The sequence below is a fragment of the Sphaerodactylus townsendi genome, linkage group LG02 (genome assembly GCF_021028975.2).
Source record: "Sphaerodactylus townsendi isolate TG3544 linkage group LG02, MPM_Stown_v2.3, whole genome shotgun sequence".
Lineage (NCBI taxonomy): Eukaryota > Metazoa > Chordata > Lepidosauria > Squamata > Sphaerodactylidae > Sphaerodactylus > Sphaerodactylus townsendi.
In genome coordinates this window covers 91559115-91847472 of record NC_059426.1, presented here as the reverse complement: position 1 = coordinate 91847472, position 288358 = coordinate 91559115, and the positions used below count along the sequence as shown (strand labels likewise).

At 42.1% G+C, this 288358-nt stretch overlaps 1 protein-coding gene and 1 pseudogene across 1 annotated transcript; both read right to left on the bottom strand.

Annotated features, from left to right (window-relative positions):
• Positions 1-33519: 33519 nt before the first annotated feature.
• On the bottom strand, positions 33520-34442 carry LOC125426320 (annotated as a pseudogene).
• A 37713-nt stretch (positions 34443-72155) lies between these two features.
• Positions 72156-231937, bottom strand: TEAD1 (TEA domain transcription factor 1). The gene is made up of 13 exons (XM_048484579.1): positions 231188-231937; positions 218882-219137; positions 143612-143676; positions 134653-134715; positions 122842-122853; positions 119721-119855; positions 119483-119529; positions 117879-117940; positions 110619-110743; positions 89807-89980; positions 76809-76949; positions 74045-74197; positions 72156-73595 (listed from the first exon to the last, which is right to left on the bottom strand). Exons 1-13 carry the CDS (start codon positions 231935-231937, stop codon positions 73482-73484), a joined length of 2097 nt encoding a protein of 698 aa, XP_048340536.1. The 3' UTR covers positions 72156-73481.
• Between the last annotated feature and the right edge of the window lie 56421 nt (positions 231938-288358).

The following is a 288358-nucleotide window of genomic DNA, read 5'->3' as shown; positions in this document are numbered from 1 at the left end:
TCAAATACTTTTTGACTTCTAAAATGAAGATAACACTGTCTTTATTCTCATCCAGGGAGAAGTTTCCCTCTTTGGGGGCCATTTTTACCCATCAAAGCAAAAAAAAAGGGTGTGTGTGTTAAAAGTCTGTTGTTTTGTATATGATTCAAATGACCAGCAATAGAACCCCCGTTTCACACATTTCTCTTTTCTTGTGTTGAAAGACTCTGATTATGCCCCCCCCAAAAAAGAACCCCCTCAAATTCCACTTGGATGGTGGACCAAAATTGGTGCCTTTAATGGGGATGTCAGCTTCTGGGGGGGGCTGAACTTCTCCCCCCTTGAGAAAATGTCTGGCCTGGAGGGTGGACTCGACAGCCATATTCCTCACTGAGCATGGCCCCCGCCCTGATCCCAAAAGCCACAGCTTCTGAGAATCTGTCCCCAAATGTCCTGGGATTTGCCTGGCAACCCGTGACAACCATGGCTGAGGATGATCACGGCCTTCCTCCCTTCCACAATATACAAGCTTACCCTCCCTTGGCTTACTCTGAAGTAAACCTTCCAAGATCCACGTGCAAGGCTTTCCCCCTGCGCTCCTGCCTTCCTTGGCAATGCAGAAGCAAACAATTCCCACCCACCCCCACCTCCCCATCAAACAGCCCTGACGAGTGCAACCTTGCAGGGCTGCAGGTAATAACTCATTGAAAACCTGACATTGTCTTTCTCACCTGGACTCAGCCAGGCTGCCATCCGCCAGGAAAGCCCCTGGAACTCAGTGGGGCTGCTGGGGGGGGGGCTGCAACCCAAGGTGGCGCTGCTGGGGTCCCCCATGTGGTTCCGCCCCCCAAGAAGGACCCAGGGGAAGGAGAAATGAGGCCACCCAAAGCAGGGTCAACCCCCGGCCTCCCATTCAAGGGGGGTGGTCTGAGGTTAGGATTGCGCTGAAAATCTGCGCTCCTGCAACTCCCTCCCGTTTCCTGCCCTTCGCCGCTCACCTGTTCAAGAGGATCCACCAGTGGTGCTCCGTACCCCACCCCTCCCCGTCATCTCTGGCATCAGCCAACCAGGCAGCTGGGACTGGGAAGCCGGAAGTGGCTTGGAATAGCTGTCTCGGGCTGTGCCTCTCTAGGAACAGGGGCTCTTTCCCATTAACTCTTAGGGCGACTCTCCGAAGGAGGCTGAGAGGAGCCGCAGAGAGCCGCAGTACAAGGATGAAAGAGACGCATGCGGCTCTGGAGCCTCAGGTTGCAGACCCCTGATCTATAGGTCCTGTCCCAGAGTGCCTCTCTCTTGCAAACATGAACAAAAATCCTACTTGGGCTCTGTTTATGTAGTGCATATAACACTTACATCTTATATATATAAAAAGCTAACAATGTTTTTGTTGATGATAGTGTAACTCAGTAACTACTGGGCCAATTCCTCTGAAAATTCCCAGCCACTATAGTCATCCAGGCGAGAGTGCTTTTAGATGTTCACATACCTGAAATTTCACACCTGGCCCAGGTAAAACGCCTTTTTCCTGGCGCTCCCTGGTGAAAGACATGCAGCTGCCTGTGTGTAACTGTCACCCTTAGAATGTTCATGCTGCTTAGAATGTTCACTCAGATGGCCAGATATGAGCAGTGGAAACAGCACATAGGCAGTCACTCCAGTGGATGTGAAACACATACACACGAGGGAGAGGGGAGGGAGGGAGAGGGAGGGGTGGCATGCAAGGGAAGAGAGGGAGGGAGAGGAAAGGGACGGAAGGTGAGGCATGCAAGGGAAGAGAAGTGAGAGAGGGGAGAGAGTGAGGGGTGGCATGCAAGGGAGGGGAGGCAGGGGGCCCAGCATCTTGATATGACCCACCTACACTAGTGGAGGGGAAGGGAGGGAGGGGGAGGGGTGGCATGCAAGGGAAGAGAAGTGAGGGAGGGAAGAGAGGGAGGGGCGACATGCAAGGGAGGGGAGGGAGGGGCCAGGCACCCTAGATTCCCTGAATACTGCGGTTACAGTTAAGAAAACCAGGCACGCATTACTTAGGAGTAAGCTCGGTACAGCAGCCGTGACATACTTTGAATGGCTGCGTCGCACCCCTCAGAGGGTTTCCTCAGAAGCGACACCCATTGCCACCAACCAAACTTACTCCCAGGTAAAGGATCATAACCAGCCAGTCTAGATGTTTGGGAGGGGTGCCTTTCCATTCCCCCCCCCCCCTCAAGGAATGCGGACACACACATCAATGACATCACACAGTATCAGGATGCATGTTTGCATGAGCATGTACTGCTGGCCTCTGCAATTGATTTGCTGCTACTGTTCCTTTCCCATTTCACCACAATAAGCCACAGCAACGCATGGCCGGGCCCCGCTAGTTTTTAATAAGAATCCAAACATTCCAAAATGTTTAAATATAGAAGCAAAAGTGTATTTGGCTATAGTATTTTTAGTCCATTATTTTTCAAGAAAAATTCATCATAATATAAATAGGAGGAAGCAGTCTAGTGGAAGGGGCCTTCATGTCTTCCTGTGTCTCCAAAAAAACAGTTTGCTGAGGAGTCAGTGGTCATGGGGCACTTTGGCACCAACGATGTGGGGAAATGTAGTCGTGAGATCCTGGAAGCCAAATGTAGGGTGCTAGGTAGAAGACTGAAAGCCAAGGCCTGCAAGGTCGCTTTCTCCAAAATGCTACCTGTTCCACATGCTGGGACAGCTACACAGGTACAGTTGGGGAGTCTCAATGAGATGTGGTGAGAGAGGAGGGCTTTATATCTATTAGGAACTGGGGTTTGGAAATTGGCTTTTAAAAAAAGGAGCAGAGAGTAGGAGTAAATGGAGGGATGTGAGCATCAGGGCCCCTCAAGAATGTGTTCTGGGACTTGCATTTTTCAGCTTGTTCATAAATGACCTAGAGTTAGGGATGAGTAGTGAGGTTGCCAGGTTTGAAGATGACACCAAACTATTTAGGGTAGTTAAAAAAATGGATTGTGAACTCCAAAAGGATTTCTCCAAACTGGAGGAATGCGCATTACAATGACAAATGAGATTCCATGTGAACAAGCTGTGTTTAAAGATGCTTCTAATAATCAATATAACCAATACAATAGAATATATAACAGCAGCAATAAAACCAGTTCATAAAACATCATCCTTATCAGGAACTAAACAATTTTGTTTCCATGAAAGGCAAGGGGATGGGGCAGGGCCCTTTCCAGGGCTGTTTTGGCTTTTATGGGAGGATGAATCAGAATCAGGTCTGTCAGCTGCCATTGGGTGACTTGGTAACCCCCCCCCCCCCTTTGCATGAATTTTCCAATCCCAGCTGCTTACTATTTTTCAACAGCAACGACCACATGAAAGTTTATGTGGTATAGTGGTTAAGGTTTCAGACTCGGATCTGGGAGACCCAGGTTCAAATTATCACTCTGCCATGGAAGTTCACTGGGTGATCTTGGGCCAGTTACACATTCTCAGTGTAACACAGAATGATTTAAGGGACTTTTGGTCTCCATTGTGGAGAAAAATGGAATATAAATGGAGTGAATAAATAATAAATACAATTAGATCACAACTAAAAGGTAGTGTTTGGGTGGGTGGAAAGAAGAGAAGGAAAAAGGGAAAGCTGAGGATATGGGGATTGTCCGGAGGAGTAAAAGAAGAATAGTGTAGGAAGGAGAGCAAAATAAGTGCCACCTGCAAGTCTACCTGCAAGTATTTTGCTCTCCTTCCTACACTTCCACACAACAGTTTGGGACTTCAGAAGCACCTGTTTTTGCCATGGGGAATGTGGAATGTATTTGACTGACCCAGGACTCAAAGTGCTAGACCATAATAACTTATTCAGATTTATCCACCATAAGATAACTTGTTGCTGCCACCATCAGGCCAGCAGGGCCATAATCGCTTGGTGACCTGCAATCAGTCCTCTTTTTCAGTCCCTAAGGAGACTTTCCCCTCTAAATTAAAAGTCACTTCTCCTTCTTTGTATCTAATATGCAAGTGGGGAACTAAGCAGGTGGACTCCTGTTTGCATCTTAGTGTCCACTTGGTAACTTTAGGTCCTGTATATGGATGCAGACATCCCCACACACCACTACCAATTTCAAAAAAATAAAAAAGTTTAATTGCAGTCATTGATTAAAAAAAGAAAAATATACAGTTCATTGACAATTAACAACAGATAAACAAAAGGAAATAAAATTGAATGTAAGTACAATCCTGCCCCCTTCAATTTATCCCTATTTGAGATGATAAATAAAAGAGTAGGCTGAATAAATGTTGAAGTTCCCTGTTGAGGCTCTGTATTCTTTGCATATTTTTACCATTCTGATGGTCTGTCTCTTTTTAAACTAGGCACTGTGTGCTTCACAACCTCTATGACTGACTCAATCCTGTCCTTAGTGGAACTTTGCAGGTTGAAATTAGAAAATCATAATCATTTCAATTGCTGAAGTATACCCACCCTAAGCTTCCATTAATATATGAGTTATCCCCTTCGCTGACTAAAACCTGGATGGGGGAAAAAGTTCTGACTCTTTTTTAACATTTGACTTGAATAGGCTAATGAGGGTCTACAGCGTGCAAAATCAACAGTCACATTGCAAAGTAGTCAATTTTTCGATAAAAACCTGCTATGAATTATCATACTACCACAGGACACGTTAAAAGAAAGTTATTAGAAAGGAAAAATAAGAGACACTATATTGTGAAGTTATTCTGGGAACAAGGGGTTATCAAGCACCAGGTTGGACCTGGTACTTCATTATAAGATAAATGTTCTAGTAGGTTGGAGATCAAGCTGGATAGGGGCTAGTTCTGGGTACAGTGGGCATCAAGTCCAACAGAAGCAGTTCATTAAAAGATACAAACAGTAATCCAAGTCAGGTCAGGAGCAAAATTTTCCTCGAGGACATGTACTTCATAAGCCAGCAGACTGTTCTGGTATGTGGAGACCCTGAAGGGCAGGTGGCAGCCAAATCTGATTGCTGTAGCTAGATAAATGGCATAGATGAGGTGTCATAGAACAGGTCTGGGAATACATCTGGACAGGAAGGGTGTTACAGGCAGAAAGAGGGTGGACCAAGAACACTAAGGCAATGTGTATGATAGGTTTGTAAGACTGACATTGTTGAGCAGGAAGGTATTAAGAGATAAGCATCAAAAAGACAGGGCAGGTCAAGGCCATGAAGAGGCCTTACATTCTTCATTCGTTGCTCAGCTGTGGGCAGAAAGTTGGTGGAGAAAAATGAGAAGTCTGAAATGGCCAGTGTGGATAGCAAGGTAGATTATCAACATTCCACATATTATAATTTTCCTTTGTCTAATAGTAAAATGAGTGGCTTGTAGCAAACATGAAAGCAGTAAAAATAGGACTGCAGATATGACAAATACAGGACTTTGCACATTCAGTGTGTTAAAGACCTCACCACTAATGGTGGATGAGGATTGAGCATACCCAAAAAGCACAGACTATTATGAGAAAAATCAGTTAAAAAGAGCAGAGGGACATTGGTTTGGTTGGTTCTTGGAGGGACTCTCAGTTAGCTTGACCCCTCCAACTTTTTCCCTCTAGTAGCAAAACTGAAGTTCAAGAGTCTTCCATAAAGGCACCAAAAGTGACCAGACTGCAGAGGGTTAGGATTTTAATATATTCTGGGGGTGGGGGGGTGGGTTTGGTATTTTGGGGGGATTACCCAGGGATGCATAAAAACCATTTATTCTTTTAAAAAATGAGGAGACACCACAAACTAATATAATAAGGGCATGTTTACCCCCATTGCCCTCCAAATGATGAAAATAGCTGCAACTGAGGGATGGGAAGGACAAAAAACAGGATATGTCAGGACACAGTAAGAAAATAAGTAAGGACACAAATATTGCTGTTTAATCAATGCATGTATTTCATTTATTTGCCTGCAAAATGTAATTGCGGGGCAGCTGGCCTCAGAGGAATCCACATGTGAACATGTGAAGACAGCTATAAACTCCATATGTTACATACAGGAAGGAATCCTGTGCATTTATTGTGACAATTGTATGGGGAATCAGACAAGAGGGTCTCATTGTCAAGAGGGGCAGATTGATAGGGTTTATATCCAGCAGCCAGCGAATGAAATGTTATGAAATATGTCTTTAGAGATGCAGACCCCAAAGATGGGATTGGTTCCATAGCAATCTACACAACTGGAGGGAAAATGTTAAAACAGCCTGTTTGCAAAAAATGGGACGAGACCCATGGAGGAATAGAGAAAATCCTCTGTCACTTCTCCTGGCATTCTAAGCCCATTCTTCCCCGCAGAAAGAAGAATGCTTGTTGTAAATGCAATATCTAGATAGCCTTCAAGCTAACATTTCTCTTTTTGCTTTTATTTCCTAGAAGCTGGATGTGTCCTAGCTCATCTATGTTGCTTCAGCTGAATACAGTGCATGTTAGTTAAATAAAAACCTTTACTTAAAGAGTGTGTGAAAGACTGCATTGCATCCTTAATCATTCAATCTGCTTAATAATTCATTCTTAATCATTCAATTTGCCCTGTTTTTTTGCTCAAGTTATGCACCTCTCGCATTTTGGCAACCTCAAGTACTAAGAAAATTTGAGGAGATTAAATAGATACTGCGATGGTGACAGAAAGAGGGTTTTATGGGGGAAGGGCTGTGGTGGGATTCAGCTGGTTTGCACCAGTTTGGTAGAACCAGTAGCTAATCCCACCACTGCACTCCCATGCCCCCCATAGGGGCTGCAGCAGCCTGAGGCGCAGCAGCCAGTGGGCCCACAGCTCGCTGGCGGCAGCTGCCACCCCCGGCTCAAAATCCATCAGCGGTGGCCCTGCTGCCCTATCTTCGAAGGCAGTGGAGGTTGAAGAGGGGAGGCAGAAGCAGCCGGCAGTAGGCCACAGGCCGACTGGCTGCTGTGGCCTCCCAACCCCCGATTAAACCTCCATCCATTGGTGCAGTGGCCCTGGCCACCACCAATGGAGATTGAGGGGGGAGGTGGGGCAGCAGCTTGCCACTGGCTGCTTCCCACCCCCTCCTCAAGCTCCATTGGCGATGGCCCTGCTGCCTCTGAAGACGGGGTAGCTGGGCCACTGCTGATTGATCTTGAGCCGGGGGTGGCAGCCGGTTCCGGTTGAGGGAAGGGGCGGCAGCAGCTGGCGGGCCTGCAGCTTACCACCAGCTGCTGCTGCCACCCCCACTCGCTCAACTGGAACCATCACTGGATGCTATAGTTTGAAGGGGTTTGATAAATTCATACCTAAAACAATTGGGGTGGGAAAAGTATTAGGAATAAAGGAAAAGTGCTTCCTTTGGTCCTAATTAATCATACTCCACACTCAGCACTCTCAAAATTGCAAACACAGCAGAACGTCCAAGAGTTTATACTATCCTGACATGGGGAAGGCTGCCTTTGGAGAGATGAGGATGTGTGCCAATTTCCATGCTCACAAATTATCATAATCAACACAGAAAAGAGGAATAAATATACTGTCCTGTGTTGTTCTGCTCATGCTCAGAACTAGACGACTAGCTTCATGCTCATCTGACCCACCAGAGCAGCTGTGTGGCTAAATGAGATGTAATTAGATTATTGAGGGTTGGGGTGAAATGAGAAAGAAGCTAGCCAGTTCTTCACTCTGTTGTCCTATGGGGAGATTTTCTAAGTGTTCATCCCTCCTCCTCCTCCTGCAAGAACTGGTGAAAGAATTGTGGAGAACAAGCTAACAATTTCTTGTCCTTAAATATATCCTACTACTTTATCACCTCCCTTCACTGCGATGCTGGTCATAGCTACATTTCCAGGGACATTTTCATCTGTTCCCTCAGTTGTGAATTCCAAGAAAGAGTTCATACAATGGCATGGGGTCTAAATTACTTCAGGGACATTCTTGATTTGGTTTAATATTTTTACATGTTTGTTGTTTAGTCATGTTGACTTTTTAATCTGTCCTTTTGCTGGGTCATTGGGTTTTGCTTCATCATTCATATTTATTCACTCAGGAATCATAGGTGCTAAGGAGATTTAATTTTAAAACTTCCTGATTTTGTTCCCAATGTGTATTCTGTTTGCTGGAGCACTGAGGTTCTTTCCCTCCTCCCCCACCTCATCATATCGGTTTGCCAAATTGCTGTTATCAAATAATTCTCTGTCTTATCCTTATTCAAGTCAGTCTAGCCCGCTTCTAACCCCTTTCCCCTGTAGGTTTACAATTGGCAGTAGTTCTTGGGATGTTTTTGACTTCTTTGCTGTGTTGACTGAGCCATATGGCATCGGAACCTATGCTTTGTTCTGTCTGCACAAATCGTGCTTCCATTGGTGTGAGATTTCTGATGATTTTCCCTTCCACTGCTAACCCTGTGCTGTTTTTGAGGGTCTTCCTATCCCCAAGAGCAAGATTTTAAAGAACAGCAGACTGGCAGCAGGACAGTTTCAGTTCATGACTGCAACTGTGCTTGTGGTGCACCGGAGCAAATCCATGGTTGGTGTGTGTGGGCAGGGTGGGGGGGGGGAATTTACTAGCCCTGCCCTTAGACCAGTGGTTCTCAACCTTCCTAATGCTGCGACCCTTTAATACAGTTCCTCATGTTGTGGTGACCTCCAACCATAAAATTGGTGTATGTAAAATATAAAAAGACCGTTTTCTGATAGTCTTAGGCGACCCCTGTGAAAGGGTTGTTCGACTCCCAAAGGGGTCACGACCCACAGGATGAGAACCGCTGCCTTAGACCCAGTCTGCCTGGCCCTTCTTTCCCTGTTTTGGTGGCCCCATCGGGAACTGAAATGTATGATACATTTTAAAAAACGCTGGTAAGAGCATAGTTAAAGAGATGAGTACTACCCAGAATTTTGACAGTCAAAATGGAGATGAGCAAAAGATGGAAGAACTGTAGTAACACAGGGCAACTAACAGCATCGGAAGTGAAGCTCAGATCAGGGAAGCTCAGATCAGGGTATGTGCATGAGTTTACACACGTGCATTTTCACCTACTCCCCTTCCCTTTTATCTACAATCTCTTTGAAGGAAAGATCTACTTCCCAGAGTTTCCAGAAAACAAAACCCTCACTAGAATAAAGGAGCTTCACTCAGGGCATGTAGTAGTAGGCTTCCACTTTCCCAGTAACTCATCATGGATGACTCTACAGCATAGGTGTCAAACTTGTGGCCCTCCAGATGTTATGGACTACAGTTCCCATCACCCCTGCCAGCATTATGCTGGCAGGGGATGTTGGGAACTGTAGTCCATATCATCTGGAGGACCGCGAGTTTGACACCTGTGCTCTACAGTGAGATAAGGAGAGATAGTGACCTCAGCGGAGATTTTTTGAGGGTAGGAGCAATGCCAGTTCAAGGTTTTCATAGGCCCTGGGTGATGTTGGTAATTCTCTCTGCTAGGAGATACCTTTACAGTACAAGCACAGTGCATGGAGGCAAAGCAGAGCAGAGCTTCCCCTGGTATGTATGTGTGTGCTGGCAACAAAGAAAACTCGGAGTCAATTCGTAGTTTCTAACTAATAGGAGGAGTCTTTATTAGTGAACTACATTCTGGGTAGAAAAGTGAAGAGATTGGTTCTCTATTCTAATCTATCTAGCTGGATGGTGAGAGATGTTGTCTGCATCCCTCTGCACACATGGTGCAAGATGGAATGTGTGTAAGAATGGTGGAGAGAGGAGGAGAAGCAGGAAGTAAGGAAGTTCCCTGAGAGTAGCAATCTACACATCAAAGGGTAGTGTCAGAGTGGTAAAGGTGTCTAGAGTCTTGACCCCCTCTAGCTATCTGACTCACTGAAAAGTCCTCCCCTGTCCCTGAAGCAGCAAACAGCATAAAATCCTTCACTTCCAACAGGGGAGAGATTATAATTGGGCCCCTTTCTTACTTTTGAGTCTCTGTTGGGCTGATTCCACATGGGCCAAAAACAGTGATGTGAAAATGGTGTGAAAACAGTATAAATTCTTTTACACCATTTTAAACCAGTTTTACACCATTTTCACACCGTTTTCACACTGCTGTTTTTGGCCCATGCGGAATCAGCCTTGGGACGAAAGTCAGAGAACAAATGAAGTAAATAAAAGAACCCTGAGAGGTGGGTTAGCAAAAGCTGTAGTAACTCTGTCAAGATCACTTAGTGAGCCTAGATAAACTGATGAAATTTTTAAAACTTAGCCTTTAAAGTTCATGCCTCACACTATCATCAAGTGGTTCTCACTAATCAACTTTAAATTCCAATGTAACACATGCTGTGGGTAAAATAGTGCAAAGGCTGGTAATTACTAAACAGTGTTTGTTATATCATGGAAAATAATGCGATTGCATGATGTTTTGTTCACACTTAGAATGAAAAAAATTATATCTCATGGGCTCTGCTGGTTCATTAAAAGTAATTAAACAGAAGTAACTGAAAAATGCTTAAGACAAAAAGTCACAGCTACCCTAATCTAGATAGCCTCAGGCTAGCTTGATCTTATCAGATCTCAGAAGCTAAGCAGAGTCAACCACAGCAAGTATTTGGACGGGAGACTTCCAAGGAATACCAGGGTCACAACACAGAGGCAATGGCAAACCACCTGTGAACATCTCTTGCCGCAAAAATCCCACCAGAGGTCGCCATACATCAATTGTGACTTGATGGCAAAAAAGGGTTAAAACTAGACTTTGACATTTTATTTTTAAAATTAATTTCTTCAGGATTTCATCATAGATCTGTAATTTAACATTACCTCAAAATGTAATCTCCATTTTTGATAATCCTAGAACAGGGGTCGGGAGCCCGCGGCTCACGAGCCGCATGCGGCTCCTTCCCGCTTGTACTGTGGCTCCTGGCACGGCTGCCCCTTCCAGAGGCATGCTAGGTCCAAATGGTGCCCGGAGACAAAAAACCCTCCGGGCACCCCCCCGCGGAGCCGCGCTTACTTGCGAGTAAGCACAACGACTTGCTCGCGAGTAAGCACTGCAGCGCTTACTCGCGCAGCCTGGCCTCCTCTGCAGCCACCCCGACTTACCCAGGCTAGTTTCAAGCTGCCATTCCAGGCAGCCAGCCAGCCTCTATGACTTTCTTAAAGAGGCAAGTCCCCAAAAGATTGCTTAAAGGGGAAAGCAATCTTTAATCAATCTTTGGAGAATTGCCCTTTTAAGAAAGTCACATAGAGGCTGGCTGCCAGAAGCCGAGCCTCAGAGCCTGCCATGGGAGGGTGAGGGGAGGAGGGGAATGACGGCTGGCTGGCCAGTTGGCGGGGGTGGGGGTAAGGGTGGGGGTAAGGGTGGAGGTAAGGAGCCTGCTGGGGAGGAGGCACTCTCCCCCTGTTCTGGAAGGGGGGGAGGAGGTGCTCTGCCATCGGCGGCAGCTGGAGCTGCAGAGCTAGGGCTGGCTGGGTGTGGGGCGGGGTGGGGCAGCGCCACGGGGCGGGGGTGAGGCTCCCCAGTTGCTGCCACCGGGTCCAAATGGCTCTTTGGGTAGCAAAGGTTCCCGACCCCTGTCCTAGAATTACAATGTGTTCAAAAACCTTAATTGTTTTTGTGCACAAATTTTACTATCAAAGGTGTAGTGTTCGCAGACTCAAATGACATCCCCCAGAATAGAATGACGGCCCCTGGGAGTAGCACAAGAGTTCTGGGACTGGAATGACAGATCCAAGTGTGGAATGACAGACCACATGATTGAAATCAGTGTTCTGCACTTGTAGTCGCAAGCCTTAGTGTGGAATGAAATATCTCACACTGATTTCAATCACAGAAACCATCATTCTAGTTCCAGAACATTTTTGTTGCCCCCAGGCACCATCATTCTGCTCTGAGGGCTGTCATACCAGTCCCAGAACACTTCTACTACTCCCAGGGCTGTCATTTCACTTTGGAGACTATCATTCCGGGCCCTGTATGCATCAGCTACTCCCAGGGGATGTCACTGCAGTCCCAGAACAATCATGGCGCTCCCAGGGGCCATTGCTTCTTTCTGGTGGCTGTGATTCCAGTCCCGGAGAAGATTATCTGGACCCAGAAATCTTCATCCAAAATCAATTCCTCATTTTCTCTGCAACTTTTTTGTGTTGTATTTCAGTGTAGCTCATGCAAGTCAATTGGCATTCCTGGCTCCCATTATATCCAATGGGCCTTCAAGCATCTCCCATTGTTCCCAACAGGCAATCATGTTCTTTGTTTTAGTATATCCCACAGCAAATTCAGTAAATCCTTCCAAGACCACAGGAGCAAATACTGGATGCTCACAGCAGACTGCGAGAGGAAAGCTGGGGAGAAGAGAGGGGAAAGGAAGGTAAGGAGGGGTAGAGGGAAACCGGGAAGGAGCCCCTCTCCCACCTTCAGCTGATTCATCCAGACTCCTTTCTTCACTGGCATGAAGCTGCCATTGTGAGTGGGCCCTCCAGCAGCTCTCATTGTTCTGCAAGTGACCACCTAAGCTTCCCTGTGCTGCTGGGTGTGGGTAGGACCACCACATGACCCAGGAGACAGACCAGATAATGCTCTTCTCATTGTTTAGGCACCTTTAAACATGGTGGTGCAGAAAAAGCAGGTACCCTTGTGTGGCTTGCATCACTATATTTAAAGACACACCTAGGCAACAAGGAGGAAAGGAAAGTCTCTGGTTTTACCTGCTGGGTAGTCTGAGATGGTGCAACTTGAAGTGGAAACCTGATTAAACCACTATTGAGACTAGCATTCTGTATCCTGGAAGGACAGAGCTTTTCTTCTGTCCTAATGGAAATCATGCACCTTATAGCTGCTCAGTTCTGGACTGGAGAACAAGCAAGACAGACTAGTCCCTAGAAACTGTAGAAAGGAAATTAGGATACCTTGTAAGGATGAGTAAACTATACTAGGTTCATCAGATGCAAGCAATGTACATCCACAGCAGATATTATATTCAAAGATACAAGCAACAGAGGTCGATTCCCTACTCACCATTAAATGCGTGCTCCAAATATCCAGGTTTCCTGCAGAACTCCCCACTACACCAGCGCTGAACGCGCATTCACCCTGTTTCTGCCGCTTCCCCCCCTCAGCGTGCGTCTTTTCAGAACCTGGAAGGAAGTAGACCTTTTTTAAAAATGCGCTGAACAAGGAGTGGTGGGGAAGCTCGAGGGGGGGGGGGTGATTCCGCATTCGAACTATCTGCCCTTGCGAGTGACGTGGCGCCTCCCATCCAATCATGGTGCAGTGTAGCTGAGATCCACATGTATACGAGATGTATTCATGTAGCCGAGATCCACATGTATACGAGCCAACGTGGGGCCGGTTTCAAATAAATGTCAATACAAAGCAATGCTAAACATCATGTAGACATGGATATGAGGGGGCTGTGATTGAAATGGCATTTATTTATTTATTTATTTATTTATTTATTTATTTATTTATTTATTTATTTATTTATTTATTTATTTATTTATTTATTTATTTATTTATGTAGCCCCCGGGGGAGGAGAGGGGAGAGGAGGAGAGAGCCCCGTTCCAGTCTCCCCGCAGCTGCCTTGTCATTTTAAGGAGCCCGGCCAAGCGGAGGCTCTACTGGCTGGCAGCGCTCAGGAACAGCCATCCCCGGGAGGACCAAAATAAAATTCCCACCCCAGCACAACACAGCACCAATCAGGGAAGCCCCTGAGCAGCTCACGCATCAAATCCGCGAGAAGTGGGGAATGTTGCCTGGCTGTTGCGTCGCCTGGAGAAGGGGTCGTTTGCTGCAGTGGGGAGCATGAATCCTTGCTCAAAAGCTCCCGAATCATACAAAACAGGTTTGAATCTAATTTCAATTTTGAAGTGGGGAATCAACCAGAGAGGCAGGAGCGGAGAGATGCTAGAGGGAAAGACCAGTTTGAAACAATAACTGATAAATGAGAAATCAGTCCTTTCAGAGTGGGTGAGGACCTCTCCCAGCTGTTGATAGATGGGCAGGGTAAGATTAACATACAATCAGATTTCCTCATGAAAGGTGCATTGTGAAATATGATAAGCAAAACTAATGAACATCTGCAAAGGGTGGGTCAAACCAAGCTTTTAACACTTGTAATGAATGAGGAAACTTGATGAAGAGAGAGTGTTGATCTTCTCTTATGTTGGATTCTTCTTTTCAAGTTCTTTTGTAGAAAAACAGTAATCTTTAAAGGAACATCAACTTGTTGAATATTGCATTTTTAATGTCAAATTTGTATTCATGTATTCTTTTGTATGGGGTTGTGAAATGCTATAGGGCAGCTTGATTTCATCAGATCTTGGAAGCTAAGCAGGACTTTGCAGAAGAAGGTAATGGCAATCAATCACTTGCCTTGGAAACCATATAGGATTGCCAGAAGTCAGCTGTAACTTAACAGCACATCACACACTCACACACACAGTAATGCATATCGACTGCCCTTTTTGTCTAGTGTAGCACACACAAGTTAGCCTCATCTCATCAGACCTCAGAAGTTAAGCAGTGTCAGCCTTGGTTAGTATTTGGATGAGCAACCTTCAAGAAATATGTAAGTTGTAACGTGGAGGCAGGCAATAACAAACCATCTTGCAACATCTCTTGCCTTGGAAACCCACAGGATCACCAACTTGACAGCCCACAAAAAAAGAGCACACAAGGGAATTGTTTATGCATATGTTACATTGGAGAATGGGCAAGTGGAAGACCCCAACTTGGTATAACTGACTAGGTCCGGTAATACTATAGCCTCAGGGTTTTTCAGTCTTCTGAACACTGACCTGCAGTTTGTATTTCTGAAAAAGCCTTTGGCGAAGTTCAGAGTACAGGACTTCTCAGCATGTCCATTACAGTTGTTTATTTAATTGCTCTTTTGGAGAGGTGGAATATCATTCAGCCTATCAGAATTACCAATGTCCCTTCAAACACAACCATATTTCATCAGCATATTTGAAATAAACTTGGAATTCTCCTTTTATTTTTCCTTTTAAAAAGTGCCCCATAGTTGCATTTTAATTATTATTAGCATATTTTAATGAACAGGTACCCAGTTTTTTTTAAAAAAGATCCTTTTTTGCTGTTACATTGCAGCCAACTTATGGGCCATTTCCACACAAGTTACTGAAAATGTTTCCAAAACATCTGCAAAATGTTGTTAATCCTTCCTTATTTATCCACACTTACCCACTCAAAAATGCTTCCTGGCTGCCAATTTGTGATTCTCCTGTCTTATTTTATTGACTCCATGGATTTGTAGCTCCGATGCTTCAAAGCCTCCTGCTGTGATTCTTCGTGGGTTTTGTCTCTATAGCTTCAAAGATATCACTCCTCCCAAAAAACCAATAATAATAAAAACAACTATAATCCTTACGAACACTATGCCAATACATTACAACTTCCTAGGGCTCTGGGTGAGGCTCGAATTGTAACGAAAGGCCAACAACCAGCTAAAGAACTGGTAGCTGTGAAATCAACCATAAATAATAATTGTAAATGAAAGTCAAGAAGTGACTAAAGTGAAGAGCAGGCATTTACTGAAAGCCCAGATAACCAAACAGGAATACAGGGGAAAAAATGTGGTTAAAACAAGGATTGAAAGCTAGCACAAAGCATTGCACAACCAGTTTCTGGAGATCAAGGACAAGGTGGACAATGAAAAGACCGGGCTGTGGTTAACAACTGGAAGTCTGAAAAAGGAAACTGAATAATTGATTTTAGTTGCTCAAGAGCAGGCCATTAGGACATATGGTCAAGGCCAGAATCAAAAAAATTCTCAGATAATGCAAAGTGCAGACTGGGAAAAGAAGTCAACAAAACTGTAGATCATGTACTCAACTGCTGCAAAAAGATCACCCAGACAGAGTACAAACATTGGCACAACTCAGTGGCCAAGATGATCCACTGGAATTTATGCAAGAATTACAACATTAGGACAGCTAAAAACTGGTGGGAACATTGTCCAGAGAAAGTCATCGAAAATGAAGAGGTCAAGATCTTGTGAGACTTCCGAATCCAAATGGACAAAGAGTTGGCACATAATACACTAGACATCACAGTGATCGAGGACAAGGAAGTTACCATAATCAACATAGCAATACCTGGTGACAGCAGGGTTGTTGTTGTGGAAGAGGAAGAGGAAGAGTTTGGATTTATACCCCACCTTTCTCTCCTGTAAGGAGAGTCAAGGTGGCTTACAAGCTCCTTTCCCTTCCTCTCCCCACAACAGACACCTTGTGAAGCAGGTGCAGCTGAGAGAATTCCGAAGAACTGTGACGAGCCCAAGGTTACCCAGCAGGAAGGTAGGAGTGCAGAAACACATCTGGCTCACCAGATAAGCCTCTGCCACTCAGGTGGAAGAGTGGGGAGTCAAACCCAGTTCTCCAGATTGGAATTTACCTGCTCTTAACTACTACAGTATGCTGGCTGTCAAGGTCACTAAATACCATGATTTGACCATCGAGAAGGTCACTAAATACCACGATTTGAACATCAAGATTCAGCGACAATGTGACAAACCAGCTGAGGTAATCCCAGTGGAAATGGGCACTCAGGGTACCATTTTGAAAATACTAGGGTGGCCCTTGAGACATATTCAAATTGACAAAATCAGCATTTCAAGATTCAAGAGATAGCACTGTGGGATCCGCACAAATACTACGCCAATACATTACAACGTCCTAAGCCTCTGGGTGAGGCTAAAGTTGTAATGCAAGGCCAACAACAACCAGCTAAAGAACTGGCAGCTGTGAAATCATCATAATCAACAACAATAATAGAAATGACAAAAGTAAACATGCGAGACAATGGAGCAAGTTCAGAATATGGCACTGAGGAGAAAGTCTGGGGACTACAGAGAGGAGTAGGAAATGTTTTGAAGTCTTCTGCCCAGCAAGTGAAAATGTTTTGAAAATGTTTTCACACAAAGAATCACTAAAATAGAGCGTGCATAAAACATTTTAAGAAATAAAATGGAAATAAAATATTTTGGGCTACAAACTGCAGAACTATTCAGAGGAAACATTTTATTTCCTGCCTCAAAACATTTTATTTTGATTGTGCAAAAAGGGTATTGGTGACTCCACAGGATTTTCAAGCAGCAGACATTTAGAAGTGGTTTGCCATTGCCCACTTCTACATAACAATCCTGGATTTTCTTGGTGGTCTCCCATCAAAGACCGACCCTGATGAGATTGGGCTAGCCTGGGCTATTCAGGTCAGGGAATGAATCTTTTACCCTAAAGAAATAAAAAATGAATTACGTCAGAAGGTTTTAAGACACAATTTGATGCATTATTGTGCACAATTAGACATAAACACACAGTTCTCTTTTTTTTAAAAAAAACCCCTTTTTTTAAAGGCTAAAATATCTGGGAAAATGGCACCCAGAAGCAAACTGAGCTGACATAATTTTTGTTTTCTCCCCTGATGTCTCCATTGCGGGGAAGACGAATATTGTTTGTGGTGGATGAACCAAGGTGAGCTACAGATGAGTTTCAGCCCAGCAGCTTGTCCTGAAGCTACTCTTTGTTTCTTGCCCAAGCAGCAATACCATTTGTTTGGTGCCTCTCCCAGGGTTCCTGTTAATCTTATTTTACGAGACTTAGGGATGGGCGCCTTGCACTTGTTTTTGTAAAGTGAGAGACAAACATCATTGCGAGACTGAAGGCACAATAAAGCCATTAATCAGATCTGTTACAGGCTCTTGGAGAACCTGCCTGGGCTTTGAGCTATCTGAATAGTGAAGAGGCTACTTGAGCCTACATATCATTCTTTCACAGATGTTTTATTTGTTTTATCCCTATTTGTTCCTGAAAGCATAAAAGAGAATGACCAACTTGTGTCGCCTCAGGAAAGCTGCTGCTTCTAGTTAGAATGCACATCATGAAACTCAAACTCTTCAGTCAATAGCCATATGTGGAGCACAGCTGAGACTGTTCTCTAGCCAGGCTTTTTGCCATTCTTTGCTACTGGGAATCTCTTGTTTCCCAAAGAGCTTGAATTTACTGACTCTTGTTGCTGTCTGCTAGCTATCATGGCAACTCAGAGAAGTTGCATTTTTGAGAGAATCATTTGTCTGTGTAGATAGTACCTTTTTGGTTCCCTGTCATGTCAGATTGATTTTTTTTTAGTTGCGTTTGAAGTGTGGGGAAACTAATCTTTCCTGAAAAAAAATCTAGATGGCAAATCCAGACGTCTAGATAAGCTTCTGTAGAAGCTGAATTATGTTCAAAATAATGTATACTAGTGTGGATGTCCTGAGAAAAACACAGGGGTGGTGGTGGAACAAATTGGGAAAAAATAGGAATTTGATAATTGAGGTCCTAATTAAGAGTGATTGCTCTATATTTTTAATCTGTTAATTAACCTAGGCTCCACTATCATAGCAATAATTTCTTGCCTGAAGTGCAGTAGATGTCTTCATGCTTCATTACCATTTTCCTTTAATCGTTTAAAAATATTTTCAGTTTCAAATTCAGAAGGCTTTTGTGTAACTCAAAATCTTATTTGCATGGCCAATTTGCTGCCCAAATAAATATATTCCAATAGAACAAACAAAAGTTCTTCTCTCCATCTCTGGATTGAAAAGAATTTATTTACTTAAATAATCTAACATTATCTGCTAGAATATGATTATTATTTTTTTGGCCATCAAGCCACAGTTGATTCCATAGGGCATGGACGGCCAAAGCTGCTTAATGTATCAGTCACTTAGAATAAACTTCAATTGTTTGAGAGCCAGAAGACATGAACAAATATTACATATTTTGGTTGTTATATGCACATTTGTTACAAATCTTTATACAAATATTAAGAAATACACATTATTATTGGCTGATTTCACAGCTGCCAGTTCTTAAGGTGGTTGCTGGCCTTTCATTACAATTCGAGTCTCACCCAGAGGCCTAGGAAGTTGTAATGTATCGGCTTAATATTTGTGCGGATCCCAGCAGGGCTGCCTTCTGAATTTGATGTTAATTTTGCCGATTTGAAGATATTTCAAGAGCTGTTCTAATGTTTTCGGGATGGCGCCCAGGGTGCTGATTACCACTGGGATGACCTCAGCTGGTTTGTCCCATAGTCGCTAAAGCTCGATTTTTAAATCGTGGTATTTAGTGACCTGCTCACACTGGCGTAATGCCCATTGGGCAAGGTGGGCAGCTGCCCAGGGCATCACCTTGTGGGGGGCATCAAAATGCTGGGTTCGTTTTTGGGTATTTAGTGGTTTTCCATTTTTGGCGTGCAGGGGGCGCAGTTTTTAGGCTAGCAGCACCAAAATATCAGTGTATCATCAGGAGACTGTCCTTATGCTACCCCCAAGTTTAGTGAGGTTTGGTTCAGGGAGTCCAAAGTTATGGACTCCCAAAGGGGGTGCCCCTATCCCCCATTGTTTCCAATGGGAGCTAATAGGAGATGGGGGCTACAGTTTTGAGGGTCCATAACTTTGGCCCCCCTGAACCAAACTGCACCAAATTTGGGGGGTATCATTAGGGCAGTCTCCTGATGAGACCCTGAAAGTTTTGAGACTGTGCCTTTAGAAATGTGCTCCCCCACAGCCTGCAATCCCCATTGACAGCAATGCAGAAAACTCAATGCAGAACAAAGATTCTTGGGCAAATTTCTAGGATGTTCCTGCAGGGGGTGCATTTTTGGATGTATCAGCACCAAAATTTCAGGGCACCCCCCAAGTTTGGTGCAGTTTGGTTCAGGGGGGCCAAAGTTATAGATCCTCAAAACGGTAGCTCCATCTCCTATTAGCTCCCATTGGAAACAATGGGGGATGGGGCACCCCCTTTGGGAGTCCATAACTTTGGACTCCTTGTACCAAACCTCACCAAACTTGGGGAGTAGCATAAGGACAGTCTCCTGATGATATGCTGAAATATTGGTGCTGATATGTCTAAAAATGTACCCCCTGCAGGCACCAATGTCCTGGTGCAAAAAAAATTGGTCATGGTGGTGTGGCCGCCCATGTGGGGGGGGGGGCATCCAACTCAGGTTTTGCTCAGGGCTACAGTTTGCCCAGGGCTGCCTCATTACGCTGCTGCCTGCTCATGTTCTTTTTCAATGACCCTGCTGTCACCGGGTACTGCTATGTCAATGGTGGTCACTTTCTTTTCCTCTATCATTTTGATGTCAAGTGTATTATGTGCCAACAATTTGTCCGTTTGGATTCAAAAGTCCCACAGGATCTTCCCTTCTAATTTCTCCTCTTCCACTGTTTGCTTAACTTGCAGTAAGCCTCTGCCACCAGATCTCTGGGGAAGGTATAATCTATCAGTATCACTGTGTGGGTGTAAGTCATGGTGCATTGTTATAAGCTTCTGAGTTTTTCTATCCAATGCATCCAATTCAGCCTGTGTCCAGTTGATGATTCCCTCAGTGTACCTGATGGCAGGTATGACCCAAGTGTTGATGGCCTGGATGGTATTCCTGCCATTTAATTTAGATTTCAAAATTTTCCTGTATTCTCTGCTGACCAGTCTTCACTTGCCTGTGCTTGATGTTATCCAACTATAAAATGTCCAGGTATTTATAAGCTGCCTCTTGGTTGCACTTGATGAGTTGGCCATCAGGCATTTCTATGCCATCACTCTCAGTGATCTTGCCCCTCTTTATTGTCACAGTGTCACACTTTTCCAGGCCAAATTCCATTGAAATGTCTGTGCTGAATATTCAGACTGTGTTTACTAGTGACTGGATTTCTGTGCCTAATTTCCTGTATAGCTTCAAATCATCCATGTACAGCAAATGTGAGATTTTTCCCGAGTCTTTGCCCATTTGATATCCCTACTTTGTTTTCTTTAAAATTACTGTTAGTGGGATCATGGCGATGATAAACAGTAAGGGCAACAATGAAACACCTTGGAAAATTCCTCATTTAATGTTGACTGTTCCAAAGTTTTCATTGCCAACTTTCAGTTCAGTTTTCCACTGTCTCATCGCTTTTTCAGTGAATACTCGAACGTTTTCGCTGATACCAATTGTTTTTAAGTATTTCATGATCCAACAATGGGGCAATGAGTCAAATTCCTTCTTATAATCGATCCAGACCATATGCAAATTCGTTCTTTGATTCTTGCAGTTTTCCATTATCATTTTGTCTATCAGGAGTTGATGTTTTGTACCCCTGCTCCTTCTTTTGTTCCCTTTCTGCTCCACTGTAGTTTCCACTTTGGTTTTGATGGTTGATTTATTTTGGGTTTAGGTATTTCAATGCCCAGGTCTCTTGTGACCACTACAACCGTACTGTACATGAGCTGATTGGTTTGTTTGATGGAAGTTGTTTCAAGTGTCATCAGTGCCATGTGTACATCTCAAATTATGGTTGCCAGGTCTTTTTTGGGCATCATTTTCAATGTTGGCAACCGTTGTTTTGCCTCATTTGATAGTTCATGCTGGATGATCTTTTCCCTTAGTTCTTTTTGTCTTTCTGTCAGTCTATCAGATTTTTCCATGGGGACTTCCTCTCGTGGTTGTACTATTATTTTGTCTTCTGTACTGGCATTTTCATCTAGCAGTTCTATTATTATCTCTCCTGTTGTTTCTGGAGTATATACTGTTCTTTCTTCTGGTGTTACAGTTGCTTTTTTCCACAATTTTTCTGGTTTTCTTCCAGTTCTATCTCTGTAAACTCTTTATTCCATCTGATGAATCGCCTTTGATCTGCCAGTCTTTGCTCAGTGATATTCGAATCTGGATAGTGTTGTTTCCACAGTTCGTATATCCGCTTCAAGCATCCTCTTTTTTCCAGCTCTGAGTTGTAGTAACAAGCCATGACGGCACAATTTTCTTGCGCACTATACTTGTTTCTTTTGGATGGTTTGTCCACTTGTAGCCCACTTGTCGACACATGCCCAGCAACCCCAGCATGCGACATGGCCCTTGTTAACCCATGCGATGACCGATTCGATATGGAATAATTCATTTGTATCACCATATTGTATGGGACACCCTTAGTCTGACTTCTCAGTTGAGACCTGTCTGGCTTGGGAGCCCCTTCTAGTAGTATACCTCCAGCATAGCTCTCAACAACATCGAAGCACACAAGCCCCTTCCCCACGACAAGAGGGTGCCCATGAGGGGATGAGTAGCAGTAGTAGTAGTAGTAGTAGTAGTAGTAGTAGTAGTAGTAGTAGTAGTAGTAGTAGTAGTAGTAGTAGTAGTATGTAATTTTATTAATATTAAATAAGACTGCCAAAAATAAAAACAACAGGGGTAAAAACAAATATTACTAAAGATACTAACACTCTAAATATCCAACACTCTAAATATCTGGTCAAAGCATGAAAAAAAAGATATAAATCTAAATGTTGCATGGCAAGAAAAGGTAGGTTTCTTTTTTTCCAGATTTTGCAGAATTCTCCTTTCCCTAATTTTATATATTATGAGGATTCTGCAGCCGATTCCAAGTGTGGGGAGAAAGCCAAGGGAGGCCACTTTTCCAGGCCAAATGGCCCTGAGGAGGGAAATGGCAAGAGCAGAGAGAGAAATGTAACTGCCCTGTCATTCACTCTCAGGAATTCTGCTGGGAGGTTCCTTACGCCTCCCTCAAAGAATCCATTAACAAAATTACCCACTCTCGGCTGCTGATAGTTTACTAAGTGGGTCATCTCCACCACCCTCCCAAACTGGAGAGGAAATGACCAGTCAGGTCAAGCTCAGTCCCACTCAGTCCCTCAGTCCCTCAGCTGCCCTGCCACCTTCCCTTAGAAGCAGTTGCTAGAAAGGTGAGATCACTGTGAGCCCAGCTCACAGCCATCACCAGGACTGCTTAGTTGGAACTCCCGGCTTAGACAATGTCTCACCATTCTACTCTTTGCTCCTCTCTCTCCTTGTCTCCTCCCCTGCTCTAGAATCTGCTACGCTCCTCAAGAAACCCGGTCATATCCCTGTAAGCGACTCACACACAGGTGCATGTGCCACAGGCAGAAAAAGAAAACAGATACACAGACTTGGAAGTAAGTCAGGAGTGGGAGATACCCACCTCCCCAGCTGTGAGTTGCACATTATGTGGCAAAGAGCCACATGTGGCTCACAAGCCATGGTTTGGCCACCCCTGCCATAGAGTTTTCAAGGCCATTAAGATGTGGTTTGCCATTGCATTCCTCTGCTCCACAGCCCTGGTATTTCTTGAAGGTCTTCTATTTAAGTGCTAGTTAGGGCCAACCTGCTTAGCTTCTGAAATCTGACAGGATCAGGCTAGCCTGGGGTTAGCCAGGTCAGAGCAGAATATAAGTATTTCCTCTCTTTTTTCTTTTCCACATCCCCCTTCTCTTGAATATCTAGTCTGAGGAAAGCTTTTGTGGGCCAGAAGATTATATTCTGGATTCTGATAGATAGATAGATAGATAGATAGATAGATAGATAGATAGATAGATAGATAGATAGATAGATAGATAGATAGATAGATAGATAGATAGATAGATAGATAGATAGATAGATAGATAGATAGATAGATAGATAGATAGATAGATAGATAGATAAGGAGGAGGAGTATATATACACACTATATACACACACTTCTCTCTCCTCCTCCTCCTCCTCCTCCTCCTTCCCCACTGATTTCTGAAGAAGCTGGATAAAACCCAAAGATTTCATTACTGGGAGCAGTGAGTTTGATAGAAATCTGAAAGTTCTTTTCAGGCTTGTTAGCAACATGATACATCTACTTCATATGAATGGTATAATTGCTGTACTAACTGGGGCTCAATTGGCAGAGTGCTCAGCATGCAGCTTGAGCTCACATGTGCTTACAAGTATAGTCTGTCGCTGCCTTTTTATTGTTTGCATTACAGCTCTTAAACACAGAGTGAAAACAGAGTGCCTGATTTTAAGGTTGCCAGGAAGACTGCAGTCTTGAAACAGGTTAAGAACATAATCAGAGACCTGCTGGATCAGATCAGTGATTCATCTAGTCCAGCATCCTATCTCACACAGTGGCCAGTTAGTTACTCTGGGGAGCAACAACGGAGCATAGAGGGTGAGACATTCCTCCAATATCACCTACTGGCACTGGCATTTAAATGTTGACTGCCTTTGAATGTGGAGGTTCCCTTCAGTCAGTGTGGCTGTTAGCTAATGATGGACGTGGACCTATCCTCCATGAATCTAATCCCTATTAATGTTCTCTATGCCTGTGGCCATCAATAAATCCTCTGGCAGTAAATTACACATTCCAATCATTTGTTATGTAAAACAAAAGTATTTCCTTTTGCTTTTCCTGAATCCATTGCCCATCATTTTCATTGGATGCCCTTGAGTTTTAGTATTTGGAGGGAGGGAGAAAAAGTTCTCAATGTCAACTCTTTCCACTCAATGCATAACTGTATAAACCTCTGTCATGTCCCCCTTAGTTGACTGTTTTCTAAACTGAAAAGTTCCAAACTTTCAACTATTTCTTCCTTGGGAATGTGGTCCAACTCCCTAATCAACTTAGTTGTCTTCTTCTGTCATTTTTCCAGCTGAGATGTCATTTTTGAGATACAATGACCAGAAGTGCACATAGTATTCCAAATGGGGCTGCACCATAGAGCTGTATGGGGGCATTATAATATCTATAGTTAATTTACAATATATATAGATATTGTATTATAGATATCTATAATATCTATAGATAATTTACAAACAAATTAAATATACTATGTTGGAACAGCATGTGACTGCATTAAAAAGAAGTGTAGATTCTTTGACAACATTTTAAAATGTTATTTCAGCACCACTTCCATCAAAACCATTATTATCTTCACTGGGAAACACAGCACTTTGATGAAATAGCATTTACATTGCTCCGAAAGCCTATTAGCGAGACTGGCCTTTTTGAAAAGTTACACCTGTCATTTTCTTTCCTGTTCCTTCCATGGAAAAGAAAATGGTGGGACCAACTTTAAAAAAGGAACTTTTCACTAATAGGCATCCAGAGCAATGTGAACACTATTTTATCAAAGTGCTGTGTTCTGCAGTGAAGATTATAATAGTTTTGATGGAAGCGGTGCTGAAATAATATTTTAAAATGCTGCCAGAGAATCGGAAAGAAGGGAAGGCAAGCACTAAGACCCAGCAGAGCATTCCAACATAAAGAAGATCAAGGAATATGTGGCAAATTAATTCACACATCTCCTGATTTCATTATGTTGAAAAGGGTACAATATTGGCCCCGATACCAATTCATGTGGGACCCCACTGCTTACTTGCCTCCATTGTGAAAACTGTCCATTTATTCCTACTCTTTGGTCATTTTTACACAGTCAAAATATCCTGGAGCGAGCACAGAAAATATCCCTGTGAATCCGGGATCTCTGCACAACTCCCGAAGCTGCACAGGGTCTGCCCCTGTGTCCCCCCACAATATTTACCTCAGCTGATCTCCCTGCCTGACATTCATTCAATATACCACTCAAAAACAGCAGCCAATCAGAATGTGGGACACTGGGCAAACTCACGGGTGCTTGCAATTGCCACTCAAAAGCAACAGCCAGTCAGAACAATCACTCAGTCTATTTTCCTCAGTACAAGCTTATTTTAAACCATTAAAAACACAGATCAGTTTCTTCCATTCTCACAGCACATACACAAAAACACCAATTGGGGGCAGATGAAGTGTATCGTTCCCACTCAGTCGGCTGATCTCCCTGCGTGACTTCTAATCAAGTTGCCACTCAAAAGCAACAGCCAATCAGAATGTGGGACACAGGTCACGCTCAGAAATGCTTCCAAAGCAAATACAGAAGTCCCGGTCACGCAGAACAAACTGGAGCATTACAAACTCTGCTCCTGGGCAGAAGCAAGGAACCGTATGTATGCAGAAACTGGGACAAAATAACCCAGGTATATATGATCCCAGCTCAACTGCAGTGTAAGTGTGCTGTGCAAAAACAGCCTTTGTTTCCTGTCATTTAACCAATTTTAATCCATAAAAGAACCCATCCGTTTAACACATGACTGATGTTTACTCAGGAGTCTTTGGTGAGATACTTTGTCAAAAATCTTTTGAAAATCCAAGTATATAATGTCTTCTGGGTCACTGCTGTCTATATGCTTGACCATTTTCTTAAGGAACCCCAAAAGGTTGATAAGGCACGACTTCCAGAAGCCATGCTGATTTGCCCTCAGCAGGTTTTGCTCCTCGATGTGCCCAATAATTCTATCTTTGATTACAATTTCTACAAATTTAGCTAAGACAGATGTTAGGCTGATTCACCTGTAATTTCCTTGTTGCCCTCTGGACCCCTTTTTAAAAATCAATGTAACATTTACTACTCTCCAATCTTCTGGTACAGTGACTGAATTTAGTGATGTTACTACGATGACTGGAAGAGAAGGTGGCAAGGTATATTCTGATCTTATCAGGTCTTAGGAACGAAACAAGGCCAGTCCTTGGAAGGAAAACTACCAAGGAAGACTGGGCAGAGGAAGGCAATGGCAAACCACTTCTACTTCTAGCTTGCCATGAAAGTCCCTTGCTGGGCTTCATCTTGATACCATTTTACATGCACATACTATGTCTGTTCTCTAGCCCCTCAGATGTATGAAATGTATATAGTGAGCTAGGGGTGGGGCAACTGAATAAACTCCCTTAGAAGGTTATATATAATAAAGCTGACCAGAGAGATAACCAGAAGATATGAAATATAAAAGAATTAGGGAACACTTCTGCCTATGGATTATAGAGGAGGTGAGAGATACCCAGCATGACAGATGTACAATGCAACACCTCTTCCAATTCCTCCCTCCTTATCTGGCCTATAGAGTTTATACCCAGGGCTACTGTATCCCATAGATTTTTCCCATTCCATCATATTGATACTCACTATATCTAGATTGTCATTTAGCACCAAGCATTCTAACTCCCTCATATTGGCTCAGGCTGTTTCCGCACGAAGGCGGAAGCGGCCGGGTCGGCGTTTATGACGCCGACCCGGCTGCAACGCTAAGGACCGAATCAGCACTGGAGGCGGTCCTGGGGTGCTAACCAGACGCTGGCAGCTGGCTCCTGACGCACCGCCCGCGCCCGGCATGTCCCCGGGCCTCCTCTGGCGGCGTCTAGCGAGGTAGCCTGGGGACACGCCCCCCTGGCCCTGCGCGCCTGCAGGGCAGAAGTGTCCCCAGCCCTGCGGCGGCGACGGAGGCCCGGGAACAAAGGTAATGGCGCGCCCGGGTGGGGGAGGCGCCCGTGTGAAGCTTAGCTGCCCGTTTGCTTGGCAGCGGCTTCCGCGGCCCGGCGTTCCTAAAAGAGCGCTGGGAGAGCGCTCTGGGGAAGCGGCGGCTTCCAGGCCGAAGGCGAGGCGTGAGGCTGGCTGGCGGCTGTGTTGCAGCCTCATGCGCCCATCGCGGAGGAATGGCGGCCTGGAGACGGCGTTTTACCGTCTCCAGGCTGCCATTAATTGCCCGTGCGGAAACGGCCTCGGAGACTTCTACCATTGGCATATTGGCCCCTTTAATATATTTCCCTCTCCAGCAACACTTGCTTCCCTTGACCCTGAAGGTCTCATCCCCAGACCTCTCTTCTGCAGGTTCACAACCCTATCTTCAAGGGAATAAACCTAAGAGACAAGAGCTCTATCCACTGAGCTCACACCCACAGGCTCCTCACTGCAAACAGATTTAGTTTCAGGCTGACTCCATCTGAAGTTATGCAGCATCTTAAAAATGGGAAAGAATTTAAGTGCATGCCCATGGGGAAGTTGTTCAGATAGTGTATACTGGATGTCTGTCATTTAATGTACTCAGACTACATCTATAGGCCCTCAATTTGCAGACAGAATCAGATTACCAAGAAGCCTGTAATCATTATGGATGTTTGGGCATGCATCATTTACAGAAAATATGTGAATGTGGGCATTTGAACTGCCATAAGATTGTACAAGAAATGCTTGAGTTGAGCTTCCAGAAGATACATATCATGATACTATAAACTGGGTGAATTGAATTTACAGACTACATCAGGGGTAGGGAACCTGCGGCTCTCCAGATGTTCAGGAACTACCGTTCCCATCAGCCCCTACCAGCATGGCCATTGGCCATGCTGGTAGGGGCTGATAAGGTAGCCAGTTCCTGAACATCTGGAAAAACGCAATTCACCCTGGAACTATGATAAGATATTGTTAGCAGTTACAATTTATTACCTGGAGCAGGCATACATGATGAAACAACAGTTTTAAGTTTTGGAAGCAATCATCCAGTTACCTTAAAGGACCAAACAAGCATGGCACAGAGTAGGAATGACAGGCCAGAGGCTGGCATACCTGGAAGCTTTAGGACTGGGAGTGAGGACAGAAATGAGCACATGGGACACATAATGTCAAGTCCAGCCAAAAAATGTGGATGTGACATAGAGACATGGGGGCAATGCTGTTCCTGAAAATTCCATAGCATATTGTACCTGCCATAGGGTTTTCGGGGGCAGCCAGAATGTCAGTCAGTGTGCTTACATCACAACTACGTTTCCAGCCAAATGTGATGGTATGCATTCTGTCTCCAGACTTTTCTGTAACCAGTCTGGTAAGCATAGGTGGAAGGACTGACTCACCAGCAAGCATCCTCTAACCTAAGCAGGCACTAGGCAACTCTAGCACTACTACTTATGACTAAATCCCATTCTATCAGTTTCAAGAGGACTTCGTAACTGGAAATAAGTCTAAGCATGCTGGAATAAGCTGTGAAAACCTTGCATCTGTAAACTCGCCTTTGGTAATTCTGAATGAGCCATCTCTTTTCTGGTATAGGAATTCAAATGTGCATTAGATACCCACTATGTGCGGCAGCCTTTTCAGTCATTAATATGAATGGAGCTGATTGAAGCATATGGATGAGTTATTTCCACTGAAATTAATGGGGATCTTGTACATAAAAGAGATGGGCAGCCCCATCCAGAGCCCAAGGTGCTGCGGCAGTACCGCGCTGGTGCCTCAAGAGGTCTTTTGGTCAGTGCAATGAGGTGGGAAAAACAACAAACCTCCCCACCCTTTTGGGTGGTGTAAGTCCATGGTGCTGGCTGCAGTACCTGAAAGTCCAGGTGGGAGCCGACTATCATCAGCTCTTCCCCTGGGAACATCCCAGTCTGCTACCCCTGCACTGGCATCCAATTGGACATCAACACACAGTGGAACGCCAGGTGCCCTTCCAAGTTGGGTGCCACAGAGGTGTGCAGTACCCACCCACCTCACCTCCAAGATTGCCCACCCTGCTGGCACATTTGCCAAATTGCTCACCTTTGGATGGGGCTGTTAAGAGCATGTCACATTTGTTACTGTGAATAAACTATTCCATGTGATTGGTTATGATGACATATAAGTTACAATGTTTCCCCCCCCTAATTTGAGACACAAATGTTCTTGAAATGTTTCAAACATTGGCAATGCATTTTCCTTGCTGCAAAAATCAATGATAAATTAAATAAGAAAGGCAAAAATGAGAAAAAGAGTGTGACAGTCTGTCTTACAGTTAAGTGGGAAGGAGATCCCTGAAGCAAAGTGTTGGGAATCATTTATTTATACATCACAGTCAATTCAAAACAAAGACTTCATTGAAAATTCCATAATTACCTTTTAATGACTAAGGACTTGAACATAATAGTTTTTTGGGTCATTGCCATGGGTTCAGCTGGGGCTGCAGATGCTTGGAGCAATATGGCACAATCTTCAAGGCCTTGTTACTTGGAAGGATTCACATCTGATCATTAGTATATTCACAGGAATAATCATTCAGTTATTTAGCCCATGATATTTGTAAAATGGCTTCTGGGAAGGAGTTGAAAGGAAACTGTGTCAACAATATTTGATAGTAATCTTGTGTGCATCAGGCTGTACCTTAAGCCATTCAGCAAAGCTGCAATGGTGCTTTTAGGTTGTGTGGTGACGGGTGTGACATAAGTAGGCCTTACTTAAGTCCTTGGTGACTTAGCAGCTGTGCTTTGCCCATGTATTGGTTTGTTATATGTAGTCATTTTATGGCAGTAAACTTTGTTTCAACAGTTCAATGGCTTTACTGTTTTACAGTTTTACTGTTCCATTGAAAAAACAAAATAGAGGGAAGTGCTATCTCTTATCCACGACAGTGACATTGTGGGAAAATTTGAGCTTCATAATTTTTCTTCCTAAGTAAGACATCATGCTCTTTTGATTCTACATGATAAACTTCTGGTGTAGTGTGGTCTTTTGATGCTACTGCTTTCATTCCCCGCTCCCCACACACTGCTGATGTTTTCATTTTATTTAAAAATTTATATCTCCCTTCTTCAAAGCAGAAACCAGCTGCCATACGTTAAAACACATAAAGCATTCCGAACTCTCATATATGGCCTGATAGCCCCTAACTGGCATTTCAAAAATCAACAACTTGACCAAGAAACAAGCCCATGTAGGGAATGAAAATGGGTTCTCATTAATCCACATTTCCAGAAGTCACCATTAAAAGCCTTAAAGTAAACCCTTGTATAAAAGAGGCAGTGTTTGTGGTGATCTTTTTTTTTTGTGTGCAGAATTTTCAATTATTGATTGCACCTTTATGGATTACTACTCTAACCATAATCTTGAGTGCAATTTTAAAAAAATTGGTGTTAGTTACTCTAATGGGGCAGATATGTCCTTCTGTGCTCCATCTGCCTTCAAAAACTTCTTCACAAGGGATGGGTTATGTTGTGACTATCCTCAGCTAGGAGGCCCTGGTCATCATTAGCCAATCCTCTTGAGTCCTATTGTGGAATATATGCACATAGATGTATCAAAAGGTTCCTGCACCTGCCTGAGGGGACACATTGTACCCTTACCTTGGCCTGATTCTGAGACCTGGTTCCATGCCATGGTTCATAGGAAATGGCCACCAAGTTTGATTTGATCAACAGGAAACCTGGTATATCTAAAATGACTAAGATTCTCTGAAGATAATCAAGGAAGGAAGGCAGTGTCTAAGTGAAGAAGTAGAAAAATAAATATCTACATGTTGTAGAATTAGGCATTGATTCAAAGTCCGGTTAGCATTATTGTGTTTTTTCTTCCTTTTCGACCAGTGTTGGAAATTACTTTTGAAAACATAATTTTCAAAATGATAATTTTCAAAATGAACACATCATTTCCAAAGCCTCTGACATTCTGCAAGAAATGCTTGTAACTCACCCCTTCTGTTACTGTATTCAAGGATGTGTTTTCAAAGCACTGAGCATATTACTGGTACAAACAAATCCTCTTCACAAGTAAGGGGATGCAAGTGTGTAACAAAGATATATTTGCTTTGGCCTGGGTGGAATGAATATTTTCCAATGAGTCATAAATGGTATTAAAATAAAACGGCATGAAATTTAGCCCAGTATCCTGCTGCAGGCTTGAACCAAGTTCATTTGATGTTCAAGAGGATTTTTGCTCATGTGATCAATGTTCACGCCGATATCGTCTGCTAAATGAGCACTGAAGTGGCTTTCACTGGCAGGCCATGAAAAGGAGTCTGGACCAAACAAACCCATACTGCTGCTTCAACAGGCTCACTGACAAGCCTGATTTCCCACCATGGCTATAAAATGATTCACTCCAAATATAGATATTAAAGCAGACTGTAGCTTCAGAGCTCACTTGACTCCTCAAAGCACCCAGAAACTATCCCTATCAGGGTAAACATTTTTAAATACATTGTTTTGTTACAGAGAAAGATTGCAAGGACATCTTGATTCTATAGGCATACTTAAACCATCAAGATTCCAGAAGATTTGGACATTGGTGGACTTGGTGAGAAGAAGGAGGATGCATCCCTGCTTTTTGTCCAACGTTTTAATTGTTCTCTTTATATTTTGTATGTGTTCTAATTTTGGCATTAATTGTTTTAATGATGTATTTTGTTGGTCTCAGAGTTTTTAAAATATGATTTTACTTTGTATGTTTTGTGGCCTTTTTGAAGGCTGAAATGTGGGTTACAACTCTTTTCTCACCTGTCTCCTAAGGAATCTGACTGTCCATTGTTGGAATCAGAATACTGGGCCAGATGGCCCTTAGTCTCTTTCAGAAACTGTATTCCTATGCATGGCTCACGCAGCTCTCCATGAAACAGAAGAATCCTGTAGTTTATTACCTAATTGTGCAAGGCATGATTATATGAAGCTGTTTTCTAGTGTGTCAGACCATTGGTCTCTGAAGGTCATGAATACCTCCTCTGGCAACATGTCTTTGGAGTCTCACACAGAAGTTTTTCATGTCACCTGCTTTTTTGATCTTTTTAACTGGGAACTGAACCTGGCCCTTCTGCATGCAAAGTAATTGTTTCACACTGCTGAACCACAGCTGTCTCCCATGTAAGGTGGGAGTTATCCTTGCGGCAACACTGAGATGAAAGAAGCCATCTTTGAAAAATGTTCCAAAGCAGGCAGCAGGCAGTGAGGTAACAACAATAATTCACTGCTGAAGAGAGGACCAAGTGTGTGCTTAAATTGCAATGCTGCGGATTAAAAAAAAGATTCTGGTTGGTTGTTTTGATTAAAGGATACAGCTGTGAATTGTATATTGCTCTTGTTATCTGTATTGATGGAAATCTCTATACTGCATATGTCATGTGCCAAAATGTATTTTAAAACTTATGTAATACATAGTGTGTAAAAAACAATCTCTTCACTCAAACCAACTTGTACATAATCACTTTGGCCCCCCGTCATTTTATTTTCTATTATTGTTAATAGCTGTGACTTGCACATCCAAAATACATTTACCCAAAATGTAGTTATTAGAGTGGAAGAAAAATAGGTCATTCTGGGAGTCAACAGATGTATATATGCTGCCCTCTAGTGGATTGCAGAAGAAGTATGTATGTGCTAAGTGCTGTCAAATCGCTCCATGGCAACTACGCGAATCAATGTCCTCCAAAAAATATTGTTAACAGACTTGCTCAGGTCTTGTAAACTGAAGGCCATGGCTACAGTCTTTAAAACTGCAAGACTTCTGAGTCATGCAAGATGTGTTCTGTTCATTCTTCACTGTTCCCTCTCCACCACACTGCACCACCTAATTCGCCAGATGGGACAATCTTTTACCACACATTTTTAATTCCTAACTATTGAAACTGGATGTAAAGTCCTACAATCACATGACCCAGTTGTTTCTTACAAGTCACTTTGGATTATTTGTGTGAAAGATCTCTCCCCCCCCCCCCTTAATCTCTACATTTTCTTGCATGACACATCACAAGGGGTTGAATGCTGCAGTTTCCCAGTCAGGCACTGAGGAGACCCAAATCTATTTATTACAAGTCAGCAAAGTTGCTGAATCAGGTGCTTCCAGACCATAACCTGCAACCAGGTAATTTATTTAAATAGATTTCTCAATAGATTCTTCCTTATGTAAAAATGAAGATTCCCCCCCCCACACACACACACACATACCATCATTATTGGCCACTATATGCTGTCCCGGGTCCCCTCCCAGGGGGTTAGGAGGTTTCTTTTTTTTGGGGTTGCCATCTAATGTTGGGTTTTCTGTTTATGATGATATTGTATTTCGATTTTATTCGATTGTGGTTGTTTTAATCGTTTTATTCTCTGTACACCACCCAGAGCCCTTCGGTGGGCAGTATAACAAGTGGAATAAATAAATAAAGCATTCAGAAGTATAGCTGCATGAAGAAAAAATGTTAATTTGCTGCTGTTTTTGCATTGCTTTTTATTTTCTTCTTAATTAAAGAGAAACCAGCCTTTCTTCATTACAGGAAATGAAGAGCAGATATATAGAGGCTGTAATATTTTTTGTAACATCAAAAAGTAAACATGTTACACCATCATGGGTATGGATTTTAAGTCTCCCAATTTGAGCACAACCATAATGGAGAATGTCCTCATTATATTCAGCTGACCCTGTGTAAATCTGAATCTTTTGAGGAATTATTGAGGTTGCAAAAACAATGGTGAAGAAACTCTGTGATGTAATGTTCTTACCCCCCCCCTAAAAAAACCCATTTGCGGGGGGTGGGGTGGGGGTGGGCACTTTCTCTTGTACATAATCTGCAAATGTTTGTGAAGAATGCAGCAGTAGGAAAATCTCTGAAGTCTCCATTATCTTTTTGAAACATAGGGTCTTGCAACTGATCTTCCATACTATGAAATGAGGAAACTCTACCTATATACTGGAAGAGAGAAGGGCTGAAGATAATAAGATCTTTCTGAGTCTGGATTTATAGAAAAGTTCAAGAAGCCAGACCCTAGGCACCTAATCGTAGAACATCAAAAGGAACTGGGCCAGTTTAACAAGGTTGGAATTATGGTAGAGTTTTCCTATGTAGCCCAGACTTGAAAATGCTATTTCACCTCACTTTTGACATAGTTTTGTATAGTCAATACAAAATTGTTGGCACAGACAATATCATCTTCCAGCATCAAATAATACCAAGAGAAATTGGCACAAAAGTTAAGTAGATAAGCATAGTCCACATTTTGTTTGGATCGATATAGAGCTTTTTCCTGAGTATCCAAGAAAATTCCTTTCGTATAACTTAAAGGGGGGTAACTAGTTAAAAAGCTTTCTATAACAAGCAACTGTACATTTACAAATGGAACAATCTCCACATTTATAATCCCCAATAATGTTGGGTTGGACTTTAACATGTTTTGTGATTTCTGCTTTTACTAAGGTGTTACCTAATGGTTTACTATGCCTGAGTCCTAATAAGGGAGGGAGATGGCAACCAGGAAGATCTCTAACTATAGGCCAATATATTTGATTATGGTACTTTTCATTCTTTCACTGTGAACTGAGTACTGAAAGGATCCTGTTACCCTATTCAAATTACTAGTTCTAGTAGTTTTTGGTAGGAAGAGGAATTGTATTTCAACTCTATCTGCTCTTTCCCTAGCTTTTTTATGATGCTCCATGGGAACCCTCTGTTTAATAATTTCACTTCAATGTTTCTGGCAGCCTTTTTGAAGTCTCTATGAAAGGTGAAATTGTGTTTAGCCCTCAAAAATATACCATAGGGCAGATTATTTTTTATGTAGTGCGAATGAAAGGAGGGAGTGAGTGAGGGGTGGCATGCAAGGGAGGGGAGAGAGGGGGCCCGGCATCTGGACATGGCCCACCCACCCTAGCGGAGGGAGGGGAGGGAGTGCAAAGGAGGGGAGGAAGGGGAGTGAGTGAGGGGTGGCATGCAAGGGAGGGGGAGAGAGGGACCAACATCTGGACATGGCCCACCCACCCTAGCGGAGGGAGGGGAGGGAGTGCAAAGGAGGGGAGGAAGGGGAGTGAGTGAGGGGTGGCATGCAAGGGAGGGGAGAGAGGGGGCCCGGCATCTGGACACTAGCCCTGCCACCCCTAAGCGGAGGAGGGAGGGAGTGCAAAAGGAGGAGGAAGAGAGTGAGAGTGAGGGGTGGCATGCAAGGGAGGGAAAGGGAGGGGGCCCGGCATCTGGACATGGCCCACCCACCCTAGCGGAGGGAGGGGAGGGAGTGCAAAGGAGGGGAGGAAGGGGAGTGAGTGAGGGGTGGCATGCAAGGGAGGGGAGAGAGGGGGCCCGGCATCTGGACATGGCCTGCCCACCCTAACGGAGGGAGGGGAGGGAGTGCAAAGGAGGGGAGGAAGGGGAGTGAGTGAGGGGTGGCATGCAAGGGAGGGGAGAGAGTGGGCCCAGCATCTGGACATTGCCCACCCACCCTAGCAGAGGGAGGGGAGGGAGTGCAAAGGAGGGGAGGAAGGGGAGTGAGTGGGGGTGGCATGCAAGGGAGGGAAAGGGAGGGGGCCCGGCATCTGGACATGGCCTGCCCACCCTAGCGGAGGGAGGGGAGGGAGGGAGGGGTGGCATGCAAAGGAGGGGAGTGAGTGAGTGAGAGGTGGCATGCAAGGGAGGGGAGAGAGGGCCCCCGGCATCTGGACATGGCCCGCCCACCCTAGCGGAGGGAAGGGAGGGAGTGAGGGGTGGCATGCAAAGGAGGGGAGGGAGGGGAGTGAATGAGTGAGTGAGTGAGGGGTGGCATGCAAGGGAGGGAAGGGAGGGGGTCCGGCATCTGGACATGGCCCACCCACCCTACAGGGAGACCCAGGAGGGAGGGAGGGAGGGATGCTTCACATGCAAAGGGAAGGGGTGTTGTAGCAAGGTTCAGATTAGAATTATTGTTATTATGAATATAATAGAGCTGCCTCTCTATCTAGAGTTTCCGTTACAGCCACACCCTAGGCCAAGGAGCAAAGGGAACTCTTCTCCCCTCAAGCCAGAGGGAAGAAAGAGAGGCAAAGGTTCCCAATTACAGACAAAAGTCTTACTCAGAATAAAAGCAGAGTTTATTTCTAAGCCAGCACAGATCCCACCTAAAAATGAGAGCTGCCCCGAGACTGGTGGAAGGTCAGGGTTTTTAAAGGAGTCTCTTTAGGAAATTACATCAAAGCAAGAGTCACATACATTGCAAAAGATTTAGGATTGCAACAGAATTATCCCGTCAAACATTTGGTACAAGTTCCCAAAAGCAAGCATTTCTAAACCAAGTAGAATGTGAGAACAGTTATCTATTGCATCCTGGCTGCTCCGGCTATCCACCTTGTTTATGGTACTTCTTGTAACAACAGTAAGGTCATCAAGAGTTCCTGAGAGGCCAGGAAAGCATGGACGGGGTGTTTAGACATTCAAGTTGTTTATGGCTATCTCTGCATATTGGAAAGGGTTATCTTCCCCAATATCTAACAGTAAATTAGCCCTATAGACTGAGGGCTCCTTGTCTGGAAGTAATTAACTAGGAATGTAGTTAGCCTAACCTAAGAGCAGTGGGAGAGATCTATCCTAAGCAATACTACTATATTGCTATCTTTATATTGTATTTCTTTAAAAGCATAATTTCCAGTTCTTCGAAGCGTTGCTCACAAAATCCCCCCTTTTTTAATTGTCGCATACTGGAAGGAAACTGAGGGGGCACATACTAACTGAACCAGGTTCAGTGTTGCAACTTGCGTGAGCGAGGGTAGAGACTAATCTTGAGGACCCCACTGTGGAAGGCTACTACAGGGGAGATGCTTGAAGATTTGTTAAGTATTCACTACCACAGTAATGTGTTTTCTACAGCAATACCATATATTTGTAAAGAGTGAAGGTGGGGACAGGGGCGACAGGCAGGAGCTAAGTAGGGAGTGCAATCCAATAACTGTGAAAGCGGGAGTTCCAAGAAGAGAGGGTAGGGAGCATATACATACAGGGAGCAGCTAAGAAACTAGATCAAAACACAGAAGTTAAAAAGCATAAAAGAAAACTTTAAAAGTAATGCTTAACACAGTTCTGCCTCAGCTACCTAGACATTGGTGAGATTCCCTTTCCAGCGATGTCTTGGCAGCCGGGAGAGTTCCATTGGGCTGTTGATTGAACCCACAAAAATATAGCGTTTTCAGTGTCACAGGACACCGGGTCCCCTCGGAAAGGGAAGAACTGGACTTATGCCTCTACAAAGAAGACTAGAAGACTGTATCAGGAAAATACTCCTTAACTTGAGGTAAGTTTAGATGTGGTGATTAGTTTTCCGGCAAAGGTTAGGGCGCTGCGTCCAGTTTTAGTCCTCTTCAGCTTCAGGTGCAGGAGAGGGTATTTCACAGTGGGCTGGCTTTCTGCGAAAAAAACATCGCAAATCAGATCCCAATTCAGCCGACCAAGATGTCCTCAAATCCTGAGCCGCTGTTTCTCTAGCTTCCACAAGGGGTGGTGCGTCAGAAGCGTGTTTCAAGGCCCAGAGTGCTTGATGGACCCAAGGTGCTTTTTACCCCTCCGAGCTTTCACCCAGGCTTAGTGGCAAGGAGGGACTTGAAAAGAGGCCCTTTCACGCACCAGAATGAGAGGCTCCTTCTTGTAGCCTTTGATGTAGACCCAGTCTCCCGGCATTTAAAAGGATTGCAGCGGGGCCCGATGGAGTCAGTCCCTTCTGGTGAGGATTTAGATTCAGAGTCCTTGCTTGGTGCAGCTGTAGAGACTGGGCTAGGCAGCTAGGCAAAGAGAATATATTAGAGCAGTTAAAGCATCACCCACCCTGGCGATCAGCCAGGATGGAATTCGGGATAGAAGGGTAGGGTCTCCCGCCCTGGGATGGATTGGAGGAAAGCGTTTGCATCCCGTTGGCAGATAACTTACAGTTTTTTTGTAATCGCTTCTGCCTGTGCTCTGACTTTGGCTCCAATAAAATATAGATCAAAACCAATTTGCATCGGGCCCTGACACCCAAATGTAGGTGCCTGTGTGGAGGTTCTTCAAGAGATCCTGAAATACCAGCCCTTCCAACTGGGCACAAAGATTTTTCCTTGTTCTGTTTCCCACCAGCCGTCCTCCCTGGATGTGTACGGTCCACTCCCTTCAGCTGAATTGTTTTCCTTTTTGTGTGTGTATATATTGGGTCTAAAGTCCTGCACTGCTGGGATGAGAAGCTCCTGTGTATGGCAGCATGTTAGGTGTTCCCCGCACCTCGCATTGTGCCCAGGCTGCCCTTTCTAAATACTCCCTCATCCCCTTTCCTCCATTTCCTCCCCAAAAAAGTTTTGCCTAGGTCTTTGTAACCTTTCAGTAGGGGGGCTTTTGCGGCAGCTTCCTTAGTAGTGTAGTAATGCGACGCTGCTTTCCCCCTGCTGCTGCTTTTGCGGCGGTGTCTGCCCTTCATATTGCGGGCCAGGATGGAGTCCCCTGCTGCATGTTCCTTGCAGTGTACCAATTTGCAAGTTCAGCTAGAGTCCGTCTATGGCCTCCAGAAGGCCCAACACAAAGCGAGGCATGTTTGATTTTTTGATCCTTTAGAGGTTAAGTAGAACCCCCTTTGTTTCCAAGAGTTTCCCCAAAGCGCATGGCCGCAACCCAAAGGCATATCCTGGAGGTCTGTGTATATATTTGCCAGCTGGCCTGTTGCCAGGACCAGGCGCCCGCATGTACAGCCATGAGTTTCGCCCATAGCCTGTACAATGCAGAATATGTAGAGGGCAGTGTTCTAGCAGCTTCTATGACTGAGTTCTGGGTGGCGACTGCAAAACCAGGAAAACCGCTTCCCCTCCACCCATATAGCTGCTCCCATCTCAATCCAAAATTCTACCTCTGGGTTTTCTAGTGGCTGATCCTGTAAATCTGCACGGACTCGCATTATCAAGTCATGTCTATTGTTTCAATACAATCATGCAGAAGAGGACTCTCATCAGGCAGAAGCGCCAGCCGGGGCCTAGCCTGGTGGAGACTAAGCACTTACCCCAGGGCTGTCAACAGGATATGGCCTGAGTATTTTTGCCATCGCCGCTGAGGCTAACCAGTGGAATGCCCCTTTTTTAGTTTCCAATACGGCTAAAACTTCGTGAAGGGGAACATAGACAGTCAGAGTCCCCCAAGCGCCAAACTTCAAAGCATCCTCTACTAACAGACCAAGCAGCTTAGCTACGGCAGCCAAGTAGGCGCAGCGGGCCATCCCTTAGCTACCAAATCAAGTTGTTTTGTCATAAGTATGCTACAGGTCTCTGAGTGTCCAGCAAACTCACTGGGTCAGGACTCCCCCTGCTATTTCCCTTCTGTTCATGCAGGAACAGAAAAAAAATTCTTTCGTGGAGTCAGGGAGGCCAGCGCCGGAGGCACCTGATAAGAGCCTGCTTTACTGCCTGAAAGCGTTAATCTCCAGTGTTCCCATTCTATTTTTTGCGAGTTCCAGGCCCGGCAGCATCTCATACAGAGGTTTTGTTAAGGTAGCATAGTCACTGGGATCCAGTTTCTAAGTGTAACCTGCAATTCCAAGAACTTCCTTAAATCCTTCCTGGTCTGCGGGTTTGCTTTATTTTGGTTGTCGCATCTTTACTAGATGCTGTCCAGAGGCTCTCTCTCCCCTTTTTAATTGATAGCCAAGATAGAGCACCGTTTCCTGAGTGATTTTTTGGGCTTTGCCTGCGAGACCCGGAACCCCTCCCGTGCCAAAAATTAAGGAGAGAAATAGTGGCCTCGCGTGCGTATGGGGCATCAGCAGCAGAAAGAGAAGAAGATCATCAACATACTGGAGAAAGGTTAGAAGCCCCTCGGGGGGATCCCAAACCCGAAGCCACAATGTGTTCAAGAGCAGACCCCAAAAGAGTGGGGCTATTCTTGAAACCCTGAGACAAGCTGGTCCAGCAGTTTGTGTTTCTCACGGCCATCCGGGTGAGACCACTCAAAAGCAAAAAAATATCCCTACAAGCAGGATCCCAGAAGGCACAGAAAAAAATGCATCTTTCAAATCAGGGGCAGTAAAATATGCATGATCAGCGAGGGATTAAAAGTAGAGAGCAAAGTGCTTAAGGATTTTTGGGCTGACTGCATGGAGATCCACCGTAATTTGGTTGATGCTGCGAGGAGGTCATGGACCATCGCTTGAGAAAGTACCTTGCCGTCCCTTCTTTGGCACACCAATGATGGAGTGTTGTTAAAGGGAGAGGCGCCTCCTCCAAGATGCCATTTACTTGGGAGGCGATCAATCACCGGCTGTAAGCCCCGATCCAGCACATGTTGTGCAATGGGATACTGTCGGAGGCCAGGACTGGGAGAGAGGTGCGGCTTGTTGATCCAACACAACCTGGTCCCTCAGAGGGAAGAAGTTCCGGCACATACCGGTCAGCGAGTGCCTCCCTGCGCTCTGGCCTTGAGGAGAGTGCCAGTAGGACTGTCTGCCAGTCCCTCAGCTGCCCTAAGCATAATTCTAGCTAACTTCTCCAATTTCAGCGAGGTTTCGCCGCTGCTGCCGCATAGCGTCGCTTCCCTGGCACGCCCTGCCCACTCTTGAGGTAAGCAGCCAAATGGGGCGCTGGTGCCCAGATCCTGGAAGCACCGATCCTGAGCAAGGGGTAAAGCGGGTAAGGAGTGGGAATTAGCAGGGGCATCTGAGGCGAGGAATGGGAGGGTATAGCTCATCCGGGGGAGGAGGCAAGACCCGAACCGAGCAGCGGAAGGGAGGGCCAGTCCACAAGCTACCGGCGGCTGGTCCTATGGCTAAAACCACCAGGGATGAGCCATCAGGAATGAGTATAGTTGCCGGGGCACAAGCTGATTTCCATTAAAGTGGCTTTCAAAGCTGTCCCTTGCTTTCAGAAGGAAGCGTTCCGAGGAGTCACTTAAGGACCTGGTAGAGAGATTGAATGGTGGCGAGATCCAGGGTCCCCTCCGAAGGCCACGGGGCACCTCCGTCCAAATAAAAGAGAGGCCATTCATGCACACACGCAATCCAATCAGTTTCTCCCTCCGCCTCAAATCTTGCATTTGAGAAGTTTCCCAATTATACAAAATACAGGCAAGAGCTGGAGTCATCCAGACTGGGGGCCCCCTTTCTCTAATCCTTTTACGCGGCTTGCTAAGGCCAAAACCATGGCGTGGAATCAAGGAGGAGAAGGGGGGTTTTCCACACAGTTCTTATCCAGCCTGTTACAGAGTAATCCAGGTACCAATACTCCAAACCCGTCTGTAAAACAAACTATGCGGGACCTCAGGCGTCTGGGCTTTTAATCCTAAAAGGTAGGCCTAGGGGTGCCCACAACACAAAAACAAAGGCGTAAGATTTATTCCAGATCCAGACAGAAACAAAACAAACACAGGATCTCTACTCTGCAACCTGGAAGCTTCTGTAGATCCTGAGAGGGTGTTCTTTGCAAAGGAAAAAAAACTGGAAGCGCTTGTCCCGAAGAAAAAAAAAGGGAAGGGGAAAAAAATACAGGAAGCCGGGCGGCAGCCTTCTCTGAAACCTCAGCTGGCTGGGTTCCTCGGAATTCCCAAGTACAGCATGCAAAGGCAAAGGAACACTCCAGGCCTAGGACTCTGATGTGAGCCCTGAGCCAAAACAGAGCCAGAGGTGGCTGGCTCTCACTGGAGACCAGGGGAAAGGGGGCAGAGCCAGGAGGGGCTGTACTTTAAATCCCTGGAGTCCACAAGTGGCACCCAATTTGTTGGCTAAAAAGGTTCAGATTAGAATTATTGTTATTATGAAGATATAATGGAGCTGGCCTCTCTATCTAGAGTTTCCGTTACAGCCACCCTAGGCCAAGGGCAAGGGAACTCCTTTCCTCCCACCTCAAACCAGAGGGAAGAAGAAGAGAGGCAAAAGGTCTTCCCAATTACAGACAAAAGTCTTACTCAGAATTTAAAAGCAGAGTTTATTTCCTAAGCCAGCACAGATCCACCACCCTAAAATGAGGAAGCTGCCCGAACTGGTGGAAGGTCCAGGGGCTTTTAAAGGGTCTCTCTTTAGGGTACATCAAAGCAGGAGTCCACATACATTTGCACAGTAAGATTTAGGATTGCAATATACAACAATTATCCCACGTCAAAATACATTTGGTACAAGTTCCCCAAGCAAGCGCATTTCTAAAGTCCTAAAGTGAATGTAGAGAACAGTTATCTATTGCATCCCTACGGCTGCTCCGGCTATCACCTTTGTTTAGTGGGTACTTCTTTTAACAACAGTAAGGTCATCAAGTTCCTGAGAGGCCAGGAAAGCATGGACGGGGTGTTTAGACATTCAAGTTGTTTATGGCTATCTCTGCATATTGGAAAGGGTTATCTTCCCAATATCTAACAGTAAATTAGCCCTATAGACTGAGGGGCTCCTTGTCTGGGTAATTAACTAAGGAATGTAGTTAGCCTAACCTAAGAGCAGTGGGAGAGATCTATCTAAGCAATACTACTATATTGCTATCTTTATATTGTATTTCTTTAAAGCATAATTTCCAGTTCTTCAGCGTTGCTCACAAGGGGAGTGAGGGAGGGGAGTGAGTGAGGGGTGTCATGCAAAGGACCCACCACTCACTCACTGATATCTATTTCTATCAATTGCTTTTTGAAAAAGTGATGCTGCCACTGTGTTTTCTTTAGTGATTCTTACTGTTAGGTCCACAAAAGAAAGTTGCAATTGGTATTTATTGGATGTGAATTTTATGAAATCATGGAAAGTGCTGAGCAAATTAGTAAATCTGTCAGCTATGTTGAAATCCTTAAGAATAAAACATAAGTCACCAATAAATCTCTTATAAATAATGATCTCATTGAAAAAAGGATTATTTGGGTTATTGATATATGTCTCCTCAAAGTTGGCCATAAATAAATTAGCCAAACTTGGGGTAACATGAGACCCCATTGAAATTTGTTTCATTTGTTTACACAGTGTGCTATCAAAATAAAAATAACTGTGATCTAAAATTATGTCTAATAAATCTAACAAAAATGTGTTGGAGGTATAGTTATTGCTCTCTGATCTAAATACAGTTGGGCTACTCTCCTTGTTTCTTCATGAGGGATGCTTGTATACAAAGCATTTACATCCATGGTAACTAGAAAGGCTTCTTGTGGTAAATGCATCCCTTCCATTTTAGATATAAAATCTGAGCTATCCCTTAAATATGTATTTGTTTTAACAACAAAAGGTTGCAGAAATGAATCAAAATACATAGCCAAAGGTTCGAAAACAGAACCTATCCCTGACACTATCGGACATCCTGGTGATGGTCTGGTGTCTTTATGTATTTTAGGAAGACAGCAAAAGAGTGGAGTTTTAGGATAATCTTTATTAAGGAATTTGCTAACTCTGTTATCTATGTATCCTAACATTTCTCCCTCATTAACCACTATTTTGATTAAGTTTTGTATGTGTGGGAGAGGATCTTCTTTTAAAGGTGTGTAGAAATTTCTATCTTCTAATTGCCTACTAATTTCTCCTAAGTAATCCTCCTTTGTTAATAATAACTATTCCACCTCCTTTATCTGCATGTTTGATTGTAATAGATGGGTCTGCTTGTAGGTCCTCTACAATTTTCTTTTGCTTATAGGAGAAGTTATTTCTAATCCTAACAGGTGTGGACTCAATGGCCTGGATTTCTTTTAGCACAACATTAGAAAATGCAATGAGTGATGGTATGTCTACTCTGCCCCCCCAAGTGAATCTGTTTGAGGTGCCCTGTACTTGGCTAGGACAGAGTGGGGGAGATACAAACCAGGTTCAACAGTTCTTGCAATGGGTTTATTACTTGAGAGAAACAAGACCCTTGGGTCTATCTAAGTCAGAGTACTTGCTTGTCTTGAGCAGGTTTGAAGCTGTAGATTGTATCTTCTCTTGGTTGCTTTCAAGAAAGTCCACTGTGTCTTGCTTCCTTTTAGTTCTTTCAGTCTTTTTCTAGTTCTAATTACTGTTAAACTTAACTTGTGCTCTATGAACCACCATATAATGATATGGACTTCCTTATACTAATAGGTACGTCATGAATATTCCGGTCTCCAACTACCCTTAGCACCTCTCTCTGACTGACTGGCTAGAACTAAAACAGGGGATTGCTGGGTAATGAAAGGAAACTGCCTATTGGGAAATGTCTTAAAGGGACAGGGGCTAACTAAAATTATCTCCCTTAGATGACTTAACAATGAACTAAAACCATGCTAACTATGGGGAAACTGAATCTTAATGGAGAAATAACAAAAGCCTCTGTGGGGGCATGACAATGATTATACCTGGAGTCAATGTAAATTTTGGTTTAAACTAGATTGTATTTTCTCTATCTACTTTCTGAAAGACACTTCTTAATTTTATTACCCTGGTAAGTTTAAAGAAGTCTATTCGTGTTTGAAAAGCATTATATTTAGATAAGGGAACAAAATTCAAGCCTAAATTCTGAACTTGCTCCTGTTCCTGGCTCAAAGGTTTAGATGATATATTGATTACTAAATTTTTCTCTTGGACCTTGGATTGGGTCACCTCTGAAAATCCCTATGTTTCCTAGATAGTAAATTGCCCTGTCTTTTTGCTGCTCTAAGTATCTTCTTGGTTCTGACTCTTCCTCAAAGCAGCTAGTGGATTCTGCGCTGCTTTCAAAGTCAACAACATTGCTATTTATTTCTCTATCTTGCCATGCAATCCTTTTCTGACCCCTGTCGCAATTACAGACCTAGTTGAGTCTAGTAATGGGAATTGTAGTTCCTGAACATCTGGAGAGCCGCAGGTTCCCTACCCCTGGCTAGTGCCATGATTTCCAATGGCAACACATTTTTTCAACTGGTGCCCAACAAACTAGACACCAGGAAAATGCTATAGGAAGATCATTTCACAATTGAGGTGCAACCACAGAAGAGCTCTATTTCCGGTTTCTGCCACCTACTGTACCTAAGAAAGTGGAGAAATATGAAGTAATTGTAATTTATAATATATGAAACAGCTTTACTTTATAGGACAAAGCGTGCTAAATAAGGTAATAAGCCTACATTTTTCAAGCCTAGTTGCATGTTCACAGAAATCTCAATTCACAAACCACAGAACTACCTTCATGGGATCAATTCCTGAAAAGGTGGGGTGTTTGATTTGATTTTAAGAATCTCAAGGCCAGAGGTTACTTGTGCTGAGAAGTCTCAAGTGAGGCCCCTCTGATTCACATAAGGTTGCCAATCTCCAGTTGGGCCCAAAGGTAGGGAGTCTACAATTACAGCTGATCTCCTGACACAGATATAAGTTCCCCTGAGAAAACGCTGCTTTGGAGATTGGGTATTATGGGATTATACACTGCTGCAGTCCCTCCCCACCCCAAATTGTGCCCTCTCCATCCTACACCCCAAAATTGCTCAACCCCAGAGCTGGCAAACCTACCAAAATACCAAGCCAGTAAATTAGGCCTAAAAAGAGCATTTGGTATCTCAAGAATAAAACAGAGTATGAGAAAATCTTCTGATCTTTGAGATCTGACTACAGAGTCTCCTAAGTAGTTGCCTACTACTGATGGCTAATAAGTAGTATTAGCTACTAATGCTACTAAGTGTCAGATACTAAGTGCACGTTTACCACCCAGCCCCTGCTGAGTTCACAGTCTGGAATTTGGCTGCATTGCCTGTGGCTTTCAATGATTTTGACAGATGCAGCACATTGATTTAATGTTTAAGAGAGACCCCTGCTGTGGCTTCCACAGCTTGTTCCTTTGCCTTGGGAGTTAGGCAGTAACATACAAACAATAGAAGTGATTCTACTCAGAAATATTGTGGCTATAAACAACATCCAACTGTTTGGGAACCTGAGATTTCAGTTAAAAAGGCATAAAGATTTTTTGACACTTCCATTTCCTCCCATATGCAGTGGAGGCCAATTTTTCTCCTGCATATATATGTGTTAAAGAATGACAAATTTATTGCAGCATAAACTTTCAAAGGAAGGTCCTCCATTCAGTGTGTCCATATAAACTGCCATGTCACAATAAATTGGGTAGTTTTAAAGTGCCATGGGATGAGGGGTTAGCTGTTTCTACAACAAACATACCTCCTCTTCTGGAATTTGAATTTACAATAAAGATTTGGCTATATATTATGACAAATATGAACTAGCTGGCAACATAACTGATAAGCTACAGCACAGATTCAAGATAGTGATAGCAGCGTTGGATTAAGACATGCTGAGGGCCTAAACTGTGTCACTTCTCAGAGGCCCTACTAACATTGCCCAAAATGTCTATTATTCTAACACTGAAATTTAATATTTCTATTTAGAGGCCCCTTATAATCAAAGGCCGTAACTGTAGTTTATTTAGCTTGTATCCAGCTCTGTGTAGGACGTGAATGGAGAGAATTACCTTAGAGGAAACCCAGCTGGAACAGCCTTCCTGATACACAGGGTCTTTAATTTGTTTGAAATATGCACCTCACATATTTTCATTTTCTGTGCCAAACCACACTGAAAGAGTGCATGACACCACTTTCAGACAAAATGACAACTATATTTACTAGAAGGATTCTGGGTAAGAACATAAGTATGAGCTCCCAATAAATACACTTGGATTCCCATCCCCCTGTAACATCTGAGAGAGACTGTGTTTTCTAAACCAATTTTCCCTATTTTCTTATGCATGTTACAAGAAATTCCACTCAAATTGTCTGATTATGATTTTTTCAGAGACATGATCTGGCTTATATTATGTGTGTCTTTTCAAAAGGTCAATAGGCTTCAAGCTAACAATCACTTGAGCCACACACTAGTTATTGGTAAATAACCACTAGATGGCCCCATTTACATAGTATCTCAACCATTCACTCACCAAATGCAGCAAATCCACCTGTTGCACTTCTTAATCTCTTCAGCAGCAGTGATTGCTCACTACTAGCTTAATACATATGTGAAAATTATATTAAATCATAACATATGCCCTATGGCCAGTGAACTATTGGCTTATTCTTCATTTGTAATATATACAATTTTCTTCTGGTACTAATGACAGTCATCAAGCCTTATGCTGTTCATCTCTACTTACCAGAGTTGCTTTTATTAAGAGCTTCAATAGCCATTAAGAAGAACAAACTACGGGAGAATGAAAAACTCAGTGAGCACAGAAACCATATATTTATTTATTTGTTTGTTCGTTTGTTTTATTAGGCTTGCGATCCAAGGCTAAGGCCAGGCTCAGCATGGCTAACAGTATTCAAACAGCAGCATCTAATATATAAAGCAGTAAAACCATCTGTAAATCACATTTAAAAACACATTAAAAGTAAAAATCAATAATAGTCGACTGGAGCTCTTATAAATGTCCATGGCACCACTAAACATACCATTATATTTCCATTGCCAATTAAAATGAATTTCATTGATAATTTGAAAAAAAAAAATCCCTCCCATCCCAATACTAATTTAAGTTATACCAGAGTGAAAGGAGGGAAGGGGATGGGTGGATTTGGGAGGCCAGCTAGTTGGACAACCATGGCTCCCTCAACCACATGTCCATCTTACAGATCCACAGAACTGAAGTAAGTTCCACTGGGCCCAGATCTCAGCTGACAGGGAGTTCTACTAGGTCAGGGCCAGAGCAGAAAATTCTCTGGTTGAGAACAACCAAACATTTTGGGGTCTTGGGATTACCAGGAGGTTACTACTAAAGGAGCGTAAGGCAATCAGTGCCAAAGAATATTGGGACAGGAACTGTCCTGAAGGTGAAAGCCTCCTGAATGAGCATTACCACTCCCCCATCCCATTCCGCAGCCCGTTGTCTGGGACTGATCGAGGACCAAGAAGACTGGGGGCGGGGGGAGTCAGTTATTTCAGGACAACCATCTCACCCATCCACCCACCCACCATGTCCCACTCACATCTCAGTCATGCATGCCAGGTCCACTTTCAACTTCACCTTGTGTGCTGCAAAAATATTTGGCCTTACTATTGATGGACCTGGTGTTTCACAACATCAGTGTTGGAGAAGGGAGTTTCCTAGCCCCACCACAGTCAAAATGAGATGGAGGCTAGAAGGATTTCAGACATAACTACATCCCCACCTCCTCCTCTCATAAACCCTTCTCCCACCACCATATCTCCCACGTCCCCATAATCACTGTAAAGTGTCAGGATTGGAAGTGCTTCTATTTGTTATTCTGTCCTGCCATTAAAGACACAACTCAGTGGTTCCTACAACCTGGAAAAACCCACTAGCAGTGAACCAGGAGGACTGTTTTGTCCCCCAGACCTGAAAGGGTTGCACCATTGTTTTGTCTTTGTTTCATACTTAAGAAAATATTAATTCTCTGCCCCCTTTTTGGATACTGTATTATTAATTTTCATTGCCTTTAGGTTTAAATTGGAAACACATGTCTACCATTGTTTTCCTTCCTAATAGAATAAAATTGGTAGAGGTCGTTTCCACTCACCCACCATCAGACAGATCGGAGAGAGTCCCAGTATTGTAGGCAATAAAAGTTCTCCTTTGCTGAGTAAGCAAAGACAGGTATTTGGGACACCCAAAAGGTATGCAGAGTGGACACAGGAATACATTTGGTACCCCAATATAGAGCACATATGTGTATTGCAAATAATCATGCTAACACACAAGACAGTGACATTAGCAGACGTTCAAGAGTGCTGAATTAAAAAAATACAAGAACTAAAGGAATAGTGCTAAAGGAACTAAAGGAATAGTGCTAAAGTAATAATGGAATTAGCAAGGCAGCCATCTCACATACAGTAGCAAAAAATCCCACACAAACACACACAGGTCAATGTATTGTTGAAGGCTTTCATGGCTGGACTCAACTGGTTGTTGTGGGCTTTCTGTGCTGTGTGGCTGTGGTCTAGTAGATCTTGTTCCTAATGTTTCACCTGCATCTGTGGCTGGCATCTTCAGAGGTGTATCACAGAGAGAAATGTGTTACCCACTGTGTCCAGTGAGAAGGGAATGTTTATTGGGGTATATATTGTCCATGTCCCAGAATGGGGAAACAATCAGTTAGTGTTTGGGTGAAACTTGCTATGCGAAGGTGTGGTTGACCATCAATTGGGCCACACAGTATACAGAAAATCAACACACAGAGACTGGTATCTAAATAAAAACTCCAACCACTACCCGCAACAAAAAGGGGCCATAATCAAAACTTTGACATATCGTGCAAAACTAATCTGTGAACCTTACCTCTTCCCTGATAAAATCAATCATCTAGACTGGGCTCTGCAGGCAAATGGCTACTCCACCACAGAAATCAGAAGAGCTTTAAGACCAAGAAAAACCCAGAGGAGAAACAGCCCCCCACAGGAAAAGTATTTCTACTATACATCAAGGGAATCACAGATCAAATAGGGAAACTGATGAAAAGCATAACCTACAAACAATCTTCAAACCTACCAGAAAAATACAACAGATGATACGCTCAGCAAAGGACAAGAGAGACCCCCTCACTTCTGCAGGAGTTTATCGCATACCCTGCAGCTGTAGAAAGGTCCACATAGGAACTACAAAACTCAGCATTCAGACTCGTATTAAGGAGCACGAAAGACATTGTCGCTTTAACCATCCCAAAAGAACATGCTCTAAACAAAACTGGACGTAACATTTTATTTGAAAACACTGAAATTCTGGACAACTTGGAAGGTTACTATGTCAGACTATACAGGGAGGCTATTGAAATCCACAAACACCAAGACAACTTCAACAAGAAGGAAGAGACGCTGAGAATTAACAAAACTTGTCTACCAGTACTTAAAAACACCAGAATCAAAGGCCATGGGCATGCAAGGTTCATGGACAATGAACTATACCCAGACACAGGATTTGCATTCACTAATACTGTTGCTACTGCAGAAAATGCAAATGCAAATATGAATGTAAGTGGACTGAAAACCCCACCTGCAATACAATGCAGTCAACCATACCTTTGCATAGCAAGTTCCACCCAAACACTTACTGATTGGTTCCCCACCCTGGGACATGGACAATATATACCCCAATAAACATTCCCTTCTCACTAGACACAGTGTGTAACAGACTTCTCTCTGTGATACACCTCTGAAGATGCCAGCCACAGATGCAGGTGAAACATTAGGAACAAGATCTACCAGACCACAGCTACACAGCCCAGAAAGCCCACAACAACCAGAGCACAGGTCAATCTTCCAGAACCTCTGCAATTTGCAAAATACCTCAAAGAGCATGAAAGTGCTCCAAGGGAAGAGAACAAGTTTAACATCTGGCAAAGAGATGCAGGCTTGGGCTCAGAAAGGCCACATAGAAAGAACATTCAAGTCTGTGGTGAGCAAAGAGTGAAAGAAAATCTTGGGGGGGGGGGCATCTTCAAGTTGCAAGACTTGCTTTGCTGATGCTGCAAATTAAAATGAAGACAAGGAGTCCATGCTACAAATATGATTAAGGGAACTCTGATTCATGAAAGCTAATACTGGAATAAATTTTCTTAGTCCTACGGGTATCACAGGACTACAAGTTTTTTAAAAGAGGAAGTAGCTTTGATTCTCTGCCTGCTCTCTCCCTGATCCAAGATCATCATATTCGGTTACAAATAATCAGCAATATTTTTGATCTCAAGTGATTGGTGTTTTGGGTATTTCCACAATCCATAAAGCTTTAATCATTTCTACGATATTAGTTGCAATATAATCGGTCATTAACAATAAGCCACATATAGCATTTTTGTGAGCCTTCCTCAGAGAGAGGGAAGCCTGAAGGAAGGAATTATTCCTTCATTCTTACAGATGGTCACTCCAGAACAGAAAGAATAATATACTGGCAGATGCACACAAGAACCCAGCCGACCCCAGCCTCAGCACGGAACTAAAAAGAACTTTGTTTGCTATTGTTCATGCGCAAAGGCACAGCTCTTATTTAAATGAAAATAAACATCCTGCAAAAGTTACTCTGAGTAACAACCATATTAGATTACACAAGTAGATTGCTGTTGGGTACAATCCGAATTGTATCGGAAGATATTTACCAATGTAGAAACCCAGCAATGAAATATTTGGCTGGCATGTTTGTCTTTACATATTTTTAAAAATTATTATTGTCCATTAGCTTATTAAAAACAATTGTGACAATTTTAAATTTGTCATCTTTTCAGGATCCTTAATTTAGCTAACTTGTTTGTCTCATAGTCTTTGATCCAGTTGATCTAAGTTACGTTGGTTTATTGGAGTTTGATACAATCATGATCTTGCTGAGCCTGCTGAAAAGGGACAATGTTTTCCACACTGAAATTCTTTTACACTGAAATATATGCTTCCTCTCTCACACTGTGTAATGACCTGGTGCTTGCACAGGGAACTATCTTTACCTTTTTTAATATATACATATGTTATAAAGAGACCCATGATGGCCATTTGGCCAATATATTGCAAATCCTTTATGGAAAATAAATCAGCCCAGTTTGTCCTAATCAGAAGAATCAAAACACTACATGATTTTCTAAAAGTTTTCAAGTTTCCTCTTCTTTTTTGCTTCAACTTACTATTCAACTTACTATTTGTCCCATCAGTGGAATTTCACTAGCAAAAGGTTAGATTCCATTACAAAATGAAACAAACAAAAAATATTTCTTGAGATCAAAACCAGAGTATGGACTGTGGACTTTCATCTCATTCATTTTGCTCACCCACAAACTGGATCATCATGAAACACTCTATCAAAACAAGAGCGTTCACATCTGTGACAGGAAAGTTACCAGCTGCCATATGTCGCTCTGATATGCATATGCTAACACGGGCTCAGCCAATGGAGTTCCTACAAACTCTTCTATGACCCTGTTGTCCCACATAATGAATGCTCCATTGTCAGCAATTCTAATGCTATGCAATCTGTTTGGCCATATTGCAGCACGTAACCCAGCTCTGTGCTGCAGAACACATTTTGCCACATAAGAGTAACTCACTGGATGCCTTCCAATCTGTTGCTCTTGCAGACTGGAAGCTCTGCTGTCACATTTGATGCAGCCTGTTGGACCACAAAGGAGACACCTTATTGTTATCCTGTTAGGTATTCTGTTTAGCAGTTCTTCTGAGAGCAGCTGTCTCAGAGTGTCAGTCTTAAACTATGTGCCAATGACTTTGATGGCTGCATCAATACAAACCACATGGCACAATAAAGTTGCTTTATCCAGTTCCTTTATGTGATCATATTCAGCTTTTTCAAATCTCACGCCAGGTAACGTTCCATATTACAATCATGTCATAGATTTTTATAATGGCACACATTCTTGTATTGGTATCAGATGGCTAAATTTGGTATCAGATGGCCAAATTTGTGCAGTGGATTCTCACAATGACAATGCCATGTATCCAGAGGACTTTGTTGTCACAAACAAATCTACCAGGGGTGATTCCAGAATAAACAATTGTTTCCAAGAGTACATTGGAGAAATGTAATTATTGGAGCATAAACTGAATAATTCAAGGATTTCTAAACAGGACTACTGTTTTTATTGGTAGATGAAGGATTTGTATTACACAACTAATTAGTCAATGCCAGCTCAGCCTCACCTGCTTAATCCTGGAGACCGTCTTGGTTCTGATGTATTATTGTCAATGAGAACGAATAGGAAAAAATGTTAGAGAAGGCCTGTCTTTTTAACAAGTAGTAGTATTTGTTTATTAAATATTTTCATATCCTTCAGTATCTTAGAAAGGGACTGGGCATGGAAAGCTTCTTTTCAAGCAATCTTAAGATTAATCAATGACTCTTTACACACTGGTGCTCTGCCCCATGCTGAAGGAAGATTCTGTTCAGGGCAGAGTTTTTGTTAACACACCCTTTTCCATTTGCTGTGCCACAGATCCCGTAATCTCTGCTGTTTGTGAGAGTGGGCAAAGAACAATCTTTTCCCTGCTTTGCATGGATGATGAAACAAATGACCATGCATTATTCTTTGCTTTGGGATTTTTTGTTCCACCCTGTCTTGCCTCTGTTGTTCTACTTCCACCCTCCTAAATGATCGGGAGGGCTTTTTAAAACTTTATTTTAACTTCAAGCATTTGTACCCTATTAGATCTATCAAAAATAATGGTAGATCTAATTCAGGAATATTGAAATACTAAGGAATATTGAAATAACAATATTCCACAGCGGCAGCAGGAAGTGTGTGTGTGCGCGTGCGCACGTGTGTGTGTGTGTGTGTGTGTGTGTGTGTGTGTGTGTGTGTGTGTGTGTGTGTGTGTGTGTGTGTGTGTGTGTGTGTGACAATATCAGTTCTTGGACATGGTTCTCTTCTTCAGAAGACTGTGGTTCAGGAAATTGATGTCCTCTTTTATTTGGAGGGAGATTATTTTTTGGAAATGCACTACAATTTCGATATAACAGTAATTTAAAGGGATTTAACAAAGCCAGTAATCTTGTGACAACCTGGTGTGATGAGATGTGTCCCTTTAAGAGTGAGTTGATGGGTGGAGTTAAGAGAACCAGGAACTGAGACCTGAGAGAGTTCAGCTGGCAAGCCATGCAGCAGGCAATAGGGTGCCTCCCTCACAAGAGGCCTTCCGCACTGTAGGATTCGACCTTAGGTTCGACCCAGGTACTCCACACAGCCATAGAGTTCGACTTGTGTCTGTCTCTGCTCCCCCCTTCTCACTGTCAAATTTTCGAGCTCAACTGGGAGGTACGACTTTTTGTCAAACCCGGGTTGCACTCAAGCTGAAGCCGGTACAGTGCGGAATCTCCCTCGCCTCGTCTCTCCCGACCAGCCAATCACAGTGCACTATTTTGGCCATGCACAGAACAGGAGCCTCGCGACAGCAAAAAGTGTGCCTTCAAAAAAAACCCCTTCTCGTGCATGAAGCAATGGCTCAGCTCTGCTCATTCTGCTCCGACAGAGAAGGCTCGCGAAAATGCAGATTCCCGCCAGTTTGTGGCAGGCGGGAAATCGGCGTTTTGTGATGTCACAACATAGCTCCTACGTAGCAAAACGGGAAAAAAAGGGACGCGCACAAACATTTCCCACCATAGAACGGCAGCCAATTGGGAATGAGGAGCAAAAGACTTGAGGAGGTAACCCCGCCCTCTGAACTTGGGTCTGGAGAGATGACCCGGCTGCTGTGTGGAATAATAGAAGAGTCAAGCTCAGGTAACAGTTTCCGCAGACATGAGTCGAATCTAGGTCGCCTCTGCTGTGCGGAAAGCCCCACATGTAAACAAAGAAACACAAGGACACTCCACTATGACCCAACAACAAAGAGCCCGGAGGAAAGCATTCCATGCATAATGATCCAATGAAAAAGCAACTTTTTCTGGCTAAATGTTCTATTTATTGGATAACGCTTTTTAATATTTTAAGTATTGTATGATAGTTTTTTAAACAAATGGAAGCCTAGGAAAGGCAGCAGAGAAACATTTTAACTTACTAACATGAGCAAGGCATGAGTACTGATTTAAAAACCCTGAAAATTTGGGTTTGGGTATTTTTAAACTGGAAATTTTTGATAAAGCCAAATAAAACTGATGTCCATTTGATTTGTTCAGCCATTACTAAAATATTTGGATTGAAAAAACTGAAATTTTTCAGTTCTCTCCCTCACAAGCGGTTTCCCAAGTCCTTGGGGGCTTGGGAAAAGGGAGAGAACTGCCTCTGCCTACCAGTGATTTACAAGCCCCATAGGGCTTGAAAAGCACTGGCAGAGAATAGCTCCTGCATACAGCAATGAGCTAGTTTGGCACCACAGGGAAGATCTGGTCAACTCTTCCCCACTAATGCTTTTCAAGCCCCACAGGGAATTGCTTTGCCAGTGAGAGGAAGATTGTCCATGCACTGCTGAGCTTGCTCTCTCCCTCCTCCACTCCACAGGCTCCCACGTGGCCTCAGGAAATGGAAGCAGATGGGGGGAGGATTTAAAAAGCCAAAAAAAAAAGAAAGCCGATTCTGCTTTTTCAGTACCAGGTGTATTTGGCTTTTTGGACATACCTGGGGTTTTTAATCAGTAAAAGAAAAACCTGAAAAAAGCCGATATGGCTTTTGGGGTTTTTTTCTATGATTCAGGTTTACTGAATCACCAAGCCTAATGTGAGCCATTAATCCCAAGGAAATGAGCCCTTTTCTGTTTGCACTCAGGTTTGTTTGAATAAACCACAGAATTAATTCTGGTACTCGGGGGTACCAGCCTCTGCTGCTGCTGCCGACTCTCCAGTCAGCAGCAGAGGCAACAGCTTTTCCTTGCTGGCCCAACAACTCCCCCAACTCCATAATGCCCAAAGCCAGAAGACTTTCTCAGCAAGGATGGAGACATCTCTTACCAGTGGTTCCAGTTTGACCTTCAGAGCTCCTGATGTCAAGAAAGACAATTCTTTGCTTTACACGAACAATGAGATTATCAACCTCATCATCAGAACTTCCACAGCCAAACACGACACTTGGCCTCGGTCGCTGGGCGTGGCCTTGACTGCGCTCCTTTGTGGAGCCTCTTTCTTCTTCCACAGTTCAGGATGACTTTGTCCTGTCCCTGGATGCAAGAGGCTTTGCCTGTGAAGAAGCAGAGCATGCCCTGCTGGTTCCCCTTCTGGCAGCCCACCTGGACAGACTGGCACAGAGATCCTGGAGAGTGTTGGCCAAAGATACAATTGTCATCACTGTCACTGAACACTACGGGAGACAGGCAGACACAGAGTAATCCAGGGACTTATCTGGCACATAAACATGTCCTGCTCCTGCAGGGCAATACATTTGTAAACAGTCCACTTAAAAAATGTCTCCTTGAAGGCCAAATTGTCTAGTCATAAGAGCTCATTGTTTTATTTAGAAAACATGACAATGCTTAAAGCTGCATCAACACATTATTCTTCCTCAAAACTGCTGCAACATGGATGAATGAACACACACACACAAAGATCACACATTTCAGGAGGGTACATGAAGGCAAGCAGGGCTATGAGACAAAGCTGCCAATACATCCCAGCTGGCTGCATTGTATTAATGCACGCACACATTGTATTAATGCGCGCGCACGCACACACACACACAAGAATCCAATATAAAATCAGACCCATGTACACCAACTGACCAGGAGTTACCCCACTGTCGAAGGTGAAATGTTCAACTGCTTCTCTTCAGCCTGAAGCCCGAGGCAGTAGTGGACCCTTGGGAAGCCTACCATCCCACCCTTCAGAGTCAGACTCACGAAGGGAAAAGAGGCCCCTGAAAAGTGATGTAACTGAGACAGGATTGTCCAAAAGGCATCACATTCCCTGACCCAGAGGGGGATCTGGCCCCTGCCCTCCTCTCCTCCCCAGTGGCCCTCCCATCAAATCAGTACAGAATTGGCCCACATGGCACATCTCCTCTGCCTGGGCTGTGCCAGACCAGCTGCCTGAGAGCCTTTTGGGACTTGCCTTTCTTACTGATGAGATACTGGAGCAAGTGGTCCTTTGAGTCATTCAAACTGTCATTTTCCACCCCTGGAAGGCAACAAATGGTAGACTTGGGAGTCTTCATTCTTGATAAAAAAAAATTCAAATTCATAACATAACTGGTTGTTTACATAACACCTGAAGAAAGTTCCCAGAGTAGAAAGGCCTACATGATTTCTAAGCGAAAGCACTGGAATGCCAAGTTCTCACTAAAAGGCCCAGGGAGGGGGGAAATGGGAAAGGCGGGAACAAGAAGCAGGACAAGCTCAGTTATACAGACACATCAGTTACCAATCTACTGTCAGGAGGAAAAGAAAGAGGATGGGTAAAAGCAGCATATGGCAGGACCATCAGGGACATGACATCCGGGTTATTCTACATGGCTGAAGCCAGGCCAAGCCATTAGGAACCAAAGTATTCTCTTCATAAGGCCAGAAGGAAAAAGAAGGTAAAATAAAGCACAATGCGAACCCAACAATAAACCAGGTTTGTACATATTGAAATTAAATGCTAGTTACAAGCAATGTCCGAACACAGCTATGGAGATGAAGCAGTTGTTTAAAGACCTATGCTACCCTGTCAATTAGTTATGCTGAAATGCCATCCACAGCAGCTCATATGGGTATCAGAAAACCACTGGAGATAACAAACCAGTATACATTTGTTTCAGGAGTAGGGGAGAATCAATAGCTGAAGTGATGGCCAAGCGATTTGGAAATCAATTTACAGTCTGGTCTTGTATGCCCTCTTCTACCCGCACACACCCCAATGTGCTTCATTTGCACAAAGTTTGAAGGCTCTTCAATTTTTTTCTGTATTAAAATTTAAAACAAGTTCTACTGAGAGCTGCAGCAAAATGAAATACTGCCAAGATTGTTTCTAAAATATGTCATTCCTAATAGCAGACCACACTTCACAAAAACTGAGAAGAAAAGGTTCCTCTAGTAGGCCATCTGTTTGTCATTTTAAAAGGGCCTTTAAATAGGGCAGCCATTTCTCTTCAGAGAAGTTTGAGGTGATATCAGGGGTCTCGAAACCTAGCTCTGGGGCTGACGCCTGCTCTTGTGCTCTGGGATCTTACTCCTACAGTTACAGTAGGAATGCTGAGCAGCAGCTTGTTGCTTATAATCTCTCCCTGGAAAAATAAAATCAAGGCCACTAATAAGCCATCAGCTCTCAACCCTCAGGCCCAATAGCCTGGTAGAAAATGAATTATTATAGAGCCAATGGATTTTCCTTATTGTTTAATTTAAACAGGACTGAAAACATCAATCTCCAGATCTGTGTCTGACAGTGTGCCAACGGCACTTATTAGCGGCTGCCAAATGCAAGCCCTGTCATATCCCCTTATTTACCTAGCAATTCTAACAAATTCCTTAGTTATTTTTTGTACCAAAGGTCACTGGAATCTAATGTATCTTGTAAGGCTCAGCTGAGCAAGATAAAAGGATTTGCAAGTTTAGCAAAATTAGCACATGGCAGCTTTAGCTGCAACCAAAGTAGAGTGGAAGGAGGGCTGCCCCTCTTTCCTTTGTTACAGCATTTTCTTTGCAATATTTCTTTCCAATAGCCCCACTGGTCTTTCTCAGGATTTCTTTCTCCCCTTTCCCATATGTTAGCACATGTACTAATGCAAAGGTAGGAGAAGCTAAAGGAAGGAATGCCTTATTAGATTTTCTTGTTCTAGTGTTATCTTTCAGCTGAGATTCCTGGGGCCTGCTAACAGTGCTCTGAGAAAGGTTGGTGGGTCATTTTTAAAGAACTAGGCTTAAATTGATTTAATGAAACTTTGTTGGCAGTTTTAAATGTATATATTAGCAGAGTAGAACAGAAGAGACTGATACACAGTTGCTTGTATTCAAAAAGAGTTTACTTATTATAAGGGAAGGTTACAAGGAGAAAAAATAAGAAATGCTATACCTTCCCCATGTTACTACAGTTAGTTACATCTTACTATCTTGTATGGTCACATCATGACTATCACTGTGCTCACACAGCTTCTGCATCATGGTGTGTACGTGTGAGCATGGCTTCTTGCTTCTACTTCAAACAAAGAAAACAGACTTAACTTTATAACTTCTGACTATGTGTCCACTAGCATGCAAGCAATGTCAAACAAGCTGACCAATAGCTAATCAATAAGACAGGTCATAAAACAGTGACATCAGTAACTAGTTAACATACACATAGTTAACCCTTTCATGATTGAAGTATGACAGACTATTGCAAAAATACCAACAAACCCCTTCTCCAGTGTCAGTCACACAAAACATGCAAACATACATTTTCATGAAGATTCTTGGTTAGTGGCTTGGTAAAGATGTCAGCCACCATTTGTTCTGAGGGGGAGTACTGGTCTTCAATTAGTCCCTTCTGCAACATGTCTCTCACTGAAGCAATCTTGATTACAATGTGCTTGTTTCCCTTTCTTGATGCTTTCACTCTTCACTAGAGTGATGCAGACTTGATTGTCCTCAAACAGGGTGATTGGCTTAGGTTCATCTATGCAAAAGTCCTCCAGTAGGCAGATAATCCACTCCATCTCTTTGTATGCACTACAGGCAGAAATGCATTCAGATTCTGTTGTTGATTTGGCAACTACAGTCTGCTTTTGACTATTCCAACTTATCAAGTTGTTTCCATAGAAGAAAGCGTGTCCACTTGCAGATCTGTAATCTGATTTATCTTCACCCCAGTTTTAAGTCCATAGTTTTTATGAGATATTTGGCCACTCTTTTGACAGAATTCCAATCATGGTGATTGGGTGAATTCGTCTTTCTGCTCAGAATTCCAACAGCTGCTGATGTGTCTGGCCTTGTAACTGTGCTCAGGTATAGGAACTTTCCAATTGCTTCTCTGTATTATTCATGTAGATTCCAGCAGGGCTGCCTTCTGAATCTGACATGCTGATTTTGTCAATTTGAAGATGTTTTATGTGCCACCCTAGTGTTTCTGGAATGGCTCCCAGGATGCCGATTACCACTGGGACAATCTCAGCTGGTTTGTGCCATAGTTGCTGAATCTTGATTTTCACATCGTAGTATTTAGTGACCTTCTTGTCATCAGGTATTGCTATGTCGATGATGGTCACTTTTTTGTCCTTGATCACTGTGATATATGGTTATTATTATTAACAACAACATGTATTAGCTGCCCTCCCGATCACTGAGGAGGGTGGAAGTAATACAATACTGACGAGGTAAGACTTGACAGTCTGAACGAAGTTCAGCATCTCTTCTTTGACTAATTCTTCACATTTATTTTATTCCAGTAACGAAGAGAGACCAAACTTGTACAAGCTTATTTTGTGCATCTCTCTCCATCTCAGAACATCCTATTTGATTAAAAGTGCCTCCAAATCACAGTTGATTTATCGTGACCCTACAGGGTTTTCAAGGCAAAAAATACAAATATTTTCTCCATCAGTATAGCATACAATATTTTTCTTAGCCATTTCTCAATATCTGTTGCTTTCTCCTGCTATTAACATTATAGCAGCAGGGAATAAAACACATCCTGTTAAGTGAAAACCCTCTGGGTATAACGTTCAAAAGAGCTACACTAAGATCTTTTTGTATTTCTATGTGTAGGATTTCTTTCACTAGCTTAACACCTTATAACAGGGCACTACCACCAGATCAGAATGAATGAGCCCATATGTCTTTTACATCTGCAGAGTGTTTAATGTGAAAAATATCTCCGCTTTCCTTCTGGTTCAAGGTGGCTAAGCTCACTAGTCACTGAGATGCTATTCTTGGGGATTCCCCTTTCAGGAAACTCAGTGTGTTATAGCAGTGTTATAGTGGTGGGTGGGGGATTAGAAGAGATCCACAGCTACAGGTACTTTCTGTTATGAGAATCTGAATTTTGGATTCAACCCTCTTCCTTCAGTTATTAACATCCAGAACCTCACATCACCCCTAAAGTACAAACCCATAATTTCTTTGTAATATCTGTCTTGTGGTCAAAGGACAAGAGCTGAATTTAGTGTGAGAATACAAGGTCCCCAGTTTAAATATTGAAAGTGATGCTGTTTCAGGGTGGGGGAGAATCCACCCCCAAACAGCATCACTTTCAATGTTGTTTAAACTGGGGACCCCAGATTCTCCCTTTAAGGTGGATTTAAAAGGAGAATCTGGGCTCCCTAGTTTAAACACCATTGAAAATAATGCTGTTTGGGGGTGGATTCCAGCATCACTTGTTTAAACTAGGGAGCCCAGATTCTCCTTTTAAATCCACCTTAAAGGGCGAATCTGGGGCCCCAGTTTAAATAACATTGAAAGTGATGCTGTTTCCCCCAATTGGGGAGACTGGATACAACACCATAACATATTTTTATAGCAGTAATAAAACATTTTGAAAGCATTTTGAAAATGTTTTCAAAAATATTTCTGCTGTGTGGCATGGCCCATAGCTGTGTTCAGATTTGTGAGTTGGGGCATGGCCTGTAATGTGATGGTGACTTTGAAATGACCTGGTGGAAAAAATCATTGTTTGGTCACGGTGGGAGAGGGTGGCCGCCCATGGGGGGGGGGGCATCAAACTCAGGTTTTGCCCAGGGCTCCAGTTTGCTTAGGTACGCCACTGGCCAAGGTTCTAGGGAAACATCATCCCAAGGGCAATACTCAAATCACACAGAGGGCTTGTTTGTAGGTCTCTGCCAAGAAAGCACCTAGATATCAGACAGTGAAGTCTCTGAGGGCATGTATTATTTAATTATTTAATTACCAGAGCAAAAAGACCAGTGTTACCCAGAAGTCCCCATAGGGATACGTATATGTGGTTCTGCCAAGGTTTCAAATGGTTCTCTCCTTGATTTTGTTTTTTAAGACTTATTGTAAGCTCTCCAGTATTTTATATATATACTAGCATGCCCGGCCACGCGTTGCTGTGGCTGAGTCTGGTGAAGTGGAAAAGGAAGAAAAGGAAAAGCGAATGGTTCAAACATGTGTCATTGCACAATGTTTGCAAGGGAGGGGAGGGGCAAGGGGCCCCTTCCTCCCCTCCCTCTCTCCCTTTCCCTTGCATGGCAACCCTGAAGTCCCTCCCTAAAGTTCCCCTTCCTCTGCTAGGGTGGGTGGGCCATGTCCAGGTGGGCTGATTCTGTCCCTTTCACTCCCTTCCCGGCGAATTGTCTAGCGTAAAACACGCCGGGAGGCATGAGCTACATTGTGTTCAAATTTCAGAGCGTTTGGTCCAGCAAACCCCTGGACCCTCCCTCACCTTCCCCTTCCTCTGCTAGGGTGGGTGGGCCATGTGGAGATAGCCCGCCCCATCCCTTTCACTCCATAAGGCAGTGGTTTTCAAGGAAGGCATGGTTGGTTCCCTTGTATCAGAGGGTGTTGCTTTGATGGCCAGCAGATGGCGCTGTTGCGGAACAGAACTGTGGTTCCAACTGTCACAAGTGTGGCATGTACACAATAACTGGCACAGTTGTGACATGTACACAACAGGAGGTGTGGAAACAGTATGAAAACCTGGCCGCACGTGAATGTGACGTTGTGTAAAAATTTCAAAGCAATCTGTCCAGTAGTTTGGGAGATTACCTGTCAGCAGAAAAATGAACTGATAGATTTATATATATATAGATATACTCCAGTGTTACTAATATATATACATATACATACAAATACATTATATATAATTAGTAAGTCACATTAACTTGTAATAGTTAACATTGGAACTCAAGGAAGTTGGTCTTGGAATTCAGTTTAGACCAACACCCAGCCAAATCTCTTTAGCAAAAACAACAGACCCTCTTGGAATTACAAATCTAATTTGATGATGGCAACCTAGATGCCCCAGCCGTTGGAGAACGTGTCTGGACCATCATTGGACCATTTGAACTTTTTTTTGTAGCGGGACTGAGGTGCGGGAGCCTCAGGACATAACTCAAGGAAGCAGCCCATCTGATAACTGGATACCTGGGTGTGTTAACAGCCTCACGCAGTTTTATGAATGAACACTCTTCACTCCCTGTTTCATAAAGTCTCGCGGGAAGACGCCTGACAGCAAGATCCGGGAGTTCCAATCACAAAGTTGTAACTGTACCTTTCTTTTATGTGTTAATGTTTCTATATTGTTACGGGGTAAGAGACCTGCCCTCTTACCTGCCCCCTTGCCCCTCTTTTGGATCTTTTGTGTATAAAAGGTTCTTTGCAACTCCAGCTATGGCTGCAGGTGGTCCCAAAGCGCCTGAGCAGTGCATCAATCACTTCTCTCAATAAAAGATATTCTGTTTTCTCTTGAAGAACACCTAAGCTTCCTGCACTTCATCCCACTCATGTTGCCTGAATCCAAACCTCGATGCTGCAGCAGTAACAATGACAGTTAGAGTAAGGCTGACAGGAATTCCTGAGGAGCCTTAGGAATGTGCCCGCTTGGTTGTGCTAGCCACCATTATACTTACCATTTAAAACACAGCAATAAAATTATAAAGAATATGTCTTGCAATTCTTGAGAGAATTCAAGTGTCTGCCCTTTCTTTACAGGTCTTCCCAGTGCTAGGTCTTACCTTTCCTAGGATCACTTGTCTGAGTCTCAGGGACCCAAGAATGTCATGTTCCCTATGAACCTGTGAATCCTTAAAATCATCCTCAGAGTACCTCTTCTGTGTATTCCAACTGTCAAACATGAGTTGGGTGCTTTGCAGAAATAATGCCCTTTCTGTTGGGCATCCTGTCTGATACCACACATATTACATTTTAATCACCAGGTAAATACTCTCGTTTTCCATCAGGCATGTCAATTCATTGGTTCAGATTTATTTTATTTGTTTCATGGCTTTGGTTCTAGACACTTAGAACCAAACGGCTGGCTTTAAGAAATGACTTTTTGTGTGATACTACTCATTTGCTGCTTTTAAATGGATATTGACAGCCATTAGTGGGTGGAACAATGGACAAAGACCTGGAAGATCCAGGTGTAAATCTGCATTCTATTATTAAGCTCTTTGGTTGACCTATCCCCACCCCCCATCTTGAAGAGTTGTTGAGGAAAAAAATCCATTAGAGAAACCACGTATGCCCCTGAGTTCCTTGGACAAAGATCAGGTAAAAATGTGATCATCAGATTGTTTGTTTGTTTTTTGGCTGTTAATGCATTTTTCATTGTTTTCATTTTTTTAAAGCATTCTGTTGAGCTTTTGTTGTGGTTTAGGTTTAACCCTAAGTGATACTTGCAGGGTATTTCCTCACCCTAATTGTTAGGGTTTCCAGTCTCCAGATGGCACCTGGAGATCTCCAGACAAGTAAGAACAGTTCCCCTGGAGAAAATGGTCACTTCGGAGGCTGGATTGTATGGCTTTATACCTTGCTGAGCTCCTTCCCTGCTCCTCCTTAGGCTCTTCTCATCCAAAGCTCCAGATATTTTCCAACCCAGAGCTGAGAACCATACTGATTGTCCTTTTTTGACAGAATGCAGAGAAAAGTGATTACACTACTTTCCCCCTTCAGTAAATTGTACAGCAGGAAACAATGTTGTCAAAGCACAGCCAGTTACCACTGGCAGTTTGTTGGTGGTAAACAAACAAAAAAATCCAGAAATCTATGCTTGCCACTGGGGTAACTTTGTTTAGCCGGCCCATGGAAAATAATTAATGTAGAAAAAACACCTTAGGAGTTCATTAGGAAAACTCTTATCCGGGGGACAATTTTAAGTGCTCTAGGGACATCCTAGAGAATATCTATCTTACCCCAGAAAGAGATATTTGTGGTGTAGGAAAAACATCCTAAGTATGAAAAATGTTAAGATTAACTGTAGCCTCCCCCCCAAAAAAACTTTCCTTTAAAATTCATGGAAGTTTATGTCAGTTGTCTTACATTCAAATTTATTTTTTGTTGTTTCAAATGAAAAAAAACAGGGCTTTATAAAGGAAACATACTGGTGTACAAAAGAAGAAAGATAAATCTATGCAAAGGGATATTTTGCTGCAAGTCAAAGTGTACTTCCACACTCTGGATGTTTAAGTATTGTAAAACACAACATTTTGTATAACTACAAACAAAAATAATTTTCTGGGACTTTTCCTACCCCAAAGTACATTGAAATTGTATTTGGATTCTGTGTTGTTGATGCCCTGAGCCCTTTTGGGGAGGGCAGGATATAAATAAAAATATTTTTAAAATATTAAAATAAATAAAAATTAGCTTGGGGTAGAAATTATACCCCAACTGTAATGTATGTAAGCTTTTTACAATATTATTGGAGGGTTAAATGTACAAATTAGGCCTTCCCAAGTTTATAAAGGGAACAAAGTTGTAGTTTTAATATTTGCAAAAAAAATCTTAGGCAGTTTTGTTGCATTATTTATGTATTATTTATTTACTTCATTTATAGTCTGCTCATCTCACTGAGATTGAAAGTGGATCATGAAATTAAAAACAATGCAATAAGCAGCATAACACATATGGCCAAACAAAGAAAATTACAAAAATTAGAGTACAGACAACAGTGCCACAAAACTGGATCACAAAATTAGAAAACAGTACAACAGCAAAATATATACAAAGACCAAAGCAATGAAAACTATCTAACATTTCACAGACATGAAATATTACCCTATTTATTTATTTTTAAGGCAATTCTGTTTTATACATTCTGCAGAATGATAAAAGTGCGGGGGCCTTCTTGATACTGTATTGTTGCACATTTTTAAACTCTGTAATCTGCCTTGGGTCTCAGCAAGAAAAGTGGACTATAAATGAAGAAAATAAAATAAAACAATGTATAATAGGATGAAGATATAGACAGCTTCCCTCAAGGAAGTATTTTAATTTGGAGGTCATCCCATTCTGTCACCAAAATGAACTTTCCTGCCAGCAGTTGAGGCCACTACGATGTGTGGTGTTACTTAGAATGTAGCTTTGCAAGTAATACAAACACCTCATGACAACAGTGATAACCCTCTCCCCTTCTGGCCTTGATTTCTATGTCAGACTGTGGTCTAAGAACTGACAATTTCCATACCAATTAAAACAAAAGCAACAATGACTTTATTTTCTTTATTTCCAATCGATACTGTATGAATACAAAGTTTCTAGAAAGCTACAAAAAATCTACCACTTTCTCAAGAAGGCATCAAAATGTGTCACTTTGCAAAGACATGGAACACCTGCAGTAACCGACACAAAAATAGCATTTTTAGAGTGATGAAATAATTGCACTTAACTGTCATGGATATTAAAGTTATCACACATATGTACCGCGAAAGCTAGAATACATTTTTTTTACAAAGCACTTTTATAAAAAAATTCTCTGCACACAAACCCTATATTTTCCATATTACTATACTAAAGATAAATTCACTTTAAAGCCAACACTTAAAACGTTTGTAAAACAAAAAGGTACCAGTACCTACACACAGACAACAACAAATACAAGAATACTGTACTGCCAAGGTTTGAGAGAAACTCATGTTGAAAATTTTAAAATATGTTAAGACAAGATTTGAAAAGTATATATATATATATTTTAAAAAGAGCTTTCTCTCCATATCTAAGTAAAGGTACTTTGCCACTGAAAGGCAGTTTACTTTTTAAAAAATGTAACCAGCAGCAGTACAATATTAAAGTAACCACTGACCATATATGAATATGCTTAAGTCACAAACCCAGTTTATACACATTACACAAATAAACAAAGTGAGAATTCCATTAAGTCATTTACAAATGTGAACAAATGCACATGGCAAATAAAAAAAAATCAAGAAGAAAACCTTTTTTATTTTTACATAAAATGTACTGATATTAAAGAATTAAAGGCTATTCAGGTTTTAAAAACTGTTATAAAATTCTTTTGTCTTTTTCAGGCACATATTGTATTTTTTTTCTGCAGTGAAGAGCCTGAAAGCAAAGGCCCATTAAAAAATAAAATGAAAAATGAAAAATGAAAGCAAAACTGTTAAGTAAGGAGGTAACAGGGGCCTATTCTTTCTGTGAATGAGTGCATTTTGAAATAAACTGATAATGTGGAACTGGTGTTTTAAAAAGCCTCACAGTTCAACTTGTTCAACTAGGGATCTAAACCTCCATGTTTCTTTAACCTCTGAACTGCCCCATCTATCTTTTTCAGGGGTGTGGCTGCAAGAGAAACAGGAAAGAAATTATAGAAGGTTAATATGAGGATCAAACAAAGGACTGAAATAAAGATCCATTGATGCATTATTTACAACTCATAGGTGCTGCCTCCAAACTTTTCCTGTTCTGGTTATTAACATAGCAGGGAATAACATTTATTTTAACCACATGCCTTGTTCCAAAACCACACAGTACACCTGTGGCTGCCCAGGGTGTACAGCTGTGGTGTTTAGAGCACTGCATGAGACATAGGCACTGAATGTTATCCATATGGAAACTGAGAGCTTTTCAGTGGCAGTCACACTGAGCAGTGTGTATATCAATCCCTATAAAGATATGTAGTATGACATACACAGCTGATGTGAGCCATGGCGCATTGGTCAGTAGCTAAGTAATCCTAAACTGTCAGCAACATTGGATTAATTCAGAAATCATGCCAAGCCTAACAGTGTTAACTATTATTTAGAACCAAAAAAATACAATTTGTGTGTCCAACAACACAGCAGGCTAACTATGATCCTAGCTATGGTCTGCTGATTCAGACAATCAAAATGACAGTAAAGACAAAATCTGGGTCAGAACAAGCAATGGTTTGCAAACCTACCTCAAATCTTGTTTTCTGCTTTATATGCAGTTTACAAACCAAGGGGTATGAATTTAGAAGACCAAGTTAAATGACAGGAAAGCTAACATGGTTTGACATGAAGTCTGAATGTAGCCACAGAAGAGCAAGCAAGTCCTAAGAACTGGACTGGGACAGATAACTTTGTCAACTATAAGCTGACTTCCACTTCTCAACCAATTCCTGCAGTGTAATAATTTACTTTTAATTACCTGAAGTGGACAAAAACAGGGAGCTTGAGATCAGTGGAGTTGCCAAACTGAATGGGCTCAAAGGTTGGTAGAAAGTAGTAGCATAGGTATAGGCATTGTGAACTATTCAACATAGTGGTACAGTACCTAAATAAATCTTTCTAGAATTCAAGTAAGTACAGAAATTACACTTGTAAAGTAAGCTATATTTCAACTGCCACAAATGGTACCATTTTTTTTTCAAATGTTGTACGTAAGACAATAAATAAAATGATTCCTTTGCAACAAAATATACTCCAGCTGCTTGCTTACCTTTATCTGTCTCAATGGATGATTGTAAATATATACTGTATTTCTTAGGCCAAGCAAACCTTAACTAGGTGAGAGAAAACCTTTAGATTTTTGAAGAATAAAATTGATCTGTATACATGTTTAAGAAACAGGGATGGGATATAATTTCTAATCACTTTGGGTGACACTCTAATTTTAAATAAAATTATTTGTCTATTAAAACAAAGTGTATCCACAGCTAAAATCCCCTCTGCCAACTTTTGGTTTTAATGCTATTTGTTTTCAATGATTTTTTTAAAAACGGTTTTGTCTCTTTGAAACATTAAATGGTAAGGCTAAATTTACAAGCAGTGTTAAAATGGCACAAAAAGGGATATCGTTCCATAGAAGGAAAGTTCTGGGTAGTGCCATTAAGGGTTTTTTTTTTCCTTTCATCAAATGGCATTTATTATTCAATCCTAACAGCTGGTTACTTAAAAACACTTGTCAGGTGATTCTGTTCTGCACTTTCATTTTCAATTTAGGCATCCAACTGCTCAACTTTGTAAACAAAATAAGTGCAAATTTAGAATAAAAAAGAAAATTGTTTTCACAGATTCAGAGCAACTACAGCAATGATGTCACATTTGTCCATTGTCTGAAATTCTGCCACTTATACAGACTCACATTATTTAGATTATTTAGACTGGATGGAAAGACATGGCAAAAGTGAAATACTGAATGCTTTTCCTATCATAAACATACCAAGTGCCAGTCAGCAACGCTGCTGAAATGACAACACACAGCTGATCAACATGTAGAATAGCTTTCGAGCATTATGTATTCTTGTGATTTGCAGAAAGCATGCTACTATAAACAGGTACTCTTTTGAGAATGGAGGCCTGTTAGTTTTGACTGTTTCCAATAAACCAAAGGCATTACGGTGATCTCTAAATATTTTTGGTCTCTACAAATTGTCATTATTATGGCAGCACTTTTCTAAGCTGGAATTTGAAAACCAAAGGCACTTGCATGCAAGAGTGCAGAGAGTCACAAAGGTTTAAGTATTTGGTCATGAGAATTTAAGAAGGCAGCATAATTCGGACAATTCACTTTTTGCAGAAAATGCTAGTGATACAGCGCTTCCTTTTGGTATAGATATTCCACATATGTAGAAAGGGGTTGGAGTGGGCGACTTATCTTATTGGTGTCTTAGACCAAGTAGTCAAAAAAGGCTTTTCTCCAAAAGGTGTGTGTTTTTTGTTTTTTTAAAAAAACCAGTTAATAAATTTCATAAGATTGGCATGAGAGCTTAAAATGTACTTCTAATATAGCACTAAGGCACTGCATATTGAAATGCTTTGGCAGCTTGGAATAAAGAAGTTCCTACCACAGAGTAACAGTAACAAGAGAGATGCTTCCAGCTTACAAAAGAGCTCACAGTTTATAGGCAGCCTTTTGGACTACACAATCTACACTGAACATCTGACAGACTTAAGGCTTTCCAGAAGAAACATGCACTGGGGGAAGGGGGATTGTTGAATCATTTACATCCACATAAAGTCAAAAACAAGGAAAATATTCCCCTAATGTTTTTCAAAAGCGAACAGCAAGAGATGTTGTGATTCTTTATACCGCACAGTTATTACATAATCATGTCCCAAACTATATTAAACACAAAAAGTGTACCTGGTTTTGCAAACCGACATCTATTTAATATGCCTCAAGGAACTGGCTTGGGGTGTATTAATTATTTTAAAACGTTAAAAAAAATTAAAAACTTTTTAAAAAACCCATCAAAACCAAAAGTCTCATAAATGATAACATTTTAAAAAGAACGGTTTTCTATTTTTAACACCAAGTGCTTCAAATAAAGGGTTGCTTTGAAATAGGAAAGATGCAGTGCTTGCCAGTTAGTGTTCAAAAACTGATAAAAAGACCCAATCACAAACATCTATTTACAGTTCACAGAGTTAAACTGACTGAGAGGTTCATCTGTCTTAATATCTGTAAATGAAAAGATGCTCAACTTTCCAATGAGCTGCAAGTTTCAGTTGGCTAAAATTGGTCTCTTAAGCAATTCCTAACACCTTCCTAGCCAGGTGTAGGCACACCTGGCATCTCAGCACCTGGCTAGACATCTGCCTTAAAAATAACACTGTCAAATGTTATCAGCCTGCTTGCAACCAGTCATAGTTGCGTAGTCTCCCGTAAGTTAAATGCCATAGCCCTGTTCTCACAATCAGATATTACAGAAATCTTGAGGCTGTTTTAAACAAAATAAGATTTTTATGCCTATAACACTCTCCAATCTTAAAGATCAACATTTGCAACAGTGCAACAGATCACCAGGATTTTATGTAAAAGTATACACAGCAACAGCCTGCATATTTTAGAATATATATTGAGTATCTAAGCTGCACAATGTATATTTTTTCAAATAGGGGCATTAAGAAATGTGTATGTAAAAACAATCCCTATAGATATGTAATATTTTATAGTTTAACCCATACATTTCCTAGATTATGGAGCTTCTTGTATCTGAGGGAAGAAGATACTGGAAAAATCATTTTAGCTAGAATGGAAACTGTAAAGTGGTGCTTTTGTACTCCTTACTTTTTAATTACAAAACAACCATGACCAGTTCAGTTTGCACAAATGGAGAAAGAGATGTTTGATTCTTATTTATTCTTAATATTGTGATATGCCAATACTTCAAAACAAATTAATTAAGAGTTATACTTGTGGTAAAATAATATTGTGCTCTTTAAAAATGGCACATACAGAAGAGTGTGTGAAGTGAACAAAAAGAAAAAAGGGAAACTCAGCTCAGAACAAAGTTTTTATGAACAGGTATGCACGCATTAGATTGCTTGTACTATTCACAGTTTACTACTTGCGAACCATTTGACCAAATAACTGCCCAATCTTTATTATTAATTGAAAAGGTTATATATTTATAAAATATGCCTTGGAAATGGACTTAAACGCTAGAAAAAACTGTATACCTACAATTACCCCTTTGTTAAGAGTTTTTGAGCAGTGAGACAGTGACATGCTACTCTGAAAAATATGAAAAAGGAATTGGTTTCACAATGCAGTGTACATCTGATGCTCTATGGCTTGAAACTACATGACATACACATGGGCAGGGCCAATGTACAGAAAGAGGCTTGGACTGGATGTGCTAACCCTGTCTCACAAACAATGCACAGTATATATGCACAGATAAGCTGTATGCATCAACTCCATCTTCATAATTGGAAATACTATTTTTCAAACATCCCTGAATATGGTGACAGAGACTATGGGCCTGTAGCACATAGACACATATAATGACTTGACATAGGAGGGGATGGATCCAATTAATTCCATTTTTCCTGGTCCCTCACATGTAGGTCACTAGGAGAGATCTCATAGCAATGAGCTAACAAATTTTGTCTGACAGTCCTGCAAAACTGTGAAGCCCCCAAGTCAAGGCAGCCCACCTGCCATGTACTGGTTTGAATCCCATGGAGAATTTCCATGGATAGAATGGGGGAGAGGGAAACAAGTTCTGCAAATTTTGCAGACTCCCCTATCCAGACTGTCATTGACATGTAGTTTGCAGCAGAAACAGCATTATGTATGTTCGTGGGAGGGTACTTTGGGATGCAACAGGAGGAATCATGGTCTGTAAATGGAAATGCCTTCTCTCTGCAGAAAGCCTCTATTGGGTTCAAGCCATTATGCCTGGCTAAGTATTTGGCAACTACTGCATGATTTGATTTCTAGCAGGGACGTAGGTATAGATTTTTTATGGGGGGGGATTCGGGGGGGCAGGGCCATGCCTCCTCAAGCCTCGCCCCCGGCCTTAGTGCTTATAAAAGCAGCTTTTTGAGGCCATGGACGGCAGACTCCCCTGCCCCCGACCCCCGCACTGGCTGGGTTCCCAGCCGGCAACTGGCAGTCCCTCTGCCCTCCCCTCCAGGCAGAGGCTTAGCTAGGGAAAATGGAGCCCAGTGCAAAATCTGAGCCCCCCCCCCCCCCGCAGCTGCTGTGATCCTGGAATCCACCTCCAAACAGCATCATTTTCAATGGTGTTTAAACTAGGGAGCCCAGATTCTCCTTTTAAATCCACCTTAAAGGGAGAATCTGGGGTCCCCAGTTTAAACAACATTGAAAGTGATGCTGTTTTGGAATGGATTCTCCCCAACCCTGAAACAGCATCACTTTCAATGTTTAAACCAGGTACCTCAGATTCATGCCGAAAGGGGTGGATTTAAAAGGAAAATCTAGGGAAATTTGGGGGGTGCCTGCTGTCAGGGGTGTAATTGTTAAGCTAGCAGCACCAAACTTTCAGGGTATCTTTAGGAGACTCACATGATGATACCACCCAGGTTTGGTGAGATTTGGCTCAGGAGGTTCAAACTTATGGAACCTCAAAGGTGTAGTCCCCATCTCCTATTAGCTCCCATTGGAAACAATGGGGGATGGGGGCACTCCCTTTGTGAGTCCATAACTTTGGACCCCCTAAACCAAACTTCACCAAACTTGGGTGGTATCATCAGGAGAGTCTCCCAAAAATCCCTGAAATGTTGGTGCTGCTAGCTTAAACACTGCGCCCCCTGCAGGCCAAAAACTGAAAAAACACTTTAAAATATAAAAATACCACAAACGGGGGTGGGGGGGAGAGCTTTGGACATGTAATGTGGGGGTTTAAACCAGGGAACCCCCCCTTACCTACATACTTGATTTCTAGGTAGGCAGGCAAAACAGAAGATTTATCAAAGGTTTGATAGGCTACCATACACTGCTGATAGACTGTACTAATCTTAGAAGATCACAAAATTTAGAAGTTTCCTGAAAGAGTGTGTCTTTTTACCTAGTAGTGTCTATAATTTTCCAGCACTCAAAAGACATTAAAAACAGATGAACCTTTTGCTTGTTTACCAATTCTCTTCTCAACCACAGTCACTTTGTGGTTTCAGCTGATAACATAATTGTAATACAGCGGTCACTTTATCCCCCCCCCCCCCCACATATTTGCTAATTACTAATTTTGGTGTTACAACTTCTTGAGTCATGATGAAAAGAAAAAAATAAAACCAAAAATTCTCTTATAAAATATAACCACACAAGATTACGTACACCATAAATCTAATTTTTCAGAATTTACCTAGTTATTGCAAAACGAGCCATCTTTTAAATTAAATAATCAAATGCCCTTATTAGTACAATACTTTATATTTTTTTAAATACACTAGATATGATTAGTAAAGGGAGAAAATTTCGCTTTGCAATACCTGCTTTAAAGGTTCGATGGATTAGAAGGTTAGTTGAACACAGGGAAGGAAAAAAATACATTTTTGTCTACATTTAGGACTTGTCTGCTCCTATCAGGCATTTCTTAAGGCTATGTTTGTCTTTTGGCTTCAAACAGAAATAGAGTTTGTGTTATAAAATAATTTAGTGAATTACATTCGTCTGTATCATCCACAGTAATCAGTTATCAAGATAATTCTAAAAATTGTTCTAATTTACACATAGTTAAAATTCATTTCAATTTCACTTTCATCTTAAAAAACATGTTTTTTAATTTAGATAAAACACCTCAAATGCTTATAATTGCTGTTAAAGTTTTCCCATTGCAAATACACTGTCTTATATTTTTCTAACACAACAACAACAAAATTAAAACTTGCACAAAGGCCTTGAAATCCTTAAATATACTCCCCAAAGAGGTGTGATTTTATAAATCTGAAGAATACTTTGTTTTAAAAAGAATTTGTACAACTGTACCAGAATTTCACAGCTACAATGTATGAACACACTCAAATGAGGTTTAGAAAAATGCAGGGGAAAGCTCAGCCAGAGGAACTGCCATTTCACGTTGAAGTAGACAGTCTGTGTTTTGATAAGGAGCTATAATGAAATGTGTCTATAAATAACTGCTCAGTCCTTTACAAGCCTGTAGATGTGATGCTGTGCGCCGTGTTCGCTGTTTGAAACTTCAAATACACAAGCCATGCAAAGTAGGGTTTCTTGCGTGTCCCTGTTCGTTACAACCTGGTTTAGATTAAGGGGGGGAAAGGCAGTATGTTAGAAATTTGTCAGCTGCTTCCATAGGCACAAAATCAAACAATTTGGTTTTAATCCTCAGATGTTATAAAATATCTCACTCTCACACACTTCGCCCCTCTCTAATGCTGGCATCTGATCTAATAGAGAAATTAAGAGTATTCTGAGGACATGAGAGGTAGACTATTATATGTAGCTGACATGATTCTCCTCACCTCCATTTTATCCTCACAACAGGTGAGGCAGTTTAGGCAGAGAGAGTGTGACCAGCCCAATGATCCACAGCAAGCTTCCCTTTCATGAGTGGGGATTCAAACCCAGGTCTCCCAGATACTAGTCTGATGCTCTTAACCACTATACTAAACTGGCTTTTGAAAACAGATTAAAAAAGGCAAAGGTTCACATAAATAAACTGGCAAGTAAAAGTGAAGCATTACCAACAAAATAGTGAAGTTTTCCAACACACTGTTCATCATATATTTCTCTGGCAAATGCTTGAGCTTGTGGATGAAGTTGATCATATATTCACACATTGGAGAACGGTTTATTCTATACACAAACCGGCCATTCTCAAACCGTGCATATTCAGTCTAGGATGAAAAACAAAGAGAAAAGTCCAGAATTATAATGCAATTAGACATGTTGATGAATTAAAGTTCTTTTAGTTTGTTTTTTAAAAGATCCGATTAATTCCATGAAATAACTGACCTTAGTGCAAAACCTTTAAGACCCTCTAATTAAAATATTGAATCCAGATGATTAAATTTCAGGTGTAATAAAGACATACAGTTCTCAGGAAAGACACTGGACAAATGTTAGTACTCTGATATAGACATCAGAACTGGGGATGGGGTAAAAACATCTGCACACGGGCATTCCTTGCCTCTATATTGAATATGGAATGCTGAGTGAAAATAGGCAGATGTCCTCTTCTGTCTGCTCACTGCACATAACAGGGTGGCATGAGGGAAGGAGGCAGAACACCCAGCTTGATAGATTAATAAGTAGACTAAACACAGGCCTACAGATCTGGAGAGGCACCAAGAGCTCTGAAGGAAAAGAAAAGCACCCTTCAATCTACAGGAAAAAAGTTGAGTCATCTAAGCATACAAGCCATTCATCAGAAACTGGTATGGTCTAAGAACTGGAGAAATTATTGTCAAGCAGAAAAAAGCTGTCTGGGAACTGTTGTGGAAATAGAACGCTTCTCCCCTGAAGCCAGAATGATTAACTCTGGGGTCTGCAACCTGTGGCTCTCCAGATGTTCATGGACTACAAATCCCATCAGCCCCTGCCAGCATGGCCAATTGACCATGCTGGCAGGGGCTGATGGGATTTGTAGTCCATGAACATCTGGAGAGCCACAGGTTGCAGACCCCTGGATTAACTGAATCATGGCCAAAGAGGGTTTAAACCCTAGATCCTCCAATCTTGTTAATTTTGTGAGTAGTTTTGGAATTTTGAGAACAGGTAGCATGACCCTCCAAAATGATACCCAAACACTTAGGCCCTTTCCGCACAGGCGCTGAATGGGGGTGCATTGGCATAAAAAGTCCTGGTAGGGGCGCACAGATGGTCCCAGTAGGGGCGCAGGGGAAGGCACAGCCTTCACACAGGCTGCACCTTCTGCAGCCAGCTTACCTGCTCCTGCTGGCTTCCGTCGTGTTGTCGAGGCCAGGGGACCCACACCCCTGGCCAGAGCAATGGCTCTGGAGACGGAGGCCACAGGAGTGTGTCCCCTGGCCTCCACAATGCGACGGAAGCCAGCAGGAGCAGGTATGCCGGTTGGGTAAGGTGGGAGGGAAACGCTGCCTTCCATCCGCTGCCGTTTGCACGGCAGCAGGTGGAAGGTGCCACTTTTGAAAAACCTCGCTTGTGGAGGTTGCAGTAGCACCTGCTGTGCGACTGTTACTGCCAGGAAAATATTTTCCTGAGCCTATCACTGAACTACACTGGCTAAGGATCAGAGCAAAGAGACCAGTGTTGCCCAGAAGCCTCCATAAGGCCTGGAAAGAACGTGTATATGTGATTGTGCCAATGTTTCACATGGCTTCCCTCTTGCTTTTATCCTTTTTAGGATTTAAATATAAGCCCCTCAGTGTTGAATTTATTGTCTGTCCTATAGGCTTATATCTTAGCTAGGTTTCACAGTTGATTTAAGGTTTGTCAATGCTAGGTTAGGATATTTCATTTATGCTCTTTTATTGTAAGTTTGTTAAAATTAGGAAATGTTATTTTTGATATTTGTATCTGTTAGTAAAAAGCAATAGCTTGTAGCAGCTGATATTAAGAGCCAAGGAAGCTAGTCTTGGAAGTCAGTTTGGGCCAACACCCAGTAAAACTCTTTTAGCGAAAACAAAGACCCCTTTGGAATTGAATCTGATGCCGGCACCCCAGATATCCCAACTGTTGAACTTTCTTTTGTTGCGAGACTGAGGCGCGGGAGCCTCAGGACATAACTCAAGGAAGCAGCCCATCTGATAACCAGCTACCTCCGTGCATTAACAGCCTCACCCAGTTTTATGAATGGACACTCTCCCCTCTCTGTTTCAGCACTATCATAAAGTCTCCGGGGAAGAAGCCTGACAGCGAGATCTCAGGATCCCATTCACAAAGTTGTAACTGTATCTCTCTTTTTATGTGTTGATGTTTCTTTATTGTTGTAAGATAAGGGACCTGCCCCCTTACCTGTCCCTTTGCCCCCTTTGATCTGTGTGTATAAAAGTTCTTGTGCTTGTCCACGAGAGCGTGATTCCCCTGCCTGAGCTGTAGCAACCACTTCCGAATAAAATACTTTGCTTTTGAAGAACACTGGCTTCCTGCGCCTCACTTCGTTGCCTGAGCTGAAATCACTTAATGTTACTCGAGCAGCAGTGGTAACACAAATGCCTCTCCAGGGACGGCGTTTTTGCCAACCCTGGGGTGCTGTTTACCACCCATGCGGAAAGAGCCTTAGAGTCAACACATAAAAAGATCATGTACATCTGTAGTACGTATTATTCTGTATTATTATTATTATGCTCATGCTTCTAAACTAAGCATAAATAAGATGGAAAACAAAGGAAGATAGTGAAATGGCATCAGTATAAAGAATTACATCACACACATCTTAGTCATTGTGGAATGGTATTACTAAGCAGAAAAATCTTATACATTAGCAAATTTTTTTTAAAAACCAAACAGCAGGTATGCAAATCCTACCTCTACTTTTTCTACAACTTGCTTCCCAAATGAGCAGACTTTGGTGGAACAGGTGATTGTCATGTTTTCTGAGCTTTCATATTGACTAGTTACACCATAGAATGCTCCTGTATCATCTTGAATGTTGCAATTTAAGTCCGCCTGCAGGAAAAGATAACAGAAGTTCTTTCAACTGCTTGTATTGTTGAGTAATAATTAAGAAATCTTAGCATGCCACTATTAAAAACTCCACATTTGAAAATTACTTTAAAGTCAAAAATTTTTAAAAACTTTTTAAAACTTTTTAAAAACAAACTTTTTAAAAACAAACTTTTTAAAAACAAAAAAACCCCCATGACATGAAGAAACAAAATGTACCAGTTCCCATTATGGTAGGGGGGAAATGACCAGCAGAAGACAAGAAGCTGAAGTTTGCAAGACAGGTCTAGGATGCAGAGAGCACACCTGCAGCCCCAGGCATATTTCAACCAGAGTGCCTAGAACAGTTCTTATTGCCAAGGAGAACAGCTGCGCTATTATCTCCAAAGCCTAATGCCTCAGCTTCTAAACATGAAAGCTCTTAACACTGTTTCTAATTTCAGGTACTGATTTGAAATTAAGAAGATACAGAAATACAATGGAAACACTAGGGGTCCTATCTTTACCATCATTTGTATGCAAAAGCTTCGGTCTGCAGTTGGATCCTTGTTATTATCATGGGCACAAAATCAAATAATTAAGATCCACAAAAATTAACCAGAAAAGATAACAGTCCTTTGACCTGAAAGGAACACATTCTCCACCCCCACTTTTGGATAGGACAAGATCTTCAGGTAAAAGATGCATTCCATGATAGAATGGCTACTTTGAATACCAACAACTGAAAAACAGATATGAGGTACATAGCATTTGCAAAGATAATGTGAAGAAGCATTCAAAACACATACCTCTGTAATGGCATAATAATTTCTCCCTGATTTTTGGCCAATATTATATCCCAGAATCCCACATGGAGCCATATTCAGCCCAAACCCTTACCTCACAAAAGTGCTGATATGCAAGCTGTCACATACACCGGATGTGGTAACAAAAGCCCATGGAAGAACCAAAAGGTACTTTTGACTTGCAGAAAGGATAGCCCTTCCCTGAAGGAATATAGCAGGAAACCATGTAGTCTGCCCCAAGGGTCCTTGAAAATACCTGGTGTGTGCCTTAACGAGAATGATTACTGTATTCAAAGATCCATGCTTTCAGCCCTAAAGAGCCCAATGTACCTGTTTTTACTGCACTGTATTTCTATTTTTGCATGTTTATGTTTTGTAGGAAAATGATATTATAAAGCTTGTGATGTTATTTGACTGAAAGCCTTTACGAAGATAGTTTTGTACAATGTTTGTTAAACTGAAGTAGAATTTCTGTCTCTCTGAACACTGATAAGCTATCCTGCTCCACCCAATTTCGCCATAAGACACTCCCTGTCTTCCGCAATCAAGCACATTTAGCCTTCAAGTACAACTGAAGACTACAGAAAACATCTGCATTTCTAAAAGTACCACAGAATATTGTAAAAGGATTCCTTTTGTTGTATTAGTTAGATCATTAAAGAACCAGAATGTCTAGGTGCGGTCTGAGGAAACAGATGTCAAAATCCTAAAACATTGCCATTACGATAGCAATCCTCTGTAAATTGATGTATTTATGTCTGAATATTTTGAATTGTTTTGGAGACACTCCTTCCCATGCTTGTTCCTATTAAAAACCCCTGTTTTTCACCAGTTCATCGATCCCCTACCATCGCTACCAGAGATGCTGCTGGCTTCAATAAAAATTTATTGAGTAATTCTGAAGTTTCTTGCCTCTTAATATTCCCCATCCCTCCCATCAGGAATTGAGTAAGCCTGCCTGCTGCCTTCTGTGGTGGTAACACCTCTGCCATAATCCATAACAAAAATAAGTGCACATCTATCCCATTATTTCAAAGGCCTTCTCTAAATCTGCATCAAATTGTGACCACCATGTTCACACCTATTTTAAATTACTAATACTATACTCAGTACTTAATTTTTCCTACTTTTTTACCACTTATTACTAAGCTGAGGTCTCTGATCAAAGCAGCTAGAGCATATTTCATTCTACAATACTAGACCCTTGTTATGCATCATGAGTGAAGTATCAGTATAAAGAATAGAGTACAGTAAGCAAATCAAACCCATCTGTGATGATCTGATCTCACTGGTATGTGAGAGCTATCATGCTGTAGTGGCTGGACTAGGATCTGGGAAACCCATTTTTGAATCCCTACTTTGCCACTGAAGATACTAATGCCTTTTTGACCAGGAGGCTCTGGTTCCACCATCCAGCATCACCAACCGGTTCCCCCATCCTCCTGGTCTTCAGCTACTATCCTTCAAACCAAGGGCATGATCCTTTCCATACAATGCAAGGTAATGTGGGTGTTAAGTGCCATTAAGTTGCTTGCCACGCATGGTGACCCTAGGGGAATGCAACAAAAACAGATAACTGAACATCACAACTATTCTTGTTGACAGTTCTTTATCAATGATGCTCTTATCTCTAGAGATATTGCTGAATCTCAGCCGACCAAAGCCATTGACTGAATTGACCTGTACAGATTTGTGTTTATGTTTGTCTGGTTTATAAGTAACATGTTTCTTTTGGTGGCAGGCAAAAATTTCTAGCTAAGGAGGCAGATGATTTACTCCATATTGGAATATGCAGTCATTCTCAGGATAATTAGCTTCTGAGACTTGACTCTTGCTATGACTCTGAACTCTAGTTCCTCTCCTTTCACAGATATAATGTAGGACGTTGTGAAAGCAACTTTCTGGAAGACATCAGGGGGCTGTTTTATCATCACAGTCTTCATCTTTTTACTCTAAGATAATTTGATTAAACTAATTGATGGCCAAGATTTGAACAAGGTGAATTGTTTTTCTCCTGTGCTTGTGAGCAGCAGAGGAAGACTTTTTATAGAACACCAAATATAATCTTGAGAGATGAAGGCTCAATTTCTAATCAGCCATATGAACTAAACATCTGATTATCTACTGTTTTTTCTGATGCTATTCAACAGACCTGAGCTTGCATATCTCATATTTTGCTTGCAACTATAATGTAAATGTAAGTGAGAAAAGTCTCTCTAATAAAGAATTTGGATTTATACTCTGTTTTTCTTAACTGTAAGGAGTCTCAAAGCGACTTACAAAGTCCTTCTCTCCCTCTCCCCACAACAAACATCTTGTGAGATAGGTAGGGCTGAGAGAGTTCTGAGAGAACTGTGTCCAGCCCAAGGTTACCCAGCATAGGCGTAGCTGCAACGGTGACATGTGGGGATATTTGCCCCAGGTGGCACCCGTTGTGTCACGTGGGGGGAGGAGGCGGAAAATTGCTCCGACACTTCCGGGAAGGAGGAGGGCATGGCTGGGCCTAGGTGCAACATGCATGTGCCACCCGGGACGAGGCCTGTCCAAGTGGTGTGTGCACTTCACACCTAGGCCCAGCCACGCCCCAGGATGAGGCCTGCACCTGTCGGTTGGCCTGGTGGGCTGTGGGTGTGCTCTCTGTCTCTCTGGAGAGCACAGCCATGGCCCACCAGGCGAGCCGACGTTGTGCCCAGACCCAGTTACACCCCTCCTTCCCCCTCACCCCACCAGGCCTGGCCGCCAGCTAAGGTAAGTGGGACGCTGGGGGCAGGGTGCACGAGGTACAGGGTGGAAAATTCGGAGTCTACCCTGGGCTCCATTTTCCATAGCTACGCCACAGTTACCCAGTGGGCTTCATATTTAGGATTGGGGAAACACACCCAGTTTACCAAATTGGAATCCACTATTCAAGTGGAGGAGTGAGGAATCAACCCTGTTCTTCTGATTAGAGTCCACCTGCTCTTAACCACTTTACCATGCTGACTCTGTTATTACAAAAGTTCCTTTTGCACATGGAGAATAATGCACTTTCAATCCACTTTCACAATTGTATGCAATTAGATTTTGCTATTCCGCACATTAAAATCCAGCTGCAAAGTGCACTGAAAGTGGATTGAAAGTGCATTATTCTGCTTGTGCGGAACAGGCCTATGTGAAATCAACAATCAACACCATGCATCAATTTAGTTGAATCAATGAAGTTTTAAACATTCTCAAAGCTGAATGGTAATTCAGCAGTCTAGGCTCTAGGTATTTTATTTTTCATATTTGGTTTTGGCTATCTTTAAACCTGCTTGGAATATGCAGGGAAGAAATGAAGGGTTCCTATTAAAGTTTCCAATTCATTATTTTCCCTCTTCCAATGAGACATACTGATGTCAAAATACCATTTTTTTAAAAAAAGAGAGGGTAGAGCAAGGGTAGTACTGGGTTGTGATAGGTGTAATAACCCAAAGAACAAAACAGTAGAAGGGCATGCCAGCCTTAACTCCTGGGAAAATACTGGCTGCAAAAAGTGAGGTTTACATTGCTGTAGCATTGTTGCTATGTCTGTCCTTTTGTGTGTGGAGAATTTTCTGAAAATTTAGGCTGGCTGTTTTTTCCAGTCAGAGTAAGTTTACCTCAAAGAGAAAGCAGGTACAGCATATCAAGTCCTGCCAATCAAAGAAGCATGTCTGGTGAACACACAGGGCTTTTTTTGGTGGTAGCCCCACAGTTATGGAACAACATCCTAAAGAGGTATGCCCAGCCTTCTTACTGTCAACCTGTAGAATGCAGCTGATGACTTTTATTTTACTTTATTTTATTTCTTGGCAATCCTGATTGGAAATTTTAAATTGTGGTTTTTTATGTGCTTTTTAAAAAATAATTGCTGATTTATTTATATTGCAAGCTGTCTTCTGAACGTGGAAAGGCTGCTAATAAATGTTTTAAATAAATAAAATAAGGCAAACAGAAGGACTCCAAGTAGCACCTGCAGTGGCGGAGCTACAAGGGGACAGGGGGTGAGCCATGCACATGCCTGGGGGGCAGAAAATTGCCCCCAGGCCCCTCCCCCTTCCCCCCGTGGCACCCCAGGCACCCCCAACTCGGAAAATCGCCCCCAGCCCCTCACCCCCCTTCCCACACTTACCTTAGTTCCTTTCCTTTTCCTAGAACTTTTTCAGGCTGAAAAAAAGGCCTGTTCACAGTACAGGCTAAAAATGGCCTGAGAAAATGGCCTGTTGCTAGCAGGCAATACTGAGTTTTCTGAGAGTAAAAACTAGTGTGGAGGGGGCAGGGCAGTTTCCAGAGCTGATTAGGCCTTTGAGGGAGAACTCATCAGGATCAGGCATGGCAGCAACCACCAGTGACTTGATACTAACCAAGTAGGATGACTCACCCAGGTCTAGCTGGTTGCTACTACTATTCAATAGCAGTCACTCCACAGAAGCCATTGCTGTATAGTGGCTAGAGTTTCAGACTAGCATCTGGGAGATTCAAATTACCAGTCCTGTCAATCCCACTCTAATGTGCAAATTGCCCCCAGGCCCCTCCCCCTTCCCCCGTGGCACCCCAGCCCTCCCCCCTCGGAAAACCTTGGGCAAGTCAAATGCTGTGAGCATAATCTACCGCACAGTTTTTTGTGAGGATAAAATAGAGAAGAAAATGATTTAAACAGCTTTGGTTCCCCATTCTAGAAAAAGATGGGTATAGATGAAGATGAGGGACAGATTAAAAGTTGGTTGATTGGTGGGTAAGAAGGAGAAAACGTAGAGGAAAATTTGAGGCTATGGGGGCTGCCAGGAGGAGAAAAAGAGGAAATGGGGTCGGGAGAACATTGAGGAGTTTCCTGACACCTTGATTGCTCTCAATATGTTGTAATTCTTTCGAATGTATGAACTATTTTGTTTTGATGTACCCTGTCTGTACCCTTAAAAAACCCCTGTTTTCGCTCAGTTGAGTGTGGCTTCCCCGATGCTTGCAGGACCCTTGTTGGTTTGAATAAAATTATTTCTTTATTTTATTCTGAAGGCTGTGGCTTATTAGCTTTAGAGCTGTCTGCAAATAGTGCTAACACATTGATTCTTGAAAGCTTATACCCCCCAAATCTTGTTGGTCTCTAAACTGCTACTGGGCCTGAATATAACAACAAATTATGGATGTTTGACTAAGAAACGTTTCTTAACCTGTGCTTTCCATCAATGTACCTTGAACTGCAAAGCTGGCATGTTATGTTCTCACTGTAGATAAAAATTAATTCAAGAGCATTTTGCCCCCAGTAAGAAAAAAACTGGCTGGAGGAGAAGAAACACCTTATTTGAAGAAAATCTGAGCTGCAGTGGTAACAAATCAAATGGGAATAAAAGATTCACTGTATGATCTGCTTTCCACCTGTTCATAAAATAGGAATGTTAACTTTGCGTCCTAACCAAAAGAAAAAAAATATTATGACTTAAGAATTTTGCCATGGAATTTCATTTCAGAGCCAATCCATGATCAGCATGTTAGGAAATTTTACTTCCCTTCTCATAAACCTTTGTGCTGTACTCCCTGGAGATAACAATATAACACCTTAATACTTCAATGTATAGAGTTGTCAGTGTGAAATACTGAATGTTTTGCCCATTAAGTCTATCAACTAATATGATGCATAAAAGACCACATCAGAATGTAATGAAACCAAAACTGGCTGTAAACAAGAAGAATACTTTATCCATAAATGTCCTTGGTCTTCAGAGAAAGGAAGGCTGGCACCTTGGCTCAATCAAAGTTTCAGGAAGCAGCAAACAGAGCAATTACAAAACCCTCCCACCCCAAAGAGATAGGAAAAGCAGTAATACAGAAGGATTTCTTACGGGAGCTGCATAACTAAGACACAAATATTCAGCAGTTAAAACTGAACATGCAGGGTCGCTTGTTAAACATCACGAAGGCATCAGTTGCTGTGCACTGCAATGAGGAGTCATTCATATGAGTATATTAAACTTCCCTTCCTTCTCACTAAACATTGATCAAAGGGCAGACAGTCCCAATGGTGAAGCAATTTTTTCCCTCAACAGCAGCATCTGGATCTTTGGCACAGTTCACAGCCAGTTGTGAACTGCAGCTTTGGAACTGCTTCCAGATCTGCCACATGGCTCAGCTTTTGATGGCCAGGCCAAGCCACTCTTCATCCCAGCTGCTCTCTGACTCATTCAGGAGCACTAAGACTCTTGCATCAAGTTGGGAAAGAATTTTGCATTAGTGCCATCAAGATCACTGCGCAGACAAGGGCCTCTTAGAAGAAACCAGAAAAAAAAACAGAAGGGGTTTCTCCCCCTCTCCTATGCAGATCTGTTTTAAACTTGACTGGAAAAAAAATTGGCTAAAGATGTCTACTCTACATCAGTGGCCCCATCTCTCAGCTGCACTTTGTTTGCCAAAACTCATTCTGTTATGCAATAAAATCGCATCTAAGGAGGGGAAAACATTACAATAGCTTTTTTGTGAATGAAGGAAACAAAGAATCTACATGCCCCCAAAGACTCTGCAGCAGACACACAGGAGGGATGTGGGAGGAGGCCATGTGGCCGAGCTCTTTCCAAACACTAACTGTGCTGAATTCATTATTTGTTAACAGTGCTTGACAAAGAAACAGCATTATGTTTTTTTTAAAGATCACAGCTATTTTACATAATGAGAATAGGAATAAACTTAACCATCCGCCTCATGTTACTTTTCCACTAATTATGGCATATATTTACATCCATAAAAATGGGAGAGATTTTGGACATGATTTAGTGCCCTTTTATTGTGCAGATTCCTTTATTTCCATTCCGCATTTGAATTTCAAAAATGTTTTGGACTTCAAAGCATCTTTTTAAAAAGCTTGCACTAATTACAATATGCATTATTTTCTAAAACTGCTTTTTTGCATTGCAGATTCCTGAAAAGATAGGTATTCATTAAAAATATACCAATTAATACCACCCGAAAATCTTACAGGGTTCTGTTCTTCATTTTAAAAGTGTGCTAATACACACAATAGTTTTTTTAATGTTTGAAGAAACCTTGTAATCCTTTAACATAAGACAGTTACCACAAAGATAGAAATAGCCACCTTTAAACAACAACTAAGTGTGCTTTTTGCTGTCCCACTAAGCCAATGCAAAAAATGTATGTGTTTTATACACTGACTGTTTATTTCTTTTGGACATGAAGCTTCTAACTTGTGCTGATAGATGTCGCCAAAATTAGGATGGATATTACACAGGTATTACAGCACAAGGGATGTGGAATGGTACAACATAGCCAGATCTCATCAGATCTTGGAAGCTAAGCTGGATCAGTACACCAGCATCGATCATCAACAGCCTAGATGTGATTCTCAATACTTTCCTTTCAGTGGAGGCACAGGTCACAGATGAAGCCATTTTTTCATCTTCACTCAGGCTAGACAACTGGTGCCCTTCCTAATTCGCCCTGATCTAGCCACAGTGATCCATACAGTGGTCACCTCCAGATTAGATTACTGTAATTTACTCTGCAGGACTCTCCTTTAGGTTGCTTCAGAAACTTCAGCTGGTCCAAAATACAGGCACGGGTCCTTACAGGAACCCCACAAAAAGTGCATATACAACCGGTGCTCTACCAGCTGCACTGGCTTCAGGTTGAGTACTGGAGCAGGTTCAAGGTTCTGGTATTGACCTTTAAAGTCCTAAATGATCTGGGACCATCATACTAGTGGGACCGCCTCTCCTGATACACACCCCAAAGAACATTATGCTCAGCCGGTAATAATTTACTGGTGGTCCCTGGGCCAGAAAGATCTCCAACTGTCCACAACTAGTGCCAGAGCCCTTTTGATTCTGGCCCTGGTCTGGTGCAATTCCACACGGTCTGTAACAATGAGATGTTCTGCCAGGCCTACAGTTGAGGACAGCCACAGTTTCTATCTTAGCTGGCCTCCCTATGCACCTCCCTTTACCTGCTCACCTTTCCCATTTTTACCTATTGCTATTCCCATTTCTTTCCTTTGCCTAAGGTAACTTATCTGTTCCCTTCTCTTCCTTTTTCCCTCCCTTCTTTTTGACTGGTTTCTGTCTGATGTGACTGTTTGCTGTTATAAGGTTTTAATATCATCACTGATATTTTATCATAAATTGAGAGTTTTAATTAAAAATTACATGTAGCATGATTTCAATAATGTTGTAACTTGCTGTGATATGCTCTGAACCTGACTGAGGAAGGGAAGGGTAGAAATAGGCAAAATTTAATGAATGTAAATAAATCTTCACCAAGGTTGCTATAAGTCAGCTGTGACTTGATAGCACTTTAAACACATATTACAGCACAAAATATCAACAAAATACAGATTACATTCCTTGATTCAGCAGAGGTTTACTTCCAGTGAAACTGTCACATGGATAACAGAAATTCCAAAACAGGAGATGCTTCTATGTGTTAAACTCCTTGTATTGGGAACTTGAAAACCTTGACCACAGTTTTTGGCCATCACAAGATATCCACTGTATATCATACTGAATACATCTCTTTACTGATGTGATCCAGAATAATCTGGGAATCATGTTATCTGCAGAGTACAGGACCACAAGCTAAGCAAATATTCATCACAAAAGAGAATTCAATAGATAGAGACACCTGTACAGATCTAATGACGTATAACAGCAAAGATGTCACTACTAGGACAATAGGAGCACCCCCAAGTACCTGTGTGAAGACTGAGTTGTAAATTTGGGGTTGATGGCAAAGTGAAATCCCTACACCCAGCACTGGGATGTGATAGTTAGCATTTGAATTTATCAGATCTATACACTAGAAATGAAGATGTTGCTTAGAACAATGACAATAGGAAGAGTTGGTTTTTATACTCCACTTTTCTCTACCTTAAAGGAGTCTCAAAGCAGCTTACTATCACATTCCCTTGTGAGGTAAGTGGGCCTGAGAGAGTTCTGAGGGAATTGTGACTGTCCCAATGTCACCCAGCAGATGTAATGTGGAGGAGTGGGGAAACAAATCTGGTTGTCCAGCTTAAGAGTCTTACCCACAACACCATGATACAAGTCTACATATTACAATTACAACATGAAAAATAGTCACTCCAACATGTTCCTACAGGCAAGGAAGGTTGGAGAATCTTGAATCACTTGCCAGTGGCTAATTTCCTGTGTTAATCTCATCCTGAGTAATAAGGAAAGGGAAAAACAGAAAACAGAAAGGCCTGGCCAGTGGCTCCTCTTTCCCTGTCAGCACAGAGAGAGCACTGCAAGTCCCTCCAACGTGTTTTTCCTTTTGAAATCTGAATAGGCAGAGTCAGGTTGATTTTCACACAGTGAATGTCAAATGTAAACTTGGCAAATGCCACAGCAACATAAAGAAAGGGGAGCTGGAATTGGACAGATGGAGCAGGATGGGCAATGGCACAACTATGCTGCCTTCATCATGAGTTTGCTTGCATATATAAATAGCTTTTCTGACCATGCCATACCTATTTGTATTCTAGGCAGCTTTTGGTGGCAGGTTTGAAAGACTTAAAGAAAACATATGTCAGTCAGGTCCAGGTAACAATATACTCTTTGGTATGGGAAATGTCTTCTAAAAGACAAATTCAGTTAAACAATTGTCAGAATATCTTCTGAGTCTTTGCTTATTCTGAAAACAGAGCTATCACTGAAACTGTCCTATCAATGTCAGAAGTTGCTTCTGTAATTTTTAAAAGGATACATAAATCTACTGCATTGCAGTGAGGTCATCATAAATCCCAGCATACTCTGGAAATACTTGCAGTCAGGATACCACATGACAATGTACAAACCATGTACCAGCCAGTACCGCTTCTGCTCTGACTGGCCAGATCAGACTCATTAACCCTGGCCTGGAGGTACAAATAATTCTCATGAATCACTGGCTACCAATGGTAGTTAGTAGCTACCAATGGTAGCTAGTGCACATTAAATGGGCTGTTGTGTATCCTGGTTCCAAGGAACACCTGATTTTGCTGAGGTTCAGCTGCCAGTATTAGTGCATCAATCCAATGCAGCATAGCAAAATGGAATACCCTTCTAAGGAATTTGCTCTCCTGAGCTATTTTTCCATACTCCCCTGAGCTTCAGTGTACCTGCACATACTTCACAAATACATTAATCTACCTCAATGTAGCTAGTACCATGGTCGAAGCATGAAGCTATAACCATCAAAGAAGACTCTACCCCTATTTATCATCATCAACTCTCTTCTGTACCATATTTCAATGTGTTCTTCACCTTTGAACAGATGAAGGTTATGGTTGGAGAGCTCATTATACAGTAACCTCAAAGTTCAGGTCCAGTCAGTGCCTGGATGGGAAACTGTCCAGGGACTCATGTGTGCCACACTGAGTTCCAAGATTTTATTAATTTATAATTTTATTTCTAGACCATCCTTCCCCATATGGGCTCAAGGTGGCTTCCAACAAACATTCAAAAATAGTCAATTTCATAACCCATGGTGTCCTAAGGATAGCTATTTATGGATGGAATTAGCAACATATAATATCAACCAACAGCGAAAAACAAAAGGACAGGACAGAAAAAAGGGAAAGGGAAGGAGAGTGAAGAGAAGGGAGGCCAATCAGTTGGATACCTTTGTGCCCTCAAATAAAAGCCTAGCAGCACAGCTCTATCTTACAGTTTCTCCAGAATTTTGATACATCCTGCAGGGCCTGGGTCATATTTGACAGAGGATCTCACCATGCCAGGGCCAAAGCTGAAAAAGCTCTGGCCCTGGTTGAAGAAAGGTGGATAGTTTTAGGGCCAAGGACCATCCACAAGTTGTTGTTTCTGATGGCATGATGAAGGAATGGCAAGAGATAAATGTAAAAATTAAACAATAAAAACTGAGCAGACATACTGTGCCACCACTTGATTGGCCAAAATCAAATTTAGATTTTTGACTTTGTGAAAAGCATGACTGAACAAAAGTGGTTAAATGTTTATATACATATATTTACACACACACACACACCCTATATGTGGAAGGTGTCCCAATTTTGTAGTCAGTATTCCTCATCTTTCCCACTAGATGGCAGGTGACAGTTTACAAATTGCTTCATTTCGAGTTTGTGAGATAAATGACTTGCCTGCAAACACTAATATTTCTGGAGGCATTGACTTGTATATCTGGACTATATTAACCACTTATAGGATAATCATATATTAAGAATGTATTTATAAATTTTATTTTAAGAAACATCCCAACATTGGTTCTCAACTGCTCATGCGGGTTTAGAGGTCAACAGCATTGAAAATGCCTTTGCTTACTATTCTGTATAAAATAAGTTAAAAATTTGTCTCAGATTTTGAATTTTGACATTATTTAAACTTATTTATTGACTTATTCGTTAATTTATTTGTTGACTTAGACAGGGCAGCACTAGAACAGTTAATCTGTTCTGAAGGGCACATGAAGCTGCCTTATATACAAACAACAGATGTATTGGCATGGTCTTCTCTGATGGGCAACAGATCTTAAGAGGTCTGATGCTTGTAATTAGAAATGTGAAGGTCTAAACCTGGAACCTTCTGCAAGCAGTTACTGTGCAACAGTCTCAAATGGTGATTAGAAATTAATTCCTAGCTATAATGTTTTACCCTTCTCTTCTCCCCAGGTGCTCAGCGTGGCATACACGATTTTCCCACCTCACAATTAAAAGACATAATTAAGATTGAGAGAATGTGACTGGCCCATAGCCACCCATTGAGATTCATGGTTGAATGGGAATTTGAACTTGGATCTCCCTGGTCCTAGTCTGACACTTTAATCATTACACCATGCTGGTTCTCAGATTTATTAACCAAGGGGGACATGCTATGGCACTTGATGCCTCAAAGGACTGTTCACTGTAACGACTTGTTAAGATATGTAAACATTTTTTTATTTGCACATGACTGTATAATCTTGTGATATGACTGGAATAGCCAGTGGCCTTGGCAACTACCAGCATTTTATGTAAGTAAAAGCCATTCAACTCTTAATTCATATTTTCAAAATGTTTTAAAAAATCACTTCATTAAGTAAATATTCATTGTAAATCACATAAATTCTTAACCACCTTACCCAAAATTTTACTAGGAAGAAGGCATTCTGGGGCCCTTTTCCAAACAATTCCTTCAAGCCACCCTTCTTTTCAGGAAATTTGTCATAAATCTGACGAATGTCCACTGATTCCAGCAATGGATCGCTGTAAGAATGGTTGGCATGTCCAATGTGTACAAAGAGATGCTTGTTGTACTGCAAAATAAAGGAACAAAAAACATACAAATTAATTTACTGAGGCAAATGGAACATTTTGGCATTCCTAGAAAGTCTTATAGTGTAGATTCAAGTAAAAATCTAAGCACCATCAGCAGCCCAACTTTTGAAGGCTCACTGTTGTGCAGGTGAGAGTCAGGCTATTTGAATGAGCTACCCTGCATACTGGATATAAACATGGGAGCAGATTCTAGTCTAGCTAGACTAATGCACTCATTTTTAATGTGCAGTAAAGTTTGGGCTACATACAAGCACCTAATATGTTGCATAAGTTATAAAACTTTAACAAAAAAAATGAAAAGAGAAATGGCCAGCTATGTATTAGTCTACCTCTGAATTTTTCAGCCCAGTGAATCAACAGCAACGGGGGTTGGATAGTGCTGTCAAGTCACTGTTGACTTATGGTGACCCCACAGGGTTTTCAAGGCTTTCTGCCTCCGGGTGGACTGAGAGGGTTCTGAGAGACCTGTGACTGGCTCAAGGTCACCCAGTGGGCTTCATGTGGAGGAGCAGGGAAACAAACTCAGTTCACAAGATAAGAGTCCACTGGTCTTAACCACTGCACTACCCTGGGTCTCAGCAGCAACTACCATGAATGACACAAAGAGACACTGAGAATGACATTTTCAGTGCTATGCCTGTTGCTTCAGGGTAGAACTCTGAAACTAACAAAATGCAAACTACCCCTGAAGAAATCAGCATGCTGTGTTATTTAACTGTTCAAATTAAACCAAATGTACAGCTGCAGCTTATGCCTACCTCCAGTCAGAATAGCTGTATTACAGTAAATAAACATGTAGCACCAGGTTACAATGACCCCTACCTTCCTGCTCACCTTTTGTGTGCCACCACCGGGGTCTGGGGACATAACATTTAAATATGGGAAGTTCAGCTATTGACTCAAATGCCTTGGAGAAATATAAAGCTGCCTAATAGTGAATCAGTTTATTGTTTATTTTAAGTGGAGTAATTCTTCAGTGTCACAGGCAGCAGAGATCTTTCTAGCCCATCCGCCTGTGGCTCATATAACTGGAGATGTCAGGGATCCAACCCAGGACGTTCTCTGCTTTATATCTCTAAGCCCTCCTGTCAAGCCAGCATTTTTCAGGCAAAATTATACCAGTCCTTCCCTGAAAAGGGTCACAATAAATGAAAAAGAAGTAGAAATGCAATATAATTCCTAGGTAACCAACCTACAGTACATTTGCCACAAAGGCTTCATGCAATGGGAGTTTGTGGCATATCTGGAATGAGGTAAAAGGAGCCTGCATCCTAAGCATGGTACAGAGGGTAGCCACTTGCCTGTCTGACTTCTAGCACCGTGTCACTACTTACTCCACAGACCAGAAGCCAGGACGCACTAGCCCTAGTCACAATCAGGTACAATGTGTGAACAAAGAGCACATGATTGTTCTTTGTCTTTTTGTTGCGTAATTCTCATGTTACATTCATTGTATGTACTGCTGAATTTATCCAGGTACTCATTCCTAGTTTCATTTTTAAAGTGAACGTGCACTGGGTTTCTTACAAAAAGATACATGCATGTACAAGCAGGTTGTACAAGCATTCATTATTAACATGTGAACAGGCACAGGAGAAGCTGCAGATGTACAAATAATGTGAGGCTCTCTACTTTGGACTTAACCTGTGGCACACTTAGTTACTACAAGGATCAATAAAATGTTTTTCACTAGGAATCAATCTGCCAGCTGTGTTTTGAATCAGTTATGTATTTAAAATGCCAAAACAAAGAAGCATAGCAATCTATAGCTGTGGCACAAAACATCATTGGCTCCTCTAAGTAGGTGGGACGACGAGATCCCCTGAAATTATAGCTTATTCCAGACTACAGAGATCAGTTTCCCTGGAGGAAATAGATGATTTTGTAGGGTGGATTCTATGACAATGTATCCCACTAAGGTCTCTGTCCTCCCCAGATCTCTAGGAGTTTCCAAGCCCAGATCTGATAACTACCCGCTGTTGCCTACAGGGATCTGGCAACCCTACCCCTCAGGCTTTCTGCTTCATTATTATTATTATTATTTATTAAACTTGCTATACCGCCCTATCCCCGGAGGGCTCAGGGCGGTGAACAACATAAAGTCATACAAAAAACATAAAAATCTTAAAACAGGTACATTCTACAATAGGGCCCGCGAGACCCATATACCACCCTCTTCCAAAAATGAGGAGGGGTCCCAATGATGTTAGGGGACCCTACTAACAGGGGGGGGGGGCGGGGCATTATCGGCGGCTGGACTCTCCAAAGGCCCGGTGGAATAATTCGGTTTTACAGGCCCTGCGGAACTCTCCAAGGTCCCGCAGGGCCCGAATAGCTGGTGGTAATGTGTTCCACCAGGCCGGTGCCAGGGCTGTGAAGGCCCTGGCCCGTGTGGAGGCCAGCCGCGTCATCAAGGGGCCAGGGATCTCCAGTAGATTCGCCTCTGCTGATCGCAGAGGACGAGCCGGGACATATGGGGTAATGCAGTCCCGAAGGTACGAGGGTCCCGGGCCGCGTATGGTGAAGATTCTATCAGATCACCTTTTAACCTATGCAAGGAACAGTCAGTTGCGCAGCTTCTCATTCCGCTAAACAGAGTTGAAACTTTAACAGCCACCTAAATAACATTTTGAATTCCCCCCTCCCCCCACTGCTGGCTTTTGCTTGTACATCACAGGGACATTGTCAACTAAAACAGGATGTTTTTACTAAACAAACAAACAAAAATTGATGGAAAGTATGAATGAGGAGCTGCATAAATGATTGAAATAGTATGCATAAAGCCTTTGAAAGGGCAGACCTTACTTGCATATCAATGTAATATTAGAATTACTGTAATTATCATATTATTCCATAATAATTAAATACTACTCAACGTTGGCAGAATTGCTAGGCTTACCACCTTACTGGAGAAGCAACTGCAAAAGAAGCCAACCTGTTCACTGATTTAAAATGCACTAAAATACACATGTAAAAGGTATCTAACCCACATTTTAAACTGGTCTTTAACTTCAGACTGTTACTATGAAACTACCTGTGTCAGTATTTATAACTGGAAATTTCCCACCTTCACAATATGTTCTCATTTTGCAGGTACCTGATACAAATATTGTATTGTTTTCCTATGACAAGTAATACGTTAAACCATCCTCAATTAAATAATGTTGCACACAGTTCTTTAGCTTCTGAAACCTGCCTCTATCTCCAATGCCCATTTGAATCTCCCACTCAGATTTGCTCTGGACCTGTCACACAGGCTGCATTTAGATATGTTCAACTGCTGTTAACTGCAGAAAAGTGCACACAAAGTGAGCTAGTTTGTTCCAGGTTTGAATGTACACCTTTCTCTTTCCTTCTCACATGCAGAATTGAAGTTAGAAACATAAAATGTAGATGTGCAAGTTCTTGTACCTTGTGTCGGAATCCTGGCTAGCGGTGGGGGGGGGGGGGGGGCCAATCAGTAAGTGTTTGGGGTGGAACTTGCTATGCAAAGGTGTGGTTGATTGCAAGTGGGGTTTTCAGCCTATTTACATTAGAAAATGCCACCCGCAATACAATGCAGTCAGTCACACTTTGGCATAGCAAGTTCCACCCAAAACACTTACTTCCCCACCCTGGGACCCCACTAAACATTCCCTTCTCACTGGACACAGTGTGTAAACACTTCTCTCTGTGATACACCTCTGAAGATGCCAGCCATAGATGCAAGCGAAATGTTAGGAACAAGATCTATCAGACCACAGCCACACAGTCCAGAAAACCCAAAACAACCAGTTGTTTTGATAAACAGTCTTATTTATTTATTTGCTTACATTATCATCTTCTTGAAGTCTTTGGCATGGAAGTAGAAAAAGAAACACCGGAAGATGTGTAATGTTGATTTTTTGACATGTTGTGCTTGGAAAGCCATGGACATGTCAAGAGATGCCGCATGATCAAAAACAGAGTTCAGGTGAATACTCATCCCTGGACACCCTTGCCTCTGACAATTTGATCCAGACATCATTCTGACATTCCTTAGTCAACTGATTCTCCCTTCCCTAGTCCATGGAAATCAGTTCAAAATTCTATTTAGAGTAGCTGACCATAGATTACAGGAGACACTGTGCTTTTAGAGGATGAAGCAAAGTAAAAGGCAGCTGTAAATCCACTACAGTTGTTTGCAAATCCTGCCAAAAGTACCAGATGCTGCGGCAGCAGCAGTGAAAATTCCAGCATGTTTTGCAAGAACAGATGGCATGGCAGCATCTGACAAGGAGATAAATGTTTATTTTAACATTGAATGTGTGATTATTTTTCTTCTTATGTCATTATAATACCCATACTAAATAGAACAATTACTAATGACACATTTCTAATGAATTAATTGCTCTAAAACTCAAGGACACCTCTTTGGAACTTGCAGCCCACCTCACAGATCCCAGTCTCCTCCTTTCTTTTCCACCTGGTGGGGTTGCCACCCCAATAAAATAACCACCAGGCAGCTTTAAGGAATTCTATCCAGAAACAGGCAGCCAGAAGCCAGAGAAGTCCAAGTGAATCCAAAGCTGCTCAGACAAGCATGGGACTTTTGCTCAATTTATAGGAATTGTTAGAGTGGGAAAGAGGGGGTGGAACTTGCTATCCATCTGAGGGAGGCCAGTATGGGGCTTGATGCACTGGTAGTGGACTGGAATATCCAGCTCTCTAAAGCTGGTGATTCCTCCCTGATGCCCTCTTCGCTCCCACACCAGCTGGGCTTGGTATACTGAGGAGCTTAGGCTGTTGAAAAGGGGGTTAGAGCGAGGTTGGCAGCGAAATCGTGGCAAAACTACAAGAACTTCTTAAAGGATGTTTATGAAAGCCTATGAGATAGAAGTGAAAGTGGCAAAGAAGAGATTCTTTGCATCCTAGATTGCATCCACAAGCTCTCGCAGGGTGCAATGACTTAATGTGATCCAATCCTGGACATCCCTGTCAACAGGATTAATGAATTGGCCCTTGGCTATGAGTCTTTTGTGAGCTTTTTTGCAGATAAGGTATTGTCAACGATTGAAACAGTAAGGCAACTGGAGGTCTCTTGGCTATCTTCTGGTCCTTCACTGGACCACTTTGATCTGCTCTGTCCATCCAATGTTGACGGAGTGCTTGCAGCTGTAAGACCTACCACTTGTTTTCTGGACCCATGTCCCTCATGGTTGATGAAGGCCACCTGTGAAGTGCTATGTGACCCTCTTTTGTAAATTGTCAACTACTCTCTACTGCAAGGAGTCTTTGAAGGGAGGCTAAAAAAAGGCAGCGATACACCCATTCTTGAAAAAGCTCAGGTTGGCTTCATCCCAGCAATGACTGGGGAGGGCTGGCTTGGAAGTGTTACTGGGCTCACCTTGCCTGTGCTGGCTGAGGCTGGGAGAAGCAGGACTGTGCAAGTGCAGCAGGGAGAGGGAGGCAGTGGGCAGGTGAGGCAGTGAGTACAGCAGGCCAGGGTCATGTGAGTGCAGCCGGGGTGGGGGGAGGGTGTAGAGAGGGAGGAGGCAGGCCAGGGTCAGACAAGATGGTGGGTCAGGTGAATCAGTGAGGTAACAAACCAGGCAACTTTGGTGGGGGTGAAGGTGTGGCAGGGGAGAGAGGGTGTTAAGGCCATGTGAGATGGGGCCCTACAAGGTGGTGGGCAAGTGGAGCTGGTGGGATGGGACATTGGGGGGTGGGGAAAAGGGTGACCGAATGTGTCCCCATGTGACCAAGACAAGTGTCACTGAGGTCGCAAGAACTCCTCCCCCAAGTTATGCCACTGGAATCATCACCAATATGTCTTGCATGAATTCACATCAACGCAGGCAACTCTCTCTGCTCACATGCCTGAACTGCTGTTTAAAAACTGTGCTTTTGTCAATATGCCTTGCTTCTTATCTATCTATCTATCTATCTATCTATCTATCTATCTATCTATCTATCTATCTATCTATCTATCTATCTATCTATCTATCTATCTATCTATCTATCTATCTATCTATCTATCTATAGATATAGTTAGATATAGATATATAGATATAGATATATAGATAAGTACATACAGACTTAACACACACACGAACACGCTTAAGGAGTGCAGTTTTATGCTTTCCTCATATGAGACACTGTGCATGAGAAAAGTGAAGCAAGCAAGGGAGGCAAGGAAGAGAGATTTGATAAGCCAGTGATAGATGATGAAGGTCACAAAAAAAACCTGCCATTGTTAAATAGGAAGAGAAGGGACCAGAAAGCTGGACCACTTTCGCAGTACAATCTCACTTTTTAAAAGCTCCACATCCTTAACTTTTTTTCTTATTCTTCAGGCAGGGCCTGGTGGGGCAAGCGGGAAATTCCATGGGCCCCACTTATACTGGGCCCCATGAAATTGGCTTTCATGTTTGTTTTGAGTCTGGGTGCTGCACACCCAGTGGAAGAGTGAGGGCCTAAGGCTGGAGAACTGGTACACACTTTTCCTTCTAACAGGAAGACAGCCAGGAAGAAAGAGAAAGAAAAATGTACAATTAAATTTCAAGCCCAAAACAGATCTATGAATAGAACTTACATCACCACACTTTCAACTATGAAGAATTACTGATACCAGTTTCTAAGAAGAAATATGATTAATGTTTTTTTACATTTGAGATCTAAGCTATTTTAACTTAATAGGCATTGCTATGCAAGGTTAAATTGCTGTAGTTGGGTACAGATAAAGTATAAAAGAGGTTGAACAACATACGTTCATGAAATGTTTCATCTTACAGTTTGAAGCAACCCATTTAGTCTTGAGAAGGAGACCTCTTACTGGACTGTTTTATTTGAAGAATGCCGTAAAACCATGAAAAATGGCTTGTCAACTAATACCAGGAGAAAAATTATAATCCATTTAGGAATTCAAAGGAACCAAGACAAATTGCTGGTGCCAGGGGATGCTAACATACAAGCGGTAGCAAAACAAAGACAAATGACTTGCATTTGTTTTACTTTTAAGATATAATTAAGCATATCATTATGGTTTTTTTTTAAAAAAAACAATGGACCCAGTCAAAGCCAACAATAAAGCTGGAAATCCACAAATGGAACATGGCTTGATTATGGGGGTGAAGGGAGGCAACACAGCATGTTTCAATTTAAGCGCTGTCATTCAAGGAAAATGAATGAAAATACAATATTTGAAAAAATACAGCAATGAATTCTTCATTCTGTACTACTAAAAACACAGTAATTTAGTGAACCAACTTTGTCGCTTCTTACACAAACAGTCCAACTGGCGACAGGGATCACCTTTCAGATGCAGCACAGGGTGGCGGTTTTGCCTTTTTGGTGCATTTACCCCAGCAGAGGAAAGGAAATTGTTCGTTAGATGAGTGAGATTTGCCTAGGGGTTGAATGTTTGCTAGCTGCCTGTAAGCCTAAGGAGGTGGCTCCCGACACCATATATCGTCTTAAGAGTTGCAAGAGAGGCGTGAGACTAAGCGCGACAGAAAAGAAGCCTGAAAAACCTGACCGCCAAGAATTGGAGGTGAAGAAGGAAGAATTGCCTGTGGAGAAGGACGTGGAAAAACCTTAATCTTTATAAGGTACACCAATCTAAAATTAATCTGAAAGGAGGAACAAGAAACAGGAAGAAAAGCTGAACATAAGAAAGAAGAGGAGGAGGAGAAAAAGGCCATGTTGGGGGGTCCGATACATTGTGCACGGCAGGCAAAAAAGAAATAGGAAAATAATCTAGACTAAAAATACCTCTACTTGGCCTGGAGCCAGTGAAAATCATAGAGTCCTGACGAGGACATGCAAGAGAGAAGACCCGGATGTAAATTAAGGAGGAAACTAGAAGAGAGAGGGAAGGAAACCAGAGAGAGAGAGAGGGGGGGAGGGGTGAACGGTGCTATTAAGATGAGTTTCTGGCTTAAATGACTGGTAACTTAGAAGAATAAGATTGTAAGGAAAGTAAAATTGAGTGAGGAGGAGAATGAAAAAAAAATTTCTGTCTCTTCTATATAGCCACTCTACCCCTCTGAAGACAGTTTGGGTTTGGATATTTGAAGGATGACAATGAGGAACGCATGTAATAATAAAATAGAAAGATTGGACAGACTGCATGTAGATTCAAAGACACCCGAAAAAAAATGGAATGGAAACAAAGAAGGAGACAACAGAGGCAAAGTTGGAACAAATACTAAATTCAACTCTTACCTTCCAAGAAGAGGCAACAAGACGCTTTGACAAGTTGGATAACAAATTTAACACAATAGAAAATGAGATTTTAGAACTTAAAGAAGACCTGATGAGGCTGAAAGAGATGGAGGAGACAATGAAAAAGATGGAGGGAGAAATGAAAGAAATGAGAAATAGCATGATGATAATGGACAGTATATCAAAAATACTTAAAAACCAGACAGAAACTATGGCAGATCAATTGGCCCTGATGGATTTGAAAACAAAAGAGAATATGCTAAGATTAAGGGGATATCCCGAAGTAGCTAGAGAAGGCTTGAGAATGTTTTTTGGCACAGTATTGGCAGACTTCTTCAAATGGAAGAAGAGCAGATGGATTTGGAAATAGATAGGATATATAGAATCAACACTAGCTTTGCTAAAGATAAGAATCTACCTTGGGACATAATTACTTTCACAAGAAAGACTATTAGAGACGAAATCCTCATAAAGCATTCAGCAGAAAGATGGAGAATTAAAAGGGAAAGAAGTCTCTGTGATGAAAGAAATTCTTCTGTATATACTAAGAAAAACAAAGTACTATAATCCATTGGCAAGCTGGTTTAAGGAAAATAAAATCAATTTTCGATGGGGTCAACTAGAAGGTCTAAGTTTACGATAGACTCCAAAAGAATTACTATTGACTTAGTACAGAAAGCTCATGAATTTATGGAAAAATCCAGTAAGAAATCACCTCAAATATGAGGTAAGTTACTACACTTGGTCTTAGTTAGAAGTAAATAAATCGAATTTTTACATTTTTTGTCTTTTCTATTTTGTTTGATTTTTTCTTCAAAATTATTCTGACTTGATAGCTGAGACATCTGAATTATATCTCTCTGTATAAGTATGTTAATGTATAATGTGAACTCTCAATGTTCCAATAATGAAATTTATTGTTTTCTCCTGTAAGATGGTACATAAATTAATCACAGTGAATGTGAATGGACCACAAAAAAGGAAAGGGTTTTTAACTATTTAGGACAATTTAATTGCAAAATAACATGCCTTCAGGAAACACATGTTCAGAAGAAGGATATTAAATATTTAGGAAGTAGAAAATTAGGCAACCCCCGGAGTATATTTTCAGATGACAGTGTCAGGTATTTAGGAGTTGAGATATATTTGGATGATTTAAAAGTACTAGTGACTGGAATATATGCTCCCAATATCAGAAAATCCTCATTTTTTGATAATTACTAAAAGAAGTATCGCAATATTCAGATGAACATAATAACGATGGGAGACTTCAACAGCATTGTTGATGTCCAGCTGGATAAAAAAGGGAAAAATAAGACATTGATCTAAATCAAATTCTCTAAATCAAAAAAACTTCAGTCAAATGATACAATGTTTATGTTTGGAAGATGTTTGGAGGGAAAAGGAAGATGAGGCAAGGGAATATACGTATTATTCTAATAGGTATAGCACCTTAACAAGAATAGATATGGTTTGATGTGCAAATTCTTAACTTTACCAACGAAAATAATTAAAATCCTACCAAGGGTCATCTCAGACCATAACCCAATAATACTAGAAATAAAAAAGAAATAAAGAGTATGTAATAGGAAAATAAAAGACTGGCTACTTCAAAAAGAAGAGGTCAAAATGAAATGTGAATAAAATTTAAAATAATTTTAAAGATAAATGACAGATCATCTAGTGATGATAATTTGATTTGGGACATGAGCAAAGTCTTTGCAGGAGGGTTACTAATAGAACAAGAGATAATATTAAAAAGAAAGAAAAGAAAAAAGATGGAAAGTTTAACAATAGAATTGGAAGGATTGGAAAAAGTTGAAGAAAAAACCTAGTAAAAGACAATTAATAGAGAAAATTAGGAAAGTTAAGGCACAATCAGAAAAGTATATAACAAAAGATTTAGAATGCAAATTAAAATATCTAAAACAGATTTTTTTTGAAAGGGCAAATAAACCAGGGATGTGGATGACAACAAAGTTAAGGAAAGAAAAAAAGCTCAAAAATAATAACAAAAATTAAGGAAAAGGAGAGGATCGTAAAAGAAAAGACAGAAACTGAAAAAAGATTCATAGATTATTTGTCCACCTTGTATAAAAATAATGGGAAAGATCAAGGCGTAAATATAGAGAACTTCCTGAGGAAGCAACAACTTGTCCAGATAGACAAAAAACAATTGGAGGATTTGAAGAGACAAATTACAGAAGAAGAAGTAATCCATCCTGAAATTGAAAGGAAATAAAGCCCCAGGCCCGGATGGACTGGCATATATTATTTAAAAATGATTAAAATAATAACACCCAAATTATGTAAATTGTTCAACAATATAATAATAGGAAACCAAATTTCAAGATCATGGCAGGAAGCATTTATTGTATTGATAGCTAAGGAGAATCAGGATGAGTCAGAAATGAAAAAATTTAGACCAATTTCACTACTAAACGCAGATAATAAAATATTTGCTAATATACTGGCAGGTAGAATTGGGAAGTATTTGACAACATTTGTTGATGATTATCAAGCAGGTTTTCTACCTGACAGATATATTAAAAACAATATAAGAAGTTTCAGATATAACAAATGTTTCAGAACTTGGGGAAAAAAATCAGGAAAAAAACTGGCAATGATATTTCTTGATGCTGAGAAGGCTTTCAACAATTTCTTTCAGCCATGAAATCAGAATGTATGAATCTTAAGTTAATGAAGAGAGACAAATATGTGTTAAATTAAATTCTCACAGGACAAAATGCTCAGTTTAGTAAACAGTTATAGAGACAAGATGGTTAATGTATGTTACCTTTGATGATTAAATAATTAATGACTTTTCCTTTTTCATCTTCCCAATAGAAGAAAACAAGGATTTAGAATTAAATTCTCTTTATCTACCTATTAACTTTTTCTATACTTTCATTTATTTCTATTCTTTTTTCTCTTTCTTTTTTCTCTGTCTTCCTTTCCTTCTTTAATAGACGTGTATTCAGTAGAATAACTAAATTTAGACTCATATTTGTAATGATAATGACTACTAAGGATATTTACAATGTTTTTTTCTTTTTCTTAGTGTGCTATTTTATCTTTTAACAAACTTAATAAAAATGAATTTTTAAAAAATATTCAGTTCTTGCTCCGAGTGACATTTCCTGTTGATATACTCCTGTGTCAGTAGTTCTTCAGGTGTATCTTCCATTGCTTGATCATTCAATTATTTAACATTCACAGTTGCCAAAATAACATAATACATTATCATCATGGATTTCATACCTGCCTGGATAAGCCTCAGCTTCATTCTTATTCTATCTGTACAATCAGCTCCAAGCTGAGTTACTGGGCATGCTTTAAAAAAATAACAACATAGGATGTGACATTTTGTTACCTGTGTTGGAAGTGAAGGACTTTACACTGTTACACTGTTTCCTGCCTCAATCTACAGAGGGGTTTTTTACTAGAGAGCTAGTGGCTAGATAGGGACCTAGGGATTTGACACCTTTACTCTATCATTTTGGTTCTATCCCTTTTATGTTAGACTGATACTCTCAGGGACTTCCTTCCTTCCAGCTTCTTCCTCAACTCCTTCTCCATTCTTATTCCTACCATGCCTAGAGAGAGGATGGATGCTCCACGCATCCATCCCCATCCAGCTACATTAGGATAGCATAGTGACTCTACCTACCTTTCTATCCAGAATGGAATTCACTAATAAATACTCTTTTTATTAGATTAGAAACTACAACTGACTCCGAGGTAAGGCTTCTGCTGTGTTCTAGCCACCCATGCCGCTCTGCTAACTATGAATAGGGATAATCTCCAACTACCAGGAGCACTTATCCCAACAACCTGTAACTGTCAAGGTTGCATCTTTTGAAACATTTGTAGATAATAATACTGCTAATTTAATCACTTTTCTCTGTTGGTTTCACATTATTCGTATCTGTGGTGTGACCAGTGTTCACATATAATCTAGTGAAAATAAACTTGGTCAAATTCATGCTTCTCTCCAAAGGAAAAACACAAATGCTGCTAAATTACTAAATTGCTCTGCTGCTTGTTTTTGCAGCTAGGAGGAATGAATGAATTTTTGTGTATATACACGTTCCAAACAACAAGCCATAAATACAGTAAACATGTTATTATAATTACAGGAATATCATAATGATACTAGAAAGACAGATAAAAGGACAGTGAACCGCAGAACATTTATTTAGTTATGGGTTTTACTTAAGATCTTTTCCCAGAAGGAATGGGGTACAGAGTGTCAAATTTCCTTGTGTACATATAAAACCTCTACCTGCATGAAGGCAAAGCTTTAGGCATGAGAGGTCATTGACTAGTAATGGCACAGGCTGCTCTTGCGGCTTTCTCACTATCCAAATAGTGGGTCTGCCCCAGCCCCCAAAATTTGAAAAAAAATCCTTATAAAGTGAACATGATTCCTCTTTATCAGCTTGTGGAGTGAGGTGTGGGAGAGAATGGAATGTTGTGCAAGGCTCAGCTCAGTGCAGCAGTCAGATCTCCCTGCTGCTTCCCAAGTCCTCTGGGGCTTGGGAAATGATGTGTGTATGTGTGGGGAGAACTAAATGCTGTGCTTAGCTCAGCCCAGCATAGCACTCAAATATCCCCGCTGCTGCTGCTTTCCAAATCCTCTGGGGTTTGAGAAGCCATGGACTTGAGAAGCCTTGGTGGGGAAAATTAAAAAATTTTGAGTTTGGGTTTTTAGAACAAAAACAAAAGATAAGAAGCCAAATGAAGTTTAGGGGTGTCAGTTTCATTACCAAAAATTTCCAAATGTTTAAAACCCCAAATTAACCCTGAAAGAAGAAATTGGAGGCAGGAGATGAGATGGGGTGGAGATGGTATGGAATTCAGAGGAGATATACTTCTTTCACTCATGCAAGGAAATATTGCATGTGCTCAGCAAAAGGATGGGGGAAGAAATATAAGAAATAGAATGTTACATGATATCCCAGCACCTCACACAGACCCTTTTTTCCCTCTCTTCCTGCACAATTCTCTCACTTTTGAGTTGGCCATTTGGGGAGGAGGGACTGGTACTACTTCTTAAATAGACTAACCTGGCAAGAGAAGATCAAGATAAAGGTGGGCACAGTCTGATGTAAATGTGGTCCACAGAGATGAATACCGGAGCGCACTAGATACTATGGCTATTTAAAGAAGAATTATTCAACTGGCCTGACATATTATTCCTTTCTGCCTATTTCAACCTTGTAGTTCAGGACTCTGCTTATAGATAAGTGGGCTGGAGATCCAAACTTACAACTGATAATAATGTAATCAGGTTCTCTATGCCCTGAGTCGCCTTCATCTTAAGAAGGGGATGAACATATTTTCATACTCCCAAGAAAATCTAAGAAGAAATTTATCTTTTTTTTCTTTAAGGACATAAGAACTAGCATGCTGGATCAGACCAGAGTCCATCTAGTCCAGCACTCTGCTACTCACAGTGACCCACCAGGTGCCTTTGGGAGCTCACATGCAGGATGTGAAAGCAATGGCCTTCTGCTGCTGCTGCTCCTGAGTACCTTCGGGGACGGGGCGGGATAGAAATTTGAAACATAAATAAATAAATAAATAAATAAGGCATTTACAATCTGAGATCAAGGAGGATCAAGATTGGTAGCCATAGATCGACTTCTCCTCCATAAATCTGTCCAAGCCCAGGCTTTCCCAGGCTCTTCCCTGCAGCACAGCACATAAGCATTTATATCTTGATCATCCAGCATAAATTAGAAACTACAGTAAGAGAATAACACATTCTGTGTTTAGATGGCATCTAGTCATAGACCCAGAATGGAATGTAGAAACTCCCCATAATGCATATGTTACTGCAATTTACTATTTCATTCTACATGTAGAACATAAAATGCCTTCCCACAAAAAACACTCCCCACACTTAAAAACTAGATTGACAAAAATATGTTTCTAGATGAGCCTTTTCTGTAATGTGCTGGAGTTTTATGTACACAAATGAATGAATGCACACATGTGGGAAACTAGGATCACAGAGGCTGGCTTTACACATGTATGTGGTCAACAGATGAAAATAACAGGTATGCATGTACAGGCATCTCATCACTAGCCTATAATATGAACTGGCACAGTTCAGAAATAGTGTAATGTGGGTCTTATGCTGTTCAGGAAGAAAACTGCCTGAAACACAATTCAGCAATATATATCAATATATATGTCTTCATAGAATATTGTTTGTGTGAAGCGGTACCTGTGAAAAGGGATTTGGGGAACCATTCTGCACAAGCCATTTCCCAAATTGAAAGCTCCCCACAACTTGCTTTTGCAGAGCAGCAACTAACTTCACCAGCATAATATGTTAATCAGGCCAGGATTGTAACGCACCCACTTCAAAGCATAGATGGAAGATCACAGAGAAGGACATTAATTTTGCCACTTCAGAGCCCTGTCATCTCACTGTTTTGCACGATAAACCAGACTTGATAAATCTAGCCATACCTTATGCTAAATGTAACAAAACTGCCCCCTCCCACTTTTCCTGATGCAATTTTCCCCTTTCCGCTCTACTTCAAAGGGACAGTTCCAGGAGCTTGTTTACCCCTACAAAGATACCTCTGAAATCTCATGGGGCAAGGGGAAACAACTGGAAAAGTAGGTGTAGTTCAAAATAGATGAGAAGGGAATGATTAAGCTCTCCTTTCCTTTTCCACAACAAAACTGGCTGCTGAGGTTTTGTTACACTAAGATGAAATGTAATACATAAACCTGTTCTTAAATGTTAACATTCCTGAACTTGTCAGTTCAAGTAGCTTTTTCTCTTTTGTGCCATTGAAAACAAAGAAGTTATCTTTCTGGCTTAGTCTTGGTCAGTATTTTCCATACCTCAGAAGCCTGTCAGAACTTGAAGCAAAACAATTAAACTGGTAGTGTTCTTATTTAAGGAGTATAGTCCAAGAGGGCTTAGAGAACTGCCATATGATCCTCATTGGCTCCTGTTAAACACTAGGCTCAAGCTGTTAGTTCCAAACTACAAATAGCCCAAAATGGCTTGCAACTCAGTCACCAATGAGATCATTTTATTCCCCATGATGCTTTCTGGAAGTCAAGACCAGCAAGGCCAATCCAGTTAGGCATCTCTTAACAAAAGAAAGCTGCTGCCAGGATGCATGCTGCCAGGAATCCGTGCATTAGAGTCTTCCAGAACTTGCATCTGGCACTCATTTTGGCCTCTTGAAAGCCAACTCCAGTGATACGAATTACTGAACCAAGATAGTGTGCAGAATTTAAGTTCATAGTGGGTATTCATTTGCATTTTTTTCAAAAGTTGCAGACGTATTTGGAAATTGTGGGATGATGTAGAGGGGACTTTATTGACACAAAAATTACTACTTGAGTAAAAAAAGTAGACTGTGCCTTAAACATATAATGAATACCAGGAGGTAAAATCCACAATCCAATTTAGGACTATTCAATGTGCACAGGCTACTTCCACATGGATGATTTGCTCTGTTTTGCTCTCAAATTGAGCAGGGTTTCTGAAGAATCCACATGAATCCGTCCTCTCATTCCCTTCTGTCACCTTATGTTTATTCCTATGTGGTATCTGACATTTTGGGAACCCATTCTGATCCAATGTTTCTAGAAAAATCAAAGTCAAAGCAGGTTAGTTCAAATGTGAACAAGATGGTGAGAATTTCTGAAGTTTCCTGACCATGACTATGCCACTTCCCCTCCACATTCCCTCATTCCCTTAATACACTGGTGGACTTTTTGACAGGTTTTTTAAAAAAATCAATAGTAGATACATTGATATAACATTAGGTTATATAATACTACTACTGATTATTTTAAAAAAAACAGTGCAGGGTGAGCAGACTGATAGGCATGAGGGAATGGGGAAGAAATAACCAAGAATTGCCCACTGTGGATGGCAATGGATTCACAATAGGGAATCATCCCCAGGTAGCAACAGCCTCAGCTAAGCTGCCATATAAATGGTTGCCACCAAGTCTAAAATGTTTTTAATGTTGCAGAAAATCAAATGATTTTTTTAAAAGGAGAACCTGGACCCAATACAGAGCAGCTGCAAGGAATGCCTATCAAAAAAAAGTGAGCCTGTTTGGGTTTAGAATTTATCAACCAAGGGAACAACTGAAACAGAAATTGAAATGTGGAAATGCATTATTGCCAAATTTGTGTTCTACTTAATGATGATGTTCCTGACTCTTTTTCCTATTCTCCTGAGACTCTCTGCACCTTTCATGATCTGAAGAAGACCATGGCTTCCCCACTAGCTTCAGCCTTGCCTGACTGCTTTTTCTCCTTCCACCCTTTCTGCCATAAAACTGATGGGGTTGCTAATGGGGTTCTCAGCCTATAGGACCACAAATGCAGCCCATTACTTATTTTTTCTGTCCTTTTGCACAGTGTTGCTGCTGAGTTCCCTCCCTGTCTCTGTGCTGTGGCTGCAGCCACTCAGATGGTTTCTAAAACAACCAGCCTCACACTGGGAGAGCTGCTTATCCTACAAACCTCTCATTCTGTGACTTTTCTCCTTTCCACCTCTCCGTTCATTGTCAAACACAATACAAAAACTCCCTTTTGAAAAATTCTGCTATCACCATATACTGCTATTCTGTCCTCAATTCTGCTACTCTCCTTCTATTTCACTCCCCCCTCATTATTGTCTTTCTTTACTTGCCGAAAACTTCTCATCCTTGCCCTGATCTCCAAGATTGCCCCCCTTTCTAATCCTGATTTGGTTTCTTTTCACAGATGGTTCCTGTGTCAGGGACATGGCAGGCAAACTTTGCACTGGATGTGCTGTGCTTTCTGAACATTGTCTTTGAAGCCTCTTCTCTTCCCACTATAAACTCAGCTCAAGCAGCTAAACTTGTTGCTTTAATTCATGCTTGCCTTATTACATCTGGACATTCTGTTGCTATTTACACTGACAGCAAGCATGCACACTCACTGGTCCACGTCACTGGAGTAATCTGGAAATAACAGAGATTTTTAACTTCTGCTGGTACTCCTATTTCCCATACAGCACTTGTTGCAGCCCTTCTGGAAGCTATTTTTCTCCCTTGAAAAATTCCTGTTACTACCTTGAGCACACTACTATAACTGATGTTATCTCCCAGGGGAATGCCCGAGTTTATTTGGCAGTTTAAAACACTGCTGTGGAATCCTGAACAGGATCTGCATGGAAACTGCAACAGGAAAAAACATTCTGAGGGCAAACTGGAGCTTGAAAAGATGCTCACTTATGGGACAAAGAGTTGAATTAAACCAATGAGAGTTGCAATTTTTTTCTGAAAGAGGCTTCCACTGCAGGTATTTCTGTTAACAGATAGATACTTCAGAGAACTGTTTCATTAGAGTCACAAAGAATGAAAGTCTTTCCTAACCCCATCCCCTACCCTGAATAGAGGGAAAGGCAAGCCTTTGAAATAAAAGTAAATCAGTCTGGGCTGATTTATAGATTCTGGGCATACAAATGAATAAACATGGTCAGTGAAGCATTTGACTAATTTTGGTTTTCCCCACTTCTTGTGCACATCTAACATCAGAACTTACACCAAATGTACTGAATGAAAATCCACTTCTTGACTTGAATCTGCCAAGTGTGGCTTGATGCAGTGATATCAGTTTCTAAAGTGGCATACAACTAAGTTCCATACATCCCTTCAACACACAACTTCCTCTAAATCTCAAATAATATCCCAAGAAGAAGAAAGTGCTGCTTTCTTGTGTAAAAATAAGCTTTACCTTGCCCTCCCATTTCCCTAGGTGAGGACAGCTGAGCCTCTGCTTCAGAAATCAGCCGCTTGTCTTTTTCTTGTGGCTTTTTTGTGTGTGTCCAAAACTACTAAATACTTTTCTATGCAGAGAACCATGGCAACAGCTACCCAACTTCTTTGCAGGCAGTCTGTAGTAACTTGGTCAGCTTGGAATGAAAGACCACTCACTAGCTTAAGTGACCACTGAGGTATGACTAGGAAAGATCAGTCATTTCTAAACTGGGCTGATCAGAGACTGGATTATAGTTGAGTAGGCTGGAGTTTTTAGATATGAAATGTGAAACTTGAATTTCAAAGCTTTTAAGCATGCAGACAACCACTGTAAATATTTGGCCCCAAAGGCTCTGTTTCAATGAACTGCTCAACAGTTATGTGCTACCTACTGAGAGCAAAGTCATATCTACTTCTGAATATGAACTATTCACACGGCAGAAGAGCTGCATTGAAAAAGCAACCACATTATGCATCTTTATAACTGCACTATTACACTATTTTTCATTCAAAGTCTTATTGTTATAAAGATTCGTCTGATGTAAGGGTTACTGTGCTATGCCTCTGATCTCCATTATTCCAGGAATACAATTTTGTGATAATATCCATTTGCAAGGGTACATACATTCTATCTTTTCCAAAAAAGAATTATAGCAGGCAGGATGGCTCTATTCTTTTTCTGACTATTGTTTATGACAAGCTGCACAAAGAAAAGAAAGGTTATATATCCCATGTGTTCATGCATTTGCTTTGCAGGGGAAAAAATCTACATAAGACTTAATGACATGTTTTCTTCACTACAAAATAAAACAAGTCTATTGATTTGTGCCCTGCAACACATTTATATAAATGGCAAGTGATGCAAATAAACAGATTAAAAACATTTCAGATAATTTCATTATGTAAGATCAGTGATACTTTGAATACAATAATGGCCTTTCCTGGAATGCTATAATTTAAAAGCTCTGAAGTAAACATTAATGCCCAAATCACTCTTAGTATGTTTAGCAAGACATGAGTGTGTGTGTGTCTGTACATTTTCTCTCCACAATGCTTGAGGCCTACCATAAAATAGTCTATTTGTACTTTTTTTGCAAGGAGGATATTTTCTATCTTTATAGATTTGTCGAAGACTTCCTACTTCTTTCTCAGCTGCAGAGGAAGCCTATATATCTGTCACAAAAGCCCAATGTAATGCAGTGGACGCTGGGGCATATTCAAGGGTTTACACCGTTTACATGGACTACTGATCAGGCCACTTACGTCTTACTGTGTTCTGTGTGAACAGGACACATAACCAAAAAAATATTATCCTATTAGTGCATACTGGAACAGAAGATCAGTAATGGGGGACCGGTAAATTTTCCAGAGGCTAGATGCCCTTGTTGACTCTCTTTGTTTCTACCCAAGCTCATTTCCTTCTCTGCGTTTGTTTGAAGGAATTATCTTTTGTCTTTATGCCAATAAAGGCTTGTGACTGCTAAAAAAAAAAAATTATCTTTTGTGTGTCCATTTTAAACAGTTGAACTTGGACAAGGTCCTGTGACTGGAAGAGTAAAGGGTACTACTGAAAGAATACTGCATTGGGAAGGTGAAAAGGGCCCTATTCTCGTGAGGAATCCTACATTTGTACAATCTACACATTTTACTTTATCTCCTTCTATTTTGTTCCAGGTTACTAGGTTATCATACTATTATGAAAACAATGATTTTCAATGCTTATGAATTACTTGTCAATAACCAAGTATTCATAAGGCAGCTTACATAGTATTAGAGCATCTACAAGAACACCAGTACACAAATTATAGAACACTAGTGTCTTCTATTGCAACACAGCATAAAACTATACATATATAAAATATATAAATCCTGTCAGTGGATAAAAGATTACATGCACAATCAAAAAAACCCTAGCTCTAGTAAAAGGTTTGGTGAAATAGGTGCACCTCAAGCTGCCTAACAGGTAGGAAAGCAAGCTTTGTGGGTGACTACATTCCACAGTCTTGGTGCCACATCAGAAAAGGCCTTGCAGCATGTATAACCCAACTAAAAAGTGGCATACAAAGTAGGGCCTAATTTGCTGATGTAAATGCCCAGGGAGACTCCAAACTTTAAAGATCAAAAGTAGCATTGACATTGAAGTGGGTATATAAAAAGGCATACATCATCATTGCCAGGAGTAGTAGTTTAGATACGCTGAGCAGATAATTTCACTGGAAAGGAGTACAGGTTGCTAAGACACCACAATTCCCATGGTTCTCTAATTAAACTGTACAATATTTATTTTTTTATTTTTTATTTATTAAATTTATAGGCCGCCTCATATAAACCAATGAGTTGGCTCCAACAGTAATCTCAGATTATGAATTTTTTTTCTTTCCCCTATCCTATTGCCATCTGGAACTCTGCTCCTGGGGCACAGATGACCCTGAGGAACATGAGGGTGAACTGGGGTCAGCAACAGAAGGAGGAAATTATCCAACACACACATACTTTACATTCGTGAAAATCTGCCACTGGGTCCAACTCAATGCATATTTCTATATTCTTAGAGAAGCAGGCAGGAAAGGATTATAAAAATGGGAGGGAAACAGGAGGCACAATATCAGTTGGTAAGGGCATTTTCAGGATGTATATAAAGGGCAGGGCTCACCGATTCTGGATCTCTCTGTTGTTCAAGGAAAGCTGAGAATTCTACCAGTCTGAGTTTAGTTGTTCCAATAGATCGACCTTGCCAAGCAGGAACCGAGGGTGCTGGAGCTGATGCAGGTTCAAACCCTATAGTATTAATAATTATCTTAATGAAAAGTCCTCAATTTCTTAGTATACAAATTACTAATTATTATTATTATTATTATTATTTATTGGGTTTATAGTCCGCCCTCCCCCGGATGCACTGTATCATTAATTCTTGGATATCAATAATAACTTCATCCTGGACTACCACTTTTACAAATACAATTATTTAAAAATCTATTGTCAGTTCGTTGGAACTGTGATCACAGCACACTTGTATACAATGCAAATAGTTAATGGATGTAGTAAGGAAACAGATCAACAAAGCCATAATGACACCAATGGATAACTTGCAACAAGATAGGTCCAAATAAAACAACAAGAGAACACAACTGATGGTAATATACAACTTATAGCTCAGTAATTCCTAAACTTCTTCAGGCCGTGGCCTCGATCCATAGTGCCCCCCTCATATGAACCCACACCTGTTTCCTGATATGAGGTTTACAGCAAATTGGAAACAACTTCTAATATTGTAAATACATGTAGGTATTTCACAGATAAAACATGACCAATTAAAAGTAAACCAAATTATTGAGTTGTTTTACCAATATGAAAAGGTATGGGAAGGAAGGAAAGAGAGAGAGAGAGAGAGTTCTGACCGCTACTCAGAGAACTCAAGAGCTTTTGGGGGTGGGGGGAGAAGGTCATCAGAGGCATGTCGCCAGGGGCGTATCTACAGGAAATGGTGCCTGGAGAAAGCACTGAAATTGCAACCCCAAATGTCTGACAACCCTGAGCACCTTAAACGAGCAGAGGTACAGGGGCCGCATCACTTCAGTCTTGTTCCATCTAAAAAAGTAAATGTAAAGAATCTATGCAAGAACCAGTTTATTACTGATGCATGGAAGTGATGCCAAATCACAATGTTTACTAGGCAGACTATGTTTACTAGGTGGTTTGCCACTGCCTTCCCCAATCATCTTTAATGTTTGCTGAATGGGGCACCCTGAACTGAACTGGGGAAAGAGGAGGTACAAAAATGGCTAAAATAAATTTTTAAAAGTCACATCACTACAATCCTTGGTTGTTAGGCTGTATGTACTAGACAAGTGGTTCTTCCAATTGGGATACTCTGACTGGGGGTATTTAGAAATTATTATTATTATTTAGATGTATTCCCCTGCTTTTACAACAGTCTCGGGGGTCGGGGTGGGGGTTTCACAATAAAAGCAATAATAAAATCCAATACAATAAGACATTAAAACCACAATAAAACCAATCCTAAAGCTATAAAACATTTTAAACTGTAAAACTCTCACCCCAACCACCCCCAAGAGTGGTGTATATAGGACATCTCAAGACCCGCCCCCTGATCCCAGTAAGGTGAGAATCAGCCAAATGCGAAGGGTGAAGAGGTCAGTCTTCACCAGGAATCAAAACTCCAGGAGAGCAGATGACTCTGGTGGGACAGCATTCCACAGTACAGGGATCACTATTGAGAAGGCCCTCTGGGCTGCCCCCACCTCCCTCACCTCTAAAGGGGGCAGGACAGCCAAGTAGGTGTCTTCTTCTGAACTCAATGCCCAGGCAGGAATATATGGTGGATTCATTCTCTCAATATTAAATCAGGCTGAAATCTCTCAATATTAAAATCAGGTTGAAATCAATTAATACCTGCCTAGCTGGCAACAAGAACCTAGCATTTGTTCATACAATCTGGAACAGCTACATATTTGTGGATTCTACTTGACAAGTTCTCAAACCTGTCTAGAAGTTCTCAGTCCTAGGCAACAGAACACTCTGCAGTCCATAGCTCCTGCCTTTCTGCCCACCCCTTTTTTTGGCAAAAACAACACAAAATTAAAATTGCTAAGTTGGAAGGAATCGAAGTGAGCGAGAAGCAGGAAGGACACCTTGTGCCCTTTCCCAACTTCTTGTTAGGGAACTGGATGACCTGGGAGGCCACCAGCCCCTTCCTCAATCTGGGTTAGGAGCATTCGTCCTGGAGGAGTGCACACTTCTGAGGTGGGAGGGAAGGGCAGCCATGCCTCCCTCCACTCCTGCCCACTCTGTCAGTTTATACAGCCCTGCTCTGACATGAGCCTGGCCTGAACATCTTGCCTTCCCTGGTGGCTGTCCTCCAACCCTTGCCAAAAGGACATGGGCTTGGAAACTTCCTGCAAGGAAGAGTCTGACCCACCTGCCTCAGGGGCTGCTTTGCAGGGCTGGGGAATGCTACTTTCTCTCATTTCCACCCCAGCCATGGAGTCTTTCCTACCATTACCCCACAACCTGGCCTGGTGCTGCATGTACTGGTCAGCAGCAGTGCCTGGTAGCATCATAGAGTAAAGCTTCTTGGGGCATGGTTGACTGCTTCACAACGGCTGTTGCAGCTTGACTTGGGCTGCATCACCAGAGTTCTGTCCCAAGCACCTTTCACCCACCAGCTGGCTCAAGATTCCCTGTGCCATCCTTTACTGCCCCAAAATTCTCTAACATCTCCCTATTGTCCCACCATTACTCACCGCTGCCCCCCACCTCCCCTTGATGCTTCCACCACCCCTAGGGGTGCAATAGAGTCCACTTTGGGAATCCGTACTATAGCTCAAACTGCTTCAACACATAATTAAGATCTACAACCTATGCTGGACAATGACTCACAGTTAGGAAGCAAACCTTTTCTTGCTCATAGATAGCCTCCTAACCTTAAATGTTTTTTTTACCCATAGCAATACTCTTCCAAACATGGACACAGATGGGAAAACCCAAATGCCAACTCTGTCCCCATATCCACTCTGACAACATGCTATCCAGACCTAACAAGGCCTGCCATACCACCTCAGGTTGATTCACTTGTTCCAGCATTATACATGACACCAAATATCAGAAATGCCCTTCCACTTCCAAAAAGATCAGTTCCCTACACAAAAGAATAAATGGACATAAATATGCTATTAAAAACCACAACACTAGGAAAAAAACAGTGGGAGAACAATTTAATCTTTGCTGACCCAAGAGTGGCAGTTTTCAAGGAAAGAAATTTCAAGGGAAAATTTCAATTGCTGAAATAGGAGATTGCTGAACTTGAATTAATTCACAACTATGGAGCTTCTGGGTGAATTGGAACACAGAATTTTAATCTCACTACAGATGCTAATTTTTTGCCCCCAAGTATTTTCCCCTGCTATAATCGAGAATTACAATGTGCATGGTACCTTTGCATCCTTTACAACATTCTTTACAACAAAGGTTGATTCCCAAAACTCTTTTTGGTCTCCAAGGTGCTTCTGGACTCAAAGTTAACTGTTATTCATACTTAACGCATAATTGTTCTTTAACAAACAGATGGAAACAGAACCAAAGATACTGTACCTCCAAGTCTCTGTACTGCCCATATAGAAAACTCTGCCCAACAGGTAATATTTTCAACACTGCTAATTCATATGATCTTATTTGACAAAAAAGTAGCAATATGACAACAAACACCAAAGTACAGATGACTGTTGTCGCCCCTTCCCAGCGACCTGATACTGGTTTCCCTGCCCTCATACGGGGTGTGGGTTCTTAAAGGTTCCTTCATGGACCTGGGAGAAATTCCATTACCCTTTTACCCCAGGTGTTTCTTCATAGGTACAGCTATTCTCCAACCCCTTATACTGGGGTTCCCACCACCTCTAAACTCCCACAGTCTACTGTGGTTCTTCCTCTGGGGACTTAGACTTCTGTCCCATCAGCCCCAACAGTTCTTGAGCCTTTGGCTATGTCCTAGTGCCTGGTGGAGCTGATTGTTAGGGCCTTTTCTTCCCCACCTCTGAGTTCTCGGTGTCCTATTCTTGTGGGACCACCTCACCTAGGGCTGCTAGCTCTGGGTTGGAAAATATCTGGAGATTCTGGGGGTAGAGCCTGAGGAGGGTGGGGTTTAGGGAGGGGATGGACTTCAATGGAGTACAGTGCTATTGAATCCACCTTCCAGAGGGGACATTTTCTTCAGGGAAGATAATCTCTGTTGCCTGGAGATCAGTTGTAATAGCAGGAGATCTTCCGCAACAACCTGGAGGCTGACAACACTGTCTCACCAGACAGCTCTTCAGCCTCCCTCCAAGGCCTCCTTGGCTGCTGGGCCAGCCAACGACACTTGTTCTCTTGTTCCTGCCAATTCTTTGCCGCTTTGAGCTTGCTCCATGCTCTGCAGCTAGCTGCCAACTTCCTCCACCTGGTCCATTACCAGACTTTGAAGGACCTGGCAGCTGGGCCAGACCATGCCCCTTAACTAACAGGACTGTTAGAAGAGCCCCGCTGCTGACTGAGTCTTACACAGTAGCCTAGTCAGACAGCATTGTAAAGTTCAATTGGAAGAACCACTTTTCTACTGCAAACAATGTAGCTCCATTGCTCCAAGAACTGGAACTCTCACTTCATGAGTATTGGGCCCTATAGATTGAATCCTGATATTCTATATTACCAGAACTCTCAGTTACTGCAGAATAGTACAGTGCTGCTCCTAAGAAATGTCAGTCTACTAGTGATCTGATCATCAAGGAATACACACAAAGAAAGACTACCAGCCATTAGGAATGTAATTTCTGATAATGCATGGCACAACGGAATGTTAAGCTTTATGACTTCACCCTCATCCACACTTGATCGGGTGGTGTTTTTCCATATGGTCCCCAAACGGCTCTGTGTCAGCAAATGACAATTTACTGGTGGTCCTTGGCCCTAAAACAGCCTAACTGTCCTCAATCAGGGACAGGGCTTGTTTGGCCCTAACCCCAGCCTGGTGGAACACTCTGTTGAGTCAGAGGGCCATGCAGGATTCAGTGCAATTTTTCAAGGCCTGTAAGACAGAACTGTTCTGCCACACCCATGGTTAAGGACAGCAACAGTTTTCTATCAGATTGGCCTCCCTTCCTCCCCTCCCCTCCCCTCCCCTTTCCCCCTCCACAATATGACTGAAGATATTGATGTGGGAGTGTACTGGCCATGATTGATACCATCAATTTTAAGGCATCAAGGTTTTTTGGGATTATGGAATTTTATGTCAGTTTTTATGGATTTTATTGTATGACAATTTCTCTGTTATAAGTTACCCTGAGCCAATTTGGGCTGATGATAGATAGACAGATAGACAGACAGACAGATAGACAGACAGACAGATAGATGATAGAAAGACAGACAGACAGACAGACAGGCAGACAGGCAGACAGACGATAGATAGATAGATAGATAGATAGATAGATAGATAGATAGATAGATAGATAGATAGATAGATAGATAGATAGATAGATAGATAGATAGATAGATAGATAGATAGATAGATAGATAGATAGATAGATAGATAGATAGATAGATAGATAGTAAGTAAGTACCTGAATGGTCCATATTTATGGCAGATTTGGAGAAATGTTTCCCCAGTACCTGCCCCCTAATGCATTTCCTTTGTTTAAAATTCAGTGATAACATTTTAATGGGAAGGAGGTCCTTAAGAAAATTCACCAGGGCTAACAATTCCCGTGTTCATTAATTTGAAACTGGACAAGTTCCATGTAGCAGGTCCATTTTCTGGATGCCATTTCATCACTGCATGATAAAGACCTACCAGCTGTGGTTTCTGCGTAGGAAGCAGCTCCTGTAGTTTCTCCATTGCTTGTGTGGCTGCAGAGAGTGCAGTGGAAATGAAAATTTCTACATGACAGGCTACCCTGCAATTTTCCTGTCCTGGTCTCCTAGCAGTCCCTCCCCAGGACCACTGGGATTTTTGCAATATTAAAAAAACTATCATAAGTAGAATATCATTATATCAATAAAATAATAGGTTCTGTGAATTTCTAGCTTCTGTTTTTTCTTTTTAAAGTAAATCTCTAGCACCTTGTGAATATAGACTTATCACAAGGGACAGGTCTGAGAATTCAGAGAATGGGCTATGCATATTATTATAATGGTGTATCAGTACAATGATAGTCTAGCACCAACTTGTTCAAACTGTTTTGTAAAGTCCTGAAAACAACTGACAAAGACTAGCCATTTAAACTGGAAACTCAGAAAACATAAATGCAGTAGTTCAACTGCCATGGACATTCATTAGTAGAATTAAAAGCTGTGCTATTTCTACAGGAAAGCTTCAAGGGAAAACTTCTAGGAAGAAACTGCTCCATTGGAATTCATTTGCTGATCTGATATTTGACTTGGTCTAAACAGGGCTAGAGACTACAATCAACATATCTAATTTTCAACATGGCCCCAACTGTGACTACTTAAATCAAGAGACTGGACTCATGAACAGACAAAATGGATCTTTTGACAGGCTTGAGAAAAGCCCCAGGTTTAGCACAAAAACCTGAAATGTACAGAAGAAAAATTAAAAAATACAGTTTGTGTGGGTGAGGGGAAGGGGGGTTATCCCCCCAAAATCTAAGCAGCGCCTGTGGGAGCTACTATGTGCCACAATAATATTATCAACTATCAAACCTTGGTTTCTTTCACAAAAAGACAGAGCCCTTTCAGGAATATTTTGACCTCCCAGTCCATCCATACTCCACTCCTGCTGGCCCTGGAGGAGAGCTCATCAAGGCAAGGGTCAGAAGCAATCACTAGACAATGGTAATTCAAGCCAGATGCAGCAGTGATTACCAGACAACTTGATACCACACAAATGTCTTGGACCTAGTAACACCCTCTGCACAACTTGGCCAGGCCTAGCTGTGGGAACTATTCAACTCCCCTGAGTGATTTGCTACTGTGTAACTTCTGAAACTTGCATAATTTTTTCCAGGGAGAGGGGTAAAGCCAACAGTCCGTGTGAGTGTAGTGCTTAGAGTGAAAATCTAGGATCTGAGATACCCAGATCCTCACTCTGCTGTGAAAACTTGCTAGGTTACTTTGGGCCAGTCACTTTCTCTCAGCTTCATCTACCTCACAGGGCTGTTTTGGATAAAATGGAGGAGAGTGGCATGATGTAAGCTGCTTTGGGTTCCCTTTGGAGTCAAAGGTAAATAAAGTAAGTAAATTAATAATAAATACAGTTGAAGACAGGGGGACAAATGAAAGGCTATTTGGTGAGCAGGAAATCCAGAAGGAAGGTGGAAAAGGAGAAAGGATATAAAGCTGAGAGCAGGAGAAAAAGAATTTAGACATGGAATGCGGAAAAAAATACATAAACCTGTTAAAGTGTTACCTGAAATAGGGGTTGCAACTGTTGGTTGTATGGGATAGGCTTGCTGAACAAATGGCTTTATGCTGAAAGAAAATATTGGATGTAACGTCAGACACTATAATAATTCAGGTATAGTTTATTACCTCTGAAACCTTTTAATAAAAAATAACTGCATTTTGTCACATATTTAGTGCCTTTGGCATAGTGAAACATCATTTATATGACCTTCTTTTCTACCATAAAGTTTCCTAAAGTCTGTTTTCATAGTGGTAGCTAAAAGAAAATAAAAGAAACAAAGCTGTAGAAGAACCTAGCACACTCTAGTGCATAACACAAACTATAAACAGGAAATATCTGCTTCAAATTTCACATCAGTCATGTACTAACTGGAAAAGTTCAAGCAAGTTAGCTTCGTATTGTTAATATGGGGCTAACACTTCTGGTCTACCTCATGGTGTTGCTGCAATAGTTGCTGTATAATAAATATTCTTGCTATTATAGTGGACCTTCCGACAAAGGAATGTTCCACTCCCCATCGAGGAAACGCAGGCACGCAAAATGCCATCTGCAATCCACTTTTACTGCAACACCCAGAAACCTATGTGATTTAAAGTAGCAGGAATTTCTCTTCTTGCTTGGTATGTGACCTACATAAGGATGAAACTACTAAAGACTTTCTTCCTCCCTTATTGTACTTGCAGGGGTGGGTCAGTTCAGTTCATAAAGATATTCAAATAATTGGTACTGAAAGTGATCATGCCTCTCTCCTAGCAACTGAATTCTGCACATCAGTCTTTCACTCCCACAGCACGTAGTATGATTGCAAGTAGATCTAAAGATCATGTGCTTCCTTCTGTACATTTGCAAATGACCTGCTGATCTGATGTGCTCTGCAGGATCTCCTTTGACCATGAGCATAAATCTGTTAGGCTAATGTCTAAGACCAAAGAAATTCCTATATTTTAATGAAACAAACCCCTGGTCTGAATAGCCCAGCTAGACTGGTCTTGTTCGATCTCAGAAGCTAAGCAGGGTTGGCTGTGGCTAGTATTTGGAAGGGAGACCCCCAAGGGATACCAGGGTTTTGATGCAGAGACAAGCAATGGCAAACCACCTCTGGATGTCTCTTGTCTTGAAAACCCTACAGGGTTGCCATATGTCAGCTCGACGGCAAAAAAACTTGAAACAGAAGATGTCACAGGTCAGCTGTTTGTTTCTATGTGCAGTGAAGTGAGCAGAGAGAAAGTATGTCAGCCTAAGATCTGCTATGGATATAATTACACATACAGGTGAGCAGTGGAAGTGATGTGTGAACATGCCGAAGATCTTCTCAATCTAATTTGCCTTTAGTTTTGAGAATCTTTATCTTTTGCAAAGGAAACAAGGTGGTGGTCAGAATCCAAAAAAAGATACCAGAATCCTAAAATGGTAACAACATTCCTGAAAATTCAGGCTAACATTTAGGATGCCTTCCCTGAAACCCCAAAATGAAATTAATATGACATTTTTTGAACTGCACATCCCCATGTTTAGCTACTTATATATTCAAAATTGTTAAACAAATGCTTTACTTATGACGTATACATACACAATCAGAGAAGCGCGGCCTTATTTTCTAAACTTACTCTTGAGAAGATCCTGGCTGCCCAGTTTGTATCATTCCTGGCCAAAACTAGATAAAGGAAAAATGAAAGATATAGCATTTAATTATGATTTGTATAAGCATATGTATTCTATTTTTCCTACCAAAGAATTTTGCAGATAGAGGGAAGTATATTTTATGCAGAAATTAATTGATGTAGACTTCATTTCCTACAAATCATTATTCTAAAATGTATTTTCAAGTGCAGACAATTAACTTACTCCAGGTGCTCCAGGAAATGTAGGACGGGGAATTCCTGGCAGGCCCAATTTATTGTGAATCGCTGTTGCAGATACTATTTGCGCGGATGACATGGCTGCCATGTGCTGGAGTGCTTTGTCCTTTGCAGTCTGATCCTTTAACATGACAATTGTAGGCAATCATTAATGCACCAGGCACAACAAATCACACTGAGCAAACACAACTAGAAAGCACATATGCTTAAATTAAAAGACGCACAGGAAACATGAAAAATAAAAGCATGCAGAAAAATGCAGCACAAGGGCTAAAATGATTCAGACTATCTCAGGGCAAAGTTTTCTTCCGAATGTTGCTGTAACATATTAATTGTGAATACAAGTCTCTGTTACAAAGAAGCAGGGGATTGAACTTTCTGACACCCCAACCCAAAATAAAGCCTGAGCCTTTTGTGGAGCTCAGACAGGAATACAACAACAACAAAGTAAGTTACTGGTTCAGAATAAAGATCTTTTAAAAATCTAGCCGGGTATTTGGCTTACTGGCCCCCACTAGATTGGAATGTAAAAATAGGAGAGCAATAACTGGGAGGTTGTTTGTACATTTTGGATTTTGCCTATCCACCATATTCAGCATCCTTCACGGGCACAGAAAGGTGGATGATCTTCGGCATTAAAGGCTGCAATTTATCCTATCAGCCTGTGAAGATACACAGCCTGTAGAAGAAAGGATGAGAACAGGTTTTTGTGTGTGTACTGCAGGGTGCATCTCACATACCAATGCCAGGTGTTATCTGTTCTGAAACTAAGTCAGAATGCATAATCCAGTCAAGCATTTTTAAATCCTGGTCATCTGAAAGAGAATGATTTAAATATGTGCTCAAATTTCCAAAGAAACTGAATTTTAAAATGCTTGACACCATGCAGTGGTAGAAGCTGCTCAATCCACTCGGAGACTCTTTATTCAGAAGTGAGATCTTGCTGTAGTTCAGATTTAAAAGTGGGATATGTTATATGGAGATGGTGAATCTGTGCTCTTCTACCCCAGCTATCAATGATGTCAGAGAGATGCCAGAACTGTGGGTAACCATAGCCAGTCCAGATCTGAAAATCATGTTCTTCAGTACAGGCTCCATGAAGTCATTAGCAGGCACCGAAGACCTGAGTTGGAGACCCAAGTGTAGCAGGCAAGCAAATGACTAAATTATTAAGGTTTAATTCCAGACCTGGGCACTCTAAGTGATTCCTATTTACTGATAGCAAGAGGAGGCCATGCTAAACAATTTTATGTACATCTGCACCTGAAGACTATGTGGCATAAACATATACAATTTAGGGTAGCTCACTGGGTTCAGTCCCAGTCTCAGGCTATAAAATGAATGATGAGCCCAAGTGGCAGAAATTGTTTCTAGTTTTAAATTTCTGTCCTGTAGGCTTGGGTTGTAACAAACCTTTTAAAACAGGAAAGTAGAAACAGATACAATTAAAGTACAGACTAGCCTGTGCCAATATCGATATCCTATACAGAGTGTGGATCAAGACAATACGGTTCCCATGGCATGCCCAATACATTGGTGCCTGCATATCTGTTCATGTGTAAATCCTACATGTAAGAACCTAAGCAGCTAGGTATGAGTAACACAACAAATGGATGGAGAAGCTTTCACACAAAAAATCTAAGTGATTGACACTACACATGTGGTTGTATCACATCATGGAAAATAGGGGGGGGGGTTATAAATAATTGATAATGGACTCAATTCAAATTGTCAAGAAGATACCAGCCATTTGTAGATGTGTATAGAGACATTGTGGTGTAGTGATTATAGTGTAAGGATGAGGATCTGGGAGACCCAGATTTCAACCTACTCTTAACATGAATGCTTGCTGGGTTATTTTGGATAAGTCACTTTCTTTACCTAATCTATCTTTCACACTTGTTTTGAGAACAAAAAGGGGGAAAGTCACTTTGGCCCTCTGGGGCTTCTCCTGATAGATATAAACACACTAATCTGGGTCTTCCCTGGAGGTATTCAATATATCTATTCTCAAAACAGTCCCAGTCTGCAGACAAGGACCATGAAGACAGAAAATAGATTTTCCTGCAAGCTTGGGAGACCCTTCAAGTTTGCAAAAAATCTGAGAACTTTTTTTAACCCCTTCCTTCAGGAGAAACATTAACTGTGGTTGTGCATGCAGTGCACCTCGATTCCCCAGCCTCATCCATGCCTCCCAAGTGGCCAGAGCAGGGTGGGAAGGAGGAGCAGAAATTGCTGCTGCTGTGGAAACCTCAGAGGTAGCAATGATGGAAACAGGCATGCAAACGAGGAACAGGAGCCACCCTCCCAGTATGAACTGTGGAACTACAGCAAGTAGGCAGACAAGGTGCAGACCAGGACAGATGTGCCACCCCCCCCCCCACATGAGCATGGGGACAATGGAGACAGACAGATGGAAAGGGAGGATAAGGAGCAGAAGTTGAAACCATCACCGCTGGGTTGGCTGAAGAGGAGGTGGCGACAACACAGATGTTTGAGTGAGTGAGTGAGTGAGTGAGTGAGTGAGTGAGTGAGTGAGTGAGTGAGTGAGTGAGATGTAGGGGGCAACAGTGAAAGGAGACAGGAAAGGAAGGAGCCACTGCTGCCTGGCATGAAACAGCAGTCATGTATGTAGAGTGGTTGGCAAGAAGGGGAATAGGAGGCAAGGTTGGCAACCCAGTGATCCCACCCTTTAAGTCTTGCAGTTTCTCTACCTGCAAGTGAATCCAGCAAGGCGACTGAAGTGTACCATTTTACACTGACTGTCTCTTCACTTTGAAAAATGTTGTTTTAGAAAATGCGAACATTTTGGTATATAACTCAACAAAGAAGGAACACAAGCACCAAGAGGCAGATTCATTGTTACAAGCAAAGTTGCAAGCATGCCGGCCAGGAATACATGCCATCCTAACATAGGGTATACAAAGTCACACACATGTTCCCTAAAAAGCCCAGACAAAGTAATGAAATGGTGAGCAGCTTCTTCTTTTGAACAGTTCCTTTAGAAAAAGCACAGGCTAGCGGTACAGTTAAAGCTTGCTAATAAGGAAAAAAAACTGCCAAGCACAGCTAAAATACATAAGGTTTGCTTTACTGAAAATACTTACCATGCTTGTTACCTGGATGTAACAACAAAGAGTATGTTAAGATGCTTCTGGACAAGTGCATTTTCTCAGTAAAATATGCTACAATACAATTAAAAATGGAAAGTGTTCCTCCTCATTATGTATAAAGTGTAATTATTCATTTTCACCAAGGAACGGCTTCATCAAAAGAATAAAAGGACTAATCATATTCATGCCTACCATGCTGATACAATTAAATGCCTAGTTTGGCAGCTATTAGGCTTTCAGTCTGGTTGGTTACCTGCGGAAACTCCTCTGTTGCAAACTGGACATTGTCTATTGAAGCTTTTATCCTAAATCAGGGGGTCTGGCAGCAGGGGGAGCAGCTGCTCTCGGCAGCGTTCTCCCCACCATCCTGTGCAGATTTGTAGGTAGAAACCTGATCAGGTGTTAATGCTTCCAGAAACAGCATTAACACCTGTGGACCCATCTGTAGCTGCTCCTGCAGTCACAGGGGATCTGGCTGAGAGTGACACGGCTCCTGAAGAAGTCACGCTTTTAGCAGCAGTGGGGGTGCAATGCAGTGAAAAATCTACTTATTCAAAAGATTGACCCAACTGCCTGACCTATTTTTGGCTCAGAAGCTTCTGGTCTAGGATTATTATTTTAAGGGAACCTTCTTTAAAGGAGTAAAAATTTGCCTGCTGTTTCTAAACCACATTTAAAATTCAGAGGTCTTGGTTTTTCCTGGTCCATAACATTCATTTTCAGCTCGCTTAACCAGCACCTGCCTGGAAGTGTCAATGCTGGGCTGGGGCAGTCAGGCGAAGAAGATGAGAGAACAGAAGGGAAAAATTCTGCACAACGAGGAAATGGGCCTGTTGTTGAACATGGTAAGGGGCAACAGGTCACATTCACACTATTTATGCCCCATCTGGCCAATCCAAGGGTTCTTTTCTGCTTGCTAATAGCAGGGGCCAATTTTTATACATTTCTGCTTCTCTTTCTGTCTTGGGTCATGAGTACGTACAGACATAGGTTAAGTAATGTCTTGGACCAGGAGACTAATCATCAAGCATAAGTCCTGGGCCACATTCTTTCAGAAACTTCAAATATTTCAGAAGCGTTAATTTTATTGGGCAATAATTGGTACCACAGTATAATTAGTGTTTAAATATATCCTTTGGGGGAATATTCTCCAGGAGTCACATTTCTTACTTGGTTCTGTTTTTGTTGATTTGTTCATTTTGTTCATTTTGCCCCTTCCTGTAACATCTGGCTCAGTTGCTTAACCAGCATGTACACGAATTCTACATTTTCTCTTTGTCTGAAGAATCCTCCGTAAAAGTGGGCTTCATTTGCCTGAGCACGACTGATGGCCCTCTATAGTGTGAGATACAGTGTTCATTGGCAGGACAGTTGATATATGAAATGTTCTAACAAATGGCCAGAGATGGATGAAACTAGGCAGTTTTCACAGTCCCCTCCCATCCTACGATTGTATCAACTTTATGTAATAAAACTGGGCATTTCCTCCTTTACAGATATGCAGCCATCTCTAGGGTGACATGGAGCAATTGATTAATCACACATTAAAATACTACATGACAGTTTCAGCAGCTAGTGAAGAAGACTACATCCAATTAAAACTGGATGGGGAATTTAGGCAGGCAGATTAGCAGTAATTATCCAAACTGGAATTTAGCCAAGATACATGACTTAACACCCTTATTCTGCACCCCAGAGTACATTGAGACATTTAATGAACACAAGACTTTTGACTTCCTCTGAAAATGAGCTTTTGTTCTTACTATCAGTTATCCTGCAATAAATATGAAATATCTTGATTGGGGGTAGGGGGTGGGGTGTTTAATGTAAGTATGCATTTACTTGTGCAAATGCTAAAAGAATTCGTACTTACAATATCATGCTTCAAAGTGGTATGATTGGTTCTGATATATTACTACCTGTTTCAGGTATTCCTTGGGTGACTCTTATCCTAACCAGATTCTAGGAAAGAGTTGATGTTTTCTAAAACTAACACTGAATAGTCTTCAGGCATCCATCTTAATTATTTTGTAATTAATTATTTTGTAATATTTTGTAAAGGAATTACTCAGGGCCCTGACTCTAACCAAAGTTTAGTTGCTTTTTTTCCTGAGTGGAGGAGGGAGGCAGAAGAGGAAAAAAAGAGAAAGAAGAAAGCAGAGGTCTGGGGAAAAACTGCAGGAAGACCTGGCCTGTGAGAGCTGCAAGGACACCAGTGGGGTTTGTGAAAGTTGAAGCAGAGGATTTGGATTCCTGCTATCAGACTGAAGTTCCACATGGAGACTTGTTATATTGGCTGTGCCAGGAGAGCCCTGAGAAGAAGGACCTGGAACCTGGGAGGGCATTCCTGCAGATAAACTGGCAAGCATAAAAGGCACAGTTAAAGACTTCCTTTGAAATCCAGTTATTACTTCACACCCCTTTTCAGCTAAAGTTTACTTTATTAAAGTTCTTGTTGCTTTTGACTACATGCCCTTGATAGTTGCTACAACCCACCAGGATTGACAGTAGAAGTCCAGCAGTGAAGTGCATAAGACCCACAGACTATTTATTCAGGCAAACGACTAATCTGTATTGATACTACAATTTTTCTAACAAGAAGGCAAGAAGATCTGATGGATCATAACAAGTCTCTCTCAAAAACCAGAATCCCTTTTAATCAGTGGTCATCTAAACACTTTCAGGAAGTGTATAAGAAGAGAAGGAAAGGAACAGTCTTTCCCATGTACCAACATTCAGGAACCAGAGGGATACGGCAAAATGTAAATTAAACATATTTGTCATGGATCTTCTTGCCTTCTTGTCAGAAAATTGTGGTATCAATACGATTAGTAGCTTGCCTGAATAAATAGTCTGTGGGGCTAATGCAGAAATGTACTTCAGGGCTGGACTTCTACTATCAATCCTGGTGGGTTCTAGCAACTATAAAGGTCAGGTCATCAAAAGCAACAAGAACTTTAATGAGGTAAACATATTTGTCAAGTCTTTGAGATCTATCTTTTATGAATTTGTCTGATCCCCTTTTAAAGTGACCTAAGCTAGTCCACAATTTATTGTATGTAAATTCTTTTGTCTGCCTGGAATTTACCACACATGAATTACTTTGGGGAAACCAAAGTTCCAGTGCTGAAAGGGAAGTTTCTTTATATTCTCACTGTCTCTAAACATTATAACTTCTTTAAATGTTTAGCCATCTAAATTGAAAATGTCCATATGCTTTTCCCTTTAGTGTCAGGAAAGTGATCAAGTCCCTTGATCATGTCTGTTGTACTTACAGGTTAAGCAAAAGAGATTTGTGTGGGTAATAACTGATAAGAGGAGAAAAATATCTCAACATGAACATACAAAAATAGCTGTGGGCCAATGAGGGAGAAAAGCTGTAGGACAAGTATTAGTCCTACATTCTGTCACGTTCTGAGCTTACAGTCACTACTAAATTGAACACAATTTTTACATGAATTCTACATGTTTTAAATTGCTAGTCGTTTGACAGCATTTGGCTATATGGGCTATATTAAAATCTACTCCAAACAAACTTATCTTTTAATGAATCAGATCTCTGGGTTTCCATGTTTGCCTTCCCGTTTTGAAATAATTACCACATGAGGTGAAAACAATTACTGACAGTCATTCCTTTTTAAACAAACAGTAATAAAGCAGACTGAATTGAGATTTATGTGCCAAGCAAATTAGGGACTTTTGGTCATCATCTATTTAAAGCTAACATATATTGTGAAATAATTAAATAATTTCAAGTTTGTTCTAATGAAAATAACTTTGTAATCTAGGGAGATAAGAGGCATACTCAATTTACAATAAAAAGAACTTTTGAAAATATATTTGGGTTTAATTAAAAGAAGAGGTAATACTATTTTTTAAGAAAAATAAGTGTTGGAATATAACATATTTTCCACTAAAGCCTGAGAAAATGTAACTTTAAAAAAGGACATGAAACCAAAGAAAGTGAAATTTACTCTTAAAATGAATTTTACTATTATAGTAGAGCAAGAAGTACTAACATAAAATACTTTTCTAGTAAAATTAATTTTGCAAAACATATTTTTGCTCACATACTATGCTGATTTAAATAACCTTTCCTATTATTTGTTCTAGCTGAAAAAAGGTAAACAAACCATAGAAGTATACAATTGTTTTGGACAAAAGGCACTTGAATAACTGTAGCCATGATCTCCAATTTTCTTATTATCAGTGGAGACAGTAGTACATACAAAAGCTGGCTATTTCAGACAAGCAACAGCTAATGCTAAAAAGAGAATGCACATTCAAAGCAGTCCCAACTTGCTGCCTAATGAGGAGCAATTAATCCATCATATTGTATTTCAGAATGCAGAAGACAGCATTCACATTGAAGAGAACCTTTCAAGGCTTTTACCATTGTTCATTTATATATAAAGACTATATAGAACTATCTTTAGTATCCTGTCAACAGCATTTTCTTTTAACTTGGGAGATGGTATGGAATAAACACTACTGGACTTTAAAGCATGACATATGTGTGAACTCTAGGTATCTTTTTTTTTGCTTCCTTTAATGAATTTTCAAATTACATGCTAATAAATACTGGAAATCAAAGGCAAAGATTTAGCCATTCCTAAAATACCCTCTCATACATTTTAAGATGTATAGTCACATCTATCCTTTACCCAACCCAGTATGAAATTGTTTCACAGTTATGAATATGGAAAATATAATGATACATCAATGCAAAAAGTGTTACATCATAATCTACTTGAGAGATAAGCAGCACCAACTATTCTAAGCCAAGCGTTAAAATTATCAATACTGTTCAAGAAACTTCAGTCATTTGCAGGAACATTTACTATCTTAAATTAGAATACCTAAAAACTTCTCTTAAATTCTATATATGGAAGATTTCAGAGGTGTTTCCTACAACATAAGAAGTATATGTTTCCAGTATTACACACTGGGGCCCAAATTTGCTATGATCTTTAGTACTGTATAGCAGAATTGTTATCTAATGTGTCATTGGAGATACTTTCTTCATATGCACATTTGTAGAAATGTATTTAAATAGGCTATGCACTTAATAATAAGACATCAGGCCATATTCCCACCAATTTGGTATTGTAGAATAGGCAAGGTACATGAAGAAAAAGTACTCAAAAAGAATAATATATAAATGCTATCTCTCTATAATATTAGATTATTTATACTTTCAGAGACCTCTTCTATACTGATGATTTGCCACTGTGGAAAAGCTATTTTTTCTCCTACTTTTTCACAGCATTGTGGTGCTTCTGTGTACCACTCTTGTTTTCCTTAACATTTCTGTAATCTTTCCAAATCTGCTTTGCTCTGACGTTTTTGGGAAAGAGAGCAGCAATGTCAGGATGGTTCCCATATGGACAGGAAGGTCTGGATTTTCCTTGCCTCGGTCCTCACAACAGCCATTTTTCCTGCCCCTGTCCTGGCAGCAGCCATGCCTCCTACTGACTGCCACCAAGGGGATTTTTAAAGGTTATATCTGGCCCAACGTCACCCAGCGTGCCTCCATGGTAAAGTGGAGGTTCAAACTTTTGCTTCTCAAATCATTGTTAACACTTTAATCACTACACCATGCTAACTATCAGACTGTTTAAACACAGGACTCTCTTTATAAATCAGCACTTCTTCCAATGATCTCAGGCAGACCTCAGTTTTCCCACCTCTGAATTTCCCTCACAATAATTTTTGACACAACTTAGGCCAAGATTGTACAACTTGCCCAAGGCCCCTCAGTGAGTTTTATGGCAGAATGGACATTTCAATCTGAGTCTCTACGGTCCTAATCTGACACTCTAACCACTACACAATATTACCAGTATTTTCGTCACTTCCATTATTGTTCCAGCCACATTTTATTCTGCTATGCCACTAATTGTAGAAGTGTGGCACTGGCTACTTTAATTGCAGAACGGTCCATTGGATACTCACCATGAAGGAGGAGGACATCTTGGGTGGGTGATTCTCACCCCCAACTCAGGGAGGCAGGAAAAAGAAATTTGTCACTTCTGTTCTGGCTTGGGCTCCATTTTGCTCAGTAAACTCCTGACCAAGCAGTAAAAAACAGATGAGCACAATAATAAGAACTAAAATAACGAGAACAGCATGAACAAGAACCAAGACGTTAAGTATGAACAACAACAACAGGAAGCAACATACGAAACACAGCACTGGACATTAGACAGTGAAGTCCATTCCGGACACTAACGATGCCAAGGGAGGACCAAGATGTCCTCCTGCCTACCAAGAGAAGGTCCCTTCACAGTGATTATCCAATGGACCATTCTCTTGTAGATGGAGGGCATCTTGGTAGGACCTCCCAGAGCAGTGTCCCTAATTAGGGTGGGCTATCATTAAGTGTCCAGTATGTGCTCCTGAGCTTTCTGTCCGAAGATGGTTTCTGCATATACCCAGGCTTGCAATTTGTAATGTCTCACAAAGGAAGAAGGTGAGGACCAGATGGCAGCTTTACAGATTTCCTCTACCGAGGCATTATGTCAGAAAGCTGTGTTAGTAGCAGCAGAATGTGTAGAGTGGGCTGTAATGTCGGATGGAATAGGTAGGTTCTGAGACTTGTGTGCTTTGATGATGCAGGCCTTGATGGTGGAGCTGATCGCAGCTGCTGACATTTGTTGTCCTAGGTTTGGAGGTGAAGTGTTAATAAAGAATGATTTAAAGTTCTATGGGCATCTAAGTGGTGTCACAGCCTCTCTGTAGGATGAGAAGGTTGAGGAGAAAAGTTGGGGAGGATGATTTCCTGCTGAAGGTGGAAGGAAGAACTGACCATAGGCTTGAATGTGTGGTCCGTTCGGAGAACCACCCTGTCAGGATGGAAGATGCATAGGTTTGGATTGATGGAAAGTGCTCTGAGATTCGTCTCGCAGATGTAACTGCAATGAGAAAAGCTGTCTTCATACGCAGCTACCTGAGATGAATGGTCTGCACTGGCTCAAAGGGAGACATAGTCAGGGCTGATAGGATGCTGTGTAGCCTCCAAGACAGGTATGGGAAAGGCCTGAGGAGGGATTTCCTAATGGGTTTTGCAGAGCTGGCAGAGGGAGTTTGCACATCCTCTGGGTCACGCAAATCAAGTGCTGAGATGGTTTTCGTAATCCAAAAGGCCAAATTCTCCAGTTTAAAACATTTAAAGAACTGGTCACAGGTGAGCATCTGTGCTGCCCTCCCCAGCGCCAATACAGTCTTGCCTTGTGTGGTGCGATGTCTCCTGCACCATGGAGGGGGCACTCGTGCTGTTGCCAGGCAGATCTCTGTGGGCACAGGCTCCTGGTGCAAAGAACCAGCCTGGTAAGAGGACGTGCCACTCGCAGGACGGTCCTTCTTTGTGGGTCTGCCCTCTGTGCTGTGCTGCTGAGCTCCCAGCGCATGCTTGGAGCTGTTGTTCTTTGTGCTGTGGCCAGGAGGCAGGGCTGGAGTGACTGCACGGCTGGAGTGGGCGAGCCAGTGGCGTCTGCCAAGCAGGATGCAGGAGGGGTAACCCCCTCCCATTCTCTGCTGTTGGGGGCAGAGGAGTAACCCCCTCCTTAACTCGGCTGGCCCTGGAAGGATAAACCCCTTCCTTGAGGCAGATCTGGCGGCTTCAGCAGAAGTCCTGTGGAAGGAGTCCCTAACAGGGGAGAACCTACAATCCGCCATAGAAAGGAGGAGAAAAGTGGCAGGAAAACTGAAGGGAGAAGCCCCAAGAACTCCTAAAATCTCCTCTCCCCACAAAAATATTACTCTACACAAAGTACAAGGGAGGGAACCAAGGGAAAGATATTACTTACAACCAGAAAGCAACAAATACACACATAAACAAAGATAGAATGAGCCCAAAGAAATCTGTGCACTCCCTGTCGAGGCAGGAAAAATACTGAGCAAAATGGAGTCCAAGCCAGAACAGAAAGTGACAAATTTCTTTTTCCTGTCTCCCTGAATTGGGGTGAGAATCACTCACCAAGATGTCCTCTGCCTCCAAGAGAAGTGAGACACTGGCTCTGAACTCATGTTATTAAACATTCACTCCTCCTCACCAACCCTTCTGTTTCAAGCCACTGGCAGCCTGCCTGGCCACCAGCAGTTGACCTGCAAACTGTCCAGTACCAAACACCTACAATTAACTCAATCTACTCAAATCTGCCTGCTGCTGTCTTATGTGGCAGAAATGATGTTATACACATTTAGATAACACCAATGGACTTGAAGAAAGGACAACAGTGACTGGACATTGATGGGGCCTGAAACACTGGAAAGAATGTTGAAGGCTTTCACAGCCGGAATCACTTGGGTGCTGTGTGGTTTCCGGGCTGTGTGGCTATGTTCTAGCAGCATTCTCTCCTGACGTTTCGCCTGCATCTGTGGCTGGAATCTTCAGATCCTCTGAAGATGCCAGCCACAGATGGAGGCGAAACGTCAGGAGAGAATGCTGCTAGAACACGGCCATACAGCCCGGAAACCACACAGCACCCAACTGGAAAGAATGGTTGACATAACAGATCTCTTAGCTAGTTGAGTCATCATAAAACCAGTTGTCAGAATTGAAGCCAGACTATCCTAGGAGAACAAATGTATAGCATTCTAAGATAGAAAGTAATTAATGACAGATTATACTACAAAATGAGGAGTGATATCTTTTGTCACTCACAAGTCTTCAGATTAAACCATATGGCCCTTCCAGAATATGCACTTCAGTCCAGGACAAGTTGGTGACATTGAGAAAGGTCAATGGCACATGCTATGGACCAGGCTAGACTACACTAAGACACTGGTTCTTCCTTACCTTAACATCTATGTACTAAAATAACTGTATTTTGCTTTATTGACCTGCACATCATCTTTCATCTGACCTTGGTGGCCAAAATGCTAGAGGAGGAAAGCCAAACTTGTCATCTGATGTAGCAAATGCACAGAATGCCCTTCCTTTTCTTCTTTGGCATTACCCAATAATTTGTTGACTGATGTGTCCCAAAACAAATTAGAAGCAGGAGTTCATTGCTCAGAAGAACCAAGGCAGTATTTACATATCACTGGATGCTGCACTATTGTAATCAATCACTTCCTGAATTTTCCTGTCCCAACAGAAATATCCAAGAGGTGAAATTATTACAACAGAACAATATCTAAAGATGTGTGGATCCTCACCAGGTATGCAACAATAAATGTAGCCAATATTTCTCCTGGCGTAGGTAGATCAGGAGTAAGTATTGCTTGTTTCACACTCCTGGTTATTTCTTACCAATGTAATAGCAGAACCAGTTGCAACTAACTGTATTAATTTGAATTTCTTCTTCCTTTCCAGCCATTAGGAAGAATTGAGAATTGAGCCAGGTGAGACAAAAATTTGCCTCCAGAATTATCCTTATGTGGGATCCAGGAGCCTGTCTTAGTTCACACATGCCCTCTCCAGTTTGTTTGTTGCTCTCTTCACTATAGGAACACACATCAACATAATAGGATAGATCGTACATTTATTTCAATGCAGACAACTCCACACAGATGTGACACAACCCTTATTCTAATAGCAGGCAGCATCCCATGGGGGTCAGGATAATCCTGCAGTCAGATAAATATGGCGCCATCTCTCAATTTAATTATACTTTTCATCCCAGATGCAACAGAACAACAGAAGAATCTGCAATCCTCAGACTCACTGTAGAGTTTAACTTGGGTACAGCTCTGGAGGCCAAGTATCATCTGATGTGGTCCTCTTAGGCATGTTCTTTCTCTTCCCTAATACTAGGTAAAATATCCATTTTGTTTCTACTGCGCATAAAAGAATGCATTATGAATGGATCAAACCTTGTGCAGAATTTTTTACTCTCTGTCCTTGCCTATGAAGATAACCCCTCGGATAATTGATTTTCCTTTAATACTGGCAAGGAGGATTGAGAGTAAGATTGTTTGTTCCTGAACCACTGACTAATTTTCATTGGTGCCTTGTCCCACAAACATATCACAGTGCTGCAACTTGCCCCTTTTTGCTGATATACACACCAAATTATGGGAATGACAGAAATTATTATTCAGAAGTTGCATCCAGCATATTCTTTAAACAGATTTCTTAGAGCCAAACACATTCAACAGAAAACAGAAAACCAAATTCAATTTGTTACAAACATAAAGAATGTCTACTAGGAAGGAGAATTTGCAGTTATCATTGGCATTAACTTTGCTGCTTTTCTCTGAAGAAGCCTTCATTATCAGTAAAGGAGATGCAGCAATATGATTTCTGTAAAGGGGGTACCTTTTAAACATTTTAGATGTGACCTGGAAATATTCAAAAGCATTTTCCCATTCAGTTGAATAACAAAATTCAACAGAATTTTAACATTGAGCACCAAAGAAGAAGCCATTCGATAGAAATCTATGGAAGTAGACCCTGCTAACAAATTCAGGACTGTATTCCCACAAAGGAGGCTACAGGTGCCCAGCATTCATATAGGCACATGCATGGAGTCAGTACAGTGCCTAGGTTTCTAAAATGAGCTCTGGTGCCTAATTTTAGCCATCAGGATTGGATGGTTTTAGTTTGAAATGCTACAGCCTTCTGTATCATTGCACCTTGGGTTAAAAAGCAGTACGTTTAAGTCATCTTAGTTCTTCTTCCCCAATCCAAACTGCTCAGCCAGTGCAGGTCAAAAGCCAGCCACCAACAGCCATACAAGCTTGCCAGCATGCTGCCCACAGCATATAGAAAACCAAGAGCTCCTGACAAGTAGGACAGTGACAAAGCCAGGCTGTTATTTACATACTGCAGTTCCAGGATGGTGGCAAACAGCATCCAGAGTGCTTACTACGTCACATTCTGCCCTAAAGTCTATTTAAAAAATTACTTGTTCTCATACTCTTTGGGGGGAAAAAAGAACTCAGCAAAAATACAAAAAGTTTACGAGATGTCAACACTGCTAGGGTTTTACTTAATTTTTTACTTAAAAATTTAAAGGAAGAAAAAATCAACACCTACATTTACTGTACTTTAAAAAAAATATGTGAATAAAATCTGAAAAACAGTATTTGCCACTGATTCTTTTTTAGAAATAAGTGTGTCCTCAGAAAATGGGGATGGAAAACGAGAGCCATAGGTTGTTTTTTTTAATGAGGTGATGAATAATTTCCTCGAGATAAGTTAGTTTAGATACTGCTGTAACACTCTATAAAAGTAAAGCACCCTACTGCACTGATTCTAAGTTTTTGAGCCCAATATACTCATGGCAGCCACAAAAAAAGGTCTTTGAAGTGCTTCAGCCAGAAAGAATAAATAGTTGAACGGGGTAGGGAGAATTATTAATTAAAAAGTAGATTTGTTAAAATGGTATTGGGAAAACTGAGAATCACAGACAAGTGTTTTTAAAGTGGGAGGCAATAGGTGGAAATCTGATGCTTATCAAAAAATAAGTTTAAAAATCTTTAAGTGTTCAAAAAATCTAAATTAGACCTGTGTGTTTCTGTGTATTACACACAAAATTTTCCTTTAAGCTGCAACATATTAAACACAGTATATGTATATATATTTAAATATAACTTCTAAAATAAAATAACGTTATTTTCTACTGAGTATGTATCTACATAGTGAGAAACATTTTCAAGATGTTAAAATATTTTAATACAGATGCTAGTGCAGAAATCAGAAAGAAAAACAGAGAGAGAGATAAGAAATATAAACAGCTACCACATGCAAGGAAACTAGGTTACAAGAATCACAGCATCAGGCATCCACCAATCACCAGGGAAAACAGGAAGTGAAATGCATAGCAACCACAAGCCCAAAAGCAGAAAAGCGCATACCTTTAGCTTGGAATGAAAATCACGAGATTTCCTTCTGGCAAGAACCTGAATGTGACTAGACACCTGCAGCGTAGGGGAAGGGAGGGAAACAAAGGAAAAGCCTGTAACCATGGAGATGAAAAAGCCCCTCATAACTGGGTGTAAGTTTCAAAAGTATCTGCTAAATGCATGGCTTTGAATTCTCTTTAACTTTCTTCCTGGCTAAGACTCCAGTATGTGATCAGATTAATCTAAAGTATTTGTCTTGAGTTATAAAATAAAAAAAGAAAAGAGAACAAAAAAAAAGAAAAACACAAAAGAAACACACAAAAATCAAATACAAAGTATCTCTTAATTTAAAAAAATAAAATAAAAGTTTAAGGGGGCAAGTTATTTGGATATTCAGTAAGCTTTGCTGTTAAAACACCACATTCTCAGCCATTTAGTGCAGAAGTTGATCAAATACCAGTCATCACTGCAGTGATCTGATCATTTTTTTAAAAATAGCCTACTTAATTTTTGTTTCTATCAAAGTGTAACTGGTGTAATGCCTGGAGTTCGATTATGTGCTCTCTTCTTACATTTTTTAAATGTGGGGGGGGGGGGGGATTACGATTGTCTTTTCAATAAAGGCATGCTGTAGTTTTTACAAAATTGAACAAAACAGAATTTAGCATTAAGCAACAATATATGAAATTATAACAATACAATTTGGCCAATTATTTATATCCCACCCTTTCCTGTCCAAAGACTAATGACATAAAACTATATAAAAACAGACAAAAATATGCATTTCTTCATATATACAAACCCTCCAACTACAAGATAAACAGCCCAAAAGGAGAATACCTAGAAACAACAATAAAGACCAAGACTAGCCCAATTAAAAACATAGTATAACAAACTGAATAAGAAAAAAACAAGGATATGAAAGGGTAACCACAGCTGCCTCAACCATAGGTTTGGTAGAACATCTCTGTCTTACAGGCCCTAAAAAACTGAGTCAACTCCTGCAAGGTCTCAGTTGACAGAGAGTTCCACCAGGCCAAGGCCAGAGCCCAAAAAAACCTCTGGTTCTGGTTGAGGACAGACAGACATTTCTAGAAACAAGGACCACCAGCAGATTCCTGCTAGTGGAGCACAAGTTGTTCCAGGAGTTATAATAGGAGAGGCGGTCCAGCAGGTACAACAGTCCCAGGCTGTTTAGGGGTTTAATGGCCAATCTGGAGGAGGAAACCAAAGCAAAATCTGAAGGAGGGACAAGCTTGCACCTGCGGATTTGCACTCCTCGGGGCACTTTGACTGAGAGGGAAATTTCCGAGATGCCTGGACACAGCACAGTGTGCTACAACAGTGTGCTTATGCCACCAGCTACAAGAATATTCCACCCTGGAAGTAGCAACACCTCCCCATGGCCTGTCAGTGGAATTCCCCTCCCCTCTGAAAAGGACCAAGGTCTGGCCAAAGTACCGGGGGAAAAGACAGGTGTGGCATGGGTACCAGCCTCCACTCTCCACCCCTAACTCCAAGCTGGCTTTGTGACCCACATGGAGAAAAAGGCATACAAAGTTCAGAAGGGGAAGGGGAAGATGTTGTGTCCAGTGTGTGCACTTTCAATAGTCCTCCACTGACCAGTCCACTGACCAATGACTGCACTTTACAGCAGGTTGCTCATGCCGCTGAGGATGTCCTTGCACCAACTGCCACACCATTCTTGCTTGCAGTGGAGCTAGAGGAGGGCCTGTCAGGGCAAGCTGTTGGGTGGACAGATTGCCCAGCAGTCTCTCCATGCCCACTCTCCCTTCCTCATGTCTTTTTCAACAGCAAGCAGCTGCTCTAGGTGCATGGCAGCAGTCGTCAAAGACTCTTAACAGCCCTTCTATCCACTGTTGATCTCTGGCTAAAGCTTCCCACCAGTCTCAATGCTCTCCAGCAACTCAAGCTCAATCACCTCCCACAATATACAAAAGGGTGAGGGAATGACTTGAGCGAGTTGTAGGCCTGGTGTATGGTAACTCGGCAAGAGGCTGAAATCTCCAGCATCGCCTGGGACATCACTGACTCTGGGGAATGGCAATTCCCCCACCTGCCCTTCCTTTCCCAGTTCCTGCCACCAAAACCCCTGTCATCCGATGACATCGAGTCCACTTGAAGCATGAGCTCACTCTCAGCTACTGGGCCAGGTGACTCAAATCCACCTTTAATAAAAAGGTAAAGTTTCCCTGTTAGTCGTGTTCAACCTGGGGTACCACTGCAGGCAGTGATTTCATAGGCAAGTTTTTGTGGGATAGTTTTGCCATTGCTTTCCCTGGCTATTCTTTACCCCCTAGCTATGTGCTAGGTACTCATTTACTGACCAAGGGATGGATGGATGGCTGAGTTGACCATGAGCCAGCTGCCAAGATATCTGACCCACAGGGGGCTCGAACTCATGAGAGTGTGAGTGGCAGTGCAAGCACTTAACCACTATGCCATGCGTAGCACAGTCAATATCTACAAGAAACAATAATATCAGGATGGTTTAACAGACTTAACATTAAAAATGTCCGTCAGAAATTTTGCCACCAAGACAGTAGTTCCAAGACCATGATCATTCAGTAAATATTGGATTGCCTGCTCCTTCTTTAAAAATATTTTGGCTTGAAGGATGGTCGGAAGAAACCACGAGGTAAATCATATAACTGGCATTCAAGAATAATATGGTATATTGAATCTGGGCAGAATCTCTCCTGATAGGGGACATGACAGAACCTTCCTGCTAGTACCTTTGATAGAAAAGTATTCGGTCTTGTCAACAGAAAAGCCCTATGTTGAGCGAAGATGTCTAAATTATAGAAATAGAAGGCCATCATCCCAAGCTGAATTGGTATACCTAGCTTAGCTGAAGAGCATGGTTGGAAGGGGCAGAACGTCTGCTGTTGAAGAACTTAATAGATTAAAAAATAAACAATTCATCACAAAAGCAATGGTCCCTCTAAGCATTCTGCAGTGCTGCAGGGCAGTCTGAAAATACAGCAAGCAACTGAGTAGACCAGGAGAGCATTTGTGCAGCACCAGGACACAGCTTACAGGGAACATTGTCAGAAAGCAATAAAGAATCATAGGTTATCCAGATTTTATTCAGTTTTTGCAGAATTACATAGAGTCAGGATGCATAATAAGCATCATTTTTCAAAAGGCGGAAAAAAGAGGTTGAATGGCCCCAGTATGTTTATTACACAGGATACAGAGGAATTCCATATTAAATTTTGTGTAAAAACTTTAGCATTAATTTTTTTCATTGTGGCAGGAACAAATCGGTTGCCTCTCAAAAGATGAAACTGTTTGATTTGAGTTGCAGAACATCTGATCAAATTAATAGCATAATTTCTGTGCATTGTCCATTTAAGATATTGAAAGGAATGCCCAAATATTTAAAATTTTTGACTTATTCATTTTCTGTATCATCAATTCTCCATTTCTGTAGTTGCCAACTGCCACAACTTGAGATTTAGCATAATTAATTGAGAGGAAATTATGTTGGCAATACTGGTGAAAAAAACTTTAAATATATTTGGAGGCAGACTCTAATATGAGAGAGAATGGTGGTGTCGTCTGCATAAAGTAATAAAGGAATTGGCAAGGAATCTAACTTGGGGTGTGGTGGTGGTGATGACCATTTACAAAATTTAAATTCTGTGCTAAATCATTTATAAAAATGATAAACAAATGTGGAGCAAGGACACATGCTTGCTTAACCCTCTTGGCAGTTGGTATTTTAGATGTCCATTGACCATTAGCTGTATATTTAACTTGATACGTGGTGGCCACATGGAGTTTTCTTAGAAGGAATAATGACCTCTGTTCCATACTCAGTGCCTTCAATTTGTTCCACAGCTAGTCTCTGTCAATCATATCAAACACACTTTTAAAATCTATAAAGGCTACATAGAAGTTGTTCTTCCCAAGTTCATGTATTTATCAGCTAAAAAAGCAAGTGAGAGACAATGATGCAGATTTTTCCTTAGAAAATCAAATCTGTTTTGGACCAATAATATTATTTATTTGTATTCACTAGGTATTGTTCTAGATTTTTAGCATATATTTTGCCCATGATGGAAAAAAGTCTAATTGGCCAGAAATTGGCCAGATTATCAAGACTGCTGTTTTTGTATATGGGCATGATTATTTAGTTTAATCATGAATTTGGTACAATCCTGTATGTCAATAGGAATGAATAAATTGGTCAACAAATGAGCACCAGTTTTTTCCCAATAATTCAGCAGGTAAGATCTCTGAACCTGGTGCCTTACCAGATTTTAATTCTGAGATTAGTTTTATTATTTCATCTGAATTTACAGTGGGTTAATTGAATTGTATCAGCCTCATTAATTGCTGAATTAACAGATACATTAAATATTGCTGAGTTGTAATCAGCCCATATTTAAGAGGGAATGACAGGTTTGGGCAATAAAGATTTGCTGTTCAGGGGTCCTGAAACTGATGACCAAAAGGCTTTGCTATTATTGGTTTTTGATAATATTTAACAGATTATTCCATTTATCTTGAGAATATACTCTTTTAAAAGAAGATTATGAGGGATGTGAGGGTGTGAAATCCATCAGCCCATTGACTGCCAGGGTTGATTCAGCCTGGGGATTCCAAGATGCCCAGTGTTCACAGAATGACCAAACCAGTAGAGACAGTTGATCACATTCAACTGTGAACATCAGGGAGAATAGCCCTGATTGTGGGGCAGAGATCTGAGCAACAGGCACAGAGGGCAATCTGCAACTCCCCCTACTGCTCCACCAGCCTCCCTAGTTGTTCCTTCACTTTTGTTGGCCCCAGCCTTTGCTGCTTCACCACTGTCATCCTCCTCTTTGCTCAGCTCCATCTTCTTCTGATTAGCTACAAGGGGATGTTGGCCCCAGCACTCACCACCAGGAGTCTCACAGGAGCACACTGGATGGGGCTCCATATTGACATCCCCCTTCTCCCTGGACCTCAGGGTGGGTGCCCAACTTTTGGGTGCCCTCACTTTTGGGTGCCATGGCATTGGTCACCCTGTGATGGTATTACAATTTTGAGAGTCACCTGCAGGGTGAAGGGAAGGTGTTTGAAGAGGCAGGGAATGTGAGGGCAGCAGTAGGAGGCACCCACCCTGGGCTATGTGGCTACAGAATTCTAAAACTCACTGCTCAACCCCTCAGCACTACATCCACACACTACCATGGGTGGTATGACCATCTGCATGATGGCCTCAGTTCCAGGCAAACCTTCCTTCATGTCATGGCCCAGCTGGGCTTAGCTGTGCCAGGGGACCCTGAGGATCCCTCAAATGAGGGATTAGACACTGGCATCACACCCTTTGCTCAGCCACCAGCAGAGGTACCAGAGGAAGAAATGACAGCCTGTGCAGGACCAGACTCACAGAATCAGACAGGCACAAGCATAGAAACCCCTCAGCCCCTAAGCTCTAGAACAGATGCAAGGGTCTCCAGACTGGCATGCCCTTCCCCCACTTCTCCTGAGCCCTGCAAGCAGAACTGCAGAAAGTTGCACAATGACTTACATGAGAGGAAACACAACATTCGTTTGGCAGCTCAGCATTGGCCAGGCATCAGCCATGACAGAAAGTGCTTGAAAGAGCTGGTCTGATGCATGAAGCAGATGTACCTCATCTCCAGCTGCCAGGTGAAAGTCTGGCTTTAAAAAGGCCAAGAGAAGAGCTGCCATGTGGCAGCAATGTCTCTCCTACATGCCTGTATCACTGACATTGCTGTGCTTTGGCTCCTACTTGCATGCCTCCTGTCTTGACTTCAGTTTTTGCTCCAGCTTCTGTTTGCTATCTCCTGACCTGACCCCAGCTTGTGCACTTGACACTCCACTGCCCATTCACAAGGGATAGCCTGGTCTATGAAGGCACACATACAATTCCAAGCAGGTCAAAATAATTTGTTCCAGTGCTTCAAGGTGAATTATTCTTTCTGGGCAGCATGACACAGGGATGAGACCCCTTTCTGCCACCATATGCCAGAAAACATGGCAGAATGCAGTGGTAGAGCTTCCCCTTGCAAAGGTAAACTACCATGCTTTACCACCAACCTCTACAGCAGCTCTTTTTAAGGCTTGGCCCAGTTAGGCTGGCAGTAGACATTTCAACCAACAGGTGTTGCCATGACTATAACATCCACACCCTGAGGAATTCAGTGTTAGGTACCCACAGGAGACCTCAGAAGGGCCCCAGAACCGTGGTGTGTTCCCTCTTTTCATAAAGCCTAAGCAGCCTGCTTTGGCATGGTGGCTTCCTTCCGGAGCTTCCACTTCAGCTGTCCATTTGACACATCCACCTTCTGCCAGCTGCTTTGTGTGGATGGCACTGAGGAGACACAAAAGATGCTGGGCTCATCAATACTGAGCATGCATCAGCACTCTCCATCTCATGGACAGCATCTGCCTGAATAGCTTTTGCCTGGGCAGGGGGGCAATTCAAGCCCTGTGCAAGGAGCTATGGCCAGCTCTCATAGGCCAGGCCTCCATCCACGAGCCATCCGTGTCCTACAGAAGGTCCTGCTCTCCAAAGTTTCTGGCCACTGGATCCATCCAAGTAATTGTGGCTGAGTTCCCAGAGCTGTCCCTGACCTGAGTGAGCTGATGGACAGCTTTCTCAATGCCATCCTTTAGAAGCATGGGAGAGAAGGAGTTGGCACCCACAAAGGCAGGGTTTGCATCAGTTTCAGGCTTCCCCAACATTGTGGGTGCTGTGGACTACACCAAAATCCCCCTCAAAACCCTTTCAAAGGAGCTGTAGGTGTATGGCAACTGCTATTGCTTCTACAACATGAATGTTCAGGCATCCTGTGGTCACCAGGGGATCTTCATGGACCTTGTGGTCAAGTTCCCATGCAGCTTCAGTGATGTGCAGATTTTAGCTGTATCTAACCGAAACCATTTTTTGGCTGTGTGGCCAGAAGGCAGTCTGTGGGTCAGCAGTCTGTGAAGGGGGGTCAGGACAGTTTGCTGGCTGCTATGATCCTAATGGTTCTCCTTTCAACCCTATCATGTGACTATGAATACACCCCCTCCCTTATTTGCTAATACCCTATCCTGAGGACAACTCACCAGACTGAGTTGTCTACAAACAAGCCCATCACCAAAACGCACATGGTAATCAAGTGTGCATTTGGGCAGCAAGATGCACGTCTGTTGCCTTCATCATACATGTGGGTACTGTGCGATACAGCTCCTGACAGCTCTTTGCCATCTGTACCATGCTTCACCACCCTTTCTAGGGCCCATCTCTCTTTTTGCTGAATCAGAATTACTTTTCACAGTGCCACAAAAAAGATACAGCAAACCTGTATAGAAACTTCCTCTTCTCCTAACACTAATATTAAATGCATGGCATCTATATATGAGGAAATTGGAGGTTAAAATGCAAAAGAACAACTTAAGACTGAGAATAACTTTGAATGTAAAGTAGAACAACATCATTCTGCTCTTCCAAAGCTTAAGACTGGATTGTAAAGCCGAAATGGTATCCACAAATGATGAGAACCATCAGTACAAAATAATCACTGTTATAGCAAAAAATCAGCTTCTATTAATAAGAACATGTGTGTCGAGTATTATGATTGCACAAATACTCTTCAACAATCAGAAGCTAAAATTCTAATGAAAGCATTAGGTATTTTGAATCATAAAATATAACATTTATGCAATGCCATAATAATTTTAAAAATTCTGAGAGAAAATGATGGAATAAACCTTATAACTATGAAGATCTCTGCTTGAAAATAAAATAGACGCTAAACTCAGACATGAAAACCACCAATTGCAGTGATCACAGACTACACTACCATTCATGTAAGGATACAAAAAATCCCTCATACGCTGAGAAAAAAAATTTGTGGACTCCAGACCAATGCTTTAGCAAAATGTATCAAGTTTACAGTTCCTATTGTCAACAGTGTGCCTTTCCTCCATGAGCAACTGCCTATTGAGAGCTGGGGGAAAGGTTCTAAAACATGCGGGACTGAGGATTGAAGAAAGAAGGAGGAATTATCGCTCCTCAGGCAAAAGTGAGGGAAGTTCTCCCAACTCTCAGTGATGATTTTGTGAGGGAAGGGGGTACACAGTGGGTAGCTGGGCAAAGGGGACACTCCCAAAAATAGATTCAGTAAACTCATTCTGATCATGGAATTATTAGATCAACACAGCTGTTATTAATCTAAGTGAGGTGCAGACAGTTCCTTCTTCTAGGCCATTCCTGTTTTTTTAATCTCAGGTTGCTTTGCTATATAGTAACGTCATTCAATGCAATGTAGGTTTTTTAAGAATTAGGTCTGACCTTCAGGGCTTTCTTGCATCATAAAAACTCCCACAGAATTAAGAAAAGATCACACAACACTGTAAGTAGTTCTGCAGTTTCAAACACACACACACACTCTTCAAACAATTAGTTTAAAACCCTGGATTTTAAAAAACAATTATGCTTCATTATGAGACAGGATAAGAACTCATTAATAAAATACTGAAAATTGTAACACTTTCACATGATCAGGAAGCTAATTTATTCCTCAGAAAATTATATTAAAACACATTTCTTTAATCAAGAGATGAGTTTATCATAGTACTTATACAGCAATGCTCAGTTCTAAACACATTCCAAACACAACAGGTTTGATCAAAGAGTAATTTCTCTCTTTTTTTAAAAAAACCCAACCCTATGATTCAGTAATTTATGTATTTTGAAATTAACTGTTTACAAGCTACTTTTTTCACACAGGACTTACAGTTGCAAATGTATGGTGTGCCTAAGAAACTATCACTGCAGTGATGAATGACACGAATAGCAGGATTTTTAAAGAAGACTTGAAACATTGAAAAGGCAACACAATATCAATCAGAGCAGAAGAAAATGCAGCCACTGCAGCCAAAACTTCTGTCATTTCATTCACTCACATGCATGGTTTTTCATCCTAAAGGACTCTCTTACCTGTTTCCTGGTCCGTGTCTTTCCTGTTCGAAGTTTGATGTATCTGGCTATCAGTTCATTCCTACCTGAAACAGTAAAAATGTACAATGAAGGCCAAAGAAACAATTTAAAAAGGATGTGTGAATTTCAAAAATGCATAATTTAGAAATTTTGACCAAACATCATCTGTATTTTGACCAAATTTTGACCAAACACCATCTGTAATCTCACATATTTTTAGTTTTTCCCCAAAACCTGAATTTCGGATTATTTAACTTGAAGAAATTAGCATGTAGAATGAGACTACAAGGAAAATATTTTAAATAATTTTAAACAATACATCAGAAATCAAGTGACAAGTATTCCACAACACAATTCTAAAATTAAGCGGCATTTTGAGAAGTCAGTATAATCTGACTGTTGAAAATGGGAGTGTTTTTCAGAACTAAAATGGCAATATGTAAGACCAGTGGTTTATCTACTCCAGCATGCTGTTTCACACAGTGATCAAACTGCTGGGTTGAAGGACCCAAGAAGAGGGCAGCCATCTTCTCCTGAAGATGCCTATTCATACTCATTTATGGTCTCTGTATGTGGGATATTCCTTTACTCACTATGGCTAGTAGTCACTGATAGATCCACCCTCCATGAATCTGGTTCCTTTTTAAAAAATCATCTGTGCTCATGGCCATCACTATAATCAATGGCAACGAATTCTACAATTTATTAATCTGTTGAGTAGAGAAATTCTTCCTGTCCTGAATTTTTTGCCTATCAACTCTGTTGTATGCTTCTAAGTCTCAGTATTATGGGAGACAAAGAAAAACTTATCTTTTAAATGCATTTTAATACTAAACAGTAGTTTTAAATTTAAATGTATGTTTGTATGTATGTACTGTTGCTGTTGTAAGCAACCTCAGCCCAGCCCTGCTGAGGAAGGAAGAATTATAAATAAAATTTATAATTACCATCTGTTAACATTTGATCCAAATAAAAGTGGTAATAAATCAAATAAAGCAAATTTTACAAACACATATATAAATGTTACCAGTACCTAGGAACCAACATTCCTTCCTTTAACTGTACAAAGTTTGTAAGAAAAGTGGCAAAATGTTAACATTGTATTATCAAATTTGTAAACATTTTTTCCAAGCCTGCTAAATAAAAACATACACTAAAATGTGCCCATATCTCTAACTCACAGTGATTGAAGAAAGCCCTACATTTCCTTTAAAAATACTCAGCCGTGAGCAAACTCCATACCAATTCTTAAACAAACTCCAAATCCAAATTAATTCAGGGGAGTGAAACACAATTTTTGTTCCAGTTACTACTGTTCAGTGTTAGCCTTTTAATATAGCTTTTGCTAGTAGTTGAATTGATGGAATTAGAATGGCTATTCCTTGCAAATTGCTTTACAAAAAGCATTTTAAATCAGCCTTGGTGACATCTGCATGCGTTTGGGTCTTCAAAAATGCCAGCATCTTACAGACGCATAAGACATGGTATAAACCTGTGTTGTGACGGGGTGGGGGGTAAGAGACACCTCTTAAATAGAGGAGGCGAAAGAGGACATTTTAAAGCCAAATTAGCTAACAAGAAACCTCTTGGAGATAAAAGTCAGTAACTGATTAAACAGTTTCAACCACCAAGTAAGACAGCAGCAATGAGCAAAATCTATTTTAAGGCTTTAAAATATTATAGGCAGGTGTTAAGTTATCCCCATAGTGAGTTTTGAGAGTGGTCTTTTCAGTGAGTTTTGAGAAGGCTTACCGAAAAGGGGGTGGAGTGGGGGATTGGGCAATGCTTTCCTATCCAGGCAGCATTTTGTTCAGACAAGCTTACTGCAGAAGGTCATGTGACATAGGCCAAATAAACAGCATCTGGGGATTTTCAATTACAGACCTTCACCCAGCATGCCTGCACTGTAATCTCTACCAGATGAGGCTCAGGCCTCACTATTTTCAATAATTCACACACTGTGTACACATAACATGACAATAAGGGCATTCATGCAACCGCCTGATTCGCACATCAAAGCTCCCAAATGGCCAGCTGTAAGCATGCTTACTGCTGAATAATTCATTCTTTTCACAGGCTTGAAAAAACGCTCAGCAGGACTTGGCAAGCTTGTGTTCTTTCCTGTGTGGTATGCTAAACTCAAATTTTGAAAGAGGTACAGCCCCACTTTAAAAAAAGAGAGATTCAACCATTTAAATGCACATTTGCAAGGATTCAAATGGCTTTAAAAATAAAAAAAAGTCAACTGAACGGAGCTATAATTCCAAGTGAAAGAGCTCAGGGACAGAGCAGACAGAAAACATTCATGATTCTAAGGCAGGTGTTTAATTAAAAAAGCAGTTTCTCTACTGCAAAGATGTCTCTTGCATAAATCACATATACAATTTTTTCCAGCGTTACCAGATGCTTAAACGTTTACAAGTTCAGCAAACTTATTTCCATCTAACTAGTATTTGTTCTACCATAGTGCCTTCACAAAGACTTCTGTTATTTGGGGGAAAAATGTAATCACAACAATGAAGCCAATCCTAAAAGAGCTCAGATAAATTTGTCTCCGGGTTTGGATTCTTTCTGTCTTATTACAAAGATAAAAAGGATAGGGGAGCTATAATTTTGATCATGACAAACATTTCAACGCTCTTCTAATTACATTACTGTACTCTGATAAATTTGCTGCCTAAATCCTCCCAAGTATGACTTTTTAAAGAAATTCCTTGCTTCATAAAATCAAGTTTTCTTATCTGTCAATCAACACTAAAATCAGCAGGCTCAACTAGTCATGACCTCGCCTCATAGCAAACACATGCTGCTCACCAGCTGTGGACTGTGTATTTTTACACCCTTTTCCCTATCATTCAGAATGGTTTCCTCTTAATCACAATAATCCTAAAAGTGCTAAAACATATCAATCGTCCTTTAAGCCCTGCCTACAAAAGGCCAGCCATTCTGCCTTTATGGGCTTGTCCAACAGCAGCTGATACCTCATTCAGCTGCAAATCCAATTTAGCAGCTACAAGAGGTTTAACATCCTTGGAAAAATATTGGGTGTTGATTCTGCACAGTTCAATCAGCAATATTCCTCTAACATATTGTTTTGGGTTTTCTGCCATATTTGCACTTCTGTTGGAGTTCCCTACTTGATCTTAAACACAGTTTTACTTCTGGTATTACTGTTTATCCTGACTACTCAGGATTTTTTTTTAAAAAAATCATTGTTGAGTATGACAATATTATGAAAGCATTCATAAGCCAAATGTTACATATATAAATATGTTAAATGACAAGAAATGTCAAGGTAAATGAACTGGAAAACATACATTTATATAACATTCTAAAAGAACTTGTTCAAAATGTAATTTGTATGCCTACAAGAAAATCCACAATTAATTTGCTTTTTGAAGAATATTTAGATGGCAAACAAGCCATGAAAACAGTACATTTATTTTTATATTCTTATAAATTTGAAACAGAAATGACTTGATAAGCTTAATAGTTTTTTTTAATAAATCCAGAAGTGGAACTGTTTATGTCTGTTTTTTTCAAAACAAAATGCAAAACTGTTTTTGCTGTATAAAGGAATCTACCTACAAGCATCCAAACTTTCTTGTTTCTGTTTTACTGCTTTTAATTCTGTTCCACAAGGTACTTTTCATTCAATGTAGCCTTTCATAGTAAGATAATGATAATCTAATTTTCATGATAATCTCATGTTCTGCAACCTCTGTTCTTAGTGACCACAATCTAACATGTTGGGTATGAATAACCTTAATTCTGTGTTAGATTGTGGTAGGCTACTTGGCCTTTGCTAACACATCCTGCAAGTCAACACTGCTATTTGAAGAACTAAGGAAAAACAAAGATCAGAAAGGAATATTTCAGTTATAATTACTAAACTCAGCAACAGAATACTTACAATTTACAGTAGGCAGGCTCTGGGTTGATTTCAAAGTTTTGATAAAGTTAATCTACTACCTTTGCTATGCAGTACTTCAGTCTATTAAGAAGGTAAATATTATGTTGCAAACCCAGAATGTAGTCAGGTCCACGCTGAACACAGAGTAAACTGAAATAAAATCTTCTAAATTAGATGGCAGAAAAATCATTATTATTTATTCCTCTTATGATATATTAAAAAACCTCAGTTAAACAAAATTTTATGGGCCAAATTTTATCTGACTTTTCTGAACTGCTGTTTTATATACAGAGTCAACCAATGTTAAACAAGTGTTCTTTGCCAAGAGTTCTTAATGAAAAGTCCGGCTTGGACAGAAATCCTTCAAATAGGCAGACAATAGGCTGGCTCATCTGTCATGAATGATGGATGAGTTAAGAAGATTAAAATCAGTATTTGCATCACAATAGATAAAAATTAGTAAAACTGAATTTCTCAGTAGGTGGTTTCAGCTTTAGTTGTTCTTCAAGGGAAAAGAGGACTCATTTTTAGAAGAATTACAGTTGGCTTACAATATTAACTTGAAGAGGCTTTAAATGTTGATGGACTCTCATACTGGAGAATGAAATAAAGTTAACATGGATATATTTCAACGTTTATAATGTAATGCTTGAGATTTGGAAAGCATCTATTTTCTGCTTCTGAACAATTTAAAAGAGGCGCCTGAATAAAGCAAGTCTGGTTTCATATTGCTTAGAAAAGAGTGGTTCTCTCATCTTGTAGATTTAAAATTACCGAATAACAAAGAGATGTTCATAGTGATCTCAAAATGCTATACATGTATAAACAGCACGCTATAGCATAAACAGTTAACATGGGAATAACCAGAAGACCATGGATATGGGACACAATTAGAAAGCCTTTCATACTAAGATGTTTTTGAGAACTGACATATACTTAGTCGTACCGAAGTCATGTTTGAGTGTAGTGCAAGTCAGCATACTTCAGCATTCAGTAGCAAACTACTGGTTGCAGTATTCTGCTTTTCATGGTTCTTACACTGGCTGGCCCGGTCTCCTCCATCATTCTGTGCACTTGACTACAGAAAGACAGAACTGGGTAATTTCTGTCTCAGTGAGATCACAGTGTCACTTACTGTGACCATGTCATCAGTGCAGCACAAAGCTATTGTTTTACAGATACAAGCTTCTTCCAGGGGTAGGTCTAAAAACAGAAAGGGCAATGCTGTTTGTTTATTACAGTGATATCATGGTGCGTTTGTGAAATAGCCCACTGCCTTGCTTAGGCCTCCCAATTAAATGGCTCAGAAACATAAATAAATGCTCTGGCCATCAACTGACAGGGGAGTTGCATCAAAGACCCTTCTGTAGTAGGGAAGCTGTTTATTTAAAATTATTTGGTGTCTAGTGAAGTTTTTTTTTTTTTGCACTTACAGCAGGTGCAAAGAGAGATTTAAACTCACATTGTGTTATGCAAGAGATCTGGAATCAGATTACACATGATGACTAGTTCAGACAGCCAAGAAACAAAGACCAAATGGAAAGCATGTAATCAATGTGAACATGATTTTTTTATGCATACAACCCTGAAACGTGATTTCTTAATGGTTGGTTGTGGAGTTGGTTATTTTCCCAGAACTTATTTTTGGAGAGGGGTGTTTGGGAGTAGAATTTGTGTAAAAGTACATTTGCCTAAAAACATTTTTTAAAAGAATCAGGTCATTAATATTGTTTCTGTACTTTCCGGTCCACAGTCTGAGAAACAGAAGAGAATGATCATTCTAGTTCCTCTGGCACCAGCTATGTACCATTCCCTTTGCCATTAAAGGGAAAAATTGGTCCAGCATTCAGAACTAACAGTTTAGTTTTGCTTCTTTGCCCCTTAACTAATGACAATTATAATGTAAACAGGGAAAGAGAAAGAAATGCAAGATGCATACAGGATGTAATAATGATTTCTTCCAGCATTAAAGATTAATTACAATTCAAATTAATCAATTGTGTTAAATGTTGGATCCAAAGGTTGTCTGCAGGTCACAGAAGGGCATCTTCCATGAGCAGAGGGTCCCTTGGAATCCAACTACATAATCTGGATTGATCTTGACTTTTTTCGAAGCAGAAAAGAACAGTACACCTGAAACTCCCATATGGCTTTCCATCCAGCTTTATGATCATCTATTACACAGAAGACCTGGGCCTATCTCCAAGAAGCTTATGGTAAAATGGTTCTGTGAAAGTACAAAATGCAACTCATACCCAGCCCAGGAGAACAGGATTCATCCACCACACCCCTGTTTGTCAGATGAACATTGAGGAACAGGATTCTTCCTCTTCAAAACCAGCAAATTGCAAGACACTCTATGTGGTGATATGCCTTATGCCACAATTCTCCAAATAGATTGAGAGATGAAACAGAAATGTGATCAGTGGAAAAGCAGCTGTTCTGGAAAGAACTACCAATAAGCAACACCTGCAGCAAAACATTAAGAGGTTAACAGATTGCAACATGATGTTGTGGTTAAGAATGGCAGACTCTAATCCTCCACATGAATGGCAGGCTCTAATCTGATGAGCTGCGTTTGTTTCCCCATGCCTGCTGGGTGACCTTGCGCCAGTCGTGGTTCTCTCAGAACTCTCTCAGCCCCACCTGGAAGAGAAGGTGATTGTAAGCTGCTCTGAGATTCCTTTTGGTAGAGAAAAGTGGGATATAAAAACCTGTTCTTCTTTCCCCAAAGGTACGACAGAATAAGAAGGAGAGATTAATGCTACTATCCACATGATGAAGCTTCCTTCTATTCAGCATGGTTATCACATGGAATGACTTTAATTGAGAATTTCTAACACCACCAACTGATATTTCAGAATGATCAGAGGATACAATTTCAGAGTTTAGAAACACAGTCTGATAGTGGGGAGACGGGTGAAATATTTGAGTGAACCAAAAGCAGATGATGAAATATTTCAGAGCAGTTACCCTACCTAAGGCTGATGTAACTACAAAAGTTAAGCTTGAATTAACTACAAAAAATGCTATACATAAAATTGCATTCAAAAATTCAATATTTGCAAAAATGTGAAAACCCACTCTGTACACTTTCACCTTTTTATAGTCTCCCAAGTTCAAGACTTTCAAAAACTATGGGCTTATAGACTATTATTATGGTTGCCAGCTCTGGGTTCGAAAATTCCTGCAGATTTGGGGATGAAGTTTAGGGGAAGGCAGGTTTGGGAGGAGGAAACCTCAACAAGATATAATGCCGTGGTGGTGAACCTATGGCACGGGTGCCAGAGGTGGCACTCAGAGCCCTCTCTGTGGGCACGCGCACTGTCATCTCCCCCTCCCCCTGCCAGAGACTGCTGCTGGCAGACGCATTGGGAGGCCCGCTACACAGGCTGGGAGTAGGGTAGAAGCGGCTGGGGGTAGGGTAGAAGCGGCAGCCCAGGCACAGTGGTGGGATTCAGGCGGCTTGCACCAATTGGGGTGAACCGTTTGTTAAGGCCCCCCTCCCCGGGAGAGAGAACAATGGGGAGCCCAGGGTGGGGAGGAGAGATCTTGCAAGGTCCTAGACTCATGGCGTTCAGCAAGATCCATGAACTCAGTTTTGCAGGGAGACCTCCTGCCCTGTAAAAAAAGTCCAGATCTTGCCCGGAGGAGCCCTTCATGCAAAAGCAAGTCATCTGCTGGGTTCACTCCAGTGGCTTCCTCTGATCCGTGCCAGTGGAAAGGTGAGGGGGCAGCCAGCCAAGTGGGCAGAGGGCAAGGCTGCCTAGCAAGCGGAGCCATGCCTTTTCCCTTGGTGCGCTGCCCGGGAAAAGTGCATCCTCCCTGCACATAAAAAAGCATCCCCAAGTCCCACACTCTTCTGCAGCATGACTTTCAACGCCCAGATTGCAGCAGGTTAGCAGCTTGGTGGTGGTGGTGGTGTCTACGGCAGTGGCTTATGATGCTAACTACTCTGCAGTCTGCTTGGGATTCAGGTTTTGTATCAATTTTGCAGTCTTCCTCCCTGCCAGTTTGCAGTCTTGCCTGAAAGTTTGAAAAGGGTTCAGCTTTGCAGATTTCTGGGGAAAGTGAAAGAAAGAATCTGTGGGGAAAGTCTTTCCTTCTTCCTCCACCCCCAACCGGTTCTGTGGGCTCAGGTGATGCTTTTAGGAAATGGAAAACTCTTTCGGAGATCAGGAAGGAGGAAGTTGTTCTAAAGGGGCTGATGTTTGGGTCCATGTTATCTGTGACTGTCATGAGTTATATGTGTGTGTCTGTGTCGTTTTCTCTCCCTTGCAATCAGTAATGTCTGAAAACTCTCCTTTTGCACCTGGATTTGTATGAGGCTGTCAAACTTTAATCCAAAATAAAGAACCTGTAGATATTAACTATACTAGTCTTTATTGGGAATACTAAAGACCAGGAACAGTAATTGAGGATTCTGAAGATCACAAGCAAAGCTTGGGCTTAAATTCCCTTCCCTCCCCCTCCCCCCGCACCCCTGGCCAAGTGTTGGCACTTTGCGATAAATAAGTGGGTTTTGGGTCGCAGTTTGGGCACTCGGTCTCTAAAAGGTTTGCCATCGCTGGTATAATGCCGTAAAGTCCACCCACCAATGGTGCCATTTTCTCCAGAGGTACAGATTTATCTTGTCTGTAGATAGGTTGTAATTCCAGGAGATCTCAAGGTCCCGCCTAGAGACTGGTAACCCTACTTATTATGCCATTTTTATTATAACTGCTGTAAGTTACAACATGCAAGCCTACTCTTGAATTGTGGAATTAACTTCAAGAATAATTTATCCAAAAGAAAAACTGCTACAAACTGTGAAACTTTCACACAGATTTCTATGACAAGGTGTCAAATGGTGACTTGAATCATTCAGTTTCTGACATTAAAAGAACCTGATATATGTCCCCAAAAGAAAATCAGTCTAGTTTTGTATTAATATCTGGTAAAGATTACTGGAGAAAAATCCTGTTCTCAATGACACGCTTTATCTCACAATCAAAAGACTTAATGAAATGTAAACTTGCCTCATTTTCATGAGTAACACATGCAAATATCCATGTTAGCAGACCAAAACTATTCCTGAATCACCACTGCTTACCCACACAAGCCAAGATCAGATGCTGTATTCAGACATAATGAGAAACCTGTATGATGGAAATGGATATGACTAGTAGTTATGCTTGTGCACTCTCTCCCCACACTCAACTTATGTCTGAAGGCTTCCTGGTTTTAGAAGGTTTCAATTAAACTTCAATCAGATGTGATGGATAAGTGTGGGCACCTGGGCAAGTTGGAATTTATTTCATTATTTGATTTTTATGCCTCTCTAGAGTTCTGTAGGAAATTGACTTCATCCTTACAAACCAGGATTTTAAACCATGTTTTAATTCCAGTTTGTGGTGATGATTAACATACTAACATACTTGGGTGCCAAAACTGGAAACCTTTAATTACATTCCACACATGAAAGGAACAAAGAGAACGAAAACACAGCACCTAAATCTATGTATGTGCCAATCACAGACAAATCATCAGGGGTGTAACGAGGCAGCCCTGGGCAAAACCTGAGTTGGATGCCCCCCCCCCCCCCATGGGCGGCCACTCCACCATGACCAAATTTCTTTTTGCACCAGGACATTGGTGCCTGCAGGGGGTGCATCTTTAGACATATCAGCACCAACATTTCAGCATATCATCAGGAGACTGTCCTTATGATGCTCCCCAAGTTTGGTGAGGTTTGGTTCAAGAAGTCCAAAGTTATGGACTCCCAAAGGGGGTGCCCCATCCCCCATTGTTTTCAATGGGAGCTAATAGGAGATGGGGGCTACAGTTTTGAGGGTCCATAACTTTGGCCCCCCTGAACCAAACTGGACCAAACTTGGGGGGTGCCATCATCTCCAGATGATACCCTGAAATTTTGGTGCCGATACATCCAAAAATGCACCCCCTGCAGGAACATCCTAGAAATTTGCCCAAGAATCTTTGTTCTGCATTGAGTTTTCTGCATTGCTGTCAATGGGGGTTGCAGGCTGTGGGGGGAACATTTCTGAAGGCACAGTCTCAAAACTTTCAGGGTCTCATCAGGAGACTGCCCTAATGATACCCCCAAGATTGGTGCAGTTTGGTTCAGGGGGGTCAAAGTTATGGACCCTCAAAACTGTACCCCCCATCTCCTATTAGCTCCCACTGGAAACAATTAGGGATGGGGGCACCCCCTTTGGGAGTCCATAAATTTGGACTCCCTGAACCAAACCTCACCAAACTTGGGGGGTAGCATAAGGACATTCTCCTGATGATACGCTGAAATTTTGGTGCTGCTAGCCCAAAAACTGCACCCCCTGCAGGCCAAAAATGGAAAACCACTAGAATTCCCAAAAACGAACCCAGCATTTTGATGCCCCCCACAAGGTGGTGCCCTGGGCAGCTGCCCACCTTGCCCAATGGGCATTACGCCAGTGCAAATCATAGTTTAGCATGACCTCTAAAAGCTAGACTTTTAAAATGTTACTAAAAGCATAAATCACAAGATATTTCAATCCATAATGAATGTCACTTAAGAAAATAACAATTTGTGTATTATTTATGTCATACCATACGCAGATCCTGTTACACACTTAAAATACAGAATAATTTAGTAAGAATAGAAGTTTCCTAGAAAGACAGGGTAACTGTTTGTTTATTTATTTATTTATTTATTTATTTATTTATTTATTTATTTATTTATTTATTTATTTATTTATTTATATTTTACATTTATATTCCTCCAATCTCCCAAGGGACTCAAGGTAGCTTACATATATATAAAAATACGAAGTGATAAAAACAATACAAAGTACAAACATTAAAACCAGTTAATAACAAGATGCCATAAAAACTTAACATAGCAACCTACAGGGAGCAGAAGTACGTATCGCACCCAGGTGAAGGCCATGGAATGACATTAAAAGTATGCCCAGCTGGCCTGACAGAAATGGTCTGGCAGCACAACTCCATTTTGCAGGCCCTGCGGAACTGAGACAGATTCCGCAGGGCCTGGATGTTATTAGTGATTGCATTCCACCAGGCTGGCCCCAGGGCTATAAAAGCCCTGGCCTGTGTCAATGCCAGCCGGACATCTTGGGACCTGAGACCACCAACAGATTCCCCTCCACAGGTTGTAGGGGTTTTTGAGGACAATAAGGGAAAAGGCAGTCTTGCCAATATGCAGATCCAAGACTGCTAATAGTCTTAAAGGTCAACACCAAAATTTTGAAGATGACCCGGTGCTTAACAGGAAGCCAATTAAGATCTTTTCGGACAGGTGTTACGTGGTCCCAGCTAGAGGCTCCAACTAAGAGTCTAGCAGCTGCATGCTGTACAAGCTTCAGTTTCTGGATCAATGTCAAAGGTAGGCCAATGTAAACTGAGTTATAGTAGTCTAGCGTACAGGTGAGCGTCGCATGGATTACTGTGGTTAAATTGGGCTGGGATAGGTAAGGGGCCAGTCACTGCACCTGTTGTAGGTGGAAAAAGGCTGTCTGGGCTGTCTTTGTGACCTGTTCTCCAATGAAAGAGTGAAGTCCAAGGTCACACCCAGGCTCTTTACTGATGAGGCCAGATGAAGGGCTTCACCGTCCAGAACTGGCAACTGGAAATTCCCCAGTCGATCCCCCCGGCCGAGTCACAGAATCTCCATCTTTGATAGATCTAATTTCAGTCTGCTCGTTCTCAACCAACCAGATGATATTTACCTCTTAACTATAAAACCACAAAATATTTATTTATTTATTAGATTTTATATGCTGTCCCTCTGCTTTCATGCTTGGAGACATCATAGAACATTCATAATAACATACGGAATAAACAATAATAAACATCTAATAAAAACATAACTACTGCTAAGGTGATGTTTGTATTTTAAATCCCTTTACAGCAGTAAAACCCATCACATAGTGGGATTAACATTGATGGATGTTAATGGGGGCTGTTATTGCTAATGGGAGAGTCCTAGATATTAACAGCTCTGTCTTATAGGCCCTGCAGAATTCCACTAAGTCTCACAGGGCCCTTGTATCCTCAGACAGAGTATTCCACTAGGCTGGGTTGAAGCAAGGTGATCCCTGGGACCAGGGATCATCAGAAGATTGGAATTCACTAATTGGAGTGCTCTTTGGGGCACGTACCAGGAGAGACAGTTCTGTAGCTATGCTGGTCCTAGGACAGCTTCTAGTTAGGGAGCTTTCCCAACCTATGGTTTCGAGATAAGCCTTTCATTGGACATTACACCATCAGCCCCTGCCAGCATGGCCAATTGGCACAGCTGATGGGAATTGTAATCTATGAACATCTAGAGGACCATAGGTTGGGAGACCCCTGGATTATGGCTTTGTACATTAGTACAAGCACCCTGAACCTAATTTGATGCTCCAACAGAAGCCAGCACAGCAGCTGATGGAGGACAGGTTGCATATACATCCACCACAAGGATTCCATCAGGACCCTTGCTCTGCATTCTGGATCAATTGGAGCTTCTGGAATAGACCCAAGGGTAGAATGAATTACAATAAACCAGGTTAGAAGTGACCGTCACATGGATAACAGTGGCCAGATAAGTTTGGGAGAGATAGGGAACCAACTGCTTCACCTGGCATAAATGTAAAAAATGCCACTTGAGCAATATGTGCTACCTTGACCTCCATCGATAAGGAGCATTCAAAAGCACCCCTAAACACTTAACAGTTGGTGCAGCAGTTAGCTGCAGGCTGCCCAGGATCAGCAGCCAGCACTCCTCAGTCAAACCCCTCTGATCCAGACATGACTTCTGCCTTCACTGGATGCAGTTTCAGATGGCTCTGTCGTCCATTCCAGCACAGCTCCCAGACACTGGCCAAGACATCCAAAGACTATACATTGAGCTACACATGTTGTAATGACATACAATAATCAATACATCTAATTCTCAACATGGCTCCACCAGTGGATACCTAAATCTGGAGGTTGGAGACATGAGTAGATGATGCAGATCATTCTACAAATCTAAGAAAAACATGGAGGTGCTGAAAATGAAAAAAACCCCACTGGGGGAGGGGGTTATCTTCCACCAATATAATAGAAGCAGCACCTGTACCTTTAAAAAACAAATGCCCTCACATTGGCTATTCTGGGGGATGCTAGGCAATGACAATACTGCCAACCTTCAAAAGCCTTGGTTTCTGTCAGCGAAAGGCAGGTGGAAGTGGCAGGGCCCTTTCCAGGGCTGCTGGGCCCATGAAGAACTTATTGCCACCGGGTCTGCAAACTACCAGTGGAAGTCTTGCTACCATGTAACCTGTAGGATTCACTTAGATCTGGCTTTTTGCTACTGTTCAACAGCAGCCAATCCACAAAAGCCAGTGTGATATAGTGAGTAAAGTTTCAGACTAAGATCTGGGAGACTCGGGTTCTAATGCCCACTCTGTCATAGAATTTGCTGAGTGACCTCAGACCAGTCACAGAAAGCTGCATTTACCAGTAAATGTCCGCATGTCTTGAAAGTATACAAGCTCTAAATTAGAGTGGAGGTTCTAAGAAAAAAAGTTACTCATATCAGAGGCATTTTCATTCCAGTATACACAACATGTTGATCCAGAAGTTTTTCTTGTTTCCCCAGCCTAGCTATTTCCATCCATACCAGTTTATCTCCATAAATGTCAGCCTTCCAAAAATTAAAGTTTCTCCTGTTCTCATCTACAGTTATTACAATTATTTATTCTGTTCCACCACCCCCATGCATTTCGCTATCCAAAGTTATGCCTCCTATATAATCCATACTAATCTACAAGCAGTCCTTTTAAGGCTCACATTATTTCCAGTTATTTTATACACATTGAGTAGTTAGCTTTGTAGCTGTAAACTTTTTAAAATACATTTTAGTATGCATTTTATTTAGCAACACCTTTCCCATCTAACCACAGTAATGTCCTCTTCAGTTTAGGGTGATTCATGGGGCACAAGTCAAAAGAGTGATGCAAAATGTGGTTATCCTACAGCAGCAATCCCCAGCTGGGGTTCTGCAGTACTCTGGGGTGCCATGAGCACCTCTTAGGGGTACCACGAGAACACCATCCCTTTCCTCCCACCGCCACCCCTTCACAGCCCCTCAGCCCAGCTCCACCAGGCTGCTCCTTCAGTTGGCGGAGAAGGGTGGCCCGCAGCAGGCTGAAGGAGCAGACTGGAGGACCAAAATCTGCCAAGGGGCGGCCCACGGCCCGGATCCATCAGGTTGCTCCTTTAGCCAATAGACGAGGGCAGTGGTGATTCCAGGCAGCCTGGCGGGGCCAGGCCAAGGGGTTACCTGTGGCAGGCTGCTCCTTCAGCTGGCCCAGTCTCCCCCAGCTAAGGTAAGTGGGGCATGGTGGTGGGGGGTGCCGGGTGCCATTTTACCCCAGTATGCCTCTGCCCCCACCCCAAGCTTCATCTTTTCACCCTGCCCCATCAGAACCCTCACCTTTCCACCCTTTCTACCCTCCCCACCTCAAGCCTGTCTGTTCCACCCTTCCCACACCTTTCCACCCTTCCCCACCCCAATACTCACCTTCAACCCCTTCCCCAATCTTACCTACACCTTCAAATCCTCCCCCACCCAATACTCATTTGCCAACTATATGTGTTTCCATCACTGAAAACAGCAGTTTCTAGTCTCCTTGCCCCCATAATATCTAGGTCTTTTACACACATGTCAGCATAGTGGTCAAGTGCAAGTGTACTTTAGTGGTCAAGAACAGGTGTACTTTAATCTGGAAGAGCCGGGTTTGATGTCCTGCTCTGTTGCTTGAGCTGTGGAGGCTTATCTGGGAAATTCAGATTAGCTTGTGCACTCCAACACATGCCAGCTGGGTAACCTTGGGCTAGTCACAGTTCTTCTGAGCTCTCTCAGCTCCACCTACCTCGTAGGGTGTTTGTTGTGGGGGGGGGGGAAGGGAAAGGAGATTGTCAGCCCCTTTGAGTCTTCTTACAGGAGAGAAAGGGAAGATATAAATCCAACTTTTCTTCTCCTTCATATTGAGTGTATATTCTCTTTGGGTTTGATTCTTGGTTTTGTACACATTTTGCCCTCTCTGGCAGTCATCCTGTCCTCAGATCAGAGAATCTCCACAATTTACAAAGCCTCTGAACCATCCATGTTATACTTTCTTTGGGTTTTCTCACTCCTCCCTACCTTCCCCTGCACTAGTGGAAGTAGGAAGGGGGAAAGAAAGGGGATACATGGGCCCATAGACAGATTTGCAAAACAAAAATAATATCCAGATATTTGCCCCTTCTAAGCTTTAGCACCAACACAAGAGAAGGGGACTTCTTGAGCAACAATATTACCACTAATAGCCAGCAAAAATTATCTTCTTTCCAAGGAATATTGCCTCATACTTAGTGGGTATGATTATAATTTCCATGAATATTTCTGTTATACCACATAGCCTAGCAAAATGGTGAACAGCTCATTACTGTGACTGCTGCATTAACATACGAGAACTTAGGTAGGCCAAACCAACTATAGTACTGTGCTACAGTGTTGCACAAATGTTTGATATCCACATTTAAGAGAAGATACCAAATGACATTAATTCTTATTCACCCTAAATGCTTTTGTGGCTATTCCTGAAGGAACACCTTTTTTCATTTGAAAAGTCCTGAATATTAAAGTGGAAAAGCAGTTTTTTTTATGTTGGCAAGTAATTAGATATGTATTTCTTTATCACATGTTGTGCTGTCAAAGATCACAGCCTTTTTTTCCTTCCTGCAACATTTGACTATAATTTCTTGTGCAGGATTTCAGGACTTAAAATTGGATATCAAAGTTTTGTTTTGGTTTTGATCATTTTAACATAAGGCATCTGCACTTGTATCTAAAGAGTTTTTCTTAATTGATTGTGATGTCTTTGAGAAATCTGCTGCTCAGGTACAATCGTTTTGCAGGATATGGGTCTGAAATCCACTAGGAGCAGGTCCTTCTTTTTTATTCATTGCATTTAATCTTGTTTTTTCTCCAAGGAGTTGAGGACTGAATACATTGACATTTTACCCTCATGGCAACCCTGAGACAGAGGTTTGGCTGAGAGAATGTAACTGGCTCAAGATTACCCAGTATGTTTCCATGTCCAAGTGGGGATTTGAACCTGAATCTCTCAAATTCTAGTACTTTTAACCACTATATCACACTGGCTCTTTTCAGTGAACATTCCAGGGTTATGGAACACTCGTCTCTGGCAGCTCGTTTGTCCTCTTCACTTATCTCCTTCAGCTGCACCTTTCAGGAAGGGCCAGCTGACCGAACTAAGTTATCTGTCTTGGTTTGGGTTTTGGCTATAATAATTTGGTTGTTATTATGATTAAAACATCCACATTCATTCTGTTATTCAGATGTCTTACTCAAACCACTTATTAAAAAGCAATATAAAATGCAGTGAATATGGACATATATGCTTTTAGCACTCAGTTCAGGTGCACTAGCATCCTTTTCTTCATTACCTCTGGGTATGAATACATTCAGACTTAGGAGCACCTTTTCTAGACCGCTTATGACAGAAAAACTAACAATATAAGGTATTTTCCGAATTTAGCAACTATCTATAGGTTGGGGTATTGTTGCTTTTTTAGTTTTTGTTTTAGCGCGGCCGCCCCTTACCGCGGCTGCCATTGCGGGAGGGGGCCCCGGGGAGGAGGCCGCTTGCCTGGCCCAATGCAAGTGGCCGGCTTTGGGCCCGCTCTGCGCATGCACGGAGGACTGAGGAGACGTTGGTTCGCCCTGTTTAGGGCAGGGTGAATGGCCGGTGCTTCGACTGGCGGCTCTCACATCGGGCGAAAGCGCGTTGGTCGAAGGGGCGGAGCAGGGCCTATAAAAGGCCCTGCCTCATGGCCAGGCTCCATTCGGAGCCTGGAACAAGAGATTTTTCCCTCCCACCCAATCCCTTCTATGTTGTAATTGTTTACTTGTTGTTTTGTCATAGCCATTGGCGGGTTGCACATGGGGGATGATCTGATGGAAAGGGGAGCTGGGGGAGCTTCCCTGTTTTGGTACACTTCCTTAAGAGGTGGGGGTGGAGCAAGCTCAAGGAAGGGATGCCCCGCGGGGGGCTGAGAAGCTTGCGCCCCTAGTGTAAGTTGGAGGGGACCTCCAGTCATGGGCACTTTGCCAGTCTGGACTTTGTCTCACTCCAATCTTTTGCTTGGTTTATTCCTCCAGCAGCTGGGCTGAGGAATCGGTTTGCCCTAAGGCTTGGATCACCCCCCATGCTGCGCCATCTGTTTTATCTATGTTTTCTGTTAATAAAGTTCTTTGGCTATGGTCAGTCTCTTATCCGCTTTAAATTGTGTTTGTAGTTTCATTGGGGAAGCGTGACCAAGTGGGAGGGCCACCAATCTACCCGCAATTTGTTTTTCCTTATTAAAGTGATAGGTTTTCAATGAACATATAAGAAAGAAAGCACAGTAAAAATGTAATTATTAGCCAATTCTTTTTAAATCTTTGGGTAAAGCATTATACCATCCCATTGTTATTGCAAAGATAAGCTCATAGTTTTATTTCTGGCTATTGCCAATTTTATAATTTTTCACAAAATCCAATTCCAAAGTCTTTCTGTATGCCAATGAAGAATATTTTTCTACAAGTTGCTCTTGAACATTTTGTTATATCTCAAAGGATAACATACAAAAGCCAGCTAAGAAGGTTCAGAATCTGATCTGACACTAACAAAGATTGCATTTATATAGTGAAAAGCTGCCATGTAAATGTTCAATAAATAAATAAAATGAATCAAAGTGAAAACCTTTGACAATCTTTCAGTCTTTGCACTTCACGCATTAGACCATCAACAGCACACTCCATTAAGGCATCTCAATATCATTCAAAACATGTGTTAACTGGAAAAAAATATGTGAACATGGACATTTATGTATTTCCATTATTTAAACCCTACTAATGCAACTGCTTTTATAGTTTATAAATGTTTGATTTAAAATATAGCCATTTCATCATTTGTACCACATTTACCTCATCTTACCACTATTCTGACTGGATGAGAGGCTAATGTAGTGTACACTGGTCAATTATTACATGGACACTGGGGACCAATTAATGCCATCCATAAAAGCTTGAATCATTCTGTCAATTAACTAGAACTAACTATGTCATCAGATATATTACTGGTGAGCCAGTCTATTTGGTTGCAATATGTCTTGAAGGAGAGCAGTATCAAATGAATCACAATTGACTTGGACAACTGCTAGCATAATTTCAGAAGATGAAAAGACAAATGTGGGAGTTATTAGTGGTCCCCTGAGGAATTACGGCCAAGCAATTGTAATGTGCTAAGACTGCACTAGCAGGTGCCCACAGCGCAAATCAGGAAGAGGGTTAAATCAATATTTTCAATTTCTCTGGATCAATTCAGTGTTTGAACAAAATGGAAACTTGTTAGCAATTGGCAGAATGTGTAAATGAAAAGTCAAACTTCTTATTATTTGTTAAAAAGGAATGGGTGCACTACATCATGCCCTTGGCACAAAGTAGCGCTTCCATGATCCAGTTGCTTGGGCATTTGCTGAGAATCAAGCAGTGCTTAAATTTTAATAGAGTGCAAAAGGTTAGTTGCATACACGTTGACAATTCAAGAGCTTTAAAAATGATTGAAGTGTCAATAGGAATGTTTTTGAGGTGTGACAACAGTACAGTTATTAATGATTAGTGCAAGAACCAGCAAGAAAAAGAAATAGTTGACTGTTTTAGACAAGAGTCCAACCAGGAATGCAGCTTCATATCTTACACTACTTCACATTAATTTTGTTCTGCATGAAATAGAGACTTAGAATGAATAAAGTCTCAATACAAAACATTATGATCCCTTACATTCCTATTACCTGAAATGAAATAGCATCAAACACTGTTGATTTATACAGTTACATTTCCTAAGACAAAGAAATTATACATGAAAGATTAATTTTACCTTCAGGATGACAGTGAAGTATACTGTCACAAGTAAAGAGTACAATGGTGTCTCATGTATCTCTATGTGTCTTCATAGGGTGACAAAATTAGATAAATCTCTGTCTTACTTATGTGTTTATGGGAACATATTGTTGGATGGCATCTCTTGGGCAAAATCATTTGAAATGTTAGTAACTGCCATTACTGTTTGCCTCTCAGGAGCCTCAGCAAACTGTTTATTTAAGCCTCTTAAGAAAATGTGCTAAAGATGAGTTAGAGCACCATGTTCAAACTGGGTAGCAGATTAATATCCTTTATTTCAAATTCAGTGTGTTGTGGCATAATTTGATGAACTGTAGTACAAAGACTGCACATTTCAAGATGATGTATCAGGGGATGAAAAGTTAGACCTCTAGATTTGTCTATGCTATGCCATTTAGAGGCTTCAAAAAAGAATAGGAAAATACACAATCATTAAAAGAATAAAAGGTTCAAATTAGTTTTCTGTGCTCCAACATGATTCACAGAATAATATACAATTTGAGGAGGGATCCTGGTAGAGCATACTTTCCATGAAGAAGATCCTAGGTCCAATCCCTGGCATTTCCAGTTAAACCTTGGATCAGGTAGAATGTGATGAGAATGACTTCCACTTGAGACCCTAGAGAACCACTGCTTGCCAAAATAGATAAAACTGAACTGAACTGTTCTTGCTCGGTATAAAGGTAACTTCATGAGTTCACATAATTTGCTGCAAATCTGAAGATCCATCTAAGCAAAGGCAAAATTTAATTGCCTTATTTATGTCAGCCACGTTGCAAAATGGACTCCAGGCACTTGAACTCACACATTCACTGATTATGAAGGCACTAACTCACTGATTATGAAGCTCATTGTTTCTTCAAGTGTGGCAGAAACCATTTTGGAGGACCACAAGTAGATTTGGGGCTGAGAACATCAGTCCTGGGTGCCTCCTGCACAGGTGCTTTGAGAAATGCTTGCAATAAAGACCACTCTTTCTGAATCACAAGAATATGGATTCATGGTGTGACTGGTTGCTGAGTCACTTTGAAGCAGCCCCTTTGGTATGTGCTGTTAGAAACAGCACAAAAATTGAAGAATTTAATGAGACGGAAGTCTAATGAACATTCTGCCTGAATTCTTAAAGTATAGGTGAAACCTTCAGTAATATTTGTAGCTTTTAAACTAAAAAATCATTCAGATTCCAAACAACAGGGCTCCTCTACTGCACATACATTAATTGGCTGCAACAAGCATAACTGAAATGTTTTTCTCTGTTCCTGTGATGTCAAGTATTAATATTCCAATTCTTCTGGGAATGGCTTGGCAGAATTCAAAGAAATCACATCAATGGATGAAGCTGTCTTATACTGAATATTTCTGTCTGTATTCTCCATCCCTCCTACTGCCCAAAAGCAAAATGGAACACATTTCACAGATCATGGAGCACCAGCCAACTTTAGCTTTGTTCTGTAAGGCATCACAGTTGTATTTAAAGCTGCTGAGGATCCACTGAGCACAACCTATAACAGTGATGGCAAACCTATGGCACGGGTGCCAGAGATGGCACTCGGAGCCCTCTCTGTGGGCACGCAAACACAGAGTTCGTCATGTGGGGGACGGAAAATTACCCCCCTTCCCCACACACACACATCTAGGCTGGCCTGGGCCACTGAGCACGACGTTCAGCCACACCCACATGCTGGGTGAAGCAGGGAGGGACTTCGGCTGGCCGGGACCCTGGTGTCTGTGCTCTGGATGGCTTGGCTACGCCTGGAGGGGCAGGGGCTAGAGAAGAGGCGGAGGGCAGAGATGCTAGAGAGGCACAGAGCGGTGCAAACGGGACATTCTGGAGGCTAGAGCAGGCTGGCCCCTGCTCAAGCAAGTGGGGCGGAGGAAGAGGGAACCAACCGGTTTTTTCTAAACTAAAACCTCAGTATTCAGGTTAAATTGCCGGTTGGCACTTTGCGATAAATAAGTGGGGTTTGGGTTGCAATTCGGGCACTCAGTCTCAAAAAGGTTCGCCATCACTGACCTATAATGTCCTCAGATTTGGCAAGAACTCCCTGGTAAATAAGAAGTGGGAGTGTCAGGAGGATAGAATCTACGTGATTGAGATGCATTCCTGAATCAATGTAACTGTTTAAAAGAACAAACCAATGTTGCTAAAAGATATATGTTGGAATATTCAGCCTTGTTTGCATGCAGTGGCAGCAGAAGCAGCAGGGAATTCTGGGAAGCTGCAGGAACATTCTAAAGGTGACAGTTAAAAAACGTTGGTAGTGTTCTGTTCCCTCACTAGCTCACTCTCACTTGCTCTCTGACTGCTTGCCTGCCTGCCTAAGTAAAAAAAAAGATGTTTTCTGTGCTTTGTAAACCAAATGCTATGTAAAAGTGCTCTGACAAAGAAATTGTATCGCAACCAAACTGTAACAAACTATGAGCTGTGCATGTAACTATATATTTGTGATACTTTGTTAATGTATATACCAGGGGTCCCCAAACTTTTTAAACAGGGGGCCAAGTTCACTGTCCCTCAGACTGTTGGAGGGCCGGACTAAAAAAAACTATGAACAAATTCCTATGCACAAATGATTGTAAAATGTTTGATTTCACCTTTCAGCCTTTCTGTCATGGTCTATTTTTAGAACAGTAACCAAAGTATGTCAAGTACAGGGTGGGCTCCAAATATTGTTGGGGAGGCTGTGGAATACCTTCCCCTGTAAAAAAAAAAAAGCAGACCTTTCCCACGGAAGCATTCCATCCAACCCAGGATCAGGTATCTTCCTGGGTTCTTTCCTCTCTAGCAGCCAGCGAGTGATTTGCCAGCCTGGCTGATGCCAATGGGAATGAGGCGGAACAGAAAGCCTGAGAGCAACACATGGAGTAGCCGAGAGGGAAGGGCGGAGCAGGCGTTGCCACACGTAAGGTTTCCAATTCTGGATCAGAAAATTCATGGAGATTTGGGGGTGCAATCTGAGAAAGGCAGGGTTTGGGGTGGGGAGCCCACCGTCCAAAGTAGTCGTTTTCTCTAGGAATTGATCTCTGTCACCTGGAGGTCCGCTGTAATTCTGGGACATCTCCAGGCCTCCCCTAGAGGTTGGCTGCTCTTACGTAGAGGTAATATCCACAAATATGTCTCCTGCCTGTGATCAGCAATGTTTAGAAAGCAGCAACTCCAGTCACAGAAAAGAGCAGACCTGTGGGCATTGCCTTGTTGCATAGGCTGGTTGGGGAGAAAGGAGCCCAGGAGCCCAAGGGAGCCGATCTGGCAGACCCCGGAAGGTCAGCGGGTATATCCAGAGCTCTGTTTTCCCCTCCAGCAGACTCCACACAGTCAAAAGCCACACGGGAGACCTCGTTCGCCGCTTACCAGCCTGTCCCCAAGCAGGGTGGGGGTGTGGGGCCATGCTTCTGCTTGCTTCTCTCAGCTGGGCTTTGCTTGGCAGGGGAGACAGGAGGTGCGTTAGCCCCATTCTTCGGGGGTTGTGGGGGGCCTCGGAAGGCGATAGACAAGAAGCACCCCCCCTGGTGGAGCACAACAACCCAGTGGGAAGCCCTCCCACGCCGCCAGACCTGTGCCCCACATCAACTGCTGTTGGGGCCGGTTCCTCCTCTCCCTCGAGCCCCCACTGCACCTGAATGGAGCCATAGCTGCCATGCCTAGCGGGCCGGATAAATGCCTTCAGGGGGCCACATTTGGCCCCCGGGCCGTAGTTTGGGGACCCCTGGTATATACTGTATATGTTTTCTCTCTCAGTTAAGTAAAGTTCTCCTTATGCTTATGAACTTCCGAGGTAAAACGGCTGGTCTTTTGAGAGATAACTATTCTAATTTGTCGTGCCGCACAATCCACAATTCTGCTTGTTACTTTGCTTGACAGGATTATATATTCTAAATATACCTGTTGCCCTTCATAAGTAACCCGCACCATTCAGGGCATTCTTTCCTTGATCCTTTCTTTATGGCTTCACACACTTTGTAGATAACTAGGCTTCCCCTGGCCCTCTGGTTCCATGAGAGAAAGAATTGCATCCGTTATCTCATGAGGCAGGAAGCCAGGCTCTCTCTTACTGTCGCCAACCTTGGGATGCCTCAGCTCTAGGGACTGTTTTTCTGTCTTTCACGACTTCTTGGAAAAATGGGAGGGGGATTTACAATGGGGGAATAAAGGAGATGGCAAAGGCCAGGTTTTTCCAAACTTGGGTGCTCCATTACCTCAGCAATAAACACTACTGATCAATACCTCAGAGTCTGTTTGTTAGCTTGTGATTCGGAGACCTGACAGGGAACAGCAGTTTATTTCTTGCATTTTTCATAAAATGAGAAGAAAATCTTTCTTAATTTGAAAAACAAACCAAGAACATGACAGTGATAGTTTATCATTCTTAAAGGGACAATGAATTAGTGATGAAAACTAGAGTAATTAAAAAACAAGCAAGACACTTCACCGAAAGTCATTTCTTTTCTCAACAAAGTTTGTAATGTCATTCTTCAGAATGCTAAACATATATTTTTAAAAAAGGAATTAACATCTCCCTCCTACTTCTTTCCCGATTCAATTAGTAGAGATAGTTTTGAAAAAGAATTACTTTTGCTTTCAGGACCAATTTTATTTTCAAACTCAAGCAGTAACAGTGGGTTGTTCCAGTTCCCTTTAACAGAGAGAGATCTTTTGGATCTACATTAGGTTCCATACATCCTACAAAATCTCAATGATAGCTTAGTCTTATTTAATAAACATTTTTTCTGGTTAGTATATATACCTTATATGTTTAATCAAAGTCATTAGATTGTTTTCAACATCAAATTTTTGACAGAAGAAGAAAAGGTAGAGTGCAAGCACTGGATCATTACTGAACCATGGGGTGACATCACATCATGACGTTTACTAGGCAGACTGTTTATGGGGTGCTTTACCATTCCCTTCCCCAGTCATCTACACTTCACTGCCAGCAAGCTGGGTACTCAGTTTTCTGACCTTGGAGTGAGTGGCCCTTTAATATTTTTGGTCTTTTCTGCAATCACTTATTGCCTTTATCATTCCATCCCAATCTTGTTAATCCAGGGGAGATGTGCCCTTCCCTTCTTATTCCTGCTACTTATTCCTCTTTCCCTAGCAGAGTTTTCATTCATGCACATACAGTACTAACACAGATAGACCTTTGAGTAGGAGCCATAATGTAATTTTGTTATTAGTTTGTTATCAGTTTTTCCTCTAACAATGTTGTTTTGTAATGTAATAGTCTCATTTACTTGGACTGATGCTATAATTATAATTCTTTTTATAGGTTTGACTTTTGAAGTTATATTGCACTACATACTATGAATTTGCTTTTGATTTTCTGGTATATAAATATGTCTCTTATCTGGTATGATGTGTTTGAATTTAATGGCTTGCTTCATTAGGATTTCAATGCATTATTTATCTACAACTGCTTATAACAGGCTTCCAAATAAACCAGTGCAAAGTTGTTCATGACTGATAAAGGTTCAGACACTGAAAGAGGAATTTAGCCAGCATCCTGCCTTTTCTTGTGTACTCTTCTCCAGCTTGTAAACTTTTCAATAGAATTATCATATTGAAGTTGTACATGATATCTGCATTGAAATGGTTATTTACTGTATTTGGTTTGTAAATATTTTGATAGAGTTCCTATTTGTTGCCATTTTTTGATTTGTGAATGTATTATGGTACAATCTTGTACTTTTGTACTTACAAGAATAATCTTTTGTATTTTCTATTACATTTCACAATTTTTGAATTATATATATATATAAATATACCTTTTGGGGCTTTTATGCTTCTATGATTATTTTTCCAACCTCTGATACTCTGTACTCCTTGTTCTTGTCATTCAGGGGTTTCTGCTGTCCTTTTTTGTTTCCTTTACATCTTGAAGCCAGCCCACTCTCTGCCCAACAAAAATCAAAAGCTTGTGTCTCCACTCTGCTTAGACACACCCTCTAATCTCTACTCTAGAAAAGCACATTATTCTGTTCAGAGGCCAAAAAGCTAATTGACTTCATTGTCTACTGTATAAGAAGCCATAAAACAAAGACATGGAAAACAATATGAACATACAGTTCCTTTAACTGCATTACAAGGGTTTTCTGTTTTAACAATGGTACTGATCAGAGAATAAATGCAGCAATTGTTACATTCAACTGCCACATCATATGAAGAATCCATAATTTAAGTAATTGTGGACTGTATATCCAGTCAAAGAATTCCATTTTCTGTGGAACTGCAAAACTGGCTTTATGTTCTGCTCTCAATAACAAAATTACTAAAAATTTACATGAAATATCAGAGCTGCTGCATCAACAATCCCCATTTGTCTATAAGCATACATATTCTGACATTCATACTCCAATTCAGATTTATGAGCAAATAACTCCAAAAAATCTAAGTGTGCAATTTTAAAAAATAAATACTAATAATTCTTTTAAATTATCATGTACTTTTCAATGCACTCCAAAATTTTTAGCTAATTCCTTGCAGTCTAAAAATAATGTTTTATTTCATTTTAAATGGATCTGGAGAAAGTTTAGAGGTTAGTGCTGTATTTGTTCAGGAGTAGGGAAAATGACCACTGGAATCACTATTATGTTTTTGAGTGTCTTTGACTAGTTTCACAGACATGGAACACATATTTATTTCCTTCATATGCAAATACCTAAGTAGATGAAGAATGGCATTCATTAACAGGTCTTGCGCATTATGCTTTTTCTGCTCACCACCAAGCAATCCAATTGTCAGGAATACTATTTGTGGCTTCCTTTTTTAAAAGCTAAAAATTTCACACATTGAAATGTGTGTGTGCTGTCAAGTCACAGGTGACTTATGGCAACCATGTAATATTTTAAAGGCAAGAGACATTCAGAGGTGGTTTGCCTTTGCCTGCCTGCACACCACAATCCTGGTATTCCTTGGTATCCCATCCAATTACTAACCAGGACCAACCCTGCTTTGCCTTTGAAATCTGATGAGATGAGGCTAGCCTGGGGCTATCCAGGTCAGGACTACTCATTGCAATGGAAAGTGGGTATTTGTTTCCACATGCTACTCATGATCCTCCCCAAAAAGCCTTTCTGAAAAGGGCTTTACATTCCTGCCTGAAATATGTACTGTGACTAATGGAAATTTCCGCATTCTGGCTCCATGTCCATGAGCACTGATGACTTGCAAACTTGATAATAATTGCACTTTGAGAGCTTTCAGAAACCACAGGGATTCTCTGGCCATTTCCGCACGGCGACGATCAAGCTTGTGTCCATTCACACGAATGGTCCCAGAAACAGCCGGGAAGACAGCGCCGCGGAGTGCCATTGCCCGGCCGACCTGCCGTGTCCGTGGCCGTCCGGCGCATCGCCGAGGCCTGGGGACACGCCCCCCTGCCCTGTGCAACTGCTCCGGCATCGCAGGGCAGGGAGGCGTATCCCCAGGCCTCGGTGATGCTTCGATCACCACACAATGGAGTGAAGGGGAAGGGAGGCTGCCTTGGAGCCGCTTGCCAGTGCGCATGGCAGAGGCTCCAAACGCCGTTTTCAAAAAACCTAAAACTTCCCAAGCGGGGTCAGAAAGCGGCTGGCACCAGCTTGATTGGTGAGGAGAAGGCGGGTGGTGCGGCTGCGCAGCAGCTGCGCCCCCTGTGCGAATGGCTCCCTGGGGATGGCATTTTTGCAGTCCCCAGGGCGCCATATTCTGCCCGTGCAGAAGGGGCCTCTGATCTGAGAGCATGATGAGTTACAAAGCGGGGGAAATGGGTGCACAACCAAGAATCCAACCCAGAGGAAATGTCTGCTCAATGCAAAGAACACTACAAGTGCATAAATGGCTTTAGTTAGCTGTTAGATTTACAAGCTCCCTCCCCCCTCCTCCAGGTAGTGCTCCCAAGTTAAAGGGTTAAAGAATGATTATGCTATTGCTAAAATCTCAGCTGGTGACAGGGTTGCCACTTACCCAGTAATGGCCAGGGACTTCCTGGTAATTCTCCCTGTCCTCTGCCCTTGCTCAATGGAGGGGCAGGAAAAACATGAAGTATCTTCCACAAAGTCTCCAGCCCCTTCTCCATGCTCCTGGGGATTGCCAGACAATGGCTAGCATTCCTAGCTAGTAAAGTTGCCTGACTTCAGATATCACAGCCAATTGGAGTTAGACTGAAGGCTCCATCTTCTATATTAGTGTATCATGCATGGGAAGAAGGGAAGGACAAAGAAGTCTGGCAATTAGCCCAGTTCAATCAACTGAGCATTTTTGTTTGGTCACAAATTACTTTCAAACAAACAAAAGAAACTTGGAAAACATTAATCCCCAAGGGCAGAACTGTCACAGTGACAGAATGTCTTCTTCAAGGAATAGAGGAGAAAATAATCAACTATTTTCAACTTGTACGAACTTAATACAATATAACTGCAAACATTGTAGGCACTCAGAAAAGGTTAATACTTGAAATAAAATAACAAAACATTACAATGTTAACTTCCTCATACATTTATTTTCATACGATGTGCATTTCTAAATGTTTCCGAAGAAAAATCTAAAACTAGAAGTATTAATATTGCTACCTTTAATGATCATAGTTCATTTAGTAAAGGACATGCTTTCAGAATAAACTATACAGCCAAACCTTGCTGCACCAGTAAAGAGGTCTGTGGAATGCTATACCAGCCAACATTAGACAGCATCACACTTTTGACCAGCATCCTCATGATGACACAAACACAAGCTAACTTGCCCATGTATAATTTTAGCACCGGATGATAGATTACTAACGTTCATGTGAAAATGAAGCTAATAGTGCACTGATGTTCCTTATCACCACTGGAAGTACTATCTCATGTTAAATATTGAACCTTCAAAAATTAAATGTAGCCTGAAATAAAGAATACAGCAAAATTAAATTTGAACAAAATGTATCCTAAAGAAAGGCTGGTAAACAATTAACTTTAACCTGAACAGGTTTTCTCACATTCAGAATGGTGTCTGTGTCTCTTGCCAATGAGATTTAAACACTGTTGCTTTCTAGTAACTATGCTAAATGCTCAGATACACACAATGGAATATAAAAGCACATGGGAATAGATTTTGTTGCTTTTAAGGCAATATAAATAACATCACAGTTCCCTACTTGTTTGCTCGGTAGAAGTGACATCCCCCCAAAAATTCAGTAGCAATAACATTATGTAGAATTCAAATAGCAATTTCAACAGCTTTGTCTGAAGCAGAACTAGCCATTCTAAGTAGAATAATAGTTACAAATTCAATTGTATTATGCCTGCTGATAAAAAAAAATAGTTTGGGACTATATTTTTCTCCATGTGACTCTCTCCATATTCTTTTCCTACCTAACATGGGAACCACCAGTCGCATCAATTTAATATATAAATGTTGTTTGGCTGATGGCTTCGAGGGTGCATTCTAAATGCATCTCTAGTAGTTAGGCCCAAGTCTGATAATTTGCAGGATACAGAGATGTGCACCTTCTGGCCACTTATCAACATGCCTTGCTTTGAGGTTCATGGGTGATTCAGTTAAACTGAAAATCAATGTTTCTGTGTAAGATTTCTATGAGGATTACCCTCAGGGAAGGCATATATGCCATGGAGAGAAAGTAACTCAAGAAAATTTAATTAGAAGCCCTAAATGTACAGCATGTATACTTAGTTAATCAGATCAATTGCAGCCCACTAGCAAAGCATATTCTAATTATCAAGACAGATGAAATTTTGCCACCTCTCAGCAGTTGTGCAAGCCACCTTCAGGAAAATAAGAGAAGGCAGACAAGGATCTCTCATACTCTGCACAACATTGGGTTTTCTGCTTGCATTTTGCAGAGAAACCCCCCTGTGGATTTTATATTCGTTAAAGGTGGTTTTATCGCATTGATTTTCCACAGAGACACCTACCACTTCGAAGAGTCAGATCTGTTGCAAAATGGGGTTTTACTACTCATCTAGTTTGGTTGAAGCTTTGATCTTCTAAACTGGGTGTCATTTGCTCAGCTTCAAATTAATTTCATGGCAGGGATATAAATTCCTCTGTTAACCCAAGAATACAGACACTTACATCTGAAAAAAGAGACAAGATATATGTGTGGAAAAAACTGCTACCTCAAACTGATCCCACTGTTTACCTCCATGCTTTAAAAAACCCATATCTGGATAAATGTAGCTGAGAGATTTAAACTGATAATAGTCTTGATGAAAATGTATCGTGCTAATCCAATTGCACAATAACTGGAAATGTTTTATCCAAATTCCAGATTTTAATTTCATACTCAAAGACCTTCAAACATCTTCAAAGGCCAATTTTTAAGGCTCTGGGGAACTACAAAGTTTCTGAACTAGACTATTGGGCATCGCAAAAAGCATGAGAAGTACACAATTCCTGAACCAGTCTGATCAAGTCTGGGAAAGCTCTCCAACATGATCAACCTTAAATGTTATTTTATTTAAATACTTTCCCTCAGTTTATGCAACATTAAAAGGGTCTGCAAGAAGCAGATGTCCAAGGGGTGGGTGGATCTTGCAAAGATTACAAATGCCATTATCACTAATCTTATCCCTGTTGGATAGAGTGACAAGCTTTGTAAATGAAGGGAATGTTGTGATGTAACATACCTTAACTTCAGTAAGGTCTCTGACAAGGTCCCCCGTGACATTCTTGCAAGCCAGCTAATAAAATGTGGACTAGATAGCGCTATTGTATTTGTAATTGATTGATGGACCAAACCCAAAGAGTGTTCACCAATGGCTCTCCTTCAGCCTGGAAAGAAGCAACCAGTTGGGGTGTCACAGGATTTCATCCTGGGCCCAGTGCAGTTCAATATTTTTATCAACTACTTAGATGATGGAATAGTGGGCATGCTAATCAAATTTGCCAATGACATCAAATTAGGAGGGATAGCTAATATCCCAGAGGACAGGGTCAGAATTCAAAATGACCTGGACAGATTAGAGAGCTGGGCCAAAACAAATAGAAAGAGTTTCAACAGAGATAAATGTAAGATACTACATTTAGGCAGAAAAAATGAAATGCACCGATAGGATGGGTGACACCTGGCTTGACAACACTACATGCGAAAGAGATCTGGGAGTCTTAGTAGACCATAAACAAAAAAAAAGTCAGCAGTGTGATGCAGCGGCCAGGAAAGCCAATGCGATTTTGGGCTGTATCAATAGTATAATGTCAAGATCGAGGGATGTAATTGTACCTCTCTATTCTGCATTGGTTAGACCTCACCTGGAATACTGTGCACAGTTCTGGGCACCGCAATTCAAGAAGGATATTGATAAGCTGGAACAGGTCCAGAGGAGGGCAACAAAAATGTTAACAGGCCTGGAGTCCATACCCTATGAAGAGAGGCTTAGGGGGCTGGGAATGTTTAGTCTGGAGGAGCATAGGTTAAGGGGTGACATGATAGCCATGTTTAAATATTTGAAGGGATGTTATAGTGAAGATGGATTAAGTTTGTTTTCTGCTGCTCCAAAGACTGGGACAAAGAATATAGGAAAAGAAATTCCACCTAAACATTAGGAAGAACTTCCTGACAGCAAGGGATGTTCGATAGTGTAGTACATTGCCTCATAGTGTGATAGAGTCTCTTTCTTCAGAGGTTTTTAAACAGAGGTTGGATGGCCATCTGCCAGGAGTGCTTTGATTGTGTATTCTTACATGGCAGCCGGCAGGGGGTTCAACAAGATGGTTCTTGTGGTCTCTTCCAACTCTATGAGTCTATGACAAAGCAATTCTGCCTAACATTTAATTCAGGTAGGTGGCAGATCAGAATATAACCAATGCCTGTTCACTTCCCTGAGCTGTTCTTTGTAGAACCTGGAACCTTTAGGAGTTCTTGAATACTCAATTCCATTGTTCAGAACTGAGATATTTTGAGACGGCTAGTCAAAAGTGCTAGGAAAAGTAGGCATAATTTTGTTGATAACAAAATTGAAAATGGAACTAAAAATATCATTGTGGCTTAGTTCCATTTCACACATCTATGCTCAACACTTAACTGCAGCATGAAGTAGCTATCAATATGTATGAATGAATCAGTGCAAACTAAACCTCAGATACAGTTTCCTTGTTATGTCAAAATGATTTCACCTGTAGTCACAGTTCACCCTAGTTAAGTTGTGAGTTAAGCTGTAAAAAGTGATAAAAGATCAATAAATGGGACTCAATCAATTGCCATTCATATATTGGGCCTGAATTTAGGCTTGCAATGTGACAAAATAATTTGATTCAACTACTTCAAGTAATAAATATGGCTTTACCTGCTTTGTCAAAGTTAATAAATTTGAAGGCATATTTCATTATTTCTTTTGGGCTGCTCCCACAACATGCCTTTTAGATATAACACTAGAAATCTACACAAAATTTACTGGCATTAAATTAGCTCTACTGATTTTAATTCACCTCAGCTTTGGGTAAACACATAGATCAAAATTTCAGTATATTTGTGTCTCATATATAATGTTCAACCTCTCAATAAGAACACAATTCACAAAACTGTCTTCCTTGTATGACTAAGGAAATTCATGACAACAATTTGCCAATCTTTTAGTGCCACAGGGCTGTGAGGTTTTTCTGAACTTGTAGTATTTACATTTGATTAGATGCTTCAGTTACATGTGCAATGCTGGCATGAGTCTGAGAAAGTTTGTATAACATGGACAACATATGTGATAATTTTAGGATCTGCAACAGTCATACATCCCTGAATTGGTGTGTCAGCCTCTCTTCCTGCACTCCCATTGCTTTTGACATTAAAGAATGGGCCAGGATCCCTCTTCTTTTTTCTCTGGTGAATTAGATGATCATCTCAGACAGCAAGGCAATGAAGTCATAATGTGCTCTGATGTATTGCAGCTGGCCAAGCTGGAAGGAGGCATCTCCACTATGAACAGAAAACCAGGACAGGATGCTGTTCTTGAATTTTCTGCCATTCCTACTGGTAATGGAGAGCACAATTAGACCAAAACCTTGCTTTCCTATTTCAACTTATTTCCTCTGTGAAAAAATACCTTGGGAATTCTGCTTGGAAATAAAATAGTATCTGCACCAGTAGGTTTTCATATCTGCCTACATTTCAGCTAAAATCAGTCTCTGAGGGAAAAGGCTAGGGAAATATATGAATTTTGCCTCATATTTCAAGGTTCCAAGGAAACCACAAAACTGTGACAATGCAAACCTTCTGCTATAAACCAGATTACAGAAAAGTGACACGTTACTGAAAATTTGTGTTGGCCAAAGCTTACATGGCATGAATAGTTAGTTCACATGGCAGAGCTGAAGAAGCCATTCTTAATTGTTCTAATAAGCAGAAACAGCTCTAATAATATAGTATGTAATTTGACCCCATTCAACAAAATAAAGGTCACTGGGCTACGTCAGGAATAGAAGAAGATGGATAGAATGACTTTCACTGGAATGAAATGACAAAAAAAGTGCATGCGAGCTTCGTATTCTGTAGAATGTTTGCTGAGGACAGACGTTTTATCTGTAAAAGTATGTGTGTAAGTGTTGGGGGGAAATATCTACAGCTATTATCTCAAGACATCTTATATCTCATCCTGTTAAATGTTGAGCAGCTAAGGTGTGTCAAGTTGTATCTTGGTCTTCTGGAAGGAACATGCAAGAAATGGAAGTATCCCACTGAAAACAGAAAAACCAACTATCATCATTTTAAATCTGACACCTATTCAGCATTTCATACAGAATGCTCATAAAACAGCACCCTAAGACCATGGTCTTCTCATTCTTTTTGAAAATATTCACACTGATTAAGAGTTCCAGAAAACTTTAAAAGTACATAGATTTTTCTTTTGAAATTTGATTGGGACCAATGGGACGACCTACAACATCCTTCCATGCCTAATTCCATGGTGTTGGGAGGACATTCCCTCTGACACCAATCTTCAGTAAAGCCAGTCTGATTAACATTGTTTCTCTTCAGTAATGTCATATTGGATACATTGTATTGCGACATTCACTATATAATTCTGGAATACAACCATCAGGATATCAACCATCTTAAAATAATTCCAAAGGCAGCAAACAGGTGGACATTTTCTATTCCCCTCTTTTGTGATCAAAATCAAATCTGGCAAACATTTGGGCACTGGCCCAATCTGCATTCAAAAGATACAGTTTACTGAACGATCACACTGAAGAATCCATCTTCGAGTCTATAATCTAAGCATTTTTAAAGCAGCCTTATGGAACAAAAGATAGAAATTGGTAACTAACATTTCATTTGTTACTGCCATAAGGATATCTGTCTGCCACGGCTGTAATGTGTGTACATGTCAATAAAAATTAGCATAAATAGTAATTATCTGGCTGTAGTATTATGCATTGTAAACATGTGGGGGGAAACCACAGATTGCTCAGCAGTAACTCTGAAAAACCACTCCAGAGTATAATATCTATGCAGTTCACACAGCATATAATCATTGTGTGCTCTGAGGATTTCACTAACACACTTGTAAAAGGCTTAAATTAAACGGGATCACACAATAATTACATGTTTATCTGTGGCTTCTAAAACATAGGGTTACTAATGCTAACATCATTTTAACATGTATTTTGGCAAGCACTGAAAGTCTAAAGGACTCTGACACAGAAGACCACTTGTGGGCTTTTTTAGTGGTTGGCAACTGAAGGTAATATTTCCTGAGGGTATGCTTCCCTCAATGCATGCCTCATGCACTAGCATGGCCTCTGGCACAAGCCCTGTGCTTACTTTGTCTTTGTTTTATGAACATCAGAGATCATGGGCACTGGAAGTACTCCAGAAGTGAAAGAGGCCCTAGCAGGGATGTTGCTAAGTACTGAGTAGCCTGACCTTGGAAATTTTATTCGCTTGGCAAGGCATCAAATGAATAGTATTTAAAGGAGAGGGTGATCTCCTCTTTAAATTCTCCTGTTACTCTGCTGTAATCCCAATGAAGACCTAATTATAATTAGGAGAATCTGGAAGCAAAGAGAAGAAGGGGTCTGAATGAGAGAAACAGTATCATTATGCTGTCATCCCCCCCATCTTTCAAATGAGAAGAGAGAGAAAGGTGCAACAAATGGTTAGCAAGATGGGAAATGCATTGGCCACCTAGTAAACAACTCATTTTAGGGAAAATGGGAAAAACCAGGAAAAAGCAAGGTATATATGTGTAAAAACAGTGCATGCAGAATTTCATTGCAGGTATTTCGGGAAAGGAGGTCCAGTTAGATGACAGTAGCAACTATTCATATAATCGGGTTTCTTTTGAAGTGTGACACAGTAGCTAAACCACAAATAAACCTCAGCTTTCAATCTGTCACAATGAATATTAGCTACCTCAAACGTCTGGCTATTTTCAGACAAATTAATACAGCAACTGAAGGTACCTCATACAAGGTCTATTTACTCACATGAGCAAGCTGCTTATTTTACCTACACTATCTCTCCCATGCATAGGATTGTACAGAGAAACCACACTGTAAACTCCACTATTTGTCTCAAACTCACTGAGGTCAACAGTTAATTCTATGGTGGTACTGCTACCACAGAACAGTTACGAACTTAAGTGGAATCTCTGGTTCCATCCAACTCATGTTTGTTTACAGGAAATTCTTTTTTTTTTCAAGCACCCATTTTTACCAGGTAGGATTGCTAGCTTCAAGTTGGGAAATATCTTGAGATTTGGGGGCGGGGGGTGGAGCCTTAAGAGAATAGTGTTTGGGGAGGGAAGGGGTATAGAGTCCACCTTTCAAAGTGGTCATTTTTAAAAGACGAACTAATCTCTGTTGCTAGGAAATCGGTTGTAATACCAGAATATCTCCAGCCACCATCTGGAGGTTGGCAACCCTGTATCTTGGGAACCTGATCTCTGTACTTTGGAGGTGAGCTGTAATCTTGGGGAATCCCCAGGTCCCACCTGGAGGCTGGCATTCCTAATACCTGGGCAAGTATATCCGTGTGCATGTAGGTGCGCTATAAAAGTGATCCTCCCCTGCAGGCCTGTATTGATGCTGAGGCCCTTTCCGCACGGGCCATTTACAGCAGCCCAGGGATGGCAAAAATGCCATCCCTGGGTAGCTGTTCGCACAGGCAGCGCTGAGAACACAAAAGGAAGAGAGCCAGGAATAAGCTGAGAGAGTGAGAGCGAGCATAAATTTCACAAACGTATTACCTTATTGTGTTAATTTCAACAAATGATAAGTAGAACTGTAACTACAGAGCAGCATTTGTATATAAGGTGCTAAATTGTTACTTCAGTTCACTTAAGACTGCAGTTTTGACAAAAGTATAGCTTCCAAGAAAATTTGGTGAGAATTCTGTGAGGCTCTGTGAAGACAGCTTCAAGGGTGTTCATGCTCCATTTAAATCAAAGTGTCCTGGATGACTTTTTTTAAAAATTAAGTTGAGAATTAAAGGTGAACTTAATACATTAAGCTCTCTTTGGAGGTTTGCTAGATGGCAATCTGTAATCATGGCAGTGCTTGTTCTAGTGGCTATGAATTGCTACAATTGTCTATCTATTTCTTTTTACACCTCCCTTCCTCTACATAAGCACGGTTGCAATGAAAGTGCTGATCTTATGAAGCTTCCTGTCACAGAATTGTCTACTGTGATTGACAGCAGCCATCCAGGAGCTTGAGCACAGAAAAGCCCAACATCAGCTGTTGGAAATCCTTACACTGTAGATGCCAAGGACTGAATCTGAGACCTTCTGCATGCAAAGCAGATGTTCTGCTACTGAGCTACAAGCCCTTATCTGAATATTTGAAATTGCCTAAAGTGGGTAATACCCATTTAACTCAATGGTTTCTACTCTTAGAAGTGGTCTCCAAGCCAAAAAAACAAAAACAAAACTTTCCGCTAACTGAGAGCCTTTAACTGGAGATATCAGAGATTCAATCTAGCTATTCCCATATGGCCAATATAATTGTTTGTTTGTTTGTTTGTTTGTTCGTTCATACCCTGCCGTATCTCAATGACTCAAGGTAGCTTACAACAAAAACAATCCAAAAATACAACAAATATACTATAAATAAACATTTTAAAGCATAAATACATAAATATAAAACAATTACAAAGAAGGTGTAAAATAATTCAGCATGGAAGCACATAAAAACAAAACCAGAGTTCACATGCCACATCTGAACGAAGACCAGAGATGATTTAAAAGAAAAAGGAAGGTCTTGCTGGCTCAACAGAGAAGGCCCGGCAAAACAGCTCTGTTTTACAGGCCCTGTGGAATTGTGACAAGTTCCGCAGGGCCTGGATGTCACCAAGGAAAGCGATCCACCAGGCCGGGTTATATTTTATTATATTTTATTATATTTGTATCCAATTACTTTGAGAATGTCTGCTTCTCTTTTTGAAAAAAGTTGACGAGCATGCATTCCTCAAATGTGATTAGTACAGTTTTTAAATCAGACATTACAACTTTCATTCTAGCGCTATGCAAGTTGTTGCCATGAGCAGGAAGTGTCCACCTTGCTGGCTTCTTCCTCCACAGTCTTTCACCTTGGCTTTGTGATCAACCTGTGCTGTTTGGTCTCATTTGCCACAAAAAGTGGGGAAGTTAACAAAAGAAGAAGCAGAAGAGTAAACACCTGTTGCCACACCTCCATCCAATCACAAGGCTTGAGTCTGAGCCTGCCAACATTTCCTTCTCAAACCTGAAGAAATCAAAGGGTTTGTTCATGTTATTCCCCTTCTGGAGCAGCAATAACTTTTTCAAGTTCTTCAGTGACTGACTCCTGAGGCATTCCACGATGCTTCACATTCTGAGTTTGTATTCCTTTGCTATGCTCATTTCTTCCTTGCTTGGCCACTTCTACCTGTTTTGTCTCAACCCTTTCCTGGATACCTACTTGGATTTTTATGTTGATGTTTGCTTGTTCCCACTCTGACCCAAGCACCCTCCAGGCTTGTCCATGCTCTAGGTATTCTACAATTTACATCTATAGAGGGCATTCTAATATTCAGTTCTATATGTGTATTTAATATTATTTTGACTGTGTGTCACATATTGGTTACCTATCGAATTCCGAATCATGTTCAAGGTGTGGGTGTTGACCTTTAAGGCCTTACGCGGCCTGGGACCCTCGTACCTTCGGGACCGCATTACCCCATATGTCCCGCTCGCCCTTCCAAGCATCAGCAGAGGCGAATCTTACTGGAGATCCCCGGCCCCTTGATGATGCGGCTGGTTCTCCACACGGGCTATTAGGGCCTTCACAGCCTTGAGAGTCGGCCTGGTGTGAACACATTACCACCAGTTAGTCTGGCCCTGCGGGACCTTTGAGAGTTCCTCCAGTAGGGCCTGTAAAACCCAATTATTCCACCGGCCTTTGGAGAGTCCAGTCACCATAATGCCCTCCCTTCTGCTAGTGCAGGGTCCCCTTAACATCATTGGGACCCTCCTCATTTTGGAAGAGGGTGGTATATGGGTCTCACGGGCCCTATTGTAGAATGTACCTGTTTTAAGATTTTTATGTTTTTTGTATGATTTTATGTTGTTCACCGCCCTGAGCCCTCCGGGGATAGGGCGGTATAGCAAGTTTAATAAATAATAATAATAATAATAATAATAATAATAATAATAATAATAATAATAATAATAATAATAATAATAATAATAATAATAATAATAATAATAATAATAATAATAATAATAATAATAATAATAATAATATGTGACTCCTACTATCTCTGGTTCAATATTCTGAATCTCTGAGCAATATTTCAACTTGTCTAACAATATATGTTCCTTTGTTTAAATTATCTACTAGAAGTGTATACTGTATTGCCCTCTTATTTTAGGAGTAAAAAATGTAATTTTGCAGACTTGCAGATCGCAGATTTGCAGACTTTGCAGATCGCAGATTTGCAGACTTTGCAGATCGCAGATTTGCAGACTTTGCAGATCGCAGACTTACATTTTGCTTTCTGTGTGTGAATTTGAACCTTCCCAAGGACACATTTCTAGTACATGCATGTAACAGTACATAGTAAAATTATCAGAATGAACACAAAAATTTGATTTTAAAAATAAGAGTATTTAATAGTGCACAGACAAATCTGTATGTACGTGCTTAACTCATACTTGCCTAGGCAATTCAATTTTAGCATCTCCTGGTTGTGAATTACATTTAAGAATTTTGAATACAACATTGTATAGTAGAAGCACTACTTTACATCTAAGTTTAGTTAAGGATAAATACCATAGAAGATATGGGTGCAAACAGATGTAGCCAAATTTTTAGCTGCACGTAAGTATAAACACCAAGTGCCACAAGATGAAGCTAGCTATGGGGGCAGCAGTGCATCACTACAAACTGTGTCAGTGATGTGTATGTATTATAAACTGGCCAACAACATGACAAGTTGGGGCAGTAATAATCTGTGGCAACCAGTGTTCAATCAAATGCTCCCTAGCAGTGTGTATATATAACAGCAACAAATAAGTAAGGGGTAAGGAAGAGACAGAGCCCTTGACTACAGCTTAATGCCACCTTTTAGCCATGCTGAACAAGGTATATTTTGGAATTCTGAATCAAATATAATGCAACGAGCTTTTTACAATGATTTTAAGTGAGAAACAATCAAGCAGGATGGATTTGGCACACTCTAACCACACAGGGCAGGTACTGCTGACATTAGGTCTGGGATGAGCCATTTTGTATGCCATGTCCAGTGGTGAAGCTACAAGGGTATAGGGGGTGCGCCATGCACCAGGTGCATGCCTGGGGGTGCATAAAATTACCCAATGCCCCTCCCCCCTTTTCCCATGCCCCCGCGGCACTCCCACATGGCACCCCCCTTCCCCTCTTTCCACACTTACCTTTGTTCCTTTCGTTTTTGAGAACATTTTCAGTCTGCAAAAGCCCTGTTCTCAGTAAAAACAGCATGAGGAACTACAGTTCCCAAGAGACCTTGGGACTCACAAGGTCTCCTGGGAAGTATAATTCCCATCAGGCCATTTTTACTGAGAACAGAGCTTTTGCAGCCTGAAAAAGTTCTCAAAAAGGAAAGGAGCTAAGGAAAGTGGGGGAAGGGGGGTGCCGCGGGGGGGATATAGTATGTGCACTGGGCGCAGTTTGGCCCAGCTATGCCTCTGGCCATGTCCATAGCACTGGTGGGTATTATTATTATTATTATTATTATTATTATTATTATTATTATTATTATTATTATTATTATTATTATTATTATTATTATTATTATTATTATTATTATTATTATTATTATTATTATTATTAATTCCACTTTTATACCGCCCTCCCCCAAAGGGCTCAGGGCGGTTTACAACATAGAATACATATAAGTGGCTAAACAGAATAAAATGCTAAAATTTATACCAGATTAAAATGCAGCTTCCAGATTCATAAATATTTAAAACGAGACGGGCGCTTCAACACTTTTGACTCCTCCTAACTCTGAGAGGGGAACAGCAGGATCTCAGCTTTGTTAACGGGCACCTATCAGCAGCCGGCTCTCCCCAAAAGCCCGGGCGGAATAACTCAGTCTTACAAGGCCCCTCTGGCGGAATTACGCTTTAAGTCCACAAGCAGGGTGCCGGACAGCTGATGGAAAAAGCATTCCACCAGGCAGGGAGGCCAGGGCCCGTAAAGGCCCTGGCCCTGAAGTGGAGCTGCCAGCCGCGATCACTAGAGAGGGGTAGGAGGACTCTCCAGCAAATCTTGGCTCCTCACGAGGTGCCCACAGAGACCGACAAGTGGGGACATATGGGGCCAAACGGTCCCTGAAGGGGTAACGAGGAGTCCCAGACCGCGTAAAGGCCTTAAAGGTTAACACCAATACCTTTGAAGACGATTCGGAATTCAACCCGGGAGCCAGTGCAGACGGTGCAACACGGGCATGTGAGTGTGATCTCTGGAGGCACCTCCGCGTGAGCAAACAAGCCACCGTGTGCTGGACCAGTTTTCAATTTCCGAATCAGCCTCTAAGGGTAGGCCTTGCGTGAAGCTGAAGTTGCAATGAGGATCTAATCTGGAGGTGACCGCTGCCATGGATCACTTCGTGGCCAGATCCGCTTCTGGGAGGAGAGGAAGCGGGCCAGCCGCTGCCCGGGCCATGGCGAAGATGGAAAAACGCGAACCCGGTTACATGGGCCAATACCTGGGTCTCCCACTTAGAAAGAGACGCAATCCAGGAGTGGGACTCTCCCAGGCTGTAAGTTGAACCGAGGGGGCCGGTGCCAATGAGCACCCTCTCCCACACCGGGCGGCTGAAAGCCCCGCCCCCTGGGGAGCCTAGCCAAAGGATCTCCGGTCTTTGCTGGATTCAGTTTTAACCTGCTCATAAGCGTCAACCAACCACCAACCCAGCCTCCCAAACAATGCTGTAGAGCTGGTACGGGCGGTGTCATACTCCCCCTTCATCGACAGAATGAGCTGGGTATCATCAGCATACCGAATGGCACTCCAGCCCAAAGCTCCGTGACCGGCTGGAGCAAGGGGTCGCATATAGATGTTAAAGCAATAACAGCGGGGACAATAGGCCAGCCCCTGAGAAGACACACACGCAATAAAGTGGGCACTCTCCGGGAAGCTTCCGGTCCCCGCAGACCACACCTCTGCTGACTCCGGTGCCGGAGAAAGCGCAGGCAATCCACTGAAGGACAATACCCCGCGACTCCCCAGAAAAACGGCCAGGCGGTGGTCAACGCAAGGTTGTGATCGACCACATCAACAATGCCTCGCGGTGAGATCCAACAACTGTTACTAGCCAGCGCCGATCCGCCTCGGTCAAGCTGCATAATGTGGAGGCCGCATCTGTGACGGGCTAAGACGAGAACAGTCTCCATCCCATGCCCAGCACGGAAGCCGGACTGGAAGGATCGGGAAGGGCCGGCGCGTCCTCCAGAAAACCCTGAAGCTGCCTCCAACATCATTCTCTCCAATTACCTTCCCTGCAGAAACGAAAAGATTCGTAGATGGGGCGGTAATTGGCCAGATCACTAGGATCTAAAGATGGTCTTTTTTAAGCAGTGGGCAGACCATCTGCCTCCTTCAACCCACCTGGGCAAACTCCTTGCTCAAGGGGAGCAGTTGATGATAGCCACAACAGGTGGGAGTCGCCGAGCTCTTCCTGGCAGCAGCTTTAATAAGCCAGGAGGGGAGCCACGGATCCAGAGGACAGGTAGTAGGAGTCTAACAGCAGCCAGGGGCTCTGTCAACATCGCCTTCGGAGAGCAGGGAAAACTGGGCCAAACAAGGGCCGAAAGAGCTGGCAAGGGAGCCTCCAGTTCTCTAATTGTCTCCAAGGTGGCAGGAGGTCCTGGCGGAGCAATGCGATTTTATCTGCAAAATAGCCTCTGGGGCCAAATGCCTCACAGCTAATGGCCCAATTGATCGCTTTTGAACCCTCTGATAAAGAGGTAAGAGGATCGAATAATGAGGGAACAATTGTGCTGGAAGGCGAGAGCTAGCAGACGCGAGAGAGGAGGAGAAAAACACTCTCTTCGGGCCTCCTTCGTCGCCATCTCATGGAAGGCCTTCATAAGCGTCTCTATAAGATGTTCGCGCGAAGAGCTTCGTCCACGAGACTTCCTCCACACTCGCTCTCTAAGCCGCCTAAGCCTCCCCAAGTTTCAAGCTTAGCTGTAGCTCCCTCAGGTGTACCACGGAGCCAGTCCCGGAAGAACGGCGAAGTCAGAAGAGGGAAGCTGATCAGGCAATAGCCCTCGGGATGGCATTTTGAGAGCGCCGGACATTCCAGTCCGCTACCTAGTCCATCGAGGGTGCTGGTGGTTTCAGGATCCCGCGAGAGCATCTGCCAGGGAATCCATCAGGATCCATATGTAAGTCGATATCGTAGCAGCATACAATTCGCTCAAATACGCCTCAGAGATGGGGGTGTTGCGGCATGCTCATCCGAGCCTTCAGGGCATAGTGGTCAGACCATGGCACTCTGTCAATAGAGGATATGACCACCTCAGCCAATGAAGATTCAGAAACTTTCTTTACCCAAAAATTTTCATTTTAGAGCAACTAAACACAACTCTTATCTATAATGGCACATTCAGATCCAAAAGACTGGCAGTGAATACCCTAACTCTCTTTCTACCCACCAAACTCAGCTCCAGTGGCTTACCTATAGAAAATGGCTCCCAGGGCTTTCAGTCCCCCAGCCGAACTCCCCCACAACCCCCCCTACAAGCTTTTCCTCCATCCAAGTAGCACCAAGACTTGCAACACACTGAGGAAGGAGACAAGGCCAGGGAGGGCATGCTGGCATAGTCTTCAGGGGAAAGAGGGGGCCCCAAATGCGCTGAACATGACCCAGGTGAATGGCATCTGGGTCATCTGACCCCTCTTGCCCCCTAGATACATAATTGTTAGCTCTTTCTTTCTGACCACCTACCTCAGCTCTCTCTTTCTGACCATACCCCAGGTCTCTATCTTTCTGCTCCCTGTCCCAACTCTCTCCTTCTCTCCCCCATAAGAGCTCTTTCTTTCTTTCTTTCTTTCTTTCTTTCTTTCTTTCTTTCTTTCTTTCTTTCTTTCTTTCTTTCTTTCTTTCTTTCTTTCTTTCTTTCTTTCTTTCTTTCTTTCTTTCTTTCTTTCTTTCTTTCTTTCTTTCTTTCTTTCTTTCTTTCTTTCTCTTTCTTTCTTTCTTTCTTTCTCTGCTCCTTATCTCAACTCTTTCGGCCCACCTACCCCAAAAGTAAAGAGTGACAGAAACAGAATCAAAAGTCTAAATGCAGTATTCCAGAGACTCACACACAGAGACAAAAAAAACTATTGTAAAGAAATGGAAGGGAACAACAAAAAAGAAAGAACAAGAGACCTGTTTCATGCGATCCAAGAAAGCAAAGGAAAAGTCAAAGCATGGTTAGGCATGCTGAAAGATCAACATAGAAATACATTAACTGAACAGGACAAAATAAAGAAATTGTGGGAACAATACTCTGAAAAACTATCCAGAAGAGATGAAAGGATGACAGATACATTCAAAGAAGATTATTTTGAAGAAGAACCTACAGTTTTAGAAAGTGAAGTGAAAGATACACTGAGAGCTGTAGGAAGCAACATATTAGATGGGATATCAATAGAGGCTTTTCCAAGCCACAAAAACAAAGTCTATCCAAATCTTGATAAAAATATGCCAACAAATATGGTAAACAAAACAATGGGCCACAGGCCATCATCATCATAACCTTTAATGGCATAGGAAAACCAGAATAAATTAACAATTGAAGATAATACAACTCATTAAAGATAAAGGATAATAAAATATTCCTTATAGGTAAAACACGTAATAAAAGTAGTAGTTACAAATTTTTAGAACAAATTATAATAACATGTCAAAGAAACTTGGCTGTCATCTCTAAAGTATGCATATCAATTGCTCAGTAGAAATACAGTCTTTTGCAAGTCAGATAAACGATCAGTGTCCACAAATAAGGGAAGTAATAGCTTGGTCCTAGCTGTGCTATAGACTGGACAATGATGCAATATATGCACTACAGACTCTTCGCAATTCATAGCGCAAATGCAAATTATTTGATGGTGTGGATGTTTTTAGGCTCTCCCCGGCGTAGGGCTGAGGGTAGTACGTTGCATCTTGCAAGAGTTAATGCACGTTGAAGTTTAGGTTCAGCTAATAAAAATAAGTTTTTGGCTGTTACAAAGGGACTAAAGGGAATCCCAAGGAAAAGTGGAAAACAAAACTTCTCAGCTTTACTAATTAGGGTCTGATGCTCCAAGTCAAAAGTCTTTTCCTAATAGTATGAACTATTTCTATGGGAGGCAGCATACTTCATGTCTCAAGAGATAAACTAGTTCGCAAATTTTGGTTTCAATGCATGCCCACCAATTGGTAGAATGTACAACTGATTGTACAACTGGGATGTGAGACTCATATTTTCCTGGTTGAAGCAAAGACGTATCCAAAACTTGAATGTTACACATCATGCCCTAGTCCCGTGGTGGCGAACCTTTGGCACTCCAGATGTTATGGACTACAATTCCCATCAGCCCCTTCCAGCATGGCCAATTGGCCAGATGACAGCCAATTGGCCATGCTGGCAGGGGCTGATGGGAATTGTAGTCCATAACATCTGGAGTGCCAAAGGTTCGCCATCACTGCCCTAGTCTCCAGAAGGTGCTGGCTTGTCTCGAGACATAACACAGCATAGGGCACTGGATGGGGTAAGCCAAGGATTTTATAAAGGAAGCAAGACTGGACTCGTTTTATGTCTTGTCTCCAGGCTCCTATCCAGAGTGGGATCCCATACAGGAGGTGCTGGCTCATCTTGGCATTGAAAGCCTTAAGTGCCACTGGAATATACAGATGCCCCCTGCTGTTAAAAAAGGATGATAGCTGCAGTGTTCATCTTACTAGTTATAATCACCAAATTCCTATGAATTGACCAACTTGCCTTAAAATGGAAATTTAAGCCCAGATACTTAAAGTATTTGACCTGTTCCACAAGGTTACCATTGAGTACCCATCTAGATGGTTGCCAGGTATGAGAAAAGACCAAGATCTTAGTTTTAGTGTAGATAATATGCAATTTGTCGCTCAAGCAATATTCAGAGCAACGATCAAGGAGGTGCTTCAAGCCTACTCTCTTGAAGCCACAGACCAGAAATGACCAATGAACATTCCAATTCCCCAAAAAGGAGATGCTAAAGACTGAAGAAATTATTGCAACACCCCATTAATTTCCAAGTAAGTATTGCTCAAAATCTTACAAAAAAGACTGTTACCATAAATGGAATGAGAAATGCCTGATGTTCAAGCTGGATTGAGAAAAAGGAAGAGACACCAGCGATCATATTGCAGATTTACAATGTTTACTGGAAAATATAAGAGAATTTCAGAAGAAAAACAGGTTGTGTTTCAGAGATTCCAGAAAAACCTTTGACTGTGTAGGATGAAAAGCAATAGTTGGTGTTAAAGAAAATGGGTATGCCACCGCATCCGGTTGTTTGTATGTGTAACCTGTACTCTGGACAAGAGGCTACTGTTAGGACAGAATATGAAGAAACAGAATATACCATAAGAATCATAGAAGCACAGGGTTGGAAGAGACCACAAGGGCCATCAAGTCCAACCCCTTACCATGAAGGACTACACCCATGGTGGCGAACCTTTGGCACTCCAGATGTTATGGACTACAATTCCCATCAGCCCCTGCCAGCATGACCAACTGGCCATGCTGGCAGAGGCTGATAGGAATTGTAGTCCATAACATCTGGAGTGCCAAAGGTTCGCCACCACTGGACTACACAATCAAAGCACCCTTGACAGATGACCACAGTCTCTGTTTGAAAACATCCAAAGGAGGAGACTCTACCACCCTCCGAGGCAGTGTATTCCATTGTCAAACAGGCATTACTGACAGGAAGTTCTTTGTAATGTTTAGGTGGAATCTCTTTTCCTGTATTTTGAATCCATTACTCCTTGTCCTAGTTTTGGAGCAGCAGAAATGCTAGATTAGATTTCAGTGAAGGTGGAATGAAAATTGGGGAGAGGAACATGAACAATTTTTTGAGATATGCCAATGATACCACATTAATGGCAAGAAAAGAACAAAGATTTGAAATGGCTACTGCTAAAAGTTGAAGGAGAAAGTGCCAAAGCTGGACTACAGCAGAACATCAAGAAGACAAAAGTAATGCCACTGGGGAATTACTCAGTTTCACGGTGGAGAATGAGGAAACTGAAATTGTTCAAGATTTAGTATTTCTTGGTCCTATCATCAGCCAAGAGGGAGACTGCAACAGAGAAATCCACTGGTTGAGACTGGGAAGGACAGCTATGAATGAGCTAGAAAAGATTCTTAAGTGTAAGGATGTGTCACTGGCAACCAGGATCAACTTAATTCATGCCATAGTATTCCCTATTACAATATATGGATGTGAAAGCTAGACAATGAGGAAAGCTGACAGGAAAAAAATAGATTTTTTTGAAATGTGGACACACACACACACAGACAGACACTAAATCAAATCAAGCCTGGACTATCTCCAGAAGCTAAAAATACTAAACTGAGGCTGTTGCATTTTGGTCACATTATAGACCAGAATCACTGCAAGATACAATAATACTAGGAAAAGCTGAAGGCAGGAAGACTCAACACAAGATGGCCTGACTCTATAAAGGAAGCCAGGGCTCACAGTTTACAAGAAGTGAGCAAGGCTGTTAACAGTAGGATGTTACAAAGGACAGTGATTCACAGGCTTGGTATGACTCAGAAGCAAATTGATGATACTTCACACAAACATACACCAGCTCTCTCTTTCTGCCCACCTACCCCAATTCTCTCTTTCTGTCCATTTACACACACACACACTCTCTCTCCCCCCCCCCAGCTATTTTTCTTTATCTGTCCCCAGCATTGCTTTTCTGCACTCTACTCCAGTAATCCCTTTCTGCCCCACTGCCACAGCACTTACTTTCTCCCTCTTCCCAACAGCCCTGATCTGGCCAGCTCACTGGGATCTGTGGCAAAGCTTCACTCCATCCCAGTCCTCACAACTTCACTCTGGCCAGCTCACTGGGAGCTGTAGTGCGGCCTTGTTGCCCCTGCCCTGCTTTCTACCCCTGTGTTGCTGCCACCACTTCTGTACTGTGCTGCTGCTTCCACTGGGTAAATGGGGGGGGGGACTTTGTGGGGGGGGGTAAAATTCAGATTTTTCTAAGGACCCAGGGGTCCCCTGAGTTTGCATAAAAACTTGTTGGGAGTGTGTTCTCTACCTGTGGATTTAGGTATCAGTAGGCAGAGGACACACTTAAGAATTAGATATATAGATGTTGAAGAGAACTAAAAGTGAATAAGTCTGAAAAATGTGAGACCACTTTACTCTCTGGTGGCAATGGTGGTGAAGCAAACTCACTTCTTACCTCCATTGTGTCTATTCAATGTCAACCAGGGCTTTTTTTCAGACTGTGAGAGAGCTCTGATCCTGGATTTTAGGAGGTTGATACCGAAAACATGCAGCGCTGCTAAACATTTTTCCCTCTCATATGCTGTAACTGGACAGGCTTTGTATATAGAGACTGATGCAGTTAAATTTCAGGATGGTACTAGAGTGCAGCCTAGTTCTAATTGTAAGGATGAATTTCAGCTGATGGAAGCGGTCAAGCTGCTTATAAGTGTGCAGCCCATGACCTATAGATTTAAACTGTGTCTGTCACAGCAGCTGATATGGAACTGGGCTGGTTTGGTTGAGTGAGTCTAGAATAGGGATTCCCAAAGTGGGTGGTGCTTCCCCCTTGAGGGAATTGGAAACATCAAAAAAGGAATTTTGGGGTGGTCGGAGGGCTGGGATTCCTGGGCCAGCTGGAGGGGAAAAGGTTTTGTCCTTCCATCCTGGCCATGTGGTGACTGGTGAGTTTTAAAGGAAAAGCAGAAGCACTCTCCTCACTGGGGGTGGGGTGAATCATGGCAAAGAGCCCTGTTGCCGTTGCCTTGCAAGGCAAGATTTTTTAAAAAGGAAAAGTAGCAGCACTCTCCTCACTGTTTTGAAATTGAAGCAGACTTACTACCCAGAAAGAGATATGGGGTACTAGGGACATGGCCTGGGATCCAAGGGATGGTAGCCTGAAAAAGTTTGAGAACCAGGTAATTTCTGAAGCCAGAAAGAAATAGTAGTGAGCCTTCTTCTAAAGAAGGCAACCCTGGACTCCAATGACCTAAGCAATTACCATGGTTATTGTGCAATGAGCTTCAGTGGCTGTTCACTACAATTTCAGGTGGGTTTGGAGGAGGGGGCACCTACTTGAGTCTCCTTTAAGCATTAGGTCAAAACATTTCTCTTGCCCAGGCTTTCAAACAAGGCCTCTTTTGGGCTCTTTTATTGTGATGGTTTGTATTGATTTGGATGGGCTTATGTATTTTTTGCTTGTTGTTGTGAGCTGAGCTGAGATGTCTCAAACACATTTGGGGAAGTGGCAGACAAACTGTTCAATATCCACAGGTTGTAAGCAACAATAACAAACACAGTTGGTATGAGCTAAAGTGGTAAGTGTATTTACATTTGCAATACATAATCAACCTAACTGTGCTTACTACTCCTTAATTCAAGCTAATGGCACAAAATGATGCCACAAAGTATGCCAGCTGAAGTAGTTGATGTAGGACAGTAACTAAACCAACATGTCTCTTCCATTCAGGCATAAGAACTCTATTAAACCAAAGTTATTTTAATTGAAATCAAGGTTAAGTGACTTTGAAATTCCTTTAAGATGATATAAGATATTCCCATGAATTACACTCAAAGAAGACATCAATAAATCAGATGTATCATATAATTTGATTTCACCAGTCTTTTGATGTAGTAAAAGGATTAAATTATTTGAACCAGGTATTGCAATTATTCCTTGGACCCTAGAAATTTAGAAGGGGAAAGGAGAGAATAGGCTCTAGAATTCTTACAACTAGTTAATACCCTTTTCTGTGTCTTTGACATTTTCATTAAGATGACAGGTATACATTATGTCACTGCAACAAATGACAGCATTGTTGGCTGTTAATAACTATGCTGAGTGGGGAAGAAACAGCGACAGAAAAAAAATCCCCAGGGGACAATGCCTCATTGTGATCATTAAACAATTATTGCAACGTGAAATTAGACAGAGTTGTCATGCAATAGCTCTGTTTTACTGCAGAGGAAAATGAGGGCATATCTTTTCAACTACACAAAAAAACTACAATTCACTGGGATTTCCTTCAATTTTCCCAAGTTGCCTACGGGTGGCACTTAATTTGCACTTCCATGAAGAACACTGTAATAGTGAAAATTTGCAAAACATTTTGCCTTACAAGATAATGTACAACTGAACGTATTTCTTTAGTAGAAGTAATTTAATGTTTTAAAATACTGTTTGTCCTTCATAAATTTAAGAAAGCACCTTTCTACATAGCAGTTAGATGAAATGATAGAAGAATCCTAGGCACACTTCCTTGGGAGTAATGTTGGCTGGCATAGCATAATTCAGCAAATAAATACGCCTGGAGGATCCCCTCAGGTTTGCATAATCCTTACCCTTCTCCTCCTTTTTGCCTTTATGCAAAACTTGACTATTCAACACTTTCTCATATAGCCATCCCATCAGATGAATAAGGATTGGGTCGCACCTTTTCCGCCAGGGTGTGTGTGTGTCATAAAGACTATAGCAAGATTTTTACACTGTTACTGTATCTTTCCATCCTTCTCTGAAACCAATTCTGCTATGCACATTTCTTAAACCATAGGACAGACCATCTCTAAGGAAGTACAAGTATTTGTTGAATATAACATTAACTTTCCAGCCCAAGGCATTTTGCTTCCCCAAGCAGCTACAAGTTTTGGTCCAGAATCCTCTGCCATGCTGTAAGGGATTCTGTGTTGAACTTTCCAGACCATTGCTGTTTCACTGTCACTGCCACTATAAGCTACTGTCTAGACTTGCTTGTACAGTCCAGTTGGCGCTAATGCCTCTAAAAACCTCACAGTACCAGGAGCATGACATGTGTAAGGGTTAGAAATACACTAAAAATAATTAAATAGGGATAAAAACACACAAATGGTATGAAATGCAAAACAGTGTTTCTGAGCAGCCATTCCTATGTAATTTGAAAATATTATAAACTTCCCATGTAAAATTTGTCAATGCATATAACACATGTAAAAATGATAATGGTCCCAATACTGCACTGTCAAACAAACAGTACAAACTGCACTGGAAGGTAACAAAAATATCTTTATTCTGTCAACTAATAGATACAAAAAATATAATATCCAGAACATGATCCAAGTACATTTAATATGCCCCCTTCAGCTTGGACAATACAAAACAGTTACAACCTCCTGCAAAAACAACCTCTATGCTAATTTAAGGGCAAGCAATCCCCTTCATTTGCTACCAGTTGTATGTACAGGTTCAAATTAAATAACATCTCGAAAATACATTGTTCTATCATCCAAAAAACATATTGTTACAACATTTTTTTAATCAAGGTTATAACAAGACTTTCAATTATGCTCCTTTACAAGCCATTATTTAATACAAAGGTGTGAACAGATGAAAAAGTCTACTTGCTCCAGCTGAATATTGAACTTGCCATGAATGATTTCAGGACAGATGTTTTTTTAAAGAAATGTTAAAATAATGTGTTGAATATCCTGATATTGTTCAATAGGGACACATCACAGGTGAAGAAAACTGCCAAAATTTGGCAGTTTCACTACTGGGGCTGCTTTCTGTGAAATCATACCCATATTTTCCAATCACTATATATATTCATTTCAGAGCAAATATTCACATACACCCTGGTTTTGTCCCACGATTTGAAGATATTTCAATCCACTCTTAAAATAGGGTTGGATATAGACAGAGTTTCCACTGGTTCCCCCTTTCTGCTACATACTCCCCTCATGTCATTCTTCAGGGTCTCAAAAAGCAGCATTGTTAGAAATCAATGGGTTATGGGGGTGGGGGGTGAAGGAGGGAGTTCCATTCTGCTAACTGGAAAATTTAGTCTAGATCAAACCCACTCTAGCTACAGTGGACATTTATAAATAATACAAGGCAACTCTACCCCACCACCACCACCCCCCAGTATCAATTAGAACACACAAGACTTTAAAAAATGAAAAATAAATAAAAATGATGGATGTATTGTCAAAGGCTTTCACAGCCGGATTCAACTGGTTTTGGTGGGTTTTCCAGGCTGTGTGGCCGTGATCTGGTAAATCTTATTCCTAACGTTTCACCTGCATCTGAGGCTGGCATCTTCAGAGGTGTATCACAGAGAAAAGTCTGTTACACACTGTGTCTAGTGAGAAGGGAAAGTTTAGTGGGGTATATGTTGTCCATGTCCCAGTGTGGGGAACCAATCAGTAAGTGTTTGGGTGGAACTTGCTATGCAAAGGTGTGGTTGAGTGCATTGTACTGCGGGTGGGGTTATCAGTCCATTTTTTTAAGTACTGGTAGCCAAGCTTTGATAATTCTCAGAGTCTCTTCTTTCTTGTTGAAGTTGTCTTGGTGTTTGTAAACACCAATTTCCCCACTGCTATGCTGTCATTTGCTTTCATATTCATATTTTAGTGTCCTTTCTGTGAGACCAATAAAATATCTTTATTGAATGGGGCTTCCTAAATATATGACTTAATTTAATTAGTTTAAATTACATTCATTTTCACATCATTAATGAATGAATGAATAAAGACACTTAACAGCACTATTATGTCTCTCACATAACTAATAATTACAGTAAATCAATTTCTTTAAATAGGTGTTTTCCTCAAGGGTACCATGAGATATGAAGAGCGAGGTCAAGGGTACCGTGATGTCGAAAAGGTTGGGAAACACTGGACCAGGGACTCAAGATCTACCATCTTGAATGGGGCTATAATCCCACTAAAAAACTGGGTCCACAGCATGAGAGTTCTGCTTGATATCACAATCACTGCAGAAGACCAGAAGGCTGCTGTGGCTCAGAATGTGTTTGCGTAGCTCCAGCTGGTGCATTAATGGCATACATTCCTGAGTCAATCAAATCTACTCAGAGGGATCAATGCCTCGGTTATATTTAGACTGGACAATTGCAATGTGCTTCTCCTTGGGGCTGCCATTGGAGAGACATCTGCAGCTACTGCAGTGGCTAGACTGCTGATTGGGGTCAGCTATCAGGAACATACAGAATCACACTGGCAATCAATCCACTCCCCAGCCAAATTCATGTTGTCAGTATTATCCTTTAAATCCCTATGTGGCTTGGGACCAGGGTATCTGAAGTACCAACTACTCCCATATGTTCCTGCCCAGGAATTAAGATTGTCCCACCAATTAAAAACACTCATTTCATCGCTACATAAAAGAGGGCCACAGCCCCACAATTATGCAACAAAATCCCAGAGAAGTGCACCTCTTTATTGACCTTCAGGAGACAGTTGAAGACAGCTTTATTTAAGGTTGCATTTTGATTGATTTCGTTTTTGCTCTTGGAAGTCCTATGGAAAATGAAATGTTTTAAACTGTTGACTTTTATGAGTTTAATTATGGTAATTCTTTAATGTATTGATAAAATTTTTAAATCCTTTTGACCAATAGGTATGCTTTTTGGAGACAGCTTTCTGGCCCTAAGAATATCAGTCAAACTTCTCCTGCTGCTCAGGTCCTGCATAAGGAAATATAAGGTTATCCATAATCCTTTTCAGAGGATTTAGGGAAGGCACCATAACTTGCAAGGGAATCTCTATTACTTCAGAAATTGACATCATATTACCAGAAACTTGTCAGTCTCAGAAGTTCAGAAAAGATTTTCCAGGATTTTGGCCATGGTCTGGTAGTTTCTCCCCATGAGAAACACATCTCACCCTGACATGCCTCTGAAGATGCCAGCCACAGATGTGGGCAAAATGTTAGGAGCCAAAACCACCAGACCACAGTACACAGCCCAGAAAATCCACAACAGTCAGATGATTCCAGCCATGAAAGCATTCAACAAAACATTCAGAAAATATATTATTTTATTTTATTTTGATTCCTATTCTTATCTTTTGTAAGGAAATTGTATTTTCATCTGCATCTATCTAAAAAAAATACCAAAAACACTGACTTGGATGCACAGACTATCAGGATATCTCTGGATTCCCTATTTCTCTTCCAGCTACAGCTGCTCTCTCACTATGCCCATACTTATATAATTGAGGGTTGGATTTCCTTAACTCAGGTCTCAGAACAGCTTTTCAAAGGATTTAGGAAAGGCACCATTACTTGCAGGGAAATCTCTTCTATCAATCAGGTTGTCTCTCCCGTCAATAAGATGATGACTGCTATTCACAGTGAAGTCACCACTGTATACTAGCGACAGGGTTGATTCAACCAAAGAGTCCTTTCAGGCATGTTCAAGGAGTTAGACACTGGTTGTACCTAAAGGAAATCTTTAGATCTTGACCTTATGGGGTTTGCAACTTTTCCCCTTTATGTCAAGGATGTCCATGCCATATCACTCTATTTTTGAAATTCCCCTCAGTTTTAAACTCAGTGTAGAATGGCAGTTTTAGAAAAACAAAACCACACTCACTCTTTAGGTAGCGCTCACTCTGTAGGCCAGGGGAAATGGGTTATATTTCTTTAGAAAGAATGTAATCAGCCTTTTTCATTTATAGATGAACAAAAAATATTTGGTTCTAGGCTCTGGTATATATTGTCAGATCTAGCAATGTCTAAAGTGCAAAGGAACTGAGAAAAAGACCCAGCAGTAAAGTTAGTGACCCCTCCTTCCTTTTTGGGTCACCTCTGGTCTATCCTTTGACTGATACTCTCAGGTCTAATCTTCTTCTTCTTGGAAGTTAGTTGCAGAGTGTCTTCCTAGCTAGCAATATAGCAGCATGATATCTTTCCCTCTTTCCTATCCTAAATGTAGTTCCTAATAAACACTGACCTTTCACTCTTTTAATCAGTGTGTTTAGCCACTTCTCGATGTGGTAAACACCAACAGTATTTCCCTTAAAAAACCTGACACCCTACCTGCACCCCAATTTAAGGCCTTTTTACTGTACAATGTTAAACTTCAGCTGATTTTGAGAGAATTTTGTGCCTACGGTTCAAGACACATAAATTAAAGCCAACTGTCTTAGAAGGTAGAAATTCCATTTAAAATGATACTTCAAGGTGTAAATCTAAGCCAGGCTACAAGTTAATAACTCAGACTACATTAAAAACCTCTATTCATTAACAGATCAACTACTTTTTAATCAATCCAAGTTGCATCAGGCTATCAGGCATGTGCACACTTGTTTGTTCGGCATACTTTGTACAATCATGTGGCATACATGAATTTAAAATTAATCCCACCCTCAACATACTTAAAAAAAATAATTTCAGCAATCTATGTGCACAATGACTTCTAGTGATTTGAACCTATTCTAGATTAAAAAACATAAAATGAAACCAGTTCTTCTCTATACTCACTAGTCACTAAATAATACATCTTCCTTACCCTTTTCAGTTAAATGTTCTGCATTTCAAATGTGTAAAGTAAGAACTCTGACTAATATTGTTAGACGCGCCGACTTACTAAATTCAGTTCAGTCTATAAATTGGCTCACAGAGATGGATGTCAATGTGATTTTTTAAAAAACATATTAAAAACATACTGTTGCAAGGACTCAAGCATGCCCTTCTCCATTGGACTGTATCCTACCAACAAGTATAGAATTCCATTTATGCATTATGCAGAAACAAAAACAAATGAAGAATATAATTCTGGGAGGAACAAATAAGTGCAGATGATCAAACCCTCTTAATGTCCAAGAAATTGGTTTTTGAAATAGTAGTGCTTTTCAAGGAAGCTTTTTTGTTGGGGTTTTTATTCAATGTGTAGAAGGTGCTCTAATTATAGAGCGCCAGGGCTGGAAGATTACTAATTATTCTGTGCTCTCAAAACAAGAGAACTTTCAATAGGTCAGACTACAGTCTGCACACAGGAAAGGATTGTGAATAAGAGTCTTTCTATTAAAATGCAATGTAATCCTAGCATGCCCAATAATTTAAGGCTTAATGTAAATCACTGCAAACTTCAACTTCTGTTTCTGTAAAACTTTTAAAAAATATTTCTGGTTTTCACACAGCAGAGCCCTATTCAGCATCTTGCTGCCATGGCGTTTTTCTGCCTTGACAATTCACTTCCGTGAGCAGGCATGCAGCCAACTCAAATGAGACCCAGCGCGGTGAAAAGCCCTTCAGGTAAACAGTGTGATAAGCTAAACTGCAAAAACTAGACAATGTTTTTGGACTATGAGGCAGTTGCTATGGAGACAGTTGCTAATTAACTGCATTCAGTCAAGAGAACAAAGGATTTTAAGGGCAGACAGGACTCGGTATCTTAGAGTGAGCAATGTATAACATCTTATGCAATCTGCACATCTCTCATATCTGAAATACCTGAGCCTTTGCTTTAGCTGAAAAAAATACCTTAAGAAAATGCCTGAATGGTTCCTTCAAGCTTAACCAGATTTGGCACATCAAATACCAAACAAAACATTATAAACAAAGAAGAATGCTTTCGGGTAAAGGATGTGTTAAACATTATTTGGTTCAGTTACAGAAACTTCTCCTTACTGTAAAACTACTGCAGAAGTTGCCCTTGGAATAAATGTGTTTGTTGCAACAACAAACTAAGTAATACATTCAAAAGGCTGGGACTGACTTCTTTGTGTAACTCCTCCAAGTGCAGTTCTCAATCTTGAAATGATTTGTTCACAACAGTCTCATGTGAGTACTCAGTCAAGACCCTCCTTTGCAGTCTGCCTAATCACAGATTGGCATGACCACATATTGTACAGGATTGTTTTGATACAAGAGATTCCACCTATACTTTGAGGATTAAGCAGTTAGTGTTCAAATCATGGAGAGCTTTGAAAAAGGAAGCATGACACAGAAAAAAGATTGTTGGGCTGGTATTTAGGACACCCAAATTTAAATCCCTGCTCACCTACTTACAATAAGGATATCCATTTTTATCTTCATTTGATTTAACATGAAAAATCTCTCTGTGACAAAACAGAAAATTTGACATGTAATGAGTTTCTTGTGATTAAAACCCAGATCTTTCAAATTAAGCTTGACTCTTTCGTAAAGTGCTAAGTGTTAAAATGCCAAATAAAAAATAAATGCCACAACTACTGGTAGAGGAGGTCAGTCCTGAATTTCTCTCAAACTTCCTTTAAGAACATCAAGTGAGCCCTCCTGAATCAGACCAACATCCCGTTTACACAGTGGCCACGATGCTGCACTCAAGGGCCTTCCCCTGATGCTGCCTCCTAGCATTGTTATTCAGAGGTTTGTTGCCTCTGAAGGTTCTCTCTAGTTATTACAACTAGTAGCCATTGATTTACCTACCTTTTGTAATCCCCTTTTAAAGCCATCTATGCTCATGACTATCTCTAGTGAATTCCACAATTTATTTTTATTCATTTATGTTCTGCCCCCCAAGTGAATCTGTTTTTGGTGCCCTGTACTGTACTTGGTTAGGACAGAGTGGGGAGACACAAACCAGGTTCAACAGTTCAACAATAGGTTTATTAAGAGAATCAAAACCCTAACTCCTCCCTTGGGTCTATCTAAATCAGAGTACTTGATTGTCTTGAGCAATTTGAAGCTGTAGACTGTGTGTTCTCTTGGCTGTGTCTTGCCCACTGTGTCTTGCTTCCTTTCAGTTCTTTCAGACTGACTGGCAAGAGCTAAAATGGGATTGCTGGGTAAAGAGGGAAACTGCCTATTGGGAAAATGTCTTAAAGGGACAAGGGCTAACTGAAATACCCTCCCTTCGAAGACTTAACAATGAACTAAAACCATGCTAACTATGGGGAAACTGAATCTTAATGGGGAAATAACAAAAGCCTCTGTGGGGGCAAGACAATTTATTTTATTTCATTTATATCCCTCCCTATCCCTACAGGGCTCAGGGCAAGTTTCAACATAAAATCATTATACTATCGTTAAAACCTTTAAAATATAAATAACAATACAAATATTAAAACAATGACACTTGAATGCCAAACAGATGGCAACAAATGATAGATAGTTCTCTCTTAGTCAACTTTATTGTCCACTAAAAGTCCCAGACTCTTCTGCCTGCTCAAACAGCAAAGATTTTCCAAACAGCTCCCATCTTCTGTACTTTTTTCAGACCTGAAATATCCTTTTTGAGATACTATGACCAGAATACTTGAAATAAAAGGTTGAAAGGTAAGGAGATGAAAAAAAAAGAGAATATTCAGGTTCTTGATGAAGCAGCAATAGATGGTAAGGAATCAGGATAACCCTGATTATAAGCTTCCCAAAGGCATTTGGCTGGCCTAATGCAAAACAGGATCCTGGATTAGATGATTTCTCAATATGATCTACCAGGCCTTTTATATTCTTCAGTGGTGGCTGATGCCTCAAAAAAGTGATTGTGCTACCAGATCTCATAGACTCAATGTCTTCATCTGTTAAAATAGCTAATGGAGCCATCATGACTACAGGAGAGGTGATTGTTCTGCCTCTGATGATTCTGTGGACAAAACACCACTGAAATGCCATCAAGTGCATGCTCTGAATGTGAGCTTCGACAGGCATTTAGCTGCTGTTAGAAACAGAATGTTGAACTAGACAGACCCTTCTTCTATTTACCAAGACTCAAATAACCACTCACATTTTCTTTCTATACATTTCTCAGACCCCTCTAAGATGTCCGTTTCTATCCTCCCTTCTAAGACATGCTCTCATTTAGTTATGCCAATTCTTCTTCAATATCTGAATTGTACAAATGAGATACCAAGAAGAGATCAGGGAAATACCTGGCCAGCCTTCCATAAAAGGAATTAATTTACATTTAAAAGAAGAACAGTTTAAAAAATATTTGGCATATACTGTCCAAAAAGTTAGTGAGCTGTCTGGTTTCCATCTATTTTTCTTGGCATAACAGTGTAGGTACCTGTGTGGCACTCTGGCATCACATGTGTTAGAATGAATCCTATAAACCACACTTCAACACCTACGCTGATGTACTAGCCCTGGCTAGATCCTAAAAACCTCTTGAGCAGGATTCAATCACTACTTAAGGGCAAAAATATAGAGATCTTAGCGCAGATCAATGTACATTGATTTTACCTTTTTGCCCCTTAAAGATGCACTGAAGACTGCTGAATTTCATCAACAGGGAAATATGTTCCCTTTTTTTTAGCTGATTCATACTCCAATTACTTGTTTATACTGCCCACCTTGGACTACCTCAGTGGAAAAATCTGGGACTGTCTACTTATTGGACCTTGAAAAAGATTTCTACACTAATTTCAGAATTCTTTCTTCCCCTTGCAAGTGAAATTTAAACACAGCCTTTGAGGCATAAAATGTTTGGAATAAGGAATCAATAGCAAGACGATCGTTTCCATCATACTGCATTTGATTTTCAGTGCATGAGCAGAGAAGGTTAAAACATGCTTAACAGATGAGTCTGGGGAATGACAAGTATCAATTGAGAATTCATATTGACAAAAGTAGAATTTTGTTGTTGAAAGAATAGACACAAAACATACTTTTCCTTTAATTTATATACACTTCAAGGCTAACTTTAGGATATTTATATCTATATATTTGCATCCATTTACAGAACTTTACTTGACATTCCCTTCTCATCTGCACAATTATAAGTGATACTCAAAGTTGACTGATGAAGACTGTAAGTCAACTGCAGTGGTCTTGAAGTTTCACAAAGTGCAGTTGCAGCTGCTCAAGCAAGTGGGAAACTAATTTCTTGTAAGAACGTCTCATAAAAATGTAGTGTGCTTGCTCATGGTTAAAAAGCTACTGAGCTGACACAGAAAAAGCATTACGCTTAAGCATTTTAGTAGTGTTACAAGGAAGCAGGTGCTCATGCACTATGATCCAAGCCCCCAGACAAGCAGAGAGCAGTGCAGCTTTGTTGGTGTATCTCAGCTGCTCCCGCACACCTGAGCCACACAAAGACCTTTATATGGCTCTGACACTATGGCATCCCATAAGTTCAATCAGTCTACAATGGAACTCATAGGCACAAGTATGACACTTTCTCTTTTCCACAGTATGGGAAAGATCCAGGTGTCCCATCTTAACAAGTGATATCAGTCTGGTCTAAGAACATAAGAACAAGCCAAATGGATCAGACCAGAGTCCATCTAGTCCAGCTTTCTGCTACTCGCAGTGGCCCACCAGGTGCCTTTGGGAGCTCACATACAGGATGTGAAAGCAATGGCCTTCTGTGGCTGTTGCTCCCGAGCACCTGGACTGTTAAGGCATTTGCAATCTCAGATCAAGGAGGATCAAGATTGGTAGCCATAAATTGACTTCTCCATAAATTTGTCCAAGCCCCTTTTAAAGCTATCCAGGTTAGTGGCCATCACCACCTTCTGTGGCAGCATATTCCAAACACCAATCACACGCTGCGTGAAGAAGTGTTTCCTTTTATTAGTCCTAATTCTTCCCCCCAGCATTTTCAATGAATGCCCCCTGGTTCTAGTATTGTGGGAAAGAGAGAAAAATTTCTCTCTGTCAACATTTTCTACCCCATGAAAAGGCAAAAACAAAGGCAAAAACAGCCAAAGTCATGAAGGCTGCAGCAACTGTAGCTCTTCCCAAATAAAAATCAATCCACAGATCCACAATCAGAAGATAGCAATCTATAACCATTGCTGGCACACAGGGACATATGAGGGTCCTAGGCCATGACTGGCTTTAAATATCATAATCAATGCCTTGGACTGAATTTGTAAATAACCTGGCACCTAATGAAGATACTTCAAAATTAGCAAAATATGTTCCTAAGTGACCTTGAGCCAATAACTCTTTCAGCTTAACCTATCTCTCACTGAGTGGCTATTGTTAGAATAAAATGGAGGAGGAGAGAATATTGTTGTAACCCACTTACAGGTCCCTGACAGGAAGAAAAGTGGTATAAGTATCTAAGTCACTCGGGCTGGATTCAACCACCTTTCCTACAGGTTAAAAGAGGAAGGGGGTCAACTTAGACCACCAAAAGGGCTATGCTAGGAATCATGGGGCCTATGTAGGTAAGTGTCATACCATACCAAGACTGTAGTAAGACAGGGAATTGAACAAGTCTGAGTGAAAAAATAGGCTGGATTTACCCTAGTGTTTGTTACAAGGAGCATAACTCACCCAGCAGGATTGTTAGCCTACCTAGTTACAAACTGAGCCAGATAGTTTACCCTATTTTAATTACTCTTCTTTTGTTCAAACTGTTCAATATAAAATACGGTTCTGTGGTGCCCTGGAAGCTTATTACCTTCTTCTCTGATTTAAGCATACTCCCCAAATCCCTTTTCTATTTCCTTATTTGTTCTCTTGTATTTCTTTCCCCAGAATTTACCCTCTTTCAAAGTTCTCCAATTTGGCTAGATTCCTACTTCCTAAAACAACACTTCTTACCTTTTAAAGCTTACTTGACTCCATCCATTACCCACACCAATACTGCTTCTACCATTCCTAATCAGCAGTATACTGATTTAGCCAAGTTTTGTTATCGTGGTTTTAGATAATCTCCCAGAATCCTGAAGAGATTTGATGCTTCCTTTTGGTTAACTTTAACTAATACTAATTTTGGAGAAGCCACATCTTTTCAAATTCAAAATGGCTATGTTTGGACTTTTCAGGCAACTTACTGCTCAAATGCATACCAAATTTGGGACTCCCTTGGTCACTGTTCCCTAATAGTCAATTCAAGATCCACAGTGAAGAATTTTGGAGGACCCATGCTCCTTGGAGCTGGCACTCTCACTGCAAAATGTGGACTCAGATCTATGTTATCAAGACTCACCATTTGTGTGATACCTCAATCTTCCTGAGAAGGTTGGGGAGTATTTGTGATCTTCTGGAGCACACCAATTAGGACACCAGGATCTGGTACCGAATTCCTATACATTAACATTCCCACAAAGATGGACTACAGGCTATAAGAACATAAGAACAAGCCGGCTGGATTAGACCAGAGTCCATCTAGTCCAGCTCTCTGCTACTCGCAGTGGCCCACCAGGTGCCTTTGGGAGCTCACATGCAGGATGTGAAAGCAATGGCCTTCTGCAGCTGTTGCTCCTGATCACCTGGTCTGTTAAGGCATTTGCAATCTCAGATCAAAGAGGATCAAGATTGGTAGCCATAAATCGACTTCTCCTCCATAAATCTGTCCAAGCCCTTTGGGGACTTCCCTGCCCTTCCAGCTTGTATTTGTGAGGGCATTGGAATTATCTTTTCTGAAAGAGCATTCTTCTGGCACCTCAGTCAAAATAATGTCTTGTCAGCTCTGAGAAAGACCTTTTATTGCTCTGGCCAGGGCTACCCTGCCTTTGGTATGACTGGGCGGAAGGGCTGCGTTCTGCCTGCTGTTTCACATGCCCTTGGTTCTGTAGTGACCTTTCTCCTGACTATCTGGAAGAGCAAAGGGCACTGCTTTTTGGAATGTCATCCCGTCTTCCAGTTCGCCCGAGCGTTCACTTTCCAATCCTCGCTCTTAATTGCAGAACAGCAGGTTTGACGCTCCTTCGACCAGCCGGCTCAGGTTCTGCTGCCGGCCACTCCTCGGCTTTGTTCATTCATTTCTCCCTCTCTTTCCCTTGCAGCTGCGTACATGAGTATGGAAGATTATGACTTCCTCTTCAAGATAGTTTTAATAGGGAACGCCGGCGTGGGGAAGACCTGCTTGGTGAGGTGTTTCACTCAGGTAAGGGGAGCTTGCGTGGGGAGGTGGCTGTCAGGTTGGTTCGAGTGTCTGCGATTGGGCCAAGGGAACCCAGCTGGCTTCCGTGGCAGAGTGGAGGATTTGAATCTGGTTCTAGGCCAATGCTTTAACCACAGATGTCAGAGGGGCGGGCTGTGGCTCGGTGGATCAACAATCCCTCTCCTCGGCTATCAACAATCCCTCTCCTCTGTGCAAAATGTATCAGTGAAATTTTAACATCTGGATCATAGAAAGGGCATCAAGAAATTACAGTACAAATTTATTAACTTCTATTTTACTATGAGCTTCTGACTGGACTAGTCTGTGCACTAGGTTCATTTTCTGGGTATTAAAACAACTGACAATTACACTTAAACATATGCTTCCAGCTGCCATTCAGAACATACCATACAACTTACAGCCAAGTCTTATATCTGACTCATTCCTTCAGACCGAAAGACAGTTACCTGCAAAATGTACATAATTTCTCTAAAACTAGATAACATACCTACATCTCCCTTCCGAGCACTGAGATCCATAGTGTCTCCTACATAACACAGCTAGCCCATCCAGGACATGCCCAAAACAGGCCAGGTGGGGCTATAGACCTTGGGTAATTGAATCTGGCAGGCAGCTGGGACCATTCACATTGGTTGGAGGAAGTAACCCAGGAGCCAAGTGAGCTGAGAAAGGTCTCCAGGACACATCCTGATTTGGTGAAAAGGTGGAAGGAAGGAATCAGTCCTGGGAGGGGATTGAAATGAGAGCCTATTTAATAAGGCTGTGTGACAGGCAAGGGAGGATGGAGTATCCCTCACAACCCAACTCTCCCCTTTGATTCTCAAGGCCTCAGCTAAAACAGAGATTCGGTTAGAGAGCTTAACACAGGCTCAGCCAACCCTTCTCCTATGCCTGAACAGAGAGGACTGGAGCCTCCCCTCCCCACTCATCAGTGCTGCTCCCACCCAGCAGGAGGCTGACTCTTCCTCAGCAGGAGCAGCAGGCGCCACTCATGGGTGGGGGAGAAGTGGCAGTGGTGACTTGAAGGGGAGGCGGATGGGCAGGAAAAGTGGCAGGTAAGCGAGCCCATGTCGCAGCTGCTCTGCCAGGCCCTGCTGCTTTTTGGAGGAGGGTGGAATGTGAGCGACGTTAGGGGGCCAGCTGCAGTGCAGGACTCATTTCCACACACGGCCTGGCTGGAAGTGAGTCCTGCGTGGTGATTAGTTAGTCAATTATGTACTAGTCAATTATGTACTAGTCAATTATGTACTAGGATATACATTATGTACTAGGATATACATTAGCCAAACTGTACTAGGATATACATTATGTACTAGGATATACATTAGCCAAACTGTACTAGGATATACATTATGTACTAGGATATACATTAGCCAAACTGTTCTTGTCAAGGGAAACACCATTCTTTGGGGGAGGAGGGATGAAATGGCATGGGGAACATGTGGGTTGGAATGCAGATTTGATACTATCAAAGTCATATCCAATACCAACTGGAAGTGGCTAGTTTATGACAAAGTGTCATTGCTCTTTTCCATCTTACTTTGACAATTCCTCAATACTTGGGTATAGCTTACACCCACTGTAGTTGGGTTGTTTTGACTGAATCTTGTTTAATTTGTACTCTGCAATTAAATGGAAACACAGAATGTTGGGCCTTCTGGCCAGTAATACCTTTGTCCCTCCTCCTTCTGTTTGTACCCTCATATGTATTTGGCAACTGGCTAACACTTCATGCATCAGACAAAATGGCATCTGGTTCAAGGGACCTTATGCCTCAATAAATTTGCTCATCATTAAGGTGCAACACGATCTTCGTAGTAATACTGCAATTGTGTCATGTGAATCTCATTATGTTTACATTTGAAAAGAAATTCCATTAAGGATCTCCAACAGCCTGTTTTTCAAAACAGCGTGTTGCATGCTGTCCAATATCTTCCTGGACTCTGATGCTGGACTGTTAATTTCCTTTCAGTAATTCAATGCATTTCAACAGACCATTAGTTACCTTCCCTCCCGAAGACTCACAATTATTAAAGCTTGAAGATCAAGTAGCTAGAAATGTGCTTTCTGCAACAATTTAATGTTAAAATAGTAAAATCAATTTTCGTGGTGGAAAAATGGTGCTTAGATTAGTTTAAATTAAACTGAGCATTCTTTTAAGACATATTCTGGATGTTCTAGTGCAGGGGTAGGGAACCTGCGGCTCTCCAGATGTTCAGGAACTACAATTCCCATCAGCCCCTACCAGCATGGCCAATTGGCCCTGCTGACAGAGGCTGATGGGAATTGTAGTTCCTGAACATCTGGAGAGCCGCAGGTTCCCTACCCCTGTTCTAGTGAAACACTTCAATGCCAATAGTTTTTCAACTACGCCAAAATAAATTGCCCTCGTTCAAAGTCTCCCACAACTTTCATAACAAGAGCTCAAAGATCATAGTTCAATTAATTAGGAACAAGAATATCACATTAAACCCTTGTAGCATGATCCAGGCCGCTAAAGGCACACATGTATATGATTCTGAAAGAGCCCAAAAGAGGGGCTTCACTTCCTGGCTTCTTATACATACAGCACACTCATAAGATTCATTTGATATTATTTGTTCTTGCCACAAAATAGATCTGCTTCCATCATAGCAATTTTTAACACTGAACCATGTTCCCATCATGTAAGAATTATTAGTACTACTATTACTAGAATTTTTTAACACAACTAGGAAGTGGCATATTCTCATTTAACTGGATGTGTAAACAGTACCTAACCAGAAAATAAAACCAATATATAGAACTTCACTACAGGACAAGGTCAAGATTGCTGTCTGGATCAGCTATTTCGCAATTTCATTAAACATGCACTGATGAAGTCTTTGGCCTCATATGCAAATGTGTTCTCAGTTGATGCAGAATCATAATCACCAAAGTGATTAAAACATTACAATATTACAATGTACAGCTACCATAGGTTTGTACGGGTATGCTAGACTATTTCTGATATAGCATGATATCCACCAGCTATCATCAAGAGGGGCCCCAGTTCTGAGGCATAATGTGTGTATATTGCTGTAAGACTTCATCTTTGTGCAGTGATTGCAGTAACAGTTGGATAAACATGCAACCCAATACCTTACATCTGGTATTTCATCTCTCCCAGTACTACTTATGGATTCAGATTTACATGCCCTTAATACTGTGCAAACTTTATGACTTACATCTTTATAGAGGTACAAGTGAAAAAGGAACTTATTGGAGTGAAAACTAACAATAAGAATTCTACACATTTAGCAGGGAATTAGACAGTTATTGCAGCTTTTTATTTAAGAAGAAAGAGACATAGAAATCACTGAGCAAGGATTTTGCCTAAGAATATGGTTTTTACAGTAGTGTGACTTTATACTAGTAATGTAACATTGGTTTCTTTAAAGAGCAACATTTTTATTTGTAGAATGGAAACACATAACTGAGACCAGTAATCAGGTACAAGAGAGACTCAGGTTACTACTTCCTTGCAAACACACTTTTCCCATTAAATTTCTGCTATTCAGCCATCCTTTGTACTCAGCTCTCTAAAATGAACTCTATTTATTTGCACAGATGAGACACACACATATGAAGTCATGCTATACCTTGAAGGTCCCAGATATTTGAATGATACCGTCTAAAGTGAAACACAGACCAGGCAATTAAAATTGCATTTATAGAGTAATAAGCACATTACAGCCTTAGCAAATATAGTAAGATCATCATGACCAACACCTATGCTATCTAAGCCAGGGGCGTATCTGCCATGGGACCATGGGGAGTCAAATGTCCCTGGGTGCCTCCATTTGGTCGTGGGGGGTGGTGCAAAATTTCAGGTTCGTTTGTGTGTGTTTTGTATTTTTAGTGTTTTTTCAGTTTTTGGCCTGCAGAGGGTGCAGATTTTAGGCTAGCAGCACCAAAATTTCAGAGAGTTTTCAGGGGACTGTTATGGGCTGCCCCATCACCCATTGTTTCCAACAAGAGCTAATAGAAGATGGGGGCTACACATTTGAGGGTCCATAACTTTGGAACCCCTGAACCAAACTTCACCAAACCTGGGTGATATCATCAGGAGAGTTTCCTAAAGATACCCTGAAAGCTTGGTGCTGCTAGCTTAGCAATTACATCCCTGACAGCAGGACCCCCCAAATTTCCCCAGATTATCCTTTTAAACCCACCCCCTTCGGCATGGATTTAAAGGGAGAATCTGAGGTCCCCAGTTGAAACATTGAAAGTGATGCTGTTTCAGGGTGGGGAAGAATCCACCCCAAGACAGCATCACTTTCAATGTTGTTTTAACTGGGGACCCCAGATTATCCCTTGAAGGTGGATTTAAAAGAAGAATCTGGGCTCCCCAGTTTAAACACCATTGAAAGTGATGCTGTTTGGGGGTGGATTCCATTGGAGGTGTCTTGTGAGAGATGATGCTGACATTTATCTGGTAAATGTTTTGCTAGGGGTGATTTGTGAGAGATTTACGTGCTTAATGCCCACTTGCACTGGCTTGGAGATGTTTCTCATAGGGTTGGTGTGAGGACAAAATTAGGAAAGAGAATTGGTGGGGGGAGAGCCATTTATGTTTTGCGGGGGGTGGGAGGCGTTTTGTGAGCTGGTGCAAAAAATCATTGTTTGGTCATGGTGGGGGAGGGTGGCCATCCATACCGGGAGGGGGGGGTTAGGGGGACTCAGGTTTTGTCCCAGGAACCAGTTTGCCTAGATATGTCTCTGATCTAAGCTTTAGTTATTGGAACACAAGATATCTGTATCTTGTACCTGTGCCAGTGTTATCCATGAATTTCTCTCGTCTGATTTATGTTTTTTAAGATGGAAACAGAAACCTTTAAGGGCATTTAAAACAATTGCAGGTCCAATTGGACCTCCTTACATTTGAAACAATATCAATATCAAGTTGTTGTAGTGGTGTCAAGCAATAACTGTTCCAACTGTTGCATTAGAAAATTAATCCTCTTTTTACTAATCATCTGTTGGTTTTAAGGTATTGCAGATGAGATCTTTCAGTCAAAACAAAATCCAAAAAAGGTGCCACCAGAGCTGCCATCTTTTCATTCTTATCAGACAGGTGTCAGGCCTGCTTTTGGTGGGGGTTTGGGAGAGTTTGGACAAGTGATCTGCCTGAACTTTTCTTCCTTGTTGTGATTAAAGGCTCAATTAAGTGGGCACGGGAGTCTTTGAGGATTGAGCAGTTTAAAATAATATGAAATATTGTGCTTCTCTTGGCATGGGAAATGACGAAATCTTCCTGTCATCACTGCTGAAGGGAAGGTATTTAGCCTTGCTAAAGAGAAAGCTCTTCTCTGAAATGGTGTAGTTAATGAAGTCAGGTACTTTGCTCTCATGCATGCTATGCTGATATGTCTAGAGTGCTAGGTGAACAAATCCTTGGAGTGTATGGCAGCATCTCCTGTCTTTCGTAATCTAGAAGACTATGTTTGCTCACTTGGAGAACATATGATTCACCATTGGTTGCCAGGTTGTCCAGGGATATTCCCAGTTTGTCTATTTTGTTGTGGACTATTTGTGTCCATCTGGTGAATTTTGGGTCTTCTAGAATACATGTGTTAACATTATCCCTGTTAGTCCTATACTGCATTTTAAGCCAGTATCTGATTGTCGTGATCCACCTTTCTGTAATTGTGTTTTTCAAGTCTACATGGTTTAGTACAGGGGTAGGGAACCTTTAACACTCAAAGAGCCATTTGGACCCGTTTTCCACGGGAAAAGAAAACACTTGGAGCCGCAAATAATTTTTGACATTTAAAATAAAGATAACACTATATATATAGGGGCTTTTTAACCTTTTACTCCGCTCATTCTGAGAAGCGCATGGATGCGGCTGCCCTGCTGCCTGCAGGGCGGGCAAGGATGAAGCTGGCGGCTCGACCTTGCCGGCCGCCGGGAAAGCGCCCGCCCCGCTCCAACGGGGCGGGCGAGAGGGCGGGCAAGGATGTGGGGGGGGCAAGGATGTGGCCGGCGGCTTGGCTCGTGGAGCCACAGTGCAAGGGCAGAAGAGCCGCATGCGGCTCTCGAGCCGCAGGTTCCCTACCCCTGGTTTAGTATTATGTCTGAAGTGACATCAAGTCAAAATTCACTGGTGTATACTAATTTTAAATCAAACCAACAATCAAATCAACAAGTAGCTTTTTCAGCGGTATAACAGACCTTGGTTAGGCTAATGAGGACTATGGACTGCATTTCCCTTACAAATTTCTGCTGTATTCATTCTTATTACCTTTCCCAAAAACAATCCTTTCTAAAGACATGTGTAGGCAAGTGTCCTGCCAATAAGTAACTTCACATGAATCACTAGAAACAACTCTACTGTCAACAATAAAAAGGGCTCACAGTTTGACCTAAGGACAAATACAGATAAGTCAATAACCTTTAACCATGTCAATGTTATTGTCAGAACAAGAAAAAAAGCCTTCTTGTTTTTATGAATGAAAAAAATAATTTCATAAAACCTTTATAATCAAAGACAGTGTTACATATTTTAACCAATATTTCTTATGATCCGTTGAGTGGGATCAACAGAATTTCCCACACAATGAATATTTCTCAAAAGCAAAGCTAAGGGCTTGATTTAAAGGGCTGTGTTTCACCTTCTCTCTTGGAATGGGAGATCCCCAAGGAATACCAGGGTTGCTATGCAGAGGCCATGGTAGAAGCAGGCAATGGCTCAGATTCACCTGTGGACTTCAAAAATAAGGGTTCGTCCACCTCACCTCTGCACTGCTTGAGCACAGCCTGGAGGTGCTTAAGCTGGCCATGCCATGATAGCCAGCTCTGCCAAGGCTCCGCTCAGCATTGCTGCTGTGAAATGGGTGGGCTCCTGCACTGGCCTCCTCTTCTTGCACTGGGAAAGTGGCTGGTCTCTCTTGTTGCCTGCAAGCCTGGCAATGATACCAACAGAGGAGGGGCTCAGTTGGCTGGCCAATTGCTTTCCCAGAGCTCAGTCAGGCTCATCTGCAGCGCTAGGGTGGGTCTGCGAGGGGGCAATGTAGCAGCCAGAAACGGGAGGGAGGGCCCTGGCCAGCCCAAGCACTGGAGTCAGCAATAGCAGGTGGAGCTAGAGCTGCCCAGAACCCCACTCTCCCTCCCTGGGCATGGATGGGAAGAGCAGCCAGGAGTCCTTGAGGCGATGCCCAAAGCCTCTGGGCTACTGCTGCTGGTGGGACTGTGCCGTAGCCTCAGCCCCTTCTTCAATCTGTTCTGTACCTTCTTCCTCATCGCCACCTTCCTGGATTGTGGTGGGGGGAGGGAGAGGGCAGCCAGCCAAATACATCCTCTACATGATGCACAACCCCCCAACCTATATCTCAATACAGGCTTAAACAATGTGTAATATCTGCTTATAATCACAGATCTGCATTTGCTTATGCCAAGGAAAGTAATTGGCCCTCTTGTACTACCTAGACCAAATCCAAACTCAATATGAAAACAAATCAGATTACTAATACTGGCATGAATAGGCTAGTAATGCTGGTTTATCGCCGAGTGCAGCATACGTGACACCAGCCACTCCAGCCACACATATCTTACACTTAGGCTCGCCAGTTCCAGCCAAGCACACGCCTTACACGCTTGTAAATTCACAACCTATGGATTTGGCAAATCACTTGATTACTATAATCATCATATATGGAGCTGTCTCTAAAGAGTGTAAACATCAGCTAGACTAAAACATGGAAGTTCAGATTATGGACACTGGTCATTGGGAGCATATTTCTCTACTGGCTTACAGTTTCCCATCTGACATTAAGATGCACAAGTGGAAATCACAAAGACTTGCAGGAGGTTATCTCATTTCACCTTCCCCCACTGTTCCCTCTTTCCCTTTCCTGAAAGCTCCCACAGACTCTATCCATTTCCTGCTCCCTTCTCTCTTTAGTGTTGCAAGCTTTAGGTTGGGAAATTCCTGGAGATTTGGGTGTGTAGTTTTGGAAGTTGAGGTTTGGGGAGAGGAAGCAACCTAAGCACAATATAATGCTAAAGAATCCAAAGAAGCCACTTTCTCCAGGAGAACTAATTCCTGTCATCCAGAGAGCAGTTATAATTCTGGATGATCTCCACGCACGCACGCATGCATGCACGCACGCACGCACCTGGAGGTTGGAATCTCTAGTTCCCCTAGAGAAAAGGCCTTTTCGTAAAAAAAAAAGGAGGGGAACACTACGGCAATTTACCATTCTGAAGACTCTCCCCTTTTCAAACCCCACACATCCTAAAGCCTATCTCCCAAATCTCTAGGAATGTCCTAACATGAAGTTGATAATTCTACTTCCCACACAATAGCTAACCTACCTCAATCTACCCCTTTATCTTAAACTTTCCCCTCCCTAATACAGCAGCATCTACCTAGGAAAATAGGTTCTGTTGCATGGTGCAAGCCACTGAGTAAGGCCCACTTGCATGACAGGGAACCCTCAAGGATTTTTGGAGCAAGGACTTTCCCCTCCCCCAATTATTTTATTTTCCCCTTGTTCTGGCAACCTTCGTATCCTCCCCCCTTCCCCTGCCTTGTTCTCTTACTCTCGGCCATTTACCAATCTACCACTTATCTGCTTCCTATCTTCAACTATATTATTAACTTCATTTATATACTCCACCTTCCTCCACAGTGGGGATCAAAGCAGTTTGAATTATTCTCCTCTCCTCTTTTCATCTTCAACAATCCTATAAAGTAAGCAAGGCTGAAAGTATGCGATTGGTCCAAAATCACCCAGTGAATTTTCACAGCAAAATGGAGATTCAAATGTGGATCTTCTAGAGCTTACTCTGAAGCTCTAACTGCCACACCACACTGGCTTTCATAGAGTGGCTACTGTTGAACAATAGCAAGCTGCCAGGCTTAGTTGAGTCATGCAGGTTGGGAGGTATCAAGGCACCCAGGAGTTGCTTCCAGGCCTAGGATTGTCAACCTGGAGAACTCCCAGAATTACAACTTAACTCCAGATGACACAGTTCTGTCCCTTTAGCAAAAATGACTTTTTTTGGAGGGTAGACTATAACTACATATTCAGCTGAGTCCCCTCCCCACCCCAAAACCATGCTCTTTTTATTCACCACAAAATATCCTGGAATTTCCCATCCTGGGGGTGACAACCATATTCAGTACTGGCACCAAAGACGACTCCTTCAAAGCTTAAAAAAGGCCTGGAAAGGACCCTGCCTTTTCACTCACTGAAATCAGTCTTGAATAGTGTGGTTATCTAGCAACAGCCACCAAAGGACTCTGCTGTTTAAAGCTGCAGGCACTCCTTTTATCATGTTAAGGTCATTTAACAGACACATACCAATATTGTTGTTTTTCTCTTTTTTTTCTTTCCTTTTTTAAGATTTCACATTTTTCTGCAAACCTGGAGTTTTTGCCAGTTTGCAGAAATATCTGTCATGCTTGATCACAGTCCCAATCATTAGAACATCCAAAGATGTTATGTACTTCAATATTAGGATATAGATTCCTGTGCTATAAATCTGGGTTCCACAACTGAGGCAAAGATCGTTTTAAATTAATGCTAGGACTCTGATAGGCTGGGATGAGTATTCCCCCTTGGACGTGGAGACATTCTTCCCATTGTTATATGGTTGCTGTGGCAGGAAGAATCTGGAAGAAGGATACTGCTGGCGAGGTGAGGTAAAATGTCTATAAGGGTGCCACTCCTGATGAAGAAAAGGTCTCAATTTAAACTGTGAAGTAGATAGTATAATATCCAGCAGCTTAGTCCTTTGTTTTTTCTTAATTTGCACAAGGATTGTGTCAGTCAGAAAATAAAGTGGTGCCTTCAAATGGTTTGCCCTCCACTCTCTGTTTTCTAAAAGGAAAGCTGTGAACTTCAACCATGTTTGCCTTCAGAGAACAATGGATGTAGCCATGGCTGTTTCTGGAGAATCAGACCTATGTCAACTTGCATTAATCAGTTTCATTTCACTTATTAAGCTTCCATACCACTCCTCAGATTGGCTAGCCAGTTTGGTCTGTAGAAATTTGGCTAGAGAGGCTTCTTCTCCTCTGGGAGGAACTCTAGATAAATAGTCAACTTCTTCTAGGGAAGCACTTGATAACCAGCATTATGGCATGACAGCTGGAAACCCCAGAGTAGGTCTTCCTCCCTAAAGAATTTCGCTTCCTACCATCCTTGCTGACAGGTGCTATGTACAAGGTTTGGTGGTCTCTCGGTTGAATAGCCTCTGTGATAAGCAAAAATGGAGGACGATTAGTGGACTGAAATGAAGCCATTATTTGCTTAAGTTTATAAAACCCTCTGTGCCATGTGAAGAAGCTGGAAAAGAGGCTGGTTTTTGCCACGCTTCCTGGGTTATGTCCATGAGGAAGGTGATGGCTCCAGTAAAGTCAAAGTACAGTCAACCAAGAATTGTGTCTTCGGGGCACTGGTTTCATATCCATTGAATGAGCCATGCAGAGCACTTGCTCTCCATACATCAGGTCTTCAGTGAGGAAAACAGTGAAAGAGTCTATCAAGTCTATGATTTAGACTTGAATCCAAAGCAACACATGAACTAATATTGTGGGAGCATCCTCTTCTACCTCTTCAGCCTTGGATTCCAGCGTTAGGGAAGGAGGATATCTTGAGATGGTGGCCAAGGCCACAGTTGTTCAACCTGGGCATAGGATTTGGCAAGGTATGCAGTGGACATAACTGCAGATATAGGAGCCATGATATCAAATGAGGTACTTGTAACCACAGAATTGAGGACCCATCTTAGATCCAAATGGTTCTGGAACCACCTAAGTCTCCCATTGTGGCTTACGCTCACCCTTGGTAAACAATGGCAGTGGAGATGCTGGCTAAGGAAAAGGCATTTTGGGAAGAAAACCATTTTCTGTACCTCCAGAGATGGTGCAGGTTCTGGATCAGATGTCCAATGCTGTTTTAGATCCACTCTGTGCTTTTCTTTGTCCTTGGTCTTAGATGGGCAGCCTAATCCAAAGCCCTGGGCAGTTAGGGATGGCACCACTGTGGTGCTTCCCTGCCACTTTTCAGTAGTGCAAGGGGAGTGAAAAAAAAAACACACACACACACAGCCACCACTGGAAGTCCTCCATAGGGCTTAATGGACAGACCAAAAAGGTGGCATAGGTCCAAGGCACAACTACCGCAACCTGGGGTAGAAGCCGACTAAGGTTGGTTCTGCTCCCAGAAATGCCTCCACCATGCCCCAGCAGGGCTGGTGATAGAGTGGGAGTGTTGACACAGTGCTGGCCGCATTGTCCAGGCATGCCAGGGGCCGCCAAGGTAAGTGCCCCAGGGAGGGCAAATCTATTGGCACAAGCCCACACCACCTCACAAGTCGATTTGGGGCCACCTATCTGGATTGGGCCATTCGAATGCTTAGAAGGTGGTTCCGATACACACAATGGAACCGGGGAGGAAAGTAAGAGTGATGGACTGCAATTGGACTAGGATCGCTGAACAGATGGAACAGACCATGTTGATGAAAAAGGCATTTTGGAGCCAAGGTCAATTTTGTTGGGGCAATGGATGAAAGGAGGGCTTTCTTCCAAAGTGCTGCTTCTAATTTGAGGTGTGATCATGCCTAGCCTTTGGGGTAAACTTCTGAAAGGTTTTACAGGTGGGCACATTATGGCCCTCACTCAGGCAAAGGAGACAGAAATCATGACCAGGTCATCTTTGCACTACTGAGAGCACTTTTTAAAGAGGCTCTCTTGGGCCATAATAGCAAGTCCAACCAACCCAAACACTCACTGTGCTGGAGGGATAGGGTGCAGGGAATTTCTCTCAAGGAGAAGCCAGAAAGAATGAAGTACTACCTGAGGTTAGTAAACTCATTAAATGATGAATATTTCTGAATTCAATCAAAGAGAACAGTAGAGTAAAAGAACACTTGTTAAAGATAACAAATGACACTACCAGTGAACAAAGAATGGACAGAATTCATCCCCTAAAAGAATGAGGACATATATTCTGCAAGCAGTCATCTGCATTTCCACAGATAGTTTCTTTTTTTTCAGAATGATGGCAGTTCCTTAAACTGAAATTCAGCTTCAGTCTAGACATTTAATTCAAACAAAATAAAATGCCATCTCAGCATAAATGCTTTTAAAAAACATCAAAATACAGTAGTTAGGTATTCTAATGAAATAAAAATATAAGCTAGATATATTTGTTGATTATATTTACTGTAAATTATTGCTCTCAACATTTTGCAATCTTTTCTATTTAGTATCTAGTATTTTATATCAAAGTTGTAGAAATAACTTATTCAAAAAATAATTCACATTATTCAAAGTTATAGATAAATTACTCAAAATTATTCAAACTCTCTGTGCCATCCATTTTAAAAATTTTCATATATGTATTTATACTTCAAAGGTTTTCAAGTACAAGATACTTTAAAAATCATGACTATAATTAGATGCACAGGGAGAGAAGAAGGGGTTTTGAGAACTGAATGCACACACCTTTGTACCTATATATGTTCTGTAGGGGACACAACTGTACTGAACTATTTTCATCTAATTTTGTAAAGATAAGACAATCACCATGACAACATATCATCAAAGTAAAAATGAAAATACAGATGGAGGTGAGGAGCTAAGAGAGAAAACAGTAGTGCCTGATGCAAGTGACCAAAAAAAATCCAACAGTAAAAGAAAGAACTAGAAAGTTTCTGTCAGAAGCAGCTGAGATGCTTCATCTCAAGCCTATTTGTCCAGACATTATATTTCATTTGGCTTCAAGGGTCACATGACAGCTGCAAACTAACGCCTTAAGGTCTGTTTCTGCCTCTCTGTGACACTGACAAGCTGTGAGAGACTCCCAACACCACAGAAAGAATTTTCTCCCTTGTTTCCATTACATCATCTAACCAATACAGGGGGGGAGGGAGGGGTGCACACAGCTGGTGGCAGCTGCAGTACCATCTGCTTTCCACTTACAGTGCATGCTAGTTTGCTCCACAGATTCCTACTGATCCTTTCAGGGGAAGAGGCTGTATTTCAAGACAAAACACCCTATTGTGTGAAACATATTTGCAACTGTGCAGCAGTAAGTTGTTCTCTAATGCTCAAGAGAAGGAGAAAAGATTCATCAGGTAAGGATTCCTGATCACTTTGGAAAATCTGACTCCATGAAAGACTAAAAAAATTGCTAAGCACTCAGTGAAGAATAAAGAGCAAATCAACCTGCCATCTGCTTTCTACAATGTGAGAAGCCAGAACAAAAACTCTGCAGTCAGCAATATTTTTTCGAAAGGAAAAGGGGGAAGGGAGAAGCAGATTAAGTCTTCCCAGTTAGAGATTAGTTGGAACAACTTGGAAAGAACAAAACAGTAAAAAACAACTTATCTCTGGATTGGATAAACATCAAATATATTTATGAAATGCTGTCAGCACATCTGATAATTTATAACAGGCAAAGCTGGAAGAAAAGACTTTGCAGTTGCTTACTGTGAAAGCAATACAGGCTGTGGAAGCTAGAACTTCACACTTAAAAATGCACTTCTAAGTTCAAATTGGATTTATATTATAAACAGCTTTTAAGAATTTACTGTGTTAATGTCTTATATTTGTCCCATCTGCTCCATTCTATCTGAAAATATTCAAACTATTGATAAAGACTTCACAATCAATACAAAGATCATTTATTTACTTTGTTTATAGCCCAACTTCCTTGATGAGACTCAAGGTAGATTACAAAAAGTTGCAGTTTTACCAGTTCTAAAAATCTCTTAACACACTCAACATGCTGCATTTTGCAGTTTAGTCACTGACATGGTAGAAAAATGGAGGCAAAGCAAAATGATCCCCTGGAATTTAAGTGCTTAAAATCATGCAACCTACCTTATATTCTCTTCATACCTTGCCTGACGACGAGCTTCTTCTCAGCATATAAAACTGGACTTTTGCTACTCTTCTTATAATAGAAGCCAAACCATAACAATTGCATTTCTCCCCACTTTACCCCCCTTTATACTGATTGGTCCTTCTTTCTGGTAGATTAGATTCCAACAAAACAGAAAAGATTCCTCTGGCTTCATTAGCAGTCCTGAGGATTCTTTCCAAAGATTTCATTTTCTACAACCTTTTCTTTTGTTTGTATGGAAAGTTGACTTCATGCAATGCTTAATGAGTAACAGTATAACTTACCATACATTTTTCCTTCATCAGACAAGATGATTTTCCTCCTCCCACAAGGGGGATATATAGCCAGAGCCTCCTGAAAGCTCTGCTCAATATCTGGGCTCCAGACACCTTCTGCATCATTGTCAATTGGTTTATCTGCAGAATCACTCATTCTTTCAATGTCCTCGGCAGGGCTCTCACTGCCGCTCCAGCTGCTGGGCTCAATGGTGGTGGCTGGGGTTTCCAAGCCTGAGCTTGGAAGCTTCACAAGAAGAAACCTACAGGAGTTAAATGATAGACACAGAATGTCAGGTTAACTAATAGTACCAGTGAGGACCATAGAAGTGATTATAAGCTGAAAAAATAAGTACAGTTTTACTATCCGAATATATCTGAAAAAGAAGAAGAAGAAGAGTTTGGATTTATATCCCCCCTTCTCTCCTGCAGGAGACCCAAAGGGGCTTACAATCTCCTTGCCCTTCTCCCCCTCACAACAAACACCCTGTGAGGTAGGTGGGGCTGAGAGAGCTCAGAGAAGCTGTGACTAGCCCAAGGTCACCCAGCTGGCATGTGTGGGAGTGCACAGGCTAATCTGAATTCCCCAGATAAGCCTCCACAGCTCGGCGGCAGAGCTGGGAATCAAACCCGGTTCCTCCAGATTAGATACACGAGCTCTTAACCTCCTACGCCACTGCTGCTCCTCTGCGGGGACAAGTTCAAGTAGTCACTTATTTTCATATGCATACAGAGATCAACAAGTTATATTTTATGTGCTTATCTAAATAACATATTAATATAATACCAAAATGTTGGGCATTTTCAGTTGAGTCCACTGAATTCATTATAAAGGTTTCTAGAAGTCAAATGGGAGGAAATGCTACATATATTTTTAATGGACATTATGTTCTTTATTTCTCTTCAGATGGCCAAGGAGTTCTGACACAGATAGAAAATCAGCACATTGTACTTCTCTCATATGACCTATATGTCATAAATGGCACAGACTGTGCCTGAGAAAAACAATAGGCAGTCACTCCTTTTAAAAAAAAGATACCTCAAGGAAAGGAAATTGGACTTTACACCTGTTTCACAAAAAAGTGTCTGCTATAAAGCAGGGCAAAAACCAAGATTCCCAACGTAGATTCAATTCAATAAGAAATTATCTAATGTGACAGCACCTGCTAACACCACTACACACATAGATTCTTCAGTATCTTTCCTGAATTTATGAAAGACATACTGCTGGTAAAAAGGTGTGCTGTAGGCAAAGCCTGAGGTACCAGGCTGAGCTCTTCTCTGTGGTAAGCCTACAGAAGATGGTGATGAAAGCACCAGGAATTAATTTGCCTCAACCTGTTCAAGCATCACTGATTCTTATTAAGGAAAAGATTTATACAAACGAGAGAATTGCTGGATGCAATATAACTCTAGGAACCATTTCTGTACATAGGTATTATTTTATAATAAAAAAACTGAAGCACTAACTGACATGAACAGTCAATTGATTCCTTATTTTGCAAGTAACATTTGCACCGAAGTATAGCCATGATTCCAAAAAACACAAGGAACACAAGGAAATCCTAGATCTTAGCGGACCACCAAACTGTTTTTTAAACCTCCCATGTTTTAAACTTAGAGAATCTTCCTCAGGAGGATAGTAAAAGTTCCAAGCAGAAAATCAGGTAGTATCTTTCTAGCATTATTGAAGCCTGGCTGGATATTCTACAAGAACAACAAAGGAGACAAGATTGCACAAATCACAGTCATCACTAGTTGAGTCCAACCATTCATCCATCCCACTACACAGGTATCAGTGTGATCTCCTCACTGCTTAGAAATCAGCAGTGGTCCTAAACTGCTTGTATACAAAGCTGTCAATGAGGGTGAATGATCCCTTCCCCCCCAGAAATGAATTTTCATGAACTATTTAACAAATTCTAGTTTTGTGTGGATGTTGACACTGATGTTCAAGGCAGCAGGCGGAGAATGATGGGGGAATTGAACAACACTCACTTCAAGTCAGAATTATGTATCAAAAGGACATTCCATTGTAATTTTGAATTCTGAGGCCTTAGGGATGTTTCACCATATTGTGCCAGAGTCTGAACAAACTGCCTGAGAAATAACCTTTTATTTGCTATTTTTTAAAAACTATCCAACACTGTTAAAAGCCTGAGAAAAACTATTAACAAGGTTTTCTGGCTTAGATTTCCATTCATGATAAGTTGATACAATTTAAAATACATTTACCTCTGTATCATCACCTCAATAAAGTTTTAAAAAGTAACAAGTAACACTATTTGTTGAATGTTGAAGTCTCTGTTGTTTAACTTCAAACAAGAAATAAAATCCATAACCAAAGGTTTGTTGGAGAGTTCTACAGCAGTTTTAAACTGGTTATACTGTGCAATACCTTCTTTGACCTTGTAGTACATGCCAGAAAGTATCTAAAATTAGTTTTTCAGACTCTGCAACTACATCATTCTTCATTTAAGGTTTGGGCTCCTCTGGGCAAACTTCCATAAGAAGGAAAGAAAAGACATTAGAATAGACATGCACACACACCACCTCTCTCTTTATTCAGATCATGGGACATGCACCTCAAATTTCATTCTAATAGTCAAATAGCTGTTTTAGCTGAAATTAGTCAGTGATGGAGCTACCCTCATATTCTCACTTCTGATACATTTGAAGTGGTAAAACTGAATTAAATATCTGGATTAATTCTTTGAAAAATTAGCAAAAGTCATAACAGTTTCAAAAGGCCATGTTGTTAAAACTTCTAATTGTCTATAGGCTGCCCACACCTCAGCACTTCAAATCATTCTCAAATGTGGAGCATGCTTCACAAGAGCTATTTATGTACATAATTATTGATTATAAAACATTTGGAAATTATGTGTGATGTTTTAGTCACATACACAAAAAAGACATGCACTTTACTGTAAACACTGCTTACTGAAACCCTGAATAAATTCCAGAAGCACAGGAATAATTGAAGCAAGTTTTGATCAACACCACATACCCAGTTAATCACCTTAGATTCTGAAATTTCCCATTTGAGAAAACAATGTTGTTCAATTGATTACAACTTTATACATACAAATCAGTATATTTTATGGTCCACATTTATCACTAAGCAATGCATTCAACATCTACCCTACAACCTATTTTTACAGCTGAGCTGTCATAACCAAAGAGCCTCCACATACAAACAAAACCTGTTCCCAAATACCCATAGTAATCAAATATGTCCTACATTTCAACTGTGAATATAAACTGAATTATTTCACAGATTCAAGATCTTTTCATCAACTATGATAATTACACTTCCTTTTTTTAAAAAAAGCATCTAACTAAAACCAAATCCTGATTCTCTGATGTAGCTTCTGAATTGGAAGACTGGTTGTACAGTTGTCATAATCTTTTGAAACACTATTAAAGAAACATGAAAAAATGTACGGCTGTGCTGCAGTGTTTTCTGGGAGTTCAAGTGTTAGACTAGGGCCTAGGGCCATGTATAGTGGTGTAATGGTTAAGAGCAGGTGGACTCTAATCTGGAGAACTGGGTTTAATTCCCCACTCCTCCACATGAGTGGTAGACTCTAATCTGGTAACCAGATTTGCTTCACCAGTCTTACACAGGAAGCCTGCTGGGTGACCTTCGGCTAGTCACAGTTCTCTGACAATTCTCTCAGCCCCACCTACCACACAAGATGTCTGCTGTGGGGACAGGAAGGGAAGAAGTTTGTAAGTCACTTTAAGACTCCTTAAGCTTGAGAGAAGTAGGGTACAAACCCTAACTCTTCTTCTATATGAAACTAACTGAAGCCAATCAGTCTCTTTCAGCTTAACCTACCTCACAGAGTTGCTGTCAAGATGAAAAATGGGGAAACCATGCACACTATATTGAACTTCCTGGATAAAATGCAGGAGATGGGGGGGGGGGAATAGAGTACATACACCTGTTTTATTTGGAACTTCACTGGCATTCTTTAGATGCACTGATGGCACTTGCAGAACAAAGCGCTTTTTCATCAGTTTCAGTTGGTGTGCTAGCTATTACCCATCCAGGACAAATACAGGATTGACTGCAACTAATCATGCCTTCATAACAACCTGCTGATATGGCTGACACTCCTTACTCTTTGAACACAGGAAGAAAGGCACATCTGAATTCAAGACAACTTATCTTGATATTCTAATATCATTTTAAACACTTTAAGTCATTTCAACCCAGACACCTTAGGTCCAATTTACCGTTTAGCCAACTGGTGAGATTGAAGAGAATTTCTAAATCAGAACAGGATTTCAATAGAGAGGCAAAGAAAACCTTATGCAAATTTAAAGCCAGAGGTTATCCCAAACAGGTGTTGGATGGGGCTTGGAATAAAATAGGTCAACGTAGCAGAGAGACACTGTATAATAAGCCTATTACAAACAGAAGAGCTTTCATTACTTTTACTATGAAATATACCCAATTAGCCACTCAAATTAAACATATTATAGATAAACACAGGCACACTGTATCTGAGATTCCTGGTTGTGAAACTATACCTAAAGTATACCTATACCTACTACAGGAGGACCCAGTCAGATTATTTACAGATACCACATTCTAGATTTTCTTCAGTAGGTATGCACAGATGTGGACATTGTAGTGTATGTCAAATGGTCATGGAAACTAAGACCTTTAATAATAACTTTGTTTGGCACCTTACAGAATTATTTTCATGTTCTACATCTAAGTGCATCTATCTTTTATAATGTACGTGCATGTATCTTTATGTAGGTAAAACAGAAAGAACTATCAGAACAAGAATATTAGAGCACTGCTCAATTATACACACTGGTAGAATGGGTACCTCTTTGCTTAGCACTATATGGTATATGGTCATAATGAACATGATCTTTCTTTTTGTGTGCTGTATCAATACAGACTGGATGAATATAGAATAATAGACATTCGCAAATATCTTCTGCGGATGGAAATAAAATAAGATTACATAACTGGAACATCTCTCTCCAGTAGTGAGAGTAGGAATGGCTAATCAGAACTTTACTAATCAAGACCCCCAACTGCCATCACTCCTAGGGAAAGGGAAAGAATAAGCTCTAGCTCAGGGGTCGGGAACCTGCGGCTCGGGAGCCGCATGTGGCTCCCCTACCCCTGCACAGTGGCTCTGCCAGGGCACAACACAGTTGTCCGGGAGCGGGAACTCTCCCCTTCCCGGACCTCGCAGAGAGCCCCAGCCAGCCCCTGACTGCGGGCACTCTGACGAGTGAGAGCACCGTGGAGATGGCTGGCCCCAGCCCTCGTCCATCTGCCAAGGTCGGCAGCATCGGGAGAGCATTGGGCGGCTATCGAGCCGCCCAAGCTGGCTGGCTGGGATCGGAGGGAGGTCGGGGCTGGCGATGGAGATGGCAGCGGCAAAGCATAGAGCCCGTGGACCTGGCAGGATCGACCAGGGCAGCGGGCGGCAAGGGGAGCTGCACCCGCGCAGCGGGACAGTGGCCCCAGCTGCAGAGGACACCAGCAGACGCCGGAACTGATACCCAGACAGGCGAGAAGGAGGGAAGCAGGAGGAGGAAACGATGCCCGGACGGGGCCAAGGTGGAGAGGGGGAACTTTATGGATTCGGCAAGCTCCGGAAGGGAAAAAAGGTGGAGGGCTGGTCACAGAAGAGGGTGATGTGCTGAGGAGGGGACGAAGAGGGAGGAGGGCGTGAGAGACCGGGAGAAGGAAAAAGGACGAGGTGGGAAAAATGGAGGAGGAGGTGGTGCCAGGGAAAGCCAGAAACTCAGAGGTCCTGGTGTCCCAAGCCTCACCCCAGCTGCCCAGGCAAGCAAGCATGCAGCTGCCACTACAGAGCCATCCGCTACAAAAAAGGGATCCCCTCCGCACTTTCTCTCCCCAGTGCACGAGCCCATGAGGCTCCACCCTTTACCAGCACACCCGCACAAAAAATGTTCAAAATCCACACTCCATACAAGTAAAATTCAATTTTCTCTGTAGCACCGCATGGACACCATAACAACACACTACAACTGTCTACTTTATACAAAGCATGAAGGCAAAAAAACAACATATACAGTGCTATCCTCATTTCAAATGCCAAAAAATATCTGCGGCTCCTAGTGCCCTCCCCTCCGTGGAAAACGGGTCCAAATGGCTCCCTGGGTGCCTAAGGTTCCCGACCTCTGCTCTAGCTTGTATCCTCCATAGTGCAGGCCTGCCTAACTGCTAGGAGTTCATGCATTATGCTGATGCTGCCTTTTTCATGTGGTTTCTAATTTATATCTGATGTTACTGTTATGTACCTTATTTGTCAATCACTTTAGAACTGCAAAACAGGATATAACTATTGTAAATAAATATATTGAGTCTGATTTTTACCATATACAAACTTGACATGTCTTGTTCAGCACTACTAATGGAATCCCACAATTTCCAGGGAGAGCCAAGTGGTATTGAATAGGGCTCATCACTCACTCTAAAGGGCAATATACACTTTATTACTGCTCATGAAGATTCCAAGTACACATGAAGCACCTTCTAACGCTAAATTGAGGTTGTCTTGCTGCAGCTTAATTGGTTTCTTCCCAGGATAATTCTAGTCAATCCTGTTAAGCAATCTTTAATATCAAACTCTTCTTTCTCATTTGCAATTTCCTCTTTAAAATAGATAAGGATTAAAGACAACTATCCTTCAATAAATTCTATCCAGTAACTTCCTTGTACAGGCTTTGTAACTATCTTCTAACAGTTTTTTGACTTGGGAACATTTCCACCATATGAAAAAATGCTACTCACCAGTAGTACATCATGTAACATAACCCATGACATATTTAGTAATTTTACTCCTGTTAAAATATTGCATAACATTCATAACATTCAATAGTACATTTGTTTTTGATTAAAGTGAACCCTAGATAGCACAATACTTGTACTAAAATTACTAGGTCAATATGCATTAATGCCTTTTCAAACCTTGCTCCAACCCCCACCACAACTGTACTAATCCCATAGTTTGCCAGCTGACGTCCTCTTCACAGGCACAACCAGCTTTCTCACCACAAAGCACTTAAGGCTAAGGCACACCTATTTAAGGACACATTTTGAAGGCCTACTTTCAGAGTTCCAGTACATAACTAATTGACTAGCCTTCTGCCAGCATGTTTTTAAAAACTCAGGAAAAAAAACTTGATTTACATTTAAGAAAGTATTTTCCACTTGATGTAGAAGCACAGGAATGTTGCAAGTATGGCATGAGTAGGAAAAGTTCAAAAGTATCCTAAAGCACTGCACTGAATTTTTGCAAGGCAAAAAATTGATCTAGATTTTCCCTCAAATACCTCCCTATTTTAGAAGTCTATTACCAGAATACCAGAGTTATTCACAGTCTTTACATGCTTGCTCTTGTACAAAAGTAGTGATATGGCACTACGGTCTCAAGTGATCCCACTCCAAACAAACTGCAGGGATGGGAGCTTTCCTCATTGTTGAGGCAACCAGGGCAACATTTCCTGTCTTCTTGTGCTGTACTGGCAGTTTCATTACCCACCAGAGATTTGCAACAAGACTTCCACTTTCTTCAGCTCTAGACAGACATGATTACTTCTAGACATATACCCATTCATGTTCAGTACCAACAAGCTTATTGCACATAACTTGATTAGGGAAGGTTATAGAAGTAAATGCCATACATGGCTAAATTCCATCTACATACTCAGGTGAAGTTTGCAAAAATAGTACACCTTTATTTTTTGTATGTGACAGCATCCCTTACCATGGTCTTGAGACATTCTCAGAGTATCCACTTATTTAGGTCAGAGCTGACAACAGCAACTTAATTCAACTATCACTAGAGACTTTGCAGTATATCTTGCTTTGATGGCAGAGGCATTCCTAATGCCATCTATCATTCGCTCCCAGTTATTTCAAGCATTCAAATGCAAGAAAGCCAAGTCACAGTCAGACACAGAAATGGGAGTGGTTGACCTATGGATGTTTCAGTATTTTCAGAAAGTCATAATTCTGAAAATTTATTTAAACAGTTTATTAGCTGCCTTTCCTTCTGGAGCTCAAGGCTGCTTACTATATCAATAAAATACATAAAATAGATGATAACAAAAGCATAAAACCAAAATTACAGTTTAGGATGCTTTAACAAAATGCAGTCCTAAGTAAACCATGTTTGATAAAACACTCTTAAATTGTGCATTTAAATTCCATCTTTTTGTTTTTATGAGGTTCTCTCTTAAGAGAAGGCAACTACACCAGAATCAATATCTCTAATGTTTTAGAGATTTATTTTGATTAACAAACTCAAACAAAATTTAAACATAAAATAACACAGAGGCTGTTTCTGCACGGGCAGAAAAAAGCGCCTTAGGAACACTTAAAACACCATCCCTGGAGTGCTGTTCACACAGCTGGCACTGCTGCACCGCAGCAGGGCTGTGCTCGCCCCCCTCAAGTGGCGCAAAGATGCTGCTTTTGAAACTTGCTTGGGGAGCAAGTTTTGTCAAAAGCGGCGTCTTCCCGCTGGCGCAGTGAGAACTGCACCGGCATGAGGGCACAGCTTTGTCCCCTCCATTTCCTGTTTACTGTGTTCAGTTCTGGTCGCCACATCAAAAAAGGATATCGAAGAGATAGAAAAAGTGCAGAGAAGGGCAACGAGGATGATTGAGGGACTAGAGCGCCTTCCTTATGAGGAGAGGCTGCAGCGTTTGGGACTCTTTAGTTTGGAGAGGAGACATCTGAAGGGGGATATGATTGAAGTCTATAAAATTATGCATGGGGTAGAAAATGTTGACAGGGAGAAATTTTTCTCTCTTTCTCACAATACTAGAACCAGGGGGCATACATTGAAAATGCTGGGGGGAAGAATTAGGACTAATAAAAGGAAACACTTCTTCACGCAACGTGTGATTGGTGTTTGGAATATGCTGCCACAGAAGGTGGTGATGGCCACTAACCTGGATAACTTTAAAAGGGGCTTGGACAGATTTATGGAGGAGAAGTCAATTTTTGGCTACCAATCTTGATCCTCTTTGATCTGAGATTGCAAATGCCTTAACAGACCAGGTGATCGGGAGCAACAGCCGCAGAAGGCCATTGCTTTCACATCCTGCAGGTGAGCTCCCAAAGGCACCTGGTGGGCCACTGCAAGTAGCAGAGAGCTGGACTAGATGGACTCTGGTCTGATCCAGCTGACTTGTTCTTATGTTCTTATGTTCTAGGAGCTTATGTCCTGTAATGCATCAGTTGAATGTTTTCCTGTACATAGATCTCTTTTCCCCAAATCACAACCATTAAGCATATATCTGCCCTTCAAATGGCTAACAGACTCAAATAGATGCTGAAACATGTATTTAACATGGTTGCTAATCCACCTGCTTTCTCGGCTAAGGTACAGGTGGTACTGCATATAGTTTTTGAAAAGGCATGCACAAAATGACAGAACATTCCAATCCTTCTGGACAAACTTTTTACTCAGGGGCAAAAATATATTTGAGGTGGTTTCCACAATTAAAACATATTTCTACTTCCTCTTTTCAGACAATCCTACTCTACTAGAAGAAGAAGAAAAATATTGTCAAGTCACAACGGACTCATGGAGACCCCATCCATGGGGCATTCCAAGCAAGAGAAGAGCAGAGGTGGTTCCCCATTGCGTTCCTTCACATAGTAACTCCAGTCTGCCTTGGAGGTCTCCCATCCAAGTAGTGACATGGCCAACATTGCTTAAGTCCCAAGGATTGGTGGGCTCAGTTTAATCTGGGCTATTCAATCTGCTGCCTTACCAATGAATGTATTTATTTCATGTTTCTTCCTAACAGGGATCCAAAGCAGCTTATATCATTCCCTTCTCCTCCATTTTATACTTACACAGGTCAGACAGAGTGTGTGTGGTTGGTCCAAGGTCACCCAGCAAGACTCCATTACAGAGTAGGGATTTGAAGCTGAGTTTTCCATATCCTAATGCCCTAATGGGTTTTCCATATCCTAATGCCTATCTTAACAATTACACGACAGTGGCTATACTGATTACATTGACAATTCTCTGAAAATCTGTTAGAAATGCCCACTATGTCTCACTAAGAAGCACAACTGAATCTCAGGTTTCCAACTATGGTTAATACTGAATTAAGCCACTACATTGTGCACTGGGCTATATCTTCCTAGTAAGACAGGAAAACTAGACTATGCTAGTAGCAGCTGTCTATAAACCCCACTCTGCATTTTGCACATGGGTGGGAAAAGCTTTCCGACAGCAGGTGCAAAGAGGTGCGAGAGGCAGTCTTGCACTTGATAGCTATATAAACCTTCTGGCAGCCAGCCAACCATGTGGGTCAGCCATCCTTTGAACCTGCCAGCTGCATTCAATATTTCAGAAACAGGTTGCTACAACAGCCCTTTGGCTAGTTATTGTTTCCATAACAATGGACAACCCAGCCATTCATGTAAAAACACTGCTGAAAAAACCAGAATGAGCTCAACTCACATCCTCCCAAAACATCCTAAGACAGACAAAAAGCAGTTTACAGAACTGCTGCAACATCTACATTACTGTCTTGCAAATCCAAGGAGAGATACCTTCACACTAATGACAGTCCTGTCAGCAGCTCCAACTCAGGTTTCTTTGATGGCAAAGCAATGTCATTGCAAGCTTCCTGCAATGGAAGAAGCTCTCTTATGTAACCAGGTGAACAAAAATTGTACTAGTCCATAGGTAGGTAGCAAGGGAGATTAGAGTATAGAGCAGAGGAACCACAACTGGGATTATGTTGAACTATAAATAACACTTGTAATTGGTTATTGGGGGTTGTCTGGGCTGTGTGGCCGTGGTCTGATAAATCTTGTTCCTAATGTTTTGCCTGCATCTGTGGCTGGCATCTTCAGAGGTGTATCACAGAGGGAAGTCTGTTACACACTTGTAATGTTTGAAATAATATTTAAAATTGATTATTTTAATTGTCCACTTGAGTTATTTCTTTTTCCATGAGTTTATGCTGAACGAAACAAATATCTGCCAAACAAAGCCCTGTGGGGATAGAGCAAGATATAAATCAAATCAAACAAATATCAATAAATAAATAAAGAAGGGCAGGTGGAACGGTCCATTGGTAGACTTACCTCCTGGTGGGCGACGAGGGCATCCTGATTGGGTGATTTCCAATCCTTGCTCAGGGAGGCAGGACAGATTTGTTTTGTCACTTCCTGTAGAGGGTTAGTCATCCATTCTGGACCCAGTAAGTATTCGCTCAGCAGTATGAAAAAGATAAAGGAAGGAACTCGGACACACATGAGGTAAACAGGAAGTAACAACCATGTACAAACATCTGATTTAACTAGTTTAACGTGAACTTTTTAACGTGTTTACTATAAAAAGGAAGTGACCCCTACGTCGGGTTGTCATATGCGTGCTGTGTTCATAACTTATAACGGGGGGGACAGGATGCCCTCGTCGCCCACCAGGAGAAGGCCCCTTCAGGGTAAATCTACCAATGGACCGTTCTCCTGGAGGTGACCTCGGGCATCCTGATTGGGATCTCCCCGAGCAGTGTCCCCCCATAGGGTGGGTTCTCTATTCTCCAAAAATATGTTCTAGCACACGGTGACCAAAGGCGGCTTTGTTGTCCACTATGGATTGTAAACGATAGTGTCTAATGAATGAAGTGATGGAGGACCATGTAGCTGCTTTACAGATGTCCTCCACTGAGAGATCTGACATTCAAAAAGGCCATGCGTTGAGTGGCAGCACCTACGCGGTGGAATGTGCTGCTGAATTCCCCACAGGAAATGGGAAGGCTTAAGGCTGCCTGTGTAAAGCCTTCCAGCCATAGTGACAAGCGATCTAAATGGTCTGGCTAATGGCAGCGCATGACATTTGGGCTCCCAGGTTTGGTTCGGACACGTTTATGAACAGGCTTTCTGTTTTTCTGATCTGTTCAGTGCGAATAATGAAGGTCTTGAGGGGTTTCGACGGATTTGTCTGTTTAGATAGGTGGGTAGTGGAACCTGAGGCTCTCCAGATGTTCAGGAACTACAGTTCCCATCAGCCTCTGTCAGCATGGCCAATTGGCCATGCTGGTAGGGGCTGATGGGAATTGTAGTTCCTGAACATCTGGAGAGCCGCAGGTTCCCTACCCCTGCTCTAGAGAGTGCCACAAAAGCTCCTTGGGATGCGATGGAGATGGGAAAAAGGTGGGGAGAACTATTTCCTGTTTAAGGTGGAATTGAGACCTCACTTTTGGTATAAAGGTTGGGTCTAACCTGGGAACGACTCTGTTTTTGTGAAAAATACATAATTGTGAATTCACCGACATGGCCCGTAGCTCTGATACGCTTCTAGCCGATGTTATGGCTACTAGGAAGAGAAGCTTCATGCGAAGCCACTTAAGTTGGATTGATCGCACTGGTTCGAAGGGGTGTTTTGTGAGGGCGGTTAGCACGATGTTTAATTTCCATGATGGGAAGCGATGCACCACTGGTGGTTGTTTCTGCTTCACCCCTTTTAGGAACCTAAGGATATCCGGGTGCCTGGATGGTGGGGCTCCCCGCACATGAGGCCATAGCATTGATATCGCTGCCAGTTGTCTTCGTAAGGTTGCACTTCTAAGACCGCGTTCAAAACCCTCCTGGAGGAATTGAAGAATCTGTGGAATTTTAGGTTTAACTGGATCAATTGCATTTTTGCGTGACCAGGTCACAAAGGTCTTCCAGGATGAGTCGAATATGCAGTTGGTCGAGGCCTTACGGGATGCTATGATGGTGTTGATCACCTTTTTGGAGCAGCCCTTTTCCTTTAACGATCTGCGTTCAACTGCCAGGCGGTTAGGCACAGCCACTGAGGTTCCAGATGCAGTATTGGGCCCTGTGACAACATGTGTTGGGGAGTTGGCAGACGCATGGGCGGAGCTTTGGAGAGTTGTAGTATGGAGGAGAACCATGGCCGTCTGGGCCACCATGGAGCCACTAGGATGACCTCCGCTCTCTCCTTCCATATCTTCCTCAGGAGTTTGGGTAAGATGGGTATGGACGGGAAGGCATATAGCAGTTCCTGGGGCCATGGTGTGACCAGGGCGTCCGTCGCTCTGGCCCTTGGATGGTAGTATCTGGTAAAGAAGGCTGGAACTTGATGATTCTTGTCCGATGCAAAGAGGTCTATGGAGTCCCAAACTGTTGTGTTATCATTTGGAATATTGTTGGATGAAGTTTCCATTCCGCCTCCAGCACTATTTGGCGACTTAGCCAGTCTGCTTCCACGTTGAGGTTCCCGCTGATTTGGTCTGCCGAGAGGGAACTCAGATGGGATTCTTCCCAGGTCAAGATGAGTACTGCTTCCCGATGGAGTCGTAGGGATCTTGACCCGCCCTGATTGTTCAGATGTGCCTTGGCTGCCACATTGTCTGTTCTCATAATGACGTGCTGACCCTGTATGTGCATCTTGAAATGCCGCAGGGCGAGGCGAATTGCTCTCATCTTGAGGAAGTTGATGGGTAGCTGCGCCTGCATCGGCGTTCAAAGGCCCTGCGCTATATGCCTCTGGAAGGAGGCACCCCAGCCCCTGAGACTAGCATCTGTGAATACCTGCAGTCTGTTCTCCTGTAGGTAAACTTTCCCTGTGGATAGATGTTTGAACTGTGACCACCATGCTAGGCTGCTTTTGAGTTGATCGTCGATCAGCACCGATCGGTCTTGTTTCAGCATGATCTGAGTTTGGTAAGGCCTGAGAAAACGTTGTAAGGTTCTCGCGTGGAACCTCCCCCATTGCAGCATATCTATGACTGATATGAACATTCCCATCAGCCGAGCTAGTTGCAGTATCGAAGCTCTTCTGGCTGTGAGGAAGGTACTCACCAGTGCTTGAATCTTCCTGATCTTGTCGTGAGGGATGAATAGGGAGTTGTGGGTGGTGTCTATCACTGCACCTAGGTGTTGCATACGGGTTGTTGGTGTTAAGGAGCTCTTTTGCACGTTGATCAGGAATCCGTAATTGGTCAGAGTCGTCATGACCACCCGCAGGTCCTGGACAGCCTGTTCTTTGCTTCTGGATCGAATTAGGATGTCGTCCAGGTAGGGGTGGACGTGAATACCCTGGATCCTGAGGGACGTGAGGGGAGCCAATAGAATCTTCGAGAAGACTCTTGGGGCTGTGGCCAGCCCGAACGGAAGGGCTTTGTATTGGAAGTGATCGTTGTTCACAGCGAATCTGAGGAATTGACGGTGCCTTGGATTGATGGGCACATGTAGATATGCTTCTGTCAGATCTAGTGATGTCATATAATCTGCTGGACGAAGGTTCTCTACTATGGATCTCAGGGTTTCCATTTTGAAACAGCAGAGCCAAATAAATTTGTTCACGTATTTTAGGTTTAGGATGGCTCTCCAGTCCCCGTTGCGTTTGGGCACGGTAAAGAAGTGGGAGTAGATGCCGGAGAAGCGTTCGGAAGGAGGCACTAACTCTATGGCTCGGATCTTGAGTAGGTGGGAGATGGCCTCCCGAGTTCTGTGAATTTTGTCTGGGTTGCATGCAGTTGGAAAGAGACAAAACCAGGGTTTTGGGATTCGGAGAAATTCTATGAGGTAGCCTGAGGTGACCACCTCCTTGGTCCACCGGTCGACGTGGTCGCCTGTCCAGCGATGCTGAAAATGTTGCAGCCATCCGCCGACCGGGATCCCGTGTTGGTCAGGATCTGTTGGAGCAGTAATTGGGAAAGGACTTCCCTCCTCTATTGGCTTGACGGTAGTTGGAGGGACAAAAGGAAGGATAGTTGTTTGTGTTATTGTTGGAGGAATAGTTCCCCCCTTTTTGGAGGAATTATTGGAGGAATAGTTTCCCCTTTTGCGAAAAGGAGTAGTGTTTTGCCAGCGATGACCATCCCTGGGAGCCCTTGCAAGAGTGCGCTGAGATCTGATTGTAGTGTAAGATCTAAAGTTAGAGGAACCCTGCTCCGATCTAACATATCTGGGCATGGTCTTTTTATTCCCCTTGGACTCAACCAGGACTGCGTCAAGTTCTTTGCTGAAAAGCCGGGACCCATGGTAGTCATAGGTGGCCACTACCTGTTTGGAGTGATAATCAGCTGACCACTGTCTCAGCCAGGCTTGTCTGCACACTACCACCCCTAGAGCTAGGATGCGTGATACCAACGTTAATGCGTCGAAGGTGGAGTCAGCCCAATAGGAAACAGCCATTAGCATCCTTTCCATGCCCTCCCTGATTCCCTGGAGTTCTGGGGGGATGATGGCCAGTAGCCGTCTGGCCCAGACAATGACTGCCCTAGCCATGGTGGAAGATGGGGCTAATGCTCTGATGGTGAGAGCCAAACGGTCATGGATGCGCTTGAGGAACACATCTGCTCTTCTATCTGAGGCGTCTTTAAAGGAACCCTCCCCATCCTTGGTGACCAATCCCCCTGATTGGAGGGCAACTACTGGGGCATCCACAAGAGGTGTCTGGATCATGGCATGTATGTGATCTGGTAATACGTAAAGTTTTTTCAGGAATGTTGGGCGGCTTCTGCTGGCCTCTAGGTTCAGCCACTCTCTCTTAATCCTTCTTTCAAAGTATTCTGGGAGTGGGAAGGCTGGAGGGGACTCCTCATCCTGAGGAAAGATTTCCTTCTTCCCCTTAGGGCACCCTTTAACAGGCTTCTTAGAGCTGGAGGTTGTTGAGGGGTCTTCTGCGTCTGCAGAATCCTGCAACTCCAGGGCTGAGATTGTTTTGGCCATCATTAAGGCTAGGTTTTCTTGCTTAAAGAACCGTTTGCACTGTTCATGGGTCTCAACTGGGGTTTCGTCTACTTCAGAAAAATGGTCAGAGTCTCTAATTTCTCCCTCACTCTCCTCCTCCTCCTCATTTATGTTGAGGGGGTCTCTATACGCAGAGATAGAAGTGTGTGGGCTGCTGGAACTGGAGGAAGAAGAGGGGGATCTATGTCTCCTCCTGTGCCCTGCTCTGACATGGGATCTACCTCTCCTTTTATCCTTAACCTGCTTTTTCTTTTCCTGCATTTTTATCTCTTGCCTCATAGTCTTTCTAAACATCTGCATCAGCTGTGTAGGGGAAGAATTAGCCCAAGAATTAACATCCCCCAAGGAAGGGTTAACAGTGCTGGGTGAGATGCCACTCCCACCCCTCCGGCCGTTCGTCCGCGTTGCTGGTGATCGAGGAGCCAGCCCTGTCTTCTCGTGGCCGGGGGTCTTGCGCTGGCCCGGGAGCTTCACCTTCCGCGGCCCGTGATGGGGCGCTGGTGCTCCGTTGGGGGCTCTCGGCAGCTGGAGGCTCGGTGCGCTTCTGGCGCTTGGCTTCCTTCCCTTTCTTCCCCGCCTTCTTCGCGCCTTTCCTGGCTTTAGCCGTTGGCGCTGTGGTGGCCGTCGACGCCTCCACCAAGGCACTGGGAGATTCGGGCCTCCGCGACCCGAGACGGGTGGCTGCCCTGGTTCCCTCAGCCGCCAACCTTCCAAAGGCCTCAGGCGGTGGGGAGAAGGATCTGTAGGTGGCCATTTTAGGGTGGCCCTTCTTGGCGCCCTTTTGCTAGTCTGGGGGGGAGGGGTAGGGAAGAGGAGACCAGAGACAAACGCACAAGGAAGACTCACAGAGGAAAAAACAACCAGTAGACAGACAAAGGAACGATGAAGGAGAAAGAAATAGCTTGCTGTATTTTTAACTTGGAGTTTGCTCCAAGTCCTGCTCTCCCTGCTGTAGGCAGGAAACGATCTGGGTTCAGAATGGATGACCAACCCTCTACAGGAAGTGACAAAACAAATCTGTCCTGCCTCCCTGAGCAAGGGTTGGAAATCACCCAATCAGGATGCCCAAGGTCGCCTCCAGGAGAAGGGAATGTGTTCCTGCACAAACTAGATTCAATGAGCAACAATTACAGGTAAGTGCAACTCTGCATTCATTTTCGATCTTCTCTGCAATCCCACATAGGGATTCTAGCTACTTTACATAAAGAGGGTCATGCCTACAACACTACTTTAAAAAACAACTGGATAATCTCTTTCTCCACTCCTGCTTCTTTTCTGGCTTGCAGATCCAATGAATGTATCAGTTGAATGAAGTTCAATGAAGTTCAATGAGAAAAATGAACTTCATAGTAAGGAGAGGCAAGAAACAATAGTCCAGTGGTTTAAAGAGTCTTCACATTAACTCTGCTAACCCCCACAAATAGTGACTGTTGAGGGACTAAGGTAGTTCTAGGAGAAAAAGTTCAAAAGTCCTGTCAAGAATTGCTTTGCTAATTTATGGGAGAACACTGATAATCTCTCCATCTCAGGGACATTAGCAGGACAAGGCTGTGAGATGAACTTTAATGTAAGCATAAGCTGAACCCTCTCATTTAATAAATAAATAATCAAATATCACTCACAGAATGTGTCCACACAAGGAACAACCTCTCTGTTTGCACCAAGACAAAAAAAGTTCCCATTTGGACTGATATGACCTCCTTGTCAAAGGTTTGCAGTCTTTACAAAACCACCTCCACTTCTGGGGAAAAAACGAAGTGTTGCCCTTCTACCCTCCAAGCTGTTAAATGCACCAGATATCCTGGTAGCATAATGTGCCTATACTAACCAGGTTTAGGTTGGCTGGTAGCTGGATATATCTGCCTGTCAATAAACTCATTAGGGCCAAGATCCAGATCTGGTAGGGCAAGGACGGGGTTATCAAAATACAATCTGTACCTTGGTCCCCGATCTTTCCCAACAATCTGGTCAATAATGGCAACAGGGAAAACATGTAAAACAGTGCATCCTGCCATGTCAATTGAAAGGGAGTCTGAGTTTACCATAGAACACAATTCAGGGGATTTCCTGTTGTCTTTGGTGGGTATAAGATCAACATTGGCTGTGTCCCATTTGGTAAAAATGGGAATAAAGTCCTGATCTCTGATACATCACTTGTGCTTGGCCACGTTATTTCTGCTCAAACTGTCTGCCTCTGTGTTGCGGGCCTGGAGCTGCTGCATGGCCGGGAGGAATGGATGCTGATTTTGGACTGCCCAAGCCAAGACAGCTGTAGCTTCCCAGCATAGAGGCACAGAAGATAAAAAATGACCAGGTGTGTGTGTGCACAGGTATGAGTGAGAGAGTGAATTCTTGGTATCAACAGCCAACTAAGAATTCTAGGCTTTTTGTCACCTTTTAGTCAGGCTGTGTTTCCTTCTTTAACACTCTAAACAAGCAGGGTACCAGCATCACTCCGGCAAACAGACCCACAAAAGTGCAGGTACACAAAAGATGCAGGTACCCATAACACTGGTAAAATTTGCTGTGATCTCCATCCACATCTGCTCATCAGGGAAATTCTAATATCAAATCTAGTTCCATGGACTTCTGCTTACAATTCTGCCTTTCAAATAACAATATGCACACCCCCGTAGTGATCTTTAATTTTTAAGTATATCCAACAAATAGCAGCAACTGAATCACCGGGTGCAGCCATTGCGCCTGTGGTGAGCAAAGATACAATAAGGGGTTTGCAAAGGCATTGCAGAGGCATTGCTTGGGCCCAAGCATGAACAAGGTTTGCATTGATTGGTCTACAGACCAAAGGGCGGGAGGAGCTTAGGTATAAGAAGGCACTACACCCCGAGCTCGGCCTTCTTGGTAGCCGAGACTCAGCGGCGGCGGCGTGGCCCACCCACGCTCCCTATTTGATTCTGTTGTCATTTTGAGCATTGTATAATTTTGTCGCAGCCTGGTGGTTGGCGACGGGATTGCAACATCCAGGGAGAAGCAGAGCCATCCGGCCGGATGATCCGGATGATTAGCTGGTGCCCGCCTCCTCAGCAGTTGCAGGAAGGGTTAAGCCGGGGGTTCGCCCCTGGGGCTCCCGGCTTCCTGCAGTGGTTCCCAATGGAGATTAGGGATCACAGGATGTGCGACCCGTCTGCTGCCCAGCTTCTCATTTTGTACATAGTGTACATAGTTATATAACTATATATATATATAACTATATATATAACTATATATCTGTATCTATATCTATATCTATATATAATTATGTTAATAATTAATAAATTGAGCTGCGGCCCAACCCATTTTCCAAGCCTGTCATGGTTGTGTCACTATTAGCCAGAGAAAGTCTCACCATCTGCACGCAATTACATTTACCAATTGCAATATCATCATAGGTTATATATTCAGCCAACTTGTCCCTTACTGTTATCCCTTGTCACTGAAGTACCCTCTGTCACCAGCTCAGATTTATGGAGGCAGCCTATTTCATCTCTTCCCCGCTTATATAGTTTAGTCTTGTTTTTTAAGGTATCCGTTTACTATAAAAATAACCTTGCTGGCATCTACCAGGATTGTGAAACCTTGGAGACCCAAGCAGAGGAAACAACACAAAGCATGGCGATATAGTTGCATAAAAAGGAAGAAAGGATTATAAAATAAACTTAATTCCTTTCTTAAACAGGGATGGAATACAGAACTTTCATTATGAGATTTCCATAGTTCAACCTTTTCCTACAATTTTTGTGTAGGAATAACTTGAACCTTACACTTACACAGAGCTGCACAGAAACTATTATGCAAGTGACTATGTAGGAATTCTACAACCACAACAGCACAATCCTTTCCTGCCAGTCATTTTCACCTTGCATCAATATCAGTGCTATGAAACAGGTACATAGAATAAGATAAGGGGAAAATGGGTACTCTGTGTCTGGCTCTGATGAAGGAGTTCTGAGTTCACAATTAAAGCAAGTAAGGACCATGGAGGCCACAGCCTATTTCTTTTATGGAATGTGAAACAGCTGATACTTTACATACTGCCTTCTGAATCTAAAGGACTCGTAGCCTTTAACAGAACAAGTTTTATTCTAAACAAGCCAGTTTCCACATAACCAACTCATTTGGAGGTGTATGAGAGCATAGTATTTTGCTCATGGAAATTGTCCAACACTGTGCACGTAAAATGCCATCAAGTCAAATCGGAATTATGGTCACCCAATGGGTTTTTCAGGGCAAGAAATTAACAGAGGTGATTTTCCATTGCCTACCTCTGCCTAGTGACCCTGGAATTCACTAGTAGTCTCCCATCCAAGTACTAACCAGGGTCGACTATATACTATATTGCTTTCAGAGTAAATATTAGAATTATAAACTGCCAAGTATTTGAACTTAAGGGAAATTGATAAACAGTTCATTTTAGGGAAAACAGGGCAAAACAGTACTAACAGGGAATCAGTTGATGCTCAGAGCACAAGCACAAATAAGAAATATTGGAAAGGTTGAGAGCCCTCTGTAGCTTTACCAGACAAGTCTACAGAATTAAAATTAGGTTTAAAGTGTAAAGAATATATTTTCAGCCGAAAAATTATTGTGTTCAGTAGATAGTGATGACACAGACTGATAAATATTCTTGCTGTAATCAAGCAACTGAAATCTCTTGATCAAAATTAAATATTTACTAGGTAATGAGAATAAGATTCCTATTTCTCGGAAGGACTAAATGGTGGATCCCATCCTTCCTTTTGAAAAACCATGGCATGAGAGTGTGTTGTAATGATACTATACTATCAGTATCTCAAGAGTATTAAACTGGGTGAAATGTGTGATTCACTGTCAGGGGTTGGATCCAGGACCACCTGGATGCCAAGCAGATGCTATGACCCTGAGCCACAGACCTCCCCAAATTCTAAATGTAACAGAAGTAAAATGCAACAAGATTATAGAATGTTCCTTCATAGAAAAATATAAAGAGAGATGGTTGAATGGATAAGTCAAGGATACAGATTTTACCATAGAGAATTCTATGACTTATTGAAGACCACTTTGATTTTGCCGAACTGCAATGGGCTTCCTAATGTTTCAGTTATCAATCACACCAAATTGTGCTGTTTACACATAGAATTATCTGTATGGTGCTTATAACATCAAATCAGAGTCCCCTTTAAATGGATGAATCCAGTTTTGGGAACAGTGCATTGTGGGCAGGCAGATTCACCTTCCTTGGGGGACTTTCTCTGGCAGATCCTACTGGCATGTGGTTGCTACCACCACCACTCCCAGCACTGGAATGTGACACTGAACACCACGCCATCATCCCAGGGCTCACCGCTGGCACAGGGGAGGTGGACCAGGGGCAAGGCCAGGAGAGGATTTGAGCTTAGCAGTGGCGTAGTGGTTCAGAGCAGGTGTACTTTAATCTGGAGGAACAGGGTTTGATTCCCCACTCTGTCGCTTGAGCTGTGGAGGCTTATCTGGGGAATTCAGATTAGCCTGTACACTCCAACACACACCAGCTGGGTGACCTAGGGCTAGTCACAGTTCTTCTGAGCTCTCTCAGCCCCACCTATCTCACAGGGTGTTTGTTGTGAGGGTGGAAGGGTAAGGAGTTTATAAGCCCCTTTGAGTCTCCTACAGGAGAGAAAGGGGGGATATAAATCCAAACTCTTCTTTTCTTCTTCCCTCCTGGCCTTTGCCAGCAGGCTGCGGTTTAGATTTAAACCACCCTTTTGGGCGGCATACGTCCACTAAAGCCCATGGGGTTTCTCAGTGGCAGGGGAACTATTGTACTTTGTGAGACTCCCCACCGGAGTGGCAGGGTAGCACCGCATAAAGTGCCATGACCCATCACCTCCCATTTGGCTGGGGCTGCCTGGCAGTCATATGGGAAGACTACAATAGTAAAATAAGTCTTCGCATTACATTTGAGTTAATAATCATGGGGAAAGAACGTTAGTCTATTAAATCTGTTTAAGACTAAGTCAGTCATGGAACAAAATTCGTAGACTTCACTGTCATCAACAATGTTGCCTACTAGTGTAAATAAGATTTTTAAAGCTTTTTGACTAAGACAAAAAGAGAACTGAAACACTGATGGCTATTAGCATGACTAATTAAAAAAAACCTTCCATATTCCAATTACCAAATATTCGGCAAAAGACAGCGATGCTACCACCACTATAATCTGTCTGTGAGAGTTTCACAAGAGTCCATGGAGCTAAGGGGTGGAACAGATGAACCTTTGATCTAATCCTGCAAGGCAACTGATAAGCTCCTAAGATTGATTCTCACATTACTTTTCAGATGCATCAGACCATGTCTATAATCTAAATACACACTGGAGAGAAAATATGCAACTTCTAAAATACTTTCAGTTGCTTTGTATATGTAACTTTCAGTTACTTCATTATTAGTCGAACAAAAATGTATCTGTGTATTATAAAAGAAAATATCTACTTCTGGTCTTCTGCTAAACCAGATGCTACAGTTTTATTTTATGAACACATCTTTTGTTCACTGTTTTAGGCTTCCCATTTGCACACACTTTAAAGTCAGTTTTTTAAAAACCGCTTTGAGACTAGCAAACAATGGTGGGGGGGGGGGAATCAAAACTCACATCAAACTGTTATCCCAAATTATTTCTACACAGAAACCAAGCTACAGTCCTGCTTATACCCAATTTTATAATACAATGGTCAGCTATTTCCATTCAGTATCCTGTTTTTTATTACTTGAGAGTCTGTAGTTACTGTGCCAATCTGCAGTACTGTGTAGTTCTGGAACTCTTAATGAAAATATGAATTATACACACAAGCGTACAACTAGGAATAGAAGTTTAATTTTACAAACTGAAGTTTTCTTTAAAGAAACATGTTTAATACCTTGATGATTTTGTATCCACTATGGACTAGTAAATGCTTAATCCCTACATCTGCTTCCAAGAAAGCTGCCTTTTGATTTTCAAGATGTTTTTTGGCTTATCCTGTTGGCTCAACATGGCTATGACTGAAATGATTTATATCAGGAAGTTTCCCAAGCAAGCTTTAAAGCAGAGGTGTCAAACTCATTTGTTATGAGGGCCAGATGCAACATAAATGTGATCTGGTTGGGACAGGCTGGGGGGGGGGGGGCACATGGCAAAGTTGTCTGGCAAACCCCAGCAGGCTCCTCAGTCCAGATTGGTGCAAGTGGGGGTATGACGACACATGGCTACCTCATCTTTAGAGACCTTATTAGGCCTGTGAGCCAACTGAGGAAACCCTTTCCCTGATCCCAATCTCGCCAGGCCAAATCAGGCCTGATAAGTCCTCTCAAGGGGCCAGATCTGGCCCCCAGGCCATATATTTGACACCTCTGCTTTAAAGAGTTCACTGAGGCCTCTGAAATTTGGATGACCTTTTCATATTCATTCTAGTGTATCTATGTCAACCAGTAACTTGGAAAACCTTCTTTAATGTCAGTTGCTTATGAATCTTATGCTATTCATTCTGGTGAACCCTGTACTAAGACCCATTATCCATTAAACAAGTTGCAAGACTCATACAATCCTACCATCTCTCTCTCACACACGCACACCAGCCCTGTTTTAGTACCATAAGTTCCAAGAGCAACTATACTGCAAGAATAAAAAAGAAAATGTTCTCACTAGCTACTCTGTATGAAGCTCTCAGTTCTATCCATGACTATTTTTGGAATCTGTATAGCAGACTTCCTTCTTATGACATTTTTCTAATGTAATTACTTATTGCTGGGGCGTCAAACATATGGCCCATGGGCCATATCCAGCTTCTTGGGAGTTCTTATGAGGCCCATGGACTCCCTGCAGCTCTGCAGTAATTTTGCTGCTCTGAAATCAATGTGGCCTGGCCCACTGTCTAGCACTTGATTGTCTGTCTTCTGGAGCCATATAGGAGGGGCGACCCAACAGGGCAGCATGAAGGAATGAGATTGGGTTGGAAGCCAGGAACTGAGGCATCCTTCTTAGAAGAGAAGCCATGAAGAAGCCACTCAGCAGGAGAGGAAGAGAAGTCAAGGAGAGAAGAACAGGAGACAAGTCACAGACCATGGCCTGGGAGCAACATGAGCCCTTCGGGGGAGGGTGGTTTATAAATATAATAAATAATAATAATAATAATAATAATAATAATAATAATAATAATAATAATAATAATAATAATAATAATAATAATAATAATGGTCTCCAGCTGTGCCATGGCTTCTGGAAGTAGAAAAGAAGCCTAAGAGAGATGCGCAGGGGAAAATCTGCAGAACATGCCCCTCAGGACTACTGCAGCCTCATCATCATTGCTCTTGACTTGAGAGCAGAAGAGAATCTAAGGAGAAAAGCCTGGAAGAGAAGCCATGGAGTGTGTCCTGGATGCAATCTGAACTGGTCGCCAGTTGCACACTTGGTCCTCCTTGTCCTGCTCTGTCTGCCATCTAGAGCTCTACTCTCCTTCCCTCCCTGATTCCTCACCAACTGCTATAGTCTCTGCTCTGAGCCCTGAAACAGCCTTCATAAATTTAAGCTAAGGCAAAAAGTGTTCTAGACATGCTTTGTGGTAGGAAAGATGCCCTGGGTGGCAAATGGGTATGCTTTACAGCGAGGCAGTGTCCTGGTGGCAATCAGGTATGCCTTGCATTAAAACATTCTGCAATAAAAATTATTTTTAATCAAATGTGCATTCCACTGCTAGGGATAATTAAAAAGAGAGCTTCCACATAATGGCATGTATCCAACTTTAGGCTGGAGGAAATTTGTACAGCAAAGGAGATTTTTCCAACTTAAGTGGCCTTCCATTGGAAGAGAAGACTCTCCAGTAGGAGGAACATTCCTTATGCCAGCAGAAGGCTTCAAACTTTGCTAGGTAAAGTGGCAGACAGAATGCATGAATTATGTAGAGGAGAAATACATGTGCTTCTTATGTGCCTTTACCCAACAAGAGAGTCTTCTCTAGCCCTCCCATTTCTGTGTATCCCTCTCATTTCTATACATTTCCCAACCTAAAGCTTTTTCTGCTAACATTTTGTCTATGTTTGGGACAACCTGTGCATATAAACAGCTCTTCTCTGTCATGAACAGTAACAAATGAAAAAACTTGCACAGACACACATGAAGAGCATACTCAAAATTGCTAAAGCACAGACTGATTCTGGATTCTGATGCAGTAGTTCAGAGTAAGAGATTTCAATCACCCAACAATGTTAAATAGAAGAAAATAGTGCATTATTTTAATGATTTTAAAAATATTATTATTTTAAGCATTTTAAATTGTATTATTAATATTAATAATTTTATTTATTTATTTATAAATTTAATTTTATTATTAATATTATTAATTGGTTTTGCTTGGGTCTTCAATAATGTTTGTGTTTAGGGTACCTGGCATTTCATTTTAAGGTACACATGGTCCGGCCTGACCAAGTGACCTTTATGTCAAATCAAGTCCTTGTAACAAATAGGTTTGATACCTCTGGTTCATTGCATAAAAATTCCCCTTTTAAAAACTGAATTGCTTCTGTTGTATAAGCTACTGTTCAAAACATGTGTTCTCTTTTATCTCCTTTTCAGAAGCTGAACAAATTTTTGAGACTTATCCAATGCTCTATATCACCATTTCATTTGCACAGTTTTCCCCAGTGAGATACTAGAATAAATACAACAATCATATAGTTAAATAGTTCTATACTGTGTTACACTGAGTTGTCTTCATTACCTTCTCCTTCTCAAACCCTACCAAACTCCACTGACTTTGTATGATTACAAGTGTGTAGCTTAATAGGGAATGAGTCATAGGACAAATTTAATGAGAATGAACAGGAGAAAGGAGTAAGAGTCATATGACCTATGAACTTCATTTCCCAGGGTTTCTCGTGCCTCTGATGCTGCAGATTCCAATGTGCAAAAGGAGAAACAGCAGAGGAAGACAAGATAGTCTTTCTCTTTCTCACCTAACATCACAATTTTACAAGCAAATGGGTTTGTGGGCACATGGAATATGGCGTGAGGATGGATAGAAGTTATGGGAAGATTAACAGATTATGAACACATTTAGATTTTTCAGAAGAGAGAAAAGTGTTTTCCTTTTCAAATGTTCTACAATGCTGCTCATAACTTGCCAGTCCTTTCTGACTAAAACTTAGAGAAATTTATCCATTGCTACTTAATCTACTGATTCTGATGTCTCAGTTGCAAAGACAACCGAGCATTCACCTTAAAAAGTAGCTTCTTTGCCGCTGCGTACTGATTTTTTTTTTAAAAAGAAAACACTGCATACGTCCCAGTTTTTTGGCCTGTGATTTTATACATAAATAAATCCCCATGTGCTCCCACTAACAATGTGTAAGAGGAACAAGAAAAATAAAGAAATTGTGCCAGTTCATACGCTGTATCCAAATAAAACATGTAACCATAGTTAAGGAAAACTGTACTACTCGAGTTTATCATTTGATTTATGCCCCTTTCACTGCAAAAATCCCAGTTAAATATTAAATATGATTAAACACAACATATGAATATAGGCACACTAATTAACCAGTCACTCCCTTTATCAGGATACTAAACTCAGTTTAGGATCCCCATTACTGGAAGGTGGTAAAATAATTCCATCAAATCCACAAACCTGCATTTATTCTTCATAGGTTACAAGAGCTGTTGCTTAGCCACAATTCTTGGTGTGAGAAGGGAGGGAAGTGTGACAAATATATGAACTCAGCAGCAAACCAGGACTGTGCACATCTTTCTGTGCACAACCTCAATTACACATGACATGTCATTCTTGTAAGGAATTCCATAGAAGCAGAAATAAAAGGCTTTTTGGTGTAAAAGACCGTTTATTCAGACATCCTAGAAAGCTCACGTACACGACGTGGCAGGAATAAAGTCTCCCGCCAGAAGCACAGGTTATAACTCTGTCCATCCCATCCCCCCTCCCGGTTTCTCATGGGAACGGTGTTCTCATCTCTCTCGATGAGATAAGGCCTCCACCAGAGTCTCCGCCGCAGAAGCTGGCCCATCGCCCGGATTTTGGAATTCAGTCAAGGCCAGGCGGCTGTTCTGAACATCAACACCATTGAAACCCTTACACTCTGCCTCCCTTAAGAAAAACTTCTCCCCCCCAGGTTTGTGCGGAAAGGTGCGGTGGAAAGCAGAAATAAGGGAAGGGGCGTCAATATTTTCTGAATAGACCCATTGATTATACCCAGAGGAATATCCCACCCAAGAGACTAAATATTGCAAGCGTTTGCGATTAAAGCAAGAGTCCAGGATGGCGTCAATTTCGTAATGCTTGTGGCCATCAATTATAGTCGGCGGGGGTATCTCCGGAGGGTCGTGCCAGGCATCGGAAACGGGAGCCTCCTTGAGTAAACTGGAATGAAAGACAGGATGGATATTACTTAGAGAATTAGGCAAGTCTAACCGGGCAGTGACATCATTAATCACTTTAGTAATCTTAAAAGGTCCCACGAATCGTTTGCCCAGTTTTGAAAATTTATGTACGTCTCTGAGATTCTTGGTAGACAAATATACCCAGGCGCCCACACGTAAAGGGAAATCAGAGCGGTGCTTATCCGCTTGAAGCTTTGGGGAATCTTTCGCTTGTTGTAAGGCGGTCTGGACTGTTTTCCACTCCTCGGCCAGAGATGAAATCCACTGTTGGAACTCTGGAGGATTCAACGCTTCTGCGGGTAGTTGTGGCAACGGAGGGAAGGACCGACCAGACACAATTTCGAAGGGGTTTTTTTTTGTACTGCTATGAACCGCATTATTGTAGGCGTATTCTGCAAACGGAATTAAATCGCACCAGTTGTCTTGGTGATAGTTGGTGTAACAACGTGAAATACTCGTTCCAGGGTTCTATTCGCTCTCTCCGACTCACCGTCACTTTGAACGTGGTAGGCTGCAATTGCCGGGCGGCCCCCAACAAGCCCAGAAAAGCTTTCCAGAACTTTGAAATGAATTGGGGCCCGCGGTCGGACACCACCTTGACGGGAGGAGTGTAGACGATATATATGCTGAATGAACAGACGCGCTAACTTAGGAGCGGAGGGGATGGAAGTACATGGGATGAAATGGGCTTGCTTGGAAAATAAATCCACCACCACCCACAAGACTGTGTTGCCCTGACTCTCTGGCAAATCCATAATAAAATCCATGGAGATGACTTCCCAGGGACGGGAGGCCACCGGGAGAGGCTTTAACAGACCATGGGGCTTTCCCGGAACGGATTTGGCTTCCGCACAAACAGAGCATCCTTTGATATATGTCTCAATGTCTTTGCGCATAGCGCGCCACCAAAATTGACGGCGGGCCAAATGCAGAGTCTTAAGGAAGCCAAAATGTCCAGCCGAGCGGGCATCATGACAGGCCTCGAGAACTTGCTTACGGAGGGGGGGAGGCACGTACCAACAATCCCCCTGCTTCCAAACCCCATTCACCAAGCATAATTGAGAGTCACCTTCCTCCGCTGGCGTTTTCGCGAGCCCTCGGGCCTCCCTCGAAGTTCCCGTAGGGAAAGGAGAGACCAGGCTGGGAATGGGCGGTGAAGGAGGAGTGGACGCCTGAGATCGAGTGACAGCCAGCCCCAATTGGGAGGGGAGAGAACAGTGCGCTGGATATCCCGTAAGGCAGCTCCACCCCTCCTCGGGCAGGCTGAGCGCATCAGCCAGTTTATTGGTTTTTCCAGGGAAAAATGACGGTGAAAGAGAAACGAGAAAAGAAATCGGCCCAACGGAGTTGTTTTGCCGACATCTTGAGGGGGGTGGAAAGGGCGCCAAGTTCTTGTGATCCGACCAAACTTGAAAGGGGTGTTTAGCCCCTCCAGCCAGTGGCGCCAAGTGGAGAGCGCTACTTTGATGGTCGCAGTCTCTTTATCCCCTACAGTCCAGTTGGAGCTCAGCACCGAGAATTTTTTTGATAAATAAGCACACGGAACAAGCCTATCATCTTTATTTCTCTGCAACAGGGCTGCACCAAGCGCTTTGTCCGAGGCATCCACGTGAACCACAAAAGGAAGATCTGGGTCAGGGTGTTTTAGGATAGGTTCGGTCGTAAAAGCTGATTTCAAATGTTGAAAGGCTGTCTGACATTCCTTAGACCAAGAAAGGGGGGCCCCGGGCTTGGCAGCCTGTGGGTCTTTACCTTTAGTGCGTAAGAGGTCTGTGAGTGGGAGAGTCAGTTCAGCGAATTGGGGTATAAAGTCACGATAGAAATTAGCAAACCCCAGGAAAGACTGGAGTTCTTTCCAATTGGTGGGGGCAGACCATTGGAGGACTGCTTCGATCTTAGCAGGATCCATTTTTAACCCCTCGGAAGAGATCCGGTAGCCCAAATAGTCTATGGAGGATTGGTGAAAACAACATTTAGAAAGTTTTGCAAAGAGGGAGTTGTCGAAAGTAAGCGTTGCTTTAATACTTCGCTAACCAAGGAGCTTCATGCTCCTCCATGGTTTGTGAATAAATTAAGCATACATCATCTAAGTACACAACTACCTCCCTTGTATAGTAAGTCATGTAGGAACTTACTTCGCTGATATGAGGGCCATAAAAGCTCTGGGGCTCCACTTTGAACCTCGAATGGCATTATTAAGTATTCATACTGTCCAAATTTTGTGTTAAAATGCAGTCATCAATGTTCATAGCGCTTCCTCGCAATCCTGACTCTGTAGTATGCTTCTCTTTAAATCCAACTTAGTAAAAAATACCGTCCCTTTGCCCAATAATGCATCTAAAAAAGGTCCTTGAGCAGAGGCAAAGGGTATTCATTGGACAGGGAAACCGCATTGAGTCCTCGGTAATCTGTGACAGAGCCTTTAAAGACCCGTCCCTTTTTTTTTTAAACAAATAATACAGGAGCAGCATGTGTGTGTTTGTTTGGTAGCCTTCGTCATTGTGATGAATCACTCAGCAAGGTTCCTTGGTTGTCTAAGAGAGGGCACGGTTCCTTCTCCTCATTGGAGGACTCATCTTGGTAGATTCTACCTCTATGGGCAGTTGGAGTCCCCTTGGCTGTAATAATGCGATTTTGTGCAGTCAGTGTCTCTATGGGAGATTTGGCAATTGATGCAGCATTCCGTTGCTCCTGAAATACTCTGGCTAAATCCTGGTAAGCCCGATTGGAATGCCCATGTGGATTCGGGAGCAATTGGAGCTTCGCACAGCTGGACGAAGCCAGGGGGTGTATGTCATTAGGAGGCTGGAGTTATCCCCCCAATTCATGTGTTCTCCACAGGGGTCAGTGAATTCTAAGATTCCGCTCTTTTCCAAATGATATTTGGTTCATGCGCAACAACAAACCATGGCATGCCTCCAGGGACAATGGAGTGTTTGGCCACTGGGGCCAGAGATACCAAAACTAATTTTTCTCCCCAATGGTCGAAGCGCCGAGCGGAGGAGAACCGGGTTATGCGTTTTTTTGAACTGGGCTCGTCCTTACCGCCCCGAGGGGCTGCCGCCCATTTGTGTGAACGGTATGGGCTTAGCTAGGGGAACTCTCGGTCTAATCCAAGTTCTTCAGCTCACTTGGGGTCAAAAGCATTAAGATACAATGGGGAGCACCCAGAATCTACAGGGCGGCTACGAGGCTATAATAATGAAAGTGTAAAGCTTTAGCTGGGTTGGCCAGTGAATCGCTTTGAACCGGTGAATGGGAGTACGCTGCCTTCACCACCGCAGAGATCTGGAGCTCCGAGACCCATATCCATGGGCTTTTGATGAGAGGCAAACCGCCACTTCCCCCTCTTCTGGGTCGCCTTCGGTAACCGCCTTCTTTAGACGAAGTTCGCCGGAGGCGGCCCGGATCTAATGCGTGGTGGAAACTTGGCAGGATGGGGATTGCGCCGCGAGCCGGAGCGGTTGGCTTCTGTTTTTTTCTAGCGGGCAGTTGGCTAGTTGTGGGATGACCCGGTCCTCGCGCAGTAAAGAGCGCACAATCCCAAACGGGCTGGTACGGGCGCTCGGAGGTGGTTTCAGTAGAGACTGCTGGAGGCTTGACTTGGCGAAGTCGCCAAAGGTGGAGTCAATAGCAGCGGGTTTTTAGCGTAGGAAAAGCTGGCGCCGGAAAGCGTAATCCAAACAGAGACGCCACTTGAGATCCCAATTCGATCCATTCAGCAATAGTCGCTGCGGGATCCGAATAAGGAACACCATTTCTTCGCAGTTTCGTCCGTCGACGGCATCCGGTGAAGTATTCACATTTCATGCGCCAAAACCGAGCTACTCAGGGAGAGGAGAGTCTTCCGGTGAGCAGCCGCCTGCATCGAAATTAACGGGCAAATTCCGCAAAAGAGCGGTTGCCTTGCTGAATACGATTTAATGGTGCCTGATGATGGCTTCATTCTTCAGCATCCGGATCTTTGGTAGCGAGCCCTTAAGGCTTGGAGATAAACTTTATGCAGGCACCGCGGCGAGTATCATCCCCTTTGCAGGTCAAAAAAGAGTCACAAACCAGTCGGCTGCCGCCCATCCAAGACGGAACCGATGTCCCGTGATTTTTTCGCGTTCAGACCGGGTACAAATCGGCCATAGTCCTCCATGTGGGCATCGAGTTGCAGGATGAAGTAGGGGAGTTTGAAGCGGTCCCATCGAAACGGGCAGGTATCGGAGGTCTGTAGTATCCTCTCTCCACGGCCCTCGGAGCTCACTGGGGCGGCGGTTGCGCAGGTTGAGGCGGCGTGCAGGGAGAGCCGGAATCGGTGGGAGGTGGAGGCACAGGTGCCGGGCGCCGCTGGTGCTCTGGTGGGAGCAGGCCTTTGGAAGGTGGCAGATACGCGAGTAGCAGGACCCAGAAGCGTCGCCCCTCTGGCGCTGGCTGTACCGTAACGCATAGACTCCAGCTTGGGCATCTTGTCCCGCTGTTTCCTCAGCTCCTTTCCAAGGCTGCTAAGTCTCTTTCCTTGGCGAAGTCAAGGCATCTTGGTGTGCATGCAAAGCTGCTTTCTCTCGCTCCAGTTTGGCCAGTTCGTCTCGCTGCTGGAATGGCTGCAGTTAGTTCACTTTGTGCACGCATGGCCTTAACGCTTTCGCTGACGCTCTAAGTCCATTTTGGAGTGTTCCAGGACCTTATCATGGACCCGATAGATCCTGCATATATTGCCGTTGTAACGCGTCTTTGGCACGGTCCAGTTCGAAGTTGGATTTCTTTTGGCGCTGCTGTTCCCGGTCCTTTTGCAGGTTTTCACGCTCTTGCTGCAGCTGCTCCAGCTCCTCTTCCCATAGTTGGCGCTCACGGGCCCATGCTTCTTGGGCATCTCGCAGTCGGGCCACTTCCTCATCCCAGCTCTCTTTTGACGGGAGGGGAAATAGGTCCGATGAGAAGGCAGGCTTTCTTCGGATTCCTCCTCATCGGAATTCAGCACCTCGGTGGTCCACCAGCGGCTCCATCGGGGCGCTTCTGGTGCAGCTGCTGATCCAGGATCTGGGGGGTCCGATTCAGCTGGTACGGATACCCTCCCAATCCCCGATAGAGTCCCGGTTTCAACGGTGGTCTTAGGATCGGCCCCAGTGCTATGCCACGGTGGATTCTTGGGAGCATCATCAAATACGAGTCCAGGAATCGCTCAATGGACTCCTGGGTTGCCGCATGAAAAGTGGTCAGGCCCATCTCTCCGTGACAGGTTGCATCTGAGGTTTGTAATCCACACGGAAACGGTAGGTATCCGATCCACAGGCGCATCGATTCATAGAACAGCGCTCTAAACGACTTCATGCAAGTCCACATGATCCCAGTTCCTCGCCCCTCGGAATCCCAACGGCAAGTAAGGGAAGACTTCACGTGGCTGATATCGAGCGGACGGAAAGAGTTACCAGCGGAGACCCGCTATCTCCGGCCAAGGTTCCTCCAAATCCAGAAGGAAGGAAAGCTTCCTCGGAGCCCCTCTTTGAGGGGCTACCGGCGCCTTCCACAGTTTCAGGAATATTCAACCTCTCCATGCCGAGACACCAGAGGTCCACTACACTGGGAAGATAGATGAACTGAAAGATTCCTGCCACAATGTAAGTGAATTCCATAGAAGCAAGAAATAAAAAAGGCTTTTTGGTGTAAAAGACCGTTCATTCAGACATCCTAGAAAGCTCACGTACACGACGTGGCAGGAATAAAGTCTCCCGCCAGAAGCACAGGTTATAACTCTGTCAATCCCATCCCCCCTCCCGGTTTCTCATGGGAACGGTGTTCTCATCTCTCTCGATGAGATAAGGCCTCCACCAGAGTCTCCGCCGCAGAAGCTGGCCCATCGCCCAGATTTTGGAATTCAGTCAAGGCCAGGCGGCTGTTCTGAACATCAACACCATTGAAACCCTTACAATTCTTATATTAGCATTGCTGCTTCTCTGACCCTCTAAAAATGGGCAGCTACTGAAATGTTACCTGCACATATTGTTCTAAAAATATTCAACATATTTTCCAAAAACGTTTACCAAGGTTTATGAACCACAGGCAACTCCTAGAAAGTTGAAGCAAGGGAACTGTAAAAAAAAAGTTGAAGCAAGGGAACTGTAAAATACTTAAATAACAGAAACATGGTGAGAATGTTACTGACTTGGTCTCCTTTTACATGCCATGAATAAGAGGTTTCTGGAGAACAAATAGCACAGCTGATTGTTGGCAAGAGAGGATGGTAGCACATATGATTTTGTGAGGGTGAGAACTTTGGGCTAGGCTATGAGAAGAATCTAAGAATGGAACAGAAATCAAGCCAGTGGCTTTATCAGAGAAGAAATGGAGAGTGCAAAGAAAAGAGTGTGAACTGTCTGACAATTTATATGTAGGACAATCTAAATGACTAGTAGGAATATGAGATAAAGGACTTGCTTGAACATCACAGAAAATCCAATGAGAACATTATGTGGTGGATTCATCTCAATAGCACCTGCCTCATAGCCAAAAGGCTGATATACTGTATATACTTGTGTATTAGTTGACTTTTTCAGCACATTTTTTGTGCCAAAAAAGCCCTCCTCAACTTATACGCGAGCCACCCACTGCCACCTGTCGTCCCCCTCACTCACTTACTCATCTTTTCCTTTCCCCCGCAGGCTCCAAGGCTTGGCTTTAGGGAAGCTGCCACTCGGGCAGGGTGTCTGTATGATTTTCTTAAAAGGGCAATTCTCCAAAAGATTGCTTAAAACCCCAAAAGCAGGCAAATGCTCTGTCTGGCATTTCCTTGCTTGCAACTAAGGAAACGCCAGAGCAGCCAAGGGCTAGGGCTGCTGTGGGGATCCAGGAGACGGCAGAGGGGGGAGAGATCTGGGGGAAGAAGGTGCCCCTGCTCTTCCCTGCCCCCACCTGCTTTGGAGTTGCCACCCTAGACTTATACACAAGTCAATATGTTTTCCCAATTTTTGGTGGTAAAATTAGGTGTCTCGACTTATACACGAGTATATATGGTAATCTGATGTCACAAACAACACTACACTACCACTGTGGGGTAACGCCCCCAAAGAGCACCTCCTGAAATGTTTAAAAGGTATCTATGTAACACATGTATAATTTGAATGACAGGGTTGGTAAATATTTAAACTCATCTGCAAGCCTGAGCAAGTTTACAATGCAACAGTTATAAAGGGTCTCAAAATAACATCTTACACTGTCCTTTGTAACTCCTGAGCAATCCCTTCTTTTTTTTAAAAAAATGCCTAGCTATTCTGCTGACAGAAGAGTCAGGCAAACATTCAGATGCTAACTAATCCAAACTCCATTAGCAGATGTTTATCGTGGAGATTTTAGCTGCCTTAACTTTGGCAAAGGGCTTTAAGCTATTTTTGGAAACTCTGAAAAAAACCCCATGCCTCTACTTTATATTATTAAGCAGTATCTTTATTTCTATTGAACAAGCAAAACAAATGCTAACTGCTCAAGTTCAACTATCTTGCCTTTTGCATTACAAAAGGGCAAAATAAGGAGGAAGGAGGAAGGGCTGCTAAAGAACCTTTCAGAGTCTTGGTGCATTTACTATAATTGGAGCCTTCCTGTTTTAAATCCCCCAGATTCACGTGCAAAGGCAAAGCTTTTAAAGCAAAGTCAAACAGCAAATTAAATTCTACTTCTGAATATTTCCTATAAGGGTTGTGGGGCATGATGAGTTAATGTGATTCTCTGAAGCAACTGCAAACCTTCACTTAAGACCATTTAACTGCTTGGTCTTCCCCAAGGAATCTTTAGAACTGCAGTTGATAACTTGTGATGCAGCCCTAAGGAGCTGTACTGCAGGACAGTGTATACCAATCAAAGATGTTTTGCCTGTCCCATGTATCAACTTGGAAATGAGTCAAACAGAGTACACTGAGATTTAGATGCATAAATGCAGAGTATAACAGGGCAGATTTACAAACAAGGGTTACAGCATTTTAAGTCCATTGACTTAATTCGTTTTATTCTCCCCATGGACTTAGATACATCTTTGTTTAGGAATCCATTGTTAGTCTGTAATATAAGAAGGGCAAAATCTCTATGGAATGGTTACTAGAAAAAGGACATATCGTATATACTCGTGTATAAGTCAAGTTTTTCAGCACATTTTTGTGCTGAAAAAGCCCCCCTCGATTTATACACGAGTCAGGTATATTTTAAAAAATATTTTAGGGTTTTTACTTTGTTGGCCGCCAGGGAGCGCAGTTTTTAGGCTAGTGGCAGCAAAATTTCGGGGTGTCATCAGGTGACACTCCTGATGATACGAGGCAAGTTTGGTAAAGTTTGGTTCAGGCAGTCCAAAGTTATGGACCCCCAAAGGGGTGACTCCATCCCCCATTATTTCCAATGGGAGCTAACAGTAGATGGGGCTACATTTTGAGGGTCCATAACTTCGGACCCCTTGAGCCAAACTTCACTAAACCTGGGTGGTGTCATCAGGATAATCTCTTGATGATACCAGCCAGGTTTGGTGATGTTTGGTTCAGGGGGTTTAAAGTTATGGATCCCCAAAGTGGGTGCTCCCATCCCCCCATTGTTTCCAATGGAAGCTAATAGTAGATGGGGCTACCCTTTTGAAAATCCATAACTTTGGACCCCCTGAACCAAACTTCACCAAACCTTGGTGGTATCATCAGGAGGGTCTCCTAAAGATACTCTGAAATGTTGGTACTGCTAACATAAACATTCTTCCCTTGACAGGTTGTGTGAATGTTCCTTCTACAATGACACCTGCCATGTGCAATTTTTAAAATATGTATACTAAAAATAATGAACTATTCTTTTAAAAAGCAGGGTAGTTTTGAGCCACAGTGAACAGGCATGTTAATTCCAGTTTTTATTGTAAGATCCATTGTTTAAAACCCTTCCTTACAAAAAAGCTAAGGTTTTTGTACTTTTAAAGTTATTGTTGATACCATATTGTTCTTGTTGACTCTCTTTTCCACTTACAGAGCTAGTTTACTGTTTTTCTTTGAAATAAATATTCAAAAACATTTAACCTACTGATGCCTCAATTAATGTAATTTTATTGGTATCTATTTTTTTTAAATTTACCAGTAGCTGCTGCGTTTCCCACCCTCGACTTATATTTTATAGGAATATATGTGGAATTTATTTGTTTCCACTGCTTACTATTTCCACTGATTTTTTTCTTATTGTTTCCAGTTGTTTTCATGTTTTACTTTCATTTTATGCAATTTGGTTTCAGTAGGAAGCATTCTTGACCATAGATTTGCTATTCATCCAATTAGGATTAAATTCTCAGGGATGAACTTCTCTCCTGAGGATTCCTATTTGCTGAATCACAAAGGGCTAGAAAAATTGTCCTCAGAGGTCTCAATGAAAGAAAAAGTGCTAATCTATATAGAATCCACAGTTATTCTGGCTGGCAGAATGTTCTTTATGGACAGATAATAATAAAATTTTCTGGGAACATTTGCTAACTCTTCTGGTTGGACCCAACCAATTGCATTATTCACTTACAACCAACATCCTACATCTCAGAAAAGGGAGATCTTCTAACTGGCAACTGAGTTCCAATGGTCTGCGTCTATACTTCTCATCTATAAAAAAATATCTTGGTCTTTATCTTGACAGAGATGGGAAAACTCCTGACTTAAAACTGCAATCCTGTGTACTGGTCAGTATAATTAAACTTAAGACTTTGGGGTACACATATATGCCATTTGCTAGCAGTGGGCAAACCCCACTGTGGTTAATTTGAGGAATGAAAGAAAAAAATGAAACGGTGAAAGGCATCAGTGGTAATACTCTAGGAATTTCCCCTAGGCTCTATGCTCTTTGCCACAGAAATGATGATAGAAATGATGACTCATCACCAGGCATTGTCCTAAACATTTCCTTGCATTTGTTAAAGCTGGACCAAGAACCCTAAGTGCAGTGGTTATACTAAGGCCAGGGAGACCAGAATTCGAGTGCTCATGGTTAAATCTCAATGGATAACTTTGGGTTTTAAAATTAAAGCTCTTTCGACCTAACCTACCTCACAGGGTAATTCTTATGATAAAGGTGATAGTTAGGTTTCTTACATATCCCCATGGGAGTGACCAGGTTAAGCCCATGGTATACCATTTATGCTAACATCCAATCATTTTCTGGATCAATTCTTTTAAAGCTTAAACAGCTCAGGTGTAGAGTGCCTTTATAAGTATCCATCCAAGGCTAGAAATCAGCCCAGGGAGCATTTATACAGTAACCCAGCCTTTCACAGAGAACCTCTGAAAAAGACTGATAAGAAATGATATGAGGGGGAGAGGGGAACTCCTTAAAATGAACTTGGACTTATTGAGAATGTTTCTTTTACTTAAAATAGTAGAGTGTATGAGATACCTAGGCACTCTCCTTTCCATGATCCCTTGAGGCAGGAAGTCGGTTGTTTTTCTCTGTCTCTAGTGGGGAGGTCAGTTTATACACACCTCAATCCACTGAACCCTAGGTGCATCTATCAAAGATTAGAATGCCTAGCTCACAAAAAAATGTTTTTTAACTGGAAAACACAGGAATCAGACTGCTGGACAAAAGATCCACAGAAGAAAAAAAACAGAACTCTGTTGTGGAAGAAACACTGAGAATGAATAAATGATATCAGCATCAAGGCTGGCCTGATGCCTTCCCCAAACAAATCACAGACATCTAAACCAAAGGGTTCTCCCCCTGCAGCAGAGTAGATCCAGACCATCCTCCTCTACCTCAAAAAAAAAAAGAACCTTCATGGTAAGTCCATTTTCACTTGGAGAGGACTTTCACTTGGAGAGGACTTTCACTTGGAGAGAAACATCTTGGGAATCTTATCAAGTAATACATCCAAATGGGAGGAAGGATCCCAGCCAACCTTGCCCACAACCTGTTCCAGCTCCCAAAAGCTGCCATCAGCAAGTTTACTGTGGTCCATTTTGAGTTGCTTAGTGAATGTAAATAATGACACCCAAGATGTTGACAATAGAGACATGCATATAGAAAGCTGCTGAGGTAGCTGTACTCCTTAGTGCAGTATGGCCCTGTGCTACTTGCACACCTTAAAGGGAATACGTTAATGCTATACATTCCCTCCACCACTTGCTAAGAGTAGATTTGGAGATTCTTTTGCTTTTCATTCAGTATGAAAAGCTAAAAACAGGCTGACTGACTTTCTGTAAGGCCTGTGTGTGTTAGGTGCCATCAAGTCACAACTTACAGCAGTCCTATAAATTAATAATCTCCAAAATGTCCTTTCATTCATAGGCTTACAGGGTCTTGCAAACTGAGGACTATGGTTTTCTTGACTGAATCTTACTAATTTAAATTACATTGCTAAAACAGCCAAAGGCCACAAGCAGCATCACACTTAATACAACCCCCAAAACTAACCCCATTTACAATTGATTACTATCCACAAAAATTTAGCAACTAATAATGTAATTCTATTACCTTTGTCAGATACTACTCTCTGTATCAAACTTTACGATTAAAGATAAAATTTATAGGCTAAAATTTCCCCTAAATATTTCTGCCTCAGATCATCCCAACAACAACAGAACAGCAAAACATGTTTCAGAATCTCTATATGGCAGTGGTGGCGAACCTATGGCACGGGTGCCAGAGGTAGCACATAGAGGCCTCTCTGTGGGCATGCACAAACAGAGTGCCCCCCCCCCACACATCTAGGCTGGCTTGGGCCGCTGGGCTTGATTATTAGCATTAAACCTAAGATCTAGTTTGGGGAAGCAGTGTAGGTAACCCTGTTAAGTGCTGTTAAACCACACTGATTTTCATGTGAAGAACTAAAGCACGATCCTTTACCTGGGAGTAAGCTTGGTTGCTGACAATGGGGCTTGCTTCTGAGTAAACCCTCCTAGGGTTGTGATTCACCCGTTGGAAGAGTTGCACGGTTGCTTCAAAGCCAAGCCACCAACTACCACCAAGCTTACTCCCAAGTAATGCATGCCTCGGAGCCAACTGTTTTTCTAAACTAAAACCTCAGTATTCAGGTTAAGTTGCCGTGTTGGCACTTTGCGATAAATAAGCGGGTTTGGGGTTGCAATTTGGTTTGCCATTACTGCTATATGGCCACCCTTGCATTGACAACTTCTATCTGAATTGGGAATTCCCACAAAACGTCCTTCAGTGACCTAGACATTCTGCTAACATGATCATTCTTCTGTATTGATATACTGTAAAATGTAAGTTATATTGTGGAATGGAATTAGAGGGCATCAAGTCAAAAGTGACAACTGAGCAAACTCACTGAGCCTTCTCTTGTGTGGTATACCATACTAAGATCAATAGATGTCATCATTGCTTTGATTCCATTAATCTAATACACTTTGCTATAATTAAAACCCAATAACTGCAGTCTATTTCCAATAACCTTTTTCCACACAAATTGATCTTCTACAATAAGGCCTAGAAGCCCCTCTAGAAACAAATGTTGCAGTAAAAAAGGGTCTTTGCTATGCAAAGGGCTCCTGCTCTGAGAGCTACCCCAGAAACACAGTTTGGCATCCCCACAACAGAACAGAGAAACTGCATTAATGATTGATCAGTGGCTTCATCTACCACATCAATCAGGACTCCAATACTACATCATAATTGGGAGGGTCCTTGACAGTGTCAATCCATCATGTTGGGTCTTCCTCTATTCCTGCTCCATCCAACTTTTCCTAACATCTAAAAAGCCTACTACATCTAGTTTAGGTAGGAAGGGCTTTTCTAAGATCCAGCTCCCCCACCCCAGCACCTCTGGATAGGATATCTTGGGGAAAAAAGGAAAGAATTTTCAGTCAAATGACAGAATACTGAGTTCACCTTTATCATGAAGTATGGTGAATCCTTATGAAACACATAGGCCCTTAGCTATAGAAAGTGCACCCAGCACCCAGCTCCAATCCCTTTTCAGTTGATGTAACCACCACCAAGAAAAACACCCTGAATTTGGAAAAAAAACCACCCTTATAGGTTTGCATGGAACCTTAGTGAAAGTGTGCAATGCTATGTGTAGTGTCAAAGAAGAAAAATGTCATACAGTAGGAAGATATGTAAGACAAGCATCAGTCAGGATTGGGATAGGAAACTGAACCTTGTGTCAGAATGCCTAGTCACAATGGGAGCCCCTCAAAGGCTGTACAGATAGACTAGATATTCAAGAACCATAGCTTTCTAAGCCATGCTGAGATGAAGCCACAGCTTCCCATTTTAGTTTTATCTAAACCTTAGGAAGTAATGGAAGAGGGGTAGATATGTATGGGACACCTCACACCATGGGCAACCTCACACCATGGGCAACCACACCATGGGCAACACAATGGAACAAAAGAAAGTGAAGAAGCTTGGTGTTCTCTGCTGTTGGCTATTCAAATTTCTTTCTCAGCCATCAAAAAAGACAATTATTTAGGCAGTAATGGAAGAGGGGTAGATATGTATGGGACACCTCACACCATGGGCAACCACACCATGGGCAACACAATGGAACAAAAGAAAGTGAAGAAGCTTGGTGTTCTCTATTGTTGGCTATTCAAATTTCTTTCTCAGCCATCAAAAAAGACAATTATTTAGCACTCCCTTCCCATGGTCCAAATGACAACAACTTCTCTAGTCTGCCTGAAAATTCAGGAAAATCTTTATGTAATCTGTCTTTAATGAGGATAAATAAGTCTTGGCCCAAGACAGTAGAGCTGCCTCATCTTGAATCTGGGGCCCTCTGATAATTTATGTGAGCCTTTCCTGTAGTATTATCCATCTGAACAAGGACATTAATATTGGCAGTTGGATCCTGGAAGTAGTCTGGGGTCAAATGGTTAACCAGTAATGTTATGCTGAGAGACCTCTAAGGGTATCCAAGTGCCCTGAACATGACCTAGAGAACACTGGGCTCCCCAACCAGACAGGCTGGCGTATGTTGTGAATTTTAATTTTGGGGAGACTTGGATTAGTTTTCCTCAGGAGTGGCATGACGTTACTGCCCACCATGTCCCCTTAGAAAGCTCTGTTTCAAAGCTACTCTTGAATGAAGCTTGAGCATTATGCATTTCTGGAAGTGTAGGAGAGTCCACTGAGAAAGACACAGGCTGTGGATCATGGAACCATGTTAAACGTCAAGATCATTAACCTTTGTGAGTGAGTGAAGAACATCAGGCCCATTGATGGAGATGAATAGACTAACATATCCACTACCATGATCTTCCATCTCTTATCCATCTCTTATTCCATCTCTTATCCCTTCCTGAGAAGGCAGGTGTGGATGTGTGGTGCAATGCCAGCATAATCTTTTGCCCCAGTACCAAGAATAACTTGTTCCAGCTCTCCTGAAAAGGATGCTGCCATGTCTGAGGTTTCTACCAATGAGTCAGTAAAGACCACTGTTGCAGTTAAAGGAGTGGCCAGCAAAGGAGAGCAGATAAAAAACAGAAAGCAGAGAAAAGCTTTTATGATAATGTAACAGTAGAAGACAGGGCATACATAGAAAGGGGGAGAAAAGACTCCTGAAATTTCAAGGAAAAAGAAAAAACAGAGCTTTCCAAAAGCCCTGCACTCGTCAGGAGGCAGGGGAAAAACTAAAGGTGGCAGGCTCTCTGAAGGTGGCAGAAAGAAAAGTGCAACCTACTTCCTGACTCCAGAGATCATGGGAAAAAGAGTATCCAAACATCTCAGTGACCCTTCCTCTCTTCAAGTGAAAAGATGATTTTTGTGATATTTTGTATTGTATTTAATAAAATTTTACCATATTTTACTATTTATTGATTTTATTGTCCCATAAACTGCCTTGGGGACTTTATTAAGTGAAAAATGATCTATAAATAACGACATAAAAAACAACATAGGAAAGCATCTTTGCTCACTGATACTATATTTTTGATTATATGAACATCAGATCTCCAGATTGAGGAAAGAAAACATCATCAGTTCTTTTGTTCCACAGTTTTGAATGATTTTCTGAACAAAAAAGCAAGAAAATATTTTTATGTTTATATAAACGACTTGACTGTACTGCCACAGAGCACAGCGGCATAAAGTTATGTCCTTATAAAGTCAACTTCATCTTGTTTAACAGGGAAACAATATGTGCTGCTTTAAAGTGTTCAAGCATTAATGCCAGGAAAATAAACTGCACATTTTACCCAGATAAGAATATGTTCCAGCTGAGTAATTACAAGTTGGATACATTAGATTTTTATCCTGTCCTTCATCCAAAGGAGTTCACAATGGCATAAATGTTTCTGTCCAACTGCACCCTCTCTATAACCTTTCAAGACTGATTAGGCTGAAGGATGGAGTAGTCCTGATGATCCAAATGATCTCATCAGAGTTTGGAAGCTAAGGATAAGCACTTGGGTGGGAAAACACCAAGGAAGAGTGAGGCTGCTATGAAGAGGAAGGCAGTGGCAAACCATCTCTTGCCTTGAAAACCTCATAAGGCAGAACTTCACAGGGTTATAATTCAATAGCACACTTCACTGACTTGCTGGACAGTGATTGGATCAAGGTTAATGTGAGCCTTGCAGCAGAATGGAAAGTTGATGCAAGATCCCTCCAGTTTTCGTCAAATACTCCCGTCAATTCACCAATGCTGAATGTTTTACTAGAAGGCTATTCCATATGCATCTTATTTACCTCCAACTGCAGTTGAATAGAAGAAAAGCAGGGATATCTGCCTGTACCTGGCTATTTTATTTTTGCTTTTTTGTTTTTTTCAATATTTACAGCAGTAATGCAATAAGTAGATACTTAACACTACTATTATTACAGTAGTATTTGCTCTGAAGTGTAATTGAACATAACTCTTAATTTTGAAATAACGTAATAAGAGTGATTTACTAGCTGAGTTCCATAAAACTAAATAGCCTTTGTAATTACATAAAAACTGTGGTTGTTATCCCTCTGCCTCCTCTAGCTTGTAGGAAGTGGATCTTTCTAAATCACTTACCTGCAGAGGTATTTAGATCACTTCTGAAATACACGGCAAGGTTAGGGATGATGTCCTATCACCATTCCCTGTCTCCAATTTCAGGAAGAAAACCAGAGCTTACACATTCTGGCAGTTCCGTTTCTGGCAGCTTCGCTTCTGGCTGAACCCCTCCTCCCTCCACGTAACATCCTATACCCGTGGTGGCGAACCTTTGGCACTCCAGATGTTATGGACTACAATTCCCATCAGCCCCTGCCAGTATGGCCAATTGGGGCTGATGAGAATTGTAGTCCATAACATCTGGAGTGCCAAAGGTTCGCCACCACTGTCCTATACTGTCTTAAAGCATCTTTTAACACTTATTCTTTTTGTTATAGGACTAAATTCAGGAAGACAAAGCAGCAGCGGCAACACCAATGACAGCAAGTTGCACTTGGGACGCAGCGAGCGTGCCTCCCTCCCCGGCCCCTCCTTCCTTCCTCCCTCCCTCCGGCATCCTTTCCCCTCCTTTCCTCAGCAGGATACATGGCGGCGGCAACGCCAACAATGGCAAGTTGCACTTGGGACGCGGCGAGCGCGCCTCCTTCTTAGGCCCCTTCTTCCTTCTTCCCTCCAGCGTCCTTTTCCCTCCTTCCCTTGTCTGGTGACTGGGAAGGAGGGGCCGGGGAAAGGAGGCGCGCTCGCTGCGCCCCAAGTGCAACTTGCCATCGTTGGCGTTGCCGCTGCTGTTTATCCCGTCTGCCCACTTGGGTGGGAAGTGGGATAGGTGGTGGCGGCACCCTAACGACGGCAAGTTGCACTTGGGATGTGCCGAGTGCGCCTCTTTCCCTGGCCCTTCCTTCCTCTGGCATCCTTTCCCCTCCTTCCCTCATCTGGTGCCTGCTGTCACCTGCCCGGCTGGGGGCGTCCTCCGTAGACAGCCTGGAGTAGTTGTGTGCTTGCTTATTATGGCAAAGCGTGGTCCTTAGGTTGCTCAGGTCCCATGCCACACAGAGCCGCAGTACAAGGATGAAAGAGTCGCATGCAGATCCAGAGTCGCAGGTTGCGGACCCCTGAAGAAAAAAATGTTTGACAAACATCCAGATTTATGTATCTAAAGCTTTCATAGCCAGATTCAACTGGTTGTTGTGGGCTTTCCGGGCTGTATGGCCATGGTCTGAACGATCTTGTTCCTACCGTTTTGCCTGCACCATCTTCAGAGGTGTATCACAGAGAGAAGTGTAACACCTCTGAAAATGCCAGCCACAGATGCAGGCAAAACATTAGGAACAAGATCTACCAGACTGTGGCCACACAGCCTGGAGAGCCCACAACAACCAGTCCAGATTTATGTTTTATGCTGTCTACAGGAATTAAAACAATTGCCAAGAAACCACCCCATCTTTCATGAGCCACTTTTCTTTTAACATTTCAAGCTTTATTACTTTGTTATGGTTAAAGTAGAGTAATATTCTCAATGAAAAACATTAGGAGAATAAAAATGTGTTTGGAATATTTTTGAAATTAGCTTGAGTGATTTCTTTTATAACAATATTTGATCAGGAGATATAAAAATGGTATAGACCTTTGATTGGCACAAAGGAAAGAAGGGATAATTTTACCAATTCCCTTCTTTACAGCAGACTCCATAAAGATCCCATAACTCCTGGTGCAGGGTGTCAAAAGGAACCATTCTCTTTCACCATTGGAAAAGCTAGTAGGATCCAATCCCATATCTGTAACGTCAACATATTGTGCCTTTCTTCCATCATGGAGCTCAGGGCATTTCACAGTGGGCACACAGACCAACCCAAACCCGCTTAACTCCAGTCCTTACCAGATCATCTGCCCTTCAACTATGCTTAGATTTGTGTTTCCTGGACATTTTCCACTGTCATCCTTTTATGCACACCATAACTATGGAAGCAGTTAGCAATCCCACACAGTTTAATATGTAAGAGTAATTGAACAGCAGTATTTTGGAATTAACAAAGTTATATGTTCTATCTCCTACTGTAAGGTTAGAAAGCAATTATTATAAAACACATAAAAGAAAACACAAAACAAAATAGCTAGTGAGGAGCTCTATTTTTTTTTAAATAGCTAATAGGGTTAGCTACTTCTCTGTTTTTTAATAAAACTCTGCCCAACGCTTTAAAAAATGCTTTGGTGCATGTTTATTTGTGGTTTTAAGAAAGTGTCGAATTCCACAAATTCTTTCTTGCCTCATAAAAATGGAATGCTGTTTGGGGTGAAGGGGGGGGTGAGTACTCCTAGTACTATCTTCCCCATAGTACAATGAAAGGAGATCCTTATGCCATTGCCCACAAAAGCTTAACAAAATAAACAAAAGCCAGTCAACCTGGCGACAAAAAGCTGTATACAAGTTTAATAATAAATACATGAACAACTATTCTTCTTCAGCTAATCTGATGGTTCCAGGACTTGTCTGTGTATGAGGAACTGATTTCCTTTTTTCTTTTTTTTTGGCTGGACAGGCATTTTTGCAAGTATAGAACTATTCCTGTTACTGTCATGCATGGATGCAGATTTCAGCAACATGTCTCCTTGGTACCAGACATTTTTGTCCTGGCAACTTCTAAAATGAAATAGCTTTACAAGCAGAAGATATTGAATGAGACACCTGCTGCCTGACAAAACTGTTAAATATTATTTGATAATATTAGAATAGGAATGTTCTGTTGGAAAAATTGACAACTAACTCTTCTGCATCTTAAGCTATATTGACAGCATCTATAGTCCACCTTTCTCAAAGAAGAGTCAAGGCAAATACAGATAAGGGTACATGCACAGATCCAAGAACCACTTGCTGCAGCCAGTTCCTAAACACTCTTCTCTGTGATGATCCATGACAAGTTATTACTGACATCAATCACAAACTGCAGATGAAACCAGAAACATTTGTACATAATTGACAAATTATTGGAGATAGCATGGCATAGAGGAACTAAGGTGCTTCAAGTTTTGACACTGATATGAATTCTAATATTGAACAGTCCCTTGAAAGTCAAATTAGGACCTAGTTCTGAAGGTATCTACAGAGCATATAAACACATGCACATAACAAAAAAACACAGGAGACAGAATGGTTGTAAGATTGGATGTGAAGTGGAAAAGCAAGGTATAACTGCAGTTTAACAGCTATAAGTATTTAATATTTATCTGTGACATTTTTCCATCTCTTTCTGTTCTCAACAGCATGCAAGCCTGACCTCAAGCTCACAATACCATATGAGCCAGTGATGGCGAATCTTTTTGAGACCGAATCCCCAAATTGCAACCCAAAACCCACTTATTTATCGCAAAGTGCCAACACGGCTTTTAACTTGAATACTGAGGTTTTCGATTGGAAAAACAGTTGGCTCCAAGGCGTGCATTACTCGGGAGTAAGCTTGGTGGTAGTAAGTGGCTTTGCTTTGAAGCAACCGGGCAACTCTTCCAACGGGTGAATCACGGCCCTAGGAGGGTTTACTCAGAAGCAAGCCCCATTGCCAGCAATCGAGTTTACTCCCAGGTAAAGGATCACACTTTAGTTCTTCGCATGAAAATCAGTGGGGTTTAACAGCTTAACAGGGTTACCTACACTGCTTCCCCAAAACTAGGTCTTAGGTTTAATGCTAATAATCGAGCCCAGCGGCCCAGGCCAGCCTAGATGTTGGGGGGGCAATTTCCCCCCACATGACGAACTCTGTTTGTGCGTGCCCACAGAGAGGCCTCTATGTGCCACCTCTGGCACCCGTGCCATAGGTTCGCCACCACTGATATAAGCCATACATTTAAAACATTAAAAAATTTTTTTAAAATCTCAGGACTCAAGACAGGTAACAACAATATAGAAACAATCTGATAAGACAACATACATTAAACAGAAACACCTTATACCATCCAGGGCCCAGGTAAAGACTGCCTCAGACCTCTTCAAAATAACTATCTTCAAGCCTTGCTGGAAAGCTACCTGACCTCTTCCTTGTCAGAGGAATGGGGAAGTCACAAAAAAACTTTAGAGTTTAAAGCCAGCACTTTAAATTGGTCTTGAAAGCAAACCAGAAACCAATGCAGTTAAGCAACCATTGCTATTATACTTTTATAGTAGTCCAGACCAGATGTTACTAAGATGGAACAAAAGTCAAGTGTGCCTTATTCAAGAATAGTCACAGCTGATGAACCAGCCTAAGCTGGTAAAAGGAATTGTGGTGGGAAGACAAACAAGAGGTATAATCTATCCAATGTGGAAGTAGTACTATCCCCAGAAGAACCCCCATATGGTTTTATAGAACTCTAGGAACCCCCCCCACACACACACACACACACGGTCAACTCACATGGATACTCTGCTTATCAAGACATTACAGAGAAGGAAGGCCTCTGCACAGCTCCCCTATTTCCCCACCCATTTCTTCCACTTGGTCAAGAAGCATGACCTCAGACATGGCATTACTTCAGGGCAAATAGGTGAATCTGGGCAGGGTATGAGGAGTATAGGTTACCCATTTGCCTAACATCCCAGCACAATGGCAGATTAGGAGCTGCACAGAAAACAGAAAAAATTATGCAGAGTGTATTCAGCAGATTGTTTCAAGCTGATAAAATGTTAAATAATATACCTCATATTTAAAAACCAAAAGTGACTTTAATTACTGGTCACTTTCTCCATGAAAATGTTATTAAGAGAGAAATATTTAGTTTTTGTTAAGAGAGAAATGAGATTCAACATATGAAGATACAAATCACCTTTTTGATATCTATAAACAAAAGGAAAACTTAGTAAAAAACCAATTAAAATATGTTTTTTAACTAAAGCAAGATGCTGCCTTGACCAAGTGTCTACGTTCTTATAAACGTAATCCCCCCCCCCCCAACTTTTGTACCGTGGCCTGAAGACTTTGAAATTCCTCTTAAGGATAATAACAGTAGACAGCACTTGAATGCTCTATTTGAAGCATGAACTATACAGCCTTTACTGCTGACCTTCAATTTCCAACAAGATTAATCCCAGCTGAGGTAGTCTAAATGCAATTATCAATCAGAGTTGGGGGGAGAGATTTGTCATTGTTGTTGATCATTCTGAAATACATTGCAAAATGGAAACCTGTTCAACATTTCATTAATATTTTAAGTATTTTTACCTTATAACTTTTTAAAACCCCTTTCCCTATATGTTTATTATTTTTGGACACTGGATGCCTTACTTTGTACATATCAAGAACAGCCAGGAAGTATCTGGCCCCATGCATAAGGTTACTTCTAAATGACAACAACAAGAGTTGTTTGATTTTGTTTAGCACCATAAAAGTACTATCTTGATGCAGTGCCTGTTACACAATATATAGGCCTAGGACATAATGGACCATGAGAAGCAATGTCTGGCATATATGGCAAGAGATACCATAGCATGGAAGTATCCTTAGGTTTATCATGCCATTAAACAAGTCACAAGGAGAAACTATGGAAAACCCACTGCTATTCAGACTAGCTAGTACAAGGCTAGGTAGACCAATCATCTCGTTATGTGAGAAAGCAGGGGAGATTGCTACCATATATACTCGTGTATAAGTCGACCCGCATATAAGTTGAGGCACCTAATTTTACCACAAAAAACTGGGAAAACTTATTGACTCACGTTTAAGTCGAGGGTGGGAAATGCAGCAGCTACTGGTAAATTTCAAAACTAAAACTAGATACCAATAAAATTACATTAATTGAGGCATCAGTAGGTTAAATGTTTTTGAACATTTATTTCAAAGAAAAACAGTAAACTAGGTCTGTAAGCCCTGATTCTCCCTTTAAATCCACTCAGAAAGGGGGGGGGGTGATTTAAATAGAGAATCTGGGGAAAATGTGAGGGTGCCTGTCAGGGGAGGAATGTTTATGTTAGCAGTACCAACATTTCATTGCTGGTATCAGCAAGAGATTATCCTGATGATACCACCCAGGTTTAGTGAAGTTTGGTTGAAGGGGTCCAAAGTTATGGACCCTCAAAATGTAGTCCCATCTACTATTAGCTCCCATTGGAAACAATGGGGGATGGGGCAACCCCTTTGGGGGTCCCTAACTCTGAACCAAACATCACCAAACCTGGCTGGCATCATCAGGAGTGTCACCTGATGATACCCTGAAATTTTGGTGCTGCTAGCCTAAAAACAGTGCACCCTGGCGGCCGACAGACTAAAACCCCTAAAATATTTGTTAAAAATACACTTCACTCACGTATAAGTCGAGGGGGGCTTTTTCAGCACAAAAAAAATGTGCTGAAATTTTTGACTTATATGCGAGTATATACGGTACTTTTCTAGCACTTCTGTGCTACATCCTATCAAATTTCAGAGGGGATTTGACATCAAATGAGACACTGTATCCCCTCCCCCCCAAAAAAACAATCCAACAACATGTGAGCTACATTGTAGCCTCTGGTCAGAGAAAATCAAACATATCCAAGTTTTATTAAAATCAATAAGACAAGGATCTCATGACTAATTTCAACAGTGCCATATGTAAAATTTCTGGTTTAGGATTAAGAGGCAATTATCTTGTGTTACAAAAAAAGTGAAAAGTGAAGGGGATGGTGTATGTATTCTATCATAAATATTCATAAATGGAAAACCTATAAGGAATCCCAAGGGACAAGAAATCACAAATGTCTCTTCCACTCTTGTTTCAAAAAAGGTCCCATACTCAAAGTTGAATGATCCAAGGGGCCACTGCCCTTGGACCTTTGTACCTTTGAAGTTTTAGACAAGAGGAAATGGCCACCAGGGTCCCATATCTATCTTTGACAACATTCTCTATCATTTACAGCATTCAAGGTTACCCATACTATCACAGGGGGGAAATATGCCAACCCAGCTTCATCCCTCAGGCAACTACTGCTTAGGGCCCATCTTGGAGGTTTGGTAGATACTTTAACTCCACCTGGGTGATTCCTGTGAATGACACACTCTTTTTTTAGATTTTTAAACTAATTAATTTCACCCGAAATGAAAGCAAGTATGCTGAGACTCATAGGGAAAGGGCAATAATAATGACAGTCTAGCAACTGTCCAAGTTAGTTTGTTCATTTTAACTCACTCTAGTTCACTTCACATAGCCAGTCTCCCAACACCCTGGGAAGTTCTATTACAAAACTGGATTTTTTCATCCCAAATTCAAACTCCAAAGGTCCACTATCAGGGCCCCCCTCCAGGGTACCAGAAGGTTGCCATCCCACCTATCCCTTCCCGGGCGTTGGTACCTCCCGGCCTCACCCCTGGTCGTGTGGGGTGGTTTATTTGGGAGCCTAAATACCCCCCCCCCCGGCTATCCAGCCCGGTCTTGGCAGACAAGAGGAGAGCCTGTTCACGCCACAGGACTCTCCTCCTCCAGCTCTCCAGCTACTCGCTCCTTTCTCCTTCCCTCTTCTTGCTTCTCCCTTCCTTTAGCCGCCTCTCTTCCCTTCCCTCCTCTGCTATCTCCTGCATCTTCTTCCCAACCTCTCCTTGCTTCCCCTCCAGCCTCCTGTCTCTCGTCTCCTTCTCCGCCTTCCCTTTCCCACCACAACAACTCCCCCCAGGTGTCTCCGTTCCTCTCCTTTTATCCCTTCCCCACCTCGCTCCGTCCTTGAAAACCCCTCCCTACTCCAGACGTGCCTTCCTCCCGTCCATCGGGCTTGGCCCAGCAGCAGCTGCGAGGCCAAGTCTCCGCCTCCCCCAGAGCCGCCTGCCTGCGCAGCTGCCGGCTGCGTCTGCTCCCGTCCGGGGAGCGTACAGCCAGTGGATCCCACGTCGGCAGCCCCGGGGTTCTCGGCCGCAGCGTCCATAGGGCGGAGGCGAGGCCCCGGCCGACCCGGCAGGCTCGTCTCTTCCCTCCCCGGCCTCAGTCCAGGGCCGGGGCAGCGGAGTTCATCCGGCGGCGCAGGAGCCGGCCAGGCGTTGACAGAGGGACTCCCCGCCTCCTCTGTCTGGCGCTGCGTGGGGACCCCCGTGCCTCGGCCCAGCGGCAGAGCGGGCGACGACAGGGACGGCCAGCCCGAGCCCTGCAGGGAGGCTGGCCGAGCTGAAGATGGCGGCGGCGGCGGCAAGTCCGGGGAGGGGTGGGCCCCCGCTCCCGGACATGCACAAAACCAATGGTATTAAAAGGGGTTTTTTTATCCAGCAATTCCAGTTTAGGCACTCTTGGAAATCCAGAGCCAACCCTTTTCCTTCCCAGAGTCTGTTGCTCTTCCATGATCTTTGAGGAATCTTAGACCGTATGACCTCACCTTTCTAATCAGATAAGCAAAGTATTCTTCCTTATATACTTCTTAGCAAGCACTCACTTATAGGGTATACACCTTAGGCTATTCTCCGATGGAATAAATATTCAGTTTTTAATGCATTTTATATCTCCACTCTTCTTTCACATGATCCCTTTATAATCTAAACAAAAATGCATTATTTGAATGTCCTTTACCACCTCTTGCTAATTCTAGGAAACACGATGCCAAACTAGACCTATATATATATACACACAGGCTTAAGAACATGACTCTTTAAGTGCATGTAGGAAGGCTGTTGGGAAGGGAAAGCAGAATGGTATAGAATAATCTTGCCAGATCTCAGAAGCTAAGCAGGGTTGCTACTTGAGTGGGAGAACAGTAAAGAAGGCTCTGCAGAGGAAGGCACTGACAAACCACCTCTGCTTCTCATTTACTTTGAAAGCCCCTTACTAGGGTCGCCATAAGTTGGTTGTAACTTGACAGAATATGTGTACATAGGAAGGCTGTATCCATTCACCAGGAGCAATTCTTATGGCACTTCCTTTATGCCACGTCACTCCTTTTCTTTCTTATCCCGGTCACTATATTATCCCAGTCACAATTAAAATGGTACCTGAATTCCATCATGGAATTCACATGGAATTCCATCATGGAATTCACAAAAGTCCCTGGTAATTTTAGTGTCAAATGATAATTCCCTGACAGTTTTTTTTAACAAAGTAATATTCTTTTTTCTGCAAACCTATAATTTTGAGTATGCACAGTCATGGCTGGGCAGCTTTCTTAGAGTTTGCTACATGAACAACGAGCTTTGGAACTGAATACAGTGATTGTCTAAAAAGTCTTATCTCTTTGGGAGCAATTATTCAGCAGCTGCAGCCCCATGTTTCATTTTAATAAAACCTAGATTATCTTGCAATGCACTGAGTCAGCTTTTATTTGAAACAGTGTATACTGAGTAAAGTGCAGTAATGACTATCAATGGAATGTAAATTCACATCATCTCAAACTTGAGGCAGGAAGCCAACATTCTATGCAGGCAGAGATTTGAAGATCTAACATTTTGTAAGACAAACATTTTTGAAGAACTTTTAATATTTTTTTATGTTTGAGTCCCTCATGAAGAGTAAAAAAAACCCTCCCCCCGTCAAGTCACAGATAACTTATGATGACCCCATAAGGTTTTCAAGACAAGAGACCTTCAGAGGTGGTTTGCCACTGCCTGTCTCCATGTCACAACCCTGGTATTCCTTGAAAGACTCTCATCCAAATACTAACCAGAACTGGCCCCAAATCACCTAGTAAGCTTCCATGGCACAAGTGGAGATTTGAACATGGGTTTCCAAGGTCATGGTCTGACATCTTGACCAGTACACCACCCGATGGGACAAAACTCTATGGGACAAAACTAAGAAGGGGGAAATTTTCCACACAAATGTGCCAACAAATTCCTAAATGCCCTGGAATTTGAAGGAGAACTTTGTGGAACATTTATTCACACCCAAGTAGGTACCATCTGAATGCGTTCTGCAGCCGTCCTGTGTTTCTTCTGGAATGCTCGCAGTCTTCAGCGCAAGAATGTTGCTGGATTGCAGGATTCAAGACCAACCTGAAAAACAAGTTTAACTCCACCTGTCTACAAGTGAACATTACACCCTCCAACACACCTTTTTAAGATTTCTTGTGAGCATAGAAATTGTGAAATCCTGTTTCAGGTAAACACTCACAACTGAATATGATATACCTTCTCTTTATACTACATAATTTTAGAAATATGTATCTGAAGTGAATTAGAGATTGTTTTGTGACAACAAACCTTCAATAAATATTTCATAATTTCCCATTCTCTGAACCCAAGACATTAAAAAACAAAAATGTTGGAAAACTCCAATCATTACAGAGCTACCAGCATCTAAAGCCTTTTAAATAGGATTTTTGCTCTTTAGGTCAGTACAACAAGGTTTCCCCAGTAACACATCAGAAAAAGAAGTACATAATTACCAGTGGTAAATGAGTAGTTTCAATATAACGCTTTCTAATTTTATTTCCAGGAAACACAGTAGTGTGAACATGCTCATACATACCATATGCATATTACATAGAAAGGCAGATTCTACCACTCCAGCTTTACAAGCAGGTCCCCAACAATTATCAGCACCCAATATTATTATTAGCCTGTCACAAATCCTCCTCCAACTCCTCACAGATGGAAAGCTAGAAATTCAAGTAAATGAGTTTCAGAGGTCTGCCATCAAATTCACTGAACAGACAAAAAACTGTACACAAAATCTTCTGCAGGACATATTAAAGGAAGAAATTTTGCTCCATTCCAGGGATCAGGTGGCACTCTGGGGGCTACTGAACAGGGGGGGAAGGCAGCTGGATCCATTGGTTGTACTTGCTAAGTTGTTGTTAAGGTTACTGATAATATGATATGGTTAGAGAAATTTGAAGAGCTAGCAGGGAAAAAATATCAAAACACAACTAAACAGACCCTCCATGATTTTGCCTGTTAACACCTTCATGGTTTTGTAAAATGTATGTGGAATCAGTAATTTAAGGATGAGCTGGTTTCTAAGTGAATGTTAAAACAGAATCTAAAATCAACACTAGATTTGCATGTCTATGGTCCATTCTACACAACACAAATAAAACATTTTGAAAAGATGTTTTGAAAGGGTTCTAGGGAAAATGTCTCTTTTGTCTGTGCCCCCCCCCCCCCCCCGCCAGCTCTTACTTTCAATTTGTGCAACTCAGGGCCACCATTTTCTGCAGGCTTCAGGCTTGTCTGTGCCACCCACCATTTGCAGAATGTTCCCACAGACATTTGCTCTGCTTGCAGCTTATCCACCCACAGTTTCCATTTGTAAAGTACATGAATAAAGTTAGTTTTCACTGCCAATTCCGCACAGGTGTCATTTTTCTGATCCTCGTGTTGAGTCTTTGTCGCTTCGAAGACACCTCATTAAAAACAAAAAAGGAAAAAATGACATGTGGGAACCTTCTGCAAATGGCAGGCAGCATGGAGAGCTGTCACAAGTCAGGTAGAAAAATAAAACATTCTCCGCACAGCAAGCAGGAAACATTTTCAAAAAGACTTCATGAAAAAAGTAGCTAGTTTAGCATTTTTGGGAAAATCCATTTTAAGCAAAAATAAAATATTTTCCAAATGTTGGGGGGGGGGGGGCTGTGTGAAATTCTACCCCAAAAGGCTTTTCTAACATCGTGAAGATGTATTCTTTGTGTTGTGTGAATTGGGAGTATTTGTATCATATTAAATCCGTGATGAAAGATCTGCATTGGTGATTCCACATTCATTTCTTGGCCCAATTCAGAGCAGTGGTCCTTACCTTAAGTCCCTGAACAGACTTGGATCAGGGTATCTGAACGGCCAACTCCTCCCACATTATCCAGTCCACCAGTTAAGATCTGCCCCTCAAGCCCTGCTCTTTGTCCCTCTGCCTTCAGAGATGAGGTACGTGGAATTACCTCACCTCTGGAAAACCATTCCCCTTGAGGCCTGCCTGGCATCTCCTTTACTTTCTTTTAGATCACATCTTGTTACCCAGGATTTTAATTAGTGGTTTTCTCTTACCACCTTTTTAATGGTCGGCTTCTGTTCTACGGATAGTTTTTATTCTGCTTATGCCAATGGTTTGTTTTTAATGGCTTGTTTTAAATACTGTGACATGGCTTTAATTGTAAGCCACCTGCTACGGGGCTCCTAAACATATCCCAACAAATAAATATTCATTCAATCAATCAACAAAGGTTTCTGTATTCTGGCATACATTTCTATATACTTCAGCAAATACCTGATATTTTGTTTCACATTCATTTAGACGCTATAAATTTGCATTTTAAAAAGTGGAAATAAAACTGTTTGGGAAAAAATACATACATGCAAGGTGGCTGTTATATATAGCAGAATTATGGCCAAAAGCAGTATTTCTTAACTGCTTACTACTAAAAACTTGGTGAACCTTGATCACCATCTGGTCATTCCTAGAATGCTACACTGACAGGACACTAGTCTTACACAATCTTACAATTCTAAGTTTCTTATTGAATTGACTACAACTTCATTTTCTTGAAGGACCAACATAGGGTAGATTTTTAGTCAGAAAGCCAGAAAGAATTAAGAAGTATGAAGGGTAGATGAGACTCTTCACCTCTTACTTTTTCTTCCCTCAGGAAATTATGAGTAACACAGCTTGGCCTACAGCTTTCAAAACTCTTATTATTCAATCACATTCATTTCAAAATTATGTAGATAAGCTAAATCCATAATTCATACCAACTAGGCCAGCAATTTATACAATTGTGTTTAAAATGGCCTGGTTTAATTAACAGACATCAGTATTTAGAAATGTAACAATTTCCATCTTTAATGGACTGTGGTTTGGTCATGTCAAAGATGAGACATTTAATGTCTGAAATGTCATGGTAAACCTGCTTTCTTTCATGATGATGACAATTGTCCAGGGTGAGTCAGGGGTGACTGTGACAATCACCATTTATTGAGAACACCATTAAAAGCAAAGAGACTCAACAGTTAAAACTAAACATGCCTATAATCATTTGCTTTTTTATGTATATTCTGAAGCATATACAAAATTGTGTCATTTGTTATATGACTAAATTAGCTAAGAAAGAAAATGCAGGAAAACGAAATTCTGGTCATATTTTAATCACATATGCATAATTCCTTTGCCCCAAGCATGAACAGTTCTAGAAACTCAACAATAGGGAAATGAGCCCTCACGCTTGCTATAAAAGGGGTTTGAACGACCATACACAGCTAGAGAATCTCAAGAAGGAGGAGTTGCATTTCAGCATGAGCATATTATTACTTGTCATGAATTTCTGGGATAGGAAGAGATACATAATGAATAAAATATCAGTACCTTAGACCCTTGGACAGAGTGAATAACATTTTATTGCATGCCAGTAGACCATATCTAAGGGCTTCTACCTATATTTTTCAGCACATTGTGTCCTGCACTAACAAGGGTTAACTGTGTGCTCCAGAGAGGAGACTTTCTGATATCTGAGCCACTCTACTGGCAAATCCTGATGCTAGTCCCAGAAACAGAATGCTTTGCTGTTAACAACTTCAACTTACAAGGCCCAACTTGGTGACAGCCAGTCTTTTAGGTATGGTGCAGGTATGCACCATAGGGTCTTTGAGGTAAAGTACATTTAACTGAACAGGAAAAAATAAGGAAAAGGTGGAAACAATATACTTAAGAATTATACAGAATTGAGAAAAGGTTGACAGATTTCTTCCAAGAAAAATCTTTTGAAGAAGAACCTACAGTTTTAGAAAGTAAAGTGAAATTTGCAATGAGAGCAATTGGGAGAAATAAATCACCTGGAGCAAATGAGCTATCCTTAGAGCTATTCCAAGCCACAGAAACCAAGACTATTAAAATCTTGACAGGAATGTTCCAACAAATATGGAAAGCAAACAATGGTCCTCAGAATGAAGTTAATTAACTTCAAGATGAAGTTAATTCATGCCATAGTTTTCCCCATTATTATCTATGGATATGAAAGTAGGACAATGAAGAAAGCTGAAAGAAAGAAAGTAGATTCCTTTTAAATGTGGAATTGGAAGGGAGTGTTCAATTCCTTTGAAATATGGTATTGGAAGGGATAATGTGGACTCCCCCCCCCCAAAAAAAATCAGTGGGTTCTAGATCAAATCAAGCCTGAACTCTCCCTTCAAGCTCAAATGACTAAACTAAGACTATCTCAGTTTGGCCACATTATGAAAAGACAAGAGTCACTGGAAAAAGCAATAAAGCTAGGAAAAGTTGAAAGCAGTAGGAAAAGAGGAAGGTCCAAAATGAGCTGGACTGATTCTGTAAAGTCCTGGCCCTCAGTTTGCAGGACCTAAGCAAAGATGTTAACTATAGGATGTCCTGGAGGACACTGATTCATAGGGTCAACCTGAGTTGGAAGCGACTTGATGGCACTTAATACATACACATAGGCATTCATGTCCTTGTTGCTAAAGTACTGTCATATGGTGCCCAAATACATCTAAGTACTGGACAGGTCACTGTTTTAAGTACAGGACAAAAATAGATTAGTTAAATTGTATCACTTTATACATTATGAGTAACTCCCTTCAAAAAAGACTTTATTGTCTTCTGCTTATAGGAAGAAATCCAAGTTGCTTGATATTAGAATAAATATTTTCCAAACTGCACGTTCAAAGTTGAGGTCCTTAAGACTCAGTTTAGTCATGGGAAAACCATTTTTTTCTATTTCTGCCTCAAAATATGTACCTATTTTTAGAGGAAAGGAGAAATGCACGTTACAGAAAGAACAGTTCCTCCAGCCACTGAATCCCAGAAGGCCTCATTGCAATATAGAACATAGCCCTTGTCAGCCAGGTTACCTAGGAGTGAAAGTTATGTCACATAATCCTCAATTCTGCTCCATGCTGTATACCATCTGGAGACAGTCAAAAGCTAATCTGATTTCTGAGCTTTTTTAAAAAAAATGCCTACTTGAATTGGACATTGTATATGCCATCTGGCAGGAGAAACTGTTTATTCATATCTAGTGCTCGTCTATTAATTGCTCACAAAAAAACAACAGTCACAACTCTTCATTTTCTTAATTTAGGAATGTTTTAGAAATTTAGGATGTGTGTTTTATACAAATCCTTTTATTCTAATATGCAATCAAACAGTTTCATGCACTTTCATAAAGCTTTTTTCTTGGAACCCAGTTTTTCATGTACAAAGAAATTAGTATTATGAGAGATAAGTACTGTAGGATCAATGCAGCTGCAGGCTCCAGATAAAACCATCTCCAAGCACAAATTACTTTGTAAGGAAAAAAGCTGGCTTAAACATTATTGTTAAGTATACAGAGAGGACATTCCCAAACAATTTTATGAGAGCCAAAATTTGCCAAAGTAAACTGAAAGATTGATGCTTTATTCTACTTCATATTAAATCAGGTTTTTAATCCATATCATCACAAACACATTAACAGCAGAAATAAAGTAAAACCAGTAAAATTTTTAACTAAAGCATGGTTTGTACAATTTTAGGATACATTCCAATTTCAGTTTTTGAATTTGGATATAAAATGGTACAAAACAGGAAGTGTCCCCATACTGAAATGGTCTGATTCTACTGAATTAAAAGAGAAGCAATATTTGAAACATCAAATCTCATATGCAGGTTCATTGCAAAAAAAAAATCATCTGCTGAAATGAACATAAAGCACAACTGATGGTACACCATGTTTATTTTTCCATTCCTTGGTATATTTTGTAACCCATTTTCAAAAGTAAAACATGAAACAGCTCTGAAATCATTTACATACCTGTGTAAATCCCAATTTATAGGAAGGTATTTTTCAAAAAAAAAAGGTAGCCTTTATAATCTGCACAAGATTAGAATTCACAGAGTTATTTCCACATTAATATGTTAGGCCAGTTACCACATGGCTTCTCTACTACAGGGAACTGACCATTGGACACTTAGTGTGAGGAGCCCTTCTCCTTTGAGCATAGGAGGGTGTATTTTGGGTGATTCCCACCACTCAGTCAAGGAGGCAAAAATTAACTCTTCAACTTCCTGATTCCTTAGTGAGTCAACCCCTCCTCTCAGTTATGGGAACTCCAAACAGCAATGTGCTCTGTAACTACACACACTTCAATCTATATATATATAAAGCTAACAGTGTTTTTGTTACTGATGCCCTAATGCCGAAACAGCTGGACGAATTGCCCCCAAATTTTCACATGACGTTCGTCCCTGTTGCGGGCAGGTAATCGGACCTTCAAATCGCTGAAAGTCCATACCTGAGCCAGGTAAAACATATTTTTCCTGGCGCACCAGGCCATGAAGCTGGCTGTGTTTAACTGTCACCCTTAGAATGTTTGTGCAGCATGTCTGTGGCCTGAGGGCTTGGTATGCCCTTAGAATGTACGCTCAGATGGCCACAGATGAGCGAAAGTGAAAGCACTAATGTAAATAGGTAATACTGTTAGGTAGCAATACGAGTGGAAGTCAGAAACACATACACACACTTTGCCATGTGAAGGACGTCCAGGTGGGGTTCCCCCTCACCATGTGAGTAAATTTCACTCCTCTGTGCCTCTCACCCACTGCTACCACACACAATACACACATCAGCTCATCCTCACATACCACACTCTGCCCTCCCTCACATCCAAACACCACTTACCCACTTCCTCACCCATATTCGCCACAGCTCTCTTTTACTAAAAGCGAGCTGGAGTTTGCCTTTTTCTTCTAAGAAAATCTGTGAGGCGGGGGCGAACCAACACTACTGCCTCCGCTTCTTTTGCACATGGCCCTTTAAGAACCCAGGGAGCTGGCCTCGATCTGAGCACCTCACCACCCTGCCTCTGCTGCCTGACTGGGATAGCCTCCTTGTCTGCCTTACCCAAGCCTTGTCTGCCTTACCCAAGCCATTACTGTGCATGTCAACCAGCTTCATGGACAGCGGGATTCGCACTCTGGACAGTTCTGTTGTGGAATGGAAAGAGTTACATTATACTAAAAAAAGAGACACCACCATATAACAATGTGAATTGACAAGGGAAAGAGGGATTCCATTTGACCACCCCAAAAGGCTATGCTGCGGATCATTGGACCTGCATGGACATCTGTGTGGGTTGCGGACTGTGATGAGAAGCACAATTGCCACAGCAATGCATGGCCAGGCCCCGCTAGTGGTAAAATAAAAGGAAGATACTTTCTTAAAAGGGTCTAGCTACCAAACGTATAAGTCAATATAACAAGGGATAGAGCTGTACAGACAAACAGACAAAAGAAAAAGAACAGGTAGTATCTATTAACAATTGCCTGAATGTTAATGATTACTCAAGGGAGGGGAGTCTTCTTAGGCTCCGAGGAGAAGGACGTTCATACTAAGCATCCAATAGTCATTCTCCCCTAGGTTGGAGGCCATCTTCTGGGACATCCCAAGCAGTGTCCTTATCCTGCATGTGTGGGTGGGACATTGTAATCTATCTTTCCTAAATGTGCTGTACTACCTTACAGCGGAAGGCCTCATCAGCTGAGCTGAATGTGTAGATCTTATAGTGTCTTGTGAAAGTAGATGAAGAGGAAAAGGTACAGCAAATCTTTTCAACAGTTTGACTGCCTCTCACTCCCTCTCCTCCCTTGAATGCCACCCCTCCCTCCGCTAGGATGGATGGGCCAGGTCCAGATGCCAGGCCCCCTCCCTCCCCTCCATGCCACCCCTCCCCCTCCCCTCCTTCCGCTAGGGTGGGTGGGTTATGTCCAGATTTGACAAATCTTTTCAACATTTTTGGGTAGTGCCACATTGGTAGCCATGTCCTTTACAGAGTGCTCTGTACACCTCAACAATGCAGTCTTTTAAACCTTTGCCAATGGTTGGGATTGAAACTTTTGCATCCAGTATTAGGCAGTGAAATGGAAATAAAAATTGCATCTGTTTTCCTAATGTGTTCCATTCTGAGAATAAAAGTCTTAACTGCCCTTCTAAAGTCTAGCTAGCATCTGCCAAACTCTTTCCCTAGGGTGTTTTGGGTTATGGCAAAATAAAAATAAGTATATTTCTTCTTGTCTATGAAATTTGGAGTTAACTTTGGGACAGAAAAGAGGGTTGGTCTTAAGAAAAATCTTGTCCTTATAAAATACGCATAGGAACAAATCTACTAAGAGACCCCAGCTCTGATATTTGCCTGGTGGACCTCAATGCCTCCAGAAACATTGGTTTTAGTCTTTCTCTAATGGGCTCAAATGGTGGTTTTGTTAGAGATGTCAGAATAGTGTTCAGCTTCCAGGCTGGAAATCTATGGCAAACCGGTTTGTCCTTAAAGGTCACTCCTTTTAAAAGCCTGATTAGGTGAGGGTGCTTAGAGGTTGGCCAGCCATCAGTTGGCAGCACTACTGTAGACATGGCAGCCAGCTGCCTACATAGAGTTGACACTCTCAGACAAGCTTGAATCCTGTCCTGGAAGAAATGTAAGATGTTAGCTATTTCAGGTGCTATAGACTTTCACCAGAACCACTGAATGAATGCCTTCCAGGTTCCATCATATATTCTAGTTTTGAGACAACGTCCTTTTCAATCTCCAGGAAGCAAGCTGTCAACACTCTAAGACTCCAAGATTACGTGACTCACCAGGATAATGTCCCAACAAACTGACGATTTGAGTGGCAGTTTCACTGCCATCTCCTGAAGCGAGGAGAACCAGGGCCTTCTGGGCAAAAATGGTGCCATTATCAATATTTCACTTTCTGTTCTCTGACCTTCAGGAGAAGCTTCAGAAAAACTGGTACTGGAGGGAAGGCATGCTAGGTATACAATAACTCATTGGACCAGTTTGTCATCAGGAATGGGGAGAACAACGCTGGTAACTGGTGATTGGAATGGGATTTAAACAGGCCTACTGATGGGCAACCCAGCCATCTGCAGATCAACTGAAACACTTCCTTTTTTAGGTTTCACTCTCTATCTTGCAGCTGCTGTTGGTTGAGCCAGTCGGCCTGGATGTTTGAAGTTGCCCCTATGTGTCCACTCTGGTGAATAAGACATATTTTTTCCACCCAGACAAATAGCTTGGGTGCTTCTTGATGGAGGGTCAATGACCTGGATCCCCCCTGCTTGTTTATATAGGTCTTCACTGCTATGTTGTCTGTTCTGATCAGCACATGGGTTGTTTGGATCTGTTGGAAGGCTAAGGCCCTCTCTGCACAGGCCAATAAAAGTGAGGGGAAGGCAGGTTACATGAACTCGCCCTCACTCTGGACCCTTCGCACAGCTGTCGCTTTTTTTTTCCCCGTGGGGGGGGGGGAGAACGCAGAGCGGATCTGCATTAGGATTGGGATCCGTGCGAAATTCTTTCCCAACTTGGGTTTTTTACTGGGTTTATCCCAGTTTAATTGGCCCGTGAGGAAAGGGCCTAAGTTATACCACCTGAGTTCCAAACAGCTGGTGGGAAGTCTGGATTTTTGCTGGTTCCAGAAACCCTGAACTGGAGCTCCATCCAAGGTTGCTCCCCAGCCAGCCAGGTTCACTTTTGTGAATATATGCTTCAGATTTTGGAATCCAATATGACTTGCCTTGTTTTATGTTTTTGGACTTGATCCACCAGACCTGGCTGCCTTTGACTTGACTGGGAACAATCAAGGAGATGTTGATCTTGTTGGCTGGTAACATTGTAGGAATTGTTGTAGGGCCTGGGGATGCAGACTTCCCCACTGGGTGGTTTCGATGTTTGCTATAAGTAAGCCTGTAAGCTGGCCAGAGTCATCAGAGAGGTTGATTTGGATCTTGTCACCTGACGGATTAGGTCCCTGATCTTTTTGGCCTTCTGATCTGTCACAAAGAGCTTGTAATGAACAGAGTCTATCACAACCCCCAAGTGTTCCAAGGTCTGCAAAGGCCTCAGCAAACTTTTGGAAAAGTTGATCAAAAAGCCATGATCTCTTGGCATCTGATGGCACTTTTGGTTCTGAAAAGCTTGTTGAAAGGATGGAGCCCTGATGAGCAGATCGTTTAAGTAAGGATGGATGTGAATTTCCTTCTGTCTGACAGGAAATCTATGAACTGGTTCAATACCATCAAAAAAATTGAATCTATTGGCTTCTCATTAGATTTGCTTTGTATACTTACCTCTAATGAAACCTATAACACCTTAAAAGCGAAACTTCTCAATTGAGAATTCCAATCATTGACAAATGTGGCCAAAACGGTCCATTGGTTACTTACTGAGAAGGGTCCTTCTACTGGACGGCAGGGGGGACATCTTGATGGGTGTTTTCCAACTGGATCTCAGGGAAGCAGGAACTAGAATTCTGTCACTTCCTGTTGACTGGTTGGCGCCCACCCAGATCTCCAGTAGACGCCTGATGAAGCAGTGGAAGCTCTCCCTTTTTTTTAACACAACCTGGGAGAAACTCGATTAATAGGAAGTAACAGTAACAGTAAATTGTCAACAGGACAGAAGAAAACTGAGGCATTTAGAGTGCCCAACCAGAGCTCATTTGAATCTAAGTGAATTAACGTAGAACTGGTGCTGAACGCAATTAGGGACTGATGACGACCACGGGAGGGCCAAGATGTCCCCCTGCCATCCAGTAGAAGGACCCTTCTCGGTAAGTAACCAATGGACCGTTCTACTGGAGGAGGGGACATCTTGATGGGACCTCCTATAGCAGTGTCCCTAAGAAGGGAGGGTACGTATCAGTCCCCAATGATGTGTTCCAGCACCCTTCTACCAAAGGTAGCCTCTGCGGCTACCATGGAATGTAGTTTGTAGTGCCGGACGAATGAGGATACAGTAGACCAGGTGGCTGCTCTGCAAATGTCTGAAACTGAAGCCTGGCTTCTGAGGGCCGCGTTGGTGGCGGCGCTGCGTGTGGAGTGTGCAGTAATTCCTTGCGGAATGGGTTGGTTTGTGGTCTTGTAGACCTCGATTATGCAGGCTTTGATAGTACGGCTAATGGCGGCTTTGGACATGGGTCCCCCCAGGTTAGGAGTGGCAATGTTGATGAATAGATTACTGGCTTTGCGAATGGGCTCAGATCTTATGATGTAAGCTTTGAGGGAACGACGAACATCCAGATTATGCCACTGGCGTTCTTTGGGGTGGGATGGATTGGGGCAGAAATTAGGGACAATGATGTCCTGATTTAGGTGGAATGTTGACCTTACTTTAGGAACAAAGGTCGGGTCCGTTCTCAGTACTACACGGTCTTTGTGAAAAACGCAAAGGTCTTTGTTGATTGATAGGGCATTGAGTTCTGAAACCCTTCTTGCTGAGGTTATGGCCAGCAGGAAAAAGAGTCTTCATGCGTAACCACTTCATGTGGATGGACTGGATTGGTTCAAAGGGTGAAGACGTCAATGCCGAAAGAACTAGATGAAGGCGCCAGGACGGAAATCTGTGAATGGCTGGTGGTTGGAGCTGAAGGACTCCTTTTAGGAATCTGATAACGTCCGGGTGTTTAGACATTGGGCACCCGTGGTGATTGGACCAGATGGTGGAGAGAGCTGCTACCTGACTTTTCAGCGTGGCGCTACGAAGGCCCATCTCGAAACCCTCCTGCAGGAAGAGAAGAACTTGGGGAAGGTCCGGAGACTCTGGGTTAACTGAGTGTCTGGTGCACCATCTCGCGAAGGCCCTCCATGAACAGTTGTATATGTTATTGGTGGAAGTCCTGCGGGACGCTGGGATGGTGGATGTCACTTGTGCTGAGTATCCCTTGTCCCTCAGGATCCTCCCTTCAAGGACCATGCAGTCAATCGGAACCAACAGGGGTCCGGATGAAGGACTGGGCCCTGTGACAACATGTCGTGTGGTGTCGGTAGGGTCAAGGCTGGAGAGGTTGCTAGTTCTACTATTGCCGACAGCCAGGGCCTGCGAGGCCAGTAGGGGGCGACTAGGTATTACCTCGAGGCAACTTTTCCTGAATTGGCCCTATTTTATGGCACCTGTGGGGATGATCGGCATGGGAGGGAAGGCATAGAGGAGAGACTTGGGCCACTGGGCTGTTAGGGCGTCCACATCTAGGGCTTCTGGGTGGTGGAAGCGTGATATGAAGGTTGGGGCCTGACGGTTGTGGATTGAGGCGAATAGGTCCACTTCTGGTACCCCCAGGTTCTGGGTTATGAATTGGAAGATGGTCTGCTTGAGTTGCCATTCGGCTTCCGAGACTGTTTGACGGCTCAGCCAGTCCGCTGTGACACTGAGTTGGCCCCAGATGTGTTCGGCAAAAATTGACTGTAGGTGTAACTCTGCCCAGGTCAGGATTTGCATCACCTCCTGATGTAGATGGGACGAGCGTGATCCGCCCTGGTTGTTGATATATGCTTTGGCAGACGTATTGTCTGTCCGAACCAGAACATGTTTCCCCTGAATCCTGGGCTGGAAGTGTTGTAGAGCTAGGAAGATGGCCCTGGTCTCTAGAACGTTGATGGGGAGGCTTGCTTGTTCTTTGGTCCACTGGCCCTGTACGAATTGGTTCTGTAGGGTGGCTCCCCATCCCCGCAGGCTGGCATCGGTGAAGATCTCCAGGCGGGAGAGGTGTAGGTAGACCTTTCCTTTTTCCAGGTTGCTTCGGAATGTCCACCATCGGAGCTGTTTCTTTAGTAGAGCCGGTAGGACACGTGTTCGGTCCTCCTTGGCCATGATTTGATGTTGTAGGGGCCTTAGAAACACTTGGAGTGGGCGTGCGTGAAGTCTTCCCCATTGTCCCATATCGTAGACCGATCCATCAGTTCGAGTAGACTTGCCAGCTGAAGAAGTGAAGGCGTCTTGGTTGAAATGCTGAGATTTGTTAGAGTTTGAATTTTGTAGATCTTGGCCGGTGGGACGAACAATGCGTTCTGAGTGGTGTCGATGATGGCACCCAGGTGTTCTAGGTGTTGGGATGGAGACGTGTGACTTTTGGTGAGGTTTACCAAGAACCCGTGTAGTTGGAGGATTTCCTGAGTCTTGGCTACGTCCAGAGTGGCTTGTTGGTGGGATTTGGACCTGATCAGGATGTCATCCAAATATGGATGAGTGTGAATTGACTGTTGTCTGAGGAGGGTGATGGGAGCCAGGAGGACCTTGGAGAACACTCTGGGTGCGGTGGCGAGTCCGAATGGCAAGGCCCTGAACTGAAATTGGTCCTGGCCTACTGCGAAGCGAAGGAATCTTCGGTGGGCTGGGTTTATCAACACATGAAGGTATGCCTCTGTAAGGTCCAGGGAAGTGAGGAAGTCCCCTGGCCGTAGGTTTTCGGTTATTGATCGAAGGGTTTCCATCCGGAACCAGTGGAGTCTTATGTGTTGGTTGACAAACCTCAAGTTTAGTATTGCTCGCCAATCTCTGTTCTTTTTGGGAACGGTGAAGAAGTGAGAAAATATGCCCAAGGATCTTTCTTGCTTGGGTACTGGCTCAATTGCCTTGATGGTCAGCAGGTGTTGAATGGCAAGCTGCGTTCTCCTGGCTTTGATGAGGTTGGAGTTGACTAGAAACGCTCGTAAGCGAGGAGGGGGAATCTTTTCGAACTCTATGACGTATCCTGTTTGAATGATTTCCTTTGTCCAACAATCCACGTGCTCGCCTGTCCATTGATGTTGAAATAGATGGAGGCGGCCGCCTACTGGAGGGACGTAGTCAGGATTTGTTGGACCGGTCCGCTCCGAATGGTTTGCCCTGTTTGGAGTGGGGATGAAAGGAATGGTTGAAGCTATTGTTAGAGTTGTTGTTGTTGGTACGTCTTCAAAAACCTTGTTGGGGTTGCCATCTACGACCTTCTTTTGGGAATCTCTGTAGAGTTCTGTGGGAGCGGAAGGTGGAGCCGGTCTTGGAGGAGTTGAAGCCAAAATTTTGGTGGTTGTGGCTAGGTTCTCATGTAGTCTTTTGAGTATGGTGTCACATCTTTTGTCTAATGGGTCTTTGATAGATCCATCACCGTCTTGGGAGACTAATCCTCCTGACTGGAGGGTGGCTACCGGGGCGTCCACCGGGGGCACCTGAAGGAGGCGTTGTAAATGAGGTGGGATGGTGTAGAGTTTCTTGAAGCTAGCAGGAAGACCCTTACTGGCAGATGGGTTGAGCCACTCTTTCTTCATTCTTTTTTCGAAATATTCCGGTAGTGGAAGAAAATTTTTGACTTGGTCATCATCTGGGAAGATCTCACTCTTGCCTTTGGGACAACCTTTGATGGGCTTTTGGGCAGAAGAGGAGGGGGCAGCCGAATCAACTGCGTCCTCTGGATCTTCCAAATCTAATGCAGCGATGGCTTTAGTGATGAGGAGGGTTGCATCCTCCACTTTAAAAAATCTATGAGTTTGATCAGTGGGTTCGTTGGGAATTTCCTCAGGTTCTGAGAAGTGGTTGGAATTCTCACATTCCCCTTCACTGGCCCCTTCTTCCCCGGGCAATATGGAAGGGACAGAAGAGGGACCGGCTCTGGTCCCTCTGGACCTGGTGGGTGAGTGGGAGGAGGAGGAAGCTGAGATTGATCTAGCCCTTCTATGGTGAGCCCTGTGATAGGCTCTAATTTCCTCCCTCATGCTTTTCATAAACATATCTACAAGTTGCTCTGGTGAGGCTTGTTGCCACCCTCCCTGGAGGGGTTGAGAAGGGACTAAACTAGAAGCAGGGGCCAGGTCTACCCCCCCCCCACCGTCGCGACCTTGCCTGGTGCTCTGATCCCTCTGTTGACTGTTTTCAGCACTAGAGGGCGCTGCACGCGATGGAGATCTGCCCTCCGCGGCCCTCTCCGGGACGCTGGCGGTCTCTTCCTCCTCCGCGTAGGTGTTGGGCTGCCTTGGTGGGCTAAAGGGTCTCCCCGCCGCACCTGGGTCTGTCTCTGCCCGTCCTTGGTCGTCCCCCGCAGTCCGGGAACGACCCGCACTCGATCTGTCCTGTAAGGGACGGAGGTGCCTGCAGCCGCTTTCTTTTTCTTCGCAGCCGGAGCCGCTGGCGCCGCCCCCTCTTCGCACTCCTTTTTCTTGCTGCCTCCCGCTGTTTTTGCGGACACCTTGCCTACCGGCTTGGTCATCTGCGATGTGTCTTGGTGGGTTGAGGTGGCAGCCGAGGATCTCGTCCTCTCAGCGGAGGAACGAGAGAAGGTCTCCTTTGGAGGAGAAAAGTGGCGGCACTCCATTTCTCGGGGGGGGGGCGGAGGAAGAATGTAGGAGGAGGAGGAGAAGGAGGTTATCCCGGTTTGCACCAAGGAGAGGACCTCCTAAAGAAGGAAAAAGAAGAAGTAATGAAGAGTTGTGAGGAGAAAATTAAGGAGCTCTGAAAAGTACTGCTTTCCCTGGTTGAAGCAGGAATGCTACTGGAGACCTGGGTGGGCGCCAACCGGTCTACAGGAAGTGACAGAATTCTAGTTCCTGCTTCCCTGAGATCCAGTTGGAAAACACCCATCAAGATGTCGCCCGCCTCCAGTAGAAGGACCTGTTCACCCTTAAATTTAGCAATCCCCCTATTCAAGGCTAAATAGCTAATTATCTAATTACCTTGGTTAATCCAACACAAATACAAGCCCTGGGCCACAGCATCGTGTTTTGGGCCGGCAGACATGCAACAGCTTCCGGTTGGGGCCGGAATTTGGGCCTACATCAGCAGCTGAGGCTATTCTGGCTTGGGAAGAGAGGCATGCGTTTCGCGACCTTTTACCCACCCTACGGATCAAGTTGAAGTCCTTTGACCCTCCTCACGCATTGGTGATCCAGCTGGGAGAAAATGACATCCCCGCTATGAAGAGCGTAGAGCTGCTGCAAGTCATATTAGCGGACTTGGACTCCATTCACCGTCTGTTACCTGGCACATCTGGTCGCATCTGTTACAGAGACGAGTTTGGAACGGAGCAACGGATCCTCGTCGGGTGAATGGAGCCAGATCAAGAATTTGCCGGACTGCATTGCGTTTTGTTAGCGGTTTTGGGGGACAGGGAGTTCTGCATTGGGACATTTCTAGTAAAGTAGTGGATTTGTACAGACAAGACGGGGTGCGTTTGTCACCAAAGGGTACGGATTTGTGGCTGCATAGCATAAGAACAGCGCTGTGTGATTGGCTGAAGGCTTAGGAGGTGATGGCGGGAGCAGGGGAAGGGTTTCCTTCCGTCCTTGCTCTGTGGCGGGTTGCGCATGGGGGATGATCTGATGGAAAGGGGAGCTGGGGGAGCTCCCCTGTTTTGGCACACCTCCTTAAGAGGTGGGGGTGGAGCAAGCTCAAGGAAGGGACGCCCCGCAGGGGGCTGAGAAGCTTGCGCCCTTAGCGTAAGTTGGATGGGGCCTCCAGTCATGGGCACTTCGCTGGACTGGACATTGTCTCACTCCAATCTTTCGCCTGCTTTATTCCTCCAGCACCGGGCTGAGGAATCGGTTTGCCCTGGGGTCAGCACTTGTGCTGCCCTAAGGCTTGGATCACCCCCCATGCTGCGCCATCTATATTTCCTATGCTTTCTGTTAATAAAGTTCTTTGGCTATGGCCATTTACTTATCCACTTTAAAATTGTGTCAGTAGTTTCTTTGGGGGAAGCATGACTGAGTGGGAGGGCCACCAATCCACCCGCAATTACTTACTATGGCCCTTGCAGACTTGGTTGCTATTCCATACTTTTTAAAGAATTCTGATCCTACATTTGGGCCTATTTCTACTTGAAATAACTGAAAGAAAATGATTCACGAAACCTGCCTGTATCTGTAAA

Bases quoted from the DNA above. Each gene is read 5' to 3' on its own strand.
- TEAD1 (XM_048484579.1), bottom strand. From the start codon at position 231,937: ATGGCCCCAGGAACTGCTATATGCCTTCCCGTCCATACCCATCTTACC. The intron at 119,530-119,720 runs GTAAGTTAATTG...TCCTTTATCTAG, and splicing joins CATTTCCTGGAGCACCTGGA to TTTTGGCCAGGAATGATACA. The intron at 73,596-74,044 runs GTAATGCTTCAC...AATCTAAACCAG, and splicing joins AAAACTTCACTATTTTGTTG to GTTGTAACGAACAGGGACAC.